Here is a 275,000-nt window from a genome sequence, read left to right on the forward strand (position 1 = left end):
AAGTCAGGCAGCCTCTAACGGGGTCAGGCCACAACCGACAAATTAAGTATGTCTGAAAAAAGTCTGATCTACTGTGCTGGAGAAGAGAATGCAGTTGTACATTTGGCAAGTGCAATTTTCCTGCATGTGAAAACCTATCACACACAAATAGAGAAACAAAACAAAGAAAAGTTTCACTGGTATAATGCTATTTATGCAAACAGAACTGTGTAAATCTGACAAGAATACTATTATTATTCTTCTCCATACAAATCACACATGTAAATGGAAGAGCACAAACTGAAAAAAGATTTATGATATGCCTTTTTTTTCTTCCTTATCTCAATTTATTTTACAATTGAATGTGACACATTTGAACTAAAAAAAATTCTCAACTCTTCCTGACTATTCACTTTAGTCACCAGTCTTTCTGTAATAATTTATTTTAGAACATAACAAATATAACATATTGACATATTAAAGTTATAGCCAGGGTTCCATGTGAAAACAATGACCTCTTTAGATATTGTGAAGTTATCTGTTACCTTTCTCCTCATGACTTCTTGATGATGACAACAATTGATGAGTACATATTTTTATCTGATGCAAAAATGGGTTACCTAAAATAATGAATTACCGGTACTGACAATCTTATTGAGATGCACAGAACTTGACCAAATGTACAAAGATCACCAGCTTGTTTGCGAGGATATGAAATAGACAACTTAAAAACACAGTGCAACAGCACACACTTTAAACCTCTTCAGTATGTTTTCTGAAGCAAAATATTACAAGCACTCAAAGAGTGATAATGTCATAAAAGTGTTACAATTACTGACAAGGTGTTACAAGACCTGCTAAAGAAACAACTTGCTACAAAATGAAAAGGAGGAGTTTGTATTATACTCCATGTTTGGTGTTAAATATACTTACCATGTCAAACTGATGCAAACTAGGCCTATTGGTTTGCTCTGCTTGGCCAAATTTCGCGCGGCTAACAGTGAAAAGACGGGCCCACCGCCCTCAGCCAATCAAACGCCTCTAAAAACTGTTTATTCAGTGCAAATCATCTAAGAGGCCTACCAAGTCATTCATCAAAATTATCTTAGAACTATTACTTTATGGAGAGATGACACAGATAGTTCACAATTTTACAGTGAGTGTAGGTACTACAGCAACTCATGTGTTGGTAAACAATCAAATCACATAATTATGCACTATGACAATGAAATCTATTTCTATTCTCATCTTTTGCAGTCTGTTTCACAGTGTATATACTTTTTCAAATATTCTTTGCTGACAACTTTGTGTTATGGGTGAAGGCTTCATACAATAATGAAAATTTAGTGAACAAATACAGATTTGCACTCCTGCAAAACTGAACTAATGCCATCGCTTCATTTAAACATCTAAGAAGTTGTGTAACATATCTTTCTTTGAATCCCTTGGCTTTACAATGTTCAGGATCTTGAGATAGCACTGTTAGACGGGAAATGTGGGAGTTTACACCAAAAAGCAGACTAAGATAACCCAGTGGAAGAAGTCTACCAGTAACCCAATCCATATGGAGTCATGATTCTAGTGCTGAATCCAGAAAGCAACACAAGCAGGAGTATAGGCCACAATCCAATGTCTTGGTCAGCCACTGACACTGACTTCCGTTTTCTCACGGAGAGATGGGCGCATGTTAAAAAGTGACACACACCTGAAATGTACTTCTCAAAGACTGGAACAGTTGTTGTCAGAATTATCGATGCATTTAAGTTTTGTTTCATTTTTGTTTTGTTTTGAGACTTCTGCAATTTTCTGAGATGAATACTACTTCTCTTCTTTCACGATGCCAGTTCAATGGGGTGAATTGGTGTATGTGTGTCTTGTTTCAAGTTATTATTCCTCAGAATTGTCTTTACAAAAATTATATTTCAAAACCAGACAATAATAACAGCTGTATTCAACAAACACACACAGTGAATGACAGATTTAGCATATTTGAGTCTTTCAGTCAATAGTCACAGCTCTTAGTTTTGTCATAGTTCTCAAATCTTAAATAGTATCTTTCATTTTCAATCATGTAAAAATGGATAACACAGTATTTTAAATCCTGATGTTTTAGCAAAATTATTTCAAAGATCAGTTAATGCACAAACAAAATCAGAGAGTGAGAAAGAGAGAGAGGGGAAGAGAAACAGAGAGAAGGAGAGAAAGAGACAGGCAGACAACAGAAAGAATATTTGAACATTTTTTAAGAGAAGCAAGCGTTCTGACATGACCAATAATGGCGTTCATACAGAAAGTAGCAAACAAAGAACACATCTGTTATAAGTTCAAACATAGCAGCAACTTTACTCCCCAGCTTTCCACAAGTACAAGACATTCTGAGCATCAGTTTAGTAGTAGTAGTAGTAGTAGTAGTCAGAACACCACACACAATATATATGTCCACACATTAAAGTGGAAGTCCTGTTATGATGATAGCAAACCCAAACTTTCTTCAAACCCTTTGAAGAGGATGGTGGGAAGGGGGAAGAGGGCGGGACAGGGATGTCCAGCTGTACTGACAGGGATATGGTAGAGGAAGGGGCATGGGGGGGGGGGGGGGAGGGGGTAAGTCACGACAGGTATGTTAAAAAGAAGAAGAAGAAATCCATTTGATATGTGTTTTGATCAGATGACATCTCGAATATGTGTATCGCACATTGCATCTGCATAATAAACATACCTTTTAAAGTCACAGTACAGTGTTCTGAGGATTCATTAAACAGAAACATTTCTTCTTTTTCATGAGGCATGGATATGGGCATCAACAACATGATCAGAGGACACTTTTGACAATCTGAACGAGCCAAGCCCAAGGTAGTTTCCTCCACAACTCCATCCCCCCTTCCCCATCCAAAACTTCGGCGATAAATACACTGGCCCGCTAAAGGACTACCTTAAATCCTTTTCTCTGCTCAATTATATTTATCAATGAAAAAAATTCAACTATCACAAAAACGTTTGTTGTTTTTTCCTAATGTTCGAAGGACATCATAAAGGATCAGAATGCTTGCAATCATAAACCACCCTTATTTGTATTGGTTATTTCAGATGAATGATTAACCAAAAAACTGAAGGTATTCCATCAACCAATAACTATGAGAAAGGTGGCAGAATGGTTAAGACGCTCAGCTGCCAATACATGTCCGTGAGGTTGTAGGTTCGAATCCCAATCTCGCTCTTTCTCCCAAGTTTAACTGGAAAATCAAACCGAGCGTCTAGTCTTTCAAAGACGATAAACCAAGGTCCCATGTGCAGCATGCACTTGGCGCACTGAAAAAGAACCCATGGCAACACGAGTGTTGTCCTCTGGCAAAATTCTGTAAAAAGAAATCCACTCTGATAGGTACACAAATATATAAACATGCACTCAAGGCCTGACAAGCGTGTTGGGTTTGCTGCTGTCAGGCATCTGCCTAGCAGATGTGATGGAGAGTATATGGATTTGTCTGAACGCAGTGACGCCTTCTTGAGAAACTTTAACTGCAACCTTGACATTCTGTGTTAGTCTTGCCATTTTGTCTTGAACATGAAAAATTAATGTAAAACAGTGAGGCAAGACGGACCAGTTCTATGCATGGGGTATGTAGATTTCTTTCTTCTTCTTGGGGGTATGGGGGTGGGGGTACAACTTTTATCAATTTCCAATGTTGTAACATTCAATCACATTTATCTTTGCCTATGTACTTGTACAAAGTAAAAATAAAGACTCCAGTTATCAAGATCGGAAGTTTAGGTAAACAGGACTGGCTGGTGCATGAGCAACATAAAACAGAAAATAGAACATGCTGAGAAAAACCTAGTTTCTACTCTTCAGTTCAAAATACCCATTTCACACATTGAACATGCCTTGAACTTTTCTACAAACCTCAACACAAAACTTCAGCAATGGAACTGCTTTTTGAGATGGTTTTAAAGGGTCATACATTGTTTTCCTCAATCAGCATTATGTGTGATTTGGTGTATGTGCATTATGTGTAAATGCAACAACTTTCAAAGTCCAAAAATGCCTATGACCTGTGCCAGGTGTATAGTACACAATGTGTGCATGTTAATCCATGACAAAGCACAAAAAAGGTTAAGGAAAAAAAAAAAAAAAAACCAAAAAAACCCATGGCAATTTGTGAACAAGTCTTCCCGTATGATACATCAAAGATCCTTCAGTGTTCAGACCAACACATTTCTCATGATCATTACCAAAGCCTGTTCCTACCCTCTTCCCCCTTGCTCCTCCCGCCCTCATTTCCCCCAACCACAGTGACTGCTGTAAACAGATAATGTGCTAATGTTGACAGTTTAGACTTTTTAACATCTCAAGAAAGTGAAATGTGATCAAACCCACTCCTATCCCAGTCAGTTCTGATTCACTGCCAACCACAACTCCACACGCAAAGATGGGAAGTTTATGGTCACCATGAACTGTACATCAAAGTGCCACGACATACACAAATCCTCTTTTTCATTTCAGTTGTTTGTCACATTTGTAAAACAAGTCAAGGGGGAAATGAGACTGCCTATTTACATGCCTTGGCTTGACCATCCAGTCTTTGCTTTTGGGAAGAGAGCACTCCTATTCAGCATTCTTTTAGAATTCTGAGATAAAATAGTTAACATGCAATTCAGCCTTGTTGTTTTCATACTATTGATGTCCACGGTGCTACAGCCATCTCAAAAACATATTTGAGAAATTATCAAAGCTACACTTGTCTTTCCTTTCAGACAAACGTTCATACAAATGTTCCTTAGATCACACTGTAGGATTTTTTTGTCCATATCCTTTATTATTTATGTTGCATGCTATAAATTCTCCTGTTGAGATATCATTGCATTGTAACATAAAATCGAAAACATGAAAACACAATAAAAGTTTAAAATAATATTACCATCTTCTGCATGCATACGCTTTCACAAAGCATCCACAATACTATATTCGAGCCAATGTGATCCACAGCAGAATTTATTTCTCGTATCTATTCTGTGGACTCCCATTCAAATGTATCTTTACTTCAACTTGAAGACGGATGATCATGATGAAATACCGGCATTCCGTACATGAACAAGGTGCTGAATCAATGCAAGTAGAAAACTGAAACACAAACAGGTAACAAGAAACCTGTGGGACAATCTGATTTATCTGCACATTGTTGAAAAACAGCACATGTGAAAAAAACATTTCCTCCATATTCATGCTCAGAGAGAGAGACAGAGAGACAGAATGATACAGAAACCGAAAGAGAGAAAAAGGCAGAGACACAGACACAGAGATAAATCAAACTGACAAAGTTGTCCTTTCACGAAATGTCACAGTCCAAACAGTTCACCATTTTCTTCTCTTTCTTTAATTTTGGCACCAACAGAACAAGGGATGAGCTCTGTTCTTCAACTCGTGTCTTAACTTTCTCTATCCCTCCTGGCTGGTTCACCTGCATTACAGCAGGGTGGAATGACAAAAATCAGTTAATCCATAAGCTTGAATAATTTAGAGGGTGGTGGTGGTTGTTTTTCCCATGGACATTATTTAGAGGAGAAACAAACTTTTTTTTCCACATGTGGACAAATATAAATAAAACAGAGATTAATATGTACCATGTCAGTGATACTGCCTCTTTCTGATCACATTTGTCAATCAGGGAGTGGGGGACCTTTTGACATGTCTGATTACATGAACCTTGATTGCTAAAGAGGGAGAATCTCCCCATGTTTCACTGAGTGATACACCATCAGTGAACTGACGTGCAAAGCAAACAAAGTGCCAATATGTTATCTTTAAATAAATAACAAATAAAACAAAGTAAGTAAAAATGTGTTCTGGTTTGGAGAGGGGAAAAAGCCACAATTCATAGCTAATGATTCAATTCTTTTTAAAATTTGTACAGCACAAAATAGCATCAAGCATGAAGATGTAAGAGCCAATATCACACAAGATCTTAGCCCCACTCCCTCCCTCCCTATTTTTCTCACATTATTTACAAGAAGTATCATTCTTCACATTATAATAATGTAGATTTGAGAACACTTCTAAACTTCATATCTAAAATACTATCTGCACAGACAATTTGAAACAGGGAGGGAAAACAAAGATAGTGAGTTTCTCTTCTACAATCAACTGGTAACAAACCACATTTTGTTAACTTACAATTATTTTTACTTTTTTTGTTTGGTTGGTTGTTTTTGTGGGCATTTACAAAAAAAACCCAAATAATAGTTTGCAAAACGCAATATGACAAGCTGGGCAACAGACTGAATACTTCGGTTGCAAAGCATACTTAAAAAAACAGGCTTTTATTTCAAATGGGTCTATATGACAGATTGTCAGTTCTGGCCACAGTCAACTCAAAGCAATCTTGGAAATTTAATACATATATAAAAGATCAGGAGCTACTTTTTTTTTACGGACAATCACGCAGGTACGTTTCACAACCCACCACCTTCTCGGCAAGTTAGAAAGAAAAGAATTGTTCAGTCTCAGGCCTATTCAGCCAATCATTCAAACACACAGTAACCGTTGGTTTTTTTTGTACATCAACCAGTAACAGCTGCACTTTCTTCCATCATGCATCTTTCACTTGCCTACACAACTCATCCACCCTTTAAGAATAGTTCAGTTTCAATCGCTGTACAAAATATGCTACAGCCAAAACACCACATCTGGAGGTCATGTTGTATAACAGCAGAAACAACTATCAAGAGAGGAAATGATTTTGTTTAAGAAACGTAAAGGTGTGTGAGACGGGAAAGATGGACAAATAAAGAGACACACTGAATGAGACTGTGAGAAAAAAAGAGTAGCAACATTTAAAGAACAAGCCCGCTCCACACATTACCCTGAATGGTAAAGAACCTTTATTTCTTATTAAAACCTGTTCTTTAGAAACGATTTGATCTGGTATCAAGCAGTCCAAGTGATTAAAAAAAACAACAACAAATTTTAGAGTGATGGTTTAAAAAAAAGTTAGTCTCACCACACTTTTTGAATGAAGGGAGGTGGTGTTCTCCTCTGTGCAAATGAACATTCTTCCTGTTGTTGTTCTGGAGCAATTTTTTTTTACAGGAGAAAAAAAAAGATGTATATGAATTTGTTTTTATTTTGCTACCAGCAAACTATGCCCGAGTTCCTCTGAAGGACAGTGAAGAAAAATTGATGGTGGCTGCGGTTGTGGTGGTGGGACGTTCAACGTAACATCCAACTTGCAAGTGATGCTAAATGCTATGCTCTGCAAGCAAGCAGCTACTCACCAAGGGGTCAAGACAGTGATGAGTGACACTGAAAAAGCACAAACAGAAAAGGAAAACAGAAGCAAGCCACCCTTCCCCTTTAAATTAAAAAGAAAAACTATGCAACAGAACTGTTTCATTATCACGAGGTGAAGGCCTCAAGGCTAACTTGTGGGAAGAAGAAAAAGAAAAGAAAAACATTAATCTACCAAGTCCCTACACCCAATTTAAGGAGAAAAGACAAATCCCAAGGTTCCTTTACCAACACTGAAAACATGGCAAATTTCAGGCCACCATTTGACAAACAGCTTCTAAACATCTTATTTCTTCAAATTTCAATAATGGTATTCTTTGTGTATGTTTGATGTCCAAAAATTATGTGGTAACTCCTTTTCAAAAGCTAAACTGACAAAAGTTAACTGGACAATTGGGGCTATTTCTCCAGTTTCACTGGCATATATATATATACACATATTGTGACATTTTCCATATCTGAAACAGAAGGTTTACAATCATGCCCAGCTTGGTGCATGTAGAAGGTGTATGGTTCCTCAGTAAATGCTTCTGCTGAAGTCGACCATGAAGAATCACAAGCACAGTGTGACGCAGACAATCATAACAGGGCGATCACACAGATTCACTTTACATACAATTCACACACACACTCTCTCTCACAAGTAAACAGCATTAAGAAAGCAAGGAGAAATGACTGATATTTGTTGAATTTGAATAAGTTTATTTGTGTGTGTGTGTGTGTGTGGGTGAAGGGACATGGGAGTGGGAGGGAGAATAGTGTGCATGTGCACACTCTGGCATAAACATTTGGGAATGAGTGTGTAATGTGGCATGTGTATGTGAAATGGCATGCGTGTATGTGTGTGCTTCTGTGAACGCATGCCCACATGTATGCATACATGACTTCCACTGAGGGAGGCCATTTTGAAATGGAGGCAGAGATAAGCTGAGATGGGGGGGGGGGGGGGAAAGTATGGGAATGCTATCACAAGTTTCTTACAAAGTATCCTTTTACTGCATCAATAGCAGTAATAAAACAGTATGAAACCAAGGATACTGAAGCCAATGACATAAGGCCAGACCATGACAAAAAAACAAAAAACAAAAACAAAAACAAAACAAAAACCCAAACAAAACAAAAAAAACACACACACAAGAAGAAAGACAACCTATGCATTCTAAATTCTGCATCTAGATTTTGAATGAACAAAAATACAGTTACTACAGCACATATCCAAAAAATGAAGCATGTGGTTCAACCTGTAGTTTACAATACACCTTATCCACCTGAGGGGGTGGCATAGTGTTGGGAACAGAAGCAGAAAAATAACCATTATTTGCATTTTTTGCCAATGTGTGTATGTGTGTGTGTGTGTGTGTGTGTGTTTATGTGTGTTCATATAGGAGAGTGTGCGTGTGTGTGTGTGCGTGTGCCCGCACATGTATTCTACCTGGCTAGTTCTTAACAGCAGTGTTTGCAGATACTAGGAGTACGAATGTCAAAAATGATGGAGAGAGACAAGAAAAACCATATTCCGACACAACAAATCAAGTCCCAAAGTGTTGGTGAGGAGGACTGGCAACATGAGGATGCTGTTCAAAAGGATGTGATGAAAGAATGATAGCCTTTTTGCTTGTGTTTTTCACTTTTCCACAGTCCAGCGGCGCACTGCGTTAGCTCAATAAATATTCTGCTGCCTTTGTCACATCCCAGTTGTTTGACGACAGTGCCACTCGTGCTTGATCCTGTATGAAACCAGGGAAAAAAAAATTGGTCAATAAAATCTATATACTCACATAAACTGGTGATTAGAGAATACTTTCAAGAACAAGACCATCTACATTAAAGCTAGAGGCTAAATTAGTAAATATTGCTGCTCATGACCCTAACTTAGAAAGAAATAGAAAACAAAAATAAAGAAAGGTAAACAGGCATCCACAGTCTCAAGTCTGTTCAAAATTATATAAAAGAAAGAACCAACCTAACTACAAATGTTAAGGCGGAATTTTTACAAGCAATTTCGGTTTTCCTTTTGAAATTTCAAATGCAGCATTGAGGAAATGTCAAAATACACTGTGACTACTTCTTTGAGAAGACATGCTGACTGATACGAAGGTTGTTTTACACTGCAAAGAATCAATGAGAGAAGCAACATTTTAATAACCAACAACCAAGGATTGGCACAAATTTTCTGCAAAATAACAGTTCACTAAAAGTGCACAAAAAGAAAGATGGCCGAAAATGGCAAAATATACACAGAAGACCAGAAAAAGGACAAGAAAGCAATGGTCCAAAGTCTTTAAATGGCAAGGTTCTGGCATGGTACAGAGTGCACGATATCAAGGGGAGACGGAAAGAGGGCCAAGGGAGGATGTCTGTGGAAGTGCCCCTTGGGGCAGCGTTTCTACTTTTGCTTTCAGCCAATCTACAGAGAATAAATGTCAGCATAAACTTGTGTAATGTACACTCTAACAGATCACACAGATTATAACAAAACTTCTTTTAATCCACAATGTGCATGTTTATCTTTGGATTCTCTCAAATATTGTCTGACCTGTATGACTTCAAAGGGGGTAGAATGTTTATCCACACCTTGAGAACACAAATAACAGCATCCTATCCATAACAGATGGTTTCCCCTTATTTGCAACTCAATTCCACAATCTCAATCTGTACTCAATACCCTTATCACTCTGACATGCAGTGACAGTCACTCCACTTACCACATCAAAACCCATGTTTTTCAGCTGTACCTCTCTCATCTCGTACTCCATGTCCTTTGAGGGCCCTGCAAGGCATCTTCCCCTGTTAGCCATGGTATTTCACAAACACAACTCACAGCCTAGCTCATCTTACAATAACAATCCCCAGGACTCTCAATACACCTACACACCAGTCTAACTCATCTTACAATAATCCCCAGGACTCTCAATACACCTACACATCAGCCTAGCTCATCTTACAATAACAATCCCCAGGACTCTCAATACACCTACACATCAGCCTAGCTCATCTTACAATAACAATCCCCAGGACTCTCAATACATCCACACACCAGTCTAACTCATCTTACAATAACAATCCCCAGGACTCTCAATACACCTACACACCAGTCTAACTCATCTTACAATAACAATCCCCAGGACTCTCAATACACCTACACACCAGTCTAACTCATCTTACAATAACAATCCCCAGGACTCTCAATACACCTACACACCAGTCTAACTCATCTTACAATAACAATCCCCAGGACTCTCAATACACCTACACATCAGCCTAGCTCATCTTACAATAACAATCCCCAGGACTCTCAATACACCCACACACCAGTCTAACTCATCTTACAATAACAATCCCCAGGACTCTCAATACACCTACACACCAGTCTAACTCATCTTACAATAACAATCCCCAGGACTCTCAATACACCTACACACCAGTCTAACTCATCTTACAATAACAATCCCCAGGACTCTCAATACACCTACACATCAGCCTAGCTCATCTTACAATAACAATCCCCAGGACTCTCAATACACCCACACACCAGTCTAACTCATCTTACAATAACAATCCCCAGGACTCTCAATACACCTACACACCAGTCTAACTCATCTTACAATAACAATCCCCAGGACTCTCAATACACCTACACATCAGCCTAGCTCATCTTACAATAACAATCCCCAGGACTCTCAATACACCTACACATCAGCCTAGCTCATCTTACAATAACAATCCCCAGGTCTACTCTCAATAACAATCCCCAGGACCAACACCACCAGTCTAACTCATCTTACAATAACAATCCCCAGGACTCTCAATACACCTACACACCAGTCTAACTCATCTTACAATAACAATCCCCAGGACTCTCAATACACCTACACATCAGCCTAGCTCATCTTACAATAACAATCCCCAGGACTCTCAATACACCTACACATCAGCCTAGCTCATCTTACAATAACAATCCCCAGGACTCTCAATACACCTACACATCAGCCTAGCTCATCTTACAGTAACAATCCCCAGGACTCTCAATACACCTACACATCAGCCTAGCTCATCTTACAATAACAATCCCCAGGACTCTCAATACACCTACACACCAGTCTAACTCATCTTACAATAACAATCCCCAGGACTCTCAATACCCTGTCTTCTTCACTTTCACACTGATCGGCATTTCATTGTTTTACGATCATATCCATCAAAGTTTCAAATCTGTCTTTATCACAACTTTCTAGTGCGGACAAAATCAATCAGAACAAAAACTCCAAACACTTAAGCGATAGTCCATACAAAAACCAACATGCACACAAGATAGTGGCCTTAGAGACAGAAACTGTTTCGCATTTAAACTGTAAGACTTGAAATTAGGTGACAGAATTTCTTTTAATTCAAATAATGCTGATTACTGATGACAGATAATATAAACTGCATAAAATAATCTAAATTATATTCTTCTCTACTGAAGATGAACTTAACTGTTCAATATCCGAACAATTCATCTAGTTGTATGTCTGTATCTGTCAAACTTTTATTGTTTTAACCTAATCCATTTTACTCCATGACTACCACTCAGACTTCATAACAAAAGTTGCAATTGTTTGGTGAACAATCCCAAACTTTGAGGCAAGATGGTGGACAGTGTGTTGTAAATCATGTGGCCAACTAAAACATTCAGTAAGTTTTATTCCATTAATTCAGTTTTGTTTTTGTTTTTTTACAAACAATATTGGTACGCAATAAAGACTTTGATGAGCACATCAAAAATGCAGTTAGTGTGATCTGTCCTGAATTTGCTTTTGCATTTCTTGTAACTGCAGACAAGAAAAGGAATGCCAAACTGTCTTAAAAGCATAATTTAACAAAACACAATCCAGCAACAAACTGGAAATGATCCAAAGAAAAGTTTGCCAATATGGAGGCAAACAAAAAAATGTTATAATCCAGAAATCTGGCAGATCTGCACCCCTCCAATTAAAATGTGTGGGAAGAACTTTCTTCTTTTATTTTTAGGATGAATCAGGCCCTAATAAACTAATCCCCACCCCATATCCAGTAAACATCCGCAATAAGCTGTATCAATCAGCAAAATTATGAGTGAAGTTTTATGCTTTTAATACCGGAAACTTACACCCTTGTTCATAACAACATAACCATTGATCTTTCGGGTTAACTGTGCAAAGGTTGACAGAAAGCCTTTTTCTGTCAGGATAGGTGCAAAAGAACAATTTTCACGCCTTACACCTTCATAATTTACCTTGGGCATAAACACATGTCCAATGTGTGGCTGTTCTCTTGAAGACCTCAAAGTGTTCTTTGTACTGCTGGGCTACCACAGCATCTTGAGGGTCATCAGGTTCTGCTGCTGCCAACAAGGCTTGTAACGACAACAGCACTGTGCGCAGTGTCATGGCTGCTGCCCTGCACAGTGTACACCCCACCAGTCCCATATAGCTAAATCATAGTTCACAGACTTTATAATCCACCTGAACATCAGGCCATCACTGACCAATTACCGTTTTCATCAATGTAGGTCAGGAAAAAAAACAAACAAACAAAAAAAACAGGAAACTTGCAAACACAACCAATGTTAGAGACATCTGTTAACTCTAAAACAATCATGAATCAGCAGAAAATGTGTATTTCTGACATAACTTTTTTTGTAACTGAACAAGAAGGGAAAAAACTTCTGCTCCTCAAAACAGACAAATCATACAAGTTCAGCTATTGCTGCTCAGTATCATACATCAACCTGCACACATGTAGTAATGGTGTTCACAATAACCAACCTTATGTGTATGTGTGTGTGTGTGTGTGTGTGTGTGTGTGTGTGTGTGTGTGTGTGTGTGTGTGTGTGTGTGTGTGTCATTTCTCTCTCTATATATATATTTGTATGTCTATATGTATATACATCAATCTATCTATATATATCTGTATCTGTAGAAATGTATACATATATGTATGTGTGTGTGTATGGATTTAACTCACATCTACACACAGTCATACTCAAGTGCATGTATGCACACATAATTGGCAATGGCAAAGAAATACATGCGACTGACAGAAATAGAGCATAACACTGCAAGTTTTAAGTTGGGTTTTTGTTATGGAGATAATTTTTTAGTACAAGCACAAGTCAGTAATCTTGCTTATCAAGTCCAAACTGTGTGCTAACAACAGTAACAAAATTATTTTCATTAGCCAATGAATGAACAAAGTATTTCATTTTAGTTTGGCATGTAATCCACACAACATGCACATGCAAGGAGTGAACCTGATCTGTAGCTGATACGTGAGATTCCACACCATAACCCTCCACTTTTCTCTCTTTTAGTATTTCCCACCACAAAATCAAAAGCTGCAATTTTTGAAAAGGTTAAAATAGATATAGCAAAAGTAGTCATACTTAAAGATATAAAATAATACCCTCGTATCAAACAGGATCTTACTGAAATAGTAATAGCAAAAGTAGTAGTACTTAAAGATATAAAGTAATACTCTGGTATCAAACAGGATCCTACCTTTTTTTTTCCTGTCTTGCACTTATAACCATAACATGTGACAAGCTCACTAGGCTGTGTACAGTAAGTAACAAAACACTACAGAAATAGAAATAAACAAAAGCAACAACACCAAGCAGAAAATGCTCAACACAGCATGCTCACCACTGATCTTTCAAGATGTCTAGGCAGATGGCACCGGTCACTGAGCTTACATTAGGATGCCAGATCTTTGTCACAAATTTAACCTGAAGAAAACAAGTGTTTCACTGATAGTATCAACAAGGAAACAGAAAAAAACATATTTTCACTAATATACTGCTCAGTCAATTCGTATTCAGACTACATGGGCTTTGTGGCTTCTTAATGTCTCCTTCCTTATTGTATCAGAACCGAGTCTGGTCAAATGAGGATGAAAATATTTTTCAATGGAAATGTTTAACACTGAGAAGGGTACTTCAGTCTGAAACGATGAGGAATGACCGTACAGGCACTTACAATCTGCAAATCTTCCAACTGTCAGTCGTTAATTCAAGCAGTAAGTAACATTCCACCTAAAAAGAACATCATTCTGGTAGTATCCTGCTGTGCAATGTTGACTTTTCTTTCTTTCTTAAATCATTAACAAAAAAATATATCATTATAGTATACTAGCTTAGTATAGTTCTTATTCTGCACAATGATGAACAAACCCCTTGAAAGGGTGCCTCAAACGTACAATTCAAGTCAAAGATGGCTGTATACACTGTCTATTAAGTATCATGAAATATCTTCTTGAATTCTTAAAGCTACAGTGAAGGTGGCAATCAATATTTTTTTCAATCAATCACTGTTGTACAAGTGGCTAAGATGTAGCTATTCTCACAAGCTACCTGGATGGAGTTGGTTCATTTCAAGAAGTATGTCACACTCATGATTCAGCTCTGCAAACATTCAGATGCAGCCTTACTATTAAAGTTCTATCTTCACTTGACAGACATGAGGACAGGTGACATTTCACTTCTAAGTTGTGCACATGAATAATCAGGTATTCCATGTTACAAGACATTAAGGCATATGAAGTAGCAGAACACATTTCACTGCAGACTTATTTTCCACCATTATGAAAAAATAAACTGTCTGACAAATTGTAGTACTAGTAGGAAAAACACCACAGAAAATAAACAAGTTTACCTCAGAAACCCTGCTCTTACTGACCAGTGACTAAGCAGAGATAAATACACATAATCAGAAAAGCACCCTCTTTCAACTTATCAACAAATAGGACTTAGTAAAGACCTTATATCACACATAAACAAACAAAAAGTGGCAATAAATGGAAAGCAGAGAATTCTAATCACATTTCGAGAGAAGCTGAAAGTTGAACATTCATGCTGTTTCTATCTGTCAAACACTTAAGTTTAACCACTTCAAGTATCCTCATGACCATTTACATGTTTTTCAATCGATGATTTGATGGCAACAACTGCAGCAATAAGCAAACTCTAACAAGCATGTGCTAACTCACAAGAGGTGGATTGAAGGGGTATGTTTCTGGGATCTTGATCTCCAGCTGAAAAATCCCTTTTGCATATGGTGTGTCTGGTGGACCCATGATCTTCCCTCGCAGATGCGTGTATGTGTCATTCACAAGTTCCACTTGGATGTTACATGCTGCCACCTGGAACAAAACAAAAACACTTTATTTCCAAAATAGGTCATTTCTTATAAAACTGTGCAAACAATGAAACATGCTAGTTCTTATAGATGGGACACATCAAGAAGTTTGTTAACGGACTGATTGCAAATGCTGTTGACCCCCTTTTAACTTATTTAAGTATATATTTGTACAACTGTTTCTTTAATGAAACATTACTGCCAAAATGATCATAAAATGTCACAGATGTGCATTTGTCACATGAATGAAAATCTTATGCATAAATGTATTCTGGTGTTGACAGTGATGAAGCTGTATTTAGAGGTAACCTACTTTGGGAGGTTATCGGCCGTAGCTACTTTCGTTTTCTCCACATAGGCAGGTAGTAGTTTGCGCAGGACAGGAATCAGGCCCCTGCCAGTCTGCACTGGTGGGTCACGGTTAAGTATGTGTAATTAAAGCTGTATTTATGTACAGTGTGTCTGTGTGCATGTGTCTCTGACAGTATATTAATGTGTGTGTGTGTGCCTGCGTGTGTGTGTGTGTGCGTGTGTGTGTGTGTGTGTGTGTGTGCGTGTGTGAGTGTGTGTGTCTGAGTGTGCAAGAGACAAAGACAACATGAAAATATATCAAACCTGGCCCAGATAAAATTTGTTCAGGAGACACACTTAACTAATGCCTTCTCCTACTTTCCACTCAGTAAGCTGTTATTTTCCATACAAGATCTGACTGTATTCATAATGTGAATATCTCATTAACACGTGACAGAAGTCATGCTTTATACTTCCACCTGTTCAAATCTACTATAATCACTTTGTTGTACTCACCATTGCTTGGCTGTGGAAATACTTTTACAAAATGTTGGAATCTAAAATACAATTTCTTGAAGTAACTCGTTCTGGCCAGACAGACAATATTTTAACTCAGTTGTATGCTCTGAAATACACATTACACACATATCGGTAACTTGCACAGTTGCAGTTATCATCCACACACATTAAGAGTGATATGTCATGAAGCCTTATGGAAATTATCTTCTTTTTTCAAATATCCTTGTCAGAACTGACATAGTGGCAACAATGGCCGTGGCATCCAACAGAGCCAATTTCTTTTTTCTTTTTTTTTCAAACAAATTGTATGAAATCATTATCATGACCGGAAAGTCACAACTTGAGAGATGAGAAAACTGATATGCATACAGTAAAGGCCATAAACTGCAATCAATATCAAAGACTTTCAGCATAGAATAGATGCAAAGCAACAGTCTAAATCAGGACATGACGGTGTGATTGTATTTCACTTTACTGTTTGTCTTGTTCAGTCAACAGACTGACTGCACAAATGAGACTGTGATGTTTTGGGATAGGAGGGGAGTAGAAGACAATGACAAGCCTATAGGCACCTGCTTCGGCATGTTTTCACTGAGGGCATCTGAACCTGTGGTTTCAAATTTTACCAAACTGATCTCCTACTCATTAAAAATTTTTTTTTAATGAAAATAAGATATGAACTGAGATTCTAAATCAATAAAGTCAAGAGGCATGCTCCTGTTGTACATTCACTGATTGATACTTAACATATTAACCATTTAATCACAGATAAATTTATACATTAATGGTTTAATCCACTGATGCTTTCTTTTTATTTCTTTTAAATTCAAGTCTACTCTTCTGACAAGCTGAAGTTTGATTGACTATCAGTGTAATTTTTCAGTTTTTGTTTGTCTATTACCAGTGAGCTCTACAATGTAAGTAATGAACCTGGCTGCAGGATTACTTCCTACTGAGAGCACTGACTCAACTGAATACTGACTGCAAACGTGTACCAAGTATGCATAAACGTTATGAAGCATGTCATATAACCAGCAGTTACGAAATCTGTAACTGATCATTATCTGAATTCCAAAGGGAAAATCTGATCAAATGTTGACATGATAAACTAATCAAGTCGTAGAACCCAACAGGAAACAATTTTTGTAATCTCTACAGATTTGGATGAACACATCTGGAATCCGCCTCTCTGGACAACCAGAATGTGGAGTCTGACTGGAGGACCCTGCGCGAGCTGATCTACAGTACAGCTTCAGAGACCCTGGGACCCATGACCAGAAAGCACAAAGACCGGTTTGATGAAAACTGTGTTGAAATCAAGCAGCTTCTGGATGAGAAACGCCATCTGCATCAAGCCTACCTGAGCAACCCAAAGTCCACATCAAAAAAGGATGCGTACAATGCCATCCGCAGGACTGTTCAGCAAAAGTTACGCCAGATGCAGGATAAGTGGCTGAGTGACAAAGCTGATGAGATCCAGGGATATGCTGACAGGCACGATATGAAGAGGTTCTATGATGCCTTAAAAGAAGTCTACGGCCCCACATCCTCAGGATCATCCCCCCTCCTCAGTGCAGATGGGAATACCTTGATCACTGAGAAGAAGAAAATTCTCGAACGCTGGGCTGAGCACTTCAACAGTGTCTGAAATCGCCCTTCCTCCATAAATGATGAAGCCATAGACCGGCTCCCACAAGTCCCCATCAACGAAGCACTGGACGATCTGCCAACACTTCTTGAGACCCAGAAAGCAATCCGTCTGCTATCCAGTGGCAAAGCACCTGGCTCAGACTCCATACCAGCAGAGGTCTACAAGGATGGAGGCACTGTGCTGACTGAGAAGCTCCATCAGCTGTACTCACTCATGTGGAAAGAAGAGACAATCCCCCAGGATTTCAAAGATGCATCTATCATTCATTTGTACAAGCGAAAGGGGAACCGGCAAGCCTGTGATACCATCGGGGCATTTCCTTGCTCTCCATCGCAGGCAAGATACTTGCCAGGATCTTACTAAACCACCTCACAGCACACCTTGACCAAGGTCATTTGCCTGAGAGCCAATGTGGATTCCGGAAAGAGTGCGGAACCACCGACATGGTGTTTGCTGCAAGGCAGCTGCAAGAGAAATGTCAGGAGCAAAATGCTGATCTGTTCTCCCCCTATGTCGACCTCACTAAGGCCTTCGACGCCGTGAGTAGAGAGGGACTGTGGAAGATCATGGCCAAGTACGGATGCCCTCGGAAATTTATTTCCTTGGTCAGCCAATTCCATGAAGGCATGCAGGCTCGAGTCCAGGACAATGGCGAAACATCTGCTCCTTTTCCTGTCACAAATGGTGTCAAGCAAGGCTGCGTCCTGGCTCCAACGCTGTTCAGCCTCATGTTCTCTGCAATGCTTACTGATGCCTTCAGAGATGGCAATGTTGGAATCGGCCTAAAGTACCGAACAGATGGCAAGCTGTTTAACCTCAGAAGGCTTCAAGCAAAAACGAAGGTCATGACAGACATCATAAGAGACTTTTTGTTTGCTGATGATTGTGCCCTCAACGCTGGATCTGAAGCTGACATGCAACTCAGCGTCGACAAGTTTGCCACTGCCAGCAGGAACTTCGGCCTTACCATCAGCACGAGGAAAACTGAAGTTCTCCATCAGCCAGCCCCAGGGAAACCCTACGTTGAGCCCAACATCACAGTCAACGATCAGAGACCCAGTGCGGTGGAGTGGTTCACATACCTTGGCAGCACAATGTCACAAAATGCGACCATTGACGATGAAGTGAACGTCAGGATTGCAAGAGCAAGCGCAACTTTTGGTAGACTCAATGCAAATGTCTGGAACAGAAGAGGCATTAGTCTTGAGACCAAGCTAAATGTCTGGAACAGAAGAGGCATTAGTCTTGAGACCAAGCTAAAGGTCTACAGAGCAGTAGTTCTCCCCACACTACTGTACGCCTGTGAAACTTGGACAGTGAACCAACGACATGCCAAGAAGCTGAACCACTTCCACACAACATGCCTCAGGAAGCTACTGAACATCAAGTGGCAAGACAGGACCCCAGACACAGAGGTGCTCGCAAAAGCCACCCTTCCCAGCATCTTCACCATCCTGATGCAGTCCCAGCTTCGCTGGGCTGGACAAGTGGTGCGCATGCCAGACCATCAGCTCCCCAAAAGGCTCTTCTATGGCGAGCTGCAACAAGGGAAGAGATCACACGGAGGTCAGAAGAAGCGCTTCAGAGATACTCTGAAAGTCTCTCTGAAAGTGTTTGATATCAACCCTGACTCCTGGGAGGAATCTGCAGTGGACCGTGACAAATGGCGCGCTGCTGTGCACAAAGGCGCCAAGTTGTGCGAGGCCAACAGGACTGCTGCAGCTGTTCAGAAGAGGCAGGCCAGAAAGTCACAGGCAAACAAGCTCCCTGACAATGATATGCCTGTCTTTATCTGCCCCAACTGTCAGGTAACATTTTGTGCGCAGATTGGACTATTCAGCCATCTGCGCATTCACAGATAGATTCATGAGCATCCTCCCCCCCCACCCCACCATCACCGTCCCCCAGCTGAATGACAATGATGGTCATCATCGATCTCGATGGACACACCACCACCAGATGAATCCACCAATGGAATCAGTGACAGCTTGTATCGCAAGGGAAGACAGGAATCTGTAAGCCATGTTTTTAATGGCAGGTCATGAAGCAACCCCAGGTTCCATGGTGCTGCATCAATAACCGAAAAAGTCAAATTCTTCTTTTGTGTGGCAGCAAACTTCAAATATTACTGAACATTCTGCTGGGATGTAGGGAGTGGTGGGTGGCACATGGGTTTGAAATCAAATGTTGATAATTATAATAAAGGACCAAATTCAAAAAGAAAGTACAGAAAAGAATTAATAATTTCATTCAGACTTAAGACTAATGTAGCAGATTAATTATCATCAATATGTCAAGACAGGAGGCAGACTGGTTAGAGGATGAAGGAGATGTGGTAGCAACTGAGGTTGTCAGCAAGCAACAAATTTTCACCTGTTCTCTCCAAAAAGACTGACAGTACCTGTACTTAAGGACAAGCGCACCACAAAAAAATGAGACAATATCTGTGTTATATGTTCAAGTAGATGGGGGCGGGCCTGAGGGTGGGGTGGACTGATTATAAAAAAAAAGAAAAGAAAAAAAAAAGCAGCATAACTGTGTATGTCTGATCCAGTATTTCCTGAATAAGGTCTGAACACCAACAGAACTTCAATAATAATCAATGATAAATAAACATCACATCAGACTAGCATTACTAATATATCACCATCACTGTACTGAGACAGTGAACCATTGCTGATCTGATTTGTCTCCTTAGTGATAACTGCAGTTGGGAAGATGGGTAAATTTAAGTTCATATATATATATATATAAATATATATGTTACTGTTTCTTGACAAAGACCAAAGACATCTGGTTTTACAAAACATTAAAACAAAAGACGTTATCACTGCATTTTTATTACCATTATACATGTTTTATTGCGCCAATGACAACGGGGAAATTCGTTTCAGGTCGGACTAATTGCGAACGCTAAACAGTACACTTAGTGTCTATGTTTATATTCCAAAATTTCGGATAAAATACCTCGTCACTTTTAACGACTTCTTTGAATTCTCTTCGTATTCTCTGCTCAGCAATATTAGTCATTCTGCCAAGAAAAATCTTCGTGGGCCAAAAATTTCTGGTGGAAACTTGTTTAGAATTCTCCAACTGCAATGAAGTAACTTCCGGTTCAGCACTCAATGTCATGCGCACATTACAGCACCGGACAAAATAAATGCAGATTTTGTTGTTCATCTTTTTAAACAGTAAAAGTATCACCGCTTTTTTATATACTTCAAGCAGCATTTAAAAGCTTGAAAACATTATCCAGACCTTGCTTGTATTTTTAGATTGGCAATTTGCACAATCAAAAAGAAAAGAAAAAAAAAACGAGAGTGGTCATACACCTATAATAGCAGCCAGTCGCCACATCTCGTCCTCGCCTCATGCATTATCATTTCGCTAAGTTTCACTGTGACTGGTTATTACAACAGTATCTGAACAATATCCCGTTGTTAAGAGCAATCCAAAAGGAAGCAATGAAACAGATAATGGCAACCATAAAAAAACTCCCATTGATACGATGTGAAACATATCATACTTAGTCCCAAGATTTTTTTCAACTGAATGCAGGCCAGGTTAAACACGTATCTTCTTCTCCCTCAACTCCGAGGAGAGTGGATCCTTCGGCGGCCGCAAGGAAGAACTGTTCACCAGATTCCTCCGATCCAGGTCTGGCGGTTGTGTATCAAAGCCTGAGTCTCTGCAAATGGGTTTCTTTCCATTCTGTTATGTCAAGTTGTCCGGCAGTCCATCGTTTTTTGTTGTTGTTGTTTTCCCCGGCCGTTCTCCTCCGTATTCTTCCCACAACATTTCATAGGAGGGTTGTTTCAACACGGCTATTGGATTTTGGTACGTGGCATACGCTGGAAAACTATGAAAACCTGCTATCTGAGGCAGTCAAAGATGCAGTCAAAGATCAAACAGAAAATCGTCCAGATGCGGATGCAGAAAATCATGGAAAAGAGAAGCAGCAGACACCATACAGCTTGAATATAAGCCAGTTTAATTTTTTCTGTTATTTGTGTTAAACGAGGAGTGTGGAGGTATATGTTGGCAGACACACACACACACAAAACCCACCCTTTCCTGTAGCTATACTGAGCCTGAGGCTCGCAGCCAGGCCACAGTCCTGGTCTCAGCCATTTCCCCTCAGTCATTCAACTTGAATGAGTGAGAGGAAATGGCTGACATTATATGGTCTGGAATCTGGTTCCACAGGCGGACAGCTGAAGGGAAGAAGGAATGCCTGTGGGAGTCAGTGCGGGGGAAGGGCACCTGTAGTTTCTCTGGGTGGCCTCGGACAGTTCTATTTGTCCGCACTAAAGTACCTTCCCGGGGTACTACCTCAACCAAACCACCCATAATCTTGTACATCATGGTGGCCTTGGCTGCAGTGCGGCGCAGTTTGAGTGGGTCGAGTTCCAGCCTGGTGATAATTTCGGTTGCACTGGTGGTGGGACGGAAGTCATGCATAATTCGCCGAGTTGTTTTGCGTTGTACCATCTCCAGGTTGGTTGAACATTTGTCCCCATTGGGTAAAAGTGACCATGAAGTTCTTGCTTTCTGTCTATATATTGCAGACCAGAAATGTAAAGAAAAGAAAGAGGAGAGGAAGTATAATATGAACAAAGCAAATTACAATAATATGAGATTGGACATAAAATCCATAGATTGGAAATGCCTATACGACATGGATGTAAATGACAGTTGGGAATATATTAAAAAGGAATTACACTCAACTATAAATAAAAACATTCCTAAAATGAGATACATCAAACGAGAGAAATATAAACCCATGTGGCTCGATAAAAAAAGCTATGCGGATTATCAAAAAGAAATATAACTTATATCAGAGATTTTTGAATACAAAAAATGGTAAAGATTATCAAAAATATATTGAAACAAGAAACCTATGTAACAAACAGATCAAAAGTGCAACTAAAGAATTTGAGAAAAAGCTCTCTAAAGATGTCAAATCTAATCAAAAAGGCTTTTGGAAATATGTCCAAACTAAAACTAAATCAAAAACTGGAATAAGCCCCCTAATTGACAAGGACGGCACGAAATCTGTAAGTGACAAAGAAAAAGCCAGTACTCTGAACAGTTTCTTCTCAAGTGTTTTTACAAAGGAGAAAGTTGATAACATACCAAATCTGGACCCTGGATCTAGATCAAATGGCAAAATGGTAACTGATATTAAAATTACAAGTGAATCTGTAAAACAAAAGTTGAAAAAACTAAATCCAAATAAAGCTCAGGGCCCAGATGCAGTACCAGCAAGAATTCTGAAAGAGTTAAGTGAAGAGCTAGCAGAACCGCTAAGCATATTGTTTAATAAATCAGTTGAACAAGTGGTAATACCAGATGACTGGAAGATGACTACAGTAACGCCAATATTTAAAAAAAAGGTACAAGAACTGACCCTGGAAACTATAGACCTGTTAGTTTGACTTGTATAACATGTAAAGTTCTGGAATCATATGTAAGAGATACTATTGTTGATCATATGACAGAAAATTGTTTGTATGCGGAATGCCAACACGGATTTCGGAAACACAGATCATGTGTAACTCAATTACTAGAAGTCATGGAAGACTTCACACGAATGATAAACAGGGGCGAAGATATTGATGTGCTTTACTAAGACTTTAAGAAAGCTTTTGATTCTGTGCCACACCAGAGATTATTAAAAAAAGATAGAATCTTATGGAATATCAGGAAAAGTATTAAATTGGACTAGGGATTTTCTCACTAACTGAAAACAAAGAGTTAAGGTGGTAGATAGTTATTCAGAGGAAGCAATGTTCCTCAGTGGAATTCCACAGGGTGGTATTTTAGGACCCATACTTTTTACATTATTCATAAATGACTTGCCTCAAACAGTGTCAAGTGTATGTAAAATTTTTGCAGACGACACTAAACTTTACTGTTCACCAACTTCACGACATATAATGCAAAATGACATTGACTCCTTGATAGAATGGTCTGAAAAATTGAACTTATACTTTAATGCTTCCAAATGCAAAGTATTACACATTGGTCGAACAAACCCAAAACATAACTATGTAATGAAAAACGACAACGAAATAACCAATATTGTGAAATGTGAAGAGGAGAAAGACTTAGGGGTGACGTTTGACAAAGACTTACTGTTTGACAGACATATTAACCAAGTTGTTAACAAGGCAAATCAAAGGCTGGGTATTATTAAACGTACTTTTTCGTTTATTGATAAGGATATTTTTCTCCGACTTTATAAAGCTCTTGTAAGACATCTCTTGGAGTGTGGTCTCCCTGCCTGGTGTCCTAGACTAATACGTCAATCAATTACTATTGAAAGAGTGCAAAGACGTGCTACTAAACTGGTGCATGAAATTAAGGATTTGTCTTACGAAGATAGACTGAAATTCCTAAAATTACCCTCAGTGAAAGCAAGACGAAAAAGAGGAGACTTGATTCAAGCCTATAAGATCTGTAATGGTATAGACGATATTAAAAAAGATCACTTCTTTGATTCACCGCCAGATACTAATATGGAAACAAGAAACAGTGTTGATAAAATTTATAAACAGAGACATAACAATAACACAAGGAAATTTGCTTTTATTTATAGGGTAACTAACGACTGGAACAAACTATCCACTAACATCAAGTATGCTTCCAATACCAACAACTTCAAGAACCTTATCGATAAACACAAAATTTTAAAAGACATCTGGTTTGACTTTGATGGTCCAAGATAATTGTAACAGGGCCTACTTAGACTGAGACAAGACTGATAACGACATAGCACAAAGAAGGCCGTGAGGCCTTGTGCTAATCATAAATGAGACGGGGCGTAAAAAGCCGGGAGGCTACGATGATCAACATCAGCCCCTAACCTGAACCTGAACCTGAACCTGTTGTGAGATACTGTCGCGGGGGATCCAGTCACCAGCGGCCCGGGTCCCAGACTGGCGCAGCATATTCAAGGACTATGGGCCTCACAAGCCCCTTGTAGCATGCCACAGTGTCTGGGTGGTGTAGGGGCATCCTCTCAGGTTCCTATACATGAAGGCACTGGTCTTGTCTGCCTTTGCTGTTGTGGCCTTGATGTGTGGTCCCCAGTGAAGCCGGGTCTTTTGTCAGTGGAACGATAATAGGGATAACTGACCAAAAAGAAAATTTCACATGAGCCGGATTCTTATAATAAATTCTCTAAAGAACATTTCTCGGTTGTTTCTTTGCAGTCTTCTTGTTTGACCAAGAGCAAATCGAAATATTCATATTTCTCTTAAATCTAAAATGTCGAACCATTCTTTTAATAATTGGTCGGGTCACGTTACTCAGTCGAGCGCCGCGTGAGAAAAAATTTAAAAAGAGTAACAAATGTTCAGTGAAAAATATGTATTGCTTCAGAAAAAATATATAAATAATCCTATAGTTCTTTTGAAGATGAAAAAGCGTATTCTTTGCGAAATAGCCAAATATGTATTAATGTTTTTGTATGAAGTGGGTTCAGTAACAATCCTCTGAACCAACTTCTTCTGACTTGACCCTGCATTTCGCGCGTGCGCCCATCCACAGAAGCTCCGAAACCGCGAAAAGAATTGATGAAGAACGCAGCACGCGAGCCCAGTTCAGACCAGCCACAAGATAAGCCTGTACAGCATTGTGGCAGAATGCCGAACATCAAGGTTTTCGCGGGTACTTCACACACAGATCTTGCTCAGCGAATCTGTGATCGCTTGGGCATCGAGCTTGGAAAAGTTACCACGAAAAAATTCAGCAATGGCGAGTGTTGGTAAGTCCACAAAGTTTGCCATCTAGTTAGCTGTCAAATGAAATGTTGAACATCGGTAATTCGACATGAGTGAACATTGCATTTGTCTTGAGTGTAGGATGTAGTGTAGCATATTTTGTTTGTTTGTTTTCTCCCTACTTTCTATGTTGTTTATTTAAAGGCACCGGAATATGCTCAGAGTCTGTGCACACTATTCCGTATTCGTCTGTTGCAGCCATGCCTGTGCGGGTGGATTCTCTGGATCACACAACAGAAACACACACACACGTTTACAGTCACACACACACACACACACACACACACACACACACACACAGAGTCGCACATTTATACACTGTCTGGGAAATTCATATTGCAGTCATTAACACTGTTGAAAAGATCCAGCGTTGTCCGAAAGAGTTCCAAGCTTTGGAGACATGCTCTGTGGAAACTTAGTCCAAGTCAAACCGGTCAGGCATTCCCATATTCTGATATTGTGATATTTATTTCATAGACTTCTTGTATGATGTGGATGCTGCTATTGATCATTGATGGCAAACATTGTTTACATAGTTATAAGTTACAACTGATATATCCTGAAATCCAAAACTTTCCCAATGTTAAAGAGAACTTCCAGTATAGTAGTCATCATACACAAAATGATATTGTGTGTAATACTAATAGTCACAGAGCATTTAATTTGAGCAGGTCTCCGAAGCTAAGGACTGCAACCAGCTTTGTGGTGCTAGATGAGTTAGTGTTATAAGTTAAAGCAAATTATTTTACTTGAAACCAACTTAATTATTGCCCATTGTGCCCTCTGGCATGTAGGGCAGCAACAAAGACCTGCTGCTCTTGACCAGTTTTGGGCAGGCGTGCTTAGGGTCTTGAGCTCTCCTTTGATTGTTTTGTGCCAGGTTTTCTTTGGTCTTCCTCTTTTGCATAGATCTACCTATCTAATGTCCCCTTGATTGCACTATGAACCAACAAACAGAATAATTGTTGAATACAGTGTTGGGGTGTACACACATAATTGTGATTTTGAAATGTCTGAAACACATGGGGGGCAGTTGTTTCTATGAAGGGGAAAACCCCAGATCCACTTTTTTTTTAATTGTCACTTCAAGGCTTTCCCAGCATGAAAATCTTAGGGTCAAACATTGAAATTTGTTTTCAGTTACTCCCTCTTATGCTCTTTCATTATTAAGGAACAGTGGGCTTGGAAGCATTTGCATGTATTGCATTTGAGAAATCTTCCTAGTTTTTCCAGACTGTATAGCCTAAATGATGCAATGTCTACAAAATGAAGAATATTGAAGTGTCCATTTTGTCCTCAGTACTTTTCTTTTTATAATGACAATCAAAACTTTCTTTTCAATGGCTTGATTACTCCACAACCTCTTCTCTTTAGCAACATATCAAGAGGGTTCACTGCAACTGCGTATGCATTACAAAGTACAGCTGGCACAGATATTTTCATGCACAGATGACAGTTCTCTTGCTTTACAGCCTGCTGTTTGCTATGTTGGCAGTACAGTTAAATGTCTAGTGTCTTTTTTGTCTGGATCAGGAGTCTGGGCTGATATCAGCCTCAACAACAGTTGTCTGATAAAACATTATCTTTGTAGTTAGACATGAAATTTATTGTTCAACAAGTTGCCTGAACGGTTGAAACAATGTCTGATATGAGTTTGGTAATGGGGAAAAATAGCATGACCAGCATGGCAACAGCTGGTTAGCTGTCATAGGTTAGCAACTGTGAATCATAACTTGAATGATTATTTATTTTTTATTTTTTGCTGCCCCATCATCTGCAGTGTTTCAGTGGCATTACTCCCATGCTGCTCATTTAGATTCCTCCATACACTGCCACACTTGGGTTCGTCTGTCACAGTTCCAGTGTCAGCAGTCCTCAGGGAACCATCGATGTTAGGTCACCAGAGGCCACACACCAGAGGAGACCCTGCACTGCTGCTGAGTTACTTCAGTGGTGCCTGTTCTGATTTAATGTACTTAGGATACCACCTACTAAGCCCCCTACTAACGACAATAATGGCTTAGTCGCGGAGCCAGACTGAGTGAGCATCCGTCCCAGAGTAGAGACCGCCACCACGTCCCTCAAACAACAGCCCCCCATGAATCTGCCGACACTGAAGACATTGACAGGACTCGCCCCAAGCACATAAGTGGAGGGGTATCGAAACTGAGGTCACCATGAGAGCAGGGCATGAAAGGCCACAGACTTTGAGACTGTTTTGTCTGTATTGATCACGATGATGATGGAGGAGGATGACGATGACGATGTTGCTATGGAGGACCATTTTGGTTTGGGACTGCGTGACAAGGCTCCACTCTGCGCTTCCTGTCATAATGATATCCTGGCGTTAACCAGGCCTGAGAGATACAGACACTTGTAGTGTTGGTCAAGTAATTAGAGCAACACACCCAAAGACGCATCCTTGAAGTGGATGACACTCGACTGTGTGGTCACAGTCTCCCCATTTAAGCCTACAGCACACTCAACTCTGGGTAGGAGCTGGCCACGGGCCGAAAAACCCACCTCCACTGGGATTCAAACCCGCATCCTCCCAGCCGTCAGTCCGCGACGCTAACCACTTCGCCATGGCGGCTGGTAACATGAATGAATATTGTTGAATTTATCAGTTGTCAAAAATGAGAAAGGTCCTTATCAGATCAAGAAAAAAGAAATTCCCTGCACATCTACCACTTTGAATGTTGTTTTTTAAATGCCACTGATATCTTCAGATAATATCACTTAATGTACTCCCAAGGTGCCCTCTTCATTGTCAGCAGTCTTCGGCTATTAAACACACATACTCTGTCCCTCTGTTTGGCTGTCAACAGCACATTGTTCCGTTGTCTCACACAGTGTTTGGGTTGCTGAATGCCTTACCCGTTACCACTGTGTGAAGTGCATACTTATGGTGCATGTATTGTGGAATTGCCATGGTCAGCGTTAGGATGTAAACTACAAGTTGTTTTTTGTACCAGTACTAAATATTAGCCACAGTTTACACATGCATGCCAGTGTATGTCTTTCTCATTAATTACTAACATACTCATGCACACACATGTTCATATGTGCATCACTGTATGCATGTACACTTATTTCATGTTTGTGACATGCTGAGACATACTTGTGTTCACATGCATGCGCTCATAATCAGATGAGCACGCATACTGATTGATACATAAACATATATTTTAAATAACTTTGCATGAAAAGAAATTACTCATGTAATAATAAGATTTTTTTGCGGATATAAGCCATTACCAAAGTTCTTTTGTTTCTATGGATGTGATTTTTTTGTTTGTGTGTGTACATTTACTGATTCAGTGTTTGTTGCAGACCAGCCAAAACTGGCTGTTTCGTTTGTTGTAACTGGAACCAACTTTTGGAATACATCGGTCGTGTGTGCATTTTGATTCAGACTAAGCAGTTCGGGAAAATAGCTCATCAGGAACAGCATATAATATATATTTTATATTGGTGAATTTATGATGAAAGTGAAGTTAGTTTATGTAACATATACATTGATTCTTTCTTTAATGATTGGGGAAAGGTAGTAGGAACCAAGAATACAGCTTAAGCAAATGTTCAGTTAGCTTTTGACAGTTTGACATATATAGAATTAAAGTTGGTTATTATGACAAAAGTATTTGGATTGCTGGTTAGCTCAGTTGGTAGAGCATCAAGCTCACATTCACACGGAGCTCATGTACGTTTATATGTATTTGACTGTGCTTTCATATCTGTGAAACTGCGTGTTCGGTGCATATCTGTTATGCATGTGTGGGTGTATATGTGAATGTGTGTCTTAATGTTTTACATTTATTTGCTTTTTTTTTTTTTTTTTTTTTTTTTTACATTATAGTTATTATTTATTTATTTATTTGTGTAAGCTTATCTATCATTGATTCACTTTTTTTTTTTTTTTTCCTCAAGGCCTGACTAAGCGCGTTGGGTTACGCTGCTGGTCAGGCATCTGCTTGGCAGATGTGGTGTAGCGTATATGGATTTGTCTGAACGCAGTGACGCCTCCTTGAGCTACTGCAACTGAACTGCAACTCACACCAACATAAAAAAGGGCATTCTTGCTTCCCATGTTAATGTGGTTTTGGTGCTGTGTGAGGGAGGTGCCTTCTCTGATACTTTCCTCTGGGATAGTTATCCCAGTTTGCCATTTGAGTTGAAGTCAGTGTTTACATGACACCTAAATGTATGGTCTAAATACAAGTATTTACGTGACAAATAATAAAATATTATTTAGTCATATGTAAGACCTTTGAAATCATGCCATCATTGCACATTATTTAGAGATTTGATTAGGTTCTAGGTTTTTCATTTTGACTGTGTTATGTGGTAGCCAGTATCATAAGCTTTGGACTGGCTACATAGTTCATTGGCCTTGAACGATCTTATTCAACCGTACAGCTAGAATAGCTCAAGTATATCTGCACCTTAATATCACTATCAGTAACAGACATGTCAAGTAAACCAAGAGATGGAAGACTTACAAAAACTTTCAGAATACATTCATTGGTATTGTCATGACTGATATAACAAACATCAGCTCAATAATTGACATGGTACCAGTGCAGGGACTGATGCAGCAGCTTTAAAACTTCATTTTTGTTTTGTGTGTTTCAGTGTGGAGATTGGGGAATCGGTGCGTGGTGAGGACGTGTACATTGTGCAGAGCGGTTGTCGTGAAGTGAACGACATGCTGATGGAGCTGTTGATTATGATCAACGCCTGCAAAATTGCCTCCGCCTCTCGCGTCACTGCCGTCATTCCATGCTTTCCCTATGCTCGACAGGACAAGAAAGACAAGGTCATCATCTGTTATTTCCTTTCTTAAGCTGTCATCTTGTTCTTTACTCTTTTTCTTCATTGCTCTTGACGTCTTGTTACGTCATTAGTTAACCTATTCAACCCTGGAGAGTTTACAGCCTGGGCAGGCACTCATGCCATATTGATGTGAGCATGATGCTCGGGTCAGGGCTTAATGAGTTAATAACTTAATTTGTGATAGTGCATGTGCATGCACACACTCATACAGACATTCAAGTGCACACACACACTCACACACACAAACACATACACACACACTATACACTCTCTCTCTCTCTTCTCCTCACACACATACACAGACACACTCAGACACACACTATACATTCTCTTTCTCTCCCTCCCAACTCACTCTCTTTCACTTGCTATCATTCTCCAGGTAGCTTTCTCTATGCCTGTTAGGAAGGAATGTTATAAGCCTCCCTTTGCTAATCTCTTCTCCTCCTGCTGTCCCCCTTCTTTTGTGTGTCAAACACACACCCACCCCCTTTACACACTCATATTGAGTAATGGGAAGAAGGGCAGTGTGACAAAAGCTTTGTACACAGTGTCACAGTGACCCCTTTGGCTGAAGTGTTAGGTAAGACTTGGAGTTGGAGCATAGAGCTGTGAAGTCAGTGACTGGTCCTGCTTTCCAGTGTACTGTAGTCATCCAGCTCTCCCACTCTCCCACTCCCCTTTCACTTTACCTATCAGTGTTCACAGTTGACCATTTCTTGTGCAAAATCCTCAATAACAAATGTGCATGCACTCACATTTTATTGCTTTGATCTATTTGTTCGTTCAGTTTTATTTTAGTGTCCATCATTTCTTCGATGGGTTTTGCGAGGCAAACATTGAGTCTAAGGAGTCCTGTGTCCCTCTCCTTTACTTTAAAAAAAGAAAAAGGGGAAAAAAATCCCTCCATCATAATACATCAATATTAAGGATGGATGACTCCACTGATGTAGGCCTCTTTTGTTTTCAGGAATGGTGTGTGTGTGGAGCATTCTCCCCATTCCTTGATTTCCTCTTGCCTCCCCTATCCCCTTCCCTCTCGCCATCCACCCTCGCTGTCTCCCTTTGTCACAGTTTGCGTTGATGTGTGTGTACAAGGGTAAACAATCAGAAGTGCTGACAGTTATAGAATTAACATACTTTGCTGGAGAAAGAAAATTTGTGACGGGTGTTTTGTATTCTTGTTATTTCATGAAGAAAACTTACTTTGGAAGTAACTTGAGGTAGCAGGTCTATTGTGTGGGTTTGGAAAAACAACAAACATCATCTGTCTGTCCTGGAAAAGCTGTAGAACTTTAACCACACCAGATCTGTCAAAACCAAGTTAGTGTTCATAATGAATGAATTTGATTAGTATAGGGCCCATAAAAACTTCCACGGATTGTTTGCTTCTATGGGCCACCCACATACAAACGCCAAAACAAAAGAAAGAAAAAATTGTGTTCCCGTGGGCCATTCACATACAAACACAAATGACAAAGAAATTAGAAACAATCAAATGCCTGCACAACAGACACAACACACACACACACACACACACACACACACACACACTGCTCCCTTTGTGCCCTGCCTACCCTCTCACCCCAGCATACACAGATGCACATGTATACATTTAAGCACCAAACATGCGCACACATTCACATACACTTACACGAGCATGCAGACACACACACAGACTTCACACACACACACACACACACACACACACTCTCTCTCTCAAACATACAAAAGTGATGGCATATAGAATGGTACTAAATAGACAATAAAAACTTTGATTTTCAGAGCCGGGCTCCCATTTCTGCCAAGCTGGTGGCCAACATGCTGTCTGTGGCTGGAGCTGACCACATCATCACCATGGACCTCCACGCCTCCCAGATACAGGTGGGCCTGGGGATCATCTTCAGAATACTGTCCCTTGGCTGAACAACACAGTTCTGTATCACACCAAGGGCTGGGGTGCTTTCCACCATACTCATTCATCAAGATTGTGAAAAATCTAATCTTTATTTACGCTGACTCTTTTTATTGGTACTCGCAACACACAGCCTGTTTTTGTGAAAATTTAATCTTTACTTACACTGACGCTTTTTATTGGTACACACACACACACACACACACACACACACACACACACATATATATATGCACATATATATGCACACACACTCGCATACACACATATATATATATATATAGAGAGAGAGAGAGAGATGTTATACATGTTAATGACAAATTAGGCATCTTGTTGGAAAAAGGGGGTGGAGGGGTTGAAGAAAATTATTAGCCATTGTATTTTTATTTAAAGTTAGGAAATAGTAAAACTGTAAATCTGTTTGTGTAGAGTTTTGATGTATTTGTATTTGTATTTCTTTTTATCACAACAGATTTCTCTGTGTGAAATTCGGGCTGCTCTCCCCAGGGAGAGCGCGTCGCTACACTACAGCGCCACCCATTTTTTTGTTGTATTTTTTCTTGCATGCAGTTTTTTTTGTTTTTCCTATCGATGTGGATTTTTCTACAGAATTTTGCCAGGAACAACCCTTTTGTTGCCGTGGGTTCTTTTACGTGCGCTAAGTGCATGCTGCACATGGGACCTCGGTTTATCGTCTCATCCGAATGACTAGCGTCCAGACCACCACTCAAGGTCTAGTGGAGGGGGAGAAAATATCGGCGGCTGAACCGTGATTCGAACCAGCGCGCTCAGATTCTCTCGCTTCCTAGGCGGACGCGTTACCTCTAGGCCATCACTCCACATTAGGAATTTGTTCGCACATTTCATCATGGCAAGGTAAAAAATTTTTCCTGTCACGATTGAGGCAGCACATTTTGAACAAAATGAGCGCATTATACCCTTTCTGTTGATATTGCCTCCCTCTCTACCTCTGTTTTTTTTTGTTTTGTTTTTTCTCAAGGCCTGACAAAGCGCGTTGGGTTACGCTGCTGCAGGCATCTGCTTGGCAGATGTGGTGTAGCGTATATGGATTTGACCGAATGCAGTGACGTCTCCTTGAGCTACTGATACAGATACTGATTTTACCTCTGTATTTCCATTAACTGTCATTCCCATGCACTTAATAATGATAACAAATATGATCTTTTTCAGAGAAATTTTTTCATCCTCGAATTACTCTTCTCAGAATATTTGGAAAATATACAGGAGATAAAACTGCATGCGTATGCATAGATATGGCTACTAGTACTACACTGAAATTCTCTATGATACTGAGATTTTGTTGTCAACACTAATGGTCAAAGTTATTGTGATTTGCAGGGATTTTTTGACATCCCTGTTGACAACCTTTACGCAGAGCCTGCTGTTCTTCGATGGATCAAGGACAACATTTCAGACTGGCGCAACTGCTGCATTGTCTCCCCTGATGCCGGAGGGGCGAAACGGTAATGCTTGAGAATGGGAAAACATTGCAGTCAGCTTAATTTCATTCATGATTCAGCATTCTTTGTTTTTCGTAACTCGTTCTTCCTTTTGACTCCATTTACATTGCTCTGCAGTAAGCGTTCATTGGCTATATTTGCCATTTCTTTGAATGTCCGATTCCAATGTATTAAGTTTTGTGATATGATATTGCATTGTTCAGGCTTTTCATGTGATATGTGTTATGATTGTGTGTGTGTGCGTGTGTGTGTGTGTATTCTTCTTCTTTTTCATTAGTGGGCTGGAACTCTCACGTTCTCTCGTATGTACATGAGTGGGCATGACTGTTTTTACCCTGCCATGTAGGAAGCCATACTCTGTTTTCGGGGGTGGAGTGTGTATAAAGTTTGTGCTTGAGTGTTTGGTAGGCTGACTGTAAAGGGCTGTGTATGTTAATTTTTCATTTTTTTTCATTTTGGTGTTTAAATTTATGTTTTAAACATTGGTATTTACACTGTACAGCACAATTGAGCATGCTTTATATAGAAAGGCACTTTGTAAATTGAATTATTATTATTATTATATGATTGAGAGAGAATGCATCCTACTGTATTAAAGACCAGATGGTTCAGGTGGAAAATGTTTGTATCTGAACAGAAAATGAATGATAAGATGTCATTCCTTCATGTCTTATTTTTGAAGTACAGTTGATGTTCAGCCCGTAAACAAGACCATAGAGAATTCTGCTGAGAAAATGGGAGAGGAAAAATGTTCATATTTAGTGTATGGCATATCCTTGCGATACTATATTCAGACTATCCATAGAATAGTGAATTTATATCTACAGTTAGGTATGGTGTGCCCTTGCAGCATTTTACATCTACATTATCCAATGTTAAGTATTTATTTAAATATTGTTTATTGAATGATGAAATTTTGTGTTGTACTGTGTATTTAATTTAAAAAAAATTTGTTGCCTTTTTATGAGCAAATATATCAACAATTTCTCTTTCAGAGATAATGAAGTATTCTTGCGACTTGTATAAAGTAAATTCCCCCACTGGAACAAAACAAGTCGAGGAAAAAAAATGTTGTGATGAGCATGACTTATACTGTAACAGTGTTACCTTTTCACTTATGCTTTTTGACTCACTTTTGTAAACAAAATGAGTCTATGTTTTAACCCGGTGTTCGGTTGTCTGTGTGTGTGTGTGTGTGTCCGTGGTAAACTTTAACATTGACATTTTCTCTGCAAATACTTTGTCAGTTGACACCAAATTTGGCATAAAAATAGGAAAAATTCAGTTCTTTCCAGTCATCTTGTTTAAAACAATATTGCACCTCTGGGATGGGCACAAAAAAATAAATAAAAGAAGCCTAATTATATGCAAACTGCATTTACTGTTATATTTTTTGTATTCTCTAAACTTGGCACTCTGACCTCTTATTCTGACACAACAACAAGAGGAGACATTATTATCATTTTTTGTTCAAACAGGAACTTCTTTTGCTAAGCATGGAAGTTTTATTTATTTTGCAAACGTTTTGGTGCAGATAGTAAAAAAGGGAAATTACTCTGTAATTAATGCTAGGGGACTTAATTTATCACAAGTGATTCTTGAAGGCCTTGCCTCTCTTGTTTGCTTTGCTTTGTTTGTTTTAAACTGGCAGAATCTAGCCGCATGTGACAGCTACAAGGCAGGGCACGTTTACTGTTGTACAATTACGCTGAAACAGGTCAATTGATGTTGCATTGCAAGGAAAGAGAAGATCCCATTCTGCTCTCCTTCCTTAGTTATCTACTGATTACTTCTGTAATCAAGGGCATGTATGACTGCCGAGCTGAGAAAGGGTCAGATTTCCCTCGGGTTGATGACAAACCCTTTTCTAGCCTGAATTTTGTTTTCAAGGAATTGATAAAATGGTCTAGTGTAGTTTACTCTTAATGAATAAAGAATTTTGAGCTTGATGATAGGAAGTCTGTGGTTATGTCCACCTTTTTTTTTTTTTTTTTGCACAGCCAAACAAAAATCTACTCTCCTAAGGTTGACCTTGTACAGTGGCAGCATCTGTTGTACAGCAAGGATACCAAATCTTTCCAAAACTGTTGTACCATGTGTCAGTCCCAAAAGAAGTGGTGGGTTGTTTATGATTTAAAAAAATTACAAAGTAGGGAGTCTGCATGCTTACAGTTGTGCATGCGTGGAGGAAGGCAGCAGAATGGTCAAGACGGTTATCTGTCAACACAGTATTTGTGAGGGCCTGGGTTCAGTTCCCGGCCTTGCCATTTCTCTCAAGTTTGACTGGAAAATCAAACTTAGTGTGTCTTTATTCAGATGAAATTATAAATTGAGGTTCTGTGTGTAGAATGCACTTTGCACAGGGAAAAAGAACCCATGGCAGCAAAAGGGCTTTCTTCTAACAAAATTCTGTGGAATGAACCCACTTTAAAGAAACACAAATTTACATGGGTACACTCAAGGCTTGACAGCATGTTGGGTTATGTTGCTGGTCTGGCATTTTGCTATCAGATTGGGCATAGTGTGTGCGTGTGTGTGTATATATATATATATATGGATTTCTCCGAACGGCAGTGAAGCCTCCTTGAGAAACAGAAACTGAAACTGTAGCATGTTTGTAACAGAGTGACGGCGATTGCGGACCGGCTGAACGTGGACTTTGCCCTGATCCACAAGGAGAGGAAGAAGGCCAACGAAGTGGCCTCCATGGTCCTGGTCGGGGACGTCAAAGACCGTGTGGCCATCCTGGTGGACGACATGGCCGACACCTGTGGCACAGTGTGCCATGCTGCTGAAAAGTAAGTGGTCTAGTGTAAGAGTTCTGTGTAGTTTTCTCTTATAAATGAAGAATTTTGCACTTTATTTTTGGTTGTTGTTTTTTTGTTTGCACAACCAAACAAAAAGCGCTGCTTTCCTAAGGTTAGCCTTGTACAGTGTTAACATCTGTTGGTGCAGCAAGGTAATATTGGACAGCAGCTGGAAGAGAAGGAGGGATAGAAGGGAGAATGAGAGGGATGATAGTCCAGTCTTTTGCTGGATGAGACAGTAAACTGACATCCCATGTGCAGCATGCACCTAAATGAACCCACAGCAACAAAAGGGTTGTCTTCTTCTTCTTCTTCTGCATTCACTCGTATGCACACGAGTGGGCTATTACGTGTATGACCGTTTTTACCCCGCCATGTAGGCAGCCATACTCCGTTTTTGGGGGTGTGCATGCTGGGTATGTTCTTGTTTCCATAACCCACCGAACGCTGACATGGATTACAGGATCTTTAACATGCGTATTTGATCTTCTGCTTGCATATACACACGAAGGCAGGTCTGCACATCTGTTGACCTGGGAGATCGTAAAAATCTCCACCCTTTACCCACCAGGCGCCGTCACCGTGATTCGAACCCGGGACCCTCAGATTGACAGTCCAGCGCTTGAACCACTCGGCTATTGCGCCCGTCAGAAGGGTTGTATGTGCCAAAATTCTAATAAAGAAAAAGCCACCATAATATCCATGTGTGTGCTTGCGTGTGACTGAAGCTTGTTTGAATGACAGGAAATGAACAGTGAGTGCCAGAAGGAAGCTGCCATTTGGTTCTACCCTGTTAGACAGTGTGTTGTGCAAATGACTGTGTGCTTGTAAAATGCTTGTCTCTGACCAAGATAGGCGCTATAGAAGTATTGATAATACTAATTGATTAACGATGATGAGGAGACGGGGATGGACAAGGAGACAGGGGTGGTTTTTGTGACTGCAGTGCTGTGCAGGTTTGTGCTAATGATTCACCATGGACAGAATAACGTGTTGGAGTTGTAAGTGTGTGCTCACTCTGTGCATGTTATGCAATTGCTTGTGTGTGTTTATTATTTGAATATTTGATTTGACCATGTTATTCATCCAGAGGCATCAGGAATAGCTGATTTTGTGACCCATGAAATATTATCATACAGCTTAAGTGTCATCCATGAAATAATTTGATGGGTTTAAAAAAAGAAAAGAAAAAAGTTTATTACAGGTAATTTGATGCATTTTAAGTGTGTCATCCATGAAATGATATAGATTTTTTTCTTTTCATAATGCAGGTTATTGAGGTAATTTGATGCATTTTAAATGTGTTATCCATGAAGTAATTTGGATTATTTTTTTCATAATACAGGTTATTAGAGGTAATTTGATGCATTTTAAGTGTGTCATCCCTGAAATAATTTGATGGATTTTTTTTTCCATTATCCAGGTTATTAGAGGTAATTTGATGCATTTTAAGTGTCATCCGTGAAAATAATTTGATGGATTTTTTCTTTTGTAATTCAGGTTACTAGAGGCGGGAGCAATCAAAGTGTACGCCATTTGCACGCATGGCATTTTCTCTGGTCCTGCTGTGTCACGCATCATCAACTCTCTGTTTGAGGCCGTGGTGGTCACCAACACCATTCCTCAAGACCAGAACATGAAAGATGCCCCCAAAATACAGGTCAGTGTCTGTCAGAGTTTGTGTGTGTGTGTGTGTGTGTGTGTGTGTGTGTGTTTGTTTGTGTGTGTGTGTCAGTGGTGATTGCTCAGCGTGTATGTGTGTGTGGTGTACACCATTGTTTGTGTGGTTGGCACTGGTTCTCAGCTGTTGTCTGGCAGTGGATGTTTCAGGAGGTTTCTGTCAGCTGTGATACATTGATGGTGAACATGGTTTGGGGTGAAATCATTTCATGGATAAAATAACATAATAGAAGTGTGTGATGTGAAATGACTCAGTGGTGTGGCACAAAACAGTTGGTGATTAAACGTGAGTGTGTTGCAAGTGTGGGTGTGTTTCTGAGTTTGCACATATTGAAGTGTGGTAAGGGTTTCTTTGAAACTGGTAGATTAGTCAATAACCTAGTGCATTATTCTCTCTTTGCATGATATGATTGTGCTTACAGTGGAACAGCAGAACTTGCATATCAAACCCAGCCTGGGAAATTTGTGAATTTTTTTAGGCATGCTACAGTTGGATTTTTTGGGGGGAGTAGGGAGGTTGGGTGTGTGTGTGGGGGGGTTATGTGGAATATTTCATGGATATTAGGTGGTATTAAGTTTTCTGTCTTGTTGTTGTCTCTTTCTGGTGGTTTTTTTTTCTTAAAAAAAAAAAAAAACCCAAAAAACTTGCTATACATTTTAGTTTTATCTGGTTGACTGGCAATGATTCAGTAAACCATGGCATAGGATAGTTTGTCAAAATGTTGGATTGTTGAAAAGGTTTGGGAGATAATAATGTACTGATAATAAATGAAATTAAAAAAACTTTGACTGTGCCTGTCATGACTGTTTCAAAGTCATCTGGTTTCTTTATATGTGGCATCCAAACCTCCTCTATTACTTTTTTTGTGATAAAACTCTTATGAAGTCTTTCACTGAAAATGTGTTTGTTCATGTGCTTTTTCTGTCCCTTTGGTTGACAAAGACAAACAGAACAAAATTATAACACTGGTACTCAAGAGTTTGATGTTTTACTTGACATGGCACACGCGTGTTTGTGAAGTCAGTGCAGTCTGGGTGTTTTTTGAAATTGTTTTTATCTCTGTTCTTTTCATTGAGCTCTTTGTGCCACTTAACTGAGTTGGAAGCCCTTTGGAGATTTGAACTTGGAGAACAGAAAGTAGTAATAATATGTGTATTCAAATTTTGAACTTATGAATTACAGAAAACCCATAATTTGCCAAGAAATTGTGATGAATGTGTTCATTGTTAGCAACAGTACTGTTGGCAATAAGTATCCTTTTAGTATGTGGTCTGTGGGAGTTAGTATTGTCAACCATTCTAAATTGTTGTGGTCATAAAGATGGTGTATTCATTAATATTCTGTCAGTCAGGAAAGATCTGAATGAAAGTAAACTTTTACTTCAACTTGATTGAGTGATGATAGGCTATCAGTGGTAATCAGAATTTCCCAGTTTAATTATAAACCACAAAAAAAGCTTTGAATGAATCATTCTGTGCTTTAACTCCGTGGTTTTAATAAGCCACACAGAATAAACCATTGATTTTTAAAATCTTCAAAGATGACAAATGAATCATTAATCATTCTGTGGCTGCTAAAGTGTGGGAGTGATCTCAGTTATTTAATGACAAACACTATAGTTACACTCCATTATGTAATAAAGATGACTTACTCATACACTCTGTTATTTGATTAAGATGAATTATTCATCAGTTTCGCATAGTTATTTTTATGATTTATACTTAAATTACACTCTCACTTCAAAAGACATTGTCATTTATTTGATGACTTGTACTTCATCGTTATATTGAGCATAGAGATCTGATTTTATTTGTATGGCTGAATGATTGATGTTTGTGTTTTCCTAGTGTTTGTTTTTTTGTTTCCCCATTGTGGTAATAAACTGAAATGATAAAGTAGTGATACTGGTTGCATGTGTAACCGGATGACTTACATTGTGAAATCTTCGTTGATAGAATCCGGTTTTGTAGAAACGTGAACTGTAGTGACGATGCGGCAGAGTTTTTGGAACGCTGTAGGTTTCGGTGTTGGACTGTGTCTGAAGCCTTTGTTCTTGAAAGGAACACGTAGGTTCCTCTAAAGTGTTGAGCTGACAGTGCATGAAGATTGAAACCGCTTTGACCACTTGGCTGACTGTCAGCTTGGCCTGTTGCTCAGGTACGTGGTTGGTAGTTTACATCCGTGGTTGTAGTTGTGATTTTGTTGTGCATTAGAAACTGCTGTAAGAGAACTCTCCTCTGGGGCCCGTTATCTCAGTGAAGCTAGCTGAACAGTGGAGCTGATTGACATTGGTATTTAGTAGGGCTTAAAAAAAAAAGATGACTTTCAGGGTCCTGAGAGCAGGTTGTTTATAGCAGGTTCTACTGTACTTTGAACTCTGACTGATTGTTTAACTGTGCTGTATTGAATGTTTGGAAACTAACGATGTTTGATTGTTTGGGGGGGGGGTGTCACTTGTTTGTTTTTTTACAGATTTTTTTTTCCATGATGGAAGAATGTACTTCTGTTATAGAAAATATTTCTATGGTGTTTGGAATGTGTGATGCTTGGAAACCTGGTTAGATTTGAAGTAAGAGTGTCCATGAGTTCAGACATGAGTTGTAGTGTCACATCTCGCTTGCACACATGTATAGATACACGTGTGCACACACATGCATACACATGCACACAAACATTAGATAGATGAGATTAATGCATGTTTACTTTTTCTTTTTTTTCTTTTTTTTTGATGTGTCATATGCCCCCCTCCCACTCACACCCCTAACCCCCTCCTCACTCCCCAGTGTATGATTTTGTATGTGGATGATGTGAATACACCCCCCAACCCTCACTCCACCCCCCTTTGTCTTCCCCCCCACCCGCAACACACACACACCCTTACCCAGTTGTTTCTTTGTTTTTCATTCAACAAATGGCAGGGGCGTGCCTGCTCAGGCCGAATTGTTCAGACTCCAGATATGATAATTGCTGTTGATTGCTTTGATTATTGATTGATATCAGCTCAAGTCCGAGGTACAAAATTATTTTCAATTGTTATTTTCAATTATTTCTTTTATCATCATTATTATTACCCCCCCCCCCTCCCCCTGCTTCTCTATTGAAGTGTGCCCTCTCAGTGGCTTTGCTCTTATTAACTCTTTGATTGCCAAGTTTTTGCATGAAAAACACTCCCCAGCGCTGGTGCTCTCAGTCACAGGCTACATGTCAAAACAACACAGTGTACTTAGTGCACTTCAAACACAGTCAGGGGCCAAAGATTAGTCATTGTTCTATTGGCAGGAGTCTGGCTGCAGCTGTCAAGCTTTGTTACCATGTGAAAAATGGTCTTGTTAACATGACCCCTCACTATCAACAAGAGTGGCCTATGGCAGTGCACTGTCTAGTCAACTAAAGTTGTGAGACGGGTGCAATAGCCGAGTGGTTAAAGTGTTGGACTTTCAATCTGAGGGTCCCAGGTTCAAATCACGGTGACGGCGCCTGGTGGGTAAAGGGTGGAGATTTTTACGATCTCCCAGGTCAACATATGTGCAGACCTGCTAGTGCATGAACCCCCTTCGTGTGTATATGCAAGCAGAAGATCAAATACGCACATTAAAGATCCTGTAATCCATGTCAGCGTTCGGTGGGTTATGGAAACAAGTACATTTCCAGCATGCACACCCCCGAAAGTGGAGTATGGTTGCCTTTATGGCGGGATAAAAACGGTCATACACGTAAAAGCCCACTCGTGTGTATACGAGTGAACGTGGGAGTTGAAGCCCACGAACACAGAAGAAGAAGAAGAACTAAAGTTGTGTAGAAGAGGTGAAAGAGTAAAGTTATTTTGCTGACATAAACACGCCGATTACCAGCTTTGCTAGGACTTGTTCTTTCTCCATGTCCCGGCACTGGCAGTACGTAGAGGGCGGTTTTGTGGTCACCCACCAGAGTAATCCTGCCCTTCTTCTGAGTCACTGTGGAAGTGTTCCGTGGCACTCTTATGCTTTAAAAACATATCCATGCTATGTCAGTCTTTTACACCAGCCACTTCACCATGGTGGCTGGGGTGATTATAGTGGGACGTAATCTGTGAGGAAAGCAAGGCTGGCAAGTGCTTGCTCTCCTTAAGAACAAAATGAACAGATAACTCTTGTTTGTTTTTTTGAAGTGCTTCAACTTTTTGAAGTGCTTCTCTGGACTGTGTCAAGAGACGGCTGCTGTCGGCTATAATAAGTAAATTAAATAGAACTGTCCCGGTTTTTGAAGGCCGTAACTGCTCTGGCCAGTTTGGGCTGTAAGTGAACTATATATGTGTGTGTGTGTGTGTTACCTGATATATACATACACACCTAACATGAATATATACATAGTGTGTGTGTGTGTGTGTGTTTTACCTTATACATTCATACACATCTAACATAAGTATGTACATTGTGTGTGTGTGTGTGTGTGTGTGTGTGTGTGTGTGTGTTACCTGATACATATATACACACCCAACATAAATATGTACATAGTGTGTGTATGTTGTATAAACGGGAGTGTTTGTCAGCTGGTCTGTGCTTAGTTCAGGTGTCAGTCTTATTATTTTCTGCTTTTGTCTTGAATTTTGCATTCAGGAAGTCTCTCCTCTTCCTCAGCCATAGATTTGGGTGTATGTGTGTAGTGTGCATGTGTTGTGTGTATGTGCTTTTGCAAGTGTATCTGTATGGCCATGGGTGTGTGTATGTAACGTTTCTGCACTTGTGCATGTGTGTACAGGTGTGTTGAGTGTTAGCCCCATGCAGCGGCAGCCGATTTGAACAACAGCAGCAGTTGTTTTTTCTTGACAGCGTGGTAGCAAGTACACCTTCCTGAGTTGTTGAACCACTTTCCGACACAAACATGTGGTGCTGAAAAAGAAAAGAGCCGGGAAATCCCATTCAAAACCAAACTTTTTAAGGATCCCTCATTAAAGGAAAAAAAAGCAAAGCAATATCTGTCTGATGGCATATCTGCTTTCTAGTACACAGGAATTCAAAGGGCAGGTAGCCCTCAGATCCTGTACAAAAAGTTCATAAATGTAACAGTGATGAACTTGTAGACTGGTTGTTTAAACCAGTGTGATGTCAGGTCAGCTCTGTTGCTGGCCAAAAATCTTTTATTCTTTTTGATAAAGTACGCGAGGTCCAATATGAATCACACATGGATCAGTTGCATGACAAACACATACTGTGGTTTGTTAGTATTGTATGCACCTTTGATAATAGTAAGTGAAAGAGAAAATTACAGTGTGGCATCCGGCTGTCTTCAGAGATCAGGCGTTGGTCTACAAGTTTGTGTAGACTGTCGGGTGCTTTGCACCTGTTTTCATTTTGTGATGTGTGAATGCAAGGGAAAATTCTCTGTGTGTGTGTCTGTGTGAATATACAGATCTATACGTCAGAAAACTAGCATAACCAGATCTTGACTTAACCCTCCCCTTCCAGTCCTGTCCCTTGTCTTATATTGCCCTGTTCTATTGCCATGTTCTACCTCCCACCCAATATTCAGTCCCAGTGGTCCACTCAATTGTGCCCCGTCCACCCTTTCACCATGTGATGTATGCATGCAAATAGACATGAGCACAACCACACACACACACACACACACACACACACACACACATACATACACACACTCACTGACGCACATATACACACACATTGCATGTTGTTCTATTCAGGTGTAAGACACCCTTCACACTATATTTGATGTTTTAGGTGTGTGTGTGTATGTGTGTGTGTGTGCACACAAGCACTTGTGACCGAGAGAGAGAGTGTGTGTGTGTATATGTACAAGCACTTGTGACAGAGAGAGAGAGAGTGAGAGTGTGTTTACAAGCACTTATGACAGAGAGAGAGAAAGTTTGTGTGTGTGTGTGTGTGTGCATACAAACATTTGTGTGTAGTGTATGCCTGTCTTGTAAAATTTCATGTTGGTGTGCCATTTTTTTTAATACTTTTTCAGCTCACTCTCCTTTCTTCCTCTCTCTCTCTTTTCCATGTCACTTTTGTCGTACGTATCTAATAGTTTTATGATTTCACTGCCTGATTCCAAAGTTATTTGTTTCAAAAACATCCATGAAATACACATATCCTGCTTGAATGCATTAGAAAAAAAGTTGCAGAATAATATTATGGAATTCTCATTTCCAATAAGAAAAGCTGAAGTTTAGATTAAGCGCATGCCTTGTTTGTGTGTTTACTAGTAATGCATTGTATATTCAATGTGTGTCTGTTGTCAAAAGAAAGAAAAAGAAGAAAAAAGAAGAAAACTAAAACATCTGAATGTTCAGTACCTCAAGTATTGTGGTCAAGACTGATGGTTTTCAAGTCAGTTTTACTTCAGCAGAAAGTGTAGTCTCTTCTTCTTCTTCTTCTTCTGTGTTCGTGGGCTTCAACTCTCACGTTCACTTGTATATACGCGAGTGGGCTTTTTACGTGTATGACCGTTTTTACCCCGCCATGTAGGCAACCATACTCCGCTTTCGGGGGTGTGCATGCTGGGTATGTTCTTGTTTCCATAACCCACCGAACGCTGACATGGATTACAAGATCTTTAACGTGCGTATTTGATCTTATGCTTGCGTATACACACGAAGGGGGTTCAGGCACTGGCAGGTCTGCACATATGTTGACCTGGGAGATCGTAAAAATCTCCACCCTTTACCCACCAGGCGCTGTCACCGTGATTCGAACCAGGGACCCTCAGATCGAAAGTCCAACGCTTTAACCATTCGGCTATGGCGCCCGTCAGAAAGAGTAGTGATTTGTTGTTGTGTCAGCCTATGAAACAAGTTCATACTTTTATATTTCTACAGTCAAAGATAAAAAGTTAATTACCCTAAAAACAAGTAGGTTTTTTGTTGTTGTTGATCTAATTCTAAAAAGATATTTAGAATCTGAACGGTATTTTAATTTTGTAGAAAATTGTTTCAATCAGTTTGAATTTTAATCTAATTTTGGTTTCTTTTCTTCCATTTTTGTCATACCAGTAGTATGAGGGGACATGCTCATTTTTGTTGTTTTTAATTGTTTCTAATTGTAAATGGCAAAATTATGTGCACAGAATCATTTGTATCAATAGAAAATATATTGAACCTATATTTTGGATAAGAGCACAGTGCCTGTTATTATGAGTATGAGTTGTTTTTCTTCTTAATCAAGTATGTAATAATGATTTTTCAATTAAATGATAAAATGATGGTGAATTTCATTTTCTTGAAAAAAAAAAAAAATGTATGTGTGTGTGTGTGTGTACACGCATAATTATTTTAGATACATGGATATGTAACTGTTTTAATGAACAAGTAATTTAATCTTTCTATAATATGATAAAGCATAGTATATATGATGTATAGTATAATGTGGTGTGATGTAATAGTAATATATAATAAAAAATATTTTAAAAAAAGAAGAAGATACTATATACATATGGTATCCATGTATGTGGAATAATGATGCATGTACACGTGTGAAGCTGTTTTAAAGTTTTGTTTGTGATACAAAGCTGTATTTACTAGCTGTGTGTGTGTGTGTGTGTGTGTGTGTGTGTGTGTGTATAAGCTGTACTGGCAGAGTATATCAGTTTGATGCGGTGACTTTTCGTTGTGCCCACACCTGATATTGTGGTCTTGCTTTCTCTGTGTGTTTCAGTGTATTGACATCTCCATGATATTAGCTGAGGCTGTGAGGAGGACGCACAATGGAGAATCTGTCTCTTTCCTTTTTGCGCATGTTCCGATTTGATCATACCTCTGCCCCCAGCTGGCAAAAGTGTTTATCATCATCTGTTGATTTGTTCCCGTCTTGTTTTTCTTTTTCTTTATTTTTTTCTAACCCCCCCACTCCCCACCCCCTGCCTTCTGCCATGCCCCCCTTCACTTTGTTGTTAGTGTTTACAAGTGTATTTTTAGCTTTGTTTGTTTCATATTCTTGCTTAGAAGGCCTTTATGCTTGTTTTATGTAGTTGAGAATTTCGCATTGTTAAACTGTGTCCAGTTCCTTCATATTGTGCATTTTTAAGAAAATATATCGCCTACCTATGGAGATTTTCTTCAACTTTGAATATCCACATGTATCTGTCTTTACATGTGTATGCTTATAAAGTTTATTGATCTTCATGCATGCTTGATCTGCATATATATATATATATATATATATATATATATATATATATATATCTCCTTTTGTATTCATATTTTTCATAAACATACCACATTATATCATTTGTAAATTTGTTTCTTTTTGGCTGTTGAAGAAATGTCTTTAAAAAAAAAATCTTTTCATTAAATGCATTAGTCAAAAGAGATATGGGATGATCTTCCATTGAAAACAGAACTAATGAGAGAGGGTAATCTTCCTTTCAAAACAGAATTTATTCATTTTGGTCAAGGTGTATTTGTATTTTTGAGGGGAAAAAAAAGACGCACCCAAAAAATTGAAAAAAGCACGAATTTGATTAAGACTCCCTCCCCCCCAGGACCCCACCCTTAAAGGGAAAGAAAGAATATGTTCATTAGTTAGTCAGTTTCATATTTCATCAATTTTGATAAATTTGGTCATGTTTTGATTTACATCTGTCTGTAATATTGTCAGTTTTGTTATTTTTTACCTTCACAAGTATGGCTTTTGGGTCAAATCCCAAGTATGGTTTTTGGGTCACATCACAAGCGCACACTTTCAAAATGATTTTGTCCCAGTTTAAGTTGCGTGTACTGAACATTTCGTTTTTTTCATCAGTAAATGTCAATACAAAATAAGTAAGACGGTACTCTTGAAATTATAAAACTGGGATGCAAACAGATACCATATAGTAAGTGCTAATTTTAACACTTTGCCAATACACAATAATATCAGTTTGGTTGCTTTGTTCTGTTAAAAATAAAGAAGAAGGAAAAAAAAAATGTTTAAGGCAGAGATTTTGATGCAGAACTGTGAAAAGAGTCAGGCAACGGTACAACAGTGCATAAACATTATGCATGTTGTAAAATTTTATTTATGGAATCGGTAGAAGCCTGTTTTATTGATAGGTAATTGTTTCATGCACGAATATTATTCATTTATTTGCCAGAGATGTTCACAGCATGGTCCAGTTCATTCATCAAACAAAATTCTCCTTATACTTTATATACATATAAGTCAGTTAAAAAAAAAAAAAAATCTCTCTCTCCATATATATATATAATTTGGTCTTTTACTTGTCAGTATGAACAGAAGCACTGTTGTACTGTTGTAATTAATTCTTGATTATTTGTCGTTTGTTATCATGTCTAATATGACATAGTTGTAATCGTTTTGTCCATTTTCAGTTATCTGCTGTTTTTGATGGGATTCAGTTATGTTCACAGGTGCCCATTTTGAACTAGTTGTGTCTGTGAATGTGTGTGTGGTTTGTTTTGTTTAAGATATATTTTGACATCTGTATTTCTTCCACATACATTTGAAGAGGGGAAAAAAAAAACCGAAAAAAACAACAACACTGTCATGTACACATATAAAAAAACAACACTCTGTCTCATGTACACATAAGTGAAAAAGAAAAGAAATTGAAAAAAAAAAAAATCTTTAACAGAAAAAATTCCAAATGCAACAGACCACAGACTTAATGTGGACATTTTCACAAACAGAGGTTGCATGTTTATGTCAAGGATACAGCCTGTGTTCAGTGTTTTCCTGAGATTGTTTTCTTTTTTTTTTCTTTTTTTAACCCATAGAGATGCTGCTATATTGAGATATTGCTATATAACATTCCCACTCAGTATTTAAAAGAGACAGGGTAGTGTTTCTTTGTATTGATATTGTTATTTTATTTTATTATTTAAAAAAAATCTTTTTATTTTGTTTTATTTTACTTTATATTTTTCATCTCAATGCCTAAGCACGTTGGGTTATGCTGCTGGTCAGGCATCTGCTTGACAGATGTGGTGTAGCGTATATGGATTTGACCGAACTCAGTGATGCCTCCTTGAGCTACTGATACTGATACTGATGCTGTTCAGTTCCAGAACGAGTGTTCAAATGCCTTCGAAATACTTAACATTTGGTTGTACATTTTTCAGTTCTGTTTGGAAGGCACTGCATGCGGTTCAAATATAACTACAGTTATTTGTTTAGTTGTGTATCTTATTGTCTTGTGTATTGATTGAGTACACCCAATAGCTTGAGCACATCCAATCTGTGTAAGTGATGTGTGTATGTTTATCTGGTAACCTTAGGCAAAGAGATCAATTCAAGTTAAGACGAGCAGTCACTCTCAGTAGATTCTGAAATTTGCACACATTGATTGAAATCTTCTTGAAGCCATACAGAGATTTTGTTAGAAGTGCACAGATTTTGATCCATAACAGTTTAAGTCTTAGTCACTTGCATGCACTTTACACAATCTCTTAGAAGCACTGTATGTTAAATATTGTGAAGATCTGCCCAGCAGTTTAGAGAATCAACCACAAAAGCAAGAGAGTCTTTTTTGTGTGTGACTTTTTGTGTCTTTAAAAAAAATTTTTTTTTTTATATTATTTAAAAGCTTTAATTCGTGTTTGAAGTTGTTTTCAAAGTCCCTTGTCAATTAGTTGTAATGTTGGTGTCAGACTGGTCGTACTTTGAAGTTAACCTGCATTTTAATACATTTAATGATTCTTCTTTTGTGTGTGTGTGTGTGTGTTTTAATAATTGCCAAGATATGTCTGAGTTCAGTTCTGCCCACCACCGAAGTGTGTGTACATGTTTGTGTGTTAGGGAACAGACTCTGTGTACATGTGTGTGTGTTAGGGAACAGACTCTGTGTACATGTGTGTGTGTTAGGGAACAGACTCTGTGTACATGTGTGGTTTCCATTTTTAAACAAAAAGTAGATTTTCTGTGTATCTTTGGAATGTTTTAAAGCTTGGCTTTTTTATCTGCAAGTTATTTTACTGTGCATGTGGGATACCGTTTTTTTTGTTTTTTGTTGTTGTTTTTTTACCTGTCAGATATTTCTGAACTGTGTACATCGTTCTGTTGATTTTTTTCACAGAATATTCCATGGGATTTGGTCCAGTTGATGATTTCTTTGAAGATCATAAGTACCACAGTGTGTAATGGAATCTCTTTTGAGATAATGTCATTAGTAATACAGACTAATACAGTCTCTTTTGAGATGATGAGTAGCACAGTCTGTAAGATCACCTTTAAAAAATGTTCTTTCTTTTTACATCATTGTCATACAAACCGAAACCTGTAAGGTACTAATTAACAAATTAACTGTTTGTTAATCATTTCATCTCCTAGTCTCATTGTTTGTTAATTTTCAGTTGAAAAACCACCGAGGCAACCATGTGTTTGTTCTGTATTGTCCATGTGTTCTGTGTGGCTTGTTCAGGATTAAAGAGGCTATGCCAGTCTTGAATAAAAGCTAATTTGTGTTTGCACATTTCTTCTGTCTTTGGTACTGTGTGCACATGTCAGATGATTGGTATAAGGACAGGCCTGGCGCTTCCTTTTCCAGTGTACCTTTTATTTACCTGTGTGCTAGCTGAATTGGTAGATTAAGCAGCACTGATTTGAAGTTGTGTACCTTGTGAATGGAGAGAGTTGCCACTCTTTACTATTTGTAAATCATTTCATCTCCTGGCCTCATCATTTATTAATTTCCTGTAAGGTAGTGCTCATCACTTTGTCATGTCTAGGAAAAGAGTATTTACAACTGGCGTTCTGTTTCAAGGTATGTTTAATATTTCTTAATGTAGACTTGCACCTGTCATCTTCTGTTGTCCAAAGAAGGCATGCTGATTAACCCATGTGTGCCACTTCTGGTGACAAAAGTTGACCTGAAGTGTTTACCATTAGAGGTGACGGTATTGAACGAACCAAACTGTCTTTGAAGCAGACGTGTCATTTTTGTAACGTTTTTTGACAGCAAACTAAGCAAACTGAGCTGCAGTCGCTCAACAGTTGCTATGGACGCTCAACCCAGTACTTCAACGAAATTTGTGCTTCATGTCAGTCCGCTTTAGATGACGCTGTGAATACAGTTATGGATTGAAGTCCTGTTTCTCAGTCCACTGCTGACTGACTCGAGTGACCAAAGTGACACTGGTAGCACTGACAGTGAGGAACAAAGCTGTGCACAAATAAAGTGATCGGTCTAGAAATACAAATTGTAGATAATCATGCATTTTAACAAGAATCACACAAAATATGCCGAATCTCTCTACATTAAAAGAAAAGAATCAGCAAGAATGATTAAGTAGTTCCGAAGATATAGCTGTTGAAATACAGCAACGTCCATGTATGTTGCTGTCAGTCTCTTGCACAGGCAGTTCCCTGCTGTGCTTTGGCGAAGGAGCCCCAGGTTCTCAGTGGGCAGGCTGACAGAAAGAGAAGGGGTGTAAAGGTTAACAGAAACTTAAGTTGGCTGTTTCTGTATATATGTTTGTCGTAGTCATTTATGTCAGACAGTTGCTTCTTGTGGATCATAAAATACCCATTGATTTACATCTGAATTTGAAAAAGAAGAAAATTTTTTTTTAAATTTTTAAATTTTTTTTTTTATAACAGCATGTCACTCTAATACTTTTTTTTTTTTTTTAACATCTGAGGGGTTTTTTTTGTTGTTTTTTTTTTTTCAAGTTTTTTTTTCATAACGTTACTGTTATATTTCAATGAAACTCATTATATGCCAGATAAAATAAATGATTTTTTTGAGGTTTAGAAACAACCACCAAACAGCAGTTTTCAGCAGAAATGTGAACATCTTTTACCTTTTCATGTGAAAATAATATTTTTGTTTTTCAGTTATACCCATACATACATGACCGTGGAATATTAAGTTTTGTTTTTTGTGGTTTGATGTATGGAAAAGTTGACTGTGGGCAAGATGTTAAAAAGATTAAAGTGCGAGATGTTTAAAAAAGAAAGTTGTATAACTTGTTATTTTGCTGTACCACTGTTTAATCTATGTCTTGAGATATTCAGACAGTTGTTCAGAAATCTGGATGGTTTTCATCATTTTCTGCGAAACCATTTTGAGATTAACTTCTTGACTGCTGCTGACAAGTACACTTGTCAGTGAAGACTGTCATCCCTGTGATAAAACTGACATTGCAGGTCAGGATATCGGTCACTCTTTTTTTTAAGATATCTTCTTTTATTAGGACTTCTCTTGGAATTGCATTACTTTTAATCAGCAAAATCAGTTTCCTAACATACATAAGTGTTAGTAGTTGCAATTAAGATTGATGCTACACTGATTTTGTTTCTCCGGTGTTCACCAATTAATGCGTTAGCTATGAAAAAAACTGTTCTCTTACATTTCACAGTTGCATTAGCATGACTCTTGCTTCACTTGCCACTGTTCCTGTCTGGGTATATATGTCGCTGCCAGATTTTTATTGCTGGGTGATTGGGGTGGTATATGCTGCTGCTTCATTTTCCTCTTGCTGTTTTCTTGTCAGATTTTTGAATTATTCCGGTGGGTTTTGTATTGCTTATGGCTTATTTGTGCTTATGTCATTTTTTGGTCTTCTAGTATGTCTGAGAACTGTTGTTCGTAACCACCGTTATTAACAAAATGTGAAAACCAAGTATCATGATAGCGAATAAAGCTGGTGCCGTGGAAACCAGTAGAATAACTGTTAAAGGCCTGTCCACAGATTAATTGTTTTGTTTTCTGGTCTTGCACATCTGAGAACAGTTGTTCATGAGCACTGTAACCAAGAAGTGAAAATCATCTATCATGATTTGGAATAAAACTGGTGCCATGGAAACCTACAGAATAAGTATTGAAGACCCTGTCTACAGTCTGGAAATTCCCTGTTTCTTTAACACTTTTTTGTTGCCATAATTGTGTTAGAGAGAGTGTGCGTGTATCTATTGTCTGTGCATATTGTGTGTGTGTGTGTGTGTGTGATGCTGCAGGGAGTTCCAGATGTTTGACTTTAAACCAACTCTATGTGGACTTGTCAAAAAGGACTGTGGCTTTAGTCCTCACAGACTGATTCAGTGTTGGACTTTTCACCAACTCTATGTGGACTTGTCAAAGAGGACTGTGGCTTTAGTCCTCACAAACTGATTCAGTGTTGGACTTTTCACCAACTCTATGCGGACTTGTCAAAGAGGACTGTGGCTTTAGTCCTCACAAACTGACTAAGTGTTTTGTTTAAAAGAGCGCTGTGGTGGAACCAAGTTGTTGGACTTGTGATCCAGCGTTCAGCAGTCATCAGGGTTTGAGCCCTTGTTTCAGTGTGCTGTTGTGTCCTTGGGGAAAGACACTTTATTCTTGATTTCCCCTACTCCACCCAGGTGTGAATAGGTACCTGACTCGGGTTGAGGAAGGTCACAGTGGCAGGAGGAGAGGGTTGGGCCTGGACTTGCTATGCGGAGCTCTAGACACAATGGGTATGAATTCGCTGCCTCCGTTGCTGTAATGGGCTGTAGGACTTATCCTTTTTATTCTTTTTTTTATATATTTTTTAAAGGGTCTGATCTGGCAAATTGTCATTCCAGTTTAGCAGCTGTAATAAGCATACACATTTGAGAGATGAGCACCATCTGCAGTGATGTTTACATCTGTTGATATCAGTCGCATTGCTTATTTCTTGCAGTGTTCTTGGAATTTATGAAAATGAAGGATGTTGAATTGTGTGTATGTTGTTGTGGCATGTGTTAGGGAAACGCCATCACAGAACTGTAATTGCTTAGAATCTTCCTTCAGCTTTATTTTGTTGTGTGGTTAAAATTCCAGTTCGTGTGATACAAGACTAAATATTCCTTTCTTTTTTTTTTTTTTTTAAGTGTCCCTTTTTTCTTGTTATTAAAAACTAAAAGTTTCAATAACATGTTTGTTTAGATTCAAGCTTCACATAAAGTGTACTCTCCTAGTACAGTATTCTGCTTTTACGATTGTCTCAACCTTACATTGAGATGTAAGTCTTGAAAAGAGAATTATGTGGCTAATCTGTAGAATGTTGCACTGTGTGTGTGTGTGGTGTGTGAAACAGCAACAAAAATCACAGCAGGTTAGGCAGTCTGTTATATGAAAAATGATTGAGCAGCATTTTGTTCCCATGGCATGATCTCTTAGCCAGTAATCACCAGATTTAATATTCATAAACCTGTGGTGTTATCCATTTGTTTCGCCCTTTGTGTGCTCTTCTGTCCATTAATGGACTGTTCGATATATATATTTTGATGAAGCAATACTGTAGTCTCAGACTTCAAAAAATGATTGAAAAGGTTTTTAATGTTTTTTTGCAATATTTTTAATCTGGTCATATCTTTGGGGTTTTTTTTTTTTGTGTGTGTTTGTCTGGTTTTACTTATGGGGTTATTGGTTTTATTTATTGGTATTTTGTATTATGATATCATTTAAAAGAAAAAGAAAAAAATCTGTGTATTTCTAGATGTCAGTTCCGATAGTTTATTAAAGATTATTTTTGTGCATGAAGAAAGATCTTGTTAAGCAGATTTGTTTTAAAACTTGCACCTTTTTTTTTCTTTTCCCACCCCCTTCCTCCTCTCCTCTGCCCATTTCCCTTCTCTATCCTACCCTCTCACATGTGGAATTGTGTATTTGTCTGTAAGAAAATAATAAATGAATAAAAAGAAGAAAAGTACTTTGTGTGGATCCTTGTGATTCAGTCTCTTGCTTGCTTATAGCGACAGGTTGTCTTATTAATCTTTTCTTCTTCTTTAAAAAAAAAAAAAAAAATTTTCAAATGCCTGTGGTGGCGGTGTATAATCTGCAAGAGCACACTGGACTGACATCAAAAGTTGATGTTTTGCTTTTGTCCTTCACCAAAGGAGGAGAGGGATGTTTGTGGGTATTTCTGTTGCTGCGTCTTGGATCATTATCTTTGTTTCTGGTTCCCCCCCACCCCCCCTTTTTTTTTTGTTGTTGTTGCTTTTCTTTGTTGTTTTCTGCTTTGCTAGTCGATTCACATGGAGTTCTGGAAAGCCTTGAATATTTTTGTCTTTTTTCTGAATTAGATTATTGGGCATTCTATGTTGCATTCATTTTTGTGCCCGTGTCTAGTGAAGTGCCCATTGGCATTTTTGGTATTGTATACTAGTTACATATAATTTTGTGTAGTAATATTATGTATAATTTGTTTATGTTCGTTTTTTTTAATCCTCTGCTTAAAATTAATGGAATGGTCCACGTCAGAGTCATGTCACAGATTCATGCGCATGACCTGTGGCTAATTTTCCCCCCTTATTTTCCTTCTTTATCTCACTGTATTGTAGGTCCAAAGTCATTGATATTTACAGTTTTTCAGCTCCACTATGGCTGTCTGTGTGTGACTGGACTAAAAGCAACAAAAGATGTCTCAGACCAGCAAGAGATTTGTAAAAAAAAAAAATGGTTCAGCTCACCTGTGTTGTATTGATAACACAGATAACAGTAAGGGCAACAAAGCTAGTCTGAGGCAGCAATGCAATATAGCTGTTAGTACATGTCAAGGTACATGGTTCGATTATCATAGTGTTAAGACACACCTGTATTTGGTGTTGGTGGGTGGTGGGGTGGGGGAGAACATGAGGGTTCAGTTCTGTTTGTCAAAAGCTTCGGAAGCTCACTGGTGGTGAAAGTTGCTATCATTGTGGTTTTGTGCCAGTCTGTTTTCCAATTTTAAGATTTTTTCAAAATTAACCGTATTTTCCTGGCAGTTATTATGATGATCGTGAAGGATGCCTAGTGCCCATCTCTAAGAGTAAACTGACCATGGGCTTTAGCAAGTAAATGTACTACAGAAACCAGACAGCATGTGCTTCAGTGGAAGATATTGCATAATAATCTATCCAGCTAACATTCTTTTGAATAGAATTGGATTGTCAAGCAGCACAAATTATAAATACTGCATTGCCACACTGATTATATGGAGCAATTTTTTTTTATTCACTGCAAAGTGTTGAATGTCAGATTTTCAACAAAGTGGAATTTTTGTAAAAATTATGTAACAGTTCCTCTGTTTGGACTTCTAGTTTCCGTTCAACTATCAAATGCAGTATTTAAGTTTTGAAAGAACATCTAAGGAATTTTCAGGTATGGAAAACTGGTTAAATATATGGTAATTTTCTTCTTTTTTTTATTTTTAAAAACAACTGAAAAGAAAACTGCATGTGAGAAGGCTGCTTTAATCATGTTTGTGCAATGTTTAATCAAATTAAAATTCTGTTATCCTATTTTGATACATAAATGCATGCATGCTCATACACATACACCGGCGAGCTGCTTTAATCATGTTGGTGCACTTTTTTTAATCAGAATTACTTAAAATTCTGGTATCCTATTTTGATACACAAATGCCTGCACGCTCATACACATACAATGGCGAGGATGGGCACACCAACACACGTGAGGGGAGTGGCCCAGAAGATGACCCAGTCTAGAGGAGCCAGAAGCCCATTTTAAGCACTGATCAAACATTAAAGAAACGCAAAGCAATTGTCCATAGTCAACACTCAATTGTGGATAAGTTGGGGAAATCTAAAGGAAAGAAAGAAAAAACTCCAAAGAAGTCATATAGAAGCATACCCTCCCCCCCTCCACACACACACCTCCCCCCTCACCCCCTCCTAGCAAACCAATTGGCCTAGTTTGCATCAGTTTGACATGGTAAGTATATGTATTACCAAACATGGAGTATAATACAAATTCCTCCTCTCTGTGACTTGCTTGCAGTATACACACATGCGCACGCACACACACACACACACACACACACACACACACATATATATATATATATATAATTTACTGGCTTTTTTCCTCAGCTTTCTCACAACACACACACACACACACACTTGTTCATGCACGTGTGGACATGCACACAGTATCATTCACATGTGCGCGGACACACTGACAAATTCATGCACTTGTGGACTCACACACACACACACACACACAGAACAACATATTCATGTGTATATTGGAAGACATTACACAGCAGTATATTCACTCACATGTGGGAGAACACGTACACAGTGCTACATTCATGCGCACACAGACGCACATATAAACATGCATGCAGCCAACTACACACACGCACTCACAAAAGTGTGTGCCCTGTACAAGAAATGCATTACCTGCATCACTCACACTGAAGCAAACTGTGTACAGGAAGCAATGATCTCATCAGCCATAGCACTTTAAAAAAGAGTAAAGTTAATGGCACCAGTGAAAGGTAAGTTCACAGGGAAGTCTGTTACACTTCAGTCGGTCTCTTTGAAAACTGAAAAGGGATACAGTTTCTGCTTGGCATACACTTTAGATTTAATTGATTTCATGCTCGTTTGCGCACACATGCATTAATCATGTGCATCTGTGCACAAACATGCACGTTCTGCATTACTGGTGACCGTCACAATTGACAGTTGAACTTAATGTGACCTCTGATTTAATTAGCTCTTGTTTTTTTTGTTTTGTTTTTTTTTGGACTCTGATTGTGACAGAATGAGTGGAGGAGTGGGGTGAGGGTGGTGCCCCCGAATGAAATGGCACTGAAAATGGAGCAGCAAAAAAAAAAAAAAGAAAGAAAAAAGTGTATATTTAATAGAGAGAGATACAAATCCAAACAAAATGAGTCAGTGTGTCATTCTGCTGCAGGATGGGTTGTCAGACTGACGTATCAGCACTTCATGTGTGGTGTTGTTCATTTGTCTCCTCAATCATGCACTGAAAAAGCTGAACCGGCATGGTTCCTTACTCATCTCTTTGTAGGCTTTTTATGACATCACAAGACTTGATTTTTATTTTTATTTTTTTTTTTTTTTTTTTTTTATATATCATTTTATTAGTATTACTATTATTATTACTACTACCTTTTTCTATATTACAATTATTATTCATTTGTTTATTTATTTATGTAAGCTTATCTATTACTTATTCCCCCTTTTTTTTCTCTTTTTTTTCTCAAGGCCTGACTAAGCGCGTTGGGTTACGCTGCTGGTCAGGCATCTGCTTGGCAGATGTGGTGTAGCGTATATGGTTTGTCCGAACGCAGTGACGCCTCCTTGAGCAACTGAAACTGAAACTGAAAGCTGGATCACCCCTTTTCAGATAAATTGTTTGTTCGTTGGTTTGCCCCCTTGAAAACCGAAACCTTCACAACAGAACGACCCCAGCACAGAACAACCTGACCTTAAGCGCGCAGGCCAGTAGATCACTTTACTAGGCTCTACCCATGGGGTTGTGACAATCTCTTCTTTGTAGGTTATGGGTGCTCAGAATACAAACATGCACTATCTGTTTGGCTCCCTTTCCTTTAATGAATAGAAAAGCAAGCCTGCTTTCTGTTTATGTGAACAAACATGCCTGCACACATGTTTGTGTATTTATGCTGTTTCTGTTCATGGTAAAATTTAACACAGACTATTTAACATTCTTTTAGCTCCAGATTTTTGTAATTTTACAGCAGCCATTGCACCAAGATGACTAAGGCTAGTTGACAACTACCAGCACATGTCTTTGTTTAAAAGTCTTCTCTGCAGGACAGAACTAAGGGTTGATGTCAGTGTTCTTCCAACTGGTTAATCTGACATTTTGTCAAAAAGCGAAACCTTTCTGTCCAGTTACTATTTCTGTGTTTAAAATGTTATCATCTGTTCATGGTCAATGTTCCTGTGAGTGTTTCTGCAAACGTCAGCATCTAAATGATGGTTATTATATGATATAAATCATTCTCTTCTTCATCCGCCCGCAAGTTTATTTTTTCTCCCACAATCTAGCATGTTGTTTAATGTTCGCATACACTTTACAAACAAGGTAAGTGTCCTAACGTTGCAGATGGCAACTACAGATACGATATATATGAATGGGTTGACCATGATTATGCTGAGTAGTTTCATTTGTCAATGGCTTGAAATGTATAGTTACTATCGGTATGAATCTGTTCCATCTTGAAAGAGTGATATCTCTCACTGGCTTGTCTTGTTATGTTTTACTCCCTGAGACAACAGGATGACAGAAAATTAAAATACAGATTTTTTTCTGTTCTTAAGTTTTACTGTTATGGTTTAAAATGTTGAAAAATGAACTGAGCATGAACTTTTTTTTTTTTTTTTTTTTTTTGAGAAATCAGTGGATGCGTAAAATTTCTGCAAATGAGCAGGATAGTCTCAGCATCCTTGGAAGGCTCTTTCCCGCTTTAAAAAAATTTTTTTTTAACATGAACTCTTCTTTTTAAAGATCAGTTGCAATCTCTCCAAGGTATGCTTTTAAAATAAAACAAAAAAATTTCCTTTTTGTCAGGACCTGTGTGGTGTTTCTCACAGCTGTGGCTGTGTATGACTGAATCGCGGAACTGTTTTTGAGGAAGTTGAAGGCGTCATGTGGTTTGTTGCAGTGTGTGGACATCTCCATGATCCTGGCCGAGTCCATCCGCCGCACGCACAACGGGGAGTCCGTGTCCTACCTGTTCAGCCACGTACCCATGTAACGCTGACCCCAACCTGCAACAGACCCGGTTTTTACTTGTGTTTCATACGTGCCCTCTGTTATAGGCTTTACCTGCCTTTTCTGTCTCTTGACTAGTTCCGGTTGATCACTTCGCATGTGAAATGTTAATGTTGGTTGGGATGGGTCTTTGATTTCAGTCTGTGTGAAGACGGTGGGGAAAGCAGATTTGTGAGCAAGTTTAGGTTTGGTCTCAGAAATTCCAAAGGAACGAGTTTACTATTGTTTCTGGTATTGGCTGTTACATGTGGATTACTAGTGGTCTGTTGTCATCTTCAGTGCACACAGTCCTGAAATAAAGGACAGGGGGTAAAAAGGACAGAAATGCTCATTCAATACCTCAGGTGATTTTTGAAAAGAAAAAAAAAATCCTTTGTCTCTACTAACAATTTTTTTTCTTACTACATTCCTTGCTGTACTGTTCTTGTTTGCCATGTTTTGAAAAGTGTGTGCTATATATATATCATGTATTTTTTATTAATCCTTCTCTTTTAACCAGACTTTTATTCAGACTGTCATTCATGTCCTGTCCCATACAGCATGTTTAGGGATTGGGTTTTCAGCTTCAATGGGAGTGGGTACATGAGCCACTCTGTGGATTAAACCTAATTGTGCAAATGTCTTTTCAAGTCCTTGCTGAACATTTAAAGAAGGATTGATGTTCATTTTCTGTCTGAGGTGCGTTGTGTACTTGAAGGGACATAGTGTTGACTCCAGTCTTTGCACGGCTGCAGGTAGCTAAACAGTTTGCTGATCCTACCAGCTGTTGATTGTTGGGAATAAATACTTCAAGCTTTGGTTTACTGGTAGAAGTTTTGATTGTTGGGAATAAATACTTCAAGCTTTGGTTTACTGGTAGAAGTTTGCAGGTAGCTAAACAGTTTGCTGATCCTACCAGCTGTTGGTTGTTGGGAATGAATACTTCAAGCTTTGGTTTACTGGTAGAAGTTTGCAGGTAGCTAAACAGTTTGCTGATCCTACCAGCTGTTGGTTGTTGGGAATGAATACTTCAAGCTTTGGTTTACTGGTAGAAGTTTGCAGGTTAACAGTTTGGTGATTTGACTAACTGCCCATTGTTGGGAATGAATACTCCAAGCTTTTGTTTACTGTTTGAAGTTTGCAAGTAGTTGGAACAGTTTCCCTATTTGACCAGCAATCAATAGTTTGGACAGATTTCTTCAAGCTTTCGTTTACTTCAGAAGTTTGCAGGTAGCTGAATAGCTTGCCGATTTGATCAGTAATTGATGGTTGGGAATGATTATTTCAAGCTTTTGTGAGTAAGTCAGATTGAGGACGTTTCAGTCTATAAACTTGTTTCAAAATAATGTTTTCAGTGTTTTTGCTATATATTGAGCAGCTATCCTACATAATGATCTGTGTTTACTGGTTAAAGTAATTCATGTAATATGTGTATATAAAACCTGTACCTGAAATTGAATGCCAGAAATATCCTTTTTCCCATGTATGCTTGGTCCATTTCCCTGTGAAAACAACTGTAGTTTTAAGGAAGATGGGTCAGGGAGGACTTTAGAGTTGTTTGAAACATTTAACTTCAGTTCGTAAGAGATGCTTGTTTGTAGAATAATGAACTACGCAGCTTTATTTCCTGCAATACTGCCAAAACTGTTAGTATTTTGCGGGTTGAGATTCAAATGCACAAGGATCCTTGGTCTGTTTTACCTCTCTCCCCCCTCCCAATCTTTTCAGTGAATTTTAACTTTAAAAAATAATTTTCCAGGGGCAAAAAAGTGTTCCACGTACGAAAATCAGAGTAAATGTGATATTTTTGTATGTTGATGTTGGGTGTAACATTTTATACCTTTCTAAAGAGGTAATTAATGGATTGATTAACCAGAGGCCATTCTGTGTGTGCGTGTGTCTGATTCTGTCTGTTGCTGATATCCTTTGTGGAATTTTATGGACAAAACATATTCAGACTTCTGGTGTTGAGACATGAACAGAGCACGTGTAAGTTGCTTTTAGTTCAGAAATGGTGCACCTGCAGAATCACCCTTCATCTTGGTACATGGATCGAGAAGATATTAATTCACTGTCTACTCAAAGTAACGTCCATAAACACTTTTGTGTTCAGAAAAAAGAAAAGGCTATAAAAAAAAAAGGGTATTTAATATTTTCAGTGGTCTTCAGTTAACATTTAAGAATAAGAATAACTTTATTATCTCCAACTGGAGAAATTTGGTCAGGTGCATTATCACAACATAGACCAGTAAACAACATGGGGACCATAACTGTAAAAATCAACAACAGCTTTTACGAATATTACGAAGACACAAATGTAAAAAATATCACATACACTGTTTCATACATACATCCACACACTGCAGGTAATAACTGGTATTCTTAATGTAAAAACAGAAAGAATTAAACATTATTTTGAATACAATTATAAGCATAGCCTACTATACTGCACATTGATTATAATAGATAAGATAAGAATAAAGATAAATTGCGGAAAACCACAACCAGATAATCAGCACCCACCCGCACCCACCCACCTTCCACCCACCCCACACACGCGGTTTACTTGATTAAACGAGTAATAAACATATGTTCTCAAATAAAAGCGTTTCACATATTCGCTTTCAAAACATTGCTATTAATTATTACATCGTAATTATTAACAGAAATATATTTAGAATATGGACGTTAGCATTAGATATATTCCATTGTACATTCATTCTGCACATTATTCATCCTACATATATTGCACATTCATAATAACCAATTGTCACGTTTTTAAGCTCAGTAAACACACTCGCACACACACACACAACTAGAACAAGGTACAACCTATCATGCACGGACTTTCACACGTCTCACATGAGAGTGTGCGCACGCGCGCGCACACACACACACACACAGTTCTCAAGAATTTAAAAGGTGGATTGAATGTGGAATAAAAGTCTTCAGAACGCTGGATTTCAACTTAAAAGTTCTGTAGCGTCGTCCTGATGGCAATAGCTCATAATACTTTGCTAAAATATGGGTGTCGTCAGTTGCTATCTGCCTGCTTTTTTTAACCACTCGATTTTCATACAGCTCTTGCATACTAGCTTGTTTCACTCCCACAATTTTACTGCATACACTCATGATATCGTTCAAAACACGCTTACTCCTCACTCCCAAACTTCCATACCAGCACATAAATGAAACTGAGCACGGTCTCGATACAACATCGATAATAACTTTGAAGAATAGTTGAATTTATAGCAACATTTCTAAGCTTCTGTAAACAAAAAATTCTAGATTGACATTTCTTATGAATGGAATCAACATTTCTGTCAAAAGTCAGCTTATTGTCTAAGATGGTCCCTAAATATCTATATTCATTGACCCTCTCCACTGTTTGACCATCAATAACAAGGTTGGCTACAGGCAAGGGGTCTTTCCGAAAATCTATTAACATTTCTTTTGTTTTCAATACGTTGAGATCCAGATAGTTTTCCTCACACCAAGAACAGAACTTTTTAATTTCACTGAAATAAATAGCATCAGAGTTGGACAGATCTTCAGTAGCTGAATCATCAGAATATTTTATGACAGGAGTTTCCGCCATGCCTCTGCAGTCATTTGTGTACAGTGTAAATAGAACAGGGGACAGCACTGTACCTTGGGGTGCACCAGTAGAAGTAGAGTTTAGAGAAGAGTGGGCAGAATGAAAGCAGACGGACTGAGTTCTATTGAGAAGAAAAACTTACTATCCAAAGAGTAAGCTTCATATCAGCATCCAAGCCTAGCAGTTTGAGGGCAAGGAGATGAGGTTGTATTGTGTTAAAAGCAGAAGAGAAGTCAACAAAAAGGATACGAACAAAAGATCCTGTGTTATTCAAATGAAGGAAAGCATTATGAAGGAGAGTTAGGATAACATCGTCAGTACTTCTGTGTGCTTTGTAAGCAAACTGAAGAGAGTCAAGCTGCTGTTCAGTGAAAGAAAGAAGATGACGGAGAACAATTTTTTCAAAGCATTTCATCACTATTGAGGTCAGGGCAACAGGACGGTAATCATTTAGTGCGGCTGGGTTCTTTTTCTTGGGGATAGGACAGATAGTTGATTTTTTCCAGATGCTGGGGACAGAGCAGTCCTTCAGAGACCAGTTGAAGCACGTTTTCAGTAATCATCCGCGGATATTGTCAGTACACCTGTCCCTCTTCCCTATCTCTCATGAAAAAAGAAAAAAAAATGTGTAAGCCATTTTGAGAAGTCTTGTATAAATATTTTGCATGCCTCCCATTCTGTCTCCTGTACTGAAAGGGTAAACTTGGGTAAACTTGTATTCTACCAGTTTGTTTGAATTGTTCACTGATCATATAGCCATCCTCCTCGTGTCCACTGAATGTTGTGATGAACATTAAATATTCCATCTCCATCATTTCTTCGTCAGGAATGCTCATAATGAGGAATAACCTCATCATCCATCATATTATAAATGTTCATTAAGGTCATCCATCATTTTTTTTTATTTTATTATTCTATTGACTCTGAAGTTTTAATCTGAAGGTTTTTAAGAAGTGCATTTTAGTTGGGCTTAAACCCCTTCATATCATTGTATGAATTAGCAGACAGAATTGAAGAATATATTGAAGTATTTTTTTGGTATTGATATTGTTGCGACAAAGAATGAAAGAGGAAGAGGTTGGTTTTGTGAACAGTTGCCATGCTACGTTGTATTTTTTGGTCACAACAGATTTCTCTGTGTGAGATTTGGTCTGCTCTCCCTGTGGAGAGCTTGTCAACACAGTGCAGCATTTTTTTGTCTGTCCGCAAGTGTATTTGACTTACTACCAGATTGGATTTTCCACAGAATTTTGACTTCTTCTTCCTCGTTCGCCTCCCGTTAGACGAGCAGCCTGGTGTCCTCGATGAAGGCTGCCGTCTGTCGCAGCTCCTCCAAGGTGCCGTACAGTTTGGCTTCCAGAATTTTGACTAGGATGACCCTTTTCTGCTTTGAAATATGATCATCTTTTGGAATGAGCCTCCCACAAACCCCTTTCAGCCCTGTCTGTTAGTAATAAATTTGAAATAAGTGAATGCTTCATTGAAGATTTACTTCCTCACTGAAGAGAACTATTCACATTATCGACTGGCATATCACTTGAAGAAAGTAAAATTCTCTGGCAGGTATGCATGGTTTCTTCAGTACAAATATGAATATATATATATATATATATATATATATAATTTTGAGGGGGCTCTTGGCCTTGTCTGCTCTCTTAAAAAAACAAACAAAACCCGGTAATATGGAATATTTGGTCAGTATATTTGTCTTGTGTATTGGTGTTGGGTTTTATACTTCTTTTTAAATGTCACTGTCCAAATTGTAATGTTCATGAGCAAAGGAGGACATGAAAATACACTGTTCTTATTGTTAGTTTTTTTGTTAGTTTTTTTACCACAACATGAAAATACACTGTTCTCATTGTCAGTTGTCTTTTTACCACGATAACCATTATGCACAGAGCGTGTGACCATGTCAATGACAGTTACGCAGCTAATGATCTGCGACCAAAGAAAGTTACGAGACACATGGTTCTTTTCTTATTCCTTTTTTCATGCTTCAGGCGGATTTTTTTTATTTTATAGGAGAACGAAACAAAAAAGGGGTAATATCCAGAGGAATTGTTTAATGAAATGCACTGCATATACATTTCTCCTCATAATTCCATTGTTGTGAACATGTATATTTTGTGTGTGTGTGTGTGTGTGGATATTTTATGGATAGATACGATGCCTGAAGCTGGCTTTTTATGCTTTTCGCTGAATCTTAGAAGGGCAATTTTAGGGTTATAGAAAGTTGTTGTGGAAGGGTAAGAGCTGCTGTGCATATATTCAACGATTGATTAAATAAGTTTGAAAGTTTACAGACTATGTAATGAAGAGGAATAAGCTTCTACAGTGTTTTATCATTATCTTTATGTTTGTGAAATATAAATATTTTTGACAAGGACTCATTTTTTTGTGACGGTTCCTGGGTTGAATGTAATGAAAATGCCCTATTTGATGCATTGGTATGACCAGTTCTATTTTCAAATGGCTGACGGAAGCCATGTGCCGTGTTTGTTATTTGCTCACAGTTATTATCAGGATATGTTTTCACATTCTGTTATGATTCATTGCCTATTATTTATGGGTTTTGATTGAGCTGGACGTGTTGGTTGTGTTCCAATCTGCATTTTCCCCCCGAGTGTGACCTGGAGTGTGGTGTGTTGTTTTGACGCGTTTGGAAATCAGATTTTGTCCTACATTTTGACGTGGCGCACACTGCATGTTGAATCAAGTAGTTTTGCTCAGATATGTATTCTATCACAAATGATAAAGAGTATCAAAAATTGTTTTTTTCCTCCATATTTGCTCTTGGGTGTTTTATGAATTATTAGCATTGTGTGCCAATAGCTGTATTGCCCGTTTTCCTTCCGTTTATTGGAGAATTTGTAATCCTGGGAATTGCGTGACAGTCATTTATATTCTGTACCATTGTGGGGATCTGTTCCCATATGTCTGGCATGTGAGTGAATCACTCACTGAAAAATAAAAGTATTCCAATGCAGCTATATCTGTGTGGAATTTTTCTGCTGAGTGACAGTTTGAAGTTGAAGCTGACATGCAGGTAAGTGCTTTAGCTCCCCTCCCTTCCCCCTGACCCTCCCAACCATTCCATTCTTCTTCTGTGTTCGTGGGCTGCAACTCCCACGTTCACTCGTATGCACACGAGTGGGCTTTTACGTGTATAACCGTTTTTACCCCGCCATGTAGGCAGCCATACTCCGTTTTCGGGGGTGTGCATGCTGGGTATGTTCTTGTTTCCATAACCCACCGAATGCCGACATGGATTACAGGATCTTTAACGTGCGTATTTGATCTTCTGCTTGCATATACACATGAAGGGGGTTCAGGCACTAGCAGGTCTGCACCTATGTTGACCTGGGAGATTGGAAAAATCTCCACCCTTCACCCACCAGGCGCCGTCACCGTGATTTGAACCCGGGACCCTCAGATTGACAGTCCAACGCTTTAACCATTCGGCTATTGCGCCCGTCAACCATTCCATTCCATCCAAACAAGAAATCCAAGGGAGGCAAGGTTTCAAGGTCACATGCTGCACTGAGCTATAGAGTCCGGTCAGAACTTGGGCATGAGCATGAAGCTTTTGATGCACACTTAGATTATCTACACAGACATGCACCACTCCCTGTTTCTACTGCTACTGTTTCTTTTTACAATGGAAAAACACAGCTGTTGTTCACGAGTAACCTGAAGTTCTTGGCTGAGACATAAACTATTCAGATGCATTTTTCAAGCTGTTGTAGGTGCGTGTGTGGTCTGAAATAACTAATGAGGCCAGTGGTGTACCAATTGCAGCTTTCCTAATCCAAAATAATAATCTCTCCCAGCAGCTTTCCTGATCCAAAATAATCATCTCTCAATTATGAAAACATACCAGCTTCTATGAAGTGGCCCAGCAAATTTCTTGACAAGTTTCTATAAATATATGTTTTTAGGAGAAAAAAAAAAAAAGGAGACAGCTAGAGAGAAATGTGTCTTGAGATAACCTTTGTAAATGACAAAGCATAAAACCAACGGTGAAGCCAGTTCTTCTAACACATGTAAAGTATCACATCTTTCTCTCTTTTGCTCACTCACTCAAAACAGGCTTGCTGAAAAAGAAAAACATATATATATAATCTTTTCACTTTTTTTTTCAGCTTCGGCACATGGATTTTGCACACAAAAAAATAATTGCAATCAATTGTTAACTATTACGTTTTCCTTGCCATACACTTACTTCATCTATTGAAATAAAGTAAATAATAAAGTAAAACTGTACAAAATTCATTTCACAGGCTTGAAACACTGCAAATTAACTTCTGCATACTCTTTATTTCTTAACAGCATTATGATTTTCACTCAAGCTGTGGTTTAACCCCTTGACTGCTACTGTCCAGTATGACCGTCAATGAAGTCCTTCACCTGACTGAGGTAAGACAGAGCTTGCTGAACAGGATGTCAGTCACTAATCCGTGTTTCAACTTTTTTTGGGGGGGATTGCATTACTGTCAACCAGCAAAATCAATGACACATGTGACAAGAACACAAAAAGCAGCAACTGCACTTCAAACGCCTGCCACACTGATCTCATTTTACCACAAATCAGCCATCAAAGGGTTAATGAAACAGCCAAATAACAATGTAGCAATCAAGACATTATGATCATGTAAAAACAGCTCTTGATGAAGACTTAACAGACTGAAGTACTGAGCACTGATTAATTATTTGATATTCAGCTCTTGATGTAGACTTGCCAGACTTAAGTACTGGGCACAGATTAATTATTTGACATACAGCTCTTGATGTAGACTTACCAGACTTCAGTACTGGGCACAGATTAATTATTTGACATACAGCTCTTGGTGTAGACTTGCCAGGCTTAAGTACTGGGCACATTAATTATTTGACAAACAGCTCTTGATGTAGACTTACCAGGCTTAAGTACTGGGCACATTAATTATTTGACATACAGCTCTTGGTGTAGACTTACCAGACTTAAGTACTGGGCACAGATTAATTATTTGACATACAGCTATTGATGTAGACTTACCAGACTTAAGTACTGGGCACAGATTAATTATTTGACATACAGCTCTTAATGTAGACTTGTACTGGGCACAGATTAATTATTTGACATACAGCTCTTGATGTAGACTTGCCAGACTTAAGTACTGGGCACAGATTAATTATTTGACATACAGCTCTTGATGTAGACTTACCAGACTTCAGTACTGGGCACAGATTAATTATTTGACATACAGCTCTTGGTGTAGACTTGCCAGGCTTAAGTACTGGGCACATTAATTATTTGACAAACAACTCTTGATGTAGACTTACCAGGCTTAAGTACTGGGCACATTAATTATTTGACATACAGCTCTTGGTGTAGACTTACCAGACTTAAGTACTGGGCACAGATTAATTATTTGACATACAGCTCTTGATGTAGACTTACCAGACTTCAGTACTGGGCACAGATTAATTATTTGACATACAGCTCTTGATGTAGACTTACCAGACTTCAGTACTGGGCACAGATTAATTATTTGACATACAGCTCTTGATGTAGACTTACCAGACTTAAGTACTGGGCACAGATTAATTATTTGACATACAGCTCTTGATGTAGACTTACCAGACTTCAGTACTGGGCACAGATTAATTATTTGACATACAGCTCTTGATGTAGACTTACCAGACTTCAGTACTGGGCACAGATTAATTATTTGACATACAGCTCTTGGTGTAGACTTGCCAGGCTTAAGTACTGGGCACATTAATTATTTGACATACAGCTCTTGATGTAGACTTACCAGACTTAAGTACTGGGCACAGATTAATTATTTGACATACAGCTCTTGATGTAGACTTACCAGACTTCAGTACTGGGCACAGATTAATTATTTGACATACAGCTCTTGGTGTAGACTTGCCAGGCTTAAGTACTGGGCACATTAATTATTTGACATACAGCTCTTGATGTAGACTTACCAGGCTTAAGTACTGGGCACATTAATTATTTGACATACAGCTCTTGGTGTAGACTTACCAGACTTAAGTACTGGGCACAGATTAATTATTTGACATACAGCTCTTGATGTAGACTTACCAGACTTAAGTACTGGGCACAGATTGATATTCAGTATACAGTTCTTTTCGTTCTTTCTTATTTTTTTCTTTTTTCTTTTTAAATATTTTTTAACACTGTAACATAATAAAATTAAAAAATTCTCATGCAGTCTTTCAAATTTTCTCTCTAGTTATCTTAGATATTCATGCTCTGAACACAAACGCTAAAATGATTTTTCCCCTCTTCTGAAACAGTTTGATATCTATTAAATAAAAGTTCTCGAATGAAAACAAATTCTGTACATAAAAACACATGAAAATATGAAGGAAAAAAAACCCAGAATGAAATTCCATCCAGTAGCCAACAAAGAACAAACTGGAGAATTAAAAAATGCAGTGATATTCATTAAAACAAATTTTATCCTAGAAGTGAAATAATACAGAAAAAGGCCATCAGCCAAAGCAAAATATTCACAAGAAGAGAACAGATAGAACTGAGAGAAATGTTCTGAACACCAGAAAGGTAAAAAAGCAAAATGCTGAAATGCTTAAAACTCGAGAAAAAATTATGAGAGAAAAACAAAAGCAAAATGTTTATAGCAAGAGAATATTTTAAAAAAACATGAGAGAAATGTTTTTTTTTTAACAAAAAATTCACTCACAAAAAATCATAGACACCTTAGGTAATAAACATTTATCACGAATATTTGTAAAAACTTAAAGAATAAATAAAAAGTTTCAAAACAAAGGAAAGATAACTGCAATAAATATTGGTCATCAAAACTGACCCATTATCTCACACTGACCCAAGCAAAAAACTGGCAGTAAAAACAGCAGACTTAGGAGCCTGGCTAAAATAAGCTTGGTGGCTCACACAATACAAGGAAAAGGTTATCTACAACAACAAAAAAGCACAGTGGTGTACTTTCATCCAATTATAATGCATGCGGTCTGCTTGGAGCGACGGCTCAGGACTTTGGGGCACTCTGAAACACATACACAAGTCAGTTATTTCATTCCTGTGCATTATTTTGTCCTCCCTTTCTTGGGTACTCACACATCTCGGAGTGGGGTTTTATGTGAACACCGATGTGAATCACAGGATCTTTAACATGCTTAAATATTTTATCTGCACACATAAACACAGCAGCTGCAAGAAATTTCTTTTCATCTGATCGCTGCCATTAACAAATGCACACACACAGTGGAGTGATGGCCTAGAGGTAACGCGTCCTCCTAAGAAGCGAGAGAATCTGAGCGCGCTGGTTCGAATCACGGCTCAGCCGCTGATATTTTCTCCCCCTCCACTAGACCTTGAGTGGTGGTCTGGACGCTAGTCTTTCGGATGAGACGATAAACCGAGGTCCCGTGTGCAGCATGCACTTAGCACATGTAAAAGAACCCATGGCAACAAAAGGGTTGTTCCTGGCAAAATTCTGTAGAAAAATCCACGTCAATAGGAAAAACAAATAAAACTGCACGCAGGAAAAATACAAAAAAAAAAAAAAAAAAAAAAAAAAAAAAAAAAAAGGGTGGTGCAGTAGTGTAGCGACGCGCTCTCCCTGGGGAGAGCAGCCCGAATTTCACACAGAGAAATCTGTTGTGATAAAAAGAAATACAAAACAAAACAAAACAAAAACACGCTTTCTTATACTCACAACATGCCAACATGACTAAAAACTAAAAAAATAAAATAAAAAAAAAATAAAACTAAAAATTGTAGTTTCTTTTTATTGCTCTTTACGAATGGACTTCACTGATGAACCAGCCAGCTTACTTCTGTGGCAGCGCCTTCCATAGTAGCCTGTGGCAAAGCAGTCACACTTGAAGGTCCGTCCCCGTTTCACGGTGGTGACAGGCATACACAGCCCGCCATGACGACATGGTGATGAGTCACACAGGTTCCCTTCCCCTGCACGGTACATAACGCTTTCAACATCTGACAGAAATAACATCAAATCAAAGCTTGTTGCTTATGGCTCAGCCTTCTGCAAAGGGGCCATTTCTGTGCTGAATTCCTGTCATTTCTTAAAACCAGAGGAAGAGAACAAACAAAAATAAATAATGCTAAAAAGTCATGAAAACCAGTGGAAGAAGACACACAATAATGCTTAAAGGTCCTCATTACCAGTGGAAGACAACACGATAATGTTTAAAGGTCCCAAAACTAGTAGAAGAAAACACAAAATGTTAAACTGTCCTGAAAAGAAAATGAAGAGGACTCACAATAATTTTAAAGGTCCTTAAAACCAGTGAACACAAAAAAAAATGTTAAAAGGTCTTTAAAACCAGTGGAAGAAAACACAAAATAATGCTTTAAAGGTCATTAGGGCTGAAGGGGCACTGCACTGTAAAGTGCCGCACCACATGCCTCCACATCTCTCACGGTTGTGTGCCGGTGCCTTGGTTTGGGCAAAGCTCCTTACAGACCTCTCACCAACGCTGTCTATCCACCCCTTTTCTTTGTCTTCCCCTTCCAAGGGGAAAGATAACGCTACTGAAAGGGCACAGACAGGGCAGCAAGGGAAAGGTACAATTTGTCATCTAATTCCTGCAACTAACTGTGGGCAGACAGTGTGTGGAATCATCTGTAACTAACAGAGGGCTGACAGTGTGTGGAATCAACTGTAACTAACAGAGGGCAGACAGTGTGTGGAATCAACTGTAACTAACAGAGGGCAGACAGTATGTGGAATCAACTGTAACTAACAGAGGGCTGACAGTGTGTGGAATCAACTGTAACAGAGGGCTGACAGTGTGTGGAATTCAACTGTAACTAACAGAGGGCTGACAGTATGTGGAACCAACTGTGACAGTGTAGTACAGTATGTAGAATCAACTGAACAAACAGAAAGGATCGAGTATGAGGAAGCAGCTCCTACAACTGACAGTCGTCAGAGACTAGAGTGTGTGGAATTAACAGTAACTGATGGTAGGCAGAGAGTGTGTGGAATTAACAGTAACTGACAGTAGGCAGAGAGTTTGTGGAATTAACAGTAACTGACAGTAGGCAGAGAGTGTGTGGAATTAACAGTAACTGACAGTAGGCAGAGAGTTTGTGGAATTAACAGTAACTGACAGTAGGCAGAGAGTGTGTGGAATTAACAGTAACTGATGGTAGGCAGAGAGTGTGTGGAATTAACAGTAACTGACGGTAGGCAGAGAGTATGTCATGTGGTATAAATTACAGGCACACGCCTCGGTTTCCCTGCCTCTTTCTTCACCTCATCATCGTGGAGTTCAGTGAGTCCACAGTAGATCTGCTTGTACAGTGGCAGAGGACAAGGTTTGAAACACTGGCTGTGAATTACATGTCAGTATCAACTATGTTTGTGTACCTCAAAGGAGAAAAATCATCTGATACACTCCCACCCGTTTACATTTACAATGTGCACCTCACCATATTCTCTTTCATGTTTGCAGCATAGCGGTATATCCTGTGCTGTACATGCCAAAAACTGACGAAAATCATCTGATACATTCTCACCCATTTACATTTACAATGTGAACCTCACCATATTCTCTTTCATTTTTTGCAGCATAGCAGTACATCCTGCGCTATACATGCCAAAAACTGACGCAACAGACACTGGTCATAGGTCTTTGATGTTTTGTTCTGGAGGCAAGGCAGGAAGGGAAAAGGCAAGTGACCCACAATGAACGACCAATTATATGCAGCAAGGGAAACCCCTAATAAGGAGGTTAGGTTAGGTTTCCCCTTTGAAAGTGGTCTGCATTTGGCTCGACCCACAGGCACATGAAATCAACACTGAGGTTGGTGACAACAATGTATTTGTATTTCTTTTTATCACAACAGATTTCTCTGTGTGAAATTCGGGCTGCTCTCCCCAGGGAGAGCGCGTCGCTACACTACAGTGCCACCCATTTTTTTGTCTTTTTTCCTGCATGCAGTTTTATTTGTTTTTCCTATCGCAGTGGATTTTTCTACAGAATTTTGCCAGGAACAACCCTTTTGCTGCTGTGGGTTCTTTTACGTGCGCTAAGTGCATGCTGCACACGGGACCTTGGTTTATCGTCTTATCCGAAAGACTAGCGTCCAGACCACCACTCAAGGTCTAGTGGAGGGGGAGAAAATATCGGCGGCTGAACCGTGATTCGAACCAGCGCGCTCAGATTCTCTCGCTTCCTAGGCGGACGCGTTACCTTTAGGCCATCACTCCCACAGACGTGTCACACATGTGTTGAAGGTGGAAGGTCCCACAGCCCCATAGCACTGTATGGCCATCACGGAAGTGAATTCACACATCCGCTGTGTCCAGGGCTTGGCACAAGAAGGCAGGGCCTAGTCCTCTACTCCTGCTCATTTTACCTTCCCCAGCTGAAACCAGGTACCCATTCACACCTGGGTGGAGTGAGGAAAATTGGAGTGAAGTGCCTTTCCTCAAGGACACAGCACCATGCTGAGATGAAGCCTCCAATGGGAAGTGAGAAAGAAAAGAGACAAACATGCACACAGAAAGCACACCAGAGCACGAACCCCCCCCCCCCCCCCCACCCCCCCCAACAAACCAAACTATCTTCAAACACCAACGTTTTGCAACGTGATTGTCCATATATGTAGAAACAGACAGACATAGAATTGTGTATGAATGAAGGTGAAAAAAAAAAAAAAAAAAAAAAAAAAAATATACCCTTTCCCATGCCCACCCCCCAGTTCCCTGGTTTTGAATTGTGGTCCTTGGCAAGTCCATAAAAAAAAAATTTTTTAATAAAAAAAAACGTGTCAGGTTTGCAGTTCTGTGACGACTTTGTGATGATGTGGATGTGAACATAGTAATTTGTGAATGCTAACAATATACCACCGGGGAGTTAAAAAAAACAACCAAACAACAAAAAACAACAAAAAAACCCCAATGATTATTCAAATGTTTCACATGTTATCAGGATTGCAATTCATTAGAGAAATGTCTGCAACAATTTTGTGAGAATATGGTTTGTTCTTGTGTCTTAAATGTGTTGAAAATTACTAAAAACATCCAAAATTTCGGAAAAAAAAGAGCCTCAAATGCTGATCACTGGTGAACATTGGATCAGAGGTCTACACACCAAACTGATTTTGAAGCATGAAATTTCTCTGAAATGGCTGAAGATGCACCCCCCTCCCCTCCACCTCACCCTCCCACTCCAAAATTTCATATCGTCTGTGTGTGTGTGTGTGTGTTCAATTTCATTTAATGTCTATCCACATAAAGTGATATCAGACATGAAAAAAAAAAAAAAAAAAAAAAAATGAAAAAAAGGTGAGAAAAAAAGGGAGGGAGAGGGGGAAGGGAAAGGGATGAAAAAAATACTATTCACATTAACTTAACAACAATCTAACAATACTATTCACAACATTAACTTAACAACAATCTACGAGAATAACTTTCCAACTCAAAAACATATAGGCATAAAATGAAATAAAAGAAAAGAAAATTAAAAAAGAAAAAAAAGAAAAAATCAACGGTTATAACAACAATCCAATTAGACTATATTTGTGTGCTTCAAAGGAGAGTGTGTGTATGTGTGTGATATTGTATTAAGATGAAATGTCTGGTAAGAAATCTATAAGTTTCCAAAAGTTAAATATGAAATACCATAAAATTAATGACAATACAATAATAATAACACCAAAAAAGGAAAAAAAGGCAGTTTACCTCGGAAGTCACTCATACACTCCTGCCTCGTCTTGTAAGGAAAAGGGTTAACACAACCTTTGACCTTCTTCCGGACGCACTTTCTGCGAGCGTAGTCCAGTTTGTAGCCTGTGAATTCCTGGCTGCAGATGATGTCGTGGATGTTTTCTCCCACAACCATGCCTGCAACACGATATCACTGCAGCTTACTTTCCACACTTAACTCTCTCCATACGAACGGCGAAAGAGACGACGTTAACAGCGTTTCATCCCAATTACCACCATCAAAATATTGCAAGCGGAACGTTCTTATACTGAAGAGGTGAATGTTGACAAAGAATACCACAGTTCTGATGACGGAAGCTAAAGGTTGGGTCATTCAGACACCCACTGGACATCCGAGGGGTCTGTGTAGAGGAGAAGAGAGGACTGGCCGTACTGAGTGAGTCAATCCTCTTTGTGGTCTGTGGTGCATGAGGTTAGGCCGCCACCAGATTTCCAATGCCAGTCTTGTGCTGTCTTAGCTGGCTTCCCCCCCCCACCCCCCCAGGCACAGAGGCTATAGGCCTTTTCTACTTTCTCCATCTAGATGGCTCCCCCCCACCCCCACCCCCCAAGGCACAGAGGTTATAGGCCTATACTACTTTCTCCATCTAGCTGGCTTTTTTCTCCCTAGTCAGAGAGGTTGTAGGCCTATACTACTTTCTCCATCTAGTTGGCTTTTTCTCCCCTGGCACAGATGTTATAGGCCCATACTACTTTTTCAATCTATTCTCTATCCCTCCCTCTACTCTCTTTGCCAAACGTATCTAGCTGTTCTTCAGTTCTGTCTGAACCATTCTGCACCTTGTCTTCTTGCACACGTTTACATCAGTGCAACAGTATGGATATGCTTGATCTGCCATCCCTGAAGCGATCTGACAACAGAAATGGATAATGATAGGGGGAAATGTGCAGCTTTAGAACACTGCGGTAAATATAAAGTCAAGTGCATGCACACTGGGGAGAGCATATAGTCTCACTGCATGATTAAACAGTTCTCCAACATTCAAAGGTGTTGACAAACTTTTTTCTTTCTTTTAGAAGACAAAGTCTGTTTTAACAAAGTTTAAACATAGGGATATGACTCCAAGGCTTACGTTTTGTTTTTTTTTTGTTTACGTGCTACAATTGTCCACTTGTAGGCAAAGATGAAAAAATCAATTCATTATAAGAAAAAAGTTCACATTCATCATTCAAAAAGTATATAATAAAGTAAATGTCACAACAGAGAAAGAGGGGGATGGGGGGGGGAGAAAGTGGGAGAGGGGGAAAGAGAGGCACACACAACACAAAGAGAGGGAGAGCGACAAGACCGACGGAGAGAGTTGCAGTTTGCCAGTGTGGACAAACACTTGTCCTCCCCTTGAAAAGGCCACAGAAGTTACCTGGGCCACCAAAGTTCACATTCCCTACTGCTCTAACCAAACTGAACCCTCCAACACAATCCCGCTGATGGTGATTTAATTCCCTTGTCAGCAGCTCAGACAGGGACAGACTCCCAAATGATGTTTTGTTGTCCTGAGGTCATATAAAGTAAACAAATCTACTTGTTCCCCTTAATTTCTACTTGCCATCCAAAAGTAGAAGATGGTTGCTAAACTAGTAAAATTAACTGTTGGTAGTGCTATGATAAGTCAGCAAACACAATTTAATTATACAACTAATATATAATTTATATTGGTCTGCACTGAATCTGACTGCTCAGTCACCCTTTCACTGACAGAAACTGGTTGCCCATCAGACCAGAAGAGACAGCATTTGGATAAGATGATAAACTGAGGTCCCGTGTGCAGCAAGCACTTGGCGGGATGAAAAAGAACCCATGGCAACAAAAGTGGTGTCTTCTGGAAAAATTCTTAAGAAGAAATCCACTCTGATAGGTACACAAAGTATGCACTCAAGGCATGACTAGCATGTTGGGTTACGCTGCTGTCAGACATCTGCTGAGCAGATGTGGTGTAGCATATAAGTATTTGTCCAAAAACAGTGACACCTTCTTGAGAAACTGAAACTGTCAACAATGCCATGTGTACCAAACATTGCTGCTTTAATGTCTCCAGGCAAACATACACTGAAAAGGTAATCCAGTGAGTCTCTGGGTGGTGGCAAACTCAACATGGAATATTGTAATGTTTTATACTGTGTTGATATTTTTGTTGTCGTTAACACAATAGACCTCTGTGTGAAATTCAGGCTGTTCACCCGGACCCAGTGTGTTGACACAGCGCAGTACCACCCTCTTGTTTTTCTTTATGTTTTCTGTCTGCGAGTGTATTATTATTTTTTTATATTTTTTTATCAAAGTGAATTTTTCTACAGAATTTTGTCAGGGAACCCCCCCCACCCCCCACCCCTTTTTTTTTTGCCATGGGTTCTTGTAATGAGGAATTATATATACACACTCAGTTAACTAGCATTACCTCCTCTATCCAAACAACATAAACCACAAAAAAAATTTCTGTACTGGGCAAAACCACATTTTTCACAGCTCTGTCCCACCATGAGACATTAGGATGTGTGCTTAACACTAATTAGGCAAATGGAAATTATTCATTGTCGCTTGGTGGCCACACAGGATTCAGGATCCTGACAACATGATCATGTCTACTTTTTGCTGCTGGTCTGTGTCAACTTTGCAAGTGGTTTTCCATTCCTTTAGACTGTCAGTCTGGTGAGTTTTACTTTGTGTTACCCTAAACACACACAAACGCACATGCACACACACACTACCTGCCCATGCAAAACAACATACCACAAACACACATGCAGACACACATGCATGTGCATATTCTCCACTTGCACTCTTCTGTAATCAAATGCATGTGTGTGTGTATGTGTGCACACACTTGCACATGATTAAAGGCTAACTGAATGGCACAGGAAACAAATGATGAGTGCCTAATTGGCAGCTACTGTTGGCTCTTGGTCTCTGACCAAGAATAGGTGCTATATGAATATTGATAATACTAATAACACTAAACACTGACTGCACACATGCTATGCATACACACACACACAATGTATGTATGCACATATGATGGTCTGCAATTTCAAGTACTCAGAAATGTATATGGATCAAGAGAGTTAACTGTCAAAAAAAAAAAGAAAAAAAAAGAGCAGAACAACAAGACTAAGAAAGAGTTAGCAAATACAAAAACAACATCATAATACTGATTAACAAAGCATGCACATACATGTGCTTACTTGTTGCCTTTGTTGACCAGAATGTATCACCTGCATTCTTCATGTTTTAAAGCACTGTGATCCCTCCCCCCCCCCCTCTCTCTCCCTTTGAACCTCCCACACCTATTCTCATTTAAATATTCTTGTGATCAAACAGTGACTAATATAATGATATTTTTTTCTTACTTTGTGTCTGTTGATTAATATATAACTTCCATGCTTGTCTTTCATAGACTTCAAAAACTTTTACCACTGCACTTTCTAGTTAAAAAAACAACAAAAAACAAACAAAACCCCCACAAACGACAACAAAAAACAAACACACAAAAACCCCACAAACTCGTCTGTGCTCTGATGCATTACAAACATGTAAAAAAAAGAAGAAAAAAGAAAAGAAAAAGGTTTTCTGGATTCAACATTGAAAACTGTCAACAATCAATTATATACATCCTTCAGATACAATTAAAACTTTAACAAAAGCGCACATGACTGTCAATATCATCAATTACAAATCCTTCAGATACAATAAAAAAAAACTTGAACAACAACATATCTTTTTTGCAGCTCCCGGCCTATTTCTTAACACCTGCCCCCCATAATACCCAAGGCTTCTTCACACTTCAAAAACAAAAACGTGCCCTCACCTGTCAACGCAATGACAACCATGCAACTGCAAACCAAGCCGACATTCATTTTGTTTGCTCAACTGGGACACCCTGACCACTTGACTTGAAAACTTGTTGGTGACACACACCACCTGCCCTAACTCCTTCCCACTGAACGGGAGCAACACAAGCGACTTGCCGATCAGAGACACACATACATGTGGTTGTACAGCGGGATCGCTGTGTGTGCAGACCCCATGCTGCAGGGGCTAAGGGGCCGGGGGTGTGGGGGTGTCAGTGTCTGGGGAGGGGTGGTAGCGGGTAAAGGGGAAGGGGACAGGTCGGCTTGTATTGGCGGGGACACTTTTCAGGGAGGGTGACCTACTTTCGCACTCCCAGCGGGTCTTAAAGAAGTGGTGTCGTAGGCTGTTGCAGAGAGGTTGAGTTTCTAATCTGCCTGCCTTGGCTGAAGGGGGAGTAGAGGGGGAGTGGGGCGGTGTTTTGAGGGGGGTGACCCTGCCTTGTCTCCTTCCACCTTCCTCTCTCCGCCCCCCACCCTTGTATGCTGTGGGGAGGGAGGGATAGGCACGTGATGTTGTGATGTAGCTGTAAGTAGTTTATCTGATGACAAAGTTATTGGAGAGTGAGTGACATTAAACAACAACAACAAAAAAGTTTACTGTTGTTGGTTTCTTGTTATTAGTTCTGTCCCTTCCCTTGTGTGTGTGTGTGTGCGTGTGGAGGGGGGTAGTGCAGGCTGACAGACACAGGACAGCACGTGCAATGTGTGTGTGTCCGCGCGGGAGTGTGTGTGTGCGAGCTGGTGTACATGCGCGGCTGAGACAAGACAAGACAAGACAAGACAAAATTCTTTACTTTGAGGATAATAGATAAGCATTTAAAAAAAAAAAAATTTTTAACATCCAATCACGGCCCCCGTCCTGAATAGGGTCTACACTGCACAATATTAAAAAAAAAAAAAAAAAAAAGAAAAAAGAAAAAGCAAAAACAACAAAAAACAAAAAAAAGCATGGTATTAGTAGAAATACATAACAGAGGAAAAAATGAAACAATTAAATAGAAAATATTTTTTTAGAAAAATTTAACACACACACACACACAGGCACAAGCATGGTGTTAGTAAAGTGCATAGGAAAAAAGAAAGAGAACAAAATGAAAGAAACAAACACACACAACACACACCACACCACAGACCAGATTGGGAAACGGAGGGTGAGGGAGGTTCTCAGTCAAACGTTCACATCAGTGTCACAAACAGGATCAATAAATGAGTGAATTACAGGACACATTATGTATCTATTGCTTCGAGGTGAGGTGCAACATGAGAGGAGATGAAAAGATAAACAAATGAATGAATGAATAAAATAAAATGATTAATCAGTATCACCTCAACCTTGTATCAGTGTTCACTGAGTCCGTTTAACTCGATCATTTTCCATGTCACAGTTGTCATTTACTGCCGAACAAGAGAGCAACAACTTTTTTATATGTTTTTCAATTTTTTTTCAATTTTTTAAACTTTCAAGGAAACTGACACTGTTGGGTCTTCTTTTTGAAGTCTGACAATGAAAACGACATTTCGGCTGATATTTTCCCTACCATGAAAGTGCAAGCTGTATGAATTTTCTTGAGAATTCTTTCTGTAGTTTGTACACAAGGGGCAAATCCACAAAAAAGTTATATTTGTTTTGAGATGCCTTTCAACAATCACTCAGTGTAGATTTCCCCCTTTGACTTTTTCAGTTCTGAAAGCAATGTAGGGTTACAAGTTATATTGTTCAGCGTGTAATTTGTATCAGTACCACTCTTTAATAAAACAGAAAAAACAACAGCAACCCCCCCCCCCCCCCAAAAAAAAACCCACCCCAAAACATGCACACTCACAAACACTATGACAGATTGAAAATATTTTTCAACACCAAGTGTAATTAATCTATTTTGTGTCAGTGCCACTCTAAAACAAACTAAACTGACATACTGAAAATATCTTTTATTTCTGGCCGAAAACACCTCAAGTAATTTGTGTCAGTGCCATTCTAAAACAAACTAAACTCACAGACTGTAAATATCTTTCATTTCTATCTTCTTCTCCCTCAATAAGCTCTGTGAAAGAGTCACTTATAGGTTGTGTGTCAAAGCATGAGTGTGTCTCAGCTAAAGTTTTTTCTGTCCATTTCCGTAAACATCCCTATATAACCTGTATAGATCATACCTGTTGATGTAGAGAGGGAGAGAGGGGGAGGTGTCATACTGCTAAAGGTGTGTATAAAGTTGTGGGAGAAAGGGGCCTGGACAGAAGAGGGATGGGGATGGACTGGTAAGGGTTTCATGCCCTTTCTTTTGTGGGGAATGCTAGGTGATCCATTATGCATGTTGCAGATGAAACAGACCAAGGTGATTCTCATATCATAGTTTTCAGATCGCTTACATTGTTTATAGTTTTTCAGCGTCTTGTCTTGGTTTGCATGGGTTTCGGGGAGAGGGTTTAACAGCCACTGTATAAGTCACTGGAATCGTAGGCAAAATATTCTGGTTGGTAAGCATATTGAAAGCGCGGTTTTAGTTTTTTTTTAATTATAATTTTGGTGGAATGGGGAACAAAGAAGCTTTCACAGCCCTTTATACACCACAGAAAATGTTGGTTGTCTGTTATTGTTGGTATGCATACCAATGTCAGTCTGTCATGGGCCATTCTCACGCTCAGGGCCTCATATATCTTTTATCAAGCAAGCTCTATCAATTTAAATTCGAAGTGATGTATGAGTCACTGAATGCTCTGAGGAGGTCTTTGGCGACCCTGAGGCATGTGGGCCTGCATAATCTCTCAGAGCTGACAGCTAGCTAGAAAGGTTAAAAAAAAAAAAAAAATGCGCTGCTCCCAAGTGGCCTTTAGAAAACCAGGTCATCATGACACAGAGGAGGTTTTCATTCAGCTGAAAACGTACACAGGTGATTTTTTATGCCCTCCCCACATCCCCCCCCCCCCCCCAACCCTCCCTGGCTTCCCCCTTCAAAAAGTGGCCTGTGGAAAGGAAGTCATTTAGACACAATTCACCACTGGGAATCAACCTACATAAAATTGAGACCGACAGACTGCATTGTATTTGTGATTCATAATTATCTCAGTTTCATTTATATATTTCATTTCTGTCCTGCAGATGTGGGTTTGATGATGACATAAATAAAAGCAATACTACTAATAATAAACTACAAATAATAATATCATCATTTATTTTCAGTCTGATATCATCATCTTAGATGAACGGACTATAAATAAATAAACAGAACTCTATCACAAACCACCAGCACACACACACAGAGTACACTTGAACACATGTGCACACACATAACACACACACACATTCACATAGTGGAGATAGTGACCGACAATTCCCCACTGCAAATACATAAATTTCACACACACCATTTTTCAAAACTCACACATGCACAAGACAGTTCTCCACTGCACATACATAAATTTCACACACACAATTTTTCAAACTCAGACACATGTGCACATATACACAACATATTCACAGAGTTGAGACGGTGACAGACAATTCCCCAATCAACACACACAAATTTCACAAACATGATTTTTTAAAGTTTTAAAATATTAAAAAAAGAAAAAGAAAAAAAGCTGCAGAATTAAAACCTCCATGGCTGGGAAGGCCACATAGACTGCAATGCCACCACAGATGAAAGGACTCTGAGGAATCCAGCTGAAAAAAAAACAGTTATGCAGCAGAAAAACGTTTTGCTCTCATGTACATGTAACAACCCAGTCTACCTGTGGAGCGGTGGCCTAGTGGCATCATGCCTCACTTAGAAGCCAGTGTTCACAGGTTATTTTCTTTCTTTCTTTTGTGTTCGTGGGCTGCAACTCCCACGTTCACTCGTATATATGCGAGTGGGCTTTTACGTGTATGACCGTTTTTAACCCCCCATGTAGGCAGCTATACTCCGCTTTCAGGGGTGTGCATGCTGGGTATGTTCTTGTTTCCATAACCCACCCAACGCTGACATGGATTACAGGATCTTTATCGTGCGTATTTGATCTTCTGCTTGCGTATACACATGAAGGGGGTTCAGGCACTGGCAGGTCTGCACATATGTTGACCTGGGAGGTCGGAAAAATCTCCACCCTTTACCCACCAGGCGCCGTCACCGTGATTCAAACCCGGGACCCTCAGATTGAAAGTCCAACACTTTAACCATTCAGCTATTGCGCCCGTTGTTCACAGGTTCAAGTCCTATATATGGACCAGGATTTTCCCACCCTTTTCCCACAAAGCCTTGTGTGATGGTCTGGTGTTAGTTTTTTGGATGAGAATTCTGGGACAAAAAAAAAAAGTGTTCACTTTCATTTCCATGTGCACCCACATACATGCAGATAAAAGCAAGTTTGTATTTTTCAATGACTGTTCATTCATTTATTTGTCATCATATTCACTTTACACTAAACACCTGAACAACCTAGGTGTTCACATCACATCACTCATCAAACAGCAGCATGAGTGACCAGCAGTGTGCTCTTTCCCACACACCTGATCCATGTGTGTCCGTACAGACCAGTTTCTAAAGAATCACTGTTCTCTGCTGAAACATTTCTCAGCGGACAGGAAACTGAACGGCACCAACTTTATTTCTTCTTCTTCTGCTGCTTCAGTAGAGAATTCCTCAATGCAATCTGAAATGAGGAACAAGCACTGCATAATTAGTTCAGTGTTAGTAAAGAATATGAAACAGAAAAAACAACATATTGTTATACAAGATTTGTTATATTGTTATAACAAATTGGCTAACTGTGCCAATGCTGTTTTCAACTTCATATATGGTACAAGCAAAGACATGTGAAAAATCTTTTACTGCCTTGCACTTCAAGACAATGTTGCAAGGAAACGTCACAACTGAAAGATATTAATTATTATTCCTTATTCATAAACATAAATTCCAACACACACACACACAAGAGAAATACCTGACAGTGTCTTTGGTATAGGAAATAATTTCAGTTACATACCTCTCAGCTCATTCTACCCCCTTCTCCAAGACCCCTAAAAAACCAACAACAACAAAAAAACACATACAACCCCCCCCCCCCCCAGAAAAATAAATATAATATATATATCTAAAAAGATTCAGTATTGATGGATTTCAGTACCACAGCTCTGAAAGATGTTTTCACAATGGTTTTAACCATATGTGACTTTCCAACTGGCTTTCCCACTTGAAAAAACAACTGCCCCCATACCCCTCTCCATCCAGAAAAAAAAAAAATCGTAGGAAACAAAGACCATTTCGTTGTGTTTACTGTGTCAGCAAGCTAACAGGAAATGCTGAGGACCACAGGTGTGAAGATGTATGCGATTGACAGTAGCAAAACAGAACAAAAACAAAAACAAAACAAAATCCCACACTTGCGAACACACACACAAACACAAAATCTTTCCAGCAGCAGTACAACAGTTTTTGTTTTATTTTTAAATCGTTAAAAAAAAAAAAAAAAATTTTTTTACCTGTTTGTCCCTGAAAGATCTCTTCTTTTTCTCCTTGATCCTGACGTTGTGCTTGATCATCATGAAGGCCTTGTTCTTCTTCTTCTCCTTGTTGGTGGTGCTGGCGTGTGGGTTCATGCGCTGCTGACCCACGCTGAACTTGCCCCGCCCCTCTCTGCCCGCCTGCAACACACAGTGTGTAGAAGTCATCACTAATTCACTGAATTTCATTCATTGATAAATTTATTCATAATTGCTGCATGCAGCTGATCCCAGCATCATGGTTTCTGCCGTTGTGGGATGACTGACGAGGCATGGTCACCACGCTAAGCACCCAGCGAAAGATCCGAGGCCCAAAAGAGAAAGGATAGACAAGAGTGACTGAGAGTCAGAAAAAAGGTACGATTTGAGGGGGCAGAGTTAAACTGAGTACACAGAAGGTAAGAATACAATAAAATCACGCCGCATGCAAAAAAATAAGGCCAAATAAACATGCTTAATGGCCCCCCAAAAAAAACCGTTAGACAAGACAGAGCGTAAACCTGACAAGATGGCGTGATTCAGCGCTTGTAGCTTTTAGAAGCGTTTGATTGGCTAAGAGTGGACCGGGCAAGACGGGGCATCTTTTCACTGTTAGCCATGCAAAATTTGGCCAAGCAGAGCAAACCGACAGGCCTAGTTTGCATCAGTTTGACATGGTACTGTATATGACACCAAACGATAAATTTATTGCATACAGCCCAGCCAAGTGCACAGGGCCATTCATATCAGAACAGTGGAGCAGTGGCCTGGTGATAATGCGCCTGACTAGGAAAGGGGTGTCCATGGGTTTGGGTCCCTCAGCCCCTCACCTCCTAAACTCCCCATTCAATGCAAGACCTTGAGTGATGGTCTGGGTGCTAGTCTTTTGGATGATAAACCCAGGTCCTGTGTGCAGCATAGCACATAGCACAAATAAAACAAGCCACGGCAACTAAAGGGGGATGTCCACTGCAGAAATCTGTCGCAGAAAAAAACCCACTTTCATAGTAATACAAAATACACTTCCAGAAACACACACACATTAAAAAAAGAAGAAAAAAAAAAAGGAAGTGATATTGCACTGTGGTGACATGCTCTCCCTGGAGAGAACAGCCTAAATTTCTGTTGTTAACTGCGGAGACAAAAAGTGATATGTTACAAGTGAGAAACCAGTCATTCATTTATCCACTTATTTATCTATTTACGATTGATGCTCTAAGCCTTGCTGACTGCACAGGGTCATATCAGGGCCAGACACACCATCAATACAGATGTTGCACAACCTGAAAAAACAAACACAGGACTAGAAACACTGTCAATACAGATGTTGTAGAACATGAAAAAAAACAAAAACCCAACAAAAAGCAAACCTTGGAAAAGAAAACCATGTGCAAAAAAAGTAACATTCATTCAAATAAACCAAAGACATGCCTCTGAAGTTCATCATTCCGTCAGTTTCTCACCAGAGGACTGAAAATAACCTGAACACATTTAATTTATACATAACACACAAAATTGTATATCATAATATCACAAATATGTATATACAACCGACAACAAAAACAAGAAAAAAAAGACAAAAAAAAAAAGCAAAAAAAAAAGCCAGAGTGCCCAATTATCAAGTCCAGAAAAAGATTTTTTTTAAAAAAAGAAGAAAAAACATACAGGTACACTGACCAACACGGCAGAAAACAAGAAAGGAATAGAACATCACAGCCAGAAACACAGACAGCAAATACAGAAGAGGACATTTCTTGTGCAGAATTCATCTAATATTCAAGAAATATTACCAGGTATAAAACACACATTTATTAGTTTGTAAAGAAGTGTCATGCAGCATAGTTAAATATATTTATTAGTTTGCTAAAGAAGTGTTATACAATACAATAAAATACATTCATTACTCTGTAAAAACGTGTTATACACAGTAATAAAATCACATATCCAAGATGAAAAGTAAAAAAAAACGTAAAGAAAGAAAGCACTCACCATGACAGTGGAAAGTCGAGAATCTCGGTCATGAGCTCGCTTCTTGTGAACGTTTTCAATGTCACCTAAACTGGGCATCTCTCCTCTGAAACAAAAAACAAAAACAAAATGACATGTTTTATTTATCCCTCAAGTGTTCACATCATTATCACAGCTACCAGCTGACCCTTGACTAAGATCACAATCTCTAAGAGAGAGAGACAGACACACACACAGAGAAGGAGAGAGGGGAAGAATGTTTGGAATGTTCTTGAAGAGGGTATCTGCCTGCATGTACACCTGTGTTTGTTAGAGACAGAGACTGAGACAGAGAGAAGGAGAGAGAGACAGAGAGAGAGAGACAGAGACAGAGGGAGAGAAGGATGGAGGGGAGGAATGTTTGGAATCTTCTTGAATAAGGCTTTCTGTCTGTTTGAACAGCTGTGACAGAGAGAGAGAGAGAGAGAGAGAGAGAGGGGGGAGGGGGTGGGGGGAGGGAAGGAGGGAGAATGAAGGATGGAGGGAGGGAGAAAGGAATGTTTCAAATCTTGAACAAGGCTTTCTGCCTGTAAGAGAGAGAGAGAGAGAGAGAGGGGGGGGGGGGAGGGGGTGTAAGGCCATGATTTCTAGCAAGTTTCAGTTTCAGTAGCTCAAGGAGGCGTCACTGCGTTCGGACGAATCCATATATGCTACACCACATCTGCCAAGCAGATGCCTGACCTAGCAATCTCACAATTTCTCTCGCTTTGGGAGAAATCATGGGATTGCGAGAAATCGCAGTGAGAGAAATCGTGGGATTGCGAGAAATAGTGGTCGTTCCCCTCCCACGTTTTCTGTACACCTGTGTTTGTTAAAGACAGAGACTGAGACAGAGAGAAGGAGAGAGAGACAGAGAGAGAGACAGAGACAGAGGGAGAGAAGGATGCAGGGGAGGAATGTTTGGAATCTTCTTGAATACGGCTTTCTGTCTGTTTGAACAGCTGTGACAGAGAGAGAGAGAGAGAGAGAGAGAGGGGAGTGTGGGGGGAGGGAAGGAGGGAGAATGAAGGATGGAGGGAGGGAGAAAGGAATTTTTCAAATCTTGAACAAGGCTTTCTGCCTGTAAGAGAGAGAGAGAGAGGGGGAAAGGGGGTGTAAGGCCATGATTTCTAGCAATCTCACGATTTCTCTCGCTTTGGGAGAAATCATGGGATTGCGAGAAATCGTGGTGAGAGAAATCGTGGGATTGCGAGAAATAGTGGTCGTTCCCCTCCCACGTTTTCTCTCAATAATTGCGAGAAATCGTGGGAAGTGCCTCTTATTTTTATCAAAAATATTTCTTTTATCATCGGAGGTGGTTCCTTGTCTTTTCCCAATGCAAATCTATGAGAAAAATGAGAGATAAAAAGAGACGAGAAATGGGGGAAACAACAACGATGATCATGATAATGACAGTGGCGTTAGCAAAGACATCAACAAAAGACGGTGAAAGTGATGGCACAATACTGGTTTAAAAGAAAGTGTGAATGTATGTGTATGTCAATGATTGATTGATTGATTGATTGATTGAGTGAGTGAGTGAGTGAGTGTGTGTGTGTGTGTGTGTGTGTGTGTGTGTGTGTGTGTGTGTGTGTGTGTGTGTGTGTGTGTGTGTGTGTGTGTGTGTCTGTGTGTGTGTTTGTGTGTTTCCTTATGTGTGTTTGCTAGGCTGGTTGATTTGGTCTTCTTTCACTCTGTTTTAAAATATTTTCATGTTCTAAGTGTCTTCTGTGAAACTGAGATTCTATTTGCAGTGCAATCTTGCCTGCGAAAGGATGCTGACACAAACAGATGAACAAATGAGCAAGCATGAAATAAAGAACATTCTAAATAAAGGTGACAGAAAAGGTTGCATCACAACAACAAAGATCAAAACTATTTGGTCCAGCTTTCACATGCCCAACGTGAGGGAAAAGCATAGTGAAACACATTTTTTGCTGTCACATTTATGTACGAAGTTGAATCATCTGATTTTGTTCCCAACATCCAGGAAAGATTCGATTCATGTTATGTTATGTCATTCTATATTATATCATATTATATTATGTTAAGTTATATTACATTATATTATATTATATTTCTGTTTGAGTTATACACATTGCCTGAATTTCGTTGCTTGCTATCAATTCTGATGTTGAATTTGAGGTCGATGCATTCCAATGATCCATCCCACGTAAAATACAGTAAGTAGTTGTGTTTCAGTCTCATTACTGTTGATGTCTTCCCTAATGCCAGTGTCATTTTCATGATCGTTGTCGTCGCCCCCCTTTTTCTTTTTATCTCTCTCATTTTTCTCTTAGATTTGCATTGGGAAAAGACAAGAAACCAATTCCGATGACAATGGAAATATTTTTGATAAAAATAAGGGGCACTTCCCACAGTTTCTCACACATTGTGGGTGCACCACATGATTTCTCGCAATTGAGAGAAAACGTGGGAGGGGAACGACCACAATTTCTCACAATCCCACAATTTCTCTCACTTTGGAGAGACACAGAAAGAAAGAGAGATGGAGAGAGAGAAATAAAGATGGGGAGAGAGAGAGAGAGAGAGATGGAGAGAGAGAGAGGTGGGAGGGAGGAAGGGCAACAATGTTTGGAATCTTCTTGAAACCACAGATTTCTTCACTTATGTGAACAGCCTCACCTTCTAATATAAACCACAGAATTCTGTACCTAAACCTCACTCTAATACAAGCCACAGAATTCTGCACCTAAACCTCACCTTCTAATACAAGCCACAGAATTCTGCACCTATGCCTCAACTTCTAATACAAGCCACAGAATTCTGCACCTAAGCCCCACCTTCCAATACAAACCACAGAATTCTGCACCAAAGCGAACATCCTCACCTAATACAAGCCACAGAATTCTGAACCAAAGTGAACATCCTCACCTTATACAAGCCACAGAATTCTGAACCAAAGTGAACATCCTCACTTTATACAAGCCACAGCATTCTGAACCAAAGTGAACATCCTCACCTTATACAAGCCACAGAATTCTGAACCAAAGTGAACATCCTCACCTTATACAAGCCACAGAATTCTGAACCAAAGTGAACATCCTCACCTTATACAAGCCACAGAATTCTGAACCAAAGTGAACATCCTCACCTTATACAAGCCACATAATTCCGCAGCTAAGCCCCCACCTTCTAATGCAAACCACAGAATTCTGCAACAAAGCTTCATCTTTGAACACAAGTCACAGAATTCTGCACCTGGGCCTCACCTTCCAATACAAACCACAGAATTCTGCACCAAAGTGAGCAGCCTCAATTTCTAATACAAGCCACAGAATTCTGCACCAAAGCCTCATCTTCTAATACAAGCCACAGAATTCTGCACCAAAGGCTCACCTTCTAATACAAGCCACAGTATTTTGCAACAAAGCCCCACCTTCTAATACAAGCCACAGAATTCTGCACCAAAGCCTCACCTTCTAATACAAGCCACAGTATTTTGCAACAAAGCCCCACCTTCTAATACAAGCCACAGAATTCCACAACAAAGCCACACCTTCTAATACAAGCCACAGAATTCTGCACCAAAGCCTCACCTTCAAACAAAAGCCACGAGATTCCGCACCAAAGTAAACATCCTCACCTTCAAACACAAGCCACAGAATTCCACACCAAACGCTCACCTGTCTTGTGAAGCGTCTCCAGGTCTCTTGCGCTTTCTGGACTTTACGTTGGTCTTGATCCCGGCTTCCTTGGCCAGCTGACTCTGCTGCAGGCGTCTGAAGTCCTCCTGCGTCATGATGCGGGTGGAAGACACCTCCTGCGCCAGTTTCTTCCGGTCCTCTGCCTCTTGGGGCGTGACCTCTTTCTCTTCCTCCTCATCGGAGGAGTGGTGGACATCGATCCATCCGTCGCTGTCGTCGTCCATGTCTTCGTCTTCACTGGCTGACTCCCATTCCTCTGATGAGGAAGAACAGCGTTTAGTTGGAAACTTGGAAAGGTTGTGTAACTTTTGTTACATCTAAAACATACTTGTCAGTATGTTTAAGTTTGATTTGTTTTGTTGCAAATCATCATTAGCGTGTGTGTGTGTGCTTGCGTGGGTGTGCGTGTTTGCGTTTTGGACTGAAGCTGTGATTCAATGAGTATGTATTGTTATTGTATCCTCCACGCCTCAAAAGGGGCAAAAGGATTAAATTTCTTTGAAAACATTGAAATCATCTTTGAAATCTTTGAGTTTCAGTTTCAAGGTGTCAAAGTGTGCAGACTGATCTGTATTGGCTACATTTTATTTGTTTTGGAAAAAAAAAAAAAAAAGGGAAGGGAGCAGATGCTTGACAATATTATTATTGTTTATAAAACATAAAAAGAAAAAAAAAATGAAGCTACAAACAGAACTCATGAACAAATACAGAAACCATGATTAATTTTCCTGGAATAAAATCATTACAGAAAACAACAACAACAACAACAAACCAACTCAACAGCCATCTTATTTCACCTTGCTCTTGTTCTTGCTGGTCCATTTTCAGCAGAATGTCAGCTCCAGGGATGAACTCGTGAGTTTCCGATTCTCCGTATCCAAGGATCTTCCGTTCCTTTGTAGCCTCTGTTGGTTTACCCTGTGACAAAATCACAGATAACTATCAGTATGTTTCAGCAGTAAATGACTGTTTCAACTGGTGAATACTCCTAATATAAACACTGTTTAAGGAGTGATATTATCATTTGAAATGGAGGATTGTCATCAAGGTGCCAATTCTTTTTTTCTTTATGGGAAAAAAAATGAGTTGTGCAACATCCACTTTCATAAGGTGACAGCTGAATTCAGCCTGGTTCCTGAACAATAACGATCGACAAATAAATGGAATAACAAATGAATTACAAAAATTGACAAAAAAAAAGAAAAAAAAAGAAAGAAAAAAAGAAGAAGAAATTATGCACACAATTTTGACTTAAAAAAAAAAGAAAAAAAAGAAGTCATATTTCATGTTCTCATCCTCTCTTTGTTACTCTGCCATTCACTTTCAGTATATGCAGTGAGCAAGGAGCTGCGGTCAAGTGGCAATGCACCTGACTAAGTAGCCAGTGTCCATGGGTTCGAGTCCAACAAAATTCTGACCAGTGAGTGGTGGAGTGGGTGCTAGTCATCTGGATGAGATGATAAAGGTCTGGTGTGCAGTATTCACTAAAAAAAACACGTTAAAGAACCCACTGCAACAAAATAGATAACCCTGGCACATCAGTATCAGTATCAGTGGCTCAAGGAGGCGTCACTGCATTCAGTCAAATCCATATACGCTACGCCACATCTGCCAAGCAGATGCCTGACCGGCAGCATAACCCAACACGCTTAATCATAAAGAAGAATCCACTTTGACAGAAAGACAAATACACCTGCAGACAGGAAAACAAAAAAAATAATAATAATAATAATAATAATTTATAAAGCGCCTTTCCATGTAAAACATGCTCAAGTGCGCTGTACAATATAATAATAATAATAATAATAATAATAATGATAGTATTCATATTGCGCTGAATCTTGTGCAGAAACAAATCTAAGCGCTTTCACACCAGTCGTTCACACGCATGCGTAACTCTAAAACTGAAGACAAGGAAGAGGCAGGGGAGTGGAGCTATCTTGTGAAGAGGTGAGCTGAGTGTGGGAGGCCTGACGAAATGTAAACACTGACGTTTAAAACATGCATTTAAACACACACAAAAAAGAAAAAAAAAAAGGTGGCGTTACACTGTGGTGACATGCTCTCCCTGGGAGGACGCTGCCTGGATTTCACTCTGAGGAAAGTATTGTGACAAGATAAAAATAGAATAAATTAAAAACATAATACAACATTCTGTACTTATGACATAAACACCATACCCGGTCCTTCTTGTGAAGCAGCTCAGGGTTGCTATGACGATACACTTGGATCAGGGATCTGGCGGCCATCATGACAGCTGTAAAAATATAATTAAAAAATACCCCCAAAATTAAGAAATATCAAAGGAAGGCCTGCTAGTCTGAGTTGATCGAGAATATCAAAGGAAGGCCTGCTAGTCTCAGCTGATCGATAACATTACCAAGTGCAATGAAACAAAGAAGAATGAATGTATACATGCACACACCACACTGCAATAGCAGATGCTCATACACCACCACACTGCAGTAAAACAGATGCTCACACCACGCTGCAATAACAGATGCTCATACTGAAGTTCAAGAAAAATTCTCGACATTTCGTCACAATCATCCAACATTAAACATACAAGCTTCCACACAGATGATGTGATTTGGAAAATTGAGTAATGCTTCCTGGATTACTATCTAACAAAAAAAAAAAAAAAAAAAAAAAAAGAGAAAAAGAATATTGAACATTTTCTGGTCTGTGAAAAAACACACCAGTATCATTTCGGTCTTTTGTAACAGACACAGTCTACTGTCATATGTGTTTATCCAGAAAATGGATGTTGTGTGCATGAATGCTTTGTTGCTGGGAGAGGAAAGTCAGGAAGATGGGTTTGGAATGGTGTCTTGCCAATTTGCTGTGTGTGTGTGTGTGTGTGTGTGTGTGCGTGTGTGTGTGCATGTGTGAGCGCATGTGTGTGCGAGTGCGTATGTATGCGTGTGTGAGTGCATGTGTGTGCGAGTGCGTATGTATGCATGTGTGTGTGCATGTGTGAGTGCATGTGTGTGCAAGTGCGTATGTATGCGTGTGCATGTGTTTTTTTGTGTGTGTATCTTTATGTGAGCATGTATTCTCATACTTTATTGAATAAATGTAGCTACTTTTTTTCTTTTTATTCACATTAAATCAAATCATGCCGCATATAGCTCATCAACATGTTTTGACCTGTAACTGATAAACACATTTCAACAAAGTGATCTTGTTGATAAGTGCTTTAAACATTTTCAATTTCATTGCTATTGCTGTTAACCTTATGACATCATCTCCAGATTTAATAACAAAAAAGAGAATCAAACAGTACACTGAATGTATAAAACAAAGAATAAATAAGAATGAATGGCAGCATTTTTAGTTTTGTGACACAGGACTTTTCAGAACACATTTCTTTTTAACTTACAACATTTATAGCCCAGCAGACCAAAAAGGGTCACATGAAGACTGAAAACTTTCCACAGTTATGCACATTCATAATTTGGATTAAAATTCAAAATCATATTATTTTTTTTTAAATGCCTCATTTGAAGTGTACAGATACTTTCTGACAACAGCTTTTATTTCTTCTTTGTTTTTGATAAGCTCAATAAGTCTATAATGAAGTAAAAAAACAAAAACAAACAACAACAACCCAAAATACAATGCATGCACATTTTTTTTAAATGTACACAGTTTACAATACAGTTTCAACTTAGCTGGCCATAATCTATATTGAAAAGAGTTATCATGGTAAACATTATACACTTCATAATCCACTCAGTCATCATCAGGCAAAATCAGTCATGGTGTAGGACCAGGGATTTAGTTACATGGTGTTCATCATTGTGAGTCTGAATACGTTTCACAGTCCACAAAGTCATTGTTTACCTTTGTCTTTGTGAGTTTGAATACGTTTCACAGTCCACAAAGTCATTGTTACCTTTGTCTTTGTGAGTCTGTATACATTTCAGTCCACAAAGTCATTGTTACCTTTGTCTTTGTGAGTCTGAATACGTTTCCAGTCCACAAAGTCATTGTTACCTTTGTCTTTGTGAGTCTGAATACGTTTCCAGTCCACAAAGTCATTGTTACCTTTGTCTTTGTGAGTCTGAATACGTTTCCAGTCCACTAAGTCATTGTTACCTTTGTCTTTGTGAGTCTGAATACGTTACAAAGTCCTCAAAGTCATTGTTACCTTTGTGAGTCTGAATACGTTTCACAGTCCTCAAAGTCATTGTTTACCTTTGTCTTTGTGAGTCTGTATACGTTTCACAGTCCACAAAGTCACTGTTTACCTTTGTCTTTGTGAGTCTGAATAAGTTTCACAGTCCACAAAGTCATTGTTACCTTTGTCTTTGTGAGTCTGAATACGTTTCACAGTCCACAAAGTCACCGTTTACCTTTGTCTTTGTTGAGTCTGTATACGTTTCACAGTCCACAAAGTCACTGTTTACCTTTGTCTTTGTGAGTCTGTATACGTTTCACAGTCCACAAAGTCATGGTTACCTTTGTCTTTGTGAGTCTGAATACGTTTCACAGTCCACAAAGTCACTGTTTACCTTTGTCTTTGTGAGTCTGAATACGTTTCACAGTCCACAAAGTCATTGTTTACCTTTGTCTTTGTGAGTCTGAATACGTTTCACAGTCCACAAAGTCACTGTTTACCTTTGTCTTTGTTGAGTCTGTATACGTTTCACAGTCCACAAAGTCACTGTTTACCTTTGTCTTTGTGAGTCTGAATACGTTTCACAGTCCACAAAGTCACTGTTTACCTTTGTCTTTGTGAGTCTGAATACGTTTCACAGTCCACAAAGTCACTGTTTACCTTTGTCTTTGTTGAGTCTGTATACGTTTCACAGTCCACAAAGTCACTGTTTACCTTTGTCTTTGTGAGTCTGAATACGTTGCACAGTCCACAAAGTCATGGTTACCTTTGTCTTTGTGAGTCTGAATACATTTCACAGTCCACAAAGTCACCGTTTACCTTTGTCTTTGTTGAGTCTGTATACGTTTCACAGTCCACAAAGTCACTGTTTACCTTTGTCTTTGTGAGTCTGTATACGTTTCACAGTCCACAAAGTCATTGTTACCTTTGTCTTTGTGAGTCTGAATACGTTTCACAGTCCACAAAGTCATTGTTTACCTTTGTCTTTGTGAGTCTGAATACGTTTCACAGTCCACAAAGTCATTGTTTACCTTTGTCTTTGTGAGTCTGAATACGTTTCACAGTCCACAAAGTCACTGTTTACCTTTGTCTTTGTGAGTCTGTATACATTTCACAGTCCACAAAGTCATTGTTACCTGTGTCTTTGTAAGTCTGAATACGTTTCACAGTCCACAAAGTCATTGTTACCTTTATCTTTGTGAGTCTGAATACATTTCACAGTCCACAAAGTCATTGTTACCTTTGTCTTTGTGAGTCTTGTACTGAACCAGATCCTGCAGTAAAGCCTCAGAGATGGCCAGCGGACAACGTGAACAGATCTCCCTCACCGAGTTCAAACTGCACAAGTGAATACATTGTATTGTATTGGACTGTATTACTCTTTTGTCACAACAGATTTCTCTGTGTGAAATTCGGGCTGCTCTCAACAGGAAGAGCGCGTCACTACACTGAGAACGCCACCTTTTTTCTTTCTTTCTTTTTCTTCCTGCAATTTTATTTGTTTTCCTATCGAAGAGTGTTTTTCTACAGAATTTTACCAGGCACAATCTTTTTGTTGCTGTGGGTTCTTTTACATGCTGCACTCGGGAACTAGGTTTATTGTCTCATCCCAAAAAACTAGCGTCCACACCACCACTCAAGGTCTCCTGGAGAATGTGAAAATACTGGCGACTAAGGGACTCAAACCAGTGCGTTCAGATTCTCTTGCTTCCTAAGCGGACGTGTTATCAGTAGGCCAACACTCAACTTATATACATACATACATATATCCATATAGAAATATCTTTATATATGTATTATTGTTGTTGTTGTTGTTGTTTTCTGCTTTTTTTGTGCCCCAGAATGGAAGGTTTTGTTTTCTATATCTCTCAGAAAAAACACCAACTCTGACTGAGCTTGAACCTGCCTCCTCCCACTTGTTAACTAGGTTGTGGTGCCAACCACTTCGCCACAGCGGATGGTCACATTTGCTGATTTGTCAATCAGTTTCATGTTCAAGACAAAATAATTCTTATTGGAAGTTTAAATGACATGGGCAACAGCTGAGTGGTAAAGCGTTAAATCTGAGAGTGCTGGATTTGAAATAAACCTTTGTCATCGCTCTTGGTGGGTTAAGGCTGGAGATTTTTCTGACCTCCCTGGTCAACAGACATGCAAACCTAATAGTGCCTGTATCTTCTATGCGTATATGCATATAGAGCATAAAGAGGGCGTTAGCCAGCGGGACAAAGGGGAGGTTACCTACTTCCGGGAGGTTATCGGCCGTAGTTTCATTTTCTCCGCATAGGTGGATAGTAGTTTGCACAGGCAGGAATGTCAGACCCCTGCCGGAGTCTGCACTAGTTGGGTCACGGTTAAGTATGTGTAATTAAAAGTTTACATACATACATATATCCATATAGAAATATCTTTATATATGTATTATTGTTGTTGTTGTTGTTGTTTTCTGCTTTAGAGCATCAAATACACACATTAACCCATTCAACTCAAGGGAATTTACAGCCTCGGCAATCTTTCATGTCATACTGATAAGGAAAAAAACAAAAAAATATACCGAAAATGAAGGGTTCTCCCTCCAAATTGACATGTGTGGACACAATTAGACTTGCTGTAGAAGTAAGCTACCTTTGCTTGTTGTTCATGCATAATTAAGAATATGGGCAGTGTTTTCATTAACAAATGCTGACATCCAAGCATTGCTCCACACAGGATTCAATGATTCTGCAATAAAGAAAAAAGCCTTCAGTAGAGAATGGAAACAAGTACATCTCAGCATGAACACCTCCAAATGGGGAAAAGCTGTCACTGTGGTGGGGTGATGGACGGGGGGTCATGGATGTAAAAGCCCGTTTGTACAAACACGTGTATGTGGAAATTGCAGCCAATGAACACAAGAGAAGGAGGAACTTTAAACAAGCAATAGATGGTTTATGACTAAGTAAAAATGGTCCATACACAGAATCAGTGGAAATCTGAATAAAGATCAGAACAAATAATCACAACCAATTTGCCTTTCAGCACATTTACTGGTCTGAAAGAAAAAAAAATCTTAATAATTATTCTTTTAACATCATATGTCATGGTTATTATTTCTGTCTTCCATACTCTGAGTAACTTGTGAATGAACTAAATTTAGCTGTTTTGTTTCAGCTTTGTTTCACACCATATATACAACAATGGCAATGGCCCATTCATGCTTTTTTTTGCTTTTTGTTTTTTGTTGTTGTGTTATCATTATAGTCAAACAATCAACTCTACACCTGTGATGTTTGGAAACAGTGCAAATAATTTGAACAGTACCTTCCTTATATTCTGTGCAGCTGTTCAACAAACGCACAGACACAAAGACTCACAAAGACAGACAGACTGACGGATGCACATACACACTTACCCCACTGCCATGACCTCGCTGGAGTTTCTCTCTGTGATAAAGTTGTCAGCTATAGTCTTCAGGACCTGCTCCAAGTCCTGAAACAACACCAAGAATCAAATCAAATCAAATCAACGGCCAGCAGTCAGTCAGATGATGTTTGACACTTAAAGGCACAGTACACACCTTGGAGTTTCTGTATCTTTTGAAATAAAAGAATAGGTTGAAAAAAAAACCCCAACAACAACAACAATAAACAGCACTGACCTTCAATCACCCCTTTGACAATACCTGGTACTTCAACAGTTATGCTACAAGTTCAAATAGTTTGATCATGTTTTACAGGGTTGTATATTTTATCCTTATTCTTGTTGCTTATAGTCCAGCTGACTGCACAGGGCCATATCAGGACTGTCAAACCATACAAATGCTCAACCGCGTCAACACAAAACTGTCACATCTACAAAAAAACCCCACAAAAAACATTAAGATAAACCCACAAAACACAGTTCATGATGAAGTATCCCAACCATTTTGCTCCTTATGGCAAATAAGACAAGGCCATGCTGAGGATGCCAGCCCTTCTGCTTAATTTATCATCCCCAGATTACAAAAAAAATCATAAAAAAGGAAAAAAAAAGGAAATTTCAAAGCCAAACAGAAAAATACATAAAAAGGCCATGTAGGCAAATAACACTGCAGAATGGGCAGCTAGTGCCCATCTCAGTGTTTACATCTCACCATCTAATCGCCAGAGCAAAACAGCACAGATTGTGCATCAAAGACTGCGAAAAAGAGAAAAAAGTGTTAAGGCTTGCTTGTAAAAAGAAAGGGGAATGGACTGGGAAGGCAGAAAAAGGAGACAACAGTGAAGAAAGAAAAAAAAGGCAGAAACAAAGAGAGTGATAGAAAAAAGGAAATTTGAGCACAGGATTTCCAGAAGGTGGGGATGCTATTTATACTGAAAGACCCCCGGCATCCCGACAGGGGGGCAGGGCTGCTTACACGTCAAGCACCCTAACAGACCAAATTTGACAAAATGGAGGTAAAAATATGAAAACAATAAAATGTTGTTGTCGTTGTTCAAACGCAAGGCAATACAAAAAGGACAACAGAGAACTTTCCTGTCAAGCCATCTCCTCAACAATGCTCATTTCAAGTTTGAATAGAAAACTTAATAATTTTGTATTGAAGAAGCTAAACTATACAACTATGAAGTAAAACCAATTCAATCAGTACTTACTTCTGGAGGCACCAACTCGTGGCTGGCCTGTGCTGCATATAAAAGCAGCTTGGTGACCTCTGTTCAACAATAACAACAAAAAATACAGGAGTTATAAGAATGTGAAGAGGAAAGTTTTTAATTTTGTTCTTTTACCCCGTGCGACACATATTCCACACACTAAGTCAACTCTAGTCTAATGAATATGTTGAGACTGCAGGACATTGCAAACAGGACTGTACTTCATTTTCTCTTTCTTCTTTTCCCTCACACACACACACACACACACACACACACACACCCATGCACACTGACTTCTGGTTCCTTGCTCATTCTTGTCTGTCTCTCTGAAACGCACACATTCATTTACAAACACACAAACCAGGAATAAAATCTAATGAAAGAACAAAATATGATCACGAAATAATGCAAAACAACAACAACAACAAAAAACCCTAACCTTTCTGATGAGGTTGCAAAAATCGCTTCAGGAATGGATAAAAATTCTCCAACAGCAACTGCAAAAAAACAAAACAAAAAAAACACACACCACAAAGTGATGAAATTATCATTTCCATATCCTCTTACAAAATTCTGTTTACAGTTGTATTTTCTTAAAAGAGAAATTCTGAAAGTATGAAAATACATTATGAAAGAATAACACCAATAGAAAATTTCAGTTAACAGGTTTCATAAAAATGTTCACTATTCTGAACATGTCCCAGCATTTAGTTCTAGAAAAGACACAAACTTCACAACTGCCTATGCTTAATTAAAAAGGAAATTACTCACACACAAATTATTGAGCTCAACCAAGAACAGTCTTGAATTTCAACAAACGTGATGGACTGAAAGTGGTAATGAATTAATTTTTTTTTAGAGTGTCTGTGTATTTCATCTTTAAGAAATGTGCTCAATATTACATTTTATCTCATGTTGTACTGATAAGAAAAATATGCACACACACACACACAAACACACACACAGACACAAACACACACACACATACTCACACACACTGCATACACACTACACACACAGATAAACGAGCACCAAAGCAGCCAATAAACAAATGAGGTCGACATGCACAATAGCCGAGTGGTTAACTTAAAGTGTTAAGGACTTTCAATCTGAGGGTCCCAGGTTTGAATCTCGGTAATGGCACTTGGTGGGTAAAAGGTGGATATTTTTCCGATCTCCCTGGTCAACATATGTGCAGACCTGCTTGTGCCTAAACCCCCTTCTTGTGTATACTCAAGCAGAAGATCAAACACTCACTTAAAGATCCTGTAATCCATGTCAACGTTCAGATGGCTATACATACCCAGCATGCACACCCCTGAAAATGGAGTATGGCTGCCTAAAAGGTAGGGTAAAAATGGTCATACATGTAAAAGCCCATTCGTGGACATAAGAGTGAACACGGGAGTTGCAATCCATGAACGAAAAAGAAGAAGATAAAAGATCAAAACACGCCCCACCTGATGAACTCCAACCAGCCTGGAGATCAAGTCCATCATCATCAGCTTCACTTCAAACCTTTCCGTCGTTCGCTCCAGCTGGCTCAACAACTTTTCACTGAAACCTGCACAGTCAAATCAAAACCATGTTGCTTATAGGTTAGCTGTCCACACACAGGCTGTTTTAGGGCGCAACACCTGTCAGTTCTTAAAACCTGTTGAAGAGAACCCAAAATAGAGTGGAAAGGTCAATTAAAACAATGTAAACAAGAGGTAAATTCACTGATGTCTTGCCCAGTCCACGTAAAATTTGACTCAAGTACAAAATATTGTATGATAGTCATGTCTGAGCATGACCATCAGAACAGCACAGGGGGGAACTGCTCTCCCAACTATCTGGGCAAGAATTTGATTATAGTGGAGAGTGTCTTGCCCAAGTTACATCCCCACTCTCTCGGCCAAGAGGGTTTTAGGACAGTGTTGGGATGGTTCCCAAAGGCCAACTAGCCCCAAAGGCTGCAGCACTAAACTATCGTAAATAGCATAAAAAGACCTAATCACCCATGTCTGGTTCAGTCCAAGTAAGATCTAAATCAAGATAAGAATATTGATTCCCTTTAGTATTGACCCTTAAAATCAGTGCATATGAAATAAATCCTGTTCATTAACATATCATCAGATTGATATATTATTCAAAACTCAGCACAATGACATTTTTTTTTATGTGGTAGAATCTGCTGAATAATGATTACCCACATTTTTTTGTTTGTTTTTGCTCCACAGCAAAATGTCTGTCAGACACTTTGTATTCCTGTAGCTTTTTCACACACTCTTTTTCACACACTCTTCAATGCACAATGTGACCTTACCTGTTTCTTTTAAAAAAAAAAAAAAAAGAAGAAAAAAAATCAAAGGGGGAAAAAGAAAATCAAAGAAAAAACCAAAACATTTTCTATCTCTTTTCAAATAGAATTTAACTGAACTTTACTATACTCTTTTTTAAACACACGTAACCTTCCTGCCTTATTTCTCAATCACACTGATTAAACTGCACTCTATTATCTTACCTTGTGGGTCATGAATCAGTCTCAAAGCAGTGGTATCAAACACTTCAGCCTTCTCTTTATTCTTTTTTCGTTTCTGTAAAAAACAACAACAGAAGACGAAAATAAAAAGTTTGAATCAGTCTTCCACATCAAAACCATTCTTTATCAGTACATGAAAACAAGACATCTCCTACTGATGTACATTTTGTGAATGTTATCAGCTACACAAAACAGTGCAACACACACACACACACACACACACACAATGTACATTTTCATCAACACACTTCTTGAAAAAAAACAGCATAAGCCAATATCAAACAACAAATTCTGTGTTCACAGCACATAATTCACAAGTACCTTTGCCATCTGAAGTGCTCTGTCCAGTTTTTTCTGCCGCTTTCGGGATTTCTTTCCCACTCTGTGTGCCAGCATGATTTCCTTTGTGCTCTTCTGCGGGGCTTGTTTCTGTACACAAGGAAATTGAATACAGAATAAAAACAACAACGAAAAACGATTTTAAAAAACTATGCCTAAACCAAGATAAACCAAGTGTTTGTTTAAGACCTGGTTTAATTTCAGCTTTGTAAAGTTCACAGTCACAATATCAAGACCTGGTTTGATTTCAGCTTTGTAAATTTCACAATTAAGAACTGGATTAATTTCAGTTTTGTTAAGTTTATAGTCACAACTTTAAAACCCTGGTTTAATTCCAGCTTTTCATAGTCACAGCTATCATGGTATCATATACAGACCTCGCAAATTGCCCTGAATCAAACTGACTGTATTGATAAACTGTAAGAACATCCCATGTAATTCCCCTGCAGGTTTCTGCCACACAAAGTTTGTGTTGAAGACAACTTGTTCATATGAATATATATTTTCCAAAGGAAAATATGCAAACTTTGTACAACCACAGATCATTCTATATGCAAAAATCCACTGTAGATGACATATCTGAAAATTTGTATTAACTAATATCTATTTTCCAGAAGAAGCTCAAACAATTTAAACTTTGAACCAAACACAGATAAATCTACAGGCAAAAATCCTTTGTAGACAACTTATAAGAGATTTTGTTTTGGTTGTAAAACAATTTTGTTTCACCACAGTTCTAATAAAACCTTCTTAAGGAAGGGTGTTATTCAGCAAGACCTTTTTCTATGACAAAAAGAAACAAACAAAAACAAAACAAAAAACAACAGCAATAAAAAAAATAATAAAAAATAAATAAAAAAGACCAGAACTTTGTATTCTCTGGTGTTGTAATCACCATGAAGAATGCCATAAAGTAAAAACATTTCAACCTTTTACCTCATCTTCACTGTAAAAATATTTCAACCTTTTTCCTCATCTTCACCGTAAGAACATTTCAACCTTTTACCTCATCTTCACTGTAAAAACATTTCAACCTTTTACCTCATCTTCACTATCACTGTTGTCCTCCTCAGTTGGGTCTCTACCCAGAAAGAATTTCAAAGCAGCAACAAGGATCTGAAAACAACATGGAACAGCAAACAAACAATGATGAAACAATAATGAATCCTCTCTGATAAGTCGAGCAGAATCTTCTTTGCAAATATATTTACAACAAGGAGCATGGGAATGTGCTAATGCCCCTGAATATGTAATATGCTGGACTGACCAGTTGATCAACAACCACTCACCAAGTGACCTTTCATTAATTCATTCAGTATTTTGTTGAATACTGACTTACCACTAGCCCTTTGTGACTGACATATCCTAACCCCCCCTCAGCCCCCCAACCCTTTTACTTCCTGTGTTTCCATAGTAAACATTTTTTGTGCGCTTAGAGTTGACTTCATCAAGATTTTGCACCTTATAAATATTATTATTCGTAGTAGTAATTTTATGTATTTATCTATTATTTTCATTTATTTTATTTATTTATTTATTTTTAATTATTATTATCATTATTTTATTTTTTTGTCATTATTTTATTATTTTATTTTTTGGATTTATTTTATTTTATTATCTATTATTTTTTGGTTATTTTGTTTTATTTTATTTTATTTTATTTATTTATTTATTTTTCTCAAGGCCTGACTAAGCGCGTTGGGTTATGCTGCTGGTCAGGCATCTGCTTGGCTGATGTGGTGTAGCGTATATGGATTTGAACGACCGCAGTGACGCATCCTTGAGCTACTGATACTATGATACTATGAGAAAACTTCAAGTATCCCTCAGTGCCTCAGTTCACCACAGTACAGTGCTGTCAGTCACACTGAGCAGTTTGCAAGGTACACACTGGGTTCTCTAAACAGGTGTAACTATCAGTATGGCACCGCATTATGACGCATTTCACTGCATTGGTATTACATAGTACAGTATTGTACTGAATTATGTTTTATATCCTATAAGGTTTTTGTCATAACAAGATTCCTACAAAGTGAAAATAAGGCTGCTCTTCCTGGGGAAAGTACATAATTTGCACCATCCAGCACAGACATAAACTGAAAAGGAAATTAAAAACAACACTGACAGCAACAACAGCTCTCCACATCAGGTTAATAATAATAATAATGATAAAAGGGCATTTGGTACGTCCAATCTAATGATACAAAATCCCTGGGCGTTTTACAATAAAAAGAGCAATGACACATGCATACTAAAAACACACAAATGCACCCGCATGCACAGATCATCCCGTTCCAACTCCATCCCACAAACCCACATCCACTCCACACAAGATGTAGACACACACACACATCCTGATCGTTCAAGGCATATGAACATGTGTACGTTTAAAAATAGTAAAAACAATGGAAGTAAAAAAAATTAACAGGTTACCATGTACATGTGTTTACAGTAGTCCTCTAAAGGTTATGTCATGATGAAACACACTAAACTTACCTTGGTGACTTTGGAAAAACAAACTGTGACAATCACATTGACAGTCTTGGCATCCTTCCAAATGTTCCTTCTGTACAGTTCAATCATGACATCCTGTAACACAAGCGACAGTGTTGTGGCATATACAGGATTTTGTTTTTCATTTCAACAAATGTCATTCTTATGCAAAATGTTGAAGCAGATAGTAACATATGCATTGCCATTGTTAATAAATAATATTCATTTCAACAAATGTTAGTTCTTATGCGAAATGCTGATGCATACAGACAGTAACATATGTATTGCCATTGTATAAAGATATACATGCAATCTATTACTTGGATAACAAAGAAACCCTAGTATGTGCAATCAAGGATTTTCAGCTGATATAAGCTTTGCTGCAGATGTAATTTGAATTATAGTTTTATACAGTATAAATATTTCTTGCAGAAAAAGAAACAGAAACACAAGCATATATATATATATATATATATATATATATATATATATATATATATATATACATAGAAAAAATAAGAACTTGTCAACACACAATCTCAAAACACTTAAACACAGAATGATCGACCAGACAAAAGTTGTTTTTTTGTTGTTTTTTTTGTTTTTTTTTTAACTTACCAAAGACATCTTGGCAGCAACAGCATTGTTGTCTCTCAGCATTGTGTACATGAAGTTCTGCAGAGTCTATTAAAAAAAAAAAAAAAAAAAAAGGATTACATATGCTTGGTACCAGGATAAGATGAAACAATAAAAATCTCTTAGAAATAATCAAATATTCATCATCAGACAGGTACACTGACCAGACTGTAATTAACATGACTGCACTCACAACTTCATACAGTACTATTGTATCATTAACAGCAAATAAATAAGTTTGTTGCTCTTTCTGATCAGTTATCATGCTGATTTCATGTCCGTGGTGTAAGATATACAAACCCAATGTCAGACACAGAGTGTAAGCATATGTGGCTACAACTAAGACAAAATATTCAGATGTAATGTAAGCTAACACATTATTCCTTTACCACAAAACAGATTCTGCCAATCTGACTCTGAAAAAAAAAAGAAAAAAAAGATTGACCAAATAGCAAAGCCAGTAATAAAAGGCTGACTAAGCTCAAGCTTCAACATGTGTATGTATCATGAATCAGATAAAGATGCCTGATAATTTTCAAAAATAAAATATGTAAGAAGTAATTCCAAATTTGCTAAGGACAGTTTCAACCAGCATACGTTCCATAGTCATGACAGTGCTGCCAGTCCATGGCGCTAGTAAAACAGGAATTATTATTATTCAATTATTGTCAGTTAATGCACCCAAGTATGCATAAAAGCCTTCTTTCTGCTTTTCTCTCGCCTCTTGCAATTTTCCAGCTCACCGTATTCAGCCTGACATTCTTGTGTTTGGCGTTGATGTTTCTGATGTCATGGACGATGTAGTTGAAGATCGTTTTGCGAAGGAGCTTGTCCTGACAGCGAAACAATCTGAAGAACAACTCCAGAATGCTTGTGGCTTCGATCAGGCCTTTATTCCGTAACATGATCAGTGCTTTCACAAAGCTCTGGAAACAGACAAAAACCCCACGAAAATACAATAACAACACAATATCCATTATAAGAAGAGGGTTTAAAACATATAATATGCTCTTTCCATTAAAATAAAGCAAAACAAAGAACCAATAGGGTATTACACTTTACAGCTATTTAGTTCACCATGCTCACTCAGTAAAGCCCCAACCCCCACTTTTTAAATTTCCATCTAATACTTGTTTATTATGGGAACAGCTAAAAGTTACATTACTGCACAGACAGAATGAAAGAAACAGAAGACAGAGGAAGAAACACAGAGAAAAAATAGAAAGAGAGGCATACAGAGATAGACAAAAAGATGGACAGGCAGAAGAAGTGTTTCTTTTCTGCTTTGTTCACTTAACTAATAATAATTATATGGAGGCTTACATAGCGCTGTTCCCCACTTTCAAGAGCAGGCTCACTGCGCTTTATATCAAAAACAGGTATCTCTGATAATCCAACTCTATTTCGGTTTCAATAAGTTCATCCAGTAAAACTTTTTTTTTTTTTTTAGTCATCTCTCTGAAATTACTGTCACCCACACCCCCACACCCCCTACAAAGAAAGACAGACAGACAGAAATATGCCTGAATGACCAGTTACATTGTCATAGGTCTTACCATGCGCATCGTAGGCTCCAGAACAGTGGCATGGGACTGTAGAATTTCTCGTATCTTTTCTGGAAAATCCTTCAGTTCTTCAGAGTAACAGTGAGACACCTGGAACAGGAAAATAAAAGGCAGTGGTATTTTGTCAAATGGCAGTCTAACACTGGCAACACTAACACTGGTTGACCTTATGTTACCTTATAGATTTCTTTATAGTTAACATGTATATATGAAAATCAAATCAATTTAAGCAGACAGTCAGCAATACTGTCTTAAAGAAAGTTATTTTCAGTACTTTTTTGTGAACAAATTCAGAAAAAAATTGTCTATTTAACAACAAGGATAAAATCTCAATTAATAATATACTATAAATAATGGATGTAATTGATTTTAATTTTTATGAAAATATCTTATTTTAGAACTCGCATTTGCAGAATGATGTAAAGCAAAAACTGCTAGTGTTATTCAACTTACTGTCACGATACATGCATACCACAGTGCTTGTCACTCCCCTCTTCACCCCGTGAATTTCCACTTGCCCTCTTTAAGTAAAGAGATGGATCTTTTCTTTGGTGAAAGTCTCCAATCACCTCCTTTTGTTTTTCTCAAGTTGAACATAAAGGATGATAACTCGGACAGCTGGTAAACACAACTTTGAAGTGTGATATGTTGCTGACTGGTCTAAACTAGGCCTATAAACATATGAAATATTCAAGGCCAAAGTTGCTCACAATGTGCAAAACGATGGCATGCTCTACAAGCTACACAAAAGGCGCTAACTTGAGAGGGAGAAATAATGGGAACTGGGATAATCTATTGTTTCTGTGCTGATGCATTTGTTCAAAAGTAAAAATCGCCTTGTCTCAGTGAGACTGCACACTGATGAGGTTCAATAGGCAGTGCAGGTGGATATGTTAAAGAAACTTAAACTAAAGTGAAAAGGAGAGGCAGGCAGAGTGATTGGTCTGCCCAGAAGCTGAAAGCTCATCCAGTCACTGAACTGTCAAAATTGGTTTGCCCAATGACATCTGTTTAGTGGATAATCAATGTATTTCCACTTCAATGGAAATTTTAATTGTACTGAACAATTGGATGGGTGGGTGTTTTGAGCCCCAAATATTTCATGTGGTACTACTATATCAAACTTTAAAAAGAAAGAACAATTTTGTTTTTGTTTTGTTGTGGTTAATGTCACTCACTCAGTCATTGATGACTGGTAGGTTGTACAAAAAATCTATTAAATTCAGAGGCATGCAGGCCAATGTGAGATTTTTGCGCCTGGGTTACCTTCTAACTCTAAGACAGAGTGAGACTAGAGCTGGAAAAGCTATAGTGTCAATGATCTAAATCAACATTTTCAAGTCATTGGGAAAACTGAGACCGCACCATTGATGCTGAACTATAGTGTTGAGTCTGATGACATCCTTGGCCAAAAAAAAGAAGAAGACCCCCCCCCCCCCCAAAAAAAAACCCTGTGGTTCTTGAGCTCTTGTTTTTTTCTGTAACTGTGCAGTCCACGTTTTCCATTGTCATCCAGTGATCTACTTTGTTTGATGGATGAACATTTGACAGTGTTATGGATTGGTTACATGCTCTGCAAACATGCATTTACTGATCTAGTGTCCCAAGGCAAGCCCGCAGCTGGAACCCTTTGGAGAAAAGGAATGAGGCCGGCCACAAAATACAAGGTGTCATGACTTGGAGGCAGCCATGAAGAGGACAGACCACACCTGGGGACAGCTGAAGCGGAAGGCACAGGACCAAGGTTGCTGAAGCGTACTTGTTGGCAGCCTATATCCCACACTGGGCAACAGGCATAGGTGAGGTGAGGAGGCCTAACAGTGTTGCTCTACTTTTCTAATCTACTCTTAATGATAAATCAGCATGATAGTAATGCAACTGAGAAAGCATAGTTAAGTTGAGGCAGTGAACAGCAGCAACAGGAACTAAATAATGCATTGGATACACTGTACCTTAATTCAACATACAATTCAATTCAAAATACTTTATTGTCTGCTTCAACCAAAACAGAAAAATATATTTCAGCTCACTTACCTGTGCAAGAAATGAGACTAAATCATCCAGTTCCTTTGAGTATGAGCCTGGGTTCATCTTGAAGACATGCAGGCAGTCCTCTAAACTGTCCCATTTCCACATAAACTGAAAATTGTCCCATGAGAGTTAACTTACTGTTAAATCATTGTTACAAGTATCAATCTATTAATCAATTTAATGTTATGAAACCAATGTCCTGATAGATTAAAATACAAGTGTGATAAAAAATAAAAAAAACGCAGTACATATCATCAACAATAACACTTCATCTTATTCAAAATGTAATTTTCGAAATTATATTTGAATCTGTGTGTTCGTTTTTCACTGAACTAGTAGACATTGCTCTAAAATCCACTAAATGTTCACTGCATGCTTTAAACTCCAGAAAATGTACACAGCAACCTTTGCCCTATTTTATGAAGGGTGGATCTGAAATGATGATTTTCATTTTCATGTTTTGATGCGTATTCTGACATTGATCGATACCACAGAAGAAGATGGTAAGAGTAACATAAATTGATAAAGCCATCTAATACTAAAGAACGATGCACTTTCGAAAATTATTCTCAGACCATGTGCAAAATTAGTTTTCCGTACCTCTTCTTTGTATGAATCCGGATCTCTCTTTATCAAATTTTGAAGTTGTAAGAGATTAGTAAGTAATCTCTTATGTGGATCGTCGATTTCCCTTGACATTGTTGTTAAACTATAAGAAGACTGGTACTGAAAAACAAATCCGTGAAAGATGCTTCCAACTCCAACACTCGTAAACGTGTTGACACCACGAGGAAAACAGGAAGTTGTTTAGTTGTCCCCCTTTGTTGTAACAAAAGGTAACAGATAACTGTTTAAGAACAATTCTGTTTGATAATATTAGGCGATTTGGTAAAAGGAGAAGGAAATTTATGATTTTTACTTGAAAGCTATCCCACCGCTGTGTATAAATCCTCTCTCTGTGAATCCTGTTATTCCACTGTTGACGCGGCAATACCAGTAACAGTGATAATAATAATAATAATAATGTGTGTGTGTGTGTGTGTGTGTGTGACATTTCTCAATGATTTTAGGACTGCCCACCAATGTGTACATTTTTGTGCAGAAAAAGAGAATTCAACTGGTGGATCTCTCCTCAGATTATGGAACAAACCTTTTAAACTGCATCAGTATGATTAACACATTTCATTCAGTGGTGGCACACTGTATGATAATTCACACCGAAATGAGCTCGGGGGAAAATAGTGGACAGTTTTATACCACTAAAATCTTCCACGCAAATTGTATTGAGCGTTGACATTTAGAACCACCTCTCTGCCTCCCTCCCCTCCCATTTCTGTCATACCTTCTCCATGTACATTTGTCAGTGGTACACGTGCACATACACACACAAACACACATGCAGTCCAGTGCAGAAGGTATGATTAAAAATTTAATGGCGTTCCCCTAAATGAGAGCAATGGCCTTTCCGTATTTCTCTATCTCTGAACTAACACTGTTCTGCTTCTCGGTGATCACAGGGCATACATGCACACCTTGAACTGTCAAAGTGATAATTATATCAAACTCTTGTTTGTATTCAACCTGTTGGCAGTTCTGATCATTTCAGATTTTCAATCATATGAACTGATTATGTGCAAGGGTTAGAGTATAGTACATCCCGGGCAATGGAGTATAACTGACGACTGTATGTGTTGAGATAAATTGGAGGGAGGGAGAGAGGGTGGTAGGGGTGGCGGTAGCTCGAAGTACAAATCAGGATTGGTGTGTGATGTTGTAATGGGTCAGAAAGCTTCCTGCAAATTATGAGCCGAGTTCTTTGCCTGCCTACTTGCCCCACCCCCTCCCCTCGCCCCTCTCTTGCTCTCTCTCTCTCTCCCCACCCACCATCTCTCTCATTTCTCCTATAGCTCTCATGTCAATCTTGGTTTGTTTGCGTCAGTCTGTGTGTGTGTGTGTGTGTGAGAGAGAGAGAGAGAGAGAGAGAGAGAGAGAGAGAGAGAGATTCCAGATGGTTTATTCATGTATAGACCTAGGCCCCTTATGAAGGGGTATGTGAACAATATTCTTTTATATATATAGACAAACATCACATTGCAATACCTGTTAATGTCCCAATATTCAATTAAACAAACATATAAGTAAAGTAGTGCTACGGTTCAGTATGTAGAACAATAAAATACTGTCATGAAGTTACAATTTCTCTGAATTTGAAAGCTTTATATAAAAATAGAGAAATTTTTCGAACAGTTTCAGGAGATGTTGATGACATTAGTAAGTTAAAAAAAAGCTTTATATAAAAATAGAGAAAATTTTTGAACAGTTTCAGATGTTGATGACATTAGTAAATTCAATTTAAACAATGTAGGTTGCCTATAATATTTAGGTGGAATGAATTCTTCTCAAATGTTCTTAAGAGATGGACAACAAAGAACAAAATGTATCTCATTGTCTTGTGAGTCTTTACATAATGGACAAATCAAATTACTATCATTACATGTTCTGAATCTGTAATGATGGACCGCTAATTCCGAAACACCTAATCTAAATCTAGTCGTTATATATGGTATCTCATTGTCTTGTGAGACTTTACATAATGGACAAAACAAACTACTATCATTACATGTTCTGTATCTGTAATGATGAACAGCTAATTCCGAAATACCTAATCTAAATCTAGTCATATATTTTTAATGTCTATCCATATTTAACACCAAGGAGGAAGGTTTCAGATCAGACATGTTGCAAAAATTCTTATAAAAACCAAACCATTCACTATTCTGTATGTGATCAGACCATTTCTGCCATCTACAATCTATCAATTGTTGGCGAAAAACAGAGATAAACGCCTGAATGCTGCCAACACCTTGGTTTAACCAAACAAAACGAAAACCATACTCAAATGACAAATCTTAGTTACCCAATTCACTCTGCCTCTAAACCATATAACATATTATAAGCTTTGCATGGTATTATGCTATCTTCCATTTGTAATAATCTGAGCCAGTAACGAATACACCTGATCAAGCAGAAAACATTATCAGTCACAAATATATAAATACATCTGTATTTAACTGTTTTTGGATCTTTGTGAGAGGGACTATCGAGCTGGGGTAGTATCGAGCTGGGAATATCGACACGGGGGAGTATTGACACGGGGGAGTATCGACACGGGAGAGTATCAACATGGGGGATTATCAGGCTGACCCCAACGTCAATTTCACCCATTGCTCAGTATCATTTTATATGTTTTGTGTTTGGACCTGCCTTTATATGACTATATATATTTATCTTTATTTTCCCCAAGATTTTGACACTAGACCCAGTTAGGTCATCAAATTCATCAATTTTTAATCTGAATTTTGCTTTCCTTGGCACTTGTAAATGCATGCAATTATTCTTCTTCCCTATCAGTTTTGGAATCGAAGCTAGTATTTTGGATGAGGTCTTGTGTAGCAAGCACCTGACAACATATGTGGCACTTCCCAGCTTAATGACCTGGGTTGATCCACTGATCCTGGGAAGTAAAATATAAGCAAGCATGAAGGGAGGAGATAAAGGAGAGAAAAAAGGGAAAGAGTCTGTATGTCCAGGAATTATCTGCACCTATTTTCAACTGATGTCTTCTTTTCACGCCATCTCTCAAAACATATGCATGTGAATGTACAGTGACAGGATGTTATGTCAGGACACAGAATGTTTATGAGCAGGCAACCAAGCTTTAGCCAGACCCCTGCGATAGCATGTCATTTCTGTGTCTATGAAAAAAAGAAGTGTAAAAGAATTCAGGGATACTGACATTGCTTTGTGAAGTAGTGAGATATGTCAGTGTCTTGAGAATGTTCAGTGATGGACTGACATTATTCTCCATGTTTGTGTAGGTGTTTTAAGGTGGGGAGCTCATGTCAGGGTATTGAAAATGTTCAGTGATGGACTGACATTGTTCGCATGTTTGTGTATGTATGTTATGGGGTTCTCATGTTTGTGTATATGTGTTAATGTGGGGAGCATGTGTCAGGGTACTGGAAATGTTCAGCGATGGGCAGCCAAGCTTTCACAAGGCCTCAGTGATCTGAATTTTTCCTGTGTACTAGAGGTGAAAACATACTAGTTGTCCAGCATGGAGAACTTTAGGACTTTCTGTGGTTGTGGTATGCCTTGGTATACATCTGTATGATGTAGATGTCTACATTTTTTTTTCAGCACAAGAATTATTTGCTTCAAGCTCAATAACACCCTGAATAATGACATTTGGTACGCCCAATCTAATGAAATGAAAGCCCTGGGCGTTTACAATGAAAAATACAACCACAACCCCACGCCCAAAAGATGCAGAAACACACACACACATGTGCGCAAGCACATTTTGGTCATTCAAGGCATATGAACATGTGTTTGTTTAAAAATAGTAAAAATAATAGAAGTAAAAAATTAACTTGACTAAAACATAAAAGCGAAGACAAGGAGTTATTTACTGATTTGAATAGCTGGAAATAAATGAGTTTTCAAAGAGGTTTTATAAGAAGGGCAAGAAACAGCATGACGGACAGGAAATGGGAGTGAGTTCCACGCGGAGGAAGCTTGGGAAGAGAAAGTGCGTTTTCCATTTCATCTGGTTTTGTAGGAGGGAATTTTCAAGAGACAGTCATCACCTGATGCCTGGAGCTGGCGAGATGGAGAGTAGTAATGCAGAAGCTGAGAAAAGTAAGGAGACATGCCAATCATAAATTTATAATCCAAACTGCTCCCACCCACAAAAAGTCATTTAACCAGAACCAGTCCATTCAACATTATGAAAAGATGAACTGATGCATCCAACACAATGCTGGCTGGCAGCCTGTTCAATGTCAAAATCTCAGAGAAATCATTTGAGGTTTTCAGAGTCTGACAATGTGTGTGCATGTGTATTTTGGGGGAGAGGGGGGCTGATGAGGGGTGGATGGGCAGTGTGTTGGTGTGGGAGCTAGTATTTTGTTGAATGAGGTCTTGTGCAGCAAGCACATGACAGAAGATGTGCGACTTGGTAGATCTGTTGTCACTGGAAAGCAAAATACAAGCTAGCTGGGAGGGAAGAGATAATGGAGATAAAAAAATGGTACAGCTTTCCAAGGATCTGCTGACTGAATTACGAACTAGACAATTTTGTTGAAAAAACACAAGTGCATCACTGAATGGATCAGTATCAGTATCTAAAGGAAGCTTCAATGCTGCACCACATCTGCTAAGCAGATGCTTGACCAGCAGCATAACCCAACACACTTAGTCAGGCCTTGAGAAAAAAAAAAAGAAAACAAAAAGGGGATCACTCAGCTGTATGGTCTCAGTCTTCACACTTGAGCCATAGCACATTCAATACCAAGCAGCTGAGAAGGTGCAAAATTCCCAGAATATTTCATTTACTGAGATGGATCAAATCCACAGCCTCCAAACTGCAAGTCTACGATGGTATTCACAAATGTATGGATCCTTGTTTCTATAATGTGAAAGTATATGTCGGAAGAAGAATGTTCCAAAGAAGTTCATGTATGTGTGGATGTGCTGAGCTATCTGTAAAGCAGTATTCTTTTTTTTTTTTTTTTTTTGTACATGTGTTCAGGACACACATTAGGATCGGGCATCTGTGTGACAAGGTATCATTGTATATTATGTGTGTGCATGTGCTGACATTTAATGAACATGAAATAAGATTTTTTGCTGGTCAAATTTTCTGTATAACATCACACATGTCACATCCTTGTCTGCAAATATGACAGCCAAGACCATGCAAGAAAGAACAAACATTTTGAAGTAATTTTAATGTTACTAACAGAGGAAATCAATTCAGATATGAACACACACACAACAAACAGATGTATCATGCATGCATGTATACAATTTGTTTGAAAATATCAAAGTTCAAATCGGGCTACGATGAAATGAAAAAGGAAATCCAGAGATCTAGGGGGAAAACCTAGTCAAACATACAATTCATACACACACACAAAAATCACAAGTACCACTCACTCACACATATACCACATGCGCAGGCAGCAACACAATAAACACAGCGAGTTTCATCTCAACAAAGGAAAAAACCACACAAAACGCCCCCCACCCCGACTGTGACAACCTCTGAGGACAACGCCATGTCAAGTGAAAGATCCAACCTCAATGTCCATACCTGTAAAATAACAGCAAATATATTGTAACATTTTATTTGTGTGTGTGTGTGTGTGTGTGTGTGTGTGTGTGTGTGTGTGTGTGTCTGTGTGTGTTGATGTGCATCCACATTATGCAAGCTTTCATCCATTGTGCATACTTATTTCAATACATATTCTGCAGACATTTCCATATCACTTTCATTTGCTTTTAAAATATTGATAAAAGAAATGCTCCACCAAACAATGAAGAACAATAATGGTGATGATATGGATACTTACACATTTGCTCCAATTCTTGTAACATGATTACAAAACTTTATACCTGACAAACCCATACTCCCTTCAACACTTTTTGCGTTCTTTGAAACTACATTATATCTATAATTCAGATAAAATATAATGAACATGGATTGTAATGCAAGACCTACTTTTGGAACTCCCATTCGCGGTTATCCAGTGGGCACACTTGACGCGTTTTCAGCCAGCGGGTGATGCAATGGAAATGAAAGGCATGCTGCAATAACATATAGTCATATACTGTTTGTTACCTCATATTTTATAATCATATTTGCATGGAAGATGTTCCCTTCTTTCTTTTCTTCTCAGTTAAATACTGATAGTTCTATATGTAATATCTGTATATAGTATATTAGCTCTGGTAGTGATTTTACAATGGTAATCAGCCTTTCTTTGCCATTACTTTTTAAGACGTTAAGAAAAAAAAAACCCCATACAAGTAGCTCAGGTTTGTAGTGACTTACATTAACATGGCAATTATCCTTTTTTTGTATCTACTTGGCAAATTTTTTTAAAAGGGTTCATGACTAAGTCATAAACTATAAAGAATCATTTTCATGATCAACTTTTGATAACAAATAAAGAAATGACAACCAACAACACTGTTTCATACAACTTACAAGAGAGCATTTTACATGATCATTCCTGGTAAAAAAGAGAAACACCTGAATCTCTGTCAAACAGGGAGAAAGACAGGCAGTTACAAAACAAGTACCCAAAGTAAACATATACATTTATGTGTAATGATATATTTTGCAGTTCTTACATTGCACACTCCCCAAGCGACTGTGCACTCCTCACTAGTAGCTGATGCCTGGTTTGCTTGGCATTCAATACCTGAAACAACATTCACAAAACATCTAAGGTTTGTTGGGGTTTTTTTTTGTCTTCATACGTATCATCGTATTGTTTAACAATGCAGATTTTTCGACCCAAAATGATTGAAATCAATAAATTCCCCATCCTCCTACACATCAAACTATAAAAAAGAAAGAAAGAAAAGAGATAAAGACCCCAAAGGAGAATGAATCCGCTTAAGAGTGACCACAGACTTTTATTTGAACGGGGTTCGTGTTCTGGTCCTAACAAATCATTGCAGAAGAACTGACATATAATTCTTATTTAATGTATATCATTTAAGTTAACTAAATGGTAATGGTACTTAAGTTCTACCCCTTTTTTTCTTTAAAAAAAAAAAAATCTCAGCTAAGTTTTTAATATGCCAAATGATATCAATGTTCTCCCTGTTTCTGTCTTTCAAGAAAGTGACATATGCATTTCATAATGTATACTAAATATATCATAATATGCAAAAAGGTGTGTGTGTGTGTGTGTGTGTGTGTGTGTGTGTATGTGCATACTCACATTAATGTGTGTGCGTATTGTGTGCTATGAGTGTATTTGAAATCCAACTGTTTCTACTCCCAGAATAAACAAAATGTGACTTACATAGATCCATGATGTGATTTCTGCAGATGGCACAGTTATCAACCACGATATCTGATGAAAAGAAAAAGAAATGTGATACAAACTCAGAAAAACTGATAATTATCATAATTAATAAATTACATAACGTGACCATTTACAAATTTCACAGTTATACAAATGCAATACTTAAAATATTTGTTTAGTGTTCAGTGAACAGGAGCTCTACCAACACGAATGTTTGAAGCTCTTAGATTTCATTAACCTGATTCAATAAGGCTTGATCCCGATTACTACTAATCATATTTTCTTTTGCCATCATGGTAAATTTTCAAAATATGTCTCTACACTTTCAAACATGTCAACAATCAACATGCACAAAAGAGAAGATAAAATATCAAATGCATATTATAAAAAAAAAGAAAAAGAATCTTCTTCTTCGTCCACTAGACAACCAACATCAGTATGTTGATGAAAACTGTCGTGTTGTGGGGGGTTGCTGTTGGGCGCAATTCAGCTGGGCTACCAAGGGATGTGCTATCAACTGATACTAGTGATAGGGGAGATGGGGCACAGTCCACTGGTATGTTTGCATCTCCAGCTAGGCCAATGCAGCTACTGTAGCAGTCCCCAGGAATACACCAAACGGCACAACCCTAGCCTTCTATGACACTACTTACCAGTGGTTTAAAAAAAAAAAAAAGTGGAGATGGGTGGACTTGCTGGCAGGTGTGTGTGTTGGGGGTGGGGGGTGACAAAACAGAAGTGTTGGTGGGTGGAGGGGTGATGGGGGTGGTTAGTCTACTCTGTTGTGTCACAGGCAGGAGGCAAGTCTGAACTTGAAACAGGCCAGCGACTCGGCTGTGATAACCTCCTGGGGCAGTGTGCTCCATTCCAAGATGGTGCAGGGGAAAAAAAAAAATCTGTCTGTTCTGCTTCCTGCAGGCAGGGGTGTTGTAGCTGCAAGTGTTTTTTTTGGAGCTCAGCCTGCTGTCTGATGGTCTTGGTAGGTAGACTGAGTTGATGGAGATGAGACCATTGTGGAACTTGTAGAACATCTGCAAGCGAGAGTTTTTCGTCTGACTTGTAGAGGGTACCAGCTGAGGGAGCTAAGGATGGAGCTGACACAGGACGTCTGTCGATGTTGGTTTGCGACCCATCTTGCTGCTCAGTGCTGGACCTTTTCGATGACCTAGATGTCACTGGCTATACAGGGATCCCACACAGATGCAGCATACTCAAGGATATGTCAAACAAGGGTTTTGTACGCAGTTTCCTTTGCCTTCTTGTTTCCTATCTTCAGGTTGCGCCAAAGAAAGCCAAAGGTCTTGTTGGCTTTGTTGGTTGTGGAACTGATGTGGGATCTCCAGCATATGTCATCTTGGATGTTCACACCAAGACATTTTGTGGTGTTGATGTTTTCCAGCGGATGGCCATGGAGTTTGTAGTTTGGTACTATCTTTTTCCTCTTTCTACTGACACTCAAGGTGGAGCACTTTAGCGAGTGGAATTGCATGGCCCACTGTTTCTCCCAGATAATAAGGGAAACTAGGTCCTCTTGGAGTGTGTACTGGTCAGCTTCCTTCTTGATTATCTTGTTGCACATGGAGTCATTTGCAAATTATCTGGCCTTAGATTTGATGGACTTTGGAAGGTCACTGATGTAGAGAAGGAAGAGACAAGGGCTGAGGACCGAGCCCTGGGGAACACCTGAGTTGACTGGAATATATTCTGAGGTAGCTCCCTCCACCACAATTGCTTGCTGTCTGTCCTCAAGAAAATTTTTGATCCAGGTGTTGAGCTGACCTCTAATTCAATAGCGCTGACCTTGCCAAAGGCCTTGGTGAAGTTGAGGACAATTGTATCAACTTGGTTTCCTTTTTCCAGCTCAAATGTGGTTTTGTCAATGTAACTGAGCAGCTGTGTTTCACAAGATCGTCCTCTTCGGAAGCCGTGCTGATCTGGGCAGAGGATACCATTGCTCTCCAGGTGCATCATGATATGGCTGGTGATAATGTGCTCCATCATTTTGCGGGCTACGCATGTGAGGGAGACTGGTCATAGTTTTCTGCCTTGTATTGTTCTCCCTTCTTGAAGACAGGTGTGATGTAAGCCTGCTTCCAGTCGTGTGGCAGTGTTCTGGTGTTGTAGGTTCTGCGGAAGAGCAGAGTGAAGGCTGGGGCAATCTCCTCAGCAACTGTCTTAAGGAGCCTGGTTGTGATGCCATTAGGTCTACAGGCTTTCTTGGGGTTCAGTCTGAGAAGCAGCTTTCTTATTCCTTCCTCTGTAATGTTGATATCGCTGCATGTGGGGTAGAAGGATAGGTCAGGTGGTAAGGGACATCGCTGGCTGAAGTCATCGGCTGTGGTTTCTTCCTTGCAGCTGAAGACAGACTGGAACTGTTTGTTCAGGACCTGAGCTTGTTCCTTTGGGTCAGTGATAAGCCTTCCTGCATCTTTGAGAGCAGAAACGCCAGAGCCTTCTGTCCTTCTTGCTTTAATAAAGCTCCAGAACTTCTTTTTCAGTGTGGTTTGGCCTGGGGTGTCTGTGATGAGGTCTTCTATATATCTCCAGTACAGATGATGCAGGCGTTCCTGGACAAGCCACTTGAGTCTTAAATCGCTTACTCTTCATCACCAGACTTCTTCCACCAACTTGATCGCCACACTAACAATTCATAGACGGTTTTGTTTACTGTTTGTAAATTTGTGTAGGACATGTTCAGTGAAGGCATTTTTCAGACCCTGACATAGCTCTGTCCAGATCTCTTCTGTGTATCAGCCACATCATTAATGCCACTCACATGAAAGAATACTGTTAGGAAATATAAAGGCTTTGAGGAGGGAGGAAAGATGAACATCTCTTATTGAAATGACAAACTGGACATAAATTTTTTCTTTTCAGAAGAGACTTGTGTCGGTCAGAGAACAATACACACACTTATCTAAATCCATAATCTGCTACTAATGTAATATCTTCCAAAAGCGATATATTTTTATATTTATTTTAAAAGCATACCTCTCCCATTCTCTCACTCCATCCCTTCAAGTGCAGAAATACCTACTGTGCAAGACTGTGTTTTATGTATTGAAAATTTTACATTTACTGTTTGTAGTTATCAAAAGTTAGAACTGTGCAACCTAAACATTTCATTTTGTAAACAGTCAAAATCAAAATGTTCAGTGTCACTCCAGGTGCTCAATACTATCATACTCACCCCACGCCCACAGTGCCACAGCATTCCACTGAAACAAAGGAAGTAATGAAATGAATGGTTTGATTAAATAATATCTGGATCAATAAAACAAAAGCATTCATCCCATTTTCTCATATTTATTCAGTTACATCTCGCTTTTTGTGAAATACTGGAAAGCAAAGTTATCAACAACAACAACAACAAAAAAAAAAAAAAAAAAAAAAAAAAGTGGCTGGTCAACTGCTGCACTTTTGGCTTCAGACGGTATACTCATTTCTTATTCATACGTTTAAACAGCACCTGGCAATAGTGTAACTGCTTCACAAAATGACTAATCGAACATGTAACTAAGAGTAAGAATGTTCAGCTTAGAAACTTCTACTCTTGACACAATGACTGTGACAGTGACTGTGTAAATCATACTGTAACCATTATGTCCATACTTTTTTCACTTCAAATCTTTTCTTTCCTTTGTCTTGAAGAGCGCTTGTCCCCTCTCCAAAGTCCTCATTTGAGCCGGTTTCCATTGCAGCTGCCATCGTAATTTTCTTTCCGTCTCACCCCAAACTGTTAGAGTTGTCGTACGTTCGTCTATGCGTTTAGTTTCGAATGAAATTTCAAACGTCGATGAAAACACTATGGATCAATGCTTTCATTTTAAAGTCTTAAAGCGAACATATATGGACGTTTTTATCGTTTAAAACTCAAACTAATATTGCGAAACTATACTTGTTGGAAGTGGGCGGTCGCTCTACTTGGCATGCGGAATCATGTCTGGTGCTAGCTCGTTCGGAGCACTTGGCGGATCCACTTTTGTCGATTTACAGTCTCACGGGCATTCCCATGACCCTGGAGAAACTTGTTCTGGTGATGATAAAGAAAATGGAATTCATTCCGCGCCAGTTTTCGACGCCATCAAATCAGGGTAAGAGATATACATTAGGTAACTTTAGGCATTGCATGTAAATTGGCGTCTGCTGCTTCGTTTCAGGGTTGTCTTGGCTTTTGAAGATTTCAAAGAATGTGTTGGTTATTCCATATTACTAGTTCATTTGAGATACGTTTTGTGTGTGTGTGTTGTTTCGTGACTTGTAATTTATTTGCTTAGGGGCGCATTTCAGGAAAGAAACGTAGAAATTGTACTGCTTCACACCGTGTTTCCGGTAACTAAGTGTGACAAGGTAAACAAATCCATGTGATGCTTCTAGAAAATCGGACCGTGCCAATACTGTTGATGTTCATGATTCTCTCCCTCCTTTTACCCAACCAGTTTCAACATTATGGAAACTACCATAACAGGCTTAATCGGGAGAACTAATTGACTTAATTAGTTAAAATGGGACAGCTCACCCAAATGACTATTGGATGGTGGAAGTTGAATTGGTAGAAACTAGAATGAACAGATGAAAGGAAAATTGGCAATTTTCTTGACAACTTCTGAAGGATTTCTCTTGTCTCATCTACGTCTTTAGTCATGATTCTGCTTAGATCTATTACAACAATACTTCAGTGATGACCTGGGACTTTTAGGTGATTCTTTGTACCTGTATGAAAGATTACCCAAGAGGAAATATAAAAACCAGCTCACTTTTCAGTGTATCTCACACACACACACACACACACACACACACACACACACACACACACACACACACACACAGAGAGAGAGAGAGAGAGAGAGAGAGAGAGAGATTATTTCCAAACTGAAGTTTAGTGAAAAGGAAGTAGTGAAAATTGAAATACTGGAAAAATTGTAGAAACTTGACATGTCAAAATCATCTGCATAGTCATGATGGCACATGTCCATGACCATTTGAAGTTTTACAGGAATGTCTGATTGCACCATGGTAATTTGTATTTGATAAAGATACTGCTAAGAAGTAAAGGTACAAAAACAGAAGAAAAAAAAAGAAGTGAAAGTCAGTGAATTTTTTTAATGAGATGGTAAAAGAATTTTGTATATATCATATTTCATTATCACAGTTAGAAGAAAACATGTACAACTTTAAGAACCGTTATGATCTTGGTATTTTTGCAGTTTTACTTGTTAGATGTAACTGTAAGTGTACAGCAAAGTATGGGTATATATGTTATTTAGTTAATTCTTCATTTGTAATTCTAACTGTATTTTTCTGTTTTGTCTGAAACCAGGATGCTCGTCCCAGTACAAACAATTGTGGAGCAGCAGGGAGTTGGTATTTTGTCAAATCGCGATGAAAAGGGTCACACACCAGCCCATTGGGCTTGCCTAGGAGGTCATACAAATATCCTGCGGTTCTTCATTGAGAACAAGGTTGGCGAAAGTAACATCAATACTTTGGCTTTTTAGCATATATTACACTATAACATAGCAGCTTAAGTCAAAGTTTGAACTGGACTTTATTTATTTGCAAACAAATCCCTAGCAGTGAAAGCTTGCTAAGTTGCTTGCTATATTATGCTTTTTTTTTTTTTTACACACATTTTTTTCTTGTTCATAATTCACATCACACACATTGATTCTCCTGGGTGTATGCTCTGTAGACACCTCAGGAACATGCACATCTTACTTGATATTGGTTCTTCTGAAGTAAATCAGGCAGGCTGATAGAGTCAGCAGTCTGGTTATCATGGGTGTCTGTGTGTGTGTGTGTGTGTGTGTGTGTGTGTGTGTGCACTGTGTGTGTATGTGTGTCTGTGCATGTGTGCGCACACTCTTGAATGTGTATGTGTGAGTAAGACATCAGATAGGGAAAAAATATGTAAGCAGTGAAAAAAAATCCTTCCAAGAAACTGAAACCTCATCTTGGAGCACTTCTGACTGTGCAGGCACCAGTTGATGAACCCAGCAACAATGACCTGGGGGCCCGGCCCATCCACTGGGCGGCGGTGAATGGCCACATCGCCATTGTGGACATACTGATACAGGCCGGCGTCTCCATCGACGCGACAGACAACAAAAGCTGCACGCCTCTCATTGTGGCGTGCCAGTACGGGCAGACGATGTTGGCCGGTTATCTCATGGGCAAGGGGGCTCGTCTGCAGCTGACGGACAAAGATGGGGACAATGCCTTGCATTGGGCGGCTTTTAAGGGTGAGGAGAAGAAGAGAAGCAGATTGAGCTAACATTTGGGGTTTGTTTTGAGTAAAGAACTTAAAGAAGGGAAATAATTTAGCAAACCAGTTTCCATCATATGTGTTGATTTTTTTAATTTGTGTATATATCTATTTTTTTCATTTATTTGTTTGTTTATTTATTTATTTTAAAAATTTTTTTATTTATATTTCCTTTCTTCTTTTCTTTTCATTAGTATTCAGCCAGTGTTCCATTTAATCATTTGTGAAATTGAATAATTCATTCAATACCATGAACCCATTTCTTTATTTATTCATTGATTGCAACTTGCTGAGTTTGATCTAAATTTGATCTTACTGATCTTGTGTCCTGAAATAAAATTATCATGGATATATAGTCATTTTAATTTCTGTTCACTTCTTATGGAAATGTTTGTATGAAAAAAAGGAAAGAAAAGAAAAAGGAAAAAAAGTTTTATTGTTCTTGAGGAACCATGAGTTGTTGACAAAAATGTTGTTTGTAGGTTATGCAGAACTGATGCGACTCCTGATCTACTCTGGATTCAATGCTCGGCAAAGGGATAACTACTGGCAGACGCCACTCCATCTAGCCTGTATCAATGGAAATCTCACCGCCGTTAAGGACCTTTGTGAACAGGTCTGTGTGGGTGCATGTTTGTGTGTGTGTGCATGTGCATGTGTACATGTTTGTGTGTGTGTGTGTGTATGTATGTGTGTGTTCACACGCGCGCGCGCGCGCGTGTGTGTGTGTGTATGCGTGCATGTATTATGTGTGTGAGTCACTGTGTGTTTGTGTGTATGTGTGGATGCATATGAGTGTGTGTGTGTGTGGATATGAATGTGTGTGTGTGTGTGTGTGTGTGTGTGTGTGTTGTGTGTGTGTGTATGTAAGTTTGTGTACGTGTGTATGTACATGTCTTTGAGTTTGACATCCAAGGTCTATTATTATGGGCCAATCTTCTGGAAACTTCTGATATTGTTAACCCTTATGCTTGAGCTCTTACAAATTGATGTAGTACATCAGTTCTCATGCAAACATAATGTATCAGCATTATATTCTGTAAAACTGATTTAGACATTGAGAATGTGTTCTGATTCACGGTGTTTATAGAAACACAATTATATTTCACAACTCACTCACCCTGACCTTAGAGCCACTCCATTATGTTTTGTAGTGTGTGCAAGCAGCTGAGACTGCTTTCACTATTCTCAGGTTGATCACTGAATTGAAAAGAAATACTACAAATAGTCTTCTTCATTTAATAAAGAAAGAAAGTCATTGCCTATCATGACAGTGGTCAACACCAGTTTAACCGCTGACAAATACTTCTGTTGAGTGGAACCTGTTACAAGTATTTGATAGACTCTTGGTCTAGTGTGTGCAGATTATCTTTAATGACTTTTTTTGCATCCTCATACCATTTGTGCTAACTTGACAGACTTATTTTGAGACACCACTCTCCTTATATAATAGTGTGTGAAGTGAACTTCACCGTATGTATTCTTCTTCTTCGTTCGTGGTCAACTCCCATGTTTGCTCATATGTATATGAGTGGGCTTTAAAGTGTATGACAACAATTACCCTGCCATGTAGGCAGCCATACTCCATTTTCTGGGGTGTGCATGCTGGGTATGTTCTTGTTTCCATAACCCACTGAACACTGATCTTTAACATGCGCATTTGATCTTCTGCTTGCGTATACACATGAAGAGGGTTCAGGCACAAGCAAGTCTGCACATATGTTGATCTGGGAGATCGGAAAAATCTCTACCCTTTACCCACCAGGCGCTGTTACTGAGATTCGAACCCGGGACTCTCAGATTGAAAGTCCAATGCTTTAACCACTTGGCTATTGCGCCCATCCACCGTGTGTATGACACTTATGTCTTGAGAAACGCTGGTAATGGCTGTGATGAAGCATTCTTGACTCTGATGTGTCCATGGTCTGTGATTGTCCTCCCTCAGGACGGTGTGGAGATTGACCTGGCAGACAAGAACGGCAAAACTCCTCTGATGCTGGCAGTGGGTCGCAAACACGAGGACATTGTCGGCTACCTGAAGAAGGAGGCAAGATTCAGGAACAGCATCTTACCCAGGATAGACTTCTGGTAACTATGTTATTGCACTGTATGTGTGTGTATGCTGTGGAATAGGGTATTTCAGTTTCGATGAGGTGTCAGATTGTGTAGGCTGATCCATAATTGCTGCACCATGTCTGTTTAAAAGAAAAGTAAAGGATGCTTGTCATACACATACGTACATACACACACACAGACACACACACACTCTCACACACACAGGTGCACACACGCACATACAGACTAATAGTGAAAAGATGTTATACTAAAGAACGCATACGCGCGCGCGCTCACACACTCACACACACACACACACACACACACACATATACGTACACTCACACACAGAGGCACACACACGCACATACACACTCATATCACTGATAGTGAAAAGACATTAAACAAAAGAACGCACATGTGTGTGTGAGCTCTCTCTCTCACACACACACACACACACACACACGTTCTGTCTCTCATTCTTTTTTCCTTTGCATACATCTATATTTATAGATATTTTTGTGTGTGTGCTTCAGATGTGATTAAAAAACCCACTTGATAATGAAAATGACATAAAAACAGAACTGTATATATGTGCTGTATATGTGGAACAGCAAGACATGAAACATGAAGTGTCCATAATGAAAACATGTTTGTGTTTCAGGGCTGTCATTTTTGGCCCCCCTGGCAACACGAAGGGTCCTCTCCTGTTCTATCTCATCAGTGTCTTGTTTTGGGGTTACCCCATGTACATTTTTAAGGTCAGTTCTGAGGCCTCCTTCTGCAGAGTGTGGACTCCAGGGAACTGCTTTTGTTAAACGTTTGTGTAGATTACGTTTATAATGCAGTATGTGTAATTCAGAGACAGGTGAAATGATACAGGTGGGTCTTTAGGGAACAAAATTAACAGCAGCACTGGCAGCAACACAACGACATCAACACCAGTAACAGTGACATTAAAAAAAGAAAAAAAAGGTGCTGGTGACGATGCTGATGACAACAAGAACAACAACTAAACAGCAAAAGATTCTTGTCAAGCGTGCTCCTTCCTCGCTTCTGCAGGCACAGAACTCTTCACAACAACAATAGTGAATATGATAATGTAGAAAATACTGGATGCATTTGCGAGAATATTAAACTTTTGAAAAATATCATCACTACTGTATTTAGTATATTCTACATATGTATGTCTACCTTTGTACGTAGGTACCTACTGACCTGCTCATTGGTCTAGCTACCACTCACCTATCTACCTCATACCTATTTCCTTGAAGTTCAGTTCTTGGTCTGTACTGTTGTAATGATACATCTATGTTAAAAGTTCCTTTGGTTTCATGGTGAGGTGACAGAGATAAGAATTAATATTTGTGGGAAAATTTTCTGTTGATTTTGTATGATTAAATAATTATTTATGTTATCAGCCGTAGCTACTTTCGTTTTCTCTGCATAGGCGGATAGTAGTTTGCACAGGACAGGAATCGGACTCACTGCCGGAGTCTGCACTAGTGGGTCACGGTAAGTATGTTAGATAAACGTAATTTTAGGAAGAAAATTTCCTTTTATGTTTTGAAAAGGAGAATCTTTCTTTTGTTCCATTTCAGTGCTTGCCACAGACTTACTATGACCTCCAAGTGCTTCATGTCCTGTTTGTTTTGGTGAACATCTGTATGTGGATTAGTCTATACCACGCTAACACTATCAACCCAGGATTCTTGCCTCGCAACATTCCAGAATACGATCAGGCTATACGAAAAGTGAGTGGAATCAGAAGTGGCGTGCAAGTGCGTGCATGCGTGTGTTCAAGTGTGTGCAAGTGTGCGTGTACATAGTTTGAGTGTGTATGGGTGTATGAGACAGAGAGTGAATATAAGTGTGCTTGCATGCATGCATGTTCAGTTTGTATGTGTGTGTGCGTGTGCACATGTGCCCATGCAACCATGTGGTTTTGTGGGAGTTAAACTGCAGTTGAATTCTGTTGATCAGAAACAACATTGAATGTTGATAAATGATTCAAGTCAGAGTAACAAAGGGAAGAAGGATGACAAATAATGACAAAGTGTTGTTGGTCCAGACAGGAACTAAAACTTTTTGACTCCAGTATCATTTTTGATGATGATGGAGAAACAAGAAGAGTAGAGGAGAGACAGAATGTGCTTCTATATGGGGTTTTGGATGGGGGGTGGGCAGGCTGGAGACTCAAAAATGAGAACAAGTATTATATAAGGCCATCAGCAGACATGGAGAGAGAGAGATGGGGGTTAGAGTGGTGATGGGTTTGTGTGTGTGTGTGTGTGTGTGTGTAAAGGAAGGAACTGTGAATTGGGTAAACATTACTTTGATCTATGTGAGAGAACGAATCAGAGAGAGGATGAATGAATGAATGCATGTTTCATGCATTTTGGCCATGGACACATACACATATATCAGGAGTATGGGTAAGGGTTTATAAGCAGTTAGTGAAATATAATCTGCGTATAGACAACAAACATAATTCACCAAATGACATCCGATTCACATGATATGATGCAATTTGATGTAAGGTAAAACATGAGCAGTTAACCTGCAGTCAGTATCACTTCAGAGAGAGAGAGAGAGAGAGCGAACTGAAGGTATTCCTGTGTACCATGCAAACATTGCTTCTGTTTCTGTCTCATTTTCCGTCTACCCTGGTGTTGCTGTTTCAATCTTTTCTCCTTTTGTAACAGTAGAAGAAATGAATATATATATATATATATATATATATATATATATATATATATATATATATATATATATATATATATATATGTAATAAATGAAACATACACTGAATTGAAGTCACAGTTAATCATGCATGTGAATGGCTGGTGTGAATGTGCTTAGATTTGTCTCTTGACAAGGTTAAGTGGTATATATGTACTTTTATTATTATTAATATCATAATTATTAACATTATGACTTGTTATTGTTGTTATTATTATTAATAATATTATTTAATAGTTTTCATTTTTGTTATTATTATTGTTATTATTTCTCCTACTTACAGGTCGCCCACTTTGATGAGTGGAGGCATGGCAACAACCCTCTCAAACAGTTGTGTCACACGTGTCGAACTGTCAAACCCTTACGGGCAAAGCATTGTCGCTACTGCAACCGCTGTGTCAAAGAGTTTGACCACCATTGTCCATACATACACAACTGTGTTGGCTACCATAACAGGTACCTGAGTTGTGGCTGACTGTTTGAGGAAGAAAGGGTGGGGGTTGGGAGTGGAGGTGGGGTGGCAAGGAGGGAAGGAGCAGTCTGCGTCATTTGTATTGTGTGTACTTGGTTGTATGTATGTGTGTTTTGTTTGGTTGTGATGATGTGCCTACCTTTTGTTGTTTTTTCTTCCTTCTAGAAGGCCTTGTACTTCATATACATGCTATTTAAAGTGAGGATGTGGTATGGATTTGTGATTTATATGGATTTGCAGTTATGTGTGAGAGTTCATGTGTGTGTGTGTGTGTGTGTGTGTGCGCATGCTATAATGTTTTTGTATGTGCGGGTGTGTTCTTTTTTTTTTTTATTTGGTGGTGGGGGGTGGGGAGCCTTGTACCTCCTCTGTTGTTAAAGATGATGTGGGTGGTGGTGGTGGGGGAGGTGAAATCTTCTGTGACTTCTCTCTTCGTAAAGTGTTTTGAGCTGTGTCTGTCATTGCATGACTGCTTGCTCGTATTTTGGCATGGGGAGATGGCATGTGAATGTGTTCATGTTTGGGTATTAATGTTATGTGAAGGTTTACAGACTGGTGTTTGTGCATGCATAAGACATGTTCAGTTGTTGTAAATGTATGGGTTTTTTTTGTGGTTTAGAGTGTCAGTTTCTATTAAAGCACACTTAAGTTTATTGGGCTGTTGCATGAGCGATCTTATCAATGTGTGTGTTGAGAACGTTTCTAACTCCACACCAGTTCTATGGATTTAAGAATGTTCTTAATGCTAAGCAAACTTAGCGCTGCATAGATTGCTCATGCAGCCCAGCCCGGGTCTCATACACATAACACTTCTGTGAAAAAAACACATAGAAAATGATAAAGCATTTCAGATACACATCTTTTTTATTTTTTATTTTAGCAAAGTGGAAGCTTCTTCGTAGCATCGTTCTCAGACATGCGGGGACTAACAACTTTTTTTTTTTTAAACTGCTGCTTGTGTAGTTTTTAGTTTACATTGACAAATCTTTTCCTAAATAATGTGTGTGTGTGTGTGTGTGTGTGTGTGTGTGTGTGTGTGTGTACATGTGTTTGTGCTTGTGTGTGTGTGTGTGTGTGTGTGTGTGTGTGTTTCTCCATGAACTGTTACCTTGAGTTTTCTTAAGCCTCACTTCACACTGGACTGTTTTCTGCGTTAATGATCACTGATATTTTCAATGCCTGCTTGTGGTTTTGTCCAGCACTGGTAAAATGACTACAGAATGTTTGTGGGGATTATTTTGCTGTTGTTGATAATGCATGTTCTCTCTGCAAGCTTGCTTATACAACTCATGCATGGAAATAAGTGGTTCTGCTGCAGTATAACAGAACAAACTATGGAATGCAAATGTAGAGAGGTTACGATCCTAGCATTTATGTGCTTGATGGTTGATAGCATTAAGATATTAAGGCCACTGGCATAATGATAGGGTGATCTTCATGAGTTGGCAGTTGATTCCAAAAGGCAGAACCTCACCTCCTCCCAGAAAATCCTTAATCAGTCCCTCAGTTCTTTCTTAATGATTTCTTCCTTACATCTTGAATGTCCGTACAAGCTGTTGAACATATTCTGCTGAATTTTGCTCTTGCAAACAGCTTTGTGGCTGAACAAACAGTTGCAAAATGTTGATAAATCCAGACCCCCCCCTGCACCCCTCCAAAAAAAACACACCCAACAACATACATCTTGAGATAATTTAGTAAGATATATGTACTCAGAAATAAAACCTGTTGAACAGAAGTTTGCTCTGGGGTACATTCTGCACACTAGCACTTTAGACGCATAGATTGTTTATTTGAAGCTTCTTTTTTGTAACTGGCGAGTTTGACTGGTTTTTCTTGCTGTTATTGGAGGCTGTTTGAAGATGTGGTTGGTTTTTCTTGCTGTTACTGGAGGCTGTTTGAAGATGTGGTTAAGTTTTTTTCTGGTCCTCAGCTGGTTGTATAGTGTATGTTTGGTTCCCACTTTCTGAGTTTTCATCCCGGTATTTTCTTCAGCCAATCGCTGTTCATCACCCCTGTGCCCTCTCATCCATGCGAGGCTTTGAACTCTTTTTCTGTGGTTTATGGGTTGCAAAGTGTTTCCTTTGGATTCATTTCCTTTGTGTGCGTGATATGTAAACTGATCTTTTCTGTATTGGCTTTTGTTCTGGGTTAACATTTTATGGGGGGCAGCTTTTTTCCCCTTTCTTGTGTGTGTACTGCATTTTTACTCATTGGTGAATTGCAAGGAGTTGTATTATTGATATAACATTTTCAACGCATGAGTCTGTCAGTGATAGAACTGTAATGTGAGAAAAATGACACAAAAAGCACTGCCTTATGTATTTATTTTCAGCTGTGAAGATATTATCAAGAAATTAAGAAACAAATAGAGAGAGTGAGGACAGATTTTAAGTAAATACATTGATGGTGTTTCCTTGCAGTTCGCATTCCACTGTGTATTGTCCCCCTTTTGTCAGCTTTTGTCATATTTGTAATCTTATATCTGCTTTCATACTTGTTTTTCAGAAGTAATAATGCTTTGCCTTTTATCTGTTTCTTTCAGTAAATCTTTTGGTGTTTTATTGTATCATATTTTTTTGAATTCCTTAAATGAATATTTGCACAGGCATATGCGGGATATTATTAGTTCTTGGATACTTAGTATTATGGGTGTTGATAGATTTCTGATTGCTGTTGTGACTAGTCTGGACTTTTCTTGATGTTTGTGTGCTACAGCTATCCAGTGTACACAGTGGGCAGACGTGTTTTGGCTTTCCTTTGTTACGAACTTTCTATGCTTTCTCCCAGTTCAGTTTCCCTCTGTTTTTATTTACGTGTCTGACATTTCATACATGCTCTGATGCTGGCACCGTTAAAGGTTTGATTCCCTGATAATTGGTGTCTGTCTGATACATCCAGTGAACCGTGCATGTTTGCTGCCTGGCTCTTTCTCTCACATGATCATATGCAAGCACACACACTCACACAAATGTGTTCATGAATGTGGACACTCATTTTATTATGAAGAATACAGACATATGTAAACGTACACACATGCTCACACACATACAGTATACACACACATACACACACACAGGCACACACACACACACATGCACACACACACACATGCATACATGCAGTATTATGTATGTGAACACACAGTTTTTAGTTTTGCATGCATATTTACACACATTTCACACTTTCAGCCAGCAGACAGAACTGTTATTTGTTCATTGTCTGTAAAATGTCTGTAAAGTGTTGATTGTCCAGATCGACAGATAAGTTTTAAAAAAACACCGCAAAACAAGAACATTTGAGCTATGTACATATTTGGCATGCAGTCAATCCAAGTAACATTTTCATGAATTGAAATTGGTTAACAGACAAAAAAAGAAAAAGAAAAAAAAAAGCTCTTAGGAAAGAAATTGATGCAGACTGGTATGTTTTCTGTGTTGGTGGGCTACAGCTCACTCACATTCACTCCTTTCTCCATGTGGGCTTTGACTAGTAGTTCCCTGCCCTTCAGGCAGTTGTACCCTGTTGTCTGATGTGGGTGCAGGGTGGGTGGATTCATGTACCCCAGGGCTTCTGATGAGTTGGAAAATCTTGTGAGTCCCCAGTCCAGTTCATCTTAGGTGCTCCATGAGGATGCTGATGGACTTCTTGAAAGGAGTGAACATTTTACATCAGATTTGAATGTTTTAAGACTCTGGAAGATTTTAAAGCTTTCTGAGTGAAAAGATCGAAGCAGTGATAAGTTTTTATTGTACAGTTTTACCGTTAACTTGAAGTAGATGCCAACATGGAGAAAGCCTTCACATGGTCTTAGTGGTCGGCGAGGTTCTAAGCACCTTGAATTGATTTGAATTTGATTTGCAAGTCCCAGGGACTCTTAATTCTGGGGGTGGGGGTGGGGGGACCCAGACTACCCCCCCACCCAGACTACCCCCCCCATCCCCACCCAGACTACCTTCAAAGGGTTGATATAATGCTGCACATTGTAATCATGTCTGCATTGTTACTGACATACAGGGGCAGGTATGCTTTCTTGTCATGATCCTTTAGGTTTCTGGTCCAAGCTAGTAGGCCTTTGGGAACTACCCCATTGCCGACCGACTGTCCTAAAACCTTCTTGGCCAAGAGAGTTGGGATGTAACTTGGGCAAGACACTCTCCTTTATAATCAGATTTTAGCCCAGATAGTTGGGACAGCAGTTGCCTCCTCTGCTGTTCTGATGGTCACAGTTGGACATGACTGACAGTCGTACTGGGCCAAGAAGTGTCTGTCGGAAACACCTCCTTTGTGGAGCAGATGATCCCAGCTTCATACTGAAGCTCTAATGCTCAAACTTCACTCGTCTTATTTGTTTATTGCATGCATTTATTGTATGTGCCAGGGACCCCCTTGATGAACATGCATTGTGTCCTTTTTAGAAGCATTGGGGATGAGAGATGTGTATGTTTTGTATGCATTGCGGATGAGAAGTGTGTATGTTTTGTATGCACTGGGGATGAGAGACGTGAGACGTGTATGTTTTGTATGCATTGGGGATGAGAAATGTGTATGTTTTGTATGCATTGGGGAGAGATGTGTATGTTTTGTATGCATTGGGGATGAGAGATGTATATGTTTTGTATGCATTGGGGATGAGAGACATGTATGTTTTGCATGCATTTGGGATGAGAGATGTGTATGTTTTGTATGCAGTGAGGATAAGAGATGTGTATGTTTTATATGCATTTGGGATGAGAGATGTGTATATTTTGTATGCATTGGGGATGAGAAACGTGTATGTTTTGTATGCATTTGGGATGAGAGACGTGTATGTTTTGTGTATGCTTTGTATGCAGTAGGGTTGAGATACATGCATGTTTTGTATGCAGGTGTGTAATGTGTGCATTTTTGTGTGTGAATATGATCATACAAACATGTTCCGTGCCATCTTGTGTCTTCTGTTGCTTCATTATAATGATATCCTAACAGTGTACTGTGTGCTGTGTACAATTTCCTATACTCCTGTTGCTTCCATATTCACTGACATAGATCTGTTGTTTTCTGTGTTTTTCTTCTGTCCTTTCTAGAGCGTGGTTCTTCAGCCTTCTGACTTCCATGGTGACCTTGAGTTTCATCACTGCTTATTTCATCTATTACATGCTTTTCACCATCCAGTGGGACTGGCTTGTGTTTTTGGGGGGCCTGGAGGCCGGGGCATTCTCCCTCATGGCTCTCGTTGTGTGGTACATGACGGTAAGTACTGATGGGGGTGGATGGTGGTTTGATACATCGTACCCCTGAAAACAGAGTATGGCTGCATACATAGCGGGGTAAAAACAGTCATACACGTAAAAGCCCACTCATGTACGTATAAGTGTACGTGGGAGATGCAACCCACAAACGAAGAAGAAGAAGAAATGTTGAAAGTTGAAACAGTAGAACAGGCGTGGGTCTTGTCAGAGGAACCGTTCCATAGGTCGAAGAACTCCTTAAGGGGCAGTGTTGTGTGGTGTGTTTCTGTAGTCAGTTGCTGTTGTCAGGCTGTTTCTTGATGGACATGTCACAGGGGTGTTAGTGTCAAGACTTTCAAAGGTGTCGCAGCTAGGTATTTATGGGTGTGTTGAAGCTCAGACTTGTTTTTCTTGTAGACTGGTACATTTGATGAGGTTGAATGTTTGTTTTGGTTTGGTTTTACGCAGCACATATGAGTGTTGTATTTTTAAAGCTGTGGTGTTGTTGAGCATCTTGAAGTGCTGGGTGTTCTTGGTTCTGCAGTGTGGATGGCTGCTTTCTTCAGTTGATCATTGGTGCTTTTGGTTTGGTTTGTTTTTTTGGTGGAGTAAGTTGTGTCAGTGATATTATGTAATGCATACCAAAGAAACCAGTTCATGAAATTAAATGTTGAGAGTAGAAGTTTGGTTCTGTTCTCGTTCACAACACCCTTCTCTTCGTTTGGATCTCCTCTTTCCAAACTGTGCGAAAAGCTTGACAAATATTCTTTCTGAACAACCTACCTAAGAGATTTGAGGATTCCTACAAGCTTGCAGAGAGGACACATCTGAACAGCATAGTCAGGTTCAGGTTGTCGCCAGTGTGGCTGCAGCTGTGCATGCGTTGCAGGGTGTCGTTTTTGATTTTCACCTGGGGGGTGGCCACATGCGGGCTGATGTCCATGTACTTTGCTTTCTACGTCATGAGGCTGGAGGGGTATCCATGGCGACCAGACTACTGCCTGGCTTGGCTGCTCATGGTCTTCTTTGAGGGAGTGGCTGTGTTTGTGATGCTTGGCACGGTAAGGTTGTGAATGATTGCCTTGTGAGGAACTTGAGTGCTATGAACATGGTGTGTGCATATGTTTTTTTGTTTGGATTTATGCTTGTATATATGTATGTTTGTGTGTGTGTGTGTGTGTGTGTGTGTGTGTGTGTGTGTGTAAAGATGTGTTAAAGATGACATGGAGCTGTCTGCAATACCTCAGTGACCTGTGGATCTCTCGACATCACACAGAAAGATTAGTTTGCTGTTTGGTTTGTCAGGTTTAGGGAGATTCATAGCCATCACTACAGCATTACCGTGCAGATGGGCAGCTGCTCCAGAACACCACTTGTTAGTCTCTAGGTCCTTGGGAACTGTGAAGTTGAAGATAATGTGTTTGGCATTTCCGTCTGTTCTTTCTTAATGCAGTTGTATTTCATATAAACAGACACACCCATAATTCATTTATGTTATTGTAGATAATCATCAGTGTAACCAAGCTTATTTTCTTGGGTGTTACAAGCAAATATTTATGCTTTTAGATTCTGCATTTGTCACTGGCACAGAGAGAGAGAGAGAGAGAGAGAGAGAGAGAGAGAGACAGAGTGTCCATTTGAAAACATCTGTGGTGTTTGTTGTCGTATTATTTTTGATTGAAGTCAGTTATATGATATTTATCGTACATTTTTCTACGCACAATCAACACACACACACATGTTTGTGCAGGCCAGCACACATACTATGTGATACACGAACACACACTCCCCTCACCCCCTCCACACACACACACACACACTGTGCATACACATAGAAAGATGCATATGCACACACCACTTACCCCCATCCCCCCACACACATGACATAAAAAAACCATTTTGAATAACATGATTATTACAAAACCAAATCTGTTCAAGTAGAATTTGTATTATCTCACTACATAGCAACATCAACAAAAAACTTCTTTTTTTTGTATGTTCCACAGTTGATTCATGCCTCCTACAACATCACCACCAACGAACGCATCAACCGGAAACGGTATGACTACCTGAAGGATGGACAGGGCCGCTTCTACAACCCCTTCAACAAAGGCCTCAAACACAATCTCATGGAGTTCCTGCACCTCAAAAAGCCTCTCAGAGAGGACGAGGTGGAACTGCTGGGTGTGGATATTGTTTGATGAAAGGGGGAAGGCGTAGAGTGTCGGTGTGTGGTTGTGAGGGGTGATGGTGTTTTCTTTGATCTGGTGTGTGTGTGTGTGTGTGTTTTTGTGTTTGTTTTTGTGTGTGTGTGTGTATGTGTGTGTGTGTGTGTTTTATTGTGCGGTGAGTGTGTGCATGTGTATGTGCGTGTTTGTGTGAGGGTGTGTGGAGAATTGTGATGTGGTGCAGTGTGTGTGTGTACTGATATATATGTACATGTTTTTATAGTTTTATAGAGATGCTGAGGATGTGTACCTGTGTGTGAGACAGATGAATGCGTCACCCTTGAAAGACAGAGCAAGAGTTCTGATGAAAAAGTTTCATTATTCCGACACTGCTTTACCAGGAATCAAAACATCTGAAGGTTGCTATTGATAGTATAATAATTTATATGTGAACTAACCATCACAGTTTCAGATAATTATGGTAACTTTGTTGCACAATCAAATAGATCATTTTGACTCAAGATATCAGTGAGTCAGTGTTGTTGTCTGTTGAAGTGTTGAAGGATTTCCGGTTTTGTTGATCATGTTTGTTTTTTTTCAATCCGCTTGTGAGAGCATAAAAAATTGCATGGTGTGTATGTGTTGCTGTTTTTAAGGGTTTTATTGTCATTGCAATCTGCATGCTTTGCCCAAGAGTTTCTCTCTCTTTGAGTTAATCATTGTCTTGGTGTTTTGGTCCTGGTCTCTGAGATTGTGTGTGTGTGTGTGTGTGCATGTGTGTGTGTGTGTGCACGTGTGTGTGTATGTGTGTGTGTGTGTGTGCGCATGTGCATGTGTGTGTGTGTGTGCATGCAAATTTGTGTGTGTGTGTGTGTGTGTGTGTGTGTGTGTGTGCATGCAAATTTGTGTGTGTGTGTGTGTGTGTGTGTGTGTGTGAGAAAGAGAAAGAGAAAGACTTTGGATTCTTCAGACTCCCCAAACCTGATCAATCCCCCAGAGTAGGTGATAGTTTGCTTTTTAATTTTTGTTTTTTTTTTCTACAAGATATCTTGCCTGACGCTGTGAGACCAGTGACGGTCACAGGTTCTTTTTGCTGGGCATGTAAACAGCGTTGCACCCTTCAGAACCGTGATCACAACAAGCCGTGTGGCGGCACATCATTGCCAACATGTGCAGTGGGTTCCCAAGACTCTTGAGTTTCCAGAACCACACAGGGAGCAAAGAATTTTTGCCGTTGGAAAGTGCAACAAAGTTGTTTTTATCCCTTCCTCTTTCCTTGCAGCGGGAGATTGTTCTGTTCTGCGGTGTCATGTAATTCGTTTGATCCTTCTCTTTCTATCGACTACTTTTGTCTGTTCCTATGCTCCTGGCCTGTTTCTGTACTGTGGAATGGATGGCCACAGCTGAGGGGTTTGATGTTTTGTGCTGTTGTGTGTCTGTCATTGTAACGACCTTTTCACACCATGTGGTCAGTACATGGAAATCACTCTTGAACATTTTGAATTTTTTGTTTGTTTTTGTTTTTAGAAAAGGGATATTCCTGAAAAATAAAGTCTGGCTCATTGAAATGAAAGAATGAATTTCAGGTGGCTGGTCTTATTTATTGAAAGTTATGTTCTTTCTGTGAATTGGTTAAATATGATTTATTTTGTTTTATGATCAGGGTTGTTGTGAAACAAAGAGGATGTGCATAATACAAATGTACCAATGCATGTACCCTTATATATATATATATTCAATATTCAGATCATTGTTTCTACCACAGAAACAATATTTTTTTTGAAAGCCACACAGAGTGTCATTACTGATTTCGTTCATAGTGGTTTAATTCCAAACTGGAATGTCAGTTTATATATGTAGTGAACTCACCTTTTTTATGAATTCTTTTGTTCATGTCAGTTTGTTGCTGTTTCTCCACTGCAGGGCTGCCTACTGTCCCGGGGTATGGGTATTTGTCCCGGAAAACAATGAAAACTTTTCGGTTTCGTGTCCCGGGAAAAAGTCTTTAGGCGAATACGCATCGACTGACTATGGCCACACCGCCAAAAGTGTGACCAGCGCGCATGCGTATAGGCCGATGTGGAACTTTCGAGAGAGATTGAAATAATGGCGTCGAAGCGAAGCAGCAAGGAGTGCGAATCTACATCGAAGAAGATAGCAAAACGGCATCAAACTTTCATTGCGAAGTACACCGAGACATGGCCATTTATTAAGCACGGCAAGACAGACACTAACGCTTGTTGTGAAATTTGTGCCTGCGAGTTTTCCATCGGTTCAGGAGGACGGGACGAAATCCCTCGCCATGTGTCGACCGAGAAGCATAAAAAAACACACCAAAATTCACGATTTTTTTCATTTCATTTTCTTTGAGGTGGTAAAATCTGACGTCATAAGAGGTGTCCCTGGAAATCAGGCTTTGTCCCTGGTTTTTAAGATGTGTGTCCCTGGAACTTGAAAAGGGGGGTAGGCAGCACTGCCACTGACATAGAACAATTATGTGGTCAAGCAAATGAGGACTGTGACACAAAGTACTGCTGATCACTTCATTTTCAGTGACCAAGATTATCCAGGTTCTTGAATGATTCAGTACGGATGAGATATGGCAAGAACAGTGCGAATCAGTACGGATGAGATATGGCAAGAACAGGGCGAATCTATGTTTCTCACCCCTCCCCAAATTGTGGTGTGCGATTTTTCAATGGACATTGCAAATTGTTGAAATTTATGCATTGTGTGCCTTGCAGGAATGAATGAATGTGTTTTGTGAATGTGAATTGTGCAAGAAAGAGAGAGTTATTGTTGTTTGTTTTTGTTTTTAAAGAAAGGACGGCAAGTTGAGATCCCTTGAAGGGTTAGATGAAAAAATCAGTCTGTGTTTTGATCATCGATTGTTATCAGAGGAACAGTTAAAGATATAAATATGTGATGCCGCACGCGAAAATCATGGATAAGTCGCTGGAGTAAATTTCACACAACACGCTGTGAAAGTGACAAGGGGTGAAAATATCAAATTTGAGTTTTTTGGTTCTTCAGATTCTATGATTCTTTTTCTATTAAATTTCCAAGTATCATAAAGAAATATAAAGTATTAGTGCTTTATTTTGATGTTAAAGTATTAGTGCTTTATTTTGATGTTTTCCCATTGGGAATAGGTGATCAAGAGTGGGAAACAGCGAACTTGTTTGCCCCAATTTTCTCAGAAGTACGTTTGTGATCATCACGAGACTCAAATGCATGTATTTCAGAAACTAATAAAGATACTTGAATTCTGTTTTTTCTGTGTGTTATTCAGAATTCGCTCTACTTTCAGATAAAAGAATAATATCATTTTGTAAATTTTGACCATTATCCATGATTTTCGCATGCACCATCACATATTTATCAGGCATTATCCCCACCAACAATGTATAAAAGTAATTAAAAAGAAAGAAACCCCCCCAAAAAAACATGCTTACATGATGCCTGCAGACCAATTACAGATGGGAAGCACTGAATGTTTGACTGTATTGATGTTTTGTAAAAAATGAAAATGGTTTGGGATTGTTACTTCTATTTCTGAAGTGTGCTAATTGTTACAATCTTGGCACAACTGTGCATTTTTTAATCATTATTTTGTTTCATTTTATTCGGTTTTTTTTCTTTCACAGTTTTAGCAATATAATTCATGTGTTTTAATTCTTGTGATTTAACTTTCTTTCTTTGCAAATTTTATTTTGCTAACTTTTTGCGATGGTGTTGCAGACCTCTAAGTTATCTGTGTGTAACTTTAATGAAAAGTGTGGTTCCATATGGAAGAAGTTTGATTTGTGAATGGCATTTATTACTGTTACAAAGAAATTTCCTTTGTATTTAGATGCATTGAAAGTTTTAAGTGTGTTCGTGTCGTTGTTATTCTTGTCTGTTTTGTCATTGTGAGGATATTTGTTGTATAATGGTGTTATTTAGTTCCGGTGTTGACTTGTTAAACTGATCTGGAGCTTCACCTTTATAGATCTTCTTCTCACTGGTTCATTGTCTGTTTACTACAAGGTAATTTAGACACATACACATTCATTCATTTCAGCATGCACAGCATACATATACAATGGGTGTGTAGAGTGGGTGAGGAACCTCAATAATCTCTTTGTGTATCTGTGCTTATTGGTAGGGAACTAACACCAGAAGTGTGATAAATGTTTTATAAGTGTGATACTTTTTTTTCTTTCGTTTTTGCTGCCTCATCATCAGCACTGTTTGAGTGGCATTACTCCCCATGCCCGCTGCTCTATATTACACAGCAACACCTAGGTTCATCTGTCGCAGTCCTAGCGTCCGCAATCCTCAGAGAACTATTGATGTCAGGTCACCAGGAGGCTACACACCAGAGGAGACCCTGCACTGCTGCTGCGTCACTTAGGTGGTGTTCAGTAGTGCCTATTCTGATTTAGCATTCTGTGATAAATATTTCATGAGCACTGTGGACACATTATGAATATTCTACAAGAATTCTGATGGATAATTTTAACCTTGATGTGACCTGATGGTGGGTGGCTATAAGGAAGAAAGGCATGTAATTGCATCCAAAGCCTCTTTTCTAGCATTTGTTAATTCCATTCACATCAACATGGTTATAGTTCCAGCTCACAGCTGTGACTGTGTATTCTGAATGTGGGGATTCTCTGTGGTAACCAGTTATTGTTGGGTCAGCATCTGTTATTGTCCGTGCCAGCTCAACAGAAGCAACTACAACAGTTGAAAACAGTTTTTATGGGATGCTTCTGATATGTGTCTGGAGACCAAGGCATACATCTGAACAAATAGATCCACATGTATTCCTTTGATGCTTCAACATTGCTTTGAGGAGGACGTTTGGAATTGTGTCCACAACAGATTTCCTTCATGGTCATGATTAAAGGAATGTAGACTGGAAACTTGCTTTGTGCAACACCTGCCTAAGATCTTAATGCCAGCAGTGCTGTGTTGACACACTTCGTATATCCTTACACTGCGCTTTTTAGGGTGAGTGTGTTGTAAGCCTGGTGTGTAATTCTATGCCTGAGTTACAGAACTGTGCTGGATAAATTTTGTGTGGGGGGGGGTTTTTTTGTTCTCTTTGCGATGTCCGATGTTGCATTTTTATAAACGGAATTCTAGCCATCAGGTTAACTAGAAATGTCTTCATTTTTATTCCCTCTCTTGTTTTTCTGCTCTTGTTTTTTGTTGTTGTTTTTCTCCTGTTGGTTCCTACCTTCCAGTCCAGTCATTTGTTTTTCAGACAGGTATCCACCTTTTGTGTATACCTGGAGCATTTATTTTTCGGAACTCTCTTTTATCTCCATTTAACTTTCGTGCTTGTGGTAAACATTTTCGCTGTTGCACATGGAGGTGAATGAAAACAAAAAGAAAAAAAACAAAGACACGCTCCCTTTTTTTTTTATATGTATTTATTGATCACTTTTTAAAGTGAGACTGGTGTGGTTGATGACTTGATTTAGAACTTTAAATCAGATTAATGATCAACATAGTAATTTTGTTGTCAAGGACTGCATAAAATGATGGAGTGATCTTTATTGCGTTGGGGAAATGGATCGTCAAAACACCTTGGGCAGTGGGTCATTTTACCAAAGAATTGCATATTATGGTTTTGTTTATGGTTCAGTGAAATCTTACCTTTTGCAGGATGGGAAATTTGTTTTATTCTAGAATGGGGTTCTGAGAAAACCACTGATCCTCTTAACATCACTTGATTTTTGTTTTGTTAAGTTTTGTGTGTATGCTCAACATTCTCACAGCTGGAAAATGTAGTTTCTCAACATTTGGACAGGGCAGCTCTATTTAAAAAAAAAAAAAAATTGATTTTTATTATTGTGTGGAACTGGCCTGTGTGTGAGTGGCTCATGCATGAAATGCTTTCTTTCTGTGTGGACTAAGTGGCTGCTGCTCACAGTGTGTTGTTGACAAATATTATTGCCTGAATGATTTTTCACATTCTCAACAATCTTACCTCGTCATTAACTGAACACACCCTTGACCTTCTATTGCTGTCAAAGATGACTAATTTGTGTAATGAAAGATGGGATTTAACAGCCGAGTTTGAACGTGTACATACTTCCTTTAGTTTGCAGCAATGTAATATGTCAACATTAACATTTTTTCATTAATTCTCTTAAAACTTGCAAGAACAAAAACCTGTGCCTGACTGTATATATTGCCAATGGTTGATCAGCTGTGAAATCATCACCTTTTCTCATTAATCGTATAACGAAAATGATGTGCGTGAAAGCTTTTCTCCCAGATGTAATTTGTATTTTGCCATATATTTTGATTCCATGAAGTCAGTGTAGATGTGAAAAAATCATGGTATCAGCCTGAGTGTGAGTGTCATGTTTTGCTTCATCACATTTCAAACATCATGTGAAATGTGCACTGCTGTCAGTGATGGATGAAATGATTCCGTGTCCACCGCTTGTACTGGCCGGGATGAGAATTAAAACAATAAATTCTGAAGCGTGTATCTGCAATTGTGGAGAGGCTTCTGTTTATTTTTGTTAACAATGATAATGATAGTATGCAGTCGCTTCCTCTGCTGTCCTCTGTTGGTCATTGTTGTACACAACTGACATGATAATATCATTATTATTTATTTTAGGTTTTGAGATCTTTGCCCACCAAAAGTCTAAACTTTCCTAAGAGAATGTGGAAAAATTATTCCAAAGAAAGGTGTTTGTGATCAAAGATCTGTTGACAGTCCGTGGAGACTGGGGCAGCAAGAGTTGAAACAAAATCTTGAGTTAGCTGACATATTCACCAATCAACGAGAATCAAACAGAATTTACATGCTTGCAGTTGTGCCTCTGTCTACCAAAGAATAAAAGTACTTGTTTTAATGTTCTGTATTTTCAGACAGCAATACCGTTCTCTCACTCCATGGTTTATGATTCTGGTGTGTGCTGTTTTGTGAGAGGACTACAGTGCACATGGTTGGGTTTTTAACCTTCTTTTAAGTGTTCACACTAAGTTTTCAGTTTGAGACTGATTGGGGTGCATGCATCTATAATCTTTGGGGCTTTGTAGACGGAGTGGTGGCTTAGTTTAATGCGCCCAACTAGGAAGCAAGTCCATGGGTTTGAGTCTCATAAGGACCAGGACTTTTAGAGTCCTCCCACCCCCTCCCACCACACCTTGAGTGGTGGTCTGGGTGCTATTCTTTCAGGTAAGACAAACCAAGGTCCTGTATGTGCATGCGCTGAATGCATGTAAAAGAATCCACAGCAACAGAAGGGGGCAGATTGCTATTGGAAAACCCACTTAAACCGTGAAAGCAGCACACTTTTAGACAGAAAAAAGGTGCTGCACTGTGCTGATGACCTCTCCCTTCAGAGAGCAGCCTGTATTTCATACACAGGATTCTATTGTGACTAAGGTAATACAACGGTCTACTCCTCTAATTTCATTCCTGTTCTCCAGGGTTGCAAGAAATTGTGTCTTGCTATCACAATATGGATATATTTCTATCCCTAGTGGCTGTGCTCAGAATGTCAGTGTAATTCTCATTTTCATCTGCATGACTGCTGCAGATTATTCCACAGGGCTACATATCTTTGGAAAACAAGTACATGTGCAGACATAAAAAAGGAAGAAATAAAAATGGCGGTGCTGCACTATACCGACACTCTCTCTGGAGATGGCAGCCTGAATTTGACACACACAAATCTGTTGTGACAATACAATACAATAAGATTTCTCCTCCTTCACAGCTGATATTACCCATTCAGATCACCTCCCCTGCTTCAGGACCAGATACTTCCCTTTCCCTATAATCTCAATCATTCAAGGCTGCAGACAAGATTTGCCCCTTCTTGTGGCCATGGTATATATAGACAGATTATACTCTCTTTTCTCATGGCTAAGAGTTATTTCTTTAGAGCTGAAGATTTCTTATTTATTTACATTTAAAGATTTTTCTTCAGAGCAAAAGATTACTTCCTATTGTTGATATATTTTCTCTTTCAAAATTCTACTGAAAGGAAAAGAACATGGGAAACGGCGTCAAAATGAAACTTTATTGTACTGAATCTTAACACTGAACTGCAAAACGTAAGGGTTAAGATAAAATAATGGAAGCACACTCTCAAATTGATACAACTAACAGAAAAATAAACAAACAAGCCTATGAATTCAAAGCTTATAACTTGGAACCACTTTTCACTCACTCACATAAAGAATATAAACACGCCTGTCCTCTCTCACATGCATGAACGTTTGTAACTCAAAAACAGTAATTCACTCAAAAAACCCGGGAGTTCGTCCAATGAGTTACACACGAGAGAAACACAGGAGCCAAGGAGCAACAGGAGGAAAATATTATGACAAGATGAGCCAAGCCTGCACAAGGATCTGATCAACCTTTTTCTTTTTTTATTAGCACAAATTGACCACACGCTGATGACCACAACAGTTGACTCACTTCGTTGCTGACTGTCAGTAAGAAGAGTTTGATCAACCAAAGTTTCAAGAGAAAACGGACACTGGCACTATCTATAAAAAGAGGCGTGGCTGGGGTCAGTACAAACGCATGTGGTAGCATCCAATGGTATGCAACATGCTCAATAATAACGTTAATTTTGCTTTGCAAACAGTGAATATAATCATTCACATACCACTGTACAGATATTTGCCGTACCATGTGATTCTGTTTGTAACTTTATCGAAAGCACTTAATTTCACTGGCTTGGGCTGCAAACAAAACTGTCAGCATATTATCAGCTTTGTATGAAAAAGCATGGGTAGACCAGTGAGTGTGACTTTTTCCTTCATTCAGTTAGTTACAAGACTGATGCAGTGTTTCCTCAAAATTCAAAACAGAAGGATGAAATAAGATGGATGGGTATCTCAAGACAGTGGTTTTCATGCACCCAGTCACAACATAGGACAGTCAGTCAACACCTGCACACCACAACTAGGAGTGTGAAGGGCTGTCATGGTTACATGGTGACGTGCATGTCAGGCCTCAATGCCCCCTGACACTGACTTATTAATAACAGTCATAATGATCATCTGTTTAACGCTTTTTACATACAGGTAGAAAAACTATAACTGATGAATTAATAAAATCATCAGTTCACACACTCACTTCAAACAGACATTATGACACCACTCATCAAAGTCACTTGCACACACACACACACACACACACATACAGAACATTCATTCATAACATGGGTGAAAAGCAGGAACTGTGGTGGACGAAGAGACGAGTACCGTCTAAACAGATGGGACTTCAAACAAGATTTGAAGAGGCTGTGGAAGTGGAGTGTCTGATGTCAAACATCAGAGTATTCCAAGTAGTTAGACCTTGGAAGGAAAGAGAACGCTGACTAAAAGATTTTGTTTGGACAGATGGAACACAGAGAATATGATTATCATCAGAATGGAGGTTTTTAGCTGAGAGATAGTGATGAACAGTGTCTGAGTTTCCCTAGTTCATCACCACTGCACCTGGTGGGTAAAGGGTGGAGATTTTTCTGATCTCTCGGGTCAACATATGTGCAAGTGCCTGAACCCCCTTCGTGTGCATATGCATACAGATCAAATACGCATGTTAAAGATACTGTCATCAATGTCGGCATTCGGTGGATTATGGAAACGAGAACATACCCAACATGCACTTCTCTGAAAGTGGGGTATGGCTGCCAACATGGCGGGGTAAATAAACAAAATGGTCATACACATAAAATGTTACATGTCTGTGTAACTGTATGTGTGTGCATAACTAAAACCACATTAAATGACACAGAAAATGAATGATGACTGCCTAATGGCAGCCGTCAGTCAACCCCACCCAGGTAGGCAGCCTGTTGTGGAAATAACCCTAAGTTTGTAAAGCACTTACAGCTTGGTCTCTGACTGAGGACAGGCGCTATATAACTGTCCGTATCATCATCTTCATCATATTCAGAGCCATCGCCGAGAGACAAGTAGCTGACTGAAGTGAAACTGTGGGCGGCCAGCACAGAGGCTGTGACAGTATCCGCCCACATGCTGTGTTGTGGGGGGGTTGGACACGAGCAATGTGCATATGTTGGGAGGATTTCGACACACTTGGAGCTAATGCCAGTGAAATAGCACAGGAGATAAATGCCACGCTGGGTTGTGTGTGGTGTGTGCCACACATGAGGAGGAGGGAAAATGCTTCAGACTTCTTTCCTGATAGACAATACCTCCAGATGTAACACCATAGTGTTCTGCAGCATCAGTACATCCACTCGACAATTCAATACGACACATTCACAAATTATCTTTGTGCACTGGTAAAAATGTGTGCGTGTTGAAAAAATATTATTCATAAAAAGTAAAATCTCATTGAAACTGAACATGTTAAAGAAAAACAAAACTACATGCAACAAAAAAGCTAAAATATAGCTTCAATATTTAAAAGGAAACAATCTAGTTTTTAGTGTATTCAGCAGCTGTTTACATTAATTTTGTTTTCTAGTACAGCAAGACGTTAAATCAATGAAAAACTAAACTACATGAAACAGAAAAAGAAAAAAGAAAGAAAAGAAGCTAAAATATAGCTTCAATATTTATAAGGAAATAATTCAGTTTTGTGTGTGTTCAGCAGCTACAGTGGGGATGTCTTACATTTCATTTCCAGTACAGCAGAGAGTACATCAGGGACTGTTGCCACAGTAATTACTCATGACTTACACACCATGGGACACCTGTTTATACCCAGTGCTGCCACGCATGTCAGTTGCTGATGACTTAGGTACGTGAATCTACACCTGATGGGGTGGACACACTACTTCACTTTCCTCACTGTGTAAAGTCCAGCCAACTACAAAGGCTATGTGAGGACTACTGACTGTCTCCAGCCACACACACTGCACAATGCTCTGAATTTTCACAATCAAATACTCCTACATGCATCATTTGTTCTGAATTCTCACACCAACAATCCCCCCACCCACCCCATTATCATACTCAAAGCCAAAGAATGTAAAAAATTGAATGTCACCACTAACTTCATTAAGACTAAACATGATAAACTAGACAACACTCATTCCATCTACGGCGTCATCTCCAGAATACACACACACAAAAAAAAAAAAGGAAAAAGAAAAAAAAGGTGGTTTCATTATTTTGTTGTTGTTGCTTTGTCAAACAGTAAGGCTGAAAACAAATTTAATACATCCTGAAATCAAACAGTTTTACCAACACACAGAGCCACTTTTTCACAAAGCTTAAAACTGTAGTGGGTCACGGTAAAGTGTGTGTAGTTAAACTTATAACTGTCAGTAAATAACAAAAGGTCATCAAACTCACCATGACTGACAAACAACAAACTTGCTGTTGCCTTCATTTTGTCCCGCCTAGATTATTGTAATTCTCTCTTTGCTGGCATTCCCAATGATAAACTCTACAAGCTCCAGAAAATACAGAATAGTGCAGCTCGACTCGTCCTTAAAAAGTCGAGGAGAGAGAGTGCTACTGCTCTCCTGCGGACACTTCACTGGTTGCCTGTTCAAGCCAGAATTGAATATAAAGTTGCCTGACCATGCTTTCTGTGCCTGAATTGTGATACCACACCCTCTTATCTTTCTGAGCTTGTTAACCCGTACTTGCCAAACAGAACATTGAGAGAATTGTGATACCACACCCTCTTATCTTTCTGAGCTTGTTAACCTGTACTTGCCAAACAGAACATTGAGATCTCTCAATTCCTCCCAGCTAACTGTTCCCAGATACTTCCTTAACTCCTGTGGAAAGAGGTCATTTTCCGTCTTCGGCCCAACAACTTGGAATTCTCTGCCTATTGCTCTCAGACAAACAACTCATCTATCAACCTATAAAGTAAATCTTAAAACTTATCTCTTTGAAAAACACTTGCCATAACTCAAATAGTGCTGTTGTCCCAGGCTCATGGCAATGTGAGTGTGTGTGATGGGAGAGTAGAGAGAATGGGAGTGGGTAGATGAATGGTGGTGGTGTGGTTTGAAAGGAAGAATGACCCGATTTTTACCCCTTTTACCTTTTCTATCCAAAATTTTATTTTACAATTCTTACAAAATCTGTGGCATGCAGATTACAATTATGTCCCTTTTTACATGTATGTATTTTAATTGAAAATTGCTGTCATCTCAGCCGTTTAATCATGTGTGTGTCTGTGTGTGGGTGTTAGCGTGAGTGTTGGAGTGTAACAGTTGTAGTATTGATAGTATGTTACTTTGTGAGTTTTATGCATTGTTTTTTTTGTGTTTTTTTTTAATAACATTAATGATTCTGTTTTATGTTTATACTACTTTTTATATGTTTTCTTGTTTCACTTTAGGTATTGGATCGTTAAGCGCTTAGAGCTTGCTTATGCTTGTATTATAGCGCTATATAAAAATAAAATATTATTATTATTATTATTATAAAATCAGGTAGAGCTGAAGGCACAGCCACCATACTCAATTCATCACTTCCAGATTAAAAAACAACAACAAAAAAACAAAAACAATAAGAGAGCAATTTTTAAAAAGAGAAAGAACAACAATTATATAGTATTAAGCAACACATGCAAAGTTTGCCATTTTGGCAAAGAACATTCCAGAAATTGCTCATACCAATCTCAGAACTTGCACAATATATTACGTGTAACTTACTGGCACCCTCAATATTCCAACAGGGGCTTTAAAAAATATACAATACTAAAATATAAATAAAATAAAAAAAACCCAGGCAAACAATACCCCCTTCCCCCCCACACCCTCTCCCACCCCCCAATGTGCAAACAATGGCTTTCACCATTATTACTGTTTTCACAGATAAAACAACCTGTCAGAGTGATGTACATAGGTCTAACACATTCACACTGAATGTAAAATACAAGTCTTTTTATGCATGGATTCATATATTGAAATTAACTATTTTAATCAGTGAGATCTGTAAAAAAACCCAAACCCCCCCCCAAAAAAAACACGCACCAAAAAACCTTCCTTTAGTTTAATAAAATTGATGTCCCACTACAAGGCAGAAATTTGCTGCTCCTGGCAATGTATGCATGAATGTTACTTACAAACCTAGCGGCCACTTTCTATTTTCACACACAAAAAATTAATGACTGCCACTAATCAATGCATCAATATGTAAAAGTGCTTAAACTTTGTGAAAAAGAAACAAAAATGTAAAACAACAGTAAACATTTATTGCTTCTTCACAATCTTTCGTGCCTTTCCCTGAAGGGCTCTGTACTCGGAATGTGTGGGAAGAACAGATTTTTTTCCCCCCCTTCTATTTCTAAGCCAAATTTCATGTTGACAGACAAAATGTTTCCAGAGAAAATGACTTTGTTCCAGTTTACCACAGACATACATATATATATACAAACTCACGACTGAAACAGGGTTGTTACATGCGCTCACTAACTTGCAAACACATGTGAGCCAAGAATGCTCTTTTTCTCTTTTACATTTTCTTTTATAAATATGAAAATTTCTATTCACACTTTACAGAGAAACTATCACACTACAAACAGAGAAACTAAGTGCCATTCGCAATGAAGCTCTTTCACCCCACAGTCCAATACTGAAAACTGACAGCAGAGACAGCTAAGAGAAACACTTCACACAAATGTCGCTTCTATGATGACAAACACAATAAGTGTAAAGACAATAAGTGTGAAGATGTTCCAAATTTTAGGTTACGAAATGGGTAGTGGCTAATTTTCTACACTGTGTTTCTATTCAAAATATCTGCTTCTGTGAAAGTCAAGAAGAAGTGACTAATTCCTGACATTCTTTGTCACTGCTGTGTGTATCAACTGGTTCCAGATATCCATAGCATGACAGCACTGTTTGACGACCATGATGGTATGGAACTACTGAAAATATTCAAACTCCTGTTTGCTGGATTTAAAAGATAAGTCAAACTCCTGTTTGCTGGATTTGAAAGATAATGGAAAGTGCATGGAAAGCACACGGTTTACAACCTGTTTAAAGCAGTTCTGAGATACCCTGTATAGTGTTCAGATCAGGAAAGTAAGACATCTGCCTTTCACACGTTACTGGAAAGTGATAAAACATGAAACTTAATACTTTCTGGAAGTTCTGACCAGTCATCTAAGCGGTGTAAGTGACACTGTTCGGCGAGTTTTTACATTAACAAACGCACAGCCAAAAATATCCAATAAAACAACACAAAGATAACAAGATGTGCGACAATGAACACCAAATCAACCATAATTATTATTCGAATAAATCATCAGAAGCTGACGTATACCAATCAATCAATGTTGAATCAAACTGGGGAAAGCAAACACGCATGCAGCAACATCAGATGTAGAAAAATGGGTTGGCTTCCTTCAACATATCACTGCTTCGTTTCAAAGAAACCCAAATCACAGATTGTCGTTCTGCTTGCTTTGATTCGTCAGGCACATGAATCACCGCAATACATGTTTCCACACACACACTGTTGTGCCTGTAAAATCTTCACTCCAGGAAAGGCAGTAGGATGACGGGGAGGGGTGGGGGGGGAGAAGGGCGGAGGAACTCGTAACATCATTCTCATTACAATCCTATCTTCCAATTCCAATGATTTTCACTCTTCACACAGCTACACATACCACAATCTTCCCTGACCCCCCCACCCCCACCCCTCCAAGCTTGCACAGATTAAAAATTTCTTTCCAAAAATAAGAACACACAACTTCAAACAACTTGAAAGCCTTTGCAGAAAACGAAAAGCAAGACCTGCGTGATGAAAAAAACTTGCAAAAAACAGCACACAGTGCTATGTGTAAAAAATCTGTTGTTGTGTGATAAAAAAACAATGGATAGCTGAAACATTAAAAGTTTTATGCTGAGCTTTTCAGCTCCTTGTGAAAGAAGTTCTGCAAGTAGGTGCTTTGGAAAAAAAAAAAAAAAAAAAAGAACAGAAAAAAAGCAGCACTAATTTGCAGCAAACTAAAATAATAAGGTAACAAATAAGGAAAACATGAGCGTGCAAAGGTACCAGTCCACAAGCACTATTCCACGATCACATCACATGCACAACAGTTTGCTGAATTTCCTGCACAAGTATGTGGCCTTCGGTCATGCATGCACTTATCACATGGTTGATAATCACTGTTTGAAGATCCTGTAAACAATGTTCTCCAAAAACAACAGGCTTCTGCCAAGTCCTTTTTACTCTGTGGTAATTTGAAAACTAGAGTCCACACATAAACCTGTGTGCATGTACAAATACCTGAGCACTGCACAATTTGATCATCCACAACCAAGAACAATGCATACCATCAATTCTAACATTCCAGACTCCACTGAACCGAGACAGCTAAATGATAGCTGTACTTGAAATTCCCATGCTCTGAATTTTTTAAGGACTTCAAAAAGCTGTGTTAATTGACTAACTCGCACACAACATTCATCACTAAAGCTTAAATAATGTTCCTTGTTCTTATAAGAATAAACTTTTCAAGAATAACTTTTGGAACGATTCACACAATTCTAATTCACTAAGCAATGACCAGCATCAAACTGAAGAAAAAATCACAAAAAGTATGTGATTGTTTCAAATACAGTGACTGGTATTCAGTCTAAAAATAGAAACTGCACAACAAAATTCTACGACTGACAACTGCTCTATGACTAGCACTTCATACTGTAAAGCAATTTGAAAAACAAAAACAAAAAAAAAGTTTCCTGTCTGCCTAAAAAGAATAGCACAAAAATCTCAAAAACTGAGCACAACAAAAAAACACCCAACATGTCACTTCCACAAAGTAAAAAAAAAAAAAAAAAAAGAAAAAGAAAAAGAAAACCCACCCCACTTCATGACACAACAAGGTGAAGGGCAATTCAAGGAACACACTACAATACACAACACACCATGTGACCGACTAACACCTTGCTCCTCTGTCTTGCCACGTCGTGTCACCGCAACACGCTCACTGAACATCTTTCACACATTTCAACAACAAACGTGCCAGAAATGTCACAACAGGTCTCCAAACGGTAAGCACCCAAGGAAGAAGCAGCAGCAGCAACAGCAGTACACTGCTGCGTTTTTGTTAAGTTTTTTCTCCTGCCGTCCCATCAGCTGCTGTGAGGACGGACAGACGGACGGATGGCTCAGCTGACCACGCACTCCAGTTCCCCGTTAGTGACGGGCAGCTGTAGCAGACGGGCCAGGGCGCGGCACATGTAGGTCATGGTGCCATGGCGACCGCTCGGGGCGCTGTCGTACATCTGTAGGCAGATGTTGCGGGCTCCCATCGACTTGATCACCATGTCCTCTGGCATTTTCTGCAAGAGGAAGAAAACGGAATATGAATTGATATGATACTGCTGTAAACTGCTTTGTATTGCACTGTGTTCTACTGTAACGCACTGTATTGTATTGCCTCTTTTTGTCACGAACAGATTTCTGTATGTGAAATTCCGGCTGCTCTCCTTACCAGTGAGAGCGCCACCCTTTTCTTTTTCCTGCCTGTAAGAGTATTCGTTTTCGTATCAAAGCAGATTTTTCCATAAAACTTTGCCTGGGACAACCCTTTAGTTGCTGTAAGTTCTTTAGTGCATGCTTCGCAGGGGACTTCGGTTTACATTCTCATCTGAATGACTAGTGCCCAGACCATCATTCAAGGTCTAGTAGAGGGGGAGAAAATACAAGCGAGTGTGGGTTTCGAACCTGTGCACTCAGATTCTCTCACTTTCTTGGCAGATGTACCCCACCATGTAGGCAGCCATACAGAATACTTTATTATTTGAGCAAGAGAAATTCATGTGTGGTGTATTTTACGTAAACAATACATGAATATCACAGTCACTCAATGCAAACACATAAAATGCTGAAATGCTAAGTTGATAAGGATCTTTCATACAATGATCACAATCGTACACATGTAATGATGACATACTTTCAGACATTCATCATAAATAGATTAGGGACATAAAATGCATAGATACAAAGTTAATGCTAATCAATCTCATACAATTATCACAAATCAACCAGTGCGATAAACACAGTAAGAGAACAGATAAAAAGATCATACTACAGTTAAAACGACATACATGATTGTGTTATTCAACAGTATTTAAAATCCATGCACAATTATATAATTTACATAACCTTGCATATGCACGCACACACACACACACATTCACACACACACACACACATACATACACACAGACACACACACACATGCACATACACACACAGACACACACACACAAACATACACGCACACACACTCTGTTTTGGGGTGTGTGCATGCTGGGTATGTTCTTGTTTCCGTAGCCCACCAAACTCTGACATGGATTACAGGATTTTTAACATGTGTATTTGATCTTCTGCTTGCGTATACACACGAAAGGGTTCAGGCACAAGCAGGTCTGCACACATGTTGACTTGGGAGATCGGAAAAATCTCCATCCTTTACCCACCAAGCACTGTTACCGAGATTTGAACCCGGAACCTTCAGATTAAAAACAAACAAATCCACAAATCACAAACCAGATCCTCGATGAAGATTCGGTTGGCCTCCTTGACAATCTCCTGTACAGGGATGCAGTGGTCTATCCTGATCTTGCAGTTGTCATTCTCCACCATGGTGGCCAGAATCATCATGGCCTCCACTGTCAGCTGCCGGTACTCCGGCTCTGGAAGCTGGTTCAGGGCAATCTCCACCTCCAGGGCAAACTTGAACTCCCCTTCAGTCATCTGGAAACACATCGCAAACAGTCTGTCTTCACCACTGACTAGACCCCACACATTTTTATTTTTTATTTTTTACCGCCTCTAAACAGGTGCCCAAAGGACTGCCACCTTGTCATGGTGAGAAGACTTGCTTGCCTCAGAGACCCCTAGAGCTATGCCACCTTGTCATGGTGAGAAGACTTGCTTGCCTCAGAGACCCCTAGAGCTATGCCAGTGGGAGCTTGTGCTCCTGGAAGGGCCACCTAAGCCAGACAGGTCAAAGGGTAGAGGCCGGACAAAAAACGATCCACTGGTCCTCCAGGTCGGTGGTTGGGCGCAGGGCTGACAACCCAGCCCTGTAAAAAACGACAACTTTGTTACTGAGACAGTAACAGAAAGTCATTGCTGCCCTACATGTGAAAAGGCATCACAGGCAGTACATAAGTGAGTAGATACTGACTGGACCTAGACTCATACAGGATGACTTGTGCGCATGATAATGAGAGGGAGATATTTGACATCAGTGCCACATTCTGAGGGTTCTACACTCTCAATGCTGGATCAGATTTCTAAACATAAAAAGATACAAATTAAATTACCTTTTCTAAAATTTGTTTTATAATTATAGAGACCTAATAACACTAACAGAAAAAGTTCTTGTATTTCTTAAAAGAAAGCAATTTGGGTGTAGTGGAGAAGGGTTGGAGCTGAGGGCAAAATACCAACCTCATTTGTCAGGCCACTGTGGAGAGTTGTGCCATCAATGATCAATCCTGGGCACTGAAAACAAAGACAACAGCAGCTTGTAAACATTCTGCAGCAAGCTTGTAAACATCCCACAGCAAGCCTGCAAACATTCTACCACTACTATGCAGATACAGACTGATATTAAAATCATCTTAGATTTCTAAGCATATGCTGTCATTCTTAAGAATTCATGCTGCTATTTCCACATAACCTGTAATTAATTTCCTAAGTATGTTGCTACAAAAGCATACTGGACAGATTCACATGTTTCCTGACCATTTTGATTCTGAGCATTTTCCAAGCATTAATTTCTGCCAGAAAGTTCAGCTGTTATGTTCACGAAAACATCAGCTGCATTATCCCTGTATAAGATATGATCTAATGTCACTTGCCCCAGTGGAGAAGAGAGATTTGAATGGAAACATAAACAGCGGCCTGTCTTACTTAACAATGGCTGATTTTGCTCGCTTTTGCTTTTTCTTGTAGGTTCATGGAAACTTTAAGAAATGAAAAAATGAACATCTTACCCTTAGAAATACTGCAGCAAATACTCCTGAAGAAGGCAAGACCTTAACTCATTCAAACTGGCTGGGGTGTCAACTCTGTTTCATTAAAACAGGGAAACTAGGGAACTAATTTCTACTGCTATTTCAAGCTTTTTCAACACATCAAGTTGTTGGAAAAACGGGTTCAGGTAATTTTTTTCTTCTTATTTTCAATGCATCAGATTGGCATGGAAGCCTCCAAGGCTATAGACTCCCCAGGGTAGAATGGGGTAAGGGCTTTTGCCAACAGGTTGGTAAAGTAAACACTGTGTGTATGCCTGCTCACCCTTCTCAGAACCCTCCAGATGCTGTAGACCCCCCAGGGTTAAATGGGTAAAGGGTTTTTGCCAACAGGGTGGTAAAGTAAACTCTCTGTGCGTGCTTACCCTTCTGAGAACCCTCCAGATGCGAGGGTAGAAGCCCACAGGCACTCTGTTCAGAGCTCCGTCTAACCGTCGGCGTCTGAGCCACTGGCCCTGCCTGTCGTCGCCCTCGCTGTCATCCTGATCCATTTCTATTGTGCTGGTCAGGTCCAGGTCCTTCTGACTGACCACCTGATCAACAGGGGGCACACGCTGTGTCACACACTACTGGGGAAGCATCAACACTGCGCCAGCGTAATTTCTATACGATTATTTTAAAAAAACTTACGTAACGTTATTATTGTTCTTGTTAAGAATATAACCTAACATTGTTCTACTATATGTCACAAGAGCATTGGAGAACATGGACACTGTGCAAGTGCAATTTCTATATATATTGGAAAAAACAAAACAAAAAAAAAACCAAACCCAAACCTAATATAATTGTGAATTACTGTTCTCATTAACAATATAACCTAACCTTGTTCTACTGTAAGTCACAAATTATTAGAGTTGCATGGACACTGAGCCATCGCAATTTCTATATAATTGTAAACAAGAACAATGTAACTGTCAATTATTGTTCTTGTGAACAATGTAACCTGACCTTGTTCAACTGTATGTCACAGGGTATTGGAGAAGCATTGACACTGAGCCAGTGCAATTTCTATGCAACTATAAACAAGCTGACAATAAATGTACATCACTGTTCTTGTTAAAAACATCACTTAACCTTGTTCTCTTTTTTTCAAAAAACAATACAAGAACTCCAATTCTGTTAAGTCAACACTGATTATTTGACACTCCATGCAAGCTAACATAACTGCAAATCATTTTTCTTGTTAAAATATTACCTAACCTTGTTCTTTAAAAAAAAACAAACCCAAAAAACAAAAAACAAAAAAAACCCACACACAAAAAAAACCCACACCACTTTACAAGAACTCCAATTCCATTAATTAAAAACATGTGTTACTGGACACTTCTTGCATGTGTGCTGTAGATAAAAGGTATAATGTTTATAGGAATGGTCATTCTTGGCAAGACTAAAAGAAAGTTCACGAAGATTTCATGTTTATCTGTTTTAATTCCAAGGCCACTTTTACCATACCTACAGACACACATTTGATATCATGGTGTTTCCTTTTAAAATGAATACAAACACATACACACAATCTAATAATGACTTACAAGACAGACAAAGAAAACAACCTATTTGTAAACAGACAACGAAAAATATTGATTTAAATGTCCACACTCAGTTTATAATATCACTGCCTGTGAAATCCCCCCCAAGCCCCCCTCCCTCCTCCCCCCAAAAATAATTTGCTTGTTCAAAACTGTAAAACTGTACCATCTCTCTTTCACATATCAACACCCTCTCATGGCTGGCCTCCAGCTTGTCTCACAAGCCAGTGAACTTCACCGATCACAGTTCAACATCTCTGGCCATGTCTTTCCACTTGTCTGCACCAATGGTGGCAGAGAACTTCTGTCTAACAAGGTCCTAGTCTGAGCATGACTGCTACTGGTTGCCAGATTAACATAAAAGAAGATAACAATAGAAAAGAGTAACTTTATAATCTCAAATTAGAGAGATTTGACAAAGACTAATAAGGTAAAATAACAACAGAAAAGAGTAATGTTATGATCTCAAATTAGAGAAATTTGATGAAGAGTCTAACGTAAAAACATTGCATATATCCTTCCATATATTCACCCACACACTCATGGTAAATAATTCACACACTGCAGTCATATTAACTTCCAAGAAGAAGAAAGTCAAACTGATAAATCTTAAAGACAAACGCCTGATGGAGTTAAAGAAAAAAAACAACGACAGCAGAAGCACAGCAATGGAGTCAAAGCCAAGCACCTCAGTCAGAGAAGAAGCACAGCAAACATTGCTAGTGCGGTGGTTACTTCATCGACAAACCCAAACTAGCAACAAGAGGCACTGGGCCTTGTGGTCATCCACTTACCGCAGCCTTGCGGTGCTCCATTGTCACAATTTCTGCTCCAATATTAAACGAACCTGGCTGCTCTAGGAACGCCAAGAAAACACACACAAAAAAAGACCACTGTGAACACCATCTCTCAACACTGCCAACCAGTGTAGAAAACACACCGGTTTATAAAGGGAGGGAAAGCTTTAACAAAATGAAACAAAGGCAGACATAACAGCCAGATAAAAACAAACAAAAAAAACCCCAACCTGAAATGAAATGAAAAGAGAAGAACGAATGGTTCTGTCTCTCTTCCTGATAACGCCTAGTGAAAACCAAACTGTGCAGAACACCACCAAATTGTGTAAGAGTCAAAAGCAAAAAGACTCCAGTCCAATCTACTGAAAGCAGGAGTGCAGCAAACACACACACATCAACCACAACAGCAAGGTCAACCAGCATGATGGCGGTGAAGGAAGGAACAAATGAGGGGACGGCTGGGAAAAAGGGAGGTTGGTTGCAGCGATCCAAATATAATTTTCACTGTGATTTCATTCTTTTGTTCGGAAACCACTCCTCTTTTTTTAGCTCCTCTTTAGGGCAAGGGCTTGATGTAATAAAGCATGTTCTAGCTCAGTTATTACCCTTGTTTATAAAAAAAAAGAAAAAGAAAAAAAGGTCTTGTCTTGAAAATGCTACAGAAGCGCAAAACTCATTACCAATTTACTGCCATTCAAAAAGCTATGCAGAGATGAAAATTTTGGGGGCAAGAATGCAGCAAAAACAGTTTGATTTTCATACCTACTTATACAAGCCCTCAAAGAAAATAAGCAGAAGCAAGAACACAAGGTAACAAAATGTAAATGTTTAAGTATTAGAGAGTGTGGGAGGGAATCAAAATGAACACATCCTTTGGAACAACAACAACAACAAAAACCCTCAAAAACAAACAAAGCAAAACAAAAAATGATGGGCACTGGGCACACAAATGCGTAAAAGAAGACTGAATGTGGACTTAGCATGAGCATGTTTGTCGTGAACACTGATGCTGTCCAGATGTGAGCAATGTGCATGGGGTGATTCTCAAGTCACACACACTTGTACAAGGTGGACAGTCGCTGCCATCGCACAGATTTTGCCACTACTGTAATTCTTTTTTTTTAATTTTTTTTTTTTTTAATGGTACCTTATAACTAACAGTATTATATTTTAAATCAATGGTACCTCATAACTAACGGTACTGCATTTGAAATTAATGGAACAGCAAACCTTTCAATAATTACATATGAAATAATTGAACAATCAATTCCAACGCATCATTGAGAGAGATAAAAGTTCCACTCCTTCTCCTGACCGACATTTTCCTAGCATTGGATACAAGCAGCATGAAATGTAAAAAAACAAAACAAACCACCCCTGAAAAAAAAAACCCACTGGCTGGTTTCTTTGTTTTAATCTAAGGCTGCTTGGGTCACTAACTATCAAGGCACAGCATCTAAATGAAGGTCTACAATTTGCTAATTCATCCCACAAGCTGATCATGGAGCCTAGTTCACCCAGACCACACTGGGAATGTGTAGAATTTTTTGTTTCCGTGTGCCCAGACAGCTTTCCATGTGTGCCCAGACAGGTTTCCATGCATGCCCAGACAGGTATCCGTGTGTGCCCAGACAGGTTTCCATGCATGCCCAGACAGGTATCTGTGTGTGCCCAGACAGGTTTCCATGTGCCCAGAAAGGCAGGTTTCCATGTGCCCAGAAAGGCAGGTTTCCATGTGTGCCCAGACAGGTTTCCATGCATGCCCAGACAGGTTTCCATGCATGCCCAGACAGGTTTCCATGTGCCCAGAAAGGCAGGTTTCCATGTGCCCAGAAAGGCAGGTTTCCATGAGTGCCCAGACAGGTTTCGTCTGGTTTCCATGTGCCCAGAAAGGCAGGTTTCCATGTGTGCCCAGACAGGTTTCGTCTGGTTTCCATGTGCCCAGAAAGGCAGGTTTCCATGTGTGCCCAGACAGACAGGTTTCCATGTGATGTCAGGTTTCCATGTGTGCCCAGACAGGTTTCCATGTGATGTCAGGTTTCCATGTGTGCCCAGACAGACAGGTTTCCATGTGATGTCAGGTTTCCATGTGTGCCCAGACAGACAGGTTTCCATGTGATGTCAGGTTTCCATGTGTGCCCAGAGAGGTTTCCATGTGTGCTCAGACAGGCAGGTACCATGCATGCCCAGACAAGCAGGCAGCACAGCAGCAGGGAAATTTCTGCTTGCCTGGCGCATCAGCTGGGAAGGGAAAACCCGCCTGCCATTACTGGCAGGTAAGACTGATAGAAGTTAAAGAAAAAAAGAGGAAAGATAACCACTGTATTTGTGATGTGCAAAAAACAAACAAACAAAAAGAAATACCCCCCAAAAAACAAAGAAACCCACAAAGGCAAACACACCCAACCTCTGCTCAAGAGGAGAAAGAAAGCTGAAAAATTCTGGTTTTCTGGAATGGCGTCAACACTGAACTCGGCATCAACAGGCAAACAGTCCTCCGCACAGACAGACAAGACGAAGGAAACCACACCAACCCATCATCATCATCATCCAAACAAACTATAACTATTTTGATGGCCATTCCTCCGATCTGAGGTCATTGAGAAGGTCCTCGTCGACAAGCTCTCTGGTGGATGTGTGGGCCAACCCATCACCTCGATCCAAACAAACTCCCTGTAGTATACTGGAAGACTTAAAGACTCTTCCAGCAGTGTGTGTTGTGGGCAACACTGAACCGATTCCTGCATTGCGAGAAACATGATCAGAGGAGGAAGCACTGTTTACATTTCCTGCAACTGGTCACCACTTTACAGAGTCCTGAACTACCTCTGGTTTAACAAAAGAACATATGTACAGGAGTAAAGCCCAAAGAAGACAGTGCACACTACGGAGAAGAACAACAACAACAAAAAAAAGATTTAAATACCCCAAGCAACCGCACCCCCACAAGAAAAGAACAACTTGTTTTTCAAATGACATGAAAACTCTCACCCCAAACCACTGATCCAAAAAGCAAGGTGCATAAAAAAAAAAAAGCTGTATCATCTGCTTCGTCGTTCGTGGGCTTTGACTCCCATGTTCATTTGTATACACCAGTGGGCTTTTACCAGTATCAAAGTCTTTACCTCCACCTTGTAGTCAGTCATGCTCTGTTTTCAAGGGGGACCAGTACCATTATCTTCTCAACCTGCTCTCCCTCTCTGTCAACATCACTATCCTCTTAGACTTCACACAAGGACACAAACGTACCACCACTGTGAAAACGTCCTGCCCCTCAAGCACATCTGTGTTAAAACCGTTCTCTGCAGTACACAACAAGCAAACACCATGGCATGTCATGTTGGAACTGATTTTGCACAGTAACCATACACAACGATGACCACTGCAAAGTGAAAGCACGTAAGACAAAATTAGATGCATTATTTTATCGTCAGACACAAAGGTAATATCACTTCCATGGAAGCCACAACAACATCAAGACGAGCAATACCTTGTTTGAACACTGTCGTGACATTGATTGTGCAGGTGACAGACAGAATGATGCAAGTGTCTAACCTTTTCCTTTTTACTGAATCTGGCAAAATCCTTCATTTCATGTTTGGAGTGTATGGCCACAATTGACAGTCGTCTGTCTCTACTGCCCAAATCCACAGCCTCTGAATGAAGACGAAAGAGGGTTAATGAGCAATGAGAGTCATCAATACAAATGGGAAGCATGGGCTTCAAAACCAGGACACAGACACACAAACACAACATGATCACAGTATGCAGCTGACCTGAAGTGTTGGTGTTCAAACAAGAAACAAACACACAGAACAAACACAAGCCCACACGGCATCCGCATTAAACATAGAGAACCATCACACATGGGGGGGAATACATCATGCACAGTGATATGCACATTCACACACAAGCAAATAATCACAATATATACCATCACTAACTGCTTTCTTTATAACATGAAGCAAAGACCAATGCTACTCTCACTATAAAAAAAGAAGAAAAAAAAAAGTACCATGGCAAGAAATTTCATCACCTAAACCGGCTTATAACTTCCAGTAATGATGGAGAAAACAAAACAAACAACAAAAACAAACCAACCAAAAACAAAACAAAACCACCACCCCCAACAGACCCTGTTTCCCCCAAGCAAACTGATGTCACACATAATGCCAGCAGAAACAAATCAAAGCTCCTCTGGATTTTCTCACTCCTGCAATACCCACTCTATCGTCTGCCACTGAATTATCGTTAACCAAATGTAGTTTCCCAAAAATGAAAACATATTTCTTCAAGCACAAAACCAAATATTTTGTTTTCTTTCCATTGCATTTACACAAAGTCTAAGCTTTCAGAAACCGAATATGTTTCAATATGATCTTTTTCCTAAAGTGCATAAAACAGTGTGCCAGCTACAAATGAAGGGCAGAAACTGAGCATACATAGAATGATTAAAACTGACACTATTTATTACCAATAAAAGAAAGAAAAAAAAAAAAACACACAAAAAAACCCGAAACCAATTCTATTAATTTTTTTCCCCTGTCACTGCAACTGAAATGCTAATAATCTTTTTAAATTCAATATGTGCTGCATAAGGCTAAAACTTACAATATGCTTAGCAGCATCTAAAATGAAAATAAAAACAGCGGTCAAAGAATACACACAAACTGTAAGTACAAAACAAACACACCACTCTCAATTTCAGCTTTACTGTAACAAGTTAACAAGGATCATATCTAATTTTGCCCGTCATGCTAATCCTCAAGCAGAAAAAAACAGATTATGAAAATTTGAAATCTCAACACAGCACAACACACATACACACACTCACGCATGCACTCACACTGGTATTAGTAGATTCTTGCATAAAAATCTCATTTCAAAGTTTAACACATCAAAGTGCTCAACCCAAACCAACAAAGCTTGCAAGGCAAGAAAGATTAAACCAAGACCTTCAAAAACAAATAAACCAATGAATACAAAAGGAAACAAAAAAATCAAACAAATGAAAAGTAAACAAAATATAAAAACTATATCAAATGCACATAAGGCAGAAATCAATCAAAATTACAAACATTATAATTATCACATCAACCAGTTTAGAAAGTAGGAAATATATCAAATAACATAATACTACAGTACACATAGATACACACATATGCAAGTATGTTTGCAAATGTGTAAGCAAGTACCTGCATTTGTCATTGCTTTCAAAGTCTGTGTACATGTGCATGTGCCTGTCTCCCTCTTTTCTTTAACCCCTTGACTGCTGCTCATCAGTGGCGGGCTGTGACTTCACTGAGATATTTCAGACAGAGCTTAGGATGTCAGTCACCGCTTCTTCCTCCTGGCACTGCATTATCTTTGTTCAGCAAGATCAATTACACCACTCATAACGGACGCAACAGCCGAGTGGTTAAAGCGTTGGACTTTCAATCTGTGGGTCCCGGGTTCGAATCTTGGTGGTGCCTGGTGGGTAAAGGGTGGAGATTTTCCCGATCTCCAAGGTCAACATATGTGCAGACCTGCCAGTGCCTGAACCCCCTTTGTGTGTATACGCATGCAGGAGATCAAATATGCATGTTAAAGATCCTGTAATCCATGTCAGCATCCGGTGGGTTATGGAAACAAGAACATACCCAGCATGCATACCCCCGAAAACGGAGTATGGCTGCCTACATGGCAGGGTAAATAAAAAAAAAAAAACTGGTCATGCACGTAAAATGTTAAATGTTACATGTTTGTCTGAATGTGTAGGTGTGCGTGCCTGAAATCTGATTGAATGACACAGGAAATGAATGATGAGTGCCCAATGGCAGTAAATGACTCCGTGTGTGTAAAACACTTAGAGCTTGGTCTCCGACCAAGGGTAGGTGCTATATAAATATCCATATCAATATCAATCATAACTACACAAACAACAGTAACTGCACTTCAAACTCCAGCCACAATGGCTCCCTTTCACAAAGCAGAAGTCAAGGGGTTAGAAATCACTGTCCTGGTTCAGTTCTTTGTGTGCCTGTGTATGCGCGCACACGTACATACATGTACATGCATGTGTAAGTATGTGTGTGCATACTTATGCGTGTATGTGTCTGTATCTTATGGCATTTGTTCATGCAGACCTTGACAAGCATGTTTTCGTCTCTCCATCAACAGGAGAGAAAAGACCCCCTCCCCCTTCATATCCAAACGACCAAAATCACCACCTTTCCATTCTTTAAAACGTTCTGATGCGAAAAAAGACCTTTAGCCTGGAGTTTATTATACACGGTTCTAGCTGAGGGGACACAAAGTGAAATGGCATCATGCTCTAAAAACCTGGCAAATCAATTACAGAACCATGCATTAAACTGAACATATCTGCGCATTAAAGCAATTATATTGATTTAAACTATCAGCCTGGCGCAACACAGGGCACCGCCATATTGGGCTTGGCTCTCTAGAAAGGAAACAGAAAGAGGTCAGTCGTGACGTCACATCAACTGTGCCACTAAGCTGACTTCCAGGATTAGAATAACTGTGGGAAACGACAAATATTCTGTGATTCAAACTGGAGGCCCATTGTTTTCACAATATGTGACAGTCGAATTATTGTCTCTGCAACATATCCTTTGTTTGGGCTCAACAGAGTTGCCAAACATGCAGTTTACACATTGGCACTCACAGTTTTGATCTGTCTCTGTTGTTGACATTTCAGCAGCTTGTTTTCACTCTTCTTCCTTAAAATTGTGTTCAATATCGTATAGAACTAAACCAAAATCCATTCCAACACAGACCCTGCACAGTATTTTCATTTTTCCTTTTCTTTTGGAAAGCCCATGCACACAATAGTTCTTAACAAACTCATTCTGATCTGCTCTGCAAGTCAGCCAGAAGCGAAAGTGAGTCTCCAACCTTGAGCGTCTCAACTTTTTTTAAATGTCAGCCTCCATGACTACTCGAAGCATCACACTTTTTTTTTTTTTTTTTTCAAGATACACATTTATTTGCCTTTGAAAATATTTGAGAAGCTATAACAGCCTAAAATCTACTTATGTAAGCCATAATGCCAGACCACTTAGTGTCCCCTTGGAGAAATAACATGAAGACTGGGTCAGAGATATATGTATGAGAGTACCTGGTAAGTGTAAGTGTGTGTGTGTGTGTGTGTGTGTGTGTGTGTGTGTGTGTGTGTGTGTGTGCAAGCACATATATGTTGTTCTGCATTTGTGGACTGCAATTCCAAAGTTCACTTATTCTTATAATCTTCTGTTTTAACACAAGTGCAGACCTGCTTCTGCTGAATCCCCCGCTTGTTGGGTGAAAGCATGTAAAGAATAAAACATTACATCTCTCAGCGCATTCAACAGACTATAGGAACGTGAAAAATGCCACCATCAGTCCCAAATGAGTGTGCCTACTTAAATGGGCAGGAACAAAAATAACAGCAACCATACAACTGAAAACCTTCAAGAAAACTGAGTGCCTTAGGAGTGTTGCAGTCCACATTACAGAACCATTTTTCATCAATTCATGCTTTAATCCTTTACACATTTCACTTTTTTTTGCAGTGCCCTTCACATACATATGTATGTAAAAATAAATGCCTTCATGCACAAAGAAAGAGGGTCTTTTCTTCCTGCAACATGGGCACTTCATCTCATCTCTCTCCTTTGAGAGGAAGGTGCCGGAATGGAAGGGAGAAGAGTTGGGAAACAGAAACAGAGAGAGAGAGAAAGCGAGAGAGAGAGAGAGAAGAGAGAGAGAGAGAGGGTGAGAGAGGGAGAAAGAACGAAAGAAAGACAAAGTTTTCACATGACTGTTTCACGAGAATACCTTCAGCACTGAACACATATTCATATGGAAAGCAGTGAACCTCTGGGTTAATATTGTGCCTGTGTGTGTGTGTGTGTGTGTGTCTGTGTGTGCGCGCACGTGTATTTGTACTATGGAAACCAGAAGACACGTTTCTGGACCCATACTAAGTTTGCATACCCAACAAACACACTTCCATGTCTTTGTACTTGCCTAACACAAACATTGGTCAACGCAAGCAGAATTCTCTTATGCCCTGTGACGCGTTGAGCACACCACATTCTGTAAATGGATTGCATATTTGTGCAGGCATACTCCTTGCACATGTGCATATTTCTGTGTGGTGTACACCCAAATGAAAGCATACAGAAACTTTCCAAACCCTGGTTTTCAATTTGTCAGCATATTCTGATCAAAGTTTTGAAACACCAACCAAAAATCTTAGTAAGTCCATGGCACAGGTGTGCATGTGTGCTGTGTGTGTGTGTAGGGTATACTTTATACACTGTGTGTGTGTGTGTGCGCGTGCGCGCGCGCATGTGTGTGTGTGTGTGCACACATGTGCGCGCTTGCACGTGTGATTGTTCACGTCTGCAATTTGCAGTACTGTCTTGGTGTATACAGATATACATATATGTCTTTTTTTTTTTTTTTTTTAAATGTGCACAGGTATAACTATAATAATGAACTATTGTATATGTACTGTTTCATATGGGGTGCTTAGAGCCCATTATATGGGGAGTCTGCGCAATATAAGTACTATCTAAAATTCTTATTATTGTAACAACAGCTTCTCTGATTTTGAATACATAAAGCATCTATAATTATCATTATTGTTACTACAGGTTCTTTGATTCTGGATACATAAAGAAGAAAGTTTCCATACTCAGAATCAAAACATGGACAAGAAGTCCTGAAAACAGAATGAAAACTAGAGAAACTCATCAATTCACTTGCATGCTGCAAACCTGCTGATGCATCCAGATTGGTAGAGCTGTCCCCAGTAGCCCAATCTGATAGTGGGTCAATTTTTGCAAACTTTAAAGAACAATCCTGATCTTTTCTTTCATCTTCTAGCTTGTGTGCCCCAGAGTTTGGAACTTTAAAAAAAAATTTATTCTTCTTATTTCAATGATGATGAATGATCATGAAGGTGATAAAGATGCTGCTTTAGAGGTCCACTGAAGGTTTGGGACTACCTGACAAGGCTGGACAAGTGCAGACCTGCTTGTGCCTGAACCCCCACATGCAGAATGTCAAATATGCATGTTAAAGACCACGTTGAAGATACTGTAATCTATGTCAGCATTTGGTGGGTTACTGAAACAATTACACACCCAGCATGTACAACCCCCAAGGGAAGAGTATGGCTGCCTAAAAAATGGCCATACATGTAAAAGCCCACTCTTACATTTGAGTGAACATGGGAGTTGCACCCTATGAACGAACGACGAAGAAGTCAAGGACGTACTCTCATCATATATCAACAACCATCTACCTGAAGATCTAGTCATCAGCCCCATCCACATGTAATATGCAGCTTCTGTTCAAACTTGTGTGTGTGTGTGAGAGAGAGAGAGTTTGTGTGTGTGTGTGTGTGTGTATGCATGTGCGTGCGTGCGTGCGTGCGTGCGTGTGTGTGTGTGCGTGTGCGCGTGCGCAGTGCGTGCATGTGTGAGTATGCACAAGTTTTTATATTGATATGCACTTGTATGTATCCTAATTTCTACTGTATCTGTGTTTGTGTATGATTTTCGATTTATATTTGTATCTTGTTATGTACTATCCCCTCCCCCAATATTCCTTGTGACCCTGGTACACTTGGTAATAAAGCCATATTCTATTCTATTCTATTCTATCCCAGCATCAACCAGGCTGACAGTGTTGGTCAGGAAATTGGAGCAACACTCCCAAGGACACATCGGTGATCCCAGTCGTCCCATCTGGGCCCACAGCACACTCAGCTCTGTGCAGGAGCCAGCCACAGGCCCGACGACCCCACCTCTGATGGGGATCAAACCTGTGACCTCCCAGTCATCAGTATCTGACGCTAACCACTTTGCCACGGTGCCGGGTACAGTTCAAATCCTTGTTTTCTGGGGGGAACAGGCTATCTTCTTTTCTTAACTCCCCTCCCACCCTTTATTTCATTTTACTCAGTCATTTATTTCCTCTCCCAAGATATACTACAGAAAAGTGATCATATTTCAAACTTTGTGATGTTTGTCGGACTGAACACTCTCTTCCTACCTTTTCTTGGATAAAGTAATGATTGGCTTTCGTTGCTTTTCTGTCTGAACAGATTTCTCTGTGTGAAATTCAGACAAAATGCTGCAAGGACCAACACTCTTGTTGCCACGGGTTCTTTAATGTGACTTACTGTGCATGCTGCACAGGGGACCTCAATTCAACATCTCACCCGAAAGACTAGCACCAAGACCACCATTCAAGGTCTAAAGGGGGGAGGAGGAGTAAAATAAAATCTCACTCCACAGAGGAACTGAACCTGGGACACTCACTTCCTAGTCCAGTGCTCTACCACCGGGCCATTGTTCCCCATTCAATATTTGCAGATATTTGAAAGTTTCGTTAATCAAAATTACGTATTTTATCCTATTTTTAGCCTATCAAAATAGTCATCTTCGGGTTCCCCATACAATTTTAATCTTTAGGTGTAAAGTGTTCCATGTGAATATGAACAACTTTAATCTTAAATTCCAAAGTGTGCAAAGTGCAAAATATGAACTTCAATTTTATAGTGCAAACAGTTACGTACTTGTTCTGGTAAATTTAAACTGTACAGAGAATCAAGCTAGCTATAGTCTGTTTGAATTCATATGGGATTATAAATAATAGTAAAGAAACCAATGTCATCAAAATAAAACTGTCACCATGCAAGAATCTAGTCTTTTAAAAATATAATTCACAAACTATTTTTCCTTGATAAAATTTTCTTTTTAAAATTGGAAAACTTACATTTTAATAACTCTACTCTGGACATTTTTTTAAAATATAAAATATGTATTATCTGGATTTACACAAACATATGTATATGTGTGTATACAGAGACACATACAGACACACTGATCTTTTGCTCTACGCTTTCTTAACCCCTTGACTGCTGCTGACGGTAAGTTGGTCAGTGAAGGGCTGCTTCCTAACTGAGAAGACTGAAGTTACAGGCCAGGGTGTCGATCACCAGTCTTTATTCAGACTCCTCCCTCTGGAGAATGCCTTGTTTTTCTTCAGTAAAATCAATTACACCACTCAGGAGCACACAAAGAGGTAGTTCTTGGGCTCCAATTTCATGCTTCACTGAATTCACTTCCTCACGGTCCAGCAGTCACAGAGTTTAAGGGGGGTCGGGGGGAGGGGGGGGTGGGGTGGGGGACAAAACCGGTGTGAACAGAAACAGAGTGACGTTAAATGTGGAGAATGTCCCGCTACGTACTTGAGCTGATGTTGAACTCCTTGCCGCTAAGGATGTGGTGCAGCAGAGTCTTCATCTCAAAGGGGCTCAGGTTCATCAGGTGGTCCGAGGCCTCCTCGCCTGGAGGGCAGCATCACACACACAAACCATCATCAACAACAGCTGCCGCCAACAACAGCCTGGACGATATACAACCAACAGCCTTTCTTCTACGATATAAACAACTGAGTGCACTCCTCATAATACAACAACCTACCAACAACCAACAGCCTTTCTTCTACGATATAAACAACTGAGTGCACTCCTCATAATACAACAACCTACCAACAACCATCAGCCTTTCTTCTATGATATAAACAACTGAGTGCACTCCTCATGATACAACAACCTACCAACAACCATCAGCCTTTCTTCTATGATATAAACAACTGAGTGCACTCCTCATGATACAACAACCTACCAACAACCATCAGCCTTTCTTCTACGATATAAACAACTGAGTGCACTCCTCATAATACAACAACCTACCAACAACCTACAGCCTTTCTTCTACGATATAAACAACTGAGTGCACTCCTCATAATACAACAACCTACCAACAACCATCAGCCTTTCTTCTACGATATAAACAACTGAGTGCACTCCTCATAATACAACAACCTACCAACAACCAACAGCCTTTCTTCTACGATATAAACAACTGAGTGCACTCCTCATAATATGACAACCTACCAACAACCAACAGCCTTTCTTTTACGATATAAACAACTGAGTACACTCCTCATAATATAACAACCTACCAACAACCAACAGCCTTTCTTCTACGATATAAACAACTGAGTGCACTCCTCATGATATAACAACCTACCAACAACCAACAGCCTTTCTTCTATGAAATAGAAAACAATTGTGTGCACTTCCCCCACCTGTAACAAAACTGCTGGCCAACACTCTCCCACAGATGACAAACCAAACCACTGACAACCAACAGCCTTTCTTCAATGAAATTAACAATAACTGAGTGCACTCTCCGACTCACAAACAAAACAAATTACCAACACCCCTCCCCCCCAAAAAAACAACAACAAACAAACAAACCACCAACTATCAAAAAGATCCAAAAAGAATGGAGAGAGAGAGAGAAAACAAACGTAAAACAATCGATGCTGATATTCCTAAACTGAAAGGAGAAAGAGAAAAACAAACAATGCCGAGAGTTTCTGAACTGCGCCCTGGGGCCACAACACAAAACAAAGTTGATATTTCCTCAACTGACGGGAGAGAGAGAAAAACAAACAAAACAAACAATGCCCATACTTCCGAACCGCGCCCTGGGGCCACCCTTACCCGAGCACTTGAGGGTGCGGGCCATCTCTGAGGCCATGACCTGGATGATGAGGCCGACCCTGAGGCGCAGCATCTCATTGAACAGCTTGGGCTCCGTGCGCACAAACATGGCCAGGTAGATGAGCAGCTCCTGCGTCAGGGAGGCTGTGCTGCAGTCCTCCCCGCACGCCTCAAAGATGATGTTGGCCAGCTCCTCAGGGGGCAGGGGGCTGAAAGAGAGCATCACATGTGACTGGAATCAAAGCACCTGGTGCTTAGAGCCTCGCCAACCACTAGGGCCATCTTCACATGTGACTGGAATCAAAGCAAACTATGGTGCTTAGAGCCTCCCCAACCACTAGGGCCATCTTCAAATGTGACTGGAATCAAAGCAAACTATGGTGCTTAAAGCCTCCCCAACCACTAGGGCCATCTTGAAATGTGACTGGAATCAAAGCAAACTATGGTGCTTAGAGCCTCCCCAACCACTAGGGCCATCTTCACATGTGACTGGAATCAAAGCAAACTATGGTGTTTAGAGCCTCCCCAACCACTAGGGCCATTTCAAATGTGACTGGAATCAAATCAAACTATGGTGCTTAGAGCCTCCCCAACCACTAGGGTCATCTTCACATGTGACTGGAATCAAATCAAACTATGGTGCTTAGAGCCTCCCCAACCACTAGGGCCATCTTCAAATGTGACTGGAATCAAAGCAAACTATGGTGCTTAGAGCCTCCCCAGCCACTAGGGCCATCTTCAAATGTGACTGGAATCAAAGCAAACTATGGTGCTTAGAGCCTCCCTAACCACTAGGGCCATCTTCAAATGTGACTGGAATCAAAGCAAACAATGGTGCTTAAAGCCTCGCTAACCACTAAGGAATATCTGGCCCTCTCAGGTCACAATTGTCCCACACAAGGGCGCATTCAACACAGGAATACCGTCATATTCTGAACAAATATATGAATGAATGAGTGTGTGCACTGTGTGCATGTATACATGAAAACATGTATATGTATTTAGGTAGGTATTTATGTCTGTGTGCATGGATTTTTTGTAGATGAATGGTTATGTATGTGTGCCTGCAAATGTGTATTTTATATATGAATTTATATATGATCATTTCCATACAGGATTATATTTTTGCTCTGAATTCCGATTTCCTTCATGTATGTGAATGTGCTTTCATCTGAATGGCATTATCAGAATTGAATTTGAAAAGGAAAGAACCTTCTTCGAAAGTGAAAAAAAACCCACCAAAAACAACCAACAAAAACAAAACAACAACACTTGACCGCAAACAAAGGAGTACCCACCATGTGATGATATGTTCTCCATCTGGGGGCATCCCCACTGACAGCTGTTTCTGTCTCACCACAAGGTCAGTGGCAGCCTGACAACAGTCACAGCACCTCACTGTATTATTGGTCCACCCTCCTCCCCCTCCTGTTACTGTTATCAATGAGCTGGGCAGGCAATGAAAGACAAGACAGAGAGAATGTCAATCAAGTAAGTTTCCTTTCAGTTTCGGTGTCTAGGTGGTGTCAAGGTGTGTGTACTGATGCATATACGCTGCTCCACTCTGCTCCCAAACAATAAAAAACTAACCCCCCCCCCCTCCGCCCCCCCACACCCAAAAAAAAGAAGCCAACAAAACAGAAGCAGATGTGCTGTTCAGGCCTGGAGAACGTACTCTGGGTTTGTATAAAACACTGGTCATGTCAACAAGCTGACAAAGCTATCATTCAGTCCAAAAGTTCGATAAAGTTACACACACACACAAAAAAAAAAGAAGAAAAAAAAAGAAATAGAAAAGAAAAGCCAATACTATGTGGAATAAGTATTTAATTTTGCTCTTCAACAGATTTGGGCTTAAAGATCAAAAAGCAGATAGGATTATACCAAAAAAAACAAAAACAAAAAACAACAAAAAACACAACCACCAAAAACACACACTCAAGTACAATACAAACACTGAAAACTATCAACATTGATTGCTGCTGACGAGCAGGGTCATCAGTGAAGTGCTTGTCACCCTCACTGAGGTAAGGCAGCATCAAAAAAGGTCAGGGTGTGGGGGTCACCACTCTTTCCTCTTGCCTCAGCACTTCTTCCACTTGGGACTGCGTTACTTTTCCTCAGCAAAATCAGTCACACCGCTTGGAAGTGACAACAACTCTCCTCCGCAGCAGATTCCGAAGAGGCTGGGTCACCCTGAATGGAGGCTACCAGGCACACCAGGATCCCATCAGGACACTGGAGAGGAGACACCAGACTACTATCTACCGCTTTCGCACAGGACACTGCAGCCTCCGAGCACACCTGAAGAGGATTGGAGTGGCAGCCACATCCCTATGTGATTGCGGCCAGGCTGACCAGACCCCATCCCATATTCTCCAAGACTGTCCCCTGTATGAGAAGATGTGGCAGCAGTCCTGGCCTGGGGGTGCTGACCTCAACACCAAGCTCTGGGGGACGGCAGCCGATCTTCACCGGACGTCCGAGTTTGTGGCATCCCTCGGACTTCGACCCTGACTGTGTAGCTGTCGAACGCAAAAGAAAGAAAGAAAGAAGGAAGTGACAACTACACAGGCAGTAACTGCGCCTGAAATGCACGTCACACTGATCTCCTTTCACCCAGGTCCAGCAGTCCAGGGGTTAATCTAAGGACCCGCCACTGTGTATGGAGGGGAGAAAACTACTCACAATGGCCAAGTCCTCCACACGTTTCTTCAGCAGTCCGGCAGTATGTCGCACCAGCCACCACTGCTTCCAGAACCCAGCCTGAAATATCACATTGCATTGCATTGCATTGCATTGTATAGTACTGTACTGCACTGTATTGTATTGCATTTGCTTATTTATTTACTTATTTATCATCACTATTGTCTTTTTTGTGTGTGTGTGCACTTGAGTTGGCTTCATCAAGGTTTTGCGCCTTATAATTATTATTATATTACTGGTAGTATTTTTATATATTTATCTATTAATTTTTTATCTATTTATTTAATTTATTTATTTATTTTTTGTTATTTTATTTTATTTCATTTTATTTATTATTATTTTTCATTTATTCTTTTTTTTCTCAAAGCTTGACAAAGCGCGTTGAGTTACGCTGCTGGTCAGGCATCTGCTTGGCAGATGTGGTGGAGAGTATATGGATTTGACCGAACACAGTGAGTGATGCCTCCTTGAACTACTGATACTGATACTGTATTGCACCGCACTGCACAGCACAGCATTGTATTGTATTGTATTGTATTGTATTGTCACAACAGATGTATGTGAAATTTGCGCTGCTTTTCTCAGGGAGAGTGAGTAACTACAGTGCAGTGCCATCCTTTTTTGACTCACTTGTGTAAACAAATTGAGTCTATGTTTTAACCTGGTGTTCGGTTGTCTGTGTGTGTGTGTGTGTGTGTGTGTGTGTGTGTCCGTGTGTCTGTGTGTCCGTGGTAAACTTTAACACTGACATTTTCTCTGCAAATACTTTGTCAGTTGACACCAAATTTGGCATAAAAATAGGAAAAATTCAGTTCTTTCCAGTCATCTTGTTTAAAGCAATATTGCACCTCTGGGATGGGCACAAAAAAATTTAAAAAAAGAAGCCAAATTATATGCAAACTGCATTTACTGTTATATTTGTATTTTTTGTATTCTCTAAACTTGGCACTTTGACCTCTTATTCTGACACAACAACAAGAGGAGTCATTATTATCATTTTCTGCTCAAACAGGAACTTCTTTTGCTAAGCATGGAATTTTTATTATTTATTTTGCAAACGTTTTGGTGCAGATAGTTAAAAAGGGAAATTACTCTGTAATTAATGCTAGGGGACTTAATTTATCACAAGCGAGTCTTGAAGGCCTTGCCTCTCTTGTTCTTCTTCTTTTTCCTGAATGCAAGTGACACATGTGTACGGCTAAAAGTAGATAAAACTATATAAGCACTATTTTCGTCTCCTTTCATGTAATTCATGTGCTGTGTTCTAACGCAATATTCATGCACACACACACACATTTAGCTCAACCCACAAAACACCTATGGAAAATCTGGTTCAATGCGTCTTCATATGATTTTTAAAAACTCGGTAAGAAATGGAATATTATTCAGGGCTGGTTAGCAGTGAGATGGAAAAAAAAAAAAAAAAAAAAAAAAAAAAGCTGGAGCAATGAACCATTCTGTACTTTGAAATCTCTCACAAATGTTCAGTTTACAGCTCAGTGTTGAAGCATGTCCACTGCTTTCCTCTCATCAAGTACATACAGGGGGTGCCACAAGGAACAAAGGGGTCAGTCATTTTCCCTTCACACTGTGTTGTATTGTATTGTATTGTATTGTATTACTCTTTTTTGTCACATCAGATTTCTCTGTGTGAAATTCGGGCTGCTCTCCCAAGGGAGAGCACGTCACAACACTGACAGCACCACCCATCTTTTTTGGTATTATTTTTCCTGCCTGCAATTTTGTTTGTTTTCCTATCGAAGTGGATTTTTCTACAGGATTTTGCCAGGGACAACCATTTTGCTGCCCTGGGTTCTTTTACGTGCACAGGTGCATGTTGCACATGGGACGTCAATTCATCGTCTCATCTGAATTACTAGCGTCTAGACCACCATTCAAGGTCTAGTTGAGGGGGAGAAAAATACTGGCGACTATGGGACTCCAACCAGTGCGCTCAGAGTCAGATTCTCTCGCTTCCTTGGCATACGCCTTAACTCTTCTCCATCTGTCAACACTTCTCCCCTTATTTTCTCCATGTATCATTCTCCAAACAACACCGACAATAATTTTCAATTTCTTCAACAAAACTGGCACTTCAGAACATATACAAATGAAAACTTTTCACAGACTACAAGGGTTCACTGAACTATTAAACCAATTCATCTTCGTCTTGTGTGGATGGGTAATTGTGTTTTGGTTTTCATAGTCTTCATGTCAGATTTCCCTCCACCCCCTAGAAGCTTAAATCTCTAGGCTTTAATTGTGCTCCCCTGTGTGTATGGGGGGGTGGGGTGGGGTGGGGAGCGTTTGCGTGCGTCTGTGTGTGCGTGCGCATGTGGGGTGCACCTACATATACATGCATGTGTGTGTAATATGGAGCTTCTAACCTTTTCATACAGTTCCACCAGCAGATCTTTGACAGTGCACTTATGTCTGCTGTCAATGTTGGTCTCCCACTCTGGGCCCCTGGTGGGAGAGAAACACGCATACATGCACACACATACACAGACACACACACACACACACACACACACACACACACACAGACGACAAGAAAATTAGGATAAGAAATGTACAAGTTGGTGACAGAATGGGTAAAGGCATGATTATACAGAACTGGCATATAGTGTGTGATGCATCTGTGAGCCTTGGGTGCGTGAGCATATGTGTATGTGCTCATTTAAATTCAAATTTAGGGATGAGAATGAGATAGAAAAAGAGTTGTAGCCAGGTTCAAACCAACCTCAAGAGATATGGCCTACAGGAATAACCATCCCAGAAAAGTGGGGATGGGGGTGGGGGGTGGGAGGGGAAGAAGGAGAGTGTGATGGGACCTGTTTGACACCACAATGACAACAAACACACACACATGGGCAATACAAATGACAGTTTATAATATTTGAGATCTGCGAGTCAATATCACAACCTTCTAATGTGAGCTCAGCACTCAGACAACTTGTGAATGTGTGTGTCTCTGTGTGTGTGGACCATTTCATATGCATCCTTATGTGTGAATTCTTGAGAGTGTGTATGAAAATGTATACATGCGACATATTGCTATTATCAGAGGTGACATACTGCTATTATCAGAGGGGCGAGGAGAAATCACAAAGCTCCGACCACAACTTACGACAGATGGTTACAGTGTGTTTAGAATTGTATAGGTATTGATGACACAATCATCACACACCTGCGATAGTGTAAAACAGTGGATAACAGACTAATGACACAATCCACAACGCAGTGCTGGACTGGGGCTTGTTGTGGAATGACACAATCCACACCACTCAGTGAATGACTTGTGCTTGTGGAAGGTATAATGGATGACAGTCCGATGACACATTCCAGAACACACACACAGACTTGTGCAAGTGGTGATATAGTGGAAGTTAAACTAACAACTAATGACACAATCGACAACACACAGTGAATCACCTGTGCTCGCAGAGGAAGTGGATAATCAGGTAGCCAACCAAAGACCTAACGACACACTTCCACAACAGCGAAACTGACTTGTGCTTGCAGAGTGTATGATGAAACAGCAGACTACAGACCTAACGACACACTACAGGAACACTGACTTGTGCTTGTAGAGGAAGTGTATGATGAGGCAGCAGACCACAGACACACTACAGTGACACTGACTTGTGCTTGTAGAGAGAGTGTAAGATGAGATAGTAGACTACAGACCTAACGACACACTACAGGGACACTGACTTGTGCTTGTAGAGAGAGTGTATGATGAGGCAGCAGACAACAGACACTTTACAGTGACACTGACTTGTGCTTGTAGAGGGAGTGTATGAGACAGTAGACCACAGACCTAATGACACACTACAGTGACACTGACTTGTGCTTGTAGAGGGAGTGTAAGATGAGACAGCAGACCACAGACCTAACGACACACTACAGGTACACTGACGTGTGCTTGTAGAGAGAGTGTAAGATGAGACAGCAGACCACAGACCTAATGACACACTACAGGGACACTGACTTGTGCTTGTAGAGGAGTGTATGATGAGACAGTAGACCACAGACCTAATGACACACTACAGTGACACTGACTTGTGCTTGTAGAGGGAGTGGATGATGCGACACGTTAGACCCTAGATCTAAATGTATGAGACAGAGAGTCCATAGACCTAATGACACACTACAGGGACACTGACTTGTGCTTGTAGAGGGAGTGTAAGATGAGACAGTAGACTACAGACCTAACGACACACTACAGTGACACTGACTTGTGCTTGTAGAGAGAGTGTATGATGAGACAGCAGACCACAGACACACTACAGTGACACTGACTTGTGCTTGTAGAGGGAGTGTATGATGAGACAGTAGACCACAGACCTAATGACACACTACAGGGACACTGACTTGTGCTTGTAGAGAGAGTGTAAGATGAGACAGCAGACCACAGACACACTACAGTGACACTGACTTGTGCTTGTAGAGGGAGTGTAAGATGAGACAGCAGACCACAGACCTAACGACACATTACAGTGACAATGACATGTGCTTGATAAGGGATTGTAAGATGAGACAGCAGACCACAGACCTAACGACACACTACAGGGACACTGACTTGTGCTTGTAGAGAGAGTGTAAGATGAGACAGCAGACCACAGACCTAACGACACACTACAGGGACACTGACTTGTGCTTGTAGAGGGAGTGTATGATGAGACAGCAGACCACAGACCTAACGACACACTACAGGGACACTGACTTGTGCTTGTAGAGGAAGTGGATGATGTCTGCCTGCTCGTTCAGGCTCTCTGATTCCTTCAGATTATCCACCAGTTCATCATAGTTGACGTCACCCTCCGCCAGTGTGGCCAGCAGTGTCTCTGTGGAGCTGTGGAACTGCGGGGTCATCGCAAACTTCAGGTGGGAAAACGCTGGCGGCTCTGTCAGAGACACAAACACTGTGTACCAATCCGTTTAGGCCTCAAGGCCACTCTCTGTGCGAATACTGAGAAAATCCCATAGAAGTTAAATGTAATCCATTCAATCTGTCCAATGGTGTCTTGCCGTGGTGAAGTTTAATTCAATACTGTTGAAAATGTGTTCTGTTTGTGTGTGTAAGTGTGTGTGTGTGTGTGTGTGTGTGTGTGTGTGTGTGTGTTCTTGTGCGCTTTGTATCTGACTTACCTGTTATCATGAAGCGCTTTGAAAAGTTGGAAAGCTCTATATAAATGTACAATTATCACTATCATGATCATTATTATTATTGCATTTTTATAATTACAATTCTTCGGATTATCAATAATTCCTCCATCCTGTCATAAAAAAGCTGACTTCATGATATTTTTCAAAACATGACATTTTAACATAAAATGGTAACTCATTATTTCTTCAACACATCTCTTCAACTGTTAGCGACAGCATATTTCAATTCATCATGATAAACCCTGATACATTTCCACACAAAATAGTTCAGCATATTTTTTTTTTTACTCAACACAGTCCGGTAACTGAGAGGCATCGTGAACTTCCAAGATAAACAGTTTAGACTCACCTACTTTAAACTGGTTAAGAACAGAATCAGTACAGTATTAACAATCCTCAACATGCTGTAGTCCGATAAAATAAGTTAAACTTCACACAAACTGAGATAAGTATACTTTGGACTTCGGAAAACAATCTATCGCACAGCTTCCAACATCAAATGATTAACCAGAATTGAACTTTAAGAAACATGAAAAACTTTAATATAAAATGATAAGTAGTCTCATCCATAAAGGTGCTTCATGCACTAGTCAATAATAATATACCCAAGTTACTAACTTTGGCTACTTTCTTTTCTGTCTGATTTGGCAGGCTAATAGTTTTCTTTCTTTTTTTCTTTTTTTTTTTTTTTTTTTTTTTTTTTTTTTTTTGCATACAGCAGGGATCAGACCCAAACTGGAGCCTGCCTGATGGGTCAAGACAAGGTATGTGTAATCACACGCATGTCAGCTGCATGATGAGTAACTGAACAAGGATAATATGACTGTCACAAATCATTACAAAGTGTCCTTATCAATCCTAAGTGGATACCACTGTCAATACTAAAGAAAATCAAAGGAGGAGGGAAAAACAACACCAACCAGACAAACACAAAGAAACACAAGAGAGGCAAAACCTTTGAAACACACTTGTGATACACAATTTAAAAAAAGAAAGGAAGAAGAAAAAAAATCAATAAAAAAAAAAAATCACTAAAATGTGTTCTGTATTTGATAACTTAAAGCTTTGGGTTCAAAACTTACTAACACTCGCTGAAAGCTGACCAAAACTCAGTGAAAAGGGTTGATTCAATTTTTCTTTTATGTTCATTCTCGTTAACTCAGTGTCCACATTAGAATATTCATATGCAGTAAACATGCTGATGGTGTATTTAGTGTCACTGTATGTGTTCTGTCCAGCACTTGTAATTCTGATTGAGAACACGAAAAACGAGGTCATACTGTCTTCTTACCAAGCGTAGCCTACGTTACAGAAACTGGGAAGAGGTAATATGTGTTTTCAGAATCCAGAACGAGCCTCAATAAAAGAAACTGTTATTAATGATCCTGAAATACAGCTTAATTCAAGAGACTTAAAACTATCATTGGCATGACCATGAAGATTTTTTTCCTACTATGTTTAAGCCAAATTTGGTATTGGCAGACAAAGTATCTCTAGAAAAAATGGCAATGTTAAAGGTTTGCCACGGACACACAGACATACATACAGACAGACAGACAGACAGACAGACAGACACACACACACAAACAACCGAACACCGGCTAATAAGACAGACTCACTTTGTTTCCACAAATGAGTCAAAGAAGAGAAAACGTGAGTGAAAACAGAAAAGAAAGAAGAAAAACAACTTTTTTTTTTCATTCACTGACTTAACCTGTCCTCAAAAAGTAAAAAAGAATGAGAATGATAACTGGTTAAAAAAACCAACAACAACAAAAAAACAAAAAACAAAGAAACAAAATGATTTTAAAATGAACTGAAATTAGAAGAAAATTCTGTCTCACCTGTCCATCCTTACCTGTCATTTTGTCTGTCCAACACTGTCTAGACTCATAACTGTTTAAGAATCATTTCTTGCTCCCACCCAACTCTTTTCTCTCTCTTGTAGCATCCAAGCATGATTAAAAAGCAATGCAAAGCAGCAACCCATGAAAGAGGCAAAGATCGGTCCCCCCCCTTACCCCCCTCCTTTTTGCAATTATATATATCAACACCTGTACACACACACACACACACACACACTGTTCACACACACAAAAACACAAAATATGAATGTATGGTGGAAAAAAACAAACCCCCAACAACAACAACAAAAACAAACAAACCAACCAACCCCAAGTAAATATTTTCTCTTTCTCATTCCTTCCTGTCTACGCTTCATCATCACTTTCCTTCTCATTCCTGATACCCACTCCAATTCCCCAAACCCCCTTACTAAAAGAAAAAAAGGGGGGGGGGGGGAAAACCATGAAAACAGCTTTCAGTTCACAGATATGGATTGTTTTGCTCAATGCATACAATGAGAAGTACCAGAAGAAGCAAGTAATACACACTTCTATGTGCAAACCAAACAGGCACGTCGCCCCCCCCCACACACACACACAAAGAGGAAGCAAAATGAGAGCCAAGATAATGAAAGCGGGTAGTGGAATATCCAACATCCCAACACCCCAACACATAAAATTTCAGACACCCATGCAATATGAGAAAGAAATCTGACAGTTGAAAAAAAGAAAAGGTGGGAGGCGGGGTGGGTGACGGTGGTGGTGAGCCATGGGATGGGGTGGTGAGACATGCATGTGGGTATCGGGGATGAGACTGAGGACACAGAGCTGAAAGTGAAAGTAGCTTCAAGGAGGTATAGAATGCAAGTGAATTTCCAGAATTTTTTTTAAAAGTTGTTCTCAAGCAATCAAAGAATATGCAAGAAAAAGAAAGAAACAGTTTGAAAGTAGCAATACCCCCAAAATGGAGTATGAGAAAAGAAAGATAAAAAAAAAAAAAAAAAAAAAAAAAAAAAAAAAAAAACTGAAAGAAAGTGAAAGGAGCAAACAAAATCAGCAAGTTGATTGTGGCTACTCAACTTAAAGAACTGACTTAACATGTAGTAAAAATCCCCCTGAAACTGAACAGCACAAATCAAGATCTTATTTCTATCACATTTCGAATTCCAGCCTTGCAAACCTGCTGCACTTTATTCCTTTTTTTTTTTTCTTTCTTTCCACACTTTTCCCTGTGAAATGGTTACTGAAACATTTGAATGGTACTATTTAACAGAACTCAGTAAGAAAGATCATGGGATCTGAACAGATCTATTAATCACAGTGATCATCTGATTTGAACAGATCTGAGTAAAAAAAAAAAAAGAAAAAAAAAGGAGAAAGCAAATTCACAACACACACAGAAAGAGAGAGAGAGAGAGAAATGAGAGAGAGAAGTTGCAGTGCTGTTTCTTCTTTTTCTTGCTTATTTTTGGAAACTATAGTTTAAAAAGAAGAAGAAAAAAAGCAGGCAAGAAAAAGCATAAGAGAGAAAAGGTAAAAAAAAAACAACAACAAAAAAACCCAACCCAAAAAACCCAAAAACTAAAAAGCCCAGTGTCTATCAGATAAGACCACACATGATGGAGCACAGAGTGAGAAACCCCTCCCCAGAGAAAGAAAACAAACAAACAAACAAACAAAAAAAACAACACCAACAATCCCCCCCCCCCCAACCCCCCAAAACCCAACCAAAAAACACAAACCGAGCACACACACAAAAAAGCCCCACCTAATGTCTACACCAACACAGAAAAAGAGAAACACATACACAATGCTCTCAAAAAAAACAAGAATAAATCTCCAAAGTGCATAGAATCGGGAATTATATTATGGTTGAGCTCACATACAGCAAAGAAGAAGGGGTGGGGTGAAGGTAGCAACACTCAAGAGGAATAAACGCCTAGAGCACACCAAAGCTAGGATGATACATGGGTTTGCAAGCAATTGTGTTGACGAAGGCAATCAACATAAAGAAAAAGAAAGAAAGAAAGAAAAAAGAATATAGTGCCGATAATGAAAGTAAAACTGCAGCACTTGAAAGGAAGGTCTAGCAAACAAGTGCTTCAAAGAATGGGAAGGGAAGGGAAGGAGGGGAGGAAAAAAAAAAAAAAAAAGTGCGGCAGAAAGAAAAGTGGGATTTACCGTCGTCGATTTGGGGCAAGGGACTCCCTGGCATGCTGGAGTCACTTCCTGAAACCCCCCAACATCATTGGCAGTCAAGTGAGGGACCATGCTGACTTCACTCGTACCCATCACAAGACAACAGATAATTGTGTGGATCACGCTGTATGTTCCACACAAACACACCCACAGTCAACACACACACACACACACATAGATGCACACACATACACACATGTTAACGCACAAATCACTCATACAGCCAAGTGTGCACATCAATCTGATTTTGTGTGAGGCTGTTTGTCAATGCTCTTTTAAAACCATCATTCACTTCCTGCAGAAAAAAACTCAACAAATCAATTAAACATATGCTGTCAAGAACCTTTCAGTTCAGGAAATATGCAATGAAAAGAATGTTCAATAAAGAAATAAGACATAATTCTGCCCAATACAAACAGACCCCCCCCCCCCCCCCCACCATTTCTGTCTCTTCTGGGTTTTTATTTACACTTATGGCTGATATTGATGAGAACCCAGGAAATATAAGAACACAGTCATGTTATACCCAATAAATTTAACATCATTACAATTAAAAATCAAAACACCAAAATAGAAATTCAAAACACCAAATCGTAAACCGAAATTGCACAACTCAATTCATGGCACAAGAGTTTTTAAACAACAGCTCAAAATGAACATCAACAACTTTACTGCTTGTAAATGCAAACACTGCACTATCAGCAAAAACAAACACACAAATTAAATCTTTGTAAAACAATAATTTGAAAATAGCAGTCATGGGAGCATTATCCAAATAACCAAATACAAGACGGTAAAATGTACAAAATGGGTAGGTAAAAGTCCATTTTTATCTCTTTTAAAAACCAGGATACAGCCACAGTCATATAAATGACTCAGTCCTGAACAAATTATCATTCTGTACTATTGTTTTAGGATGACCACTGCAAGAGGCAACTTCAGGCAACTTTTTCCCATACATGTGTACAGAATAAAAGATTATTAGGAGAGAAAAAAAAAGAAATAAAGCGACAGAGATACAGAGAGAGAGAGAGAGAGAGAGAGAGAGAGAGAGAGAGAGAGAAAAAAGAGGAAATTTCTAACAGTTTTTAACACGGTTTGGGGTACTGACAGGAATTCCATACCACACACACACATGCTTGCACATACACATACACTCATGTACATGTGCATGCACGCACACACACACACACATGCTTACACAGAAATGCACCCAATAAATACCAATCATCTCACACTGCTCTAACGCCTCAATTATGACTCGATATTCCATTGACTATTCAAGTAATCCTGCTACACATACCAGTCAATCTACAATGACGTCTCAGTGTTCTTTTTGACAGAAAAATCAAACAAAAAAAACCAAAAACCAAGAAACTCAGCAGCAAGCCATCAAACAAGAAGAAACTTACTTCAAACACCACAATCAGAACAGGGGCAAAAAACAAAACAAAAAACAAACGGCCAGTCCGCCACAAACGCAGTGCTGTGCGACATGCCCCAGGGTCATGCCTGTGAACTCTGAACTTTACCTTCCTCCATAACGGAAGACACAGACAGAGAATACTGCTGCTGCAAAGGACCCCCCACCTTAGGATCCTGCTTCAGCATTTCTTCTACCTGGTCGTGCTCACTGGCCGTCTGGTTACTTTCCAACCTGACGTGACCGTAGCGTGTCATGTAATGCACCGTGGTTTTTCTTTGCCGCTTTGAGGAGTCCGCCTTGGTCTGATGTCCCAAAATGTCCAAGTTGCTAACGCCGATGCTAGAACTATCTTGCGAGGCGGAAAACAATTCTCTTGAGCTGGGGACCTTGATACTTGAGGATAGTGCGCCAGGAACAGGCTCCAGCAAGGAATCTTCCAAAGACACTGACATGCTGCCAACGTCACGTGTTTCATACATTCCACTGCCCGCTGGAATAATCATTAGGAAAGCAAATTTACAGGTCAATGCCTGTGATCGTCCAAGGCACCTTTCACTCAAACACAAAATTTTTTTCCTTTGTATTTTTTGTTGTTGATAAAACAATCATTCCTATAGTAACCAATTTGTTTCACACACACACACACACACACACACTCTCTCTCTCTCTCCCTCACTGTGTGTCTCTTAGCACTTAAGCTGGTGCTGATCAGAAAATTACTCTTTTTTTAAATATATATTTTTTTAATGATTCCTTACTGTTGCAAAACTTCTGCTGAACAGTTATCTGTACTGTTCTATCTTACACCATATCAGACTTCAGAATTTCAAGCACATCCCTCCGAGTTATGTTTGATCACCAGGCCAGCTGAATGGTAAACTACCAGAACTAAATTGACCCCTGAAAGACATCTTTCGAGCATAATCTGAAAAAAAAAGAAAAGAAAAAAAAGCAACAAACTGGCCATAACTGTAGACTGTTGTCCAAAAGTCAACAATGTTGATCATAACAAGATGCTGATTGTAACAAACTATGTCAGGTTTCTGTTGTTTATTAGATAAAAAATGACAACAGTTAATGATAAGACACATGTGGAGTGATGGCCTAGAGGTAACGCATCTGCCTAGGAAGCGAGAGAATCGGAGCTAGCTGGTTCAAATCACGGCTCAGCCGCCGATATTTTCTACCCAACACTAGATCTTGAGTGGTGGTCTGGACACTAGTCATTCGGATGAGATGATAAACCGAGGTCCCGTGTGCAGCATGCACTTAGCGCACGTAAAAGAACCCATAGCAACAAAAGGGTTGTTCCTGGCAAAATTCTGTAGAAAAATCCACTTGGATAGGAGAAACAAATAAAACTGCATGCAGGTAAAAATACAAAAAACAATGGGTGGCACTGTAGTGTAGCAACGCACTCTCCCTAGGGAGAGCAGCCCGAAATTCACACAGAGAAATCTGTTGTGAAAAAGAAATACAAACACAAACACAGATGTATTTCTACATTTATGACAATGAGTGTTTAGCTGAAGGTGTAAACTGCACATTCTCTGTACAACATTGGTATGAATGAAATTTTGCTGTGTTTGGTACCAGTTCAGAAAAAGACATGCTTACCACTTTCAATGAAAAGTAATTCATTCAAGACGTTTGAAAACTACAGTGACTGAATAAAGACCAGACTGGCTGGTCACAATCAATCCATGTTTCTGTGATAATGAACAGTGTCAACGAGACCATCAACAATGTTCATTCACTATGTCATTGAGACCATCATCATTTCTTTTGTAATCAGTGATGTCAAAATGATAATCAACAATGCAATGGCCACAGTTAAAAAAAAAAAAAAAAAAAAAAAAAAATTAAAAAAAAGGAAAGAAAAAAAGAAGTAATAGCCAGAACATAATTAACTGCATGCTGACCACAGTCAATGCTGTTGGTGACTTGTAAAAACGTTATGTTGGCAAATGGCCCATTGATAGATATATTGCTTTTGCTACACATTTCTGTTCAGCGTGAAACAAAGAAGAGGGATTATTCCAACTCTCAAAACAAATGAAACAGTGAGAATGAAAGATGGACACACACACACACACACAGAGAGAGAGAGAGAGAGAGAGAGAGAGAGAGAGAGAGAGAGAGAGAATGAATCAGAAAGTGAAGACAGTATACAAAAGTAAACCCAAATCAACTTCCCCCCTCCACTTGTTTGTTTCCCTTTTCTTTCATTCTAACAATAAGCAAGTACAATAACTTTCACCCCTTTTAACCCCTTCACTGCCACTGATGAAAATGCTTGTGAGTGGAGCTGCCATCTTACTGACCTTACAGGTCAGGATATCAGTCACCAATCATCCTTTGGACTTATCCTCATGTGATTGCATTACTCTTGTACAGCAAAATCAATAACACCACTTAAAAAGTACACAGAGATATGCAAAAGTTGTAATTTTGGTTTGAAACCACACTGCTCTTGTTTTTCCAAGTTTCAGCAGTTACAGTGGAAACAATGTGGATCCTCCACTATATATCAACACAACAGCCATGACTTCAAAGGATGTTGCGTGATGGGGGAATCTCAACCTCTCCACTTTCCCCCTGCAAATGAAACCCCCAAAGAAAGACATCACAAACTGTTTAGATTACACTTTCTGAAAATGGTTTAAAAAATAAAACAGAAAAAAAGCAAGGGTACTGCATTTGCAAGTTGCCAATGCACACAATAAGTTGACTGAACTTGTGGCATAAAACACAATCCACATCATCACTACAACACGCAACAAACTTCACTACAAGAACAAACATGAAACAAAACAAGAAAAAACTATGAAAACAAAGCTCCCCAAATTCAAATAAACAAAAGGAACAAACAAAACAAGAAAAAAAAAAAGGAAACAAAAGAAACAGTGCTTTAACAAAAACCAAATAACATTATATAACGTGTTGGTGCAATAATCAAATAAGCATCATTGCTACTATATCCACCAATACAAAAACAAGCAACAGTAACAAACGTGTTAGTAAATAACAAAATAAAAACATTTCTAACAGATCCATATATCAACAGCAAAATCAATACAATTTCAAAACAATTCAGTTACAAATAACAAAATCAGCACAGACTGTAATAAACTCATTTCTTGAATAAGAAAGTAAACAATAATTTCTAATAAATGTGTTCTGTGACAAAATAATTTCAAAATTATTTCTCATAAATCCAATTAGTATATGACAAAATTAATGTCAATCCTGTTAAGTTCATCAACTGTATATCGTTAGTCTCTAGAATAATCTATTTTCTAAAATGAAAAATAAAAACAAATCAAGGGAAAGAAAACCAAAACAAACCAAAATCAATCAATATGAACACAACAAAAAGCTCTAAAACTCTAAACCATTCTGCACACATTGTCTCATCACTCGTAAAACAACAGCACCACTCCAAAACACATTCCATGTCAACAAGAACAAATCATTAATAACATATCACATCAATGGTGGAATGGTACAATTTGCTGAACTGTTTCTGTAGTATTTTCAGTTTGAAATATTGTTTGTCATTTTTGCATCTTATGCATTCGCTCTGCTTTGCACCCACTTCAGTGACCTTGAGGGAAATATTTCTGTTTTGATCTCTCTCTCTCTCTCTCTCTCTCTTTGGTTTAAATCACTTCTACAGCAAGAATTATATTAATCAACGTTAACCACTGACAAACTCAGAACAGCATTCATCAAATTCAGACTTGGTACTGACCACTTGAAAGCATTTTGTGACAACTTTTTGGATATGACATGTCCATTCTGTCACAAAACTGAAGATAACCTGGATCTTATAGTGCACCGTAAAGATTATAAACTGACAAGAGACAAATATTTAGTTAACCATATATATGTCAACTGTCAAGGCAATGCGTTGAATAAATGGCAGTTTTGTAACAAAGCCACAAGCATTTTAAGAGACGTAGCACTGAATAACTTCTATTCACCAGTTAAACATGGAGAAGGCTATATCACTGCCTGTTTATACTTTTCTGTTATTTTTCTTTTCAATCTACATTTACAGGCTAGAGGCCCAAACATTAGAATATGTGAATCTTGTGAATCTTTCTCTCTCTAAACTGAAGCAGTGAAGGGCACTCTGTGATATACACTTCTGTCCTATTCTATCTTCAGCATCCTGATGAAGACTGAACTGTGCAGATACAGTAATGAACAACATTGAAACTCGCAGAACCAATCATCCTTTGCAGAATCCTAGAGATTTTGCTTGCTAGTCTTTGGACTCCCTCTCAGGGTCTTTGACAGGTGCAGGCTGAACAGAGGAGATTTTACATTGGAGGGAAGGGAACTATGCATTTTATCTTCTCATGTCAAATACCTACCTTATGCAGGTAATCTGACAATACATGGCTACTGCGCTGTTACCCTCTTCCAAGCTCCTATTCTCCAAACGACATGCTAATCTGATGCTATGCTTTTACATCTCTGACCATAATGTGTTCAATCTGCAGCTAAAAAGGCAGCTATATTGTTTTCAGAGGCGGTATATGCTGGTTATGCGTACTGATTTTTTCTTCAAAATAATGTTTATAAATCTGAAATGCATGGCATCAGCATTTAAGCCAGAACTAATTTCAGCGAACATATCAAAATCCGATCTTGGGTAAAATAGAAGAAATGATTAGCCATGAACATTGTTAAAAACAAAACAGAACATGATTTAAACTATACACAGGTATGCAGATCTTCATACCTGGTGTTTTCGATGCTTATTTGTCTGATATCAACAACAGGGTGATAAGTGCAAAGCTACTCAAACAAAATGTAATGTTCAGTTTATCATTCTCTACAGCTGCTAAAAACTGATTTTATCATTGAACAACTGACTGAAAAAACAACAACAAAAAAACAAAACAAAACAGCCTTCAACTTTCTCAGTATGATTCACTAATTTGTGCAACAGACTGATTCAGGAACCTGTGCATTTTGTTAGCCATAACTGATTGAAACAGGAACCTGTATATTTTGAAATCATAACTGACAGAAACAGGAAACCTGTAGAGTTTGTTAGTCACAATTGACGGAAACAGGAACATGTATAATTTGTTAGCCAAAACTGACAGATACAGGAACCTGTATATTTTGAAGCCCTTGCTGACTGATAGAAGAACCTGCATATTTTGTTAACCATAATTGACTGAAACAAGAACCTGTATCATCTGTTAGCCAAACCTGCAACAGAACCTGTTTTTTTTTGTTTGTTTTTTAAAGTCACAGCTGACTGAAAGTGGAACCTATATATTTTGGTCACAAGTGACTGAAAGTGGAACATGTTTATTCTGAAGCCCTAACTGACTGATACAGGAACCTGTATGTCTTTAGCCACAGCTGACTGAAACAGGAACCTGTATATTTTTAGCCATAGCTGACTGAAACAGGAACCTGTATATCTTTAGCCATAGCTGACTGAAACAGGAACCTGTTTATTTTTAGCCATAGCTGACTGAAACAGGAACCTGTATATTTTTAGTCATAGCTGACTGAAACAGGAACCTGTATAATTTGTTAGCTATAACTGACTGAAAGAGGAACCTGTATATTTTGTTAGCTATAACTGACTGAAAGAGGAACCTGTATATTTTGTTAGCTGTAACAACTTGTGCAGAAGAGTGGGGCAGAGTGGTGTGGAGGGGAGGGGTTATGATCACAGATCCAAACAAGAACCAAACGCTTCATGCTCAGCAGAAAGCGAGTCCTGCAAATTCAACAAGCGAAACCCTGCAGAAATTCAAAACTCTAGGAATACAAAACTCAAGAAACAAAACATACGCTGTAATCGCAATCTCCTGAGGTGATCTGGAAATTAAAACAATACACAAAACAGCCTGTAATTCTGCCCTTCAGGGAAACTGTTGTTCTTAGTCTACAAGCTGAAAGGATGACACCAAAAAAGGGGTTAAAGAAACACACACACACACACATACACACATAAAGTCCATAAATCAAGAAATCAGGAAAATTCAATTCAATTCTGAAAGTTGAAAAATATGAGAAAGCAGCTGACTTCGAAAACTTTTTTTTTTTTTTTTTTTAATCTGACTGTTCAAAGACAAAGATGACACTCTGACAGTCAAATTTCCTACATGTGAACCAAGCTAAAATTAAAAGAAAAAAAAAGAGAGATAAAAAGAGGGAGAGACACAGACATACAGATAGAAAAAGAGAGGGGCTGAGACAGCGAGGATGGAATGGAGCAAGAAAATGTTTACAATACAGTTTTTAAATAACTGCATGAAGTTTCAGCAAAGGTAGTAGACAGGCAGATACAGATAATTTCTATATAAACAGCACATATGAGAAACCATGCATAATGCTTAGAAACTTAGTATGAATGCTGAACAAGATGAGATGACAGCCAATGACAGAAAGATCACCACAGACAGGCATATAAATCAGAATAAAAGATAAATTTCCACAGAAAAGCATACAGACAGAAACACCAGAGCACTCACACACACACACAGACTTAAAAAAGAAAAAAAAGAAAACAGATCTGACCTGAACTTTTAAGATGTTTCTACAGGTTAGAAAATCATACACAGCACCAATAGTGGGATAGAAAGAGAAGTAATATTCCTTCTCTGGGCATTTTTTAAGGGTGTTGAAAATGGATTGACACTCTTAGCAATCAAAAATCACACTGCATGACCACACTTTCAACTGTACCAAAGTTTGTCTCATGCCTGCACAAACACACACACACACACACACACACACATGCACAACAAACACACAAGCTAACAAACATACAAATCCAAACACACATATGCACACACTGGGGCATACACATTCGAATGCCTGCACATGAGGGCATGTGCACATCCATCCACATTCACACACACACACACACAGACACACACACACCTGCACGCACTTAAACACTAACACACACTAAAACACAGGCAACTGTACACACAGGACAATGATATTCTCCCCTACTAAAAAAGCTTCTAAACAAATATCTTATAACAGTAAAAGAATTATTTGAAGTTTACTGGTACAGTCTCTGGTCTTGGTGGCACAAACTGGATGAAATACAACACTTCCAAACTCTTTCCCATTACACTGGCATTCATCAAGGCAAACCATTCACCCAGATTCATAAAGTGAACAGTACATTGAAGGATTTACATGACATTTAAATGAACCAACTAATACCCCCACTTTTAAACAGATGGTTACAACTTTACAATTTAAAACCGTGTGCTCTAGGCAATACAGACATCTACTGAGAGACATGCAAATGCATCTACCAATTTCATAATCATACACACACTTACGATAGGAATAAATACTCAATACAAAATCTAGTCAGAATGCCTGGCTCTGGCATAGCTGCAAAGACACACTAAGCATTCTGTGGCTCACCCCCAACACACAATACACAATATGATGGATTCAAGCTGAACTATTCATAGAAAGTGCACTGCCTCACAGTAATGTGTTTTAACAGAGGCTGGAAATATGTGTGCATGGACAACAATCATTGTGCATATGTATTATGGTCGCAAAATAAACCCATGAAAGACAAGCTAGTCAATGTGATTGTGTCCACTGTGATTGAAAAGGGCAGTGCTGGGTCTGGGGAAATCCTTGTGGTCAGACAAAATTGTCACTTTCTGATCACAGGCCTAAGGAAACACACAACTTTTGAAAAGAAATGTATTGAGCAGGCAGGTCTACTGGAGAAAAGCTTTACACTGCAACAGTGTGCATATTTGCAACTGCTGTGCATGTCTAGCCTACAAAAATTTATGTATGTGTGCACACTGGCAGACTTACAATGACACAGCCAATCACCATAATGATTTTCATGAGACAAGCATTCTAGCTGGTAGATTATTAATGGATTTAATCAAAAGATGTGTCTTTAAAAAAAAAAAAAAAAAAAAAAAAAAAAAAAAAAAAAAAAACACCAGGCAAGAGCAAAATGAAATGTTTGATTTTTTTTTTTTTTAGCTAAAAACTGCAACACATTTATGTATGCAAGCACGCTCGCGCGCACACACACACACACACACACACAGAAACACAAGCACACATACACACTCACCATCAACAAAGATAACAGTTGATCTGATTAATTTGTGCTCCTCCTCACTTTAGCAAACAATAAAAATCATCACACACACACAAGCCAGAAAGTGAATAGATGAGGCAGAAAATGTCATCAACGTGTTGAACGGAACACCCTGTGGAATCTGGTATCTCTGTGACCAAAATGTTAACAGCAGTTATGATTAACACTTGTCATTGAGATCATTTCTCAGTTCACCATACAGGCACAGTCAGGCACTGGGCAAGGTAACAGAAGGGGAAAAACAAATACTCCAAAGAGAGCTGTGCAATCAACAATTCTATGGCAAAGAAGTCATCGCACAAACTTACGTGCTCTGCCCTGCGAAGAGCTTGTCAAGCTGTCGTCTCACCACAAAGTGTTCCCATAGATGTGATCAAACAAAAACCTATGCTTTTCACAGCCTTTTCCAGACAAAAAAACCGGACTGAATAAAAAATGTGTCTGCTTGTCTGCTTCACTGCTAATGAAACATTGGTGGGTATCCTGCTATCCACATTCACTTTTCAATTGTATGTTTCTAAATGCATTAAGCTCTTTGTTGAATGGTACTGGTCAAGGGTTTATCATCATTCACAGACTTTTCCACACCCTGAAGGGCAAAATCTTTTTCCAAGATTTTTTTCCCCAGCCTAGGAAATGGTTATCTCATTTTCTCAAAGCTTTTCCAGACTTCCCTGATCCGTACTTTTGGTTGCCAAGATGAACAGGAATGTTTACATGTCAGCAAGTACCTATGCAAGTCTCGTTTGCTTTCACCTCAATATCTTCGCCGTGTTTTGTATCATTCTAAATCTGTGAATATACCTCAGTGCTCAGTCTCAAGTTCATACCAAATTTCTTTCCTGTTTCAAATCCCCTCCCCCCACACCCAACCCTCGCTTGTTTCACTGGCTGATCAAACTGAGAAGGAGGTGAATGAGGTGAACTGTCAAAGGCAAGGTGTCATTTTCAATTGTGGAAAAATGTTATTCTCATTATCTTCGTCAACACTAACTTCTTAAAGAGGAATCATTATCATTATTATAAAAAAAACAACAACAAACAAACAAACACAAAAACACAAGAAAGCAAAAAAAAACAACAATAACATCACTAACCATCCCACAGTAATCAAAGGATAAATCAGTACAATGACAAATAAAGTAACAAAGTATTCCAACAACACACTGACAAAGTGACCACATGCACACTTACATTCATAAAGACAAGAAAGATTTTCAAAATGTTAAAAGGCTTCCGATTTAGTATGTTAATCCATCACCAAGATAAAAACTCAAAATATTATGAAAGAAAACACAGCGCCATGTGTAGCAGCCCAGCTAAAACAGCGACAGTGAGACACAAGCCATGGGAACAGTAGTAGCAGCACAGCAGCACAAAGGTTTACATCTAACCCACCTGCACTGGCAGCACTAGAGCTGCCATGTGAGACACTAGCAGTACGCGATCGGTAGTTACTCAGCTGGGCAACCAGTTCTTTGGCACAAAAGTTACAGCAACACAAAAAGAGTTATACGCATTGCATGGGGGGGAAAGGAACAAAAACAAAGTCATGATGCAAAACCAGCTACATATATTCAACTCATCATCATCATCATCGTCACTGTCATCATCATTACCAGACAGTTCTGGTGCATAATCTGGGCTTGAAGGAGGAATTTTCCTTTTCTCTCTCTCACACAAGCACACATACACACACATACATGTAATCCTAAACATAATCTACATGTAATCCTAAACATAATCTTACACAGAAACTGACACTATCATATGGACATATCCTTTGGAAACTGAAGCAAGTAATAGTAACATCACTCTCCACTTTTCCTTTGTTGCCTCATTCAATAAATCTGCTCCACCATTTGCTTCTTTACTGCTTTCCATTTCAGTCCCACTGCCTTGCTTGAAGAATTCACTTCAGCATTTACTTCATTTCTATACTTAACCATCTCCATCCCATCTTTATCTTCATCTCATCCCAAGTTCCATCCATTTCAGATTCTGATGAATTGGTGTATCAATATGAGGATGGTTCAAATGTTCAACATTCATTCATTGTAAACTGCTTATCAAGCTGCTTTTTAAGTTTTTTATTTTTGTTTTATTCTGCAAACACACACACATACAGATACATACATACACACACACACATAAACACCCTCTCTCTCTCTCTCTCTCTCACACACACACACACACACACACACAGATGCATAGAGAGTCAAGGACTGCTATGAAGTTTATAGCGGTTTAATAATTATATTCTGTTATTACCATTGTTTTTGTTATTACTATTATCATCATGTAATCTGCTATTCAAGACATCAGCCAGCAGACCAATCTGTTATTTACAACTGGCACAGGTTTATCTTCTTTGCTAACATTTTATTGTGCTAGTCTAACTTCTTTAAGCACAATTCTTGTCTAAAAAAAAAAATCTACCAAGTGCAGTTAGGTCTTCACCCATGTTTGTTCAGAGTTTTCATACATTGTAAACCTTCAAACTGCCAAGCGGTCAAGTTCAAACAGGGGTCAACCATAACTGATCTTGCCTTTCTACTGCTGGGCATGATTATGCCATCTGTCTTTCAAAGACAAAACAAGACAAAACACGATCAAAACCACCTTACAAACACAGAATACACATAAATACAGTTGTGCTATGACTGTTCATTATTCAATTATATTTTTCAGGCCCCCCTCACTCACCCCCCTATTTTCAGTGCATTTTGAAGCAGGCTCCTCAGTGAAATCACATCTTGGAATGTCAAAACTGACAGCATTTGTCTAAAATAAAACTCCAAGGCTGAAGCCCTGTTGGAAATGAATTCATCAAAGTTAAATGGAACTATGTATGTGGTTATGAGGTTGAAACTGGGGTAAAAAGTCGCGGCTTATAGACCGAACTTTACGGTAACCACCAGTCCAATTGTCCAGGACAACCAAACCTTCCAGAAGCGCTCTCTCCACTTATCCTTTGGGCAACCAGGTTTTGATCGTATCAGTGAAAAGGTGACTGATTTTTGTTTTGTTTTGATTTTCTTTTTATCTACTTGTCTCCAGGACAGCTAAAAATTTTCAGCCCTTTCACTTGAACTCAATGACGAACAATGTGACAACACTGTAATCATGACAGACATTATCAAAACTATGGTATTTGTTAACAACAAGATTTCCACGCTAGGCCAGGTACACCCTGAACAGAGCCCACCTCACCCAACAATCTTGTCACCCCGGGCAGTTTGGCAAGTGTTGCAACTGACCCCTTAAGTTCACACTCAAAGCCACTGACTATGTGCATGCATGAGCTGAAAAACTGCCTAGTGTCAGTGATTATGTTCAAACTGCTCACACAATTAATCAAAATGAAACAATGCTACGGGGATCACTACTTAAATAAAACCATCAAGCAATTATAAACTGACTAGAATGAAACTTAGTTGTGATTAATATGAGTTCATCTACTTAAATGCAAAGTCACTGTCGCAACCAGCAGACACAAACAAGGAACCACAGATGCACATACCTATATATAGAAATACAGATGCACACACACATACACAAACACATACAGAAATACAGATGAACTTACACACACACACACACACACACACACACACACACACTCCTATATACACCAAAGAATATGACCACAATAGAAAAAAAAGCAACCATACACTGAGACCTTAAATTAGTCATACAGTAAAACAACAAACAAGAAAAACTGTTAGCATCAATGCTAGTTTATGAGGGGTGGTATGAGAAAATGAATAATAGAAAAATGGTTAACAGAGAAATGAATGTAATTTTATCATTTAAAGCCCTCCTAACTGGCACACTTGTGCAGGAAACACACACACACACACACACACACACACACAATTCATAACCACTGCATGTTGGGTTCTCCTGGCATGTGTTCTATAAAAATGCCAATGTTAAACACCAGAGTGTCTAACACATATGCAGACAGACAAATATATACATACAACAGCAAAAAATGTGTGTGTGCTCAAGCACACACACACATACACACACCATTCTACTGCACAAACTCATTTGTACATATGAGTCAATGTGACCATAACGTCAAAACTATCCCCAAACCAGAAATCTGTGAAAATGTGCAAAACAAGTGTATCATTACATTTTAACCAATGTTTGTGGGCCTTCCACCAATGCAAAAGTTGAGTACTGAACCACAGTTGTTTTGAAAAACAACACAAACCAAACACATCTGTTAACACGTTTCCTTCGCCTTGAGTGAAAAAATACCGAAAAAGAAGAAAAACTCCCCACTGCTACGTAGCCTTACAGTTCTGCCCTAGAGAAAACCCTCCTCATGCCATACAATGCAACAGACAACTTAATAACCTCCAAAAAACATTCATTCACTGACAGAGTATACACACATGACCAACACCTTGAAAGACCAGACAGACCCTCAAGACACACACATACGGAGAAAGCTGTTTACACTGAGGAAACCACTGTCAGATAGGATACTTTCCAAAGCACCTGCGCACACACACACACTCACCTGGGATCTGATCGGCGTCGATCTGGATGGACCGTGACCTCCGCACGATGCCGCTCACCGCCTGACCAATGGCGCCACGGCTGGCCCGACGAGCACGGCGAGACTGCGACAACAGACGGGGCCGGTGGCTGATCGGAGAGATCAGGTTGTGAATGAAGTCCATCACATTCAGCTCACCTGGAAAGTTGTGGTGCAGGGTTAAAGTTCTGTCATTCCTTCAGCGTGGCTCAAGGCCTGGTTACACACAACACACACACAAGCACTGTCTTCAGGAATCCCTAATACTCTTGTCTTGCTATCTGCTGGCTATTAAAAGGCGTTCTTTTACACTTTTTCATGTATCTGTTTGGTTTGTATTATTGTTGTTTTTTTTGTGTGTGTCCAAAACTATGCATTACAGCATCTCTGTTGTAAACTGTTTCAACTGTGTATAGCATACATGAAAACACCCTTCACTAAGGAGATGCAAGAAAAGATGATTTGTTCTCTGCTCTCAGACAGTTGCGAACTAAAAAGACTTCTCAGCCACTCTTTAAACGTCACCTGGATGCAACTGCCAACGGTGTGTTGGGAAGCCTGTCTGAGACAGTGTGCGTAGATCTACAGAGATCTACAAATAACACAGGCAACTGTAAGCAATGTACAAGCCTACCTCTTCCAACGTGTCGAAGTTGTGCTGTGAAGATTCCACATAATGCAAACATGTGCATTGGATCTTATTATTCTCCAATACAATTTACACCAGTCAGTGTGCACATGCTGGTTTCTGGGTTTTGGGGGAGGAGGAATTCTGGTTCATTTAATGTCCCTGTACATTTTCTGGTGGTCACAGATATCTAGTTAAGAGTATCAGTTTTAACATTTGAATGCTATCATTCAAAAATGAATAAATAAATAAATAAACAAATACATGTGCGCTAATCAGATGCTTTCAGTGGCTGACACATAAAATGTGTTGGAGGAAATCTGAGCATGCAATACAACAAAAACATGAGTGGAAACAATCAAACAATGTTGTTTTGTGCTTTTTTAGTTTAATCTTTTTTTCTTTTTTTTTTTTTTTTTTTTACAGCATTACAGAGAGTAACACAGCAAATATGTTTTGAGGTTATTTTTGTTTCAAAGGAAAACTCAGTTGCTTTGTATGAATGGTTTGGACTAAACCCCGACTGAAAGAAAGTTTTGGTATCACCACTGAAGCAGTCTGTCAAATTTTGCTTTAAATCAATGAAAACAAAAAACCCTGGAGTAGTCTTAAGTTGGCTTGTCTTTATTAGCTTAGCTTTGTGACTGATGAGGAACTAAGAGAGAGAGAGAGAGAGAGAGGAGAGAAAGTGTGTATGTGTGTGTGTTTGTGTGTGTGTGTGTATGTGAATGATGGAAGGAATTCTGATTAATGTCCTGTCAAATAAACCGGTGATTGTAGACATCTAACTGTGTGTGTGTGTGTGTGCGTGTGCATGTGGGTGTGTGTGAGACAGACACAAAGACAGAGAGAGAGAGAGAGAGAGAGTGTGCATGTGTGTGTGCATGCATGTGCGTGAGTGCACAGGAACTCTGTGTGTGCATATATATGTGTGTGAGTGTGCGCATGTATGCCTGCATGCATGCATTTGTGTGTAAGTGTGTTCTTACATGCGTGCGGCATACATGCATGCACGGGCACACAGAAACACAATACAGGAACAGGGTCTTTCCCACAACTCACTCTGGTCGGGGTCGTCCTGATCCTTCAGAAAGTCCAGCTGGGTGATACAGGATGTCGTGAGGAAATCACTCAGCCGCCCCATGTGCACACTGCAAACAGAGAGAGAGAGAGAGAATGCCATCATGACAAGCAGGAATGGACACACTGTCCTGGAAACTTCCTATTCTCCCTGGGAGCAGGAGAGGAGGGTCACAGACACGTTTCTCTAACAACTCAAACATACTACCGCATGCATCAATGTAACTTTTGTACCAAGCAGATTAACTCGACATTTTAACTAAAACACATTGTAACATAAATGCTAAACATTTGCAATAAACAACTGGCAGGAAGAATTAAGGACTGTTGAAATGTTTAATTTTAACAGTCAAATTCTGGATCTAAGATTGTTGATAATGTCGATTTGTTGCAAAATAAGTAATGAGTCCCATGCAAAAAGCATTATCTGAATAAAATTTAGCAGCTTCCTTAAGCTCCATTCAGTGGAATGTTATCGGTAACTGTTGATAAATGCACAATCTTGATGGTGAATATTTATCAAAGGAAGATGCTCTGCGATACCTTTAACGACAAAACAATCACAAGGGTGAATGAAGACTGCAAGACCCTCACACTGTAAAACACAACAATCTTGTATGCCTTCAGTCATATTTTAAAATGTAATGCTTTACTTTTAGTTGAGTGACATTTTTTTTCTTTTTTTTTTTTAATATTCCCAAATTATATTCAAACTGATGTCCAACTGCCTGGTAGTTTCTCTCCTGATGGCAGATGTTTGCACCCATGTTAACTTTCATGCTACGCTGAAATTCCTGTTTTAACTTATAAAGATATTATTACTGATTTTAATCAGTGTGTCAGTATGTAAGATAAAAATGCCAAGTCTTCTGAATAAGAAGTAAAAGTATAATAGTAACCTGACTCTGGAAACATTTTTTGGCTTGTTTTCATTTTTTTGTGCCCTTCCCAGAAGTGGAATTATATTATGAATAGAATGTGTGGATAGAACTGATTTATTTCCTTCTTTAAACTAAAATTGGTGTGGACAGACAACATATTTCCACAGAAAATAAATTTGTTAAAGTTTACCTTGGGCACACACACGCACGTACACAACTGAAACACAGGGTTATTACATATACTGAGGTTGTGTGTGAACACACACATGAGCAATAAACCAGCCTCCCCTCCACTCCCAAAGGAGTCATACCGTGTTCCACTGATGTAGCCACTCTGCAGTTTCTTGATGGTGGTGATCAGAGCGTTCGGCAGATTGCGAGAGTTGTCTGCAAGCATGAAAGGCTTCATCATCCACACATCCCAAAAACCTGTGCTCACACATGACATTCTCCACCTTCATGCTTAACACTTTTGTCATCATTTTTCCTTCTTCACTTTTTCTCTGTCTTATCAATCCAATCTGATCATAAAGGTAGCAGCATATTCAAGTACTGACAGCATGAACTGCTTGTATTCCAGTCTAAACACACACACACATACACACATGCACACACAAGAAAAAATGCTAACAGACTCTCACACGAATATTCACATGCACAGACACCCACACGCATAGCCTCTGTCACAGCTTATTTTACAAAAGTAAAAAGCATTGCATCCTTCTGATCTTTGATTCTCTTGCCTTTGAAAGTGCAGCCCCTGTTTCAACATAAACATCACACGAACAGGCCTTTCATAAACTCTTCACAAATAACATTTCAGTTCAGTTGACACTTTACAGCTTTTCATAAGTGGTAACCACCACCATGCTGAGAGGACAGTACATGTCTTTCTTCTTTTAAGTTCATGGGCAGCAATGTCCATGCTGACTTGTATACATAAATTGGCTTTTATATGTGCGACTTATTTTATTATATTCCATCTTTAACCTCACCATTTTGGCAGTCACATTCCATTTTTTGGGGTGTGCATGCTGGGAATGTTTGTACTTCTGTCATCACAGAACACTGTCTGGATAATGAAATCTTCAACAAACGCATTTGACCTTTTGTATGCAGAGGTGCCGACTTCCAAATCCATTTGTCAGTACTCTTAACAATGTACCTAGAAAATAATTTGTTATGTTATAGCTGTTGTCATTTCTTCTTTTTGCTGCCTCTTCATCTTAGTCATTTCTGGGGCATTACTCCCATGCTGCTTACCCTGATTCGACATAAACAACCATGTTTCTTTGTCTGCTGCAGTCCTAGTGCTGTCAGTCTGCACAGTTAGGCTACAATGAAGCCACACATCAGAGGAGTCTCAGCACTGCTGTTCATAGTTAGTTCAGTGGTGTCTGTTCCGATCCACCACAAGTAGCACTCAAAAAACAATAATCTGACAGTAATTGCCTAGCTGCAGTCAGAACGAGTGTCTCCCCCCTCCCATCCATGCTCTGAACAGACTGTCACCATATCCAACATCCCCCATGAATCAGCTGACACTGAACACCTTGACAGGAACTCACCACAAGCACGGAAAATAACCCTTCAGTTTCCCCCTACCTTCCCAAAACACAGACTCCCTGTCATTTCTGATTTGATCAGATGCCTTTAGTATTACTTTTCTTTTCAGCAAAAGAAAAAAAAAAAAACCTTGCATTTTTTCCTCAGAATATAGCTGACCTCATGAGTAATGACTGACTACATGTCCTGGAATTCAATGACAAGTCAGTGACTACACTCTGCGAATGCCTTGGACCCTTTAAGGAAACTCATGAAAACTCAACAGAACCGCCTCAATGTTGGTAACTGAACTTATATAAATAAAACGTTTAACTCTGCATAATTTTTCTACAAAGTGTTTTGTTCCATCCAGTTCTCTTTGCCATTCTGCAATACACTGGATCATTACTGATTTGTACCCCTGAATCTAATCAAAGCATGTATCCAGTCGACCAAAAAAGGGGACGATCAGCGTCAGTATCAGTATCAGTAGCTCAAGGAGGCGTCACTGCGTTTGGTCAAATCCATATACGCTACACCACATCTGCCAAGCAGATGTCTGACCAGCAGCGTAACCCAAAGCGCTTAGTCAGGCCTTGAGAAAAAAAAATAAAAATAAAAAAATAAAATAAAATCAACACCTCTAAGCATATGTATGAATAAGGAGGAGGGTCAAAGCACTGGCAGCTCAGTACATGTTGAAGGTCTGAAATACACCTGACTCACATCATAGGGCTCCAGAAGCCTCAGAGTGAAAGTCCAAAGTGCTGACCCCATTGTTACATCACTGTCATTACAACCTGAAAGCTTGTTTAGAACTCTCTGACTTTTACGTTCCTTCATCTGCCTGTCTCACTGGTGCTGATCATAACCAATTCATTTCCAGTCTTTTATGTATGAAATAACAAAGAATGTAATAATGGAGAGAATGACACTTGCTTGAAAAAGACAAAGATTTAAGTTGTCATTAATATCCACTCACATATGGAAATGTGTAAGCTTAAAAAAAAAAACCCCACTAAAAACAAAAACAACCCAAACCCTGGTCTTCTATCAGTAATCTTCCAATCTTTCAGTTTTTTCTGTTTTTTGTTTTTATCTATCTGTCCACGCTATATCTATACAAGAACAGACATGTACATGCATGTGAACATATATCTGATGACATGCAACCCATATTCAATTCTATGTGAGAACAAACATTGTTCAGAGCCAAACTAGTCTTTCTTTGTTAATTAACCAAATTGGACTTTTGGGAAAAAAAAAAAAATCTTAATCTACATGTTTATAACAGCAAGACATGCCAGTGTGTCAGCAACTATTGTGGTGTTGCTGTGAATGTTGTAGCTGTTTGTGTGGTTGCTGTGCTTGGGCAGGGAGCTACACAAAACCATGATAAACAGCCGTCCACATAAATTGGATCATTAGATCAGCATTTACATACACACACAATTTACTGAAAATCATCAAAAATATCAACTATAACAAATGCATAAACAGTTTAATCTCTTGTAAACTTAATACATTTTCAACATTGCTGTAAACACCAAGTCATTCATTCTGATTACAAAGTGAATGAAATCTTTTACAAAAAATCACAGAAAAGGAAAGAAAATAAATACACTGAAGTGGAAAAAAAGCATACATTGATATGTACAGAAAACAAAGTGTTGGAAACAAGACACAAAGTGCTAGACACTCTTCAAATTCAGACTGAAGATAGAAAAAAAAAAATAAATAAAACACAAGAGAGGGGTGTGCATCATTTTAGTGATCACTTAACTGAACACCCTGCACACCAGAGGCAAAGAAAAAAAGCAGTGGCAAATAAAACATGCATTCAGTGACAAACCCAATCTCCACACACATTAAAATCAGTTGTGACTAACTAGGGCCCATGGATAGGAAGGAGTGACTGAAGGATAAGTCAACTATAAGGAGTGTTTGAAGGATAAGTCAACTATCTGCTCAAGGTGCTATGGACACACCATGTCATCATCAAAGCTTTTGAATGGTTCATACTATGTGTCAATGGTATTGCTGTTAAAAAAAAAAGAAAAAAAAAAAAGAAAGTGAAATGAGTGATGAATGTGACCCAGTCATTATGATTTCATATGAAATGCTAATACTGCCATCAAAGCATCAGATAGCTGGCACTACCTCATTTCTGCTACATACATAACTATAAAGGTCTGCACTATATACATTAACATATATCAGTAGGGGTAGTCATTAGGTAATAATCAGCAGCAGCAACATCATGATTCTGAAACTAAATAATCTGCATTAATTACAAACACCTTTCCCATATTGCTTGACTTTACAAAATCAAGCAACTAAAGCTGACACAAAAAGCTGACCATATTATACATTAACATGAAAGATGCTATGGTATTATTCTTTAAATCTGAAATCAAAGATTGTGCTTGAGCTTACTGTAATGTTAGCTTTAACCTTTAGCACACCACCTATTTTCTTGTAGGCTACTGCTTCCTCTGCAGTGCAGCCAGTTGATTTTGTATGATTGGCTTTGAGCCTGACAGCACCTCCATACAAACTCCTACAACTTCCATTTGATCAACAGCATTGATGTAAAATTTTGTACATGCCTAGGATAAACACTGATGATCACACAAAAACAGTTTAAATGCTTTATAGCTTAGTTTGTGACTGGTAAATAACGAAATAAATCAAACAAAGTAATAAACCAACAACAAACTGTGTCAGTGTTCATTTCTTAGTTTAAGCTGTGAGGTGTGTGTGTGTGTGTGTGTGTGTGTGTGTGTGTGTGTGTGTGTGTGTGTTTTCCTACCATATTGTTGATGCATGGTTTTGGTACACTTCTGAGTGATGATACCTCTATCAATGAATCATAAAGATGATCATTTTGTAAGGCTGGGCAAAAAAAGATGACACAGAAAAGCTTGAATTTCAGCCTAATCGAGATCACACCACATGTGAACATAATTATGTCACCTGCCCTGCATATTTAATCATTTATTTTTTTCTGTGACAAGTAGATCAACCATATCAGCAGTAAAAAAGAGAAAAAATAATCTGCCTCTGATAACCTTCCAGTGATGTTTGCTGTACCTGCCATTTCTGAAAACTGAAAAGCCAGTTGAAAAACTATCCACTCAGCACGTGTTTTTTGTCAACACTATCGAACTGTCTGAAACCCCCACATTCACATCACCATCATCATCCATTTGTCAAAAATATTACGTCAAAAAATCTTCAAATTCATCACCAGAATTATCACTGAGGATGAAAGAACTTTGCAAAACTTACGAAATATCCTGCAGAATCAACCATGTTGAAAAGAAAATGGAAGAAATGTTCTGAAACCGGATGGATAATTAAGATGGGGTCCAAGCTGTTGGAAACTGAATAATACTGGCACAAAATTTGAAGTTTAAGCTGGGCGACTACAGTCGCTACTGACTGTGGGAGATTAATAAAGCTTGGTGACTTAAGTAGCCGTTGGTGTGCTAAAGGTTAAACAACATTATCCTGTTTATTGAATAAAAATAAAAAATTAAAAAGAAAGGAAAAAGAAAGGGCTCAGAGAGAGGAGACCTACCCAGAAGGCCGCCTGTCACAAGAAAGGCGATGGTAGGACGGCCCAGCCCTTTCCATGAACTCTTCAGGAAAGCCACTTCCGTTCGCAGGAAGTCAACCAAAAAGTTTGTATCCAGCACAATGTAGAAGCGCTGCAGGTCCATGAACTGTTAACAGCAACCGTCACATGCGACACTAAGTCTGGGGGTGTGGAGGGGTAGGGGGGCCATATCAAAATCTAACAACCAACAACTTCCATGCCATGTTTAAGTCCTTCTTTGCTCCTGAAGATCTCTCTCTCTCTCTCTCTCGAAGATCCAGAACCATCCTGCCAAGGAGAGGGGCTGCATACCATTGCTCAAATAATGAATTATGCAAACAATGACAAGATTAGTATGCCTGAAAGTTAACTCCACAACTGTCTTTGGGTTTCAGTTAAAAAGCAGCAGCCATCAAAGGTAGTGTTTTGTTCCTGCTTTGCTGATGAGCTATTGGGAAAAAAATTCAAAAGGGGAAATAGAAAAGCAACTTTGCCAAACAAATGATTTATAATTAGTCTTCATAAACATTTTTTTTTCAATTGAGGAACATGCAAAAACATTGCTTCCACTCCAAAATTTCCTATGATAAGACAGCATGCACAGACCATGTTAATAATCCCATGTGCTTTGGTCAACTGAATCAACCAGCGTACTTCTGGTAGAAAGAAAGGATTTAGCTTTGAAGCAAACTGGTAACAAAAGTACTCATAATTTCAAACTCATTAGGTCCCTCACATGTATAAGTAAAATAGCAAGCAACAAAAGTAACCTATTTTTACAAAAGTGGAATTTGTTTTCCTTTTATTTTCCTCCCTCTGCGCCTTTTTCTGGACATGTTTTTGTACATGTCAATAAACTCAAAACATTAGATTCTTTAGTCTGATCAGCTTCTGATTTACCAAAAATATTGCTGAAAATTATGCAAAGCTTCAGAAATGAAGTCACCTACATTTGTTCCAGATCACAAAATTCATCTCATCACAGATTTCACTCATTTCTGGTGCAAAGTGAGGATTCTTGTGTGGGCAGAGTTTTAGCCATCTGATTAAATCTGTGTTTATTTGCTTGTTTGAATATGTTCACAGAAAAAGCATTCCGGAATACTCTGATTGGGTGTTTTCAAAAGGAATGAACAAAATAAACACTGAATTTGATAATCCAAATTGGGGCTGTTTGACTGGAAGGTTTCATTCACTTTCACTACTTTTTTTTTCCCCAATTCCAGGAAACAGCTGGGAGAAAGAAAACTGAAAAATCTTGCGTTTTAATCCACAATTAAAAAAAAAATTCAAATACATATTAATTGACAACATAATTAATTTTTACTGGTACACTTGGACAACAATTTGGATTTTTTTTTTAGCCATGCATATCAGATGTTATGCAACTATTACTTAGATTAAAAGGACTTTTTTCAAAGCTGAATTATGATGTATGTTAAATGTCATTCTGCTGACAATCGCCATCTTGTTAAGTGTCACACAAAGGTGCAGATTAGTAGAGCACTATTTAATCTAATTCCACTGACTGACAGGAACGTTATAAATAATGTTAAGAGTGGAGGGAGGCATCTCATCAAATGCTAATCATCAATGACTTCAAATCAATCACACTGTTACTGACAGTTCTTAAAATGCACTTCAGTACAGTCCGGCCATCTGCATTTCAACTGGTTAACTTTCTTAAATTTTATGAGCTTTTAACTTCTTTTTCAAACTGGTACCTAATCAACTGATGACCAATTCACAATGCCCTTTTTTGATTTTACTTAACAGCTGTTAAATCTTTATTTATACTTTGCACTTGTTGTTGAACTCACAAAAGCTGTTACTTTCAAAGCAAAAGCTACCTTTTACGCAAAGCAAACAAAAAGCAATAAAGCGTTTATCACTGTCATCAGAAGCATGTCTTTCATCATCAGTTTCAAAACTGGCACACACAGAGGCTTAAGGACAAGGGTCAAAGTAAGTCAAGGCATGACATCATAAATTAAAAAAAATTATGATATCTTGTCCAAAAAACTACAATATCCTACTCATTTCTTTGTGTTTTATACTATAGTTATGAAAGAACATTTTGTGTGCGCAGTAGTGAAGAGGACTGTTTTCCCCCTGGGGGAAAGGGGAGGAGGGCACATCCATTCCTGAAATGTCTTCAGTCTGAGAGAAGGTGATCAGTGGCATGGATTAGGCAACATGCTTGCTGACAAAGCCACTGGTGCAACAGCATACAGAGGTAAGTGGATATGAATGACATTCATGACTTATTTACACTCAAAAGGCAAGCACAGCATTTTAAACGTTCTTTATCTTTGCTTTTTTTTTTTTTTGCATGCAAGAACTATTTGCTATACATATATGCACTACATTCTTTCTAATATGGGTTTATGCATGCTGTAAGGAGCATAAACACTGGCTTGCTCATAATGTTACAATAACTGAAATGCCAAATTCAAAACAAAAATATGAATAAGAAAAAAAAAAAAAAAAAAGAAAACAAAAGAGAAGATTTTCTTCATCCTCTAAAACCATACAGCAATCATGCTATCACTCTGGTAAATATTTTCATTCATGCATACTTTGAAGACTGCTCATTTTTCTTTTGCCCTTAAGTTCACCAGCATAAAGATCTTCCTTCAGCCGTTAAGTCAGCTGAAAACTCAATGGTGAAGCTAAAGTCAACATATGGTAACAATTTCATTAGTGCCCCACAATGAAAGTGAGGATATCATATGTTTGAAATGAATGATTTTCATTGATTTTTCAATAATTTTAAAATTCATAGTTGAGCTGTTATCTAGATCCTCATTTCAACATGCATGTTTGAGTCAGTTATCTGTCACTGACAACTGAAACAGCATCATATCACAGAAAAGCAAACACACAACACTTTATTGCAACCACCTTATTTTCTGGAAAGAAAAGCAACAGTCAGCATTCGTCATACGCCTCTTCTGAAGCATCTCACAGAAACACTTTTCTTCAAACCACAGGAGTAAGCCATGGCCAAAAAGACACACAGCAGACAAGACAACTGATTGTAGTGAAGGGCAGCTGTGAACAACCAGAAAAACAACAAAAAAAAAAGGCAAAACAAAACAAAAACTAATCCACTCTATTCATTCACAACAGATCACAGGAAGCCAGGTGGTACAGCCAGGTAAGCAGTGACAGTCACCTAGCAGAGTTTTCGACACGGGCAAGATGGTGACCGGCCGGCCCAGAATGCTCCAGCTGCGCGCCAGATAGTCGACATCCGTTTCAAAATGGTCAACCAGGAAGTTGATGTCCCGTGACATATAGAACTGATGCTGATCTACGATCTAAAAAGAAGCAGAACACATTAGTTGCTTGTAGGCACACCATCCTGCACCCAACCTGCAATGACACTTAAACACATTCATTTGGACAAATTAAGCATGTTGCTAATGACAAGAGAATCATTAGTAAAAAAGCAGTTTGTAATACTCAATCCACTGTCAAGCTGTAATTTTGATCAGCCTCCGATTGCTGGAAACTTTCAGTCTCTTTCAACATGTAACACTCTTGCTTTTAGTTTTTGTTTGCCTTTGTTGACGTGTGAATCTTCTTTTGTACTGGCAAGCAAGTGCGCCAAACGTTTGGTTTAGCTAATTTATGGCCCGCATTTTAGGATTACTCTCTAAACATCAACAGTTAAGCTTTTTGTGACTTGCTGATTTGTCTTTCTTGGACCATTCACTGTCAACTGCTACATTATAGTGTTTATATACACACTGACATTTGAAGCATTCTGTCGTTGTTTTTTAGTGCATACAATCCAAAAGTCGATGTTCATCTTGCTTGACTGAAGATTAAAGGCTTTCAGAACTTCAAGATAAGAAGATTCAAGGAGCAAGCAAATTCAGTTATATATAGGCTGTGACCAACTACATTACTTGCACCTGTTAAATTCCACTTTATTTTAGTTGTGCATGTGTCAAGACAGAAAACAGTGCTACCAGCATGCTTGACATATTGTTACCCACCCAATCCTCCCCTCCTCCACACTCACACACACACACACGCACTACACTAACAACAGAAGCGCATCATGCCAAATGACCTGGGGAATGAAGGCAAAGATCTTGCTCTCCAGCATGTACAGCTTGCTGGTGGCCAGCAGACCGATCTCTCCAGACGACCGACCGGTCAGTCCCAGGCGTCGGCTCTTGCCTGCACAAGGAGGAAGGTGGCAGAATGGTTAAGACGCTCAGCTGCCAATACAAAGAGTCCGTGAGGGTGTGGGTTCGAATCCCGCTCTCGCCCTTTCTCCTATGTTTGACTGGAAAATCAGAGTGTCTAGTCATTTGTATGAGACGATAAACAGAGGTCCTGTGTGCAGCAGACACTTGGTGCACTGAAAAAGAACCCATGGCAACAAGAATATTGTCCTATCGTAAAATTATGTACAAGGAATCTACTCTGACAGGTACACAAATACATAAGTATGCACTCAAGGCCTGACTAAGTGCGTTGGGTTATGCTACTGGTCAGGCATCTGCCTAACAAATGTGTGTAGCGTATGCAGATTTTTCCTGAATGCAGTGATGCCTCCTTGAGAAACTGAAACTGAAACTGCTCAACCCAGCAGCACACTCAAAGCACCACTGCAGTCCCAGGCTGAAGTGCATAAGTGACCTCAGTGGCGCAAAGTTTGTTTATGCATTCAGAATTTTCTACATTCATGTAGATTTGGGAAAATTCTCAATGCTAAGAAAACTGTTAGGACCGCTCATGCAACCCATCCTGGTATATTACACATCTATTCATATCAATGCAATGGCTATGGCGAAACATCTATCACTGTTGCTGTCTTTGTTTTTTCTTTTTTTTTCCCCACAAAACAGATCCGCTCACACACACACACACACACACATTCTCAGTCTCTCCACACACAAACATTAGCGTATGCAAACCTCACACACAAACTAAATAAACAGATATATAAACCTGCTAATTCTTTTTGCCACTCTACTGCATTATCTTTGTGTTTTCCTTTAGTCCTGACCCGATACCTGTCCCGCTCACACTTCATACACAGGGTTGTCCTTTCTTCCCTCCCATCACTGCCACTGTGTTCGAAGTGCACTTTAGCTCACTGAATAACAGTTTCCAACCCAAATCATTTACCTTTAAAAACACAAGCTCAATTATTCATAGTGAGTCTTTTTTTCCTTTTTTTTTTTAATCAGGTAAATACAACAGTACAACTTTTATATAACTGCTAAATATATGCTCATCTGTCATTTAACATCACAAATTAATATATGCCCCTCTGTCAGTTTCAAGCTGTGAAAATGAATTGTGAAAAAGACCATTCAGTTTTCATTTTCACACACTATTTCAGCTCTGTCACTGTTTGACATATGCTGGATACTAGAACTACATAAAGACTGGACTTATTGCAATGCAGTGCTCTTTGGAAAATGCCTTCTGAGTGGTAAACCGCATATACAACAGTGTCACTTCTGAAAGAAAAAAAAACTGAACAGCAATGGAAAGCAACAAAGCCGTACACTTTGAATATATGTACACTTCATGAACTTCAAAAGACTTCAGCAAGGGAATTGTCAACAAATACTATGATAACCACCAAAAGAAAGTTTACAGAAGTTGTAAAATTTGCTCAAACATGTTCATTCAACTCCAATACACAAATTTTTTCTTGGGAATGTTAACACCAACAGAGGAGCATCGCTCTTTTACATTTTCTCACCTCTCACATAATCACCGATGTACAACTTTTGAGTATATGAATCAGATATGCACTCATGCACGCACACATGCACACGCACACGTGCGCACACACACACACACACAGAGTACACACCTAACCGGGAGAAGATCTGGGAGAGGACGCGGGCTGGCAGGACCTCAATGGGAGTGGTCTCGGACAGGGTCTGCACCTTAATTCCGTGATCACTCAGTATCTTGGCAATGGACTCATCCTCTGCTAGGATCACAACTGTGACAAACAGCAACAATCACCGTCAACAATCACCACAGTGACAAACAGCAACAATCACCGCCAACAATCACCACTGTCACAAACAGCAACAACCACCGTCAACAATCACCACTGTGACAAACAGCAACAATCACCACAGTGACAAACAGCAACAATCACCGCCAACAATCACCACTGTGACAAACAGCAACAACCACCGTCAACAATCACCACAGTGACAAACAGCAACAATTACCACAGTGACAAACAGCAACAATCACCATCAACAATCACCACAGTGACAAACAGCAACAATCACCACAGTGACAAACAGCAACAATCACCATCAACAATCACCACAGTGACAAACAGCAACAATTACCACAGTGACAAACAGCAACAATCACCGTCAACAATCACCACAGTGACAAACAGCAACAATCACCACAGTGACAAACAGCAACAATCACCATCAACAATCACCACAGTGACAAACAGCAACAATTACCACAGTGACAAACAGCAACAATCACCGTCAACAATCACCACAGTGACAACAGCAACAATCACCGTCAACAATCACCACAGTGACAAACAGCAACAATCATCATCAACAATCACCACAGTGACAACAGCAACAATCACCGTCAACAATCACCACAGTGACAAACAGCAACAATCACCACAGTGACAACAGCAACAATCACCACTACAGTTCTAGTCATGAAAAGTTTGTCAGTTTTAACAACAACCATAATAATGATAATAATAGCAATAATATTGATAAAAACACTAACAATAACAACAACAATAATATCAATAATAGTAAATAATTTTTAGAACATGACAAATAATAAGTCATGTATTCATATAGCACTGATCTTGTTCAGAGATAAATCAAAGCACTTTCACTTTGGACTCACACACACATGACACTGAATCAAAGGGATAACAGGAAAAACTTATAAATAAATGTTGATGGAAGGCTGATGGAAACAGTTAGGGGCTACCGTGGAAACAGGTAGGTTTGAAGGCCGGCTATTGTGGAAACAGGTAGGTTTGAAGGCTGGCTATTGTGGAAACAGGTAGGTTTTAAGGCTGGCTATTGTGGAAACAGGTTGGCTTTAAAGCAGGCTATTGTGGAAACAGGTAGGCTTTAAGGCTGGCTATTGTGGAAACAGGTTGGCTTTAAAGCAGGCTATTGTGGAAACAGGTAGGCTTTAAGGGGGGCTATTGTGGAAACAGGTAGGTTTTAAGGCCAGACTTGAAAGAACAAATTTAGTACAGGGGTTTGACAAAGCCAAAGAGGGAGACCATTCGAAGTGTGGAGAGAGACAGTGAGGCAGAGACAGAGACAGAGACAGCGAAGACGCAGCAGCAACAGCAGCGGAATGTGGAGTGTTTCGTCTCTGAGAGTTTGCAACAAGGATGGCAGGTGCTCCTTACCTTGCACCACTACGTCTGGCTTCTCTTCTTGAACCTGACGTCGGTTCAGAGGGTCCAGCTCTCCTGGGGATACAAAGTTCTGAAAACAAATGCAAGAAAGAAGACAAGAATACATAAATGTCTTGTCACATAAAGGAAATTTTCTTCCTACAATTACGTTTAAGTAACATACTTACCGTGACCCACTAGTGCAGACTCCCGCAGGGGTCTGATTCCTGTCCTGTGCAAACTACTACCTGCCTATGTGGAGAAAACAAAAGTAGCTATGGCTGATAACCTCCTGAAGTAGGTTACCTCCCCTATGACTAGCGCCCCCTTTTTCCAGCAGCCATCTTGACCCCTGCTCCTATGCTCTGCATACGGCTAAGTTTTTTTTTGTATTTTCTGTCTATCGATTCTTTGGCGCTCTCGTTTTGTGTCCAATGATCAATCACAACAGGTCGCAAAACTACCTGGCCCGACTGGGCGATCGAGCTCTAAATATTCTTTTGATTAATGATGTAAATAAGTTTATGAAAATAAGTCCACACACACACACACACACTTCTGGTTAATCAGGAAAGTGAATTTAAAATGTCTTTCATGCTAACACCGATGAAAGACGAAACAGAGAATCGGCTGAAGGCCTGCAGCATTTCGTTCGGCTTTTCTGTTGATATTGTTTTTGTTTTGCATTTCTTTTATTTTCATGTATCAATTTTAATATCCAAACGTAATATATCACTAAATCAAAAATTGTTTCTTCTTTTCCTCTCTTAAGTCATGTTTCTGCATGTCTCATAACACAGACTTCTAGAAAAAAAAAAACAGAAAAGAAAAAAAGAAGCAAATGTCATTTTGTCCTTTTGATGACAGGATCTCTCTCATGAGCATGTCACACACAAACACACACACAAAACAAAAATCCACACACACATTCATGTGCACACAGGCACATACTCATGCAAGATGTACACACACACACACACACAGAGCAATACCCACCTCACACATGAGTCGGCTGAGGATGTAGAGGGACTGTCCCCACATGTGAGGTATCTGTCCCTGGGCTTCTCTCTTCTGGGAGTTGGGTTTCCTTTTTTCCTCCGCTATTATTGACTGTTTAAAATGAGGAATTAATTTCATGGTTATTTCAATATCAGTAATTTCTCAACTATTTCACCAATGTCTGTCTTTTCCAAAATTACAATTTCATATACACATGTACACACATGCACATAAAAAATCCCAACTATAACCTGTTTCAGTACGCTTACTGCACTAAGTTTCCTGCATACTTTGAATAATCTTTGTAAATCATTGTGTACATGTTGTGTATCTCTGTGTGTGTGTGTGTGTGTGTGTGTGTGCATGCACACGCATTTGCATGCTTGTGACAATGTCCGTGTGTGTCCTGGTGCATGCAGGGTGGCTGTGCTTGCCCATCTATGCCCCCAATCTTTCACTTTACAATGTCTTCATTCATTCATTCAGCTCTTTGTATGACTAATCATTTTATTTCATTTCATGTAAACGATTTGTATAGACCTAGGGCAAGCTCTCAAGGCAGGATCAGCACACTGGGTTTACGTAAAGGTCATGCGTCTGCTCCTTTTATTCTTCTTCTCCAAACTGCAGGTGTTGTGTAGCGTGTAAGGATCACTCTGCATGCTGTACCACCTCCTCAAAACTGAAACTTCAGAAGTTCATGTGGGATAACTTGACTTGTACACGGGGCCTGTTTGTCGCTCTGCACCTTACGAACTTTATACTTAGCAATACTGACATACTTGTGAATTAACGATACCAATCAGTATTTTTTTTTTAAAAACAGCATGAAAGTGAGCAACTTTGTCAGATCTGCTCATGAGACTGCAAGATGGGATACGTTTTAAATGAAGTTTTCTGTATAGATTTTTCTCTTTTTTTCCAGTTTGTAGAAAAATCAAGCAATCTAACAAAAACTCCAACACAGGGCTGAGAAATCCATTTCTGTTATGGCTGCCAATCCAGTGAACAGGAACCAGGGGGAACACCAGCTATCAGCAGGACTGATCCAGTGACACTGTTAGGCCCCAGTCCCAAACATCTCCCGGAGTTTTAGTCCATTTCATCTCCATCACCCATCTCAGCCCTCGTGGTCATGTGATGGAGCAAACTCTTTTACTTGTTTCATTGTTTGTTGAAAAATGCTATTCAACTGTATTAAAAGGAAATACAGTTGACAGCAAATGTCTTTCGTTTACATTTGCATATGTATAACAAATCAATCAGGTGATAATCAACACTGTTTAACTTCTCTGCATGAAGTAAACAAATTCAATTTAGATGAAATTTAGCCAGATGGGAATCAGACATACGAAAAGAAGATTCTATCAAACTGGCAAAATAGATTGGAGCAGATTTTTTTCTCTGAACTCTGAGAATATTTTGCACACTTTTACAACCACCCAGCCCCATCCAAATCCCTTTCCACTCTCTGTCCCCCCCCACCTTTTAATTACTCTCTTTTCTGCAAAAGCCAAACAAATTTTCCAGACAGACACATTACAAAACCCAAACTTGTCAACAACTGAACAAGGTCTTACCTCCACTTGAGGAACTTTATACAGCTCTGGCATCATGGGAATGCCATCTTCAGACTTCACCATCACAGAGTCCAGTCGTTTTTTGTACTCCTCCACCTGAAGCATAATGTTTGCAAAATCAAGTGCCTGCACACCACATCGAGTGTGTGTGTGTGTGTGTGTGCTTGACTGAAACCTGGCTGACTGACACAGGAAACAAATGATGAGCGCTGAAAGACAGCTCAGTTGTCTCGTGTGTTTGTGTTTGCGCACGCGCTTGACTGAAACCCAACTGACTGACACAGGAAACCAATGATAAGCGCCCAAAGGTAGCTCTAAGTAGTCTCTACACAGGTAGGTAGCATGTGGTGCAATTTGTTCTGTGTTTGTAAAGTACATAGAGCTTGGTCTTTGAGGATAAGCACTATATAAGTATCCATATAATCACTATAAGATATTCATCTGAATGATCAGAGCAGAGGCAATCAATAATTATACTTGTTCTTGTGATGCAACTTGGTCACAATGATAGGGGAAAAATAAGTATTGCTTTGCAGCTCTGAGGTTCTGGAATCTGTGCTCTCAAACTGTGTCAACGGGGAATGCCTTCTGATTATAATGTGATATTAGTCACAATCAGAAGGAAAAAAAAAAAGTATTGTCCTGAGGTTCTTGTCATGACTCACCTGATCTTGGTTGTTGCGGAAGAGGCCGTCCAGGATGTAGAAGACGAAGAAGATGGGCCACTGACTTTCCAGGTTCTCAAACTTGGCCAGCTCCCCAGGCATGTAGTACAGGCGCTCCACATCCTGCAAGTCACTCCGCTAGACAGAGCACTTCTCAACAACACAACAAAGACTCCAAAACTGAAGGAAAAATGGTGGTGGTTGTGACATCTGATTTTTCTGTTCCAATTATGATCACACCACCAGAATGTCTTTTATTCAAAATATCATTCTATGTTTCTGTCCGTCATGCATATCCATGAACATCTCATATCACTTCAGCTTTCCTCACCCACCCTATTCCCCAAAACACATGCACTACTAAATTCATATTTTTAATATAAAACATAAAAAGAGAATATTATACAAACAAATATTACACCTGCACAAATGTGAACATGAATAACAAAATTATACTGACAATTAAGTTCTCTCCCCCAAAAAAACCAAAAAAACAACAACAAAAAATTGATCTTATTCAAAGTCGTAGTCACTGGTTAAAAAGATTTTTTTCCCCAACAAAACTTGGCATATATATAAAACTAAAGATTTTGTATTTGCAGTGATTTAATCTCTGAGGAACAAGACCTACCTCTGCAGGACTTCGGTACCCATCACGTAGAAAGCGACAGCAACCATAGGATCCCTATCAGAGAAACACATGGTCAGTCTCAAGATGCTGGGGGAGTTTGCTGCAGTTGTTTTGGGTAAGAATTGTAAGAACATGTTTTCTTGTAAAAGTGTGCGTGCATGTGCATGAGTATGCGTGTGCATGCAAGTGTGTGTGCGCATATGTATCAGTACGCGTACATGCAACATCTAGTTTTTTGTGAAAAGGACTACATCTTTTAATAGTACCACGCCAAAAACCCAAACACACAAAAAAAACAACAACATACACACACACTCACACAACATATACCCACACTCAAACACACTACAAACACATGCTCACCCACAAACTGTTAAGACAGACAGCATAGACAAAAACAGAATGAACAAGACATGTATTTGTTAATCTTTCTATCCAGCAAAATCATGAAACATTTTGTGGCTCTTATGCAGACAGCTGACTAATTTGCAAGACAAATGCATTTAACTCATAATTGAAGCCTGACTGAATCACACAGGAAACGAACGACGAGTGGCTATGGACAGCTGGCAGTCCGCTCTACCCAGGTAGGCATCCTGTTAAGCAAATGACACTGTAAAGCGTTTAGAGTTTGGTCTCTGGCTGAAGATAGGTGCTGTATACTTATCAATAATAATTCTTCTACCGTCCACCTACATTCAGCTTCTGTTTGATATTCCTCCGAGTCTCCTTGGCCACTTCCGGGTCATCCACAGCGAAGGCAGGAAAGCCTATTATCGTCAGCAGGCTAGCGTCTATCTCCTGTTCACAAAACAGTAAACATCTGTATTGTTATAACATTTTAACTTCTCACATATGCATGATGCACTCTTCCTTCTGCACTGCTCACTATCTCACTCACTCACACACACACACACACACACACAAAACCACACATATACATAAAAACATGGTCATACAAAGTGCAAAATGTTTCTATAATTTATGAAAAAGATAAAGAAACAGATAAAGATAAAGGGAAAAGAAAAGATAAAGAGTTAATGAGAGGCTGCTGGTAGTGCGGAGAGTGAAAACTCTTGAGAGAGTGGGAACAAGCAGCGCAGTATGGAAGGCGCGGATTTAAAGAACGGAGTAGACCGGTATTGTGTGCTGCCACTTGGCTAATGGCCTTTGTTGCAGCAGGATCCATTGGAGAAGTGTATGCAAAGACTGCCCCTCTGTAACCACAGCAGTGGTTGTGTGTCAAAACTGAAAAGGGTCAGGCAAGGAAGACCAGGTGTGGAAATCACTTTCCAACACCAATGGTTTGACGAGTTGATGCAGCATTCATGTTCAAGCAGGATGATGGGCCGAGCTATCTGACCAAAAAGTGGCAGCTACTGTGCTGATATGAGAGGGCATGAAGGTGTGCCTCTGTGGCCAGAGAACGACTCGTTGTGCTGCGGGAGAATCATTCCCCTTGATCAATATGCCTTTCCTCCTAAGCATAGAGGAATGCAGTTTTTACCCAGGCCTTCTGCTATCGGTGTGGTGTGGAAGGGATGGACATGGGGCTGAGCAAGTCAGAAGTGTACCCCATGCCAAGTGTGGGGCCTGATTGTTTCCTGCCCAGTAGGCAGTCTTTAGGCCTGATAAAACTTGGCAGGCAAAGACTGACATCCGCTCATGGAAGAGCCAGCTGGGATGTATGGCCCGTGTGAAACTGATCACAGTGACATTAGTGCAAAGCTAGCGCTGTTCTAGGCAGTCTTTAAGCCTGATAAAATCAGGAAGGAGAAGACCGACATCCATGAATGACAGAGCCAGCTAGGAAGTAGAGCCTGTGTGAAACATATCACAACCACAGCAGTGCGAAGCTAGGGTTGTTCTGGGTAGTCTTAGGGCCTGATAAAACTTGGAAGGTGAAGACCGACATCCGATGCCATTAATGGCAGGGCCAGCTAGGAAGTACAGGCCATGTGAAACATACAACCATAGCAGTGTGAAGCTAGGGTTGTTCTAAGCAGTCTTTAGGCCTGATAAAACTTGGAAGGCGAAGACCAACATCCATCAATGATAGGGCCAGCTAGGGTGTAGGGCCCATGTTAAGCTGTTAACACAACCACAGTGACGCAAACCCAGGGCTGTTGTAGGCAAAGGAGGGAAGAAAGGATGCCTTGCAACCATGGTAGGAAAGAAGGGCTTGTGTGTCTCCGAGTAGCATGCCTAAATTTTGAATGCCTTGTCCCTCTTTGCACCAAGAGAGGGCATCCTCAGCCCTGTGTGTGAGAAGGGAGTGTGTGGGGGTTCCTAAGGACTAGCCACTACAGAGATGTGAAGGGAGCATACATTCAGGCTTGAATAAGGCAGTTTTGTCTGTGAGCGCAGTAGTCCTCTGAAAGGAAGAAAGGGGTGTATTCATGAAAATAAATACATATATATACAAAGGGATATATATATATACTTCCATCAACTCGAGTGATGATGTCAGGAAATATGACTATGACTATAGATCGAAGCACAAAAATAAACAGCTATACAAGCATACATGTAGCATGCACAGATATACCCAAGTAAATGGGTATGTGTGCATAATTAGTAATGGAAAGGGATCTGTGTATGAATATATAATACATGTACAGACACATACGAATACTGTCTCAGTATGTAGACACAGAAAATTCTGAGCATCATGTACAGAATCAGGCAAAGGCAAATGTGCATATATTGCTATGTAGGGAATCTCAATGTATGGAGATAGAAATATAATTGTACATGTCATTATGAAAAATATATAAACATATCCTGTAAACAGACACATATGTGTATACAGAGGGATAAATATACATTTATATATGTATATATGTGTGTGTGTGTGTGTGTATTAATTATTCATTTACTTTTTTTAGGTTGTTTTTGTTAACAAATCAGAATTGATAAAAAGGAAAATATTGTGTTTTATTTCATGTTATTGTGTATAATGAGAAAAGAATGGTAATTGGATTGATTGCTTGCAAAGGACTGTGTGCAAGTGCAGGGGTTGAAGAACCCCAAAGTTCAGTGGCACATAGCCTGAGAAACAGCAAGAAAAGTGCAGCTGCTGTGCGATGTTGTGTAAAGCCCACGAATGGGCAGCAAGACCCAATGAGAATGCGATAAAACATTGTTGGTGGTCAGTAAAGTGGGCTGGAGTGGCTTGCTGTGTAGGCGAAAGGGAAGTAACCACATTGCCAACCGCCTAGGTTACAAAGCGGAGTTGCCTCCTTTGGCGCCAATAGTCGGCGAAAAGGAAGGTGCCTTCAGAGCACATATCACCTGGTGTGACGTTTCCTCACTGTAGAGGGAGGAATGTCATGCCGCATGTGGGAGTCCATGGTTCAATGCCACCATAACAAACAAGGTGAATAAGGCCGCAAGGGGGATAATTATAATGTCCCTTAGTGCCGTGGGCATCCCTACCCAAATCAGTTGCCATCTGACGCGAGATTGTCGGGGCATGTGGCATGACAGCGCTGTAAGCCAGTGTCACGGATGCCGTGGACAAATATTGAGGAGGTGCCAAGTCCGTCGGCTTGCCGTGGGATGTGTGTACCCCTGTAGCTGAACGGCGGTCCAACCTCACGAATACCTCCTGCGAGAGGACCGACCATCAGACTTTGTGTGTTGATGGATAAAGGGATAGACAAGATCAGCCCAAGCACTGCTGAGTGGCAGAATCAAGTTATAAACAAGCACTCCGACGTGGAAGTGCCAATATTAGTCTGGGTAACAGCAGAGTCCGGTGGTGGAGCCAGAAGAAACCAGTACTGCTGAAGTTCAAGGGGCCGTGCACGCACCTGCTCTGTGGGCAAGGGGTGGTGCAGGAGCAAGGGAGGTAACCGTGGCGGTCACTGGCAGGGGTGCTGAAGTGGAAGTTGCCTCCACTGAATTCAATGTTCGGGACAAGGGGGAGGGTGCACACGTATGGGCGTGTATGTCCCCTTCCTCCCTACCAAGAGGGAGGGCATCCTGACTTACCTCTGTCTCCACTGGATGCGAGACGGTCAGGGCATGCCACGTGTGGGGCGCGGATACGTTGTCCGGCCGCCGTCACGGATGAAAAACATACTGAACCGAGTGTGCAGAGCGGTGAACGTATGTCCATGTTGGTTCCCCAAAGGGAATGCATGCTCAGTCATTGAAATTGTGGGCATTGGGAAAGAGACAGAGGAGGGCAACTCATGCACTGCTGACTGGCAGGACCGAGAAAACGTGCAGCGTGGACAACCAGAGGGAGTGGAGGAGGCGTGGTAATGCCACAAGGCTTAATTTCTGCCCCAAATACTGTACCTGCATATGTACCTGTTGTTGATTGCGCCTTAATTTTAGCTCGATTGCCCAAACAAGCTAAGTAAGTTTGTGACCTGTTAGAAGTCCTCGTCAGACACAAAGCATGACTGTCAAAGAATTGATAGACAGTCAGAAAATATGAAAAAACTTAGCCATATGAAGAGCACAGAAGCAGGAGTCAAGGTGGCTGCCTGAAAAAGAGGAAACTAGTCAGGGATACAGAGAGGAGGTAACCTACTTCCAGGAGGTTATCGGCTGTAGCTACTTTTGTTTTCTCTGCACAGATGGGTAGTAGTTTGCACAGGACAGGAATCAGACCCCTGCCGGAGTCTGCACTGGTGGGTCATGGAAAAGTATGTGTAAGGAAATTTTCTATCTAAAATTACGTTTAAATAACATACTTACCGTGACCCAACTAGTGCTGACTCCGGCAGGGGTCTGACATTCCTGTCCTGTGCAAACTACTATCCGCCTATGCGGAGCAGACGAAACTACGGCCGATAACCTCCCGGAAGTAGGTAACCTCCCCTTTGTCCCGCTGGTTATCGCCCTCTTTTGACGGCAATATGCCATCACCAGCGCAGCAAGCAGGGAGAACAGGAAGCGGGGAGGACGGGAGGGTCTTAAATTTGGGTCACGGTAAGTATGTTATTTAAACGTAATTTTAGATAGAAAATTTCCTTTTAATTACACATACTTAACCGTGACCCAACTAGTGCAGAATAGCGCGACAAGGTGGAGGGCTCACCTGTTCTACTGTCTGTGTGCTGTGATGGTCTGTTGTGCAGCTACCACAGAAGCGATGGCTCTTGCGCCATCAACCCGCAGGCGTGCGACATCTCTCTGGTAGAAGTCGATGAGTCATTATCCCTAAGGCGATAGGTGTCCCTCAAGTAGAATTTGACGAAAGTAGAGTGTACTGTGTCGCCTAAGGACATTAGTGCGGGTAAAGAAGACAGAGGTCCACAGCTGTATTGTGGGGGAGGTCTGTGGACCACAGCTGAGCGGATGAGCGCGGATGAGCGTCAATGCAAGGAGGTGCGCATGTGGTTTGATCTGATGATTCCACAACGGATTTGTGGGCCGATAGTGGAAGTGGTTTTTGTGTTTGAAGGAAACTGTGGCATGAGACAGAGGTAGGTCACCGTGTTGGGCCTGCCTCAGGCATGACAGCCAGATCTGTGGAGCTCCTCCATGCGAGCTGATAGGCGATGGGCACTCCCCCCCTTCTGCCCCTCCCCCCTTTTTTGACGTTGTCAAAAAATGACAGCACTGGTATGTTGCCTATGCATAGAATGGCAAACATTTGGCAACAAAAGACTTGATGTCCCTGGTGTCTCTGGGACAGGGTTGTGTAATTTCCCAGGTAGGTACCATCACGAAGGGACATACGGAAGGCTTGGTGGCTTCTCTGCCTGAGTGTGGCATGTTGGAGTAACCTGCAGAAAGTTGTCGGCAGTCAATGGCTGGGTTGGATCAGGCTGTGGAAGTGCATTTCATGTGCCCACAGGCCACTGAGTCTCATTCTGTGGTGGAATTCCCAAATGGAAGAGGGCTTCCATGGGGAAAATTTTTGCTGAAGGTTCTTTAGTGAGAAAGGGGACCGGATCCATGACAGGCCTCTGGCTGTGAGTGGTGCGCACTGAGTCTGGGATGGAGCAGGGCGGGGCCGGGAGGTAAGTGGCTCAAGATGTGTTGTACTGGCTATTGACATCAAGGCACTGATCTGACATACGTTTTTAGTATGGCCAACTGCAAGGTGAGAGGTGTATTATCAGTGGTTTCTTAATTGCAAAGGGAAATCATTTGCAGCTTAGTCTTTCATGAATGACTATGTCTCTCAGACTAGAAGTCAAATTGCACTGGGACTTAGTGCTGTAGCCTTAGGCCTAGGTAGCCTTTTGGAACCGTCCCAATGATGAGTCCTAAGGCCCTCTTGATTGAGGGACCGGGGATGCAACTTGGGCAAAACACTCTCTACTATAAAATGTATAATCGAATTCCAGCCCGAATAGACTGGACAGCAGATGCCTCCTTTGCTGTTCTGATGGAGACTGTCGTACACGACTGATTATCATATACTGTTCCTAGAAGGACACCAATCAGCATGGGTAAATCAGGAAACAGCTGCTGTGTGCTTCAGGGACGAAGGTGTTCACCATGCAGATTATGTTGCAATGTAAGGAAGCCGGAAAGAGTTGACGGGGTCTTGTGGTGCAACCGTGTGTCAGAAAGACATGGTGCTTGCTTCCGAAGTGACAACAAAGTCATCCTCTGACAGGCCCTTGACCGAAGGCTGGGGCTCCATGATGGGATAGCCTGCCTAGGCTAGAAACCTCTGGAAGTGTCTCATTGGAAAGACAGTGCTTGAGGAGGAATGGCCATCTGTAACCACAGCAGTGGTTGTGTGTAGAGGCCGAAAGGATCGGGCAGGGGAGACTAAGTGCAGAAAGTGCTTTCAAATGCCAATTGTTTGAGATGTTGATGCTGGATTTGTGTTCAAGCAAGGTGATGGGGTGAACTGATGTGCTTGAATGCGGCATCTGCCGTGCTGGTATGAGTGGGCAGAAAGGTACACCCCTGTGGCTAATGGACGGTTCGTTGTGCTTTGTGGGACGCATCTGTCCTCGTCAATATGCCTTTTTCCCAAATGTAGAGTAAAACAATTATGACCCAGGCCTTCTGCTACTAGAGAGGAGTAGAAGAGATGGGCTGAGGGTGATTGTCTCCTGCCCAGTGGGCAGTTTTTGGGTCCGCTAAAACTTGTAAGGCAGGATAGACACCTCTTCATGGGAAGGCTGGCTAGGATGTAGGGCCTGTGTGGAGCTTTTGTCACAATCACAGTGGTGCAACCAAGGGTTGTTTTAGGCAAGGGGAGAAAGAAGGGATGCCTTACAAACTTGGAAGGAATGAAAGGCATGTGTGTCCAGAGTGGCACCTCTAAGTTGGACTGCCTCATCCTTCCTTGTGCAACTCCAGCCTTATGGGTGATTGTTGCAGGCAAATGAGTTGGGTTGCCTTGTCCGTCCTTGCACCAAGAGAGGCATTCTTAGCCCTGTGGGTGTGAAGGGGGTGTGTGTGGATCCCAAAGGACCAACCCCTACTGAAATGTGAAGGAGCATACATTCAGGCGTGAATGAGGCTATTATTATTTTATTTTATTTTTGTGAGTGCAGTCGTCCTCCAAAAGCAAGGTAGGGATGAATTTATGACAATGAATACATATATGTGCCGAGGGAATAAAAACTTCCATCAGCTCAAGTGATGATGTCAGAAGTATGCCAATGACAAGAGATCGAAACACAAGAAATAAGCGGCTGTATAAGCATACATGTAGCGTGCACAGATATACCCAAGTAAGTGGGTAAGTGTGCATAATCATCAATGGAAAGGAATCTGTCCATGCACCTACATATGAGATGTACATACGCATATGAATAAAGTGCCAGTACGTAGAGGCAGAGAGTTCTGGGCATTGTGAACAGAAGGCCGCAAATGCAAGTGTGCCTATATTGCTATGTAGGGAATCTCAATGAATAGATGTCAATGAATAGAGATAGAAATATAATTGTACATGTTAATATGAAAGTCGTCTGAACTTATCCCATAAGCACATACACATGTGTATACTGATGGATAAGTACGCATCTATAAGTGAAAGCAGAATGTGTCTGAATGTAGCAATATATCTCGTATATATGTATATATGTGTGTGTATATATATATATATATATATGTATATATATACATATATATAGATTTTTTTTTTTTTTTTTTTTTTTTAAATATGTATATATATATATATTTCGTGATTGTTGCTTGTGATAATAAATCAAATGGATAGAAGGGGAAATATTGTGATGCATTTCCTGTGGCCAATAGCCTGAGAAACAGCAAGAAAAGTGCAGTTGCTATGCAAAGATGTGTAAAGTCCCTGACTGGGCATGAGGACCCAATGAGAAACCGAAAGAAAACATCGTTGGTGGACAGCACGGGGGGCAGGAGTGATGTGCTGTGTCGGCGAAACTAACCACAGCTTCAAGCGCCTAGGTTACAAATGTGGAGTTGCCTCCCTTGGCGCCGAAAATCGTCGAAAAGGAAGGTGTCTTTAGAGCACATATCCCCCTTGTGCGACGTGTCCTCGCTGAACAGGGAGGAGTGTCATGTTGTGTGTGAGAGTCCGTGGTTCGATGCCACCGTAACCGACACAGGTGAAAACGAGCGCAAGGGGAATAATTATAATGTCCCTTTGTGCCGTGGGCATCCCAACCCGAATCGGTCGCCATCGGACGCGAGACGGTCGGGGCATGTAGCATGACGGCGCCGTAATCCAGTGTTATGGGCGTCGTGGACGAGGGGGTGACAAGTCCGTCGGCTTGCCGTGGGATGTGCATCCCCCTGTTGCTGAACGGCGGTCCAATCTCGCGAATAGCTCCTGCGAGAGGACCGACGTTCGGTTGTCAGTTGTGTGTTGACGGATAAAGTGATAGACAAGATCGGCCCGAGCACTGCCGAGAGGCAGGATCGAGGTATTAATACGTTTAAGAATTATCTTGATATTCATTGTGAAAACTTAAAAACAAAACTCATTTACATATTTTCTGATTTTTCAGGCACTGCGCACTCAATGTTGAAAAATGCAACAGACATACGTGGGGACTCTCTTTTTCTTCCCCACTTCAAGCGGGTAAAAGGCCTTGTCAGGCTTGCACGCCTTGATATTGATATATGATATGATATAAGAGGTACTTCAACGTGGAAGTGCCAATATCAGTCTGGGAAACAGCAGAGTTAGGCAATGGGGCAGAAGAATCCAACACTGCCAAAGTTCCAATGGGCGTGCACGTACCTGCTCTGTGGGCGCAAGGCGCCGCACCAGAAGGCAGAGTGGTGCATAATTGCTGCAGCAAGTTTAGCGATGAGTTGCTGATTGTTTAGTTGAGTAGCTTGCTGAGACACCATTAGTGGATGGGAAACAGCAGCACTCGGCGGTGTGGCAAATGGGGTCATCACCGCATAGCTTGGTAGGACCGTGCACACGCTCGCACTGAAGGCGAGGAGCAGTGCCGGTGCAAGGGAAATAACTGCGGCAGTCACCGGCAAGGGTGCCGAAGCAGGGGTTGCCTCCCTTGGATCGGGTGATCCGGACAAGGAGGGGGGTGCACGCGTATGGGCAAGCGTGTCCCCTAGTGGTCCACCTTCCTCCCTACACCAGGGGAGGGCATCCCTACACGCCTCGGTCGCTATTGGATCCGAGACGGTCGAGGCAAGCCGCGTGGGGGGTCGCGTGATCCGATGTCACGGCCGCCACCACGGACGCATCGCACATAGGGCCCAGTCTAACGTGCGGATCCAAGACAAGCTGCCTTTTTTTTTTTTTTTTTTTTTTTTTTTTTTGTCCCCAAGGGATTGTGGCCATTCCATTGGTGCAACTGTGGGTATGGTAAAGAGATAGAGGAGATCGACTCGTACACTGCCGACTGGCAGGGCCGAGAAAACGCGGAGCGCGTCGAGTGAGTTCGCGGATCGATAAAAATGACATGAAAGGTAACACTGACCTGAGTGTGTGACCACAAACCTCTAGAAGTCACCAGAGGAGGTGGCGGAGGTCTGGAGTCGACCGGAGGGAGCGGAGAAGTGGAGAAGGCGGCGGGTTGGCGTTGTTTAGAGGGCCAGTAGTAGAGGGCCCAGAGTGTCAGCGAATCGATTGCGATCGCGCCTTAATTTTAGCACGATTCCCCAATCGAGCTACATAATTATGTGACCTGGTTGGAGACATAATTTGACCACAAACAAGAACGCCAGAGGATCGACAGACAGACAGAAAATACGAAAAAACTTAGCCGTATGAAGAGCACAGGTACAGGAGTCATGATGGCTGCCGGAAAAAGAGGGCGATAACCAGCGGGACAAAGGGGAGGTTACCTACTTCCGGGAGGTAATCGGCCGTAGTTTCGTCTGCTCCGCATAGGCGGATAGTAGTTTGCACAGGACAGGAATCAGACCCCTGCCGGAGTCTGCACTGGTGGGTCATGGAAAAGTATGTGTAGTTAAATTCCCTTTTCTCTCCCCCTTCCATCTCCACCAAAATTCATTCCCTACAATTCCCCTCTCACTTCTTCTGCCCGCATCTTCCACTCCCTGCAACCCCCTTTTTTTTCTTCCACTTCCATCTACCTTCTCCCCCAACACCCATTCCCTGCAATTCCCTTTTCTCTCCCCCTTTCCCCTCCATTCTCCCCCAATGTTATTCCCTACAATTCCCCTTTCTCTCCCCCTTCCCCCTCCCTTCTACCCCATTGTTCGTTCCCTAGGATTCCCCTCTCTCTCCCCCTTCCATCACCCTTCTCCCCCATCTCCCACTCCCTACAATCCTTTTCTCTTCCCCTTCCATCTCCCTTCTCCCCCAACATCCTTTCCCTTCAATTCCCCTTTCTCTCCCCCTTCCCCCTCCATTCTCCCCTAATTTTCATTCCCTACAATTCCCTTTTCTCTCCCCCTTCCATTTCTAGTCTCCCTCAATATCAATTCCCTACGATCACTTTTCTCTCTCCCTTCCACCTCCCTTCTCCCCTAACAAATGAAAAGACCATACTGATTAACCGCTGGCAGAAAAAAAATCAGTCCTTCCCCAAGGCCACATTCAGAACTCATCACTGTCAGAACAGTCAACATTATGGGCAGACAGACACAGTGATCACACACCTTGGAACTGCTCTCCCTGGGCAGCATGGACATCAGAATGGCCTGGCACTGCTGTGTCTCGTCAGGAAGGACGTGGATGACGGACGCCGGCCCACCCCTTGAAGCAAACAGGTCCAGCTCATTGATGGCCTCCAAGGCCGCCTGTGACAGAACAGTTAAACTTACCGGTTGTAAATGCTGCCATGTAATCCTGCTACTGACTCAGGGAACACTAAGGAGTTCACACAGAACATACAGAAAGTAGGCTTCCATCACCATAGTCAATCTGTTGACCAAATGTTAGGCAGTGGATTGTAATTCTGTTATGGTACTCAGGGAACACTAGGAAGTTTGAATATAAAAAAAACACCCAAAACAGTTAAAACAGAGAATGCAACAATCTGATCACCCTGGTCCATTTATTTACCTGTTGTTAAGCTATGGATTGCAATCTTCTTATGGGACGCGGATGACTAGATTGCAATCCTATTATGGGATGTGCAGGACAAGATTGCAATCCTGTTATGGAACGCATATGACTAGATTGCAATCCTGAAATGGTAGTACTGGATGCATATGACTGGATTGCAATCCAGTTATGGGATGTGGAGGACTAGGCTGTAATCCTGTTATGGGACGCAGAGTACAAGATTGCAATCCTGTTATAGGACACGGAGGACTAGATTGCAGAACTAGATTGCAATCCTGTTATAGGACACAGAGGAGTAGATTGCAGAAGTGGATTGCAATCCTGTTATAGGACACGAAAGACTAGATTGCAATCCTGTTATAGGACACGAAAGACTAGATTGCAATCCTGTTATAGGACACGGAGGACTAGATTGCAATCCTGTTATAGGACACGAAAGACTAGACTGCAATCCTGTTATAGGACACGGAGGACTAGATTGCAATCCTGTTATAGGACACGAAAGACTAGACTGCAATCCTGTTATAGGACACGGAGGACTAGATTGCAATCCTGTTATAGGACACGGAGGACTAGATTGCAGTCCTGTTATTGGACACGGAGGACTAGATTGCAGTCCTGTTATGGGATGCAGGGGACACTCAGAAGTTCAAGTGACAAACCATTTAAACAGAGAATGAAATGATCTGATCACCATGGTCCACTTGTCGACTTGATTGTTTTGCAATAGATTGTAATCCTGTTATGGGAAACTTTCCTCCAAGACCGCCAATAAGATTCTAATGAAAAACCATTTAAACAGAGAATGTAACGATCTGATCACAGTGGTCTATTTATTGATCAATGGTTATACAGCAGATTGTGGTTCTGTACCGGGACACAGGGGACACAATGCTGTTCAAGCCAGAAGTATATGTGTCTAAGTCCTTCCAAAGAGCTTGCATACCACACTACTATTACCTTTGTTTTTTCCCTTTTGTTAACGTAATTTGATTTTCCTCTTCATTTTGTAGAAATATCAAAGTGCAAATGTCTGTCAAACTCAGCCAGAATCAAATATAAATCAGTGAGAATTCACTTCATAGAGATCTATAAATAAAGTCATTTTGTGTCCAATAAAGCAACATAAACATAGGAGCACACTTTGGAATTGTGTACAATCACATTTGTTACATGAAAATAAGTCTCCCCCCTCCACACACACACACACACAGAGAAAAGGCCACAAAGATATGAACTGTAAAAAAAAAAAAAAAAAAAAAAAAAAAATCCCAGTCCTGTATAAAAAATTCCAAGTCTCACTTCTCTTGCCGTCAATCTGTTCCCCAAATACAACATCAGGGCAGCCTTTCCTTAAATACAGCCAACCTGACAGACTTAAACTGTTCTTTTCTGTTCTGTACATCTGTCAACTGATGTGAAATGAGTAAAAGCCCAATTACCTTAGCCATTCCAATTGAGCTGGAGTTCAGCTCTGGTAGACCATGATTGGTTTTGTCACCTCTCTCCCAGATGCCATAATCAGGTGTGCGGTAAGCTGTTTCTATGTAGAACACAAGGTTCTGAACAAAAGCCACTTCATCCAGAGTGTAGATGATCTTCAAACCTGTACCCAAGAAAAGGAAGTAACATAAACAAACTGAAACATAAAAAAAGAAAGAAACCCCCCCAAAAAAAAAAAAAAAAAAAAAAAATCCTGAAACATGAAATAAAATTAAAAAATTAAAAACAGCTATTCTGTTTCCTTTTTTTTTTTTTTTAAACTGACTTCCCAGCTTATTACGTTATCAAAGTTCTGCTTCCTTTTTTTTTCTTCACCCCACTCTCCATCCACTGTTCTTATAGCTGATGAGGGGTACATGAATGCCACCTCTACCCTTCCTTCTGCCATGTCATCAATACATTGTTGAATCATAATACAGAAAAAAAAACCACTTTTCCTCCCTGCACATGAGCTCCAAAATTACAATCTACGGTTAACCATTACAATGCCAGTCAAACATAAAATGATGAAAATCAGTACAGGCAACAGGGTTGTAAATGGAAATGTACTGATCAGATATGGAAATCTTTATAAAATGCATAAAACAAAGTAACACTGACCAGAGGCTGTCATCTGGGCCAGAGTGAGGATGTAGAGAGAGGTGGCGTCAATCTGCAAGTGTCCCCATCCCGAGTCGGTCACCACTGGCTTGCCACTGACAGGGCAGTACTTGGCATGCAGCGCATCCCCGGGGCTCTGTGTGCTTTTGAACCGTTCCAGCTTGTCACTCTGCATCATCATGCTGCGCAGCAAGCCCCTCATCAGCATCACCACAGCCTGCAATAGACGTCAGCATTGTGGATGTTTGTTTTTGTTTTTTGTTGTTGTTTTTTTTGTCAACAGGGAACTTCTATGTCTTTCTTTTATGTCACATTTGATTTTAAGTGGATCATCACAACAGCCTGAAATAGGCATCACCATGGTGGATGTTTTCTGTCAACAGGAAGATTCTATATCATTTTTATGTCATGTTTGATTTAAACTGAATTACCACAGCCTGTGACAGACATCAGCATGGTGGATCAACAGGGAGCTTCTATGTCTTTTTTTGTGTTTGCTTTTTACAGTTACTGGATCATTACCACAGCCTGCAATAGACGTCAGCATAGTGGATGTTTTTTTGTCAACAGGGAGCTTCTATGTCTTTTTTATGTCATGTTTGCTTTCAACTGGATCATCACCACAGCCTGCAAAGTGCAATAGTCATCAGCATCATGGATGTTTTTGTTGACAGGAGACTTCTATTATCTTTTATGTCATGTTTGCTTTTAACTGGATCTTGTTTAGCACTTTCAATGCTCAGCATTTGTACTGGAGATTGCTCCACAAACTTCTTGCATTATTGGTTGTGCATTATAAGCGATGGTATAAACATTTTCTAAAAACAAGACAAATAAAACAGTTGGACAGTTACCATTCTGTTTCTGCTCCACGGTGCGTGTAAAAATATTAGAGGTAAAACAGAAAGGAAAAAAAAAGAATGAAATAAAGGTTTTTCACAATCCTATTTTCCATTAGACTTTTACAGCCTAAAACGATACACATATTTCATTCTTTATTAATTCTGAACAGTATAAGACCTGTGATCAGACTCTGAAATTAAGAGAATATGTTTTAATTGTGAAAAATACCCAGAATGATAAATCTAATCTGCTGTCACTCTTCATGAAAAGTGTTATAAGTGTATAATAGGCAAGTGAGAGAGAGAGAGAGAGAGAGAGAGAGAGAGAGAGAGAGAGAGAGAGAGAGAGAGAGAGAGAGAGAGTATTGTGTGTGCGTGCGCGTGTGTTTGTATGCATTTGTGTGTGTGTGTGAGTGTGTTCATGCAAACATGCTTTTTGGAAAGCAGTGTGTAACTGTAACTGTTCAGCTAAAAAACAAAAATCTTTATTCAACACTAAACTGTAAGTTAACTGCCAATATGGAAGAAAAATGTGATGGTCTGAACCTGTCCAAAAACATTTATGAACAAACAAAATATTTGTAGTTTCCAGACTGCCAGTGTAAACATGTACAGTGCAAAAGTTTGTGTGCATTTAATATATCTTTAAAAAAAACAAAAAAAAACAACAACACACACAAAAAATCGAATACAGACTTTGTTGTTGAGTGTGAAGTGTCAGAGATGGTCAAGGTGGTGCTCTGAAATAACTTTACAGACACAGATAGGGTGCAAATAGCTGAAAAGACACAGGAGTCAGATCTGAGGTAAAAAAAAAAAAAAAGAAAAAAAGTTGTACCTTATGGCAGTTATGCCAAGTTATGGGCCGGAAATTACATCAATGAAATTCAATGGATGACACATGTTCATCATTGAAAAAAAAACAACAAAAAACCCCCAAACCTTTTCCAGTTCATAAGCCTTGGCTCTGTCTTCATCCAGATCAGCAGTTTTTCGATAAGCCAGGGAGAGTCCCCAGACGGCCATGATGCTGTACACATTGTCCCGCACCCATGCGTGCTGCTGACCTTCGTCAGATCTTGACACAATCAGACCTGTGGCCGGGTTCTGAAATCAACACAACACCTTGGTTAAAGCTACCACAACACAAAATCTGCTTGCAAAAGTTCATCAAAGTTTAATAATTTTCTTAGATTATTCTGCTTTGAAGAAAAATTTTTTTGGGGAATTTTTTTAAGAAAAAAAAGACAATTTAACTATCAGTTCTTTACCTTTTGTTTCCCATAAAATGGCACAGAAAAATCATCAACAATTCACAAAAATGCCAGGTGTTTTATGGTATTTGATTGCCAGTCAATCTTTACCATACTTGAAATCAAATCTGCACTGCTGACCACTTTTTTTTCTTTTTTAAAATTTTTTTTAATTTTTATTTTTTTTTTTACTTCACACTGTTTATAGTCCCACCGACCTCAATGCCAAAAACCTTATTAAAAAAAAAAAAAAAAAAAAAAAAATGCTGGGCTCTGGGACTGTTGCTGTTGTTGTTGTTGTTGTTGTTGTTATTGGTGGTGGTGGTGGTGGTGGTGGTGGTGGTGGTGTGTGTGTGTGTGTGTGTGAGAGAGAGAGAGAGAGAGAGCGTGTGTGTGTGTGTGTTTTCTGATTTAAAACAGTGGCAAGACTTGTTCTCTTGCAACAGCTATTCAAGGGGAGCTATCATGCAGTATCAATATCAGGTTGCCAAGAGGCAACCCAACACAATAATCAACTCTACACTGCTGCTGAATGACTTTGGTGTTCACCAGTCTGCTCTCATTTAATATTCATTATGCAGGACACCACCTATTATGGGCTTTAGCCCCTATGAAGCGGTAAACAAACAATGACACGAGAAAATCACATGAAACACAGACACAGTAGCACAATATATTACAAGGTCGCGATTTCTCCAAATTCAAATGCATTACGTAGGAAGATGAACAACAAATTCCATACTATAAATCATTTTGCCATTTGGACAACATCAGTAAGCTCAGCTTAAATGTACAAGGTTGTCAGAAATATTTAGCTGGAATATATACATTTCTCTTAGCCCTTTAAGAGCTGAACAGCTCAAAACAAAATGTACTTAGTCTTCTTACTCTTTTTGGCACACTGGGCAAATCAAATCATTAACATCAGATTTTCTGAATCTGTAATGATGTGTAGCCAAAGTTGATACACCTGACCTAAATCTTGCAGAACTATGTAATTCTCAAATATTTCATTATTTGTCCATTGTTTAACGCCAAATACGGTTTCATAGCATGTAGCCTGCAGAAAGTTCTAAATACTAAATGTATTGGCGTATTACTGTTTTGAACATGCTCATTCCATGCTTGCCATCTACAATAAATTAAATAATGACAGAAAATTTTAATAAAATCATCTATGCTACCCACCTTGATTTAACCACACTTGCCAAAACATTTTCACACAAACATGTATACATGTCTGTAACCCAATTTTTCTTTCCTCACAAATCCAAATGAAACAGCATTTTGTAAGTTTTCAGAGGTTTTCTAATTTCATCCATTTGTACTGATCTAAGCCAATATCATATGCACTGAACAGTAGAATTTACAACTACTGAGTACCTATCACTGCATTACTTTCACCTTATACAAAGTTAATAAATCTTAAAGGTACACATATCTACACCCAGAAACTTCTTGCACAATCAGCTGCACTTGAAAATCAACATTTTCAGAAACACTTTCAGGGCAGTATTATTTAATAAAGATAGTCTGTTTATATGATACATTTAACAATGAATTTTTTGCCATACAAGTGAGATCTTTGCAAGCTGAAACAAAGCTTAAATAAGCAGTAAAAAAAAAAAATCTCTCTAGAAGACTAGATACTTACACATTTACCACAGGCATTGTAAATCTTTAAAAATGTTGGTGTGATCTGGTTTGGGTGCATGTTTTGTTGTGGAGAGGCTGTTTGCCTTGTGTGTGTGGCAGGGTACTGGCGAGTGTCCGTGTGTTCATGTGTGTGTGCGTGCCTGAGTGTGTGTTGCAGGGATGTGTTTTCTGGAGGGTATCAAGGGTGGGTGGGTGGTTTCCAATTTTCTGTTGCTCGAGTGTTTTCTGGCATGTGCTTCCATGTGTGTGGGGCTGGGGGTAGAGTATTGATGGTGGAGGCGGGAAGTGGGGAATGAAATGTAAAGTGCTTTGAGCAGTATTTCTGGAGAAACATGCAATATAAATGTCCATTATTATCATTTTCATTGTTGCACTGGAACATTTTCCCCCAATCCAGTCCCAGAGAGAGTGAGAGAGAGAAGATTATAGATTCAGATTCCTCATTTATTTTCCATCAAAAACATATATTCAGATTTTTTATGTACAGCGTATCATTTAGGTTTTTGTGCAAGATCCCTAAAAATTACCCCCGAGTCTTCCAACTTCCCTAGGAAGGGGAGAGCACTAACTTTCACTATTTTATAGCACTGGCAGTTTGTTTTTTTCCCATCCAGTCCCAGAGAGAGAGAGAGATTTTAGATTCAGATTCCTCAGTCATTTTCCATCAAAAAACATATATTCAGATTACTTTACTTTCTGTACAGTGTATCTTTTAGGTTTTTGTGCAAGATCCCTACAAATTACTCCTGAGTCCTCCAAATTCCCTAGGAAGGGGAGAGCACTAACTTTCACTATTTTTCTGGCACTGGATGGATTAATGGTTTCCAGACAATCACCATCGTGACCATGAACCCATAACTAATCTATTGTTACCAATTAGCCACAACTTCTGCTTATTAGAACTTGAATTTTTTGGGCAAAATGTCATGAACAAAGGTGAATGTGTGGCTCAGCACTTAAAAATGAAGACGCTGACTGACGGGGTTACACTAGTTCCTGGGACACTGACAATGGATGCTGCTGGGGATGGTAGTTTCAGTTGCTGGTTTGCACTTTTGCACATTTGCCCTCCGAAACCTGGTAAACGGGGATCAGAATCATACACATAAAAAGTCTGTCTTTTTTTCCATCGTCGTCTGAACAAATAAAATAAACAAAAGGAAAATCGGTAATCCCCACAAGGAGTGGAAGTGAAGAAAGGTGAAGGCGGAAAATCGGGTACACAATATCAAAACTTGTCCCCATTTAGATGCTTTAAGATTATTTTTCATTTCTAAAGACCTTCAGTGGATGATGCTGTGATAATTTGAAAACAGACGACGAATAAAGAGTAGAACCAAGAAGATGGCAGTGCTATAGCGTTACCTACTTCGACTTGAACCGTGCACAATCAACATTAGGCCTATCTTCCATCTACTCTTTTACGTACCTGGTTTTTCAGAATACAGCGGTTCACGAGACGCTGGAAATAGTCCAGGCGTATACCTGAATTACTTCTGTTCCTCATTCTTGCTGTGCTCACACACTAATTTACGTGAATATATCGAACACAACAACTGCATTCAGACTGTGTTTTGCCATATAGTTAAAGTCACTGAGGTGAAGGCCAAACAGAACGAATGAGAGTCTATAGGCACAGCAGCTATGAAAGTCTCTTCATACAGATACAGATACAGAAGTTGGGACTATAATAAGCCTCATGGCTTTTCCACGTCCCTTCTTGAAATATGTATTTTGGGATTTGCATTTGCATGCTATTTGCCTATCAATTAATTGTCAAAATCATATTTCTGAGCTAATGATCTAGGGTCGTTATCCAGAAGATTTTTATGTTTAAGTAAGATAATCATTAAAAATCAAGCTGTTGAACAAGTATATTCGTACAAATATCTTGGTGTGATAATTGACAATAAGCTTTCTTGGAATGAAAATTCCTCTGCACTTATTAAAAAGACCAGTAGCCGCGTGTGCTGCCTCAGAAAAACGAGGTCTTTTAATGCGTTTGAGAAACTGCTCCAAATGTTTTGTACATCTGTTGTCTGCAGCGTTTTAACTTATAGCACCGTGTACTGGGGGAAAACTTGACCAAACAGAACAAATACAGGTTGGAAAAAGTCATTTGGGAAAGCGGGTGGGATGGTGGGTAAAAGACAAGACACCATTAGCGACTGACATCTACAATGGAAAACTGACTGACAGACTGAAAACAAATTTGACTGACAGACGAAACACACCCACTACATGATGATATTAATGGTCGACGATCGGACAGAAGTGGCAGGTTCATAGCTCCACGCGCAAGAACATCTTGTTACATTAGTTCATTCATTCCTTCAGCTATTCGCGCACACAATCAAAGCATGCAATACACTCACTCATAGGACTGTGACACCCTGGCACCCCCCGCCCCCTTCCCCTCTCCCAGCACCACCTGAACTCTACGGTAGGTGAGTGCATGGGCGCAGTCATTTTGTGTGGGACTGTGTGGCTGACCACAGGCAAGACCACCTGAACTCTACGGTAGGCGAGTGCATGGGCGCAGTCATTTTGTGTGGGACTGTGTGGCTGACCACAGGCAAGCATTACTTTGTGTGTACGTGCTTGTGATTTTATGGATTTCATGTATCTTAATGTTAGTTTACTGATTTTATTGGCGTGATATATGTTGTGAGAGGGTGCGGGCGCACAAGCGTTCATGCATGCATGTGTGTGTGTGTGTGTGTGTGTGTGCATTTTACTTATAAACACGATTTATTTGATGGATGTTCTAATATGCTGGACAAGCGTTCAGTTCATGCGTGTGTGTGTGTGTGTGTGTGTGTGTGTGTGTGTGTGTGTGTGTGTGTGTGTGTGTGCGCGCGCGTGTGCATTTTACTTATAAACACGATTTATTTGATGGATGTTCTAATATGCTGGATGTTTTTATTTGTTTACATTGTTGTGCAATACGTTGTTGTCTTAACGTGTGTGTGTGTGTGCATTTCACATTTATATACGATCTATTTGTTGGATTTTTTTTTACATTGTTGTACACTACCTTGTCTTTACATGTGTGTGTGTGTGTGGTGGTGGTGGTGGGGGGGGGGGGGGTGAGAGTTAAATATTTATATTTTATTTGCTATATGTTTTCTATTGGTATACATTGTTGTGCAATACTTTATTGTCTTAATGCGTGCGCATGTGTTGGGGTGTGGGGTTGTTTTAGTCAGCTTATGAGAGGGGGGGGCTGGTGTGTGTGTGTGTGAGTGTGGGTGTGTGGGTGTTCGTTCGTTCTTTAGTTTAACGTCTTTTCACTGTAAGTGATATTAGACGAAGTGTGTGTGTGTGTGTGTGTGTGTGTGTGTGTGTGTGTGAGTGTGTGTTGTTGTTGTTGTCAGTTTTCTTGTTCTTCTTCAGTTTAGCATCTTTGAGCCACAAGTGTTATTTGACAAAGATAGGAGAAAAAGACGGCTACTGGTGAGGGAAAAGTAACTGTTCACCCATGTGTGCGTGCGCACGCGTGTTAGGTAACTATCACCGGTCAAAATTTGCTTAAAAAGTGCGATTACAACATCCTTAGAACGAAATGCTAATGATAACAGTAAGCGAACTTGACTATTCAACAAAGATCTGAATCAGTATGATTAAGTATTGATAAGCAATATAATGTGATTTTCGACATATAAACAGGGAAAAAAGATATTAATTAATTGTATCATTTATTTAAGGCATTTGGTTTTGAGGGGTGTGGTTATCCGTCAATGTTTGCGCGGCCATTTGACATATAAACAGGGAAAAAAGATATTAATTAATTGTATCATTTATTTAAGGCATATGGTTTTGAGGGGTGGGGTTATGCGTCAGTGTTTGCGCGGCCATAGATTGTTCATGTTTTCAAATCTTTTTATTGATTGTTTTCACACACACACACACACACAACACACGTACACACACTGACATACAGAGCGCCGCGTTTTGCCGCTGTAAGATTTAGCACGAATATGATTCATGTATATAATTTGTAATACATAAAATAAAGAAGGAAATTAATCAATTGTGTGTGCTAATTACTTCTCGTTGCATCTGAAAAAAAAAGTTTCGTTTTTAGCGATTATTTTCACACACACACATATGCGCGCGGGCACACACACACACATACATATGCACGCATATATTTTGTTGGGCCTCGATATGTTATCACAAACCCGTAAAGGGGAGAGATGGTGGGAGGGAGAGTAGGGCAGGGGGAAGATGGTGGGAGGGAGAGTAGGACAGGGGGAAGATGGAGTAGGACAGGGGAAGGGAGAGTAGGGCAGGGGGAAGATGGTGGGAGGGATAGTAGGACAGGGGAAGGGAGAGTTGGGCAGGGTGAAGATGGTGGGAAGGAGAGTAGGACAGGGGGAAGATGGTGGGAGGAGGAGTAGGACAGGGGGAAGATGGTGGGAGGGAGAGTAGGGCAGGGGAAGATGGTGGGAGGGAGAGTAGGACAGGGGGAAGATGGTGGAAGGGAGAGCAGGACAGGGGGAGATGGTGGGAGGGAGAGTAGGGCAGGGGGAAGATGGAGTAGGACAGGGGGAAGGGAGAGTAGGGGCAGGGTGAAGATGGGGGAAGGGAGAGTTGGGCAGGGTGAAGATGGTGGGAAGGAGAGTAGGACAGGGGAAGATGGTGGGAGGGAGAGTAGGACAGGGGGAAGATGGTGGGAGGGAGAGTAGGGCAGGGGGGAAGATGGTGGGAGGGAGAGTAGGACAGGGGGGAAGATGGTGGGAGGGAGAGTAGGGCAGGGGGAAGATGGTGGGAGGGAGAGTAGGACAGGGGGGAAGATGGTGGAAGGGAGAGCAGGACAGGGGGGAGATGGTGGGAGGGAGAGTAGGGCAGGGGGAAGATGGAGTAGGACAGGGGGAAGGGAGAGTAGGGCAGGGGGGAAGATGTGGGAGGATAGTAGGACAGGGGAAGATGGGGGAAGGGGAGAGTTGGGCAGGGTGAAGATGGTGGGAGGGAGAGTAGGACAGGGGGAAGATGGTGGAGGGAGAGTAGGACAGGGGGGAGATGGTGGGAGGGGAGAGTAGGGCAGGGGGAAGATGGTGGGAGGGAGAGTAGGACAGGGGGAAGATGGTGGGAGGTAGAGTAGGGCAGGGGGAAGATGGTGGGAGGGAGAGTAGGACAGGGGGGAAGATGGTGGAAGGGAGAGCAGGACAGGGGGGAGATGGTGGAAGGGAGAGCAGGACAGGGGGGAGATGGTGGGAGGGAGAGTAGGACAGGGGGAAGATGGGAGAAGGGAGAGTAGGACAGGGGGAAGGGAGAGTAGGGCAGGGGGAAGATGGGGGAAGGGAGAGTAGGACAGGGGGAAGGGAGAGTAGGGCAGGGGGAAGATGGGGGAAGGGAGAGTAGGACAGGGGGAAGATGGTGGTAGGGAGAGTAGGGCAGGGGGAAGATGGTGGGAGGGAGAGTAGGACAGGGGGGAAGATGGTGGAAGGGAGAGCAGGACAGGGGGGAGATGGTGGGAGGGAGAGTAGGACAGGGGGAAGATGGGAGAAGGGAGAGTAGGGCAGGGGGAAGATGGGGGAAGGGAGAGTAGGGCAGGGTGAAGATGGGGGAAGGGAGAGTAGGGCAGGGTGAAGATGGGGGAAGGGAGAGTAGGGCATGGGGAGATGGTGGGAGGGAGAGTAGGACAGGGGGAAGATGGTGGAAGGGAGAGTAGGGCATGGGGAGATGGTGGGAGGGAGAGTAGGGCAGGGGGAAGATGGTGGAAGGGAGAGTAGGGCAGGGGGAAGATGGGGGAAGGGAGAGTAGGGCATGGGGAGATGGTGGGAGGGAGAGTAGGACAGGGGGAAGATGGTGGAAGGGAGAGTAGGGCATGGGGAGATGGTGGGAGGGAGAGTAGGACAGGGGGGAGATGGTGGGAGGGACAGTAGGACAGGGGGAAGATGGGGGAAGGGAGAGTAGGGCAGGGTGAAGATGGGGGAAGGGAGAGTAGGGCAGGGGGAAGATGGGGGAAGGGAGAGTAGGGCATGGGGAGATCGTGGGAGGGAGAATAGGACAGGGGGGAGATGGTGGGAGGGAGAGTAGGGCATGGGGAAGATGGGGGAAGGGAGAGTAGGACAGGGGGGAGATGGTGGCAGGGGAGTAGGGCATGAGGGAAATGGGGGATAGGGAGAGTAGGACAGGGGGAAGATGGGGGGAAGGGAGAGTAGGACAGGGGGGGAGATAGGTGGGAGGTGAGAGTAGTGGCTGGGGGGAAGATGGGGGACGGGGAGAGTAGGGACAGGGGGAAGATGGGGGAAGGGTGAGTAGGGCATGGGGGAGATCCATGGGAGGGAGAGTAGGACAGGGGGAGGCTGGTGGGAGGGAGAGTAGGGCATGGGAAGATGGGGGAAGGGAGAGTAGGCAGGGGGAGAAGGTGGGAGGGAGGAGTAGGACAGGGGGAGATGGGGGAAGGGAGAGTAGGGCAGGGCGGAAGATGGGGGAAGGGAGAGTTAGGACAGGGGGGAGATGGTGGGAGGGAGGAGTAGGGCAGGGGAAGATGGGGGAAGGGAGAGTAGGGCCATGGGGAGATGGTGGAGGGAAGAGTAGGACAGGGGGGAGATGGTGGGAGGGAGAGTAGGGCATGGGGAAGATGGGGGAAGGGAGAGTAGGACAGGGGGAAGATGGGGGAAGGGAGAGTAGGGCAGGGGGAAGATGGTGGAAGGGAGAGTAGGGCAGGGGGAAGATGGGGGAAGGGAGAGGACAGGGGGAAGGGAGAGTAGGGCAGGGGGAAGATGGTGGGAGGGAGAGTAGGACAGGGGGAAGATGGGGGAAGGGAGAGTAGGGCAGGGGGAAGATGGTGGGAGGGAGAGTAGGACAGGGGGAAGATGGTGGGAGGGACAGTAGGGCAGGGGGAAGGGAGAGTAGGGCAGGGTGAAGATGGGGGAAGGGAGAGTATAATAGTGGGGAGATGGTAGGAGGGAGAGTAGGACAGGTGGGAGATGGTGGGAGAGTTGGACAGGGGGAAGATGGTGAGAGTGAGAGTAGGACTGTGGGGAGATGGGGAAAGGTAAAGTAGGACAGGGAGAGTGGCAGAGGGAGAGTTGAACAGGCAGGAGATGGGGGTGGGGTGGGGTGGGGGAATGAAGAGCAGGACCGGGGGTGTTTAACAATGACCACTTCAATGTTTAAGTATGTGAATCATGTTTAAATCACGACTGTTTCTGAGAAATATTACTTTCCATACATCAAAATCAATGCATACTCGTGATCAGGGAATGAAGCCGTTTCGACATGGTGTTGTGTCTTTGGGGCACTTGGGCAACTTGGATTGTCCTCACTCCACCCAGGTGTGAATAGATAGATACCTGACTTTGGTTGGGGGAAGGTTAAAACGGCAGGAGAGAAATGGGCCCCGCCTTCCTATGGCGAACCCTAGACATAATGGGTGCAAATTCATGGCCATAATGCTTTTTTAACCTTCCCTTTTAAACCTGGTATTGCTAACTTCCTTGGGGCATCCACTGCAGTGCTATTTCTATTTGCAATGTCATCTTTGCTCTTAGTACAAAAATTACACCTCCATTATTTCTTCCTGAAAGATGTCAGAAGTCATAGTACTTTCGTTTTCTCCGCATAGGCGGATAGTAGTTTGCACAGGACAGGAATGTCAGACCCCTGCTGGAGTCTGCACTAGTTGGGTCATGGTTAAGTATGTGTAATTAAAATACCAAATCGTGTTTGTTCATACTACTACTTTGTCAAACATTTTCACTTCACATCTTTTTTGCATAAAAAGAAAAAGAAAAAAAAGAGTTAAAATAACATAATGTAAACCACATTATTCACTGCTTACAACTCTATCCAAGTGCAATGGGAGTGGATGAAGTAGTCTTAATGGTATCTATCATCTTGCTGAGTTATTTCTCTAACACCAGGAAAAACCAGTGTTAATGTTTTCTGTGCATGTCACACACATACACACACACACAGAGCCGAATCATAGCTACTAACCAGATAGATTCACCATGTTATGTATGTGAATCAGAGTGGTAACACATGCACACACTTTCAAAACAACAAAAAACAATCCAAAGGAAAAGAAAACCAGAAGTTTTGTTATCTTCAATATTTATTGCCAATATGCAATATACAATCATCTAAAAAAACAACCCCCCCCCCACCTCTTCCAAAAAACAAAAAAAAACCCCAAACAAACAAATCGTTTTGATCAAGTATATTCTGTATAATCACACAATCCTAGCAAAATTGCAGTGATAACTTTCTTTTCTAGACACATATCTGCTGTCATGTTTTGCACACTGCTTGAAATCTATTCTCACTCTACTTGAAGACTTTTTCCTATGAACATCTGTGTCAACCATGTACATACTGAACAATCCTCAATACACACCATGCTGTGCATCATCTGTGACAGAAATCATATTAATGTTCAGAACTGTCATGGAGAAAGGAGATTTTGTACGCTACCCAAAGTTGACCTATAACATAATTTCCAGGACTGAAAGTCAATCAGTCAATGTGTGGAATCCCTCGGTGACTTTGCTGTCACAACTACTGATCAGAGGCAGAAGATTTGTTTTCCCTTCTAAACTGTTAAAAATGGAAATACCCCAAAACATGACCCGCAACCATGAGTAAGTTGGATATCAATCTCAGCTCTCTTTTCTTTTCTTTCTTTAATTTGGCTAATTTTTCGTTCTTTTCACTTTTCTGTAGTAGTTTCAACTGAAGTGTCTCCAGGCATTCTTACCTAACATTTAGAATCCAAGCCATGGAACTGAGGTGTTACTGCAAGTTAATAATCACACGAGTATGTGCACATTACAAAATTCTATGGCCTTGCTAAACCAATCCTCTAAAGAACTGCTGAGTGGAATGGAAAACTACTTGCAGAGACCCAGGCTATGACACATAACCGACAGACCTGGAGGGATCTGGTGAAAAGTCCAATTGACTATTCATGCAACTAGTTAAGGGTAAAGAAGGAAAGGGAGGGGTCAAGATCCAGAGGTTTCTCACTTTCCATAGTAGTATTAAGTACATGTAAGTACAGAGTCTACCAAAACACACCCATGTCTGCTGAGCTTATTTCTTACTCCACGTAGTTAATAGTGTGAACACAAACGCAATTAAACATGCTGGTTTTAACCATGATTAATTCCATCATCCCTGTCTTTGTTTCTTGTGTGTGTGTGTGTGTGTGTGTGTGTGTGTGTGTGTGTGTGTGTGTGTATGTGTGTGTGTGTGTGTGTGTGTGTGTGTGTGTGTGTGTGTGTGTGTGTGTTTAAAATTTTCCTAAACATGCTCTTTTCATATTAGCCTTTCATTTAAATTGCTAATGGTGATCATAAATGGTAGCTTTACTCTTTTCTGATGATTGTATTGTTATTTGACAACAAGTTACACATTAAAAATCAAGATTACAATTGCCTCTTTTATCAATCTGCAAATGTGCAGAAAATTCTAATGTTTTCATAGAAACATTCAATTCTGTATACATTTATTTGTAAATATGCAGAAAATTTATATGAGCATCAGAATTCTCGATCACAGCAAGTAGGTTACCTGCAAACCTGCCCTTTGTCTACCATACACTTACACATTCAGGAGACACACACAAGCGCATGCATGCATGCACACAAAGCAAACTCTCATCCAAACGTTTTGCTGTCATCCACACAACACCTTGAGCAAACCTTAACTAGTCTCCTTTAGAATAAGAAAATAAATTTGAGAGTCTTGATCCGAGCTTGACAAATTCAGACATTAACAAATTACATCAATCGATAGATTTAAAAAAATGAAATAACATAAATCAATGATGGAATACCAATCTGATCACATCCAGATAAAGGCTGCTTCCTGGGGACACTGACCCAAGCTGCAAGACACAACCAACAGTCATTGCTTTATAGCGACTGGTCAGCTCACTGACCAGACCTGACCAAAAGACTTGATCAGATTTTGGAGCTGTCAGACAGTCCTGCAGTGAACAGCCCACCAATGGCCCCGCACCCAGTCCCCAGACAGGGGCCATGGTCAACAGCGCCGACTCCAGGAGGAGGAGACGCAATAGCCGAAGGGGAAGTAGAGGTAGGAGGAGAACAGGTCCTCACCCAGGCAGAAGAAGGCAGCGAAAAATATCATGGTCAGGATGAAGAAGAAAATGTGCGATGCTATCAGCCAGCCCATGCGACGCTGCAGCTGTCTGTTGCTCTCGATCAGCATCTCCATCTGGAAACATGTGCGAGTTCAAGTTAACTTACTGATTGATATGCACACTTATTTAGCACCTATCCTCAGTCAGAGACCAAGCTCTAAGCTCTTTACAAACATGGGGTCATTTGCACAACAGGCTGCCTACATGGGTAGAGCGGACTGACGGTTGCTACTGGGCACTCATCATTCGTTTCCTGTGTCAGTCAACAGATTTCAGGCACGCACACATACACACTCAGACAGACATGTAACATTTTATGTGTATGACTGTTTTGTTTATTTACCCTGCCATAGTGTAGGCAGACATACTTTATTTTTGGGGGTGTGCATGCTAGTATGTTCCCGTTTCCATAACCCACCGAATGCTGACATGGATTACAGGATCTTTAACGTGCGTATTTGATCTTCTGCGTGCGTACACATACGAAGAGGGTTCAGGCACTAGCAGGTCTGCACATATGTTGACCTGGGAAATCGGAAAAATTTCCACCCATTACCCACCAGGCGCTGTCACTCAGATCTGAACACAGGATCCTCGGGTCCAACGCTTTACCCATTTGGCTATTGCGCCCGTCATCTGAATTCAGTTCACAGCCCAGTCAACTGCACTTTATTTGGCCACAGCCCAGTCAACCGCACTTTATTTGGCCACCCCTAAACACATCATCATAATCAGTGATTCACAGAAGTGCCCAGTTATCAATGATATCGTGTTGCTTATAGCCCAGCTGACCTCCCAGTTATCAAGTCCAGAGAAAGTAGGTTAAGAACACAGATGAATGAACTGAAAAGGGTGAGGAACAAGAAAGACAGAGAGAAAAAAAAAAAGACAAGACAAGACAAAAAGGAACAAAGACAGCTACATCAAAGAGGACATATCAAGCACAGGACTTTCAGAAGATGGGGATACTCTTACTCTGACCTTCCCACAGGGGTCACCACAGGTCAGGACATTTTGTCCCCTGACCTTCCCAACAGGGGTCACCACAGGTCAGGACATTTTGTCCCCTGACCTTCCCACAGGGGTCACCACAGGTCAGGACATTTTGTCCCCTGACCTTCCCAACAGGGGTCACCACAGGTCAGGAGCTTTTGTCCCGACCTCCCTACAGGAGTCACCACAGGTCAGGACCTTTAGCCCCCCGACCTTCCCATAGGGGTCACCACAGGTCAGGACCTTTTGCCCCCTGACCTCCCCACAGGGGTCACCACTCCCCCCTCCCAACCTCCTCACAGGGATCACCACAGGTCACAATCTTTTGCTACCCTCATCTGCTCCATGCCAGCAGCAACACCATCTCTGCTGTGCTCTTTCTTTTGGAGTCCCCCCCAAACTGTTTTTTTTTTTTTTTAAGCCCATTAACACACCCTCAAAAAAACAAAAACAAACTAGCATACACTCTCACATGCACACAAATGTCAAAACATAATTCATGTTAACACAGAAACAAAGAACAAGGAATGCCAAAAAAAAAACAACTCTGCCATTTTGTTAACACTGTACCATGCAAACACCTGTCCCAAATTTCAACCTCTCAATTATGTATCAAAATAATCTTAAATAATCCTCGTATGTGTGTGTTTATCAACATGTGTGAGCACACACATATGTGAATGCATGCGTTTGTGCACAGAGGTGTGTGACAAGTTGTGGTGTGTATATGCCAGTAAGTGAGTGCGTTTGCACTGTTTCCCTGCTTTTGAGATGTCATACTGAGTGGTCATGTAAAAGTTCACTGAACAACAACAACAACAAAAAGTGTGTAGCATATGGTTCCAGAATGCCCATCCTACTTGGGTGATAAGAAGATGATGAACTGTATTACACAGATTGACAAATAAACATGCCCACAACGATTTCTGCCACATGTCTATACACACTAGTCAGTAACACAATTCCAATTCAACAAAACGCTAGAATACTAGCAACACTTAACGAAAACAACAACAAAGACCGACTAAACAGAACAAAATGCCAGCAAGAGTAAAGCTGAGAATTCTTACAGGATCACGAGGCGTTCTGTTGGTAATAGGCTGCAAGGGACAAAGACATACCTCTCTCTACAGTCTGTTCCATTTCATGCTGGCCCCAAGAGGTGGGGTAAACACGGATAGGGAAGGAGTAACAACAATGACAGTAGCAATAATAACAAAAAATATTATCAATAATATGAATAAGAATATAATAATATTAATTATTAATTATAACTGTATCACAGTGCACAGAACCAAATACAAAATAAAGATCCTGTGTATCAAAAAACGTCAATGTCTCTAATATATATCTAATTGACAAAATAATCCAATCAATTGCTTATGATAAAAACACAGCAAACCCTAAACAAGAGGCAAAGCCTTGATGGTTCACAAATGATTCCCGCACAACAACAACAAAACTGGAAAGATCAACTTACATGTGCGAACATATCCAAATCTTATTTTTGTTCATCATCAGAAACGTGTGTTTGGGGAACTGAAAACTTACAATCATCACTCTGGACAAAAATCCAGTTCTTTCGACAAAGTCATGATTGACAAATCAGACTCCTGAACATTTCAAACATGTTGAATTACTTGCCAGTTGTGATGCTAAGCCTGTTCAAACCACTCAGTCTCTGAGCACGATCACTTTGGCGTGAATGCAAAAAAGCCCATCACTACTCACTGAAGAAATCCATGAAAATGCACTCTCATCTTAAAAAAAACCCCATAAACTTTTCTCTTCTTCTATGACCGCACTCATTAATAAATTTCGAAACTGGAAGGTCTTAATGAAATTCTTATGAAAACATTGAATGCACATGTGTAGTCTGAGTTACATTTAACTGTGAATCTTGACCATTCAATGCATGTGTATGTGCAAGTAAGTCTGTTGATTTAGATGGTAATTCATGGATATTACACAGTAAGTGATGGACACACACACACAACACACACGCACAACTGAAACAGGGTATTACACAAAACACAGACTCACACTGTGTGCAAACACCAGCATCACCCAAAAAATAACCACTTGATACACAGTCAGCACAGCACATGTAATAATCTTTTACTCAAGTCTCTCTTCCTTCTCCACCTCCACCACATCCACTGTCCCCAGTAAGCACGCACATGCACACACGCGCACACACACTCTCAAACACACACATACATACTCACATATACACTCAAACATGCTCAAGCACATACACTAAACACACACACACACACTAAAACAAGCACACACAAACACTGACCTGACTCTCAAGCTTGGAGCTGATGAAGTTCCTGGCCTGGTTGGCAGCCTGAGTGGCCGAAGCGGCAACTCCCCCCGGCGCCTTCCCCTTGCTGCCTCCCCCCTCCAGCGCCACATTCACGTTGAAGTCCGCCTGGCCTGGAGCCAAACAGCGCAGCCTGCATCCAACACACAGCACTCCACAGTCATGGACAGTGAACCTTGTGGCTCTCATCACTGCTGGTGTCACATTATCTTACACAGTCAGTAACTTTATCCCCTGTCACTCGGTCACTGCTTGTGTCACATTATCTTACACAGTAACTTTACGCTGTCATTCAGTCACTGTTTGTGTCACATTATCTTACATTGCCATTAACTTTACCCCCTGTCACTCACATCACTGCTTGTGTCACATTATCTTACATTGCCATTAACTTCACCCCCTGTCACTCACATCACTGCCTGTGTCACATTATCTTACATAGTCATGGAACACTGACCCCGTGTCACTCAGTCACTGCTTGTGTCACATTATCTTACATTGCCATTAACTTCACCCCCTGTCACTCACATCACTGCCTGTGTCACATTATCTTACATAGTCATGGAACACTGACCCCCTGTCACTCAGTCACTGCCTGTGTCACATTATCTTACATAGTCATTAACTTTACCCTCTGTCACTCACATCACTGCTTGTGTCACATTATCTTAAACAGTCAGTAACTTTACCCCCTGTCACTCAATCACTGCTTGTGTCACATTATCTTACACAGTCAGTAACTTTACCCCCTGTCACTCAGTCACTGCTTGTGTCACATTATCTTACATAGTCATTAACTTTACTCCCTGTCACTCAGTCACTGCTTGTGTCACATTATCTTACATTGTCATTAACTTTACTCCCTGTCACTCACATCACTGCTTGTGTCACATTATCTTAAACAGTCAGTAACTTTACCCCCTGTCACTCAATCACTGCTTGTGTCACATTATCTTACATTGTCATTAACTTTACTCCCTGTCACTCACATCACTGCTTGTGTCACATTATCTTACATTGTCATTAACTTTACTCCCTGTCACTCACATCACTGCTTGTGTCACATTATCTTACACAGTCAGTAACTTTACCCCCTGTCACTCAGTCACTGCTTGTGTCACATTATCTTACACAGTCAGTAACTTTACCCTCTGTCACTCAGTCACTGCTTGTGTCACATTATCTTACATAGTCATTAACTTTACTCCCTGTCACTCAGTCACTGCTTGTGTCACATTATCTTACATTGTCATTAACTTTACCCTCTGTCACTCAGTCACTGCTTGTATCACATTATCTTACACAGTCGGTAACTTTACCCCCTGTCACTCAGTCACTGCTTGTGTCACATTATCTTACACAGTCATTAACTTTACCCCCTGTCACTCAGTCACTGCTTGTATCACATTATCTTACACAGTCATTAACTTTACCCCCTGTCACTCAGTCACTGCTTGTATCACATTATCTTACACAGTAATCAACTTCACCCCCTGTCACTCAGTCACTGCTTGTCTCACATTATCTTACATAGTCATTAACTTTACTCTCTATCGCTCACATCATTGCTTGTGTCACATCATCTTAGTCATTAACGTTACCCCCTGTCAATAAATCACTGCTTGTGTCACACTATCTTACATCACTCACATTACTGTATGTATCATATTATCTTAATGATTGTGTAAGATTATACAAACAGTGATTGAGCAACAGGAGGTAAAGTTAATGATTCTGTAAGATAATATGATACCCACCCCCACCCTGAATGACTGTTTGGAATTGTTCAGCTATGTTAGGATCTTTCAGTTTTTTCAGGACTGAATCTGAGAAAGCTGTTATTTCCCTACTTGCTTCTCTGTTTCAAGTTATCCCTGATGACGAAAATGTCCGATTTCCCTTAAACAAAAAAACAAAACAAAAAAAAACCCCAAACAAAACAACAACAACAGCAGCAGTTTAAAGTCAAAAACATATGACTACTGTGTATCATAAAGTATCGCAAAAAACAACAATCAGCATACACATAATGATTACTTTGCACCATAACTAAAAAAAACAAAAAAAACCCCAAAACCCCTCCCACCCTGCCCCTGCCAGATTCCAAAGCAAACACTCTCCAGCCTTTCTGTGCACACTGATGTGGTCCCCAACCACCCCAGTACGGAGAAAGAAGAAAGAGGAGGAGGAGGATGACCTGTGCTCCATGATGGTTTCTTTGGGAGCTGTTTTCCACAGGGACGTGTCGTAGCTGTCCCCTGTCACCTCCATGGCCATCACCAGGAACTTGTCCTTCTCCACCGTGTTGATGTACCCTGACACATACACACACATGTGGAGTGATGGCCTAGAGGTAACGCGTCCGCCTAGGAAACGAGAGAATCTGAGAGCGCAGGTTTGAATCACGGCTCAGCCGCCGATATTTTCTCCCCCTCCACTAGACCTTGAGTGGTGGTCTGGACGCTAGTCATTCGGATGAGACGATAAACCGAGGTCCTGTGTGCAGCATGCACTTAGCGCACGTAAAAGAACCCATGGCAACAAAAGGATTGTTCCTGGCAAAATTCTGTAGAAAAATCCACTTCGATAGGAAAAGCAAATAAAACCGCACGCAGGAAAAAATGCAAAAAAATGGGTGGCGCTGTAGTGTAGCGATGTGCTCTCCCTGGGGAGAGCAGCCCGAATTTCACACAGAGAAATCTGTTGTGATAAAAAGAAATACAAATACAAATACACAAACCACACACACACACACACACCAAACACACATTCTAAATAGGCATCTCCTCAACAACACGAAGTTTCATCATTCAATAAACTAATTCCTAAAGAAATATTTAACACAGCACAAGCTTCCAAAGTATTTTCTATTCAACCTAAGTCCCCATAAAAGCAACAGTGAAAATATTAATACCGACAAAAAAAAATCAATATATAAAACTGAGCAAATAAAACTGCTACAAAATAAAGGGAAGTAAAGCTATTATAATCAAAGAATAAAATGCATTTCCACAACCAAGACTCCCTTCATAAATTTTATACACTTACTTGTCAAACATGAAATACAGCATACTAAAATAAAATACTCCATTAAATAATCACACATAAGACTAGTATCACTGGTATAAATAGCAAAGCAACTCACAGCAAAGCATATGTCTGGGCTATGTAAAAGTAAAGAAGCATGACCATTTAATAATCATTAAATAAAAAAACCCAAAAAAACTCTGTGCCCTGGTGTCCTGTATGACTGCTGATGACGAGGACTGTGCTTCAGACACATAATACTGCAAACATGACTAATTCCAGAACCACTCTTCCAACCCTAACATGGCCCCACAGACAGGACAAAGTACAGGTTTATAGTTACACAGAAGTACCCATGTCCACAGCTTCAGCTTCAAGAACCATAGATCAGTGGTGCGTTTTAAGGCAATGAAAACTGAAACAATGCTTTGCCAGGGACAACCCTTTTTCTTTCCATGTTTTTTTTTTTTTTTTTTTTTTTTTTTTTGGCATGTGATGCACACTGGACTTTGGTTTATCATCTCATACAAATGACCAACATCCAGACCACCACTCAAGGTCAAGTGGAGGGGGAAAATACTTTTGAGTATGAGATTCTGTCCTACGAGTTCAGATTCTCTTGCTTTCTAAGTGGACATTTTACCACCAGGCCACCACAGCACACCATACAGTGGTTAGCACTTCTAACAATCATATCACTTTCATTAAACACTTCACTGACAGCGCTTCCAAACAGGATGCACTCACTTTCATCAAAAAGCTCCGGTATGTATTTTTTAACTTAACAGCAAACTGTATAATAATCCATGTTTCCATCAAGTTTGAACTATTTTCAAACTGTTCAACTCATTCTACCCCACAGCTACATGCCTGCTACAACTCTTCTTGACCAGCACTACACGACATCACTGCAGTAAAAAGTAGGGCTGTTTGATAAAATGGTGAAAGCTGATGGAAAATTGTTGATTTAATCAGTCGAACAAAGCTTTTTATGCTTCCAGAATCCGTAAATGGTTCAATTTAGAATGCAAACTGTACCAAGCAAGAATAAATGAAATCAAAAATGTGTGCTGGTATGAGAATACCCATACCTGGTCCACAAAGGAAGTAATCATGGTACGAGTTTACTTGTACCTGGAGTAGAATAAGTTAAGTTATCCCTTTTCAACTTTCTTAAGATCTGATTCCCTGCACATGCGCACCCCTCTCCCCATCCCCACACACACTGTTGACTAGCAATATGGCCAAACCCAACCCACCTGGTTGGACATAGATGTAGACTTCATACGTATCTCCAGGCTTTACTATGCCGGTGCTGGGGCGTACCCGGTACTTCTCTGGGGCTGTGGTTTTCACCTGCACCATTTCATCATACACAGTGACAACTGACATTTGACAACGTTGCTTGTAGACCAGCTGACCACACAGGGCCACATCAGGACAGCCCAACTAAATAAAAAAACTCATCCGTGTTTAAACACACCACCCTGTCACGTATGAAAAAAAACAAACAAAAAATTCTGCAAAAGAAGACAGTTCATGACATTCTTTCATCCATTAAATCAATAAGGCGAATAAGACTAGGCTGTACTGAGGATGTCAGCCCTTCCACTTAATTTTTATCATCCCCAGATTATAAAAAAAAAAAAAAAATCAGAGAAAAGGATCCAAAATAATTTATTAAAAAAACCAGGTCATATATATATATATATATATATACATATATATACATATCTATCTATGTATATCTATAGGCAAATGACACTCCTGAGTCAACAGCCAGTGCCCACCCCAGTGTTTACAATATATATCCCTACTTAATCACCAGAGCAAAGCAGCACAAACTGTACATCACAGAAGAGGTAAATGGAATGCTAAGCACACAATAGTGAAGGAAGATAAAAGACCGAAACAAAAAGAGGAACAGAAAAAAGAGGATTTTTTTTTTTTTTTTTTTTTTAATCAAAAAAACTTCCAGAGGAAGGGGATGCTGTTCATACTGAAAGACCCCCTTCCCACCCCCCTCCAGCACTTCACAGGGGAAAACTAAAACAAGAAAAAGAAAACACGAAGCAGACATTCCAAAGGGGAAAAGGAGTGACACGAAAAAAAAAGGACGTTTTTACCACAGAAATTCCTGACAGTCAGTTACTACCCCTCAATGAAAAATGCCCGCTGCATCCAAACCATGGATTACCCTGATGTACAAATCTGAAATGTCACAGCCCTGTGCAAGTAACTCGGAACACTTGCTTCAACAACTGTCATCTTTCAATTTTGTTTCTTCTTGCCTAGCTGACCATACAGGGCTATATAAAAGCTGAAAAACTGTAAATATCAGCCCCATAGAATCTGAAAAAGAAAACCAAAACAACAGCCACAAAAAAGAGAGAAAAACTCCACCTGGAAAAGAAAATCTGACACAAGCACAGTCACATCCAAGCACAGAAACCCAGGACATGCCATGACAGTGACCATTCCCTCATCCGACACAAGTACAATCACATCCAAGCACAGAAACCCATGGCATGCCCTAACAGTGACCATTCCCTTATCGGACACAAGCACAGTCACATCCAAGTGGGGAAACCCAGGACATGCCATGACAGTGACCATTCCCTCATCTGACACAAGCAGTCACATCCAAGGAGGGAAACTCATGACATGCCCTGCCAGTGACCATTCCCTCATTGGACACAAACACAGTCACATCCAAGCGGGGAAACCCAGGACATGCCATGACAGTGACCATTCCCTCATCCAACACAAGCACAATCACATCGGAGCACAGAAACCCAGGACATGCCCTGACAGTGACCATTCCCTCATCCAACACAAGCACAGTCACATCGGAGCACAGAAACCCAGGACATGCCATGACAGTGACCATTCCCTCATCCGACACAAGCACAGTCACATCGGAGCACAGAAACCCAGGACATGCCCTAACAGTGACCATTCCCTCATCCGACACAAGCACAGTCACATCGGAGCACAGAAACCCAGGACATGTCCTAACAGTGACCATTCCCTCATCCGACACAAGCAGTCACATTGGAGCACAGAAACCCAGGACATGCCCTGACAGTGACCATTCCCTCATCCGACACAAGCACAGTCACATCGGAGCACAGAAACCCAGGACATGCCATGACAGTGACCATTCCCTCATCCGACACAAGCAGTCACATCGGAGCACAGAAACCCAGGACGTGCCCTGACAGTGACCATTCCCTCATCCGACACAAGCACAGTCACATCGGAGCACAGAAACCCAGGACATGCCCTAACAGTGACCATTCCCTCATCCGACACAAGCACAGTCACATCGGAGCACAGAAACCCAGGATATGCCCTAACAGTGACCATTCCCTCATCTGACACAAGCAGTCACATCGGAGCACAGAAACCCAGGACATGCCATGACAGTGACCATTCCCTCATCCGACACAAGCACAGTCACATCGGAGCACAGAAACCCAGGACATGTCCTAACAGTGACCATTCCCTCATCCGACACAAGCACAGTCACATCGCAGCACAGAAACCCAGGACATGCCCTGACAGTGACCATTCCCTCAAACAATCATTCATTCACTGAAATGGAAACTTGTATAGCACCTATCCTTGGTTAATTCTTCACGCTTTACAAACACTGAGTCATTTGCTCAACAGGCTGTCTAACTGGGTAGAGCTGACTGAGCGACAGCTGCTTTTAGATGCTGATCAGTCATTTCCTGCGTCATTCAGTCAGGCTTCGGTCACACACATACACGCCCATGTGCAAATACACACACGCACACGTGTAGTATTGAGTGGGTTTTACAATGAAATTTTACCAGGAACCACTCTCTTCTTGCCGTAGGTTCTTTTATGAGTGCTAAGAGCAATCAACACACAGGACCTAAATTTATCATCCCATCCGAATGACTGATGTCTAGACCACCACTCAAGTATAGTGAGGCCAGAGAAAATCCTGCCAAGTGTGGGATTCAATCCTGTATGCTCAGATTATCTTGCTTCGTAAGAGGACATGTTACCTCATGGCTGCCAGTCCAGAGGAATAAAAAAACATAACCTAAACATAAATACAATTATACATGATAATCAGAATTATGTGTAACAGGCATACAAAACCAAGCACTGCCAACAGGAACTTCACATGTCCTGGGTGCAGAAAAGAATACAAGACAGTAAGATTGCCCAGTTATCAAGCCCAGAAAATGACAGAAATAATGCACGGATTTCAAGAAGGACAGCTGATCCGACCAGCAAAGCAGAACACAAGAAAGGAGGAGACAACAGAAAGAAAAGGAACAAGTCTGAAACAAAGACAGTGACAGAAAACCTGCATAGGCGGATAGTAGTTTGCACAGGACAGGAATCGGACTTCCTGCCGGAGTCTGCACTAGTGGGTCACGGTAAAGTATGTGTAGTTAAACAGGGAATTTCTAGCACATCATTTCCAGAAGATGGGGATACAATTTATACAGAATCAACTGACAAAAAAGCATTAAAAATCTCCCTCTCTTTGTCTCATCCACACCCACACACCACCAGAAACAGCCTGCGACAACTGCTCTCACCTTGAAGGCAATTGGATACATGAGGGTGTTGGACAGTGTAATGATGTCAAAGGCCTCCTTGGTCTGCTCGTCCATCACAAAGCACAGCTCCTCGGCAGGACTGATGGTCAGAAGTCTCCCAGAGTAAGAGCTGCCTTCAGAGGCTGAGGAGTTGCTGTTGTGACGGCCTGGTCGAGGGGAGGTCATGCGGTTGGCCTACACAGACAGAAATGTGAAGACTGTGATGATAGTCGGTACTGTCCAACATCAGGATAGCAAACTGCTGTCACAAACTGTCTGACCTAGAATGTGATTATAGTGGAGTGTCTTGCCCGAGTTACCTCCCTGCTCTCTCGGCCAAGAGAGCTTTAGGACAGTCGGCATTGGGATAATCCCCAAAGGCCAACTAGCCCCCCAAGGCTGCAACACTAAAAGCCAGTGCAAGTGGAGAAATCATTGATCATACAGCTCTCACTCTGCTGTAGGCCCAACCAAAAGTTTGTTAATCTCTGATATATGCCAAGTGTTGAATGAAGAAGGCAGTACACAAATGCTGTCCACTATAAAGTTACAGTGTCATATTTACTTGAAAGAAGTAGACAGAAATCTTGACCACCATACAGCTACATGTCACAGCTACTTAACACAGGCAATGTATTATTAATAATATTGTCCACTAAAAAGTTGCAAGTCACAACTGGTTAACAATGGCAGTGTATTAATGATGTCCACTACCAGTCACAGCTGGTTAACAAAGGCAGTATGTTAATGAAGTCAACTACAAGTCAAAGCTGGTCAAGAAAGGCAGTATATTAATGATCACTGATGTCTACTACAAGTCACAGCTGGTTAACAAAGGCAGTGTATTAACGATGTCCACTACAAGTCACAGCTGGTTAAGAAAGGCAGTATATTAATGATCATTATGTCTACTACAAGTCACAATCTGGTTAACAAAGGCAGTGTATTAATGATGTCCACTACAAGTCACAATCTGGTTTACAAAGGCAGTGTATTAACGATATCCAATACAAATCACAGTCTGGTTAACAAGGGCAGTACTACAAGTCACATCTGGTTAACAAAGGCAGTGTATTAATGCTGTCCACTATAAGTACAAGTCATAGCTACTTGTAGAAGTCAGTGTTAAAACTGTCCACAAGAAAAGCTAGAAATCAATCTTGCCTTAATGTATGGGTAAATACACACTGACGCACCTAATTGCATGCATAAACACATATGTTCATACATTCATATACCCACACATAGGAAAAATACACACACATATACAACTCCTTTGCAAGGGCGTTTCAAAACGAATTCAGTTGAACAATCCAAATAATGTTTCATATCTCTTAGGTTCAGAAATCAATGCCTCAATTCAAGTTTCAGTTTCAAGATGGCATCAAAGCATGCAGACTGATCTACATATCCAACACCACATTTGCTGAGAAATAAAAAAGTCAAGGCAGATGCCTAACCATAAACCCAAACTGGTCATGCCTTCAGGATTCCAAGAACTGAACCAAAGGGTTTGAAATTCCATGCTCATCTATATTTCTATATTTCGAGACTAAACAAACACAGAAAAGCATCTCGTTCTTGTGTGCAGATGAAAATAACTAACTAAAATAAAAACGAACCAACGAAAAACAAAAACCCCAATAAATACACATGCAGCTAAAGAAACAAGCATACACAACTGCAAGCAAGGAATGAGAAGAAAGAAAGCAACGGTAGGGTGCCAGAAAGGAAAGGCATCATGGAAAACGTGCAGAGAAAGGTGACAGGAAACACTCACAGCGTTGTTGTTCAGGTTCAGGGTCTGTCTGCAGTCCAGACTCTCTGTGCTCTCTGAAAAAGTCACCTGCAACAACAACACAGCCCGGGGTGTGTGGTGGGAGGTGGGGTGTGGAGGGTGACCAGTGCTGTGAAGGGCCAGGGGGTGCCAGCAAGTCAAACACAGTCACTGGTCAAATGCTGGTGCTGTGTGTGTGTGTGTGTTGGTTGACAAGGCAAATTCCAACTGTGCTCAAAAACTACACAGTGCCAAGACTCAACACACTGTAAGAAAACATAACTAAAAAAAAAACAAAAACACGCCAAACAAACCTGGTTTTCACGAGACAATCTACCCCTACAATCATAATCTCAATTTGAACATCAAATACACAATTATACAATAACACTCACTTCATCAAAATGTCAATGTAAGCTGCAGAAAAAAATTATTATTTATTTGTTTACTTAATCAAAAACAATGTCAATGTACTGAATAAATAGGATATATGCAGGCCTGCTTATCTTTAACTCAATGTTAACACAGAATACATATATAAATGTCCAATCTATCAAGAATGCCTTCTTTTTTTTATTTTTTTTTTTTTAAAGAGAGCCAAAATACTTGTACATGCCAACATATCTGCTGTCAAATACATAATCTTACAAAATATAACACCTGTGTTAAAACCATATTTTCCTGTTGATATATTTGTCAAATCCATACACTGTAGGAAATGACACTTTAATGTAAACAACCACCTTTACATGTCTTATTCTTAATCAGATTTAATAACATACAAAATAAAATTTCCTTTATGTAAAATTTTGAAAAAGGAAATATTATTTTGTAGCATTTAAAACTAACAACTGAACAATCACTCTTGCTTCATATGGGAAAACAGTCTTGGTCACACAATGAACACGCCACACCTATGTCAAACACACAAAAAATAATCGAAAAACATTTTAAAAATATAAATAGAGAAGTCAAAGTTCACTTCATCAAAAGATTTTATAATTTACATGCATTTCATGCAGATCACATATATATGCACAATGTTCTTTGACACAACATATCATGCAACAAACTTCAAGAATAACAAAGATACAATCAAAATACTTTTACATCATCTGAACCATCCTTACACACACAAACAGTTACACCAAAACACGCACACTAATGCAAATGCACAAATACAAATACACTCCAAGATGTGTAAATTCTATTACCACCTTTTGGAATGTGAATGACACAATGTGAAAAGTGCATCAACTAACATCAATTTAACTGAATCAATGAATGCATATTTGTAAATAGCTAAATAACTGAAAGTTAGTGGTAAAAAGAGGAGCTCATTCCAACCCTTCCAAACTTAAAAAATAACTCAGCCTTTCCAAATTTCATTAGTTCACTCAACTATAACAAAAACACCCTATTTTTCATGAAACCCGTTTTGCAAAAGGTGAAAACAGAGTGAACCAAACTAAAGAATCAATTCTTCATTTGTCACCCACTTCATTTTCACCATTACCCGTTTCTAAGTTCAACCACAATAGAACCAGCTTGTATCAACATAAGCACAATGCGATTTCTGGAATTAACAATCAGGTGATCACTTTTCTGTTACAGTTCTTTCTCTTCACAAAACATGGTGCATCAACACTTTGAAACGTGCCAGAGTATCCCTGAAGGCATGTGCTGGTAACATTTGCAAACTTTATTGTTATCACCTGCATAAATTTCTAAATCAATCTTTGTGGTGATGTGAGCAGATAGTGAGAAACGTGCTTATAACTGAAAAATCCTGCTGAAGTGGCACTGTTATCAATTTCAGATTAATTGCCACTGCATCTCACAAGCCTTTTCCAGTATGAAGAGTTATTGTACCTTCCCAATGATGATGATGTCAGAGAAAGGTGGTGTGTGGTGGGGGTGGGGGGGAGAGAAAGAGAGAGAGAGAGTGCTCACACTTATACACTCTGGTCTGACTTTGACTTGTGTATATCAATACCACTACATTATCATTTCCATGCATCCAGCAGCTGCACAGTTTCAGTATTTTGTGACAAGCTGTAAGCAGGCGATATTATTATTCTGCCTTTTCCACAGGAATAAATAGTGGTCAGACTGTGTGCTCTGGTCATAGTTAAACAGAAGATACTAAACTAAAATCTGTACATACTTTCATGGAGACTGCAAAGTTATAATTCCTAAGTAAATTCCGTAACCAACTAGAGACCTTTCAGCACCTTCCATTACCATTTCACTGTTCATGTTGACAAGATCAATCATGGTATCAACTCCTCAACACTTCAATAGTCCATACCAAACATAACAGTCTTCAACAGCCAATGCTCATTTAGATGGTTGAATGACATAAACAATGACACAACAAAACCCACTGAGACAGGGCACTCAAATATTTTTCCCGCTTCTAAAGTGCAAAGTGTCAGTGTAGTAACAACAAGTCATTCTGTTCTCTGACACACTTTCATAAGTACACTCCTACAACACTGCACAGAAGGAATCTAGTAAAATAATGTGCACAAAACTTCAGAGAACAGAGAGCTGTTACTTAAAGATTTCATGGACAGTCAGATTATCAACTAAGTTCTTTTTAACAAAAAAAAAACAACCCAAACAAACAATAAAAACCAAACAGACATGACAAACTTCAACAGTCACCTCAGTAATGACCTACCTTTCTTTGCTCACTTGCATCACTGAAGTGACTGGCACCGTGCTCAGAATGTCGGGGATAGTAGTTGACAGAGTCTAGGTCACACTGTTCAACATACATTGACAGACTGTAGGTCACACTGTTCAACATACATTGACAGACTGTAGGTCACACTGTTCAACATACATTGACAGACTGTAGGTCATACTGTTCAACATACACCATGACAGACTGTAGGTCACACTGTTCAACATACATTGACAGACTGTAGGTCACACTGTTCAACATACACCATGACAGACTGTAGGTCACACTGTTCAACATACATTGACAGACTGTAGGTCACACTGTTCAACATACACCATGACAGACTGTCGGTCACACTGTTCAACATACACCATGACAGACTGTAGGTCACACTGTTCAACATACACCATGACAGACTGTCGGTCACACTGTTCAACATACAATGACAGACTGTAGGTCACACTGTTCAACATACACCATGACAGACTGTAGGTCACACTGTTCAACATACACCATGACAGACTGTAGGTCACACTGTTCAACATACACCATGACAGACTGTAGGTCACACTGTTCAACATACACCATGACAGACTGTAGGTCATACTGTTCAACATACACCATGACAGACTGTCGGTCACACTGTTCAACATACACCATGACAGACTGTAGGTCACACTGTTCAACATACAATGACAGACTGTAGGTCACACTGTTCAACATACACCATGACAGACTGTAGGTCACACTGTTCAACATACACCATGACAGACTGTAGGTCACACGGTTCAACATACACCATGACAGACTGTAGGTCACACTGTTCAACATACACCATGACAGACTGTAGGTCACACTGTTCAACATACACCATGACAGACTGTAGGTCACACTGTTCAACATACACCATGACAGACTGTAGGTCACACTGTTCAACATACACCATGACAGACTGTAGGTCACACTGTTCAACCTACACCATGACAGACTGTAGGTCACACTGTTCAACATACACCATGACAGACTGTCGGTCACACTGTTCAACATACACCATGACAGACTGTAGGTCACACTGTTCAACATACAATGACAAACTGTAGGTCACACTGTTCAACATACATTGACAGACGGTAGGTCACACTGTTCAACATACACCATGACAGACTGTAGGTCACACTGTTCAACATACACTGACAGACTGTAGGTCACACTGTTCAACATACACCATGACAGACTGTAGGTCACACTGTTCAACATACATTGACAGACTGTAGGTCACACTGTTCAACATACACCATGACAGACTGTAGGTCACACTGTTCAACATACACCATGACAGACTGTCGGTCACACTGTTCAACATACAATGACAGACTGTAGGTCACACTGTTCAACATACACCATGACAGACTGTAGGTCACACTGTTCAACATACACCATGACAGACTGTAGGTCACACTGTTCAACATACACCATGACAGACTGTAGGTCACACTGTTCAACATACACCATGACAGACTGTAGGTCATACTGTTCAACATACACCATGACAGACTGTCGGTCACACTGTTCAACATACACCATGACAGACTGTAGGTCACACTGTTCAACATACACCATGACAGACTGTAGGTCACACTGTTCAACATACACCATGACAGACTGTAGGTCACACTGTTCAACATACAATGACAGACTGTAGGTCACACTGTTCAACATACACCATGACAGACTGTAGGTCACACTGTTCAACCTACACCATGACAGACTGTAGGTCACACTGTTCAACATACATTGACAGACTGTAGGTCACACTGTTCAACATACACCATGACAGACTGTAGGTCACACTGTTCAACCTACACCATGACAGACTGTAGGTCACACTGTTCAACATACACCATGACAGACTGTAGGTCACACTGTTCAACATACACCATGACAGACTGTAGGTCACACTGATCAACGCACACCAAACTTCATGCCCTGGACCTTCAGACAGGAAACTGAACCACTCGCTCCACACTACCATGATGATGCCAAGTACAACTACACCAAAGCAAGGAGATCAATAAAGATAATGAATCAATGAAGGTCATGGATAATCATGAACAGGCGACCAGTCAAGCATCCTTCACAAACATACACAAATGCATCTACATACATAGCATGACACGCTCATGTACTCGCATGTGTATCCATGCACCTTGCTAACATTATGTGTGCAAACACACACATACACACGCACATGCACACACACAGTCCCTCCCACCCCCTAGAGACTTACGGTGCCTCCCATATGTTCAAACAGCTGGCCATGATCGATGTAGGTGTGGACGTCCGACTTTGTGACAAACTTGATCTTGGCAATGGCCTCAGCGCTCAACCACGTCTTGATGACTTTCCACGCCGCTAGAAAACACACCACCTCATCAGCCTTCCCTAAACTAGCAGAAAATGAAGTCTGAAAGTGAAATACTTCACTCTTTGCAGCCACTTTATGGAGGAAAACAAAATAACAACTGAAAGGAGACTATTCTAATTCAACATCGGCTACTGTAATTCTTTAAATAACATTCAAATAACGAAAAGTGCTGTTAAAAAGTAATTCATACAAGTAATATTAAAGGTGTAGCAGTCCTTGGGATTTAAAACAACAAAAAGATATATGGGGAAAAATGAAGAAAAAACAAACATATCTTTTATTCTTTTCCTGAAATAAAGGCGCCTGAGTAAACTATGTGCACTAAAAACAAACAGTACATCTAAAAGAAGCAAACTACATCAGGATGACACAATCTCTTTGTGTCCCTAGCAAAACCATCTGGGGTTCTCATCAGACAATGGAGTCACATCGTCAGCAGTAAAAAATGATATGACAAAAATGGTGGCTCAGTGACATGCAGCGTAAAAAATATAACAACGGTGGCCCAGTGACATGTAGTATAAGTCAAGACACATTCAGGAAGGTCAATAAAATGATGCAACTTTCTCCTCCACATATTACCACATAAATAAAATGAATATCCTACTTCACCCCTGCCGGAGTCTGCACTAGTGGGTCACGGTTAAGTATGTGTAATTAAAATCCTATTTCACCCCACCCGCCTCTCCACCCACAATCCCCATCCATGGTTTTTTTTTTGTTTGTTTTTCTAAAGTGGCAATTGGAAGCATACAACATTACAAGAGGCAACCTTTCTGAATCTAACAGAGATCTTGCTTTCTTTGAACCATATCGTGCTGAGAATAAAGAGACAGGTGTAAATTTTTTGTCTCTGTGTACAGTCTCTTGGACATTTTAGACACACTCACACCATGGATGACAGGGCTTACAGGTAAAGATATTCCTACTTACCATTGAAAATCCATGGCATCTCGTAGATCAACAACTTTTCTGAAACATCACAAACAACTTCATTAATAAATGATGCATGTCTAAACATATCTCAAGTGAAAAATTAACACTAGTATTTGTGTTGTTTTTTTTAATCTGAAGATTTTTATCCCCCTAAAAAAACAACAGGTGATGCATTTGCATACTCTGGCTGAGATGCTGATGCTGACTGTAATCTAAATGACTGATTTTGTACAATGTTTCTTCTTGGATGATAAGAACATTCTCTGCCTGCGTAAACAAAACAAAACATCAACTTCTCAAAACATTCAGCAATTACTTATTCATAAACTTACTGACCTTGAAAAAAACATCATAATCTCTAGCATCAACTCCAATATCCAGCCATTATATTCATTCATTCTCTGATGCTGACAATCTGTATCATCAAGCTCTGACAACACATCTGGAAAAAGTATCATCATCATCATTCTGCACAGAAACTCACCCAGAAAAGTGGGGTAGTACAACTTGAAGCAGGTCAGAATGAATCGGATGAATTCCATGTCCTGAAAAAATAAGTCAATTCCAGTCAAACATATATGAAAAACTCTATTTTTTTGTGTGTGCTTTTAAAAAAAATTTTTTTTTAACAGGACTGATACGATATGATATAGATACTTATATAGCACCTATCCTCGGTCAGAGACCAAGCTCTAAGCGCTTTACAAACTTGGAGTCATTTGAAAGACAGGCTGCCTACCTGGGTAGAGCCAACTGACAGCTGGCATTGGGTACTCATCATTCGTTTCCTATGTCATTCAATCAGATTTCAGGCACGTAAACATGCACACTCAGATAGACATGTAACATTTAACATATTACATGTATGACCGTTTTTTTTTTTTTTTACCCTGCCATGTATGCAGCCATACTCTTGTTTTCTGGGTGTGCATACTGGGTACGTTCTTGTTTCCATAACCAACCGAAAAGCCATTTTCATGCTGAGAACATTGACCAAACCAATGATAAACACACAGAACTTCATTCACACACAAAACACAGGGAGTTGGGAAATGGCAGTGAAATCCAGTCATTATGAGTGTCACAACATAGCACAGAAACTTTCCGACACATGGGTTGTTTCATCTGCACACAGGTGGGGTGGGCTCCTTGAACCTCTTATTCACATGTTACATCCACGTATTATCTGCATACCTGAAATGGCTGAGAAAGACACATACATGTCTATACATAGATACCCATATAAGATTAAACCAATCAATCATTTAAATTTTAACAACAAAAACGTCTGACAAAACAGAGTTTTTGCTTCTCTTACATGATTACACACACACACACACACTCTCTCTCTCTCTCTCTCTCTCACCCAATACAGTGAACACAGAAGGTGAACAGTGACTGGAATCAGAAACGGATAGAGAGAGACATATGACACGTCATCACACATGTTCAATATGCCTTCTTCCCCATGCAAATCACACCTATTCATTGGAGGGAAAACAATTCACAATGTCTCAAACTGACTGAAAAGAAACAGAATTCATAAGCAACTTGTGTGAGTAAAGAACTGTAGGTGTTTGTGCGTAAGCCCAAGTCAGAAAAACAGGACAGTTCCCATCTAATGTATTCAGTTCCTAACATGGCACCCGATACCTGAATTTTCTTCCCCTCCACAGACCTTGGGTGGTGGTCTGAGTGCTAGTCATCTGGATGAATGGAGGTTCTCTGTGTGGCATGCACTTAGCGAACATAAAAGAAAGAACCCACAGCAACAAGAGAGTTGTCCCTGGCAAAATTTCAAAATAAAATTCTCTCTGATACACACACACACACGTGTGTGTGTGTGCGTGTGTGTGTGTGTGTGTGTGTGACCGAGGCCTGACCGAATGACACAGGAAATGGATGATGAACACATCTAAAGGCACCCTCAGTCGGTTCTACCCACAGGGACAGGCAGGCATCCTCATTTGCACAAATGCAGTGTTTAGAACAACATGCACTGAATAAGTATGGATAAGTATGGATGTCAATGGAAAGAGACACAGACCAGATTGCTGAGTCCAGCCTCTGTCATGTCAAACAGTGTCACAATCCGGTCCACAGGGTTGCTCTTGAAAGCCATTTCCAGCCAGAACACAAAGAACTTCTTCACCAGCGGCATCTGTGCAGCATCCTTCTTGTGATGCTTCACCCGCAGAAACACTGCCACAAACAGATCACAGCACCTTTATTTATTTATCTATCTATTTATTTATCTATCATTCCTACAATATGGCAAACCAATTAGCTGAGGCAATGAACACACACACACACATACACGCACAAACACAAGCAAGTGCCATTTGAGATGATGTTTTTTTCTTTTTCTTTTTTCATTGGTGGCACCAATGCATCAAACTGAAAATATTTCACCGAAAGAGAGAGAGCAAGAGAGAGAGAGAGAGAGAGAAAAAAAAAAAATCATCCATCTCCATTGTCATCCCTATCCTGTTGTATCCATAATCATATGCACAGACTGCAAATGGAACCATTGTCCATGATTGTCAGGGTTTCAGATACCTTTTTGGCTTGAGGCATGTCCCCTATCCACTTGCCTTCCATGTGGTCCACATAGCAGATCATTATCCCTAAGAAAGGAGTCTTCCTCCTATGTACTCTCATTTAAATAGCATACATATATGACACACACATCAAGCTAACTATGCAGAGTCTTTTTGTGCTCACTGAACCAAACTCGGATGAAGGAAAAATTGGAACAGACGTGTAACTTCAATGGAAGGTTTAATTCATGGCAATGGGGGAAACACTTTGTCTGTGCCATCAGCTGATGGCAGATAGGTGTGGGAATGGTTTGAAAACAAAGCAAACAGGAGCAGAAAGAAAATCAAACACAGCGCCAACAGGATCTCACCAATTTTGTGCCCCGTCTTGGTCTGGCCATGATAAAACACTGCATGCTTGTCCCACATCCACTGCTCAAAACTGTCTTCAGTCATGTCTGAAAAAAAAAAGAGGATACATTAAAATGCCTGGTTTTCCTGAAATAAGAAAGGACTGAAAAAAACAACAACAACCATTCTATTTTTAAACAGAGAGGTAAAAAATCTGGGTTTGAGACTGAACATCACATATGAACTACGAATTTTCAAACTCGCAGTATGCTATAGCATACCACAGTAATGAAGCGTTGTGCGCATGAGCAACGCTACAGCATACCTTAGTATAGAAAGAGTTAAGCCAGGCTGACTTATGAATAGACAACTAACAAATGTATATATCTGTTATCTACACACACAAACACACTTAACAAAAAGTTAAAGACCATTTAAAAAAAGCAGGCATGTTTTTGTAAGATGTAGTTTAAAAAAAAAAAGAAAGAAAAAAAAGAAAAGAAAGAAAGATAGTTTACAGGCTGCATATGGTTTATCACTGGCCTCTCAATGAACACACAAGTGACTGTTTCAGGCACATATACACTATGAACAGCTTGAAAAAACGCATTTGAAAATTTTATGTTTCGGGGGCCAAAACTTTATAGTTATTCAGTGGTTCTTTATCAACAGCTCTGGCTTTTCATTGCAGAAACTGGAAGTGCAGGTGCAAGAAAGCACCCCTGGCTATGTATGAGTGGTGCTCGTCACCCTGGCTGCATTCGTCCACACACTGCTCTTTGCCAAAAACTGGGCATCACTTCGCTGTGCTAACTCAACTGTGCCAGTTCTCAAGTGTTCCTTTACTGTTTGTGAACCCTGCATTATATCTATATCTCTTTCTCTCTCTCTATATATATATATAGAGAGAGACAGAGAGAAAGAGAGAGCGGGAGAGATAACAGGCATACATGCACATGTACACACACAATCACAATAAATATTCGAGAATACATACATGTCCACAGATATATAATACAATCAACCTACGAACAAATATGTATTTTGTATCTGTATTGTATTTCTCTTTTCTTGTCACAACAGATTTCTCTGTGCCAAATCTGGGCTGCTCTCCTCAGAGCGCCACCTATTTTTTAAAATTTTTTCCTGCGTACGTTTTTATTTGTTTTTCCTATCGAAGTTGATTTTTCTACAGAATTTTGCCAGGGACAACCCTTTCATTGCTGTGGGTTCTTTTACGTGCGCTAAGTGCATGATGCACACGGGATCTCGGTTTATCGTCTCATCTGGATGACTACTGAGATAAACATGTCAAGAATATAGGCAGTCTCCTGCACTGTCATAAAACATTCTGAACACGAGTTGCACACAACAACTCACAAACTGTAACTGACATCCATTCTTCTACTGGCCTAAGGCACAGGTCACTTTGATGCATGTGACAGCACACAGAGGGGGAGAGAGAGAGAGAGAGAGAACCTCTGGCAAACCATGCATGACAGCAAGGTCATATGATATCTACCTGTGCTCCAAGGAAAGGGCAAGAGAAATGACACTGCTTGTGCACAACCACTTACACAGTCAGGGTATAACAAAAGTGGTATTCAAACCCACTACAAAATACTGATATTGTTTTGCTTTGTACTTACACAGAGAGTGAGTCAGTAAGTGTGTCAGTCAAGTCAAAGTTTCATTTCAAGATGGTAAACTGAATAAGCAATAACTGCTTTTTAACATCAAGACATCTAAAAAAACAAAAACAAAAAAAAACAACCCATAAAAAACAACAAACAAACAAAAACAACAAGAACCCCTCCCTCCCCAAACCCCAAAGAAAGTAAAAAAGAAAAAAAAAAAGAAGAAAATGAAACCCTGTGTGTGTGAAAAATTGAAAAGACTACACAATGTATCCAAAACCATACACTGAGTCTATTCAAAACAGGCCCTCTTTTGGATTCATTTATTCATATCATTCTGTGTTCTCTCACATGACATGATAATGTATATAATCATCATACTCTATAAAAAATGTCACATGAATCCAGGTCAGATTAAGTTCAGCTAATCATCAGGAATGCAAAACTAGTTTGACATGTTGCCTCACATGTGTATGTGTGTGTGTGAAAAGTTGATTTTATCTCGAACCAGATTTCTCTCAATGGTGTTCCATCACAGTAATTTGCATTTTTCTCTCTCCTTCCCTCTCACCATTAACAATCACATGAATCGAGCTACAAAATTTGCTTAGTGAACCTGAACAATATGCCCCAAGGTTTTATACAGGAGAACTCAATACATCATTACATGTCAAATCTTTAGAATGATTGCTTTTCCCACGTACCAGATACACATGCACAGTATTATCAGCATCATAAAAAATGTAGAAGTTCAACTTTCAACAAGTGTTTCCAAACTGACTTCATTTCGTGGCTTATTCAAAGTGCTGCTACTGCTAGATACTGTGATTTAGTATAAAAAACAAACAAACCCATAAGACTGAGTACAACAAGAAGATGTCTTAGTAAAAGTTAGTTCCTTTAAATCTGGCTGAAATTCTTGTTATCATTTTTAGATGCCATGTTTAGCATATAGTATATAAGTGAGTATCCCAACTTACCATTCACGCCATATTCCTTTCGGAACTGTAAAGACTCGTGGACCAGATCCACCCCTTCATCAAGGCGGCTGGGTCCACGGATAAATGTTGTCACATACACATCATCAGTGCGCAACCGTCTTAAATCTCTGTCATCATAGTTGCCACTGCTGATCTTGTCTGCAAAGAAAAACATCAAATCAAAGAAACATTTGACGGCAGAACACATTATTTAAACTGGATGACTTTTAATAGTTTTATTGAAAACTGAAACTTAATAGAAACTGACTATAACATTTTGCTAACTTTTATTTGAAATTGAAACTGAGTTGAAAATTGAAAGCAACTATACTCACATCTTGCACATTGTTTCCATAATCTTCAGTTTATGATGAATTATGCAGAAGTCAAGTCTCTTTTTAAACAGTATGACCATGTTAATGTGGTGTTGTTCTGGAGCTCTCAGTCCAGGGTGGGTGTTGGTGCATGTGCAATTATTTTGATTTGTAAGTGTATAGAGTGTGTGTATGTATTACACCTACTTGTCATACTTTGTGTGCATCTATTAGTGTACAAAAAAACAACAACTTACAATGCAATATATCTTTATGAATTTTTTTCTTCGTAAGTTAAAAAAAAAAAATCATAACATTACTATTACAATGCACATAGACTTGTGCATGGAAATATTAAATCAATCACTATAATATCAAAAACAGCAACATACAACTGTACAAGTCATGTTTTTCAAAGTCCAAATCCATCTTGTCTTGTCCCCACCTCATGTTAAATGTTATCATAAATATTATCAATATGCTATAACTGTTAGTGTTAGTGTGTTACAGTACAAGTTTTTTCTTCTTCTTTTTTTCTTCCAAATTCACAAGAACTGTCTGAATTTGTCTGAAAATCAAGAGTTTGAAACTTTGTTTTAATTTCTGCTTGCGAAAGTTTAAAAAGTCCACTGCTAGGTGCCCCCACTGCTTTGCCATTATACAGCACACATGGATTTTCCTTTTATCTAAATAAAAGGAATGATTTCTTAAACAATACATGCTGAAAAAAGTATGACTGTGACTGAGTTTCAGAAGATGCAACTAAATTGAGTAATACGACGATACGTTAATTACTGGATTATCAATATCACTAAAATTCATATGACAAAAATAACACCAAAGCAAAACAAAAACAAAGTACAACCAACAACAATAGCCAAAAAAAACAACACAAACAACAACAAAGAGACCGGTCGACAAAGATGGCTGTGTGATCGCTGACAGGCAGTGAAGGGGAAAGGTAACGGGAATCGGGTGAAATAAAACTAAACTTATGAATGCATCGAACTGCTTATTGTTATTTGTCAGTCGAGGTAGTCAAGGCGATTTTTGTTTGCTTGTTATTGTTTTTTTTTTTTTAAAGCATTTCCACGGCCAACTAAAAATTGTAAAATCAAAACAAAAATGTTCAGAACAGACTTTACTCATGACAGAATGTCATGTCACGTGAATCAGAATGAGCGACCATGAACTAAAGTTTATTACTTTATTGTATTGTTATTCCAAAAACGGTACCTGCATATTTCTTGTCGAAGTTGTCCCTGACATACTTGATCTCTTCGTCACTGACCTGAAATAAATAAAAGCACAAAAAAATTAAGGTGAAGCCCAGTCAGAAAAAGTACAGCAACAAGCAACGCGTGCAGAGACCGAGAGCACAACAACACTGCTTACCCCCATGATCAGCCAACTTTCTAAACCGTTTCGGGGACATCCGGTCCATCATTGCGATAAGGAAAGAGTACTCTCGTCTTTCATCAGCCGTCAGCAATTACGAGAGTTATCTACCTCTATCATGAATTTCTTTTCTTGAGATAGCTAATACAGTATTCTGTATCTGTATCAACGCGTTTTCCGAGCATCATTCGTCTCTCATTCACCTCGTATGAAAATAAGTGCTTTTCGTTTTCCTCTTTCATTTGATAATATATGAAAAAGGAAATAACTTAAAAGTAAAATGCATGGAAGAGGAAAACAGAAAAAATGTAGTAAACTAGAAAACTACCGTAAAATGTATAACTAACATGCAATTACATTTAACAGTAACAATTCAATAATAATAATGATAATAATCAGAAACCATTAACACAATTCTGAAGTGCATTAAAGGAATGTAGAGACTAATGCCTGTGAAAGTTCGACTATAAGAACCTCGTCATAAATAACTTTACAAAAATCATCTGCAGAATTATTATTCTCTTTGAAATACTTGGGCAAGAAGGTACAAAACTGCTGACAGTGAAACAAACAATGATGCAAGCTAAACTGCTTACCACAGATGGATGTAACATTTTTACTATACTTTATCTTCAGCGCATCAAGTTTTATACGGAAGATAGTAGAGGTTATTAATCTTGTATAGCAAGCTGATGGATTCAGTATCTTTCCTGTAATAATATTCTCGGGGAATAATGTTCCTTTATGTTTTAAAAGCTTTAACTTCCATCGGTTATGAAATCGACCCCATGCTGATTTTTCTAACAAAGTGTATGCCTCTTTTACGGAAAGACGGACATGTATTTTTGTCGATTTTTCTGAATCTTGTGCTCCTCTTTTAGCTGCTTTATCAGCAGTTTCATTGCCATTAATGCCCACATGAGAAGGTACCCAACAAAAACTGACCTCAGTCCCTTTAATCCTTAAACAATGTACCAAATGATTTGCCTCAATAACTAAGTCAGGTCTTGTTTCAAGGCTGAATAATTCCAGAGCGTAAAGTACTGATTTGGAATCAACAAAGAATGCTGTTTTCGAGAAAACTATTTGATGGCTCACTAAGTAGTTCAGAGCTTGTATAATAGCAATCAGCTCAGCTGCGAATATGGAAAGATGTTTTCCAATAAAGTATTTCAACTTTAAAGGCAGGAATATAGAAAGCCGCACCAGCATTTTTGTCATCAAGAACAGATCCATCTGTAAATATAGGGAGATGATTCTGATATTTTTCTGTTATATGAATTGTGGCAGTACTTGTCGTGATATTGATGTTTTCTTCCTTTTTTGTTTCAGAATAAGTGATATCAAAATCCGCTTTCAACATTTCCCAAAAAGGAACAGGAGAATGATGTGGTTTTGCAGCTAACTCTTTCATGTTAACATCAGATTCTTTTAACAGATTTGAAATGTAAGTTGCAACTGTTTCTTGTGATGAAATGGCTTTAGCTCTTTTAGGAAAATCAGTGTCAGATCTTACTGTCAGTTCATCAGCAATGAAATTTTTTGTCATTGAAGTGTATCTCACAGCGCATTTTGCTGTTGCTAACTCACGATGTTCATTTAAGGGAAGAATTCCGGCTGTTTTGTATGTTTCCTGATTGGATGCATGAGAGGGCACTCCGAGGGCAATTTTGCTAGCCTTACAGTCTACACTTTGAATCTTTTGTAATAGATATTTAGGTGCACTGAAAAATACTTCTTGTGCATAGGTTATCTTAGATCTTACAAGGGCCATGGCAAGATGAATCAATGTTTTTTTTATCCATTCCCCAGGGTAAGCGGCTTATAATTTTCATAAAATTGATACTTTTCCTTGCCTTTGTTAAGATGTAATCAAAGTGAATGTTCCATGTCAGCTTTGAAGTAAGATAAACACCTAAAAACTTCACCACCTGTCTATACCTGTGTGTGTGTGTGTGTGTGTGTGTGTGTGTGTGTGTGTGTGTGTGTGTGTGTGTGTGTGTGTGTGTGTGTGTGTGTGTGTGTGTGTGTGTTCTCTCTCTAAGCTTGGTTGCCTCCCCCAATCACCCCCCCCCTCTGTGTCCCTCCCTCGTTCACATGTGACATTTTTTTTTCGTGTACTATTTATATGCATATGGAATCTCTCTCTCTCTCTCTCTCTCTCTCTCTCTCTCTCTCTCTCTCTCTCCCACGGGTGTGTGTGCACGTATGTGTCAGTGTGCGTTCGCAAGGGGTTGTCAATAACAAATTCTATGTTGTTGAAGAAACATTTTTCCATCTTTCTTTGGCCGGGGAAAATAACCGACTAGGAGGAATATGTAGGATATGGTACTGAGAAATATGTATGAATTAATAGAGTAAAAGCTTTATGGGGGACAGAAGGGTATGATGGATTCCTTCGAAGGCAGACACTTATAAAGGTACTTACCAAGGTGTTACTGCAAAGGTGGTGTGGTGCTTCTCTATGAAGGGTGGTGTGGTGTGGTCTTTCTCTATGAAGGGTAGTGTAGTGTTTCTCTATGAAGGGTGGTGTGGTGTTTCTCTATGAAGGGTGGTGCCGTGGTCTTTCTTTATGAAGGGTGGTGTGGTGTTTCTTTATAAAGGGTGGTGTGGTGTTTCTTTATGAAGGGTGGTGTGGTGCTTCTCTTTGAAGGGTGGTGTGGTGTGGTCTTTCTCTATGAAGGGTAGTGTAGTGTTTCTCTATGAAGGGTGGTGTGGTGTTTCTCTATGATTAAGGGTGGTGTGGTGTTTCTTTATGAAGGGTGGTGCCGTGGTCTTTCTTTATGAAGGGTGGTGTGGTGTTTCTTTATAAAGGGTGGTGTGGTCTTTCTCTATGAAGGGTGGTGTGGTGTGGTGTTTCTCTATGAAGGGTGGTGTGGTGTTTCTCTATGATTAAGGGTGGTGTGGTGTTTCTTTATGAAGGGTGGTGTGGTGTTTCTCTATGAAGGGTGGTGTGGTGTTTCTCTATGAATGGTGGTGTGGTCTCTATGAAGGGTGGTGTGGTGTTTCTCTATGAAAGGTGGTGTGGTGTTTCTTTATGAAGGGTGGTGTGGTGTAGTCTTTCTCTAGTGAAGGGTGGTGTGGTCTTCCTCTATGAAGGGTGGTGTGGTCTTTCTCTATGAAGTGTGGTGTGGTGTAGTCTTTCTCTATGATTAAGGGTGGTGTGGTCTTTCTCTATGAAGGGTGGTGTGGTGTAGTCTTTCTCTATGATTAAGGGTGGTGTGGTCTTTCTCTATGAAGGGTGGTGTGGTGTGGTCTTTCTCTATGATTAAGGGTGGTGTGGTCTTTCTCTATGATTAAGGGTGGTGTGGTCTTTCTCTATGAAGGGTGGTGTGATCTTTCTCTATGAAGGGTGGTGTGGTCTTTCTCTATGAAGTGCGTTGTGGTTCAGGCGTTGGGTCCTTGGCCTGAGTTGGGTGTTCTGTGGGGTGCAGTTCAGCCTGGCTGTCCGACGGGGCTGCTCGCTGTGTCCTGACAGTTATCGGGTGGGTGACGTCGTGAATCTCCTCTTCTCCATGTCTTCCCTTTATACACAGGTCTGCCTCCCCCCCCCCACCTCACCCCCTCACCACCCTTCAAAAAACAGAAAACAGTTGATGGTCAGCGTCTTTAAAAAAAGAAAAAAAAAAATGTTAAGGGTTTTACTTTACCTTCTATTCAGTTATAGGCTATATCTATATGGCTGGGCCTAATCATATTTGATGTGAGAGATGATGTCGATTTGGAACGATCGTTATCGCCCACTCAGTCGTCTGTCTTTAGCATAGTCAACAGATTTTTGACACACTACGCCTGCTTTTTGCACGGGCTGCTATTGATCTGCCCTGGGATAATCCAACCAAGCCATACAGGCAATAGCTACTGTTTGATTATACAAAGGTGGTGTGTGTTCTCCGTGATCACTTCCCAAAGCGGCGCATGAGGTTTGCGGTCTGTACTGTTTGGAGTCACTGTCAGTGTGTGTGTGTTCAGAATCGTCGGGTGCTGTGTCCTTCCGTCTGCACACACGTACGTTGGTATTGAGATTACGATTGTGAAAGCGAGTGAGGTGTATTTGTATTTGTATTTGTATTTCTTTTTATCACAACAGATTTCTCTATGTGAAATTCGGGCTGCTCTCCCCAGGGAGAGCGCGTCGCTAAACTACAGGGCCACCCATTTTTTTTTGTATTTTTTCCTGCGTGCAGTTTTATTTGTTTTTCCTATCGCAGTGGATTTTTCTACAGAATTTTGCCAGGAACAACGCTTTTGTTGCCGTGGGTTCTTTTACGTGCGCTAAGTGCATGCTGCACACGGGACCTCGGTTTATTGTCTCATCCGAATGACTAGCGTCCAGACCACCACTCAAGGTCTAGTGGAGGGGGAGAAAATATCGGCGGCTGAGCCGTGATTCGAACCAGCGCGCTCAGGTGACGACGACGTTGAGCAATATCATCAAACAGTAGTCTGCTGTCAGTCGCTAACAGTGTACTAACTGATGGTTTGAAATAGGTACCCCCTGTCTAACAAAGAGCGAAAATTCTTATTGCTTGGTAAATGTTGGTTGATTAGCTGAATTACTGCCACTGTCATGTTTATTAATTAAAAAGATGAAGCAGTAGTGCTGAGGTAATAATGAGAGTCAAACAGACTGAACTCTTATCTATCTCTATATATATATATCTACATGAATGACACATTTTTCTCCAATTCTGGATTTTACTTTTGATAAACAACCACTGACTTTCTTCTTCTTTTTTCATTGTTCATCGTCGACATCTGCCTCGATCAGTTTCCTCATTCCAGTTTGATTCATTTCATCTTTCGATATCTATCTATCTATCTATCTATCTATACATACATATATACATACAGACATATATACATACATACATACATGGGGAGGGAGGGGGAAGATTGAGAGGGCTGGGGGGGCAGAGGCCAGCGTTACTCTTTATTTTCTGTGTTCTCGGAAATTTGGTCGGAGAACCTTAATGTCTCACAGGGTTGTGACTTTTCTTTAGCCAGTCATATTTCTTGGGTGGGTCTGAGTGCTGGGTGTATTCAAGGTGTCTATAACCCACCGAACTCTGACATTGACAACTGAACGAAATCTGCAATGAAAACTTTTGACCACGGCGCGCAGTCGTATGCTTTGCCGTGCACAACTGGTTACTTGAGTCCGTCAGTGCAGACTGGGAAAGCTGGAAAACCTCCGTCCTTAAATAAACCATGGTAGGAAGCCGGGAATCGAACCAGAGGCCCTGTGGGGCCCGTCAGATGTTCAGCACTCTGACCTCTCTGCAGATTGGGAAAGCTGGAAAACCTCCGTCCTTAGACCATGGTAGGAAGTCGGGAATCGAACTCGAGGCCCCGCAGAGCCCGTCGGCAGATGTTCAGCGCTCTGACCTCTCTGCGCACAGGACACTTGGAGGTTGTTGTGTTAGATTAGAGTTAGGGTTAGGGTGTTGTATTTGGACGAGGTTTTCGGTATTATCCACGCGCGTGCGAGAATGTGTGTGTGTGTGCGTGCGTGTGCGTGCGTGCGCGCGCGCGCACGCGCGCGTGTGTGTGTGTGTGTGTGTGTGTGTGTGTGTGAGAGAGAGAGAGAGAGAGAGAGAGAGAGAGAGAGAGAGAGAGGGAGAGAGAGAGAGAGAATCAGAATCAGAATCAGAACCAAAAATTGACTGGCAATTATAAACCTAAACCAGTTTTATAAGATAAACATACGCACTCACATACACCGGCAAAATGTAATTGAACAATAAACATAAAACAAAAAGAAACTGAACTGTTTGTTTGGCCGCCGACGACTTTTCTGATAATAGCTGTAAACAAAATTTCCAAACATGCCTTCCAGGATGATCACTTGATTTGATAGCATTTTAACTCTCTCCATACGAACGGCGAAAGAGACGACGCTAACAGCGTTTCACCCCAATTACCATCATTAAAATATTGCAAGCGGAAGGCTCTTATACTGAAGAGGTGAATGTTGACAAAGAATACTACAATTCTGACGACGGAAGCTAAAGGTTGGGTCATTGAGACACCCACTGGACATCCGAGGGGTCTGTGTAGAGGAGAAGAGAAGACTGGCCGTACTGAGTGAGTTAAAGGATTTTGAGTTATCTAAAAAAAAAATCAGTGTATCCGTCTTCTTCTTTTTAACAACATAAGCATTGTCTTCTTTCTTTTTGGACTCAAAATTATCTACCCTTTTCTATTGCGAGATGACAGGATATTGTTAGTTTGCACAATGAAATTTTTAAAAACCCTACTAAGATATCGTCCTAGTAAATAAGGTTTGTTTCTGTATTCATCAGTAATTTTATCACTTTTCTTTTCCAGATTTGTCTCTCTGCCAAAATGAAACACATGCAGATTCTAGTGTGAATATTGATTGTACTTATTATCCCAAACATGTCCTAAACCAAGATGTAATATCACTCTGATATAGTTGGCTGCTTTACCTCCTGTTCAAGCTTATCTTCATACACAAGTCTAACAAACGAGTTTTTTCTTGTCACGTGAAACCAAAATTATAGCCTTTTACCTGGCTGACAATGTTCAACCTTTTATGGATATTTGCTCAGTTCATCTGGTCGAATACAGTCTGCATTTTCACACGCGAGGAACCACATTTCGGCTGATACGTTTGTGTTTGTGAAACAAGACTAACAAATAATTTCGAAATCATACGTATGCTTGTGTTCTCATTTTCAAAAGTTCCTTCACGACTATTGAAACATCTTATTCCTTTGTTTTGCCAGTTGTTCTGTAGCCTTTTCAAAATTTCATGGATTATAAAATATTCATCGTAGATGTGTAAACTGTTCATTTGTTTCTATTACTTCTGATGCACATTAACAAAAAAAAGAAGCTCTAAATTAAAATGGTTATATGATTTCGAAAACATGATATTTTTGTTCTTATCATTATTTCATTTTAAGAGAGAGAGAGAGAGAGAGGGAGAGAGAATGTGTGTGTGTGTGTGTGTGTGTGTGTGTGTGTGTGTGTGCGCGGGGGGTGGGGGGGGATTGGGGGCAGGGGGATTGGGGGCAGTTGAGGGGGGTGGGGGGTTGCGAGCACGTGTGCATTTGTTCTTATGCGTGAGAGCACAGAAGGAAGTAATAATAAAAAAAGAACCCCAGCAGTTGCAGCTTCAGTCCTGGCACTCAACCCACTCATGGAGTGGTGGCCAAGAGGTAACACGTCCGCCTAGGAAGCGAGAGAATCTGAGCGCGCTGGTTCGAATCACGGCTCAGCTACCAATATTTTCTCCCCCTCCACTAGACCTTGAGTTGGTGGTCTGGACGCTAGTCATTCGGATGAGACGATAAACCGAGGTCCTGTGTGCAGCATGCACTTAGCGCACGTAAAAGAACCCGCGGCAAGAAAAGGGTTTTCCTGGAAAAATTCTGTAGAACAATCCACTTGGATAGGAAAAACAAATAAAAAGGGTGGCGCTGTAGTATAGCGACGCGCTCTCCCTGGCGAGAGCAGTCCGAATTTCACACAGAGAAGTCTGTTGTGATAAAAAGAAATACAAATACAAATACAATACAAATACATGTTTCTGTCAGCCGCCGTGACGCTCCAAAGTATCGACCAGACAGTGGGGGTGGTGGTGTTCAGGGACTGCTGACGAAGAACTTCCCAACACAATGCTGACCTGGCGCCGTAAGCTGACGCGGCACTACTCCCGGAGAGACCTCAAATGCTTCATGGGCGTGCTGACCGTTCTGGTGACCACCACTGTGATCATGCTCATCAGGAGCCAGTACTACCCACAGGGAAAGGTCAACCGTATGCTGCCGCTGGACAGTTGGGGCGGGGCTGAAGGTTAGTGTGTGTGTGTGTGTGTGTGTGTGTGTGTGTGTCTGTGTGTGTCTATGTGTCTGTGTGTGTGTTCTGTACTGAGTGTTTCACTCTGTCGTACTCGGTTCATGGTGTCCTGCTTTTGTCATGTCATCCTGAAACTTTCACAAGTTTGGCGTCCTGCTTGTCTGTCTCACAGTCCTGCTTGTCTTGTGGTGTCCTGCTTGTCCTTTATGGTGTCCTGCTTGTCTTGTGGTGTCCTGCTTGTCTTGTGGTGTTCTGGTTGTCCTTTATGGTGTCCTGGTTGTCTTGTGGTGTCCTGCTTGTCTTGTGGTGTCCTGCTTGTCCTTTATGGTGTCCTGCTTGTCTTGTGGTGTCCTGCTTGTCCTGTGGTGTCCTGGTTGTTCTTTATGGTGTCCTGGTTGTCTTGTGGTGTCCTGCTTGTCCTGTGGTGTCCTGGTTGTCCTTTATGGTGTCCTGCTTGTCTTGTGGTGTCCTGCTTGTCTTGTGGTGTCCTGCTTGTCTTGTGGTGTCCTGGTTGTTCTTTATGGTGTCCTGCTTGTCTTGTGGTGTCCTGCTTGTCCTGTGGTGTCCTGGTTGTCCTTTATGGTGTCCTGCTTGTCTTGTGGTGTCCTGCTTGTCCTGTGGTGT

At 40.0% G+C, this 275,000-nt stretch overlaps 9 protein-coding genes across 16 annotated transcripts in view; 3 read left to right on the plus strand and 6 right to left on the minus strand.

Moving 5' to 3' along the window:
* Window positions 1-21,004, minus strand: part of LOC143283985 (ubiquitin-conjugating enzyme E2 K-like) — a 22,035-nt gene extending 1,031 nt beyond the window's left edge. Inside the window, exons 1-6 of the mRNA XM_076590488.1 lie at window positions 20,846-21,004; window positions 15,269-15,421; window positions 13,927-14,009; window positions 12,519-12,682; window positions 9,970-10,034; window positions 1-8,991 (exon numbers count right to left, since the gene is read on the minus strand). The exon at window positions 1-8,991 is cut by the window's left edge and continues 1,031 nt beyond it. Of these exons, the coding sequence (XP_076446603.1) occupies window positions 8,920-8,991; window positions 9,970-10,034; window positions 12,519-12,682; window positions 13,927-14,009; window positions 15,269-15,421; window positions 20,846-20,908 (600 nt within the window). The 5' untranslated portion in view covers window positions 20,909-21,004 and the 3' untranslated portion in view covers window positions 1-8,919. The remainder of the gene's footprint in view (window positions 8,992-9,969; window positions 10,035-12,518; window positions 12,683-13,926; window positions 14,010-15,268; window positions 15,422-20,845) is intronic.
* Window positions 21,005-25,448: 4,444 nt separating this feature from the next.
* LOC143283986 (ribose-phosphate pyrophosphokinase 1) lies at window positions 25,449-59,622 on the plus strand. 3 transcript variants are annotated; one of them, XM_076590491.1, is made up of 8 exons: window positions 25,449-25,649; window positions 30,301-30,484; window positions 32,284-32,382; window positions 33,773-33,897; window positions 36,519-36,692; window positions 38,202-38,361; window positions 46,035-46,154; window positions 58,703-59,622. In XM_076590491.1, the coding sequence occupies exons 1-7, from the start codon at window positions 25,459-25,461 to the stop codon at window positions 46,125-46,127; spliced, it is 1,026 nt and encodes a 341-aa protein (XP_076446606.1). In that variant the 5' UTR covers window positions 25,449-25,458; the 3' UTR covers window positions 46,128-46,154; window positions 58,703-59,622. The 3 variants fall into 3 exon arrangements, with proteins under 3 accessions (XP_076446606.1, XP_076446604.1, XP_076446605.1); XM_076590489.1 differs by lacking the exon at window positions 46,035-46,154; XM_076590490.1 differs by lacking the exon at window positions 58,703-59,622 and having other exon boundaries at window positions 46,035-53,971.
* Window positions 59,623-69,056: 9,434 nt separating this feature from the next.
* LOC143283987 (uncharacterized) lies at window positions 69,057-78,178 on the minus strand. The gene is made up of 4 exons (XM_076590492.1): window positions 77,952-78,178; window positions 74,104-74,265; window positions 70,224-70,358; window positions 69,057-69,432 (listed from the first exon to the last, which is right to left on the minus strand). The coding sequence occupies exons 1-4, from the start codon at window positions 77,998-78,000 to the stop codon at window positions 69,374-69,376; spliced, it is 405 nt and encodes a 134-aa protein (XP_076446607.1). The 5' UTR covers window positions 78,001-78,178; the 3' UTR covers window positions 69,057-69,373.
* A 4,159-nt stretch (window positions 78,179-82,337) lies between these two features.
* LOC143284238 (protein SDA1 homolog) lies at window positions 82,338-108,233 on the minus strand. Its single transcript, XM_076590911.1, has 20 exons — window positions 108,031-108,233; window positions 107,434-107,538; window positions 105,391-105,489; window positions 104,578-104,760; window positions 103,817-103,882; window positions 103,202-103,294; window positions 101,747-101,821; window positions 100,688-100,795; window positions 100,349-100,421; window positions 99,303-99,406; window positions 98,282-98,339; window positions 97,843-97,901; window positions 96,621-96,697; window positions 94,470-94,567; window positions 91,287-91,363; window positions 89,904-90,024; window positions 89,086-89,362; window positions 85,442-85,526; window positions 83,453-83,614; window positions 82,338-82,623 (listed from the first exon to the last, which is right to left on the minus strand). Exons 1-20 carry the CDS (start codon window positions 108,127-108,129, stop codon window positions 82,576-82,578), a joined length of 2,067 nt encoding a protein of 688 aa, XP_076447026.1. The 5' UTR covers window positions 108,130-108,233; the 3' UTR covers window positions 82,338-82,575.
* A 4,970-nt stretch (window positions 108,234-113,203) lies between these two features.
* Window positions 113,204-119,066, minus strand: LOC143284239 (E3 ubiquitin-protein ligase RBX1-like). The gene is made up of 6 exons (XM_076590912.1): window positions 118,929-119,066; window positions 118,507-118,534; window positions 115,314-115,364; window positions 114,631-114,701; window positions 113,996-114,081; window positions 113,204-113,587 (listed from the first exon to the last, which is right to left on the minus strand). Exons 1-6 carry the CDS (start codon window positions 119,022-119,024, stop codon window positions 113,575-113,577), a joined length of 345 nt encoding a protein of 114 aa, XP_076447027.1. The 5' UTR covers window positions 119,025-119,066; the 3' UTR covers window positions 113,204-113,574.
* A 176-nt stretch (window positions 119,067-119,242) lies between these two features.
* On the plus strand, window positions 119,243-140,719 carry LOC143283988 (uncharacterized). Its single transcript, XM_076590493.1, has 10 exons — window positions 119,243-119,410; window positions 120,637-120,778; window positions 121,294-121,558; window positions 122,064-122,197; window positions 123,527-123,669; window positions 124,301-124,397; window positions 125,238-125,390; window positions 126,662-126,834; window positions 131,917-132,082; window positions 134,067-140,719. The coding sequence occupies exons 1-10, from the start codon at window positions 119,256-119,258 to the stop codon at window positions 134,259-134,261; spliced, it is 1,623 nt and encodes a 540-aa protein (XP_076446608.1). The 5' UTR covers window positions 119,243-119,255; the 3' UTR covers window positions 134,262-140,719.
* Window positions 140,720-142,256: 1,537 nt separating this feature from the next.
* Window positions 142,257-232,023, minus strand: LOC143283990 (putative phosphorylase b kinase regulatory subunit alpha). Of its 5 annotated transcripts, none has more exons than XM_076590495.1 (30): window positions 231,871-232,023; window positions 228,475-228,639; window positions 226,691-226,907; window positions 226,030-226,193; window positions 224,179-224,319; window positions 213,862-213,966; window positions 213,166-213,219; window positions 212,535-212,657; window positions 211,870-211,965; window positions 210,287-210,400; window positions 209,303-209,381; window positions 207,740-207,874; window positions 205,973-206,082; window positions 201,871-202,015; window positions 197,054-197,129; window positions 195,844-195,932; window positions 194,136-194,312; window positions 190,997-191,074; window positions 180,015-180,062; window positions 175,547-175,727; window positions 173,205-173,283; window positions 170,800-170,877; window positions 169,410-169,486; window positions 168,112-168,320; window positions 166,786-166,884; window positions 159,090-159,190; window positions 153,574-153,741; window positions 152,622-152,675; window positions 151,713-151,919; window positions 142,257-150,499 (listed from the first exon to the last, which is right to left on the minus strand). In XM_076590495.1, exons 1-30 carry the CDS (start codon window positions 231,946-231,948, stop codon window positions 150,326-150,328), a joined length of 3,621 nt encoding a protein of 1,206 aa, XP_076446610.1. In that variant the 5' UTR covers window positions 231,949-232,023; the 3' UTR covers window positions 142,257-150,325. The 5 variants fall into 5 exon arrangements, with proteins under 5 accessions (XP_076446610.1, XP_076446612.1, XP_076446611.1 ...); XM_076590497.1 differs by lacking the exons at window positions 190,997-191,074; window positions 201,871-202,015 and adding exons at window positions 187,288-187,314; window positions 205,067-205,211; XM_076590496.1 differs by lacking the exons at window positions 159,090-159,190; window positions 201,871-202,015 and adding exons at window positions 155,532-155,593; window positions 205,067-205,211.
* A 7,564-nt stretch (window positions 232,024-239,587) lies between these two features.
* On the minus strand, window positions 239,588-266,631 carry LOC143283991 (motile sperm domain-containing protein 2-like). Its single transcript, XM_076590500.1, has 15 exons — window positions 266,547-266,631; window positions 266,388-266,442; window positions 264,838-264,996; window positions 262,241-262,327; window positions 261,377-261,531; window positions 259,814-259,874; window positions 259,327-259,365; window positions 258,256-258,380; window positions 255,963-256,046; window positions 253,280-253,345; window positions 251,500-251,694; window positions 248,173-248,269; window positions 246,084-246,201; window positions 243,863-244,019; window positions 239,588-240,638 (listed from the first exon to the last, which is right to left on the minus strand). Exons 1-15 carry the CDS (start codon window positions 266,550-266,552, stop codon window positions 240,444-240,446), a joined length of 1,599 nt encoding a protein of 532 aa, XP_076446615.1. The 5' UTR covers window positions 266,553-266,631; the 3' UTR covers window positions 239,588-240,443.
* Window positions 266,632-270,414: 3,783 nt separating this feature from the next.
* LOC143284240 (alpha-(1,3)-fucosyltransferase C-like) overlaps window positions 270,415-275,000 on the plus strand; it is a 13,312-nt gene continuing 8,726 nt past the window's right edge. For both annotated transcript variants that reach the window (XM_076590913.1, XM_076590916.1), the window contains exons 1-2: window positions 270,415-270,557; window positions 274,115-274,373. In XM_076590913.1, the coding sequence (XP_076447028.1) occupies window positions 274,196-274,373 (178 nt within the window). In that variant the 5' untranslated portion in view covers window positions 270,415-270,557; window positions 274,115-274,195. The remainder of the gene's footprint in view (window positions 270,558-274,114; window positions 274,374-275,000) is intronic.

The sequence above is a fragment of the Babylonia areolata genome, chromosome 7 (genome assembly GCF_041734735.1).
Source record: "Babylonia areolata isolate BAREFJ2019XMU chromosome 7, ASM4173473v1, whole genome shotgun sequence".
Classification (NCBI taxonomy): domain Eukaryota; kingdom Metazoa; phylum Mollusca; class Gastropoda; order Neogastropoda; family Buccinidae; genus Babylonia; species Babylonia areolata.

Coding starts and splice junctions, on each gene's coding strand:
- LOC143283991 (XM_076590500.1), bottom strand. Junction 258,381..259,326: donor GATGCCATGGATTTTCAATG/GTAAGTAGGAAT, acceptor TGTGTTTTCTAG/CGGCGTGGAAAGTCATCAAG. Junction 240,639..243,862: donor GCTCCAAGCTTGAGAGTCAG/GTCAGTGTTTGT, acceptor ACATGTTTCCAG/ATGGAGATGCTGATCGAGAG.
- LOC143283988 (XM_076590493.1), top strand. CDS start 119,256: ATGTCTGGTGCTAGCTCGTTCGGAGCACTTGGCGGATCCACTTTTGTC. Junction 120,779..121,293: donor GGTTCTTCATTGAGAACAAG/GTTGGCGAAAGT, acceptor CTGACTGTGCAG/GCACCAGTTGATGAACCCAG. Junction 122,198..123,526: donor TTAAGGACCTTTGTGAACAG/GTCTGTGTGGGT, acceptor GTCCTCCCTCAG/GACGGTGTGGAGATTGACCT.
- LOC143283986 (XM_076590491.1), top strand. CDS start 25,459: ATGAAGAACGCAGCACGCGAGCCCAGTTCAGACCAGCCACAAGATAAG. Junction 30,485..32,283: donor GACAGGACAAGAAAGACAAG/GTCATCATCTGT, acceptor TTTGATTTTCAG/AGCCGGGCTCCCATTTCTGC. Junction 36,693..38,201: donor GTGTGCCATGCTGCTGAAAA/GTAAGTGGTCTA, acceptor TTTGTAATTCAG/GTTACTAGAGGCGGGAGCAA.
- LOC143284239 (XM_076590912.1), bottom strand. CDS start 119,024: ATGGCAGCTGCAATGGAAACCGGCTCAAATGAGGACTTTGGAGAGGGG. Junction 118,535..118,928: donor AAAGATTTGAAGTGAAAAAA/GTATGGACATAA, acceptor CCTTTGTTTCAG/TGGAATGCTGTGGCACTGTG. Junction 115,365..118,506: donor TGTGGCACTGTGGGCGTGGG/GTGAGTATGATA, acceptor TCTTTTCATCAG/ATATCGTGGTTGATAACTGT.
- LOC143283990 (XM_076590495.1), bottom strand. CDS start 231,948: ATGAGGAACAGAAGTAATTCAGGTATACGCCTGGACTATTTCCAGCGT. Junction 211,966..212,534: donor TCCGCAACAACCAAGATCAG/GTGAGTCATGAC, acceptor ATTATGCTTCAG/GTGGAGGAGTACAAAAAACG. Junction 194,313..195,843: donor TCAGGACGACCCCGACCAGA/GTGAGTTGTGGG, acceptor ACAACTTTCCAG/GTGAGCTGAATGTGATGGAC.
- LOC143284238 (XM_076590911.1), bottom strand. CDS start 108,129: ATGTCAAGGGAAATCGACGATCCACATAAGAGATTACTTACTAATCTC. Junction 105,490..107,433: donor TAGTCTCATTTCTTGCACAG/GTAAGTGAGCTG, acceptor TTCCTGTTCCAG/GTGTCTCACTGTTACTCTGA. Junction 104,761..105,390: donor TGGAGCCTACGATGCGCATG/GTAAGACCTATG, acceptor GTCTGTTTCCAG/AGCTTTGTGAAAGCACTGAT.
- LOC143283987 (XM_076590492.1), bottom strand. CDS start 78,000: ATGAATGTCGGCTTGGTTTGCAGTTGCATGGTTGTCATTGCGTTGACA. Junction 70,359..74,103: donor GTGTATGAGTGACTTCCGAG/GTAAACTGCCTT, acceptor TGTACCGTGCAG/GGGAAGGGAACCTGTGTGAC. Junction 69,433..70,223: donor TGGAAGGCGCTGCCACAGAA/GTAAGCTGGCTG, acceptor TATGTGTTTCAG/AGTGCCCCAAAGTCCTGAGC.